Raw genomic sequence first — 268,613 nt, 5'->3', positions numbered from 1 at the left:
TTAGCCCGAGATAACAGTTATCTCGAGATCATTTTTAACTCGAGATAACTGTTATCTCGAGATAATTAGTATCTCAAGATTATGATTACTTCCTGTAACCACTTTGTCTCCCATGGCGGCGTAACTGTTCGTCAACGTTGTCATTCCCTGTCTGCAAGTCAGAATATTGCCGACGGCTAGGTTTGTGCTCTCTTGTGTACACTCTGATCTAGTGGCTTCTACTCAAAATAATACCACATATGGCAAGCATGACTTTATTTTTTTTCTCCCAACATAACAGTTATCTCGAGATAATTTTTATCTCGGGATGAAAAAAATAAAGTCATGCATGTCACTTCCAGGGACGCGTAATACGTATAGCTTAGCCACATATGGTATTATTTTGAGAGTTTTGACAGTGACTGACAACATTGGCAAACAGTTACGAAGCCATGCGAGACATAGTGGTTCCAGGAGGACGTATACAAAATGCTTTGCCAGAGAGGCAGCTACGCATGCGCTGACATTTACGATTGTATCTTGAGATAAAATGATCTTGAGATAACTGTTATCTCGAGATACGCATTATCACGAGATAAAAATTATCTCAAGATATTTGTTATTGCGGGCAAAGTAAAATAAAGTCATGCATGGCACACACACACCAACCCCCCCCCCAAAAAAAAAAAAACAACACGTACATGTCACTTCCAGGGCTCCCTACAAAACAGTCGCACACGCAGAATGGTCTTCACAAATCAATAACAGTTCAATTAAGTGTCAGTTAAGCGGACATGGCGACCTTAGCTATGTTTGGGATTTGCACATGCCATTGTTCAATTTCAACAACTGATACCTAACACAATAAAGATCGATCAGCCATAGTACAGCAACTTTCTCTGGCTCATGCTAACTAAGCTAATTAAGGCATGCTAAGGCATGACTCCTAGCGGCTACAAAAGGATCTTTGATATTATTATTTCATACATCACGGCTTGTTAAATCATCTCTAATGCTATTTGTTTATTGATTTCATGTTTTTACCTTCTGTTCTCAGTGTATTTAAAACTATCTGAGCTTAAACTTTAGGCTGAATTTTAGCCATGACTAATCGTAGCTAACTTTAGCAAAGTCAACACGAAGTTACCTGAGCAATTCAGTTTTATTTGTGTTTCCTGTGTGTAGCTTTACACTCCTCACACCATGTCATTCTTTTACATTTTCAACAACTGTGAGATGGGAGTACTCATATCTGTTGTAGCTATAGCTACTTTTGAACAACTAACGCTTCGGTTGCTCTTTGCTGTAGCTGTGTTGGCTCTCATGTACTCAGTTAGTGTATCTTTCAGTATGACTCCAACTAAAGGGCAAACTCAAATACAGTCGAAGAGGAATTCAGGCTGTTTCAGAGCAAAAGATATAAGAATAATAAGAAAGAATTCTACCGTGCAGCAGCAGTAGGCAATACAAATAAAGACAACGTGAAAGCAAAGCATCAAATAAAAATAAAATATACCCTGAGCTAAGACGCAGCACAAGAGCAGAGAGAGGATAAGTACAGCTGTAGCACAATTTATGATGTGGTTAGTGCTGTTGTTGTAAAGAATAAATGCAGCTGTGGGGACAGCGAGAATGTAGTGTTGGTGCAAATGTTTTAGGAAGGAATGTGTTTTGCCTAATAAGCTCTGTCAGTAGGTGAGATTAAGATTGAAACCAAATGTAATTCACTCATTCATTTCGGTTATGGACTATTTTAATGACGTGAAGGCCAGGTAACTCGTGATTCTATTTATTGACAGTGCGTCTGTTCTGGCGGGGAACGGTTGAGACACTCTGGATATCAGGAGTCACATTTGCTCCCAGGAGAAATAAATGCTGAAGTCAAAAGAGCGACTTTGCCGCTCAGACAGCCTGGATCCTCCGGGAGCACTTGAACGCACCACGACTGTCAGGCTCAGAGCTGATCTGTCAAGATGTCACACCTGATGGCAGCCACTCGTCAATCAGCACACCTGCCCCAAATCTTCCGCGCCTGCCGCCCAACACCGACAGCCAGAGACCGTGGCGGTCGCTGCTGCCTCACTTGTTTTTATTGCTCATCGGGATGAAATAGTTCAGTGTCATATCACAGGAAAAGGTGGGTTTCTTTTGTGGGGGTTCATTCACAAGTCAATTCTCAGTCATTAAAACCAGATTTTGCACTGTTTTCAATGAATAACCGGCTCACTAATGTAAATGGTTCCCCTATTAGATCAAATCCACCTTTTTCTACCAACACTGAGGAACTTCAATAACACAGCAGCCTGAGAACAAGGTTGTTTAGCCTGCAGGTCAGATTTGCTTTTGCTTTCCAACCTAATTGCCACGTCTTTCCACTCGTGCATTTGCACTGCTCCTGAAGAACAGACTCTGGAGTGTGTGGTGGTTAAGCCTATGTAGCAGAAGGCTCTCTTGTTGACATTAGTCCTACACATCCTGAAATTGTTATATTTGTCGATTGGTTGCGTCTGTATCACAAATATTTATTGTAGAATTGTTATCTCACATTTGCTGTTTGTTTCATGGCAGGTTGTTGCTTTCATGCAACACTGTGACATTTGTGTGGTATTTGTCGTGTTTACGTGGACTATACCTGATCTGCTTCATGTCAACACGTCTTTCAACTCGATGAATGAGTAAATGCAATGGCGCTTTCTGAATGAAATTCCATATGGATCGTGAAGGGTGGAATATTGTCAGATTGTCTCTGTGTGTCTGGGCTGATTTTGTGTTTACTCCGTGTGACGTGACCCGTAAATGCATTCTTACCAACACAAGTCCTCCGGTGCCGCTTGCAGCTGCAGTGCTACTCGTCTCAACAGTGAAATTTATGCAAATGTATTAAACAAAATAAAGATACAAATAACTGGAATAATGAAATATTCTTTACTGGAAGGTGGTGCTCCACTATGAATAGAAGAGTTTGTTGTGCTACTCTACTGGCTACTTAAATGTGGTTTCATGATACAGTGCTTGTCAGATTTGGTTCAGTTCAGATTTAAGTATGGAGGTCTGAGTCAGTATGTTTTTGCACCACTTAGACTGGAAAGATCAGAATGCACTGATTCAGAATGTGGAAAAAAAAAAGTCAACAGTTCTTTGATCGGATTTTGTGGAAAATAAAAAAAGAAAAAAAAAAGGAAAATTAGGTAATGAAGGTCGAAAACTGAAAAAAGAATTTTGCTTAAATTATGAAATATTAGAACCGCTGAATTTATGGCGGTAACTTTGTGCTTAACTCATAAAAATCAGTGCACTGCAGTCACATAAAGTATTTGTGCTTCAAATTACAAATCAATTTTAAAATGATATAAATGTTTTATATTAACAAAATAACTAAACTAAGTAAATGATGATAAAATAATGCCTGGTACAGTAAGCAGCTCGAAGGTGTCAAGAAAAGAGATAGAGTCTGCTATTAAAAGAAACTTGTGACATGACTGTTGCGGATCTCGCCATTAGCACTACATTCAGCCCAGACCTGCGTTTGTGCGCAGGGGATTTACAGCATGTAATTGCTGCAACATAGAGGCACGCTTCAAAGACGCAGCTTCACACATCGTACAAACGACTCTTTGACAGCCTTTCTCAGAAACATCTCCACATCGCGGACCTGTTGGTTGTATCCAGGGAGTTGGTTTTGCTTGCGTCATCACAACATCCAGTTTCAGCCAAAAACCAAAATTCACTTTTCGTCCCAAAATTTTCAGTGCATCCCTAATGTTTACTAGACATTGCACTCACTTTACGTGACCTTGTTGCGCTGGATGTGTTGTCCGAGATGTTGTGAGCTCATCCCTGGCCCAGATTTTAAACCTGTCATTTCATTTTTGTCATCTTACTGTAAGGTCTGGCTTTGCTTTGACATAAAGCAAAACCCAAAGGCTCTGCTTTTCGGATGTGATCGGACCTTCCTGACTCGATTTCATATGGTCTGAATTTCCTTTGAATCAATTCCCCCTGGAGGCCAAAAGGCCTATTCAGGTCCCGGCAGCCTAAAGACCTCGCCTCTTTGATAGAACTTAACCAGTATTGACAAAATAATTATCGAGGGACAGCGTTTGTGTGTCTTCTCGATTTTCTGCAGCAGACTGGCACAGAAGAGCCGGCGGATTGATGAGCCTCAGCGTTATTTTAATGCCGCTTAAAGCCTCATTAGGCTTGTTAGTGAATTATTCTGTGCTAGTGCTTTTTTTTTTTACCGGCGTTTTTACAGAGTGTGTTGCTCTCGTCTATGTTGTGAGCACATGCAGAAACCTCCATGTGATTTGGAGTTGGACATTTTTTACAGTGGAGGAGGAGGAAGGCAGAGGAGAAAATGGATATCTGTACCTATTAGCTGGAGAGCTCCCGACTCAGATCCCAGGAGGATTTTCTAACACAATGTTCTACAAACTGATGTTCCTGGAGGTCAGACAGGGTTATCCGCCGCCTCGGAAAAAGGAGACATACCTCAACTGTCAGTCCCAAAATAGGGTCCAGATCCATGGGCAGAGCGGCTGCCTGAGGGCGGCTGGGGCTCTGACATGGTCCAGTTCGAGCAGAAATGACAGGATGTTATGATAATCACCAGCTGGGATGTTGCCGCCACTCCATCGCCGAGTTTTCCCGCCAAAAACTGAATTAAGTCAATTGCGCTGTTTTGTTTTGTTTTTGGCGGCTGTGAGTGTCATCAGAATGATCATCATCAAAATGATGAGCTTTTTGTATTTTAGTGAGTTTATACAGGAAAAAAGTGGTGGTTATTTTGGACAAAATGGCAGCTCTTGTAGGATCCATAGTTATCGTGAAACACTCTTCTGATATCGCAAAAGTTGCTCTTAATCTTTGTGAATATATATTGCTATAAATATTGCATTGTGCTCATCTGAGACGCTGATCATATTTTTATTTTATTTTTTACTGTAATTAAATGAGGATAGGAAACATTAAATTAAACCCTGATGATGTACAAAAAATATATTTTTAGCACAGGCCTGTGGGCTACGCTCACAGTTCCTCTTAGTTACCATGTTGGGTTTTTTTCACACTTGGTTGACACACAAGCACAACAAGCATAAATGCCAGGTTTGTTGCGCGGCTTTCATCCTCCATAAATCCCAGACGTCACTGAAATCCTGGTCTCATCATATTCAGTTTTTATTGGTTCCCCTTTATTAGCCAGACTATGCCCTTTCAAAATAAGTAAAACTCACATTTGTGTGCTAATATTAGCTGATCCAGCAGGAGGAATAAATACAGCAGTGGTAATATTCAGTCCTGGAGAGCGAGCTGCGATATCTTCTTCACTTTAATGAGTAGCTCGCCTGCGGCTGACATTTTACTGCGTGATTACAAAGCAGTCCAGCATGCCGCTTTCATAACAACACAGCCCATTTCACTCGAAACGTTGATGCTCCAGCCGCTTTATTGTCCCCGGCGGCCAGCGGCCATGTTAGCAAGGTGACGGGCGTCTGACAGGTCGGCACGCCGACTCTCCTCATGAGCACAGGCTGCGGAATATGGTACCTGGTCGATGTGCTTTTTACATTGTTCTTTTAGTTTTCACTGTGGGCAAGCAGTTCTCAGTCACCACAGTCGCTGAGGGCGTGCGTCTTGTTCTTCTTAATGACAGTAACTAATCTAATGTGACAGTTTCGTAGTTATGAGTCATGACTTGCCTTTATTTTGGTTTTATTTGGTCTTTCTGTCTGTCTCTGGGCCTCCAGAGCTTCACCTGCTTGTTGCACACACCTGGAACAGATTCTGTGATCAAGAACACCTGCTCTTACACTGGACCGCTCGTGTGCCAGATCTGTTTTGCTCTGGTGCCATGTCCTTGGTTTGTTGTCTTTTGGTGTATCGTGTCTTTGGTCCCTGAAATCCGTTCAATTCCTTGTGCGCTAGCTATGAATGCCACACGCTTTCTCCACCTCCTTGTGTTGTGAGAGGACCACCAGAAGTGCAATGTTCTGATCTTCTATCCCTGTTCTAGAGCGAGTGCTGATCACTCTTTGTTCTGTTCTTGTTTTATTTCTGACGTCTTCTGATTCTGTGTTAGTTCACTGTTCCCAATCTTCCGTCTCTGTTCCGTTTCTGGATTTCCCTTTCTGTTCATAGATGCCCTTGGTTGTCCGTACTGTCAATCTATTTTTGTGGATTAATAAACTGTTAATCTTGTTGGACTGAGTTTGTCTGTTGCTGACTTCCACATGCACTTGGGTTCAGTCAAACCCTTGACATACTGACTGTATATGTTCAATCGTGGCTCTAGTATGACAAAATAGAGGCTGCTTTTATCCACACCACAGCTCAGCTTCTGCTTTTTTTTCCTTAACAGTTTACATCCCAAATCTTTTTCACCCCTCTTTTTGTTTCTTCCTGACTCAGAATCAGGTCTCATGTCTGGGGTCTGTATGAGACAATCAGTCCAGAAATGGTAAAATGGTCAATATTTACTTTTGTGTGTGATGGGAGCCAATTGTTCCTGACCCAAACTGTGATGCAGAACAGGACGGAGCCAACAAACAAGTGATCCATCACAGCAACAAGGAAGCAATGGAGAGATTGATTGTATTGATGGCATTAAAAATACTAGTTTTTAAATAATTCGAAGTAAATCTTGAAGCCGTACTGGTGCATTTCCGTTTTACAAGGAGCAAATTCCTTTATTTCTTTCTTGATTCTTCCAGGAAACAAAAGAATGTTTGCGCTTACATGTTGTCTACAGTATTGTGTTTTGCCTGTTGCGTTGTCTGCACCTTGTTTTATTACATGTAGTCGATTGGTGGTGAGGCGGAATCTTTTAATGGTCAACAACAGACCTTTTGTTTAAATGTGTGGGATCTACGACAATAAAAAAAAAACGCTTAAATCTTCTGTAATCCTAATGTACGTGGCTCTCGATAGGTGCACAGCCCTAGTTCAGATTTTTTCAATTATTTAAAAAACTTGCACATTTTAGTTTTATTTTTGAGGACTGACTGTGATTCACATTTCTTTTATGAAGTTGTTTTTGTGTGCTCCATCTAAGCATGTCAGAACAGTTGTTTACAGTATGGCACTCAGATGCTGAGTGTCCTCTCCTCTTGTCCAGGCTACACTTAGTTTCTGTCTATTGCATTCCCCATCAGGCTTCCAGCTCAGCTGAACCATCCCCATGTAACACTCCTGAGCCGATGACGTCAATGGCTCTCTTAAAATAAACGCGTCAATTTTATCTGCGGTGGACAAACAAACCTGCTCATCAACAGCCTCTGCGGTTGCTTTGCATGAAATAAAAGACGAGACTGTGTTTTATTTTTGAATCATCTCTGCATCACACCACACGATTGAATTAAACTCTGCAGCCTCGCCGAACATCTGAGGGGAAATTAGCATTTTTATCAAGTTGATGGAGTTCCCGCGAAGCGCACGCACATAATATCCACAAGACGACGACTTCCCGAACAGCAGGCGGCGTGTGAGTCTGTGTGTAATAAGCTCCACGCTGGGAGGCAACGGAAATGACTTATGCTGTGTATGTGAACGCAGAATGAGCTGAACGGCTGCCCGCTTTACATCCCGCCGCGAGCTACGACGCAAACTGCTGCAGGTTGGTTTAAAATGCCGATGCAGAACATTGTTGAGACAAAGGAAGCGCAATCATGTCTTAAGCGCGTTTATCAACTCACCGTGCAGTAAACACATCAACCGACGGACATTCAACATATCCATACAAAGTTATCAAACTTGTATAAATAATAAATTGGTAAATGCAAAGCATGAAACACATCAGGAAACACAGAAAACCAAATTAAAACAAAAAATATATTATTTAGCATGACAATAATGGTATAAAACATAAAAATCTGGTACCGTAAACACAACAAAAAAGAGCTTACTCACAAACCAATTCAAACCAAACATAAACCAAATTTCTCCACACAAAAAACGTTGACACCAAGCTCATGCACATTTGAAGCAAGGGAGGTGGAAGCTCCATTGAATAAATGCACAAAAACTGTACTAAACAGTGTTTGTATTAAGATACAAACCTCGGTTTTCCTTCTAGTTTATTTTCTGTCCTTTTATAAGGTTCGTTTTGTGCTTTGTGTGAGAATTTACTTCCTCGCGTGTGTGTTTGAGTCTTCCACCACCAAGCGCTTTTCGTTGTTTTCGGCCTCGCGAGGTTATCCGAGTGCGTTTTTGGTTGTCCCCGTTAGTTGGCTTGATAGTAATACGCCTCTTTTCTGTTTCAGGTTTCTCCCCGTCCTTCAGTGTTTCCATCGCTCCGCGTTTAGGTGGCGACGTCTTTAGTCTCTCGTTTTCTTGTCTGTGCCCTGTTATTTGTTTGTTGTTCATTAAATTTGTTGAGCGTAACCTGGTCTGTGTTCGAGTCCTCTGTGAGCCAGCTGCAATTAAGCACATGGGTCTGTTCACCTGAGCCCATCATGACAAAATCCCTGTGAAAAAAGACGAATGAAAACAGTATCAGTTCAGTCAACACAATATGACTTGACAAAAGAACAGAATGAACATATGAACACATCACAGTGGCAAGACTTTGCATTAAATGCTTCAACTGAAAAATAAAAAAGAAATCATTATAACATTGTTTACCACTGAGCTGCTGAATTAAAGTTGACAAACCTTCACCTTCACCTTCTTCTACTGCTTATCCGGGGTCGGGTCGCGAAGGCAGCATTCGGAGCAGGGAAGCCCAAACTTCCTGATCCGCACAAACCTCCTCCAGCTCCTCCCGGGGGATCCCGAGGCGTTCCCAGGCCAGACCGGAGACATAATCTCTCCAGCGAGTCCTGGGTCTTCCCCGGGGTCTCCTCCCGGTAGGACATGTCCAGAACACCTCCCCAGGGAGGCGTCCAGGGGGCATCCGGATCAGATGCCCGAGCCACCTCAGCTGGTTCCTCTCGATGTGGAGGAGCAGCGGCTTCACCCCAAGCTCCTCCCGGATGACTGAACTCCTCACCCTATCTCTAAGGGTGCGCCCAGCCACCCTGCGGAGGAAACTCATCTCAGCCGCTTGTATCCACGATCTCATCCTTTCATTCACTACCCAAAGCTCGTGACCATAGGTGATGGTGGGAACGTAGATCGATCGGTAAATCGAGAGCTTCGTCTTGTGACTCAGCTCCCTCTTCACCACGATGGTCCGATACAGCGACCGCATCACTGCTGCCGCTGCACCAACCCGTCTATCAGTCTCACGCTCCCCTTTTCCCGCGAGAACAAGACCCTGAGATACTTACACCACTTGGGGCAAGAACTCTCCACCGACCTGGAGAGAGCAAACCTCCCTATTCCGGTCAAGAACCATGGCCTCAGACTTGGAGGTGCTGATCCTCATCCGGCCGCTTCACACTCGGCTGCAAACCGCCCCAGCGCATGCTGAAGGTCCCGGTCCGATGAGGCCAGCAGAACAACATCATCCACAAATAGCAGAGATGAAATTCTGTGGTTCCCGAACCGGATCCCCTCCGACCCCTGGCTACGCCTAGAAATTCTGTCCATAAAAGTGATGAACAGAACCGGTGACAAAGGGCAGCCCTGGCGGAGACCAACATGCACCGGGAACAGGTCTGATTTACTGCCGGCAATGCGAACCATGCTCCTGCTCCGGTCATACAGGGACCGGACAGCCCCTAGCAGAGGGCCCCGTACCCCATATTCCCGGAGCAGCCCCCACAGACTCCAAATCCACAAAGCACATGTGGACCGGTTGGGCGAACTCCCATGAACCCTCGAGCACCCGATGGAGGGTATAGAGCTGGTACAGTGTTCCACGACCGGGACGAAAACCACACTGTTCCTCCTGGATCTGAGGTTCGACTATTGGCCGAAGTCTCCTCTCTAGTACCCTGGAATAGACCTTTCCAGGGAGGCTGAGGAGTTGACAAACATGACCACAAATTATGCACTAAACAATTTAGTGACAATTTACTGTACTTACTTACTTACAAGTAAAACAATAAGTCCAAATACAGAAACAAATCAGCAAACACAACAGAGAATCATTAAATGGAGTAAAGATTATTAAGGAGAACAATAAAATAAGCTATACTGAAATTAATCCCATGACAAAAGATTATGGAACACTCCCTATGCGCTCTTTCTTGTTCTCTCTCATCTGGGAAGAATAAAAAGTTTCTGTATTGAGCAAAACGTTTAGGATATAAACGCTGGCACCAGCTCACAGATCTGCTGTGGCAGAGATCATTTTCTTTATGTCGTCTGTAAGAGACATTTAGTAGTGGGGAAACTCAGGCAATGAATTCAGCTGCAAACTCTCTCCATGTATCATCTCAAAACTGACACGGTGAAAAGCCCCTGGATTATTCTCCGAGGCAAACACGAGTCACCAGTAAGCACCTCACAGGACGTGACTCCTCCAGTCTTACAGAAAAGTTTTTGTTTACTTGCCGCTCTTCATTCTCTGAAACTTGGTGCTTCCTTTCAAAAATTTACATTTTTTTCAATGACAATTTTGACTTTGATATCAACGCTTTGTAGGGTTGTAAAATGAAAATGGTTAGAGTAAAATAGAAATGACCTGGAGTTTGGGATGGGAGTAAAGTCACTGGTCTGATTTGTGTGGATCATGACGTCAGGTGGTGGTGGTCATAGTGAATTATATACTTTTACAGATGGAAAGTACTCTTCTTCATCTGTCAAGCAACGATATTGATGACGATGATGATGAAGTCCACTGACCTGGGACCAAGACTTCTTGCAGATTTAAGCCATAGACTTCATCCTGAACAATGGCGTATGCTTAAATAAAAAAAATAAAATAAACAGAACAAAAAAAAGCCTCTCAGGACGTTGGTCTTGCTTCCTGACTCAAACACAGATTTTCTTCATTCCAGGCAGACAGTGAAACCCATCATTAGACTGGATCTGGTTCTGAATTGTGGAATTATGTCATGAAAAAAGTCGAATTGCCTGACAGGATCTACAAGTATCAAAATGACTCTTAATGCCTTATTAACATCAACCACATTAGACAAGGACGACTTGACAGGAAGAAGCTCTGACTCAGGATGAAACGTGAAGCAAATCAGAGTCATGTCAAGACCCAGATGTTTGAATGAGTCCTTGTGACACCAGTAGCATGAGTCTAACCTTGACTCTTATTCTGAAACATCTGGCCATGACAGGAAGTGATGTCTGTATTGATGCTAGTAAGAGGCTCTTTAAAGTCCCGTCGCAGCTTCACCATCTGAACCAGTGACTCAAGTACTTTGCTGTTCCGGTGAATGATTGATTCATAGTTTACCGTCGAGTCGTTTATCCGCACCTCTTGATCTTCTTACGCATCACTACCAGTTTTTCAAACCCCGACATCCCGGCTGTTTCACTTCAAAGCAGCAACACGTTTATTTGAACAATTCCATACGTGCAGATCAATGGTGCTGCCATTCTGTTTGAAGCTTGAGATGGTTCGGCCAGGGAGTTAAAAAGAAATAAAAGAATACTCTTGATGATCCATGTTTGTCCCTCAAACAATTGAGGAAAGAGCGGAACGATTTAGAAGGCACCCTCTTGGGTGGGTGTGGGGGGGTGGGATACAGCAAAGACAGCGATGGATTTGGACCGGGAGCGTTTCCGGCCCCTGGAATAACCTGGATCAAACCAGGATTTGGTGCAAAAGGCAAAAGAAATAAAATCACTCGGACTCAGACTTCAGTTCCACAGCAAGTGGTAGAGCCATAACCATAAAACCCAATACAACACTTCTCCTCAAACACAAACTTCTTTAGATAGAGGCATCCACCCGAGTCCATGAAGGATGACACAATGCTTTGCTGAGGTGTTTGCACTGCACCGTCACTGACACCAATCGTGGCAATGATCAAGTTAGCATCGTACACCTCATCCAACCATGCCGGTCCGAGGAAGCGAGCGAGCTCAGCAGTAGCTTGCTCTGACAGTCCAGGAGTGACCCTGCCCTGAGTCAATCTATTCAACTGGAGTTGCTACACCAGGTTTGAGCTAAATGAGGCTAACGTGACTTGACAGGAGGTTCTATTGACTTGAGGAAGTGAGTCGTGCAGATCTGAGCCAGTCAGAAGAAAAGGTTAATACTGTACCAATATTTATGAACCAAGACAGAGTTTCTCCTGAAAAGCGTAAACCTTTGAAGGAAGTGTTGGCCCTCCATGCGGCACCGGGACGCTGTTGCTGCTGGGGTCGGACTCATCTGTGTGAGATCCCAGTGCCTCCAGAGAAATCAAAAACACACCTGAGTCCCTGAACGCAGCTGCAGAGTGAGCCAACTTAAACATACCCCCGCGGGGTCACTGCAATCCCTGAATGCCACGACTGGAAATTTCCCTCCCTGCTGCGAGTTGAGCGCCGGGTCCAAATCGGGAGCTGACATCTGGGTCAGAACTCAGGACTCGCAGACAGATCGATGTACGCCGTATACATATATGTATATTCTTTACTTCGATAAGGATCTGACCGGTGGACTGCACTCAGCTAAAGGCTCAATAAAAGGTCACCTGATAGCCAACTAGACAGACAACTACATGGAACGCAAAATTAATCTGAGGATGTCGTGTTGTGTTGACCGTTTCTGAAAACTCTTGGCTACAGATCTTCCATTTATATTTCATCTCTAACACAAATCCTGCGGCTCTACATCAGTGGAATCACTTTTTTTGTTCGTCCCTTTTATGAACATTTGTGGGTCAAAACCGCTGTTAGCCGAGACGACGACTTCAGAACCGGTGGCCCTGACGAGAAGTGACAAACCAGGTCACTGAGTAGGCAGCCAGTAATCCTTCCACGCCTCGGTGTGCTCTGACCTATTTATGCCTTGCAGTGAAAAACAAAAATCTCTTTATTTCACCTCACAGAAGCAGATATTTCCAGAAAGCTGCAAAGGTTTAGTCACACCAGGCAGCCCACCTCCCGCTTCATCCCAGTCAGGGGCCACTCAGCTGTCGGAGATGGCCTCGCTCCGCACGCTGACATTCCCATTTCCTTCTGAAGTGCTTTCTTTGACTTCTTTTATCTCCCCCCTGCGATCAGGCCATCAATTTCAACCTGGCTCCGGTTGTCATGGCGATAGTTCTGCTGTTTACCAACAAGACAGATAGTCGAGGACTGCTGAGTCAGTTTCTATACTAGTTTTATCCAGGGTTGTTGTATTATGTTATTGCAGCTCAACTTTTCTCACCGTTGTTGGTGAAACTTTACAACAACAAGTGTTGAATGTGAGTCAGCAGAACTAATGTTCTGAGCAGATGTGGTTCACTTACTGCGTCCAGTACAGTTCTGTGAGCCCGGTGTGTCAGTTCCAGTAACATTCACAATAAACTTCAGTCGCAGCAGTGGAGGTCAACCTTTCTGTCCATCCGATTTCCAACTGCCATTACACTTCCCGTCTTTTATGCCGCCAACAGTGCGATGGTGATGTGTGGATCTGTGAGAAAGTAGCCACGCCCACGCCCAACTCGCCGCAGAAGTAAATCAGGTGTTATAATAACCCCGCATCAATGTTGCTGTAACGCTGCAGTGAACACCAACTCCTCTACACCTCCCTTGCTTTCATCTCTATGGCAGGAAACTGTCTCTCCACTGAGGCGTCTGAGTTTGTCTCCCTTCTCCTCCAGCGTTGCTCGGCGGGATGCTGTCAGCAAAGCAGGCGCTGTTCATCAAACAGTGGCAATGGAGCCATTAAATTGGACGAGTGTCTCAGCTGCGGCCCTCTCTGGGCGGCGCGGAGGTGAAGAGGCAGACGCTAGTCGTCGGTCTCGCGCCGCCTCTTCCAGACGCAGCTCGGTGGGAGACGTTTCAGCGCCGCTGTTTTCTTAAAGAATTGCTTTGTTTTTCCTGTTTACAGCGGGAAACGATCGATGTCTGATTTGTTCACTGGTCTTACAATCGAGAGCAGGAGTCAGTTGTTTCTCTGAATGAAGCCAAAGCAACAAAAACATAATTTGTTTTCCACATTTCTGCGACGTCTCATTTGTTGGACTGAGTGAGTTGGGCCCACGGCAAGTGTGAAGTGTGGAGGCTTCTGTGAGCCATGTGATGTCAGGAGCGCCAAAAAAATGGATGTTTGGAAAATTGAGAAATGGAATTTAGAATGAATTAAGTAAAAGTCAATTCACGTCACTCTTAAGAGTTAAAAAAGAAACTGTGTGATCAAGCGTCATAATTGAATAAAAGGAAAGGTTTATAATCACATGGGAGTAAGAGGAGATAATCTAGTGTATGAAAAAAAAAACATCAAATGTATTGATTCAAATAGAAATGAAAGTGTTCAGAATAATGAATTCCATCAGGTCTATGTGTTGTTGCTATGACGACAAGGAAATGATCAGAGGCTTGAAATAGCATAAATACTGAGTCATTTCCCGTCAGCTGTTGATGCAAGTCAGCCTCCTCCACCTTAACCTATGTATCTCAGAAGGACAGTGTTGGACTGGAGGTTCCGTGACTTGGTCCAGGACAGTGTGCTGTTTTTCTCCCTGGTCGCTCTCTCTCTTCAGATGGAACAGTCCATCTGACTGTGTGAAGGGAAAGTCTAAGTGGAAAAAAAGAGCTTTGCTTAACCCCTGTGGAACTTTCAGGCCTCAGTGAGATGAAACCGGTGGTTACATGAGCCTGGCATTTCAGGAGAGAAAACACTTATAATGACTGATCTGGAAGTCGACTAGACTCATGATGAATCCCACACTTATGAGTGAGTCACTAGGTCTCAGTGTACACAGGAAATATGAATGGAACACGTTCTAGTCGAGGGCAACTGAGAGTCAAATATCAGAGAGATCACTGCTATTATTGCTCACTTCAAACATTAAATTGCATATGCACGTGACCAAGCAGGAGTCCCCAACACTGAAATGTGTTAGAGAGGGAGACCACTGCAGCGACCCCAGCAGATGAGGGTGAAAACAGTCATAAGTCGACAGCGGAGCACAAACATGGCAGCTGTTTGTCCGTGTGGCTGAGGTAAATCTCAGCTCTCCAGCCAGTGCCGCCGCTAATTAACGTGACTAAACGCTTCCCATCGAATTCTCCTTCTGCACCACCAGCTTTTGTTTCTCCATCTGCGGTGTTAAAAACCAGCGCGACGGTGGAAACGGCGGCTTTTAAATATGAGGCTTTTATCCAGCTCGACGTGGCAAATGGACCTTATTGTCTTGGGGATTTCGATTTTGCTGCCTTTCTGTGGGCATTGTGGCCCCCCCTACACTCCCACCTCCTCTTTGTGCCCCTCCGGGGCCCCGCTGCGGCAACGGGCCCTTATCAACAGCACTCAGAGTATTGTAAAGTCAAACTTAAGTTCTGAGTAATGAGGAGGAGGAGGAGGAGTGGATGGTCACTCAAGGACACAGCCTCACTCTATCAAATGGAACCCCACCTTCAGAACTTAATATCTTCTCCATAACACCTGAGCCAAGTTTCATTTGGTCAGGAAGATCTTGTTTAACTGATGCTACACTGGGAACACTTTGGCCGGGTATTTGGAGAAAAAAAACGCAGACAGTGCTTGGTGTTTGATGTGGACTTTTGCGCCAGCCTTCCGTGTGATGCACAGGTGTTTGGTTGGAGACAAACGTTTCCCCTCTGCACTTAGAAGGTGGGATGCGTAGATGGGAGCGAGAACGTGTTGCCAGACATCTACGTGCAACAAGACGACTGACTCAAATGGTAAGCTGAATGATTCCTTCCTGCTTTGCTGCGTCTCTTTCTCTTTATAGCAAACAAATCTGAACAAAAAGATTTTCTGACAAAGGACAGAGATGACCTTGAATGACTGGTGTGTTTTGTAATTATGACATTTATCATTTGTCAGCTGACATTTCCTACGATTCTCGGCTATTTTTCTGTTAGTACTGAAGCACCTAGACTCAGCAGAATTGTCCTCCAACTTCGATGCAACTGGTCAAGCTCATTGGCCGCCTGCCATCACTCAGAACGCAGCTCAACAGTGAATAAAAAGTGTTTAACGCTGCAGGAACAAGACGAACAACAACAGTGAGTAGATGCAGAGTGGTTCGACTCCGCTGTGATCACTTGTTTGTTACATATTTATCTCCCATATTTACATGTTGCCTATAGATTTGACATGTGTACAGGTAACTGAATGGCTACAGGTCTTTTCAACAAAGAGGAGAAATTCTCACCACCAACTGCAATTGTCTTTAATAATGAAATGTTATTTGGAAATGGCTTAGATCAAACAGCTGGGACACTGGCAGCGACTGAAAGTAATCATAATTACACTATACATTAGTGGTGATTTACTAGCATACAAAGTGGCCACAAGCTTGTACACCTCAGAACAAGTCTGCAGGGGAGGTGACAGGACACACTGTGAAAATGGTCGGCGAGCTATGAATGAGCTGAACAGAAAACAGCCGGTCAATAAATATTAAACACATCATTCTAGTTATTGCTGTTTTGATGTGGAATAAGTAATGGCCAGGCTTCCTAACAAGTTACTTTGGTCAGCTGCTGACAGTAGATTTTATTTGAATTTTGAATGAGGGCGTTGAATGATCTCCCATGTGCTGGACATGGTCACGACTTTCCTCCTCAAATCTGGCACGTGTTGGAATTCGATATGTATTTTGAATAATGAAACACATGAGCCATCCTTTTTTCCGTTATTTTAACAGGATAACTTGACAAATGTGTGTCGCTGCCGTGGGGAGCTTGAAGGAGACAGTAATTGGGTAATTGCATAACTCATTCCTTCAAGAAAGTGGGTGGGAGGAAAATCAGCGCCAATGTTCTTCAGAGCGAGTGAGACTTCAGTTTGAGATGGTTCCACTATGTCTGTGCTCAGAGTCCCCCACCACAGGAAGACTGTTATTGTTCAGCTTGGTCTGAAAAAACGTGTTGAACGCAGTGTGTCACATGACTCTGCCCATCTCTTACTTCCTGTCTGAGATTTTTCAACAGTCGGTCTCACACCTTCCATTCGTAAGAAGTTACGATGTGGATCACTGCGAGGCTGGTGCTGCTTGTGGACAGTTCACTTCAGAGATTTCAGTTGAACCATCCAACAACAAGTGCATCTCGTGACGCACCTCTGAGAACCAATCTGAGCCATAACTCTGGGGATCGCCGGCATTTTACAAATTAGCAGGTTTAGCGCACTTGAGGAAGCGGCAGTGTCTCCCACACCACGAGGTGACCGACTCTCTCGAACCCTTAATTGAAGCCGACGAGGCCCGAGTACGATGCTGCATCTCATTTCTGTCAGCTCTGCTCTTCACCCCAGGCTGTTGTAATGCATCCCATTAGCCGATTAAAAGTGTGTGTGTGTGAGTGAGGGTTCTGGTGGGAGCAGCACACGGCGATACCATGTGGAGCCATTTCCCAGGAAAAACACTGAGTCATCCTCCCAGCGTGCAGCCACCTGAGTCAATTGGTATTCTGGCGCCGGTCCGTTGGGCCAGGTGTCAGGGCTCAGTTGCACAGTGAGGTGTGACATTAGACTGCTTGTTGGGACAACATGCCTGAGTCGCCCCGGTGCTGGCGCAGACCTTTCTGATTCTGGTTCAGGAGAACACAACAGGGATTAGATCTCATCACGTCTGGGCCTCCTCACGTGCAGCACAGAGGTCGACTCAAAGTTGTAGTGTGAGTTTATGTCGATGAAAGTCCATAAGAGACACTTGGAATATGATGCTAACACGTGTCCATCAGACAATCACGTCATTGAGTCCAACAAGTGTGTGAGAATCCCTGAGACTTAAGCAGCTTGATAGGATGCCATCAAAACCAGACCAGGTTCCAACCTCTCTGTCAGCATGTTAGTAAACCCAATGCTGCTTCTTTTCCATATGTGGTGTTTCTCTCTCTGCTGGATCTGGAACACACACACACACCTACAGACTCGTCCTGACCTCTGACTCCAGGGACCTCAGTTTGACACGACCACCAGTTTCTGCAGCAGGCTGAGCCTCACTTGGTTGTGACTCCACTTCCCTCCAGAACTAAGTAATTCCACGTTTATCTGAAGTGTACCTGTGTTACCTCACTCACCTTGACCGTCGGCTCACCTCCATTACTGCACTGTTTTTATATAAACCAGCACATGTGAGCACCGTTGCCTGTGTGACCCGCGATAGAACGAAGGTTACGGCAGAGGCCCAGAATCTCCGGTTGATACCTGTGAACCTGCTTCTCCTCGGCAGCAGACTTTTCACTTATTCATAATGTTGATTTATAGATCGCCGTTGCCATGGTAACCTCTACAGATGGAAGCTACACATTCATGGGCCCTTAGCAGATGTGTTTTGGGGTTTGTAGAACAGGGCCGCTACGAAATATCAGAACCAGATTTGAAAATGAGATTGTGTCTGTGTGTTTTTGCCCCTGCTTCTGTGTGCATGCGTGACAACTCCTGTTTGTGAGTTGTGCTCATGCATGCATTATTTGATAGTGTGTCTGCATGCGTGTTTATGTGTGTTTTTGTGCAGGGGATTGACAGGGCCTGTGTATTTTCTTGTGTTTTTACGACATGAGGTGAGTACGAGCTCATGTGTGAGCGTGTGTGTATGCTTAGGTTTGTGTGCGCCTTTTGTGTCGGTATACTGTACGTGTCAAAAGGACACTGTAACAAGATGTCAGTTGAGAACATCATGTGCCTGTATTACCTCCAAAAACCAAAGGTTTTTAGAAAGCAGGAAGTCTGGACCTCTGTACTTTAGCTGCTGCCACAAGTAGTTTTGGAGCTTCTTGTTTGCAGATAATGATGCACTTATATATGTCGTAGTTCTGTCTCAGAGTCCACCAGTTTAGGTGTATCTGAGGTGATTTGGGGAAAACTGCAAAAGTACTATTAGTACACACAGGTAGTTCTGAGCCGGGACATCCCTCTTTGCTGAAGAAAATTAAAAGTAGATATTTTTTGGAGCCAAAACAACTTTGCTGAGCCTCCCCCAGGGCTTGTCTTTGTTTTCAGCCAGTTAATAGAAGGACAAAAAACACCCTGATAAAAGGATGTGGAGAGTTCTGACCTGAACAGAGAGGGAGATCCTCGGTTGACCGACTCTGTTAGGTGCTCACTCCACTCACAGACCGGAGATGTGTCGCTCCGGGCAGTGGAGGAGGAGACGACGGAGGATTTGAGTGCCTGAAAAAGCATTTTCATTTATCCGTGTAGCTGCGCAATATTTTCGCTCTGCATTAAACACCAGCTCGGAGGCCCGCCCGACCTCCCGAGCAGCTCGTGGTGGCGAGCAGAGTGATTTCAGGGTCAGACTCGTGAAAGCAGCGAGCTGTTGTTTACTGCTGAGAAGTGGCAGGCTGATTTTTTTTTTCTTTCCTCTGCAGGGGCTCGAAGCTCAGGCAGCCTGCGGAGTCAGAGCAGCTCAGCGTGAGGACGGATGAACGGACAGTTGGAAAGAGTTTTCATCCTCACTGATCTTTTTAAATTATGTTTTGCTCCATGAGGCTCAGACTCACACAGAGACGCTTAGGAGGTAATGCGAGCAGCAGCACTAATGGCTCAACTAGGTCTCTCAACCACTTATTAGTTACGACGCAAATTCGTATTTTAACGGTCAAGTTGAGCGTTACGCTAGGTAGAATAGCGTCATTGTATTCTAGCGAGTGATAGTTCAATTGTCTGGCTACCATCATGCAATAACTACGGAGCTAGCTAACAACCTGCTCAGCCACACAATGCCGCCGGTGCCGTTACAAAGTCTGTCCGCTTACCGAATGTGTCCTACCTGTCTCAGGATGATGACGTCACACACGTCACAGCTACATTAAGCTACATTCAAATGTTTTAATGAGCCAGACAAATTGGAAATGAAGGATTCAACGGCACTTTCTACCACAAGTGTAGCATGTATATCCACAAAATACAATGTTTGTCATGCGATGTATATTCCCTGCGGTCTGAGAAACCACGTCATGTGGTTCACCAAACCCGGAAATGGTGGAACTGATTCAGTAAGGGTGAAAACTCTTTTATTGATGGACACTTTCCTCTGACAAATAAATAAAAATATCTTCAGAACTGGTAAGTTGATTCAGGTTTCAGTGCGATATCAAATGCAAGCAATGATCAATACATGCCAGCCAACCACAGCACGTTGTTCTGCAGACCGTGGAGAAGAACGCACATATACTTCGCTAACAACCCGATGGCAAACATTGTATTTTGCAGGCATAAATGTGGTAGAAAATGCCGTCAATCATTCATTTCAATTTTCTATGGCTCACTGAGACATTTGAAAAAAAAAAAAAAAAAAAAAAAAATCATCATCATCCCGCGGCAGACTGGACACATTTGGTTTTGGTGACTACGCTGGATTTGAATTGTTCGCTATAGCGCTCACAATGCTGCAGGACACATCAACAGTACTCACAATTCACACATGAGCGTCAGAGCTAGCACAGACCAAATGTTAGTGCTTTAATCGTTCAAATTGAAACCAGCGTTTCTATGGACTGTTACATTCGTGTGAACATTGTGCGACACACGATTTAAATAAATAAAAAGATTCTTTTCTTTTGGATGTTCCATATTTTTGGTTTACAAAGCTTTGGTCTATCAAATCATGTTCAGAATCCAACTCCAACGACTTCTTATTTTCTACTTTCATACACCCTGTTGAGTCAGCAGTCCATAAAATACAGCAGGAATTACATCAACTGTAAACTAAAACAGAATCATATTTAAAAAACAAAAAAGGTACACAGACAAGATCAGCATCTGAGATGAACATCCTCCAGTCAAGACTTTTCATAAGATGCTTTTAGAGGGTGAAACGTGTCACATCAAGCCTCACTCAATCCCAGCCAATGACAAGCTCCCCACATCACCTGCCTCCTGACTGGGGGTCTCTGCGGACGATCTGGAGTTCCTTAAGTGCCGATGTCAAGTTCTATGCTGACAAGGCGATTGTGGCGAGCACCGTCCCACAGCATCTGTTCAGTCCTCTCACATGCTGTCGCGCCAAGCCGTCGACACCAATCTTTGTCCGGGTCTCTGTACCTGTCTGCGTGCGTCGCTGTTCTTGTCGACTGTAATCTGCTTTCATTGCGTGAGCTAATCCACAAGAAACTCGACAGACGTTGTTTGAGTCTCCACCGCTATGATGTTTTAGCGTCAGAAACACTTAAACCTCCAAAACTCGCTTGTCCACAAACTGCTTTCGCAACATCCCGCAAGATGTTTCGATGAAACCGCCAGCTGCTGGTTCAGTCGACAAAAATAGTCGACACAAAAATGCTTTGCGAAAGCTAATTGTAACCTTCTGAAATTTAAACTAGCTTTTCTTGCATGCAAACTAAACCTCTTCGCTTTGTCCCCTTGCACAGCACCTGCCTTTCCAAAATTTGCATTAATCCTAGCTGGCAAATGGCAGAGAAGAGAGGGAGCAACATCATCACAACAAGTTTAGGAGGGAAGATGATGGCAACGCACCAGTCCTGGATGACAGGAAGCAAGGTGGCAGGCTGACCTTCCACAAAGAGTCTGGTCCCTCTATGAGAGTTGCCAGAACAGATGTTGCTGCCCGCTCTAATTAGAAGTATAATGTTCTTTACAAACGGTGCGCGGCGGGAGCTACTGGCAATGGATGTAAACTCTAAAAAAGAGAAGCCTTGGAGGTTTGTTTTCCCGCACGCACTGACAACGACAGAGGCCTACTCCCTGGGACGTGAATCAGTAATGAAACTTGCTATTCCAGAGCCCCGCTGAAATTGTAGCAGGGATGCTGCTGGAAGGAGGCGAACATTGGTTCAGGTCTACAGGCTTATATGCTTTATTGTTCTCAGGTAGGAACACGGCAACGCAGGAGCAGAGGCAGTAATTGATTCTCTTTGCTGGAGACACGTACATATCATCGAGTCAAAATGGCTCAAGAGAGGAACCCTGCTGCCAAGAGGCTGCAAACCACCTTCTTATTCTATAGTAGGAGACCTTGATGCCGTGAGTGTGGAAGGTGCAACTCTTCCTCATTTGGAGGCTGTATCACAGCTAGTTATCAATGTTCCTCCGTGATAGGAAGCGACTTGTTTCTCTTCTCTCCGACCATTTCTGTTAGCAGTGTCAACACTTTAGAATGGGCAGCACCAATCGGCTTTTATTCAAACGATTACTTGTTTATTTACAGTTAGTACTTGGTAATTAAGGTGCTGTTTAGAATGAACTTAATATTTAACTCAATATTCAATAATGATTACTGAATAATGAGTACTTGCATTTGAGTACTCAACAATACCGATACTAAATACTTCAGTCTAGTCATTACAGATAAAGTTACTAGAGTCTTTATTTATTATTTTTTCCATATATATATATATATATATATATGTCATTATTTGAACAACATTCCTCAGTATGTTTTTCATGGTTACATGGGTGACAGTCCCATTCACTGCAGTACATACACAGATTTTACAAAATTGTCATTCAAAAACTGTTCACTGTCATTATTTCGGTTTTGGTCACTTCCGTTTGGTTTCCCTCCTTTCTTCCTGGTTAGCGGCTCACGGCTGGAGTTAATGATCGCATCACCGTCTCCAGCAACATGTGCCAGATCGGCTCCATTTGTATCCCTGGTGAATTGACTCTCCTCACTTGCTCTCGTTCCGTCGTTCATTTATCCGTTCGTTGACTTATCTTTTGTTCACTCTTTCTAAAACTGTGGTGCTCTGAGTTTTGTATTTTGCCTCCCTCTATTTGCTCTGTGTGACTTCCTGGTTTTCTCTTTGTTGTTGCTTTTCTCTGCTTGTGCATTCGTTTTGATGACCACTGTAGTAAGTCTGTCTTTTACTGTTCCTTGTGTTTGTTCTCTCTAGTTACAGACTCCCAGTCTGGTGATGCTTTTGTTGGTCTTTATTCCACTGTGGACTCATCCCAGTTAGGGGACATTTTGGATTTTGGACTTCAGTTTATTTCTCCCGGTTTATTGACACTTTTTGTTGTATTTTTGTATTAAACTATTTGACCCGCTCCCATGACTCTTCCATTACTGCACTTGGGTCCCGCTCAGCGTCTCGAACACAGCATGCACTGCCGTAAAGTGATATAGGTTTCATGATGTCGGTAGCCATTCGATGAGTAAGAGTACTGGTACTCAAGCCCAGATATCAGTATCAGTGCATCCCTATCATTTATGATTGTAAATGACAATAATAATAATAATCTAGAGTGTGAGCCAAACATGGAATAAGCCAGAGGAAAGAAAATGTGTTTCCAGGGTCCAAGGTTGATGACTACTGAAGGCCTGTAGGATTCAAGATGGCAAAGAAGAGCTTCTCTTGATTCCAAATTCTGCTTTTGACATATTGGTAGTCGATTGTATGTGCAAACAGTCGTCATCGAAATAGCTGCAAAGTTTTTCAAAAGTAAGCAGAAACATGTTTGTGTTCGTACTTTGTGTTCCATCATCGCCTGAATTCAAACTCTCCGAGAAAGCAGTGCAAAAGGAAAAAAAAAAAAGAGTCTGGCCTCAGAGAATCTGGAATGTGAATACACCGCTATCTGGTGGATCTCTCACACTGACATTTCTGTCCACTCAGCATCCGCAGAAGATGAGGGGCAGCGCCAAGGGGGCCACACTGCCTCGGAATCTGAAGTCACTCCAGCGGGAATCTCTCATTCCGCATGTGATTAATCCCCTCAGTAAACAAAGCAGAGGTCATCTTGTTTTTGGAGAACTCCAATTAGAGAGTCATCAGCTCTAATCAGATGAGCAGCTCTGCCACTTGCAGGCAACAGGAGCCCTCTAGTGAGTATCCCGCCCTCCGCGCTGACCCACCCGTCCCGCTGCCGAGGGAGTGGGAGGGAGAAGACAGCGGAGGAGGCTAAGTAGCGGCGCCATTCGTTTGCACCCGTTTGTTCCAAGCATCGCTCTGAATGCCACGCTTTCATGTCACTGTGTGAGTGAGAGCCGAGTACATCTGTGGAGGAGTCAAGAGGAGGGCGGCGCCATCCAGGGTGGTCAGGGAGCGGCAGCAGCATCCAGGCAAGTGAGTAGTGAGTCACTTCGTAGGACTGAAGCGGCTCAGGCTGTGATGAGTTTACCTCACGATAGGTTGCCACGGTAATAGGGTCAAGCTTTACCTCCAGGCCTTAAGATGACATATATGGCACTTTCACGTTCAGTCTTCAGACAATGTCACAATGTATGTTTCCATGAAAAAAAAACACACAGGATCAATACATCAAAGTCAATTGACAGTAAATCAAAGGCACTCACTCGAGGTTTGATTCGTCTGAGTGACTCACTGAGAATCAAGTTGACTTGTGGACCGTGGACTTTGACTCATAAAGTTTTAATAATGAGTCACTCGACTTAGTCAAGACTCTTGATTGAAAAGTTGGGAGAAAGTGAAATGATGTAGATTTTATTTGGGTGAAGAAACTTGAGTCCCTCAGAAGAAGGTAAAGATCCCATGAGTGAATGAATCAGGAGTTGCTATCATAAATGTGTAAAATGTGACTCCTCTATGGGTCCGACAAACCTTCTTTAAAGTACAAACCGTGCACCAGTCACCATACAGTAGCTCCCTATCTAGCCCCGGAGGTGTGGAGAGCGAGCACCTCCCCTGTGACACTCTACCACGGTCCAGTGTGGAGACAGGAAAGGTTTTACACCTCAATATGAAGAAAAAACAGTCAGTAAATGTAGCTAACGGGACACGTCTGCATACAGAGGCTGAGTTATACACAATAACAAAGCGCGTCGTGGGTCAGCTGATCGGTCCACGCACGTTATGTTTTTTCCGTTTTTTTGGGGGGGGGGCGTTTGACTTCTGAATTTTCGTTCGAGGTCTGAAGCAAAAAAATCTCAAAATTTTTGTTGGAACTCCTTGAGGTCTGGGTCGTTCGAAAACCGAGGTACCACTGTAGTTTGTTTTTTCTTTTCTTTAAAGTTAACAAGGATACAATGTTATACAGAGGTGTACTTGGAATAATTTTATAGACAAATAATACTATTTACAGAGGAGGCGAAGAATTGGGGGGTGCAAAACGTTTACATCTTCCTGGGGGGCGCCACAGAAAATAATTGAGGAGCCCTGATCTAATGTCTAAACTGTCTAAATCGGCTGGAAAGTCCTCTGTTTTAATTATTGTCAAAGTGTAGGAATAATTGTCTGGACTCAACACCACACAAATGCTGACAGCGCCTCCTATGGCCCATGTGTGAGCAAGGCTTGATAAAGAGTTTCTGGTTATCACTAACTCTGTCCAAATACAAAAGCTCTGAGATTTACGACCAGTTCATCCACCTGGTCCCCTCACGTCCCATCCTTCTGCCTCCTTGCACCCGCCCCACATCTCTCTCATCCGTGCCAGAAATCCATGAATGTCATTTTTAATGACTCAGAGGCAGATAGAGGCGCTAGTGAGCTGTGATTTCCGTGACCCATTCACTCTACAAGGTCATCTGACAATTGTATTTGGAGGAAGTCAATTGTCGATGAGGCTCTTTCTGTGGACAGCTGGTGTGTTTCCACGAACACCGATAAACTGTTAAGAAATCTGTTTGTTGTACTCAGATGTGCTCCACCCTTCGGCTTGGTGCAGACTTCTGTACTCCAGTTGGGCCAGCCAATGGCTCTCTGCAGTAGCTGCATGGACGTCTGAATCTAAATGGCACTACAACAGGGGTCACCAACATAGTGCCCACGGGCACTGACCGTGTAGCCAGCAGAGGCTAGAGAAGAGAGTATAGACCATGGGTCCTTAACAAAAAAATGATAATAATACTTTACATTTTCATCTAATAACCGTCTTATCATGTTTAGATTTTGTGATTCCTTTTTGTTGATCATTTTTGTGAAAACTCAGCAATGAGTAAGGCAGCATTCTAAGCCTCATTCTGAGGACTGGGATAGTGCTAGACTCACAAGAGAGACAGACTCTCAAAGACCCCAGTTCCCAGTGTCACTTCACAATTTCAGTGCACCATTGGAACAAAAGGAGTTGAGTTTGCCACTTAGCGAAGAATTTCCTGCAGTAACAACCCATTACTCCTCCGTCATCCGGTCGGGAGACTTGTGTCAAACTCCTCAGAAATAGAAAGATTGATGCTAACTGACAAAATGACAGAACCATTTAGTTATAGACGAAGGTGGTTTCAAACATGAAACCAAATGTTTCAGGTGTGTTTGTAAGAGGACAGTGGTCAACATGAGCACCTTCCCTGGATCGACCCCTGACACCTTTCGACCCAGACCAGCGGAAAGCCTTGTTGTTCAGTCGGTTCTCCGTCAGCACCACGACAACATGAATAACCGGAATGCATGATGTGCACTATGGTAGGAAACCAGAGTGCCCAAAGGTATGACACATTCCGTTGTGCTGCAGTAAAGGAATTGTCCTCCTCCGCGAGACTATTCCGTTTTGTTGCTGTAGAAGTTCTGACGCAGGAATCAAAGGGCCGTGTGGAAGACTGTTTGCTGATGCACCTTTTGTCTCACTGTCATAATTGCGGAAACCGCCGCCTAAAAACAAGCCGGCGGTGGAGGGTGGGGTGAGAAGGCCGACTCGGCTGTTTTTATTAAAAAGGACGAGAATTCTGCCAACAAGGTTGATTAAAGAGAAAACTTCTTCTCGGCTTACGCGGCGCCCAATTAGCATTGCGTGAAGCTATTTGGTTACCCTGGAATTCCAAGGCGGTTGGCTGGCTGGGGAAGTCTGTCTCACTGAGGGGGAAACATTCCAATATCTTTCTTCATTAAAACACGACTTATGCTGAGTCCTGGCGATGGAGATGCCTTTGATGCTCCTTTTGTCCATTAAAAAACGCCATTACTGGTTAAACACAGGTTTCTCTCAAGGATGTTCCCTTTCCAGCTTTCAGGAGTCATTGAAAAATAGCAGAAAGACGTTCCATGCTTTGATGTGGTTGGATCTCTCCAGAGGCCCCCGTACATTAACCCAGTTAGCTCGCAGTGAAAGGACCAGCCAGCTCCTTAACATGCAAATGAACAGTCAAGTCAGAGTTTGTGCACATTTATTATTTCAAAATACAAGGGCAGAAATGCAAACTCTGAGGTCAATGGGCCAAATGTGGCAATGAGGGCAGCATCAGTTTTTAATTGTTGTAATGATAATCTTTTGTTTTTCTTTTCTAAAATATTTTTTTTTCATCCATTTTTTTAAAAAAATGACTTGATCTGCTTTTATTTTGTCTGCTCATTTCCTGTGTTCTCCCCTTCCAGTCCATGCTTCCCTTTGTATTTGCTTCCAGTCAGTCAGTTCTGTTCTGCCACACGCTTTCTGTTTTCTCTCCCTTTGTTTGTGCGTGTTTCCACCACAAGTTTATTTTTGTTTGTGCTTATTTCCTTCCTTTTCCCCATGCGTGAGTTTTGCCCACCACTTAACTTTCTGTTGTATTTTACTGGACTTTGAGTCATGGTGCCATGGTCAATATTTATACATTCTTACTTGTATTCTTTTTTTATTATTTTATTATGATATATTTTCCACTTTGCACTAATGCACTATTTTATAATAATATTGAAGATATAATTTACCGGACAGTTAAATCTTTTTTCTCAATTTTTTGTTTAGGTTTTTAATTCAACACGAACAACTTTGCAGATAATATAATAATATATATTATATATATATATTGATGAATAGTTCCACAGCCGTATCCGTGAACTTTTAGGTTTATGTATCAGTAGCTTGATCGAAAAAATAGGACGAAGAATAAAATAGAATCACTGAACCCGCATGAGTCCTGGACTCATGGTCATTGTGAATTCCAAGGAATTAACTGAGTGCAACTTAATTTTGAGCAATTTGAATACTGTGTTGGATTTATCATAAAATTTTTAAAGACTAAATGATAGGGTGGTGGGAATCGAGCCAGCATGTCTATTGAAGGCATCTCACATGACATAACAAACGTGCTCAACAGAGCAGAAAATAAAAAACACAAGTTGAATATTTTAGGCAACTTTTTAAATATATCGGGACAAAATGGAGTCAGGACAGAAGCAGATGATGGCAGCCCTACTCGATAATCCACTGATGGTGACTCAAGATCCCAGAGAAAGACACACATTGAGTCTCTGTTTGGGAGCTGAATTTGTTCCCAAAGCTCAAAGGGATTCCTCTGTCAATTTACTTCCAATGACAGGAAGACAAAGTTTGCAAACTCTGCAGTCAGTGTATGCTTTTCTAGAATAAATAGCTATGGTTACAGAAACAAAGACACAATCTTGTTTGTGTTTCTCTATCTGGTCAAACGACAAACGACTCAATACTGAACCGGAGATTCAATATTGCTAATTCCTCTTTTGGCCGGGAGGAAATCGCAGTGCATGATTTAGGCCGACAGCTGATATTGAAATGAGACAGTCAAGATATAGAACGCTTTCTGCTGACATCAGTCAGGCTCCAGATCGCTCTGTTCCATTCCAGGTGATCAAATATTGAAACTGAGGGAGCAGAAGACGGGGTGGATGGTGGGGGGGGGGGCCTTCATGACAGGCAAACAAATGCATAAAACAAGAGAGGTGGTGGATTGACGGTTTATTTAAGAGGCCATTAACTTTACATATGCCATGAAAGAGCTTGAGGGGCGGCGCAGCTCTCCCTCTGTCCTCGGGAAACCGGTAGATTAACCCGAGCACTGAATTAATGAATATTTATCGACGTCCTTTTAACAATGAGTTTGTGTTGCTATTTACGGCCACCCCGTCTCGCTAATAGAAAGAGGGATTTGACAGCGTGACCTTTTCCGATTCTGGCGTTGGGGACTGTTGGAAAGTAGCGTACAGTAAATCAGCAAGGAGGCGGCGCATTAATCACGCACGGTACACAGTTTTGTTCTGTCAGCTCCGACGCCACAACAACCCAGAGAGTCAAGGAGAGCAGAGGCAGCCACAGGCCACTGCCGCAGCGTCATTAATGGAGTTTGTCCAAGCAAACGGTCGCGAGAGAAACATGTCCAATATGACTTGTGAGCTTGATATTGGGTTCTACGGCCGACGGGCATCAAGGCGCTCAAATCATTGAATGGCCAGGTATGAAGATGCTCTGGATACGGAGTACACAAGGTATTTTAACAGCTCCGCTTGTTCCAAGTCGCAGTAGAGCCAGTGAGCCTGACTCAGGGTGTTGCTTGACTGAACATGACCAGTACAGCTTGACTTCAAGTCTCTCATTGTGAGACACTCTCATGGCTGCAACAGTAAATGCCTCCTGACTTAAGGGTTAACTGTTCAAATTCAGAATTGATTCATACGCCATCCAGGACTCCAAGGGAAATATGGCGATGAGGGACTGGTTGGTACTGAGGATTTAAATATTGAATTTAAGGTATTCCCTGTGAGGAGCTGAGCCTCAGGTTATGTGCAGTGACGGATCTTTGGAAGTTCCCCCTCAGCGTTCGATGCTAGACCAAGTCTAGACCGTTTAATTGATTTGAACAAGAACATAGCGGCAGGACCACCTGCTTTTTAAAGGTCTGTTCAAGTGTCAGCAGTCCGAACCACGGACCAGTCAGGTCGCAAAATATCTGCACTCATCCTCCATCTATTTTCCGGCTGTGAACTGAAAACCTTGCTACGGAAATAGCGCTTCCTGGCTACCAGATCCGATCCAGCTCTTGACCTGCTCTGTCCTTCTTTCTTTCCTACACCACAGGAGCCTTTCTTGAATAAACCCGAGTCATCAGGTTCTGTTTTTATCTCTCGGGGAGCGAGATGCTTTTGGATCCTGCCGAGCGAGAGTCTGATCAATATTCAGACTGAAGCGGACCGCAGCGAGAACTTCAGGCGGGAGGAGAAATTGGACGTGAGAGATGACCTGCCATAAAATCCGATATCCCACAATGCCATCTGTCAGGCGGAGGCTGCTGCAGCAGTGACAGCGGCTAATGAAAGTTGAGTTCTGGTTTAAATCTCCTCCTAGCTGCGCTGACTCAGGACCTCTCCTCCACTAGAGAACAAGAGCTGCTGGACTTGAACCGTGATGAGGATCAGCGGCCATCTTTTTCAAAGACAAACTATGGAGAGTTATACAGTACATCTTAAATGAATTCATTACATTTTCGTATGAACCGACTCTGCCGCATGATGGCTATCTCAAGGCCATAACCCACCTCGGTGCCACACCTCCCTTTCAGGGCTGCTTCCTGGTCTGGCCTATTCTTCCGCCTGAAAATTTCCAAACAAAAAAAATGGATGGAAATCGAAGTCAAGCAAAAAATATATTTTTTTTTTTTATTTTTATTTTCAATGAAAATCTGCTTTTTTCACTTTTGTGCTTATCATTTTTTGTTGCAGGTTTCATTGAAACTAATGTAAATGTTACTTTAATAAATATGAACCTATTTTTTGTTTGACTTCCATTTTTTTCTCAAAATCACTTTTTGTTTGCAATGTAAAAACTTTTGCTTGATTATTATTGACCCAAATCTGATTCCACATTTCTGTACATACTGGGGCTGTTGTGAGGGCTGTCAAGCCAAATAACAGAACAAATAAAATTAACCCTTAAAGGGCAAACTTCAATTTATATCTAAGTAAGTAAAGACAAAATGAAAAATAGAGGTGCTAAATGATGTAATTAGTCCATGAAAACTTGGAATTTTAAATCTACACTTTATTTATCATAAGCATTATCAATATACTGTATATAATGTATGTTATTATTTTTAATTTCATTTATTTATTTATTTGTTTCAGCCGTGAATGTCTTTGTAAAATATTTATGGAAAAATGTTACTGACCTTGTATTTCTTTTCTTTCTTTTTTCTTTTCTTTTCTTTTAGCAAACTGCGAATACAAATATTTTGCAGTTTCACTATAACTTAATGGGGGCTGCAAAAATAAAAGCTAAGTGCCGTATGTGGTCGAAGGGCCGCACTATCCCCAGTTGTGATTTACGCCATCCACACTATTCACATCTGGCCTCGCTAGCCCACGGCCGAGATCAACTCCTTTGTGATGACCACAATCCTGTATGACGCTTTTGCCGTGAACCCGAACTACCACTAAAGAGCGGTGACTTGACACTGCTGCCTCTTCCCTCCAAAAAGCCTCAGCAGAGGTGCCAGCAGCACAATGAGATCGAGAGGTCTGTGAAACTCCATTGATGTGGAGGCCAATATAGGAGCTAAACTAATTTCTCAGCTATGAGGCATTTATTGATTTTGGACCGAAGGGCGCAGAGGTGAAGCATCAAAACAAGGTGGAGGTCTGGGAGACTTGTGAGCCACCAAACTTTTATCAAAACACGCCCAGATTTGCGCATGTATATTTATGAATTATTCCCTATCAACCTGTTTCCCACAAAGTAATTTCCATATTAATAATTCCAGATTACCACACAAGCAAGAGAAGCAATGGAGTGTGAATGAGACGATCTGTTTGGAGAAATTACTGCGGTTGCAAAGCTGATGAAGCATGAGATTGAGAAAGTTCAATCTGGCACTGATCGCCTCAAAACGCTAGTAACATTGAAAGCACCTGAACAGGCCAAATGAGGGTTGGCCCCACCATTTGTTTGTTTGTTTGTTGTGGCAAGCGTTGACAACTTTCCTCCTTCAAGAACAGCCCAGTCAACACTGACAGTGTTTTCTCTGGCTGTACAAAGCAGATTACATTCACGAGAGTGAGGCAAATATGTTTTCAATTTGGTGCTTCAACTTCGGTTCAGTATTCAAGCGTTGTGGTGTATTTAGTTAGTTAGTGTTTTTTGTTATGTTTTTGTATTTCCATCTTAAGCACTGGACAGCACTTTGTTAAACTTGATTTATTACTAATAAATCTAAAAAAAATGGAAAAATATTTGAGCTCAGTAAATAAATGCATACCTGAAGGACGAGAAAAAAAGAAGAATGCAAGTAAGACATGAAATAAAATGTTTGGAGAGTACAACAAAATCCCACATACTTGAATAGTTTGGTGAAAATCTGGGGTCACGGGTGCAGCGCCTACACAATGCCACAACGGAGCATTTAGAAACCAGCCTAAACGGCGCAATTGGAACTGGTGCCGGCACCGATGAGTTTGCCAATGTCAACTTGATGGAAGTCCTGTTTGTAGGCGCATCAGATTCATTGCAACAGCAAACGGTGGCTGCCATCATGAGCCTGGCTCTGATGCCGGCTCGAGTCCAGAGTAAGCACCAGGTGAAGGAGGAGGAGGAGTTGAAGTCCGCTGAATATGGCATGTAGCTATGGATAAAGACGATATGTGTTAAGTTAACAGTCAACACGAGGAGACAGTGGCGATCCAGCGTGCACACAGTGTGTTCTTCCTCTGGAGAGAGAGCATGTTTGATGACACGCCAGCTAAAAATGCTGAGCTAAAGCATCTGTGAAAGGCGGTAATACCACAAACCTGCCCTCCCACCTTCGCATTCATCACCCTGAAGATTGTGTGACAGCAGAAAGAGCAGGTTGCATGAGTTGGGAAAGTAATTGTTACAGTCAGGTCTAAATTGATTTTCAAAACTTCAGTTATGATGGCATTGGACTTTAGAGTGTTTTCTCTCCTTTGGTAACTTAAAAAACTCACAACATGATTCAAGTTAAAGATTATTATTTACATTTATGTCCATATGATGATAATATTGCTATCGTGCCATTTTTTGCCCACAACAAAATCTGATATTGTGACAGCCTTATAGAAAACAGAATTATTGACTGCACCTTGTCTGACACAGGTGGAAGAATTCTGACATTGAAATATTGATTGTTTCTTGTTTCGCTGTTTCAGCTCCAAGCTACCTCTGAATTGTCCTCACCAAGTCCATGCTTCAAGTCCAAGCGTTCCCATTCCAATAACCACATTCCCAGGAGGAGCAAGGCGAGGCAGGACCGGGGTGAGAGAGCGCTGGCTGGACAAGGCATCTCCACAGACCCGGAGCAGGGTGATGGACTCTGGAGCAGGACGAGTGAAGCACTCGGGAAAACCTAACAGTGCATGAAACATGAAAGCCTCCCTGGTCTACTGTTCCTGTGAGAGAGTGTGTGTGTGTGTGTGATGATCTGTCCATCTGAAGGCTTCCTCACCTCGCCAGCCCGATGAAGTCAGACACGCCAGAGTGCAGCACCATGTCAAATAAAAGCACAATAATCGATGAGGCGAGCAAAAGACTGTCCAGACACGACGTCTCCCCGCGACATTCGAGTTTTGAGAAGTTTCTTACTGATGATTTGTAAAGGAGAGACCAGATCTGACCTGGATCCGATGTGAGAAGCACAGATGACCGTCGGGAATGTCTTTTTTTTTTTTTTTTTTTTCAGATTACAGATTGCCTCACTGCACCATCTGCTTTTCTGACCTTCTGCCTTGAGCCTTTGGGCAAGACATGCTCCCAAGGTAACGCTTGCTGAGGACTCCATGTTTTGAGGACATTTCCGATTTTTAAACGGAAGAGTTGTTAAGTGACACTGAGAACTCCTTCTGAAGAACCCTCAGGACATCCGATTCATCTTTGCACTGTCCTACAGCTATAGGACGGAATTAAACATTCTGTTGTTGCCACATAATTCACAAGTGTGAGGATACAGATGGTGTGTCACTAAATCGCGGTTGATGTGTTGTAGGGACTTCTAGATGCTGTTTGTGTGAATGAAAGCTTCAGCACAGATTCGAAGGGAGTCTGAATCACAAAGGTCATAGATCCGTGCGAAGAGCATCTGGCGTTTCTCAGATGAATATTAATAAGACGTCTTCACAGAAGTTTTTCCCCCTTTTGGAATTCCACTAGTCCACAGAAGCACTTTTTGAACGCCGCATCAAATAATTACACGGCAGTAAATATTTCATGATAGAGACAGTTCGTCTGGAATTGTTCTTGTGACCCACGTTAAGACTTCAAAAACACAAAACATAAATATAGATATGATCGATGGCGACAAGAGGGTGTGAGTCACCTACTGTTTGAATGATGATGCTGCAGAGGTTCTTGGAGGAAGTTAACACTATATATATATATATATATATATGTATATATCCAGTTAACACCCATCAGAATACATACTGGATGTCTGTATTCTGAATACAAATGAATAAATGCATTCCGTCACATTTTTCAGTAGCAGTATTTGGAGTACAGTTACATTATTAAATTGAGGTACTTGGGCCTGCCAAACAGCGATCCCTGCTAAGGCGGCAGCTAATACAGCAAAAATTAATTACATTAGCCTGCACATGCGCACAGACCAGTAGCATACCACCACAATCTAAAAAGAAATAAAATTAAGCCTGAAAGCATACTCTGATTCTGATTCAATACTATATTGTATTGGCATGTAAACACATCGCCGCTTCCTCACAGTATGAAGGATCATTTCATGAATGCTGTGAATGCCGACTGCAAAACAAAGGATCACGGGGAGAGTCTGGAGAGAGTATCATTTATATGTATTTATTATATAACTGAAAGTAGTGAGTTCAGTGTTTCATCTTTCCTTTATCCAAACTAAACTGGTGTCATGTGTTTTGGTTTTCAGTGGTTGATGACAAAATAAGTTGGCCATGAGCTACAAATATACCATATTCAGATGTGCTTTAACTACCTAGTACCTGTACACTTCTCACCAAATGTAGTTGTTGTAAGTATTATTTAATTGAGCTGGAATATATTTGCGCTCATCATCAGCAAATTCCTTTGCGTTAAGTGAAAGTATAGAGTTAGAATTCGAGCCATTGTTTTGGTGACAAATACTGTTAGTAGTAGTATTACAGTACTCCAAATTACTCGGAATCCGTTACTGACGTTGAGGAATACATTACAAAATACAGTGGTACCTCAGTTCTCAACCACAATCCGTTCCAGACGGCCGTTCGAGAAGCGATTTGTTCGAAATCTGAATCGATTTTTCCTATTACAATGACTGGAGAAAGAAATGATGCGTTCGAAGCCTTAAAATAGTCTTTTGTAGGAGTGAATGTAGAGTGTCTGCTGCAGGTGCGCTGTTCCTCTATGTGTGTGGCCGCTGCATGTGGGAGGGGTTGCCGAGTGAGTGACGTCTCTCCAGAAGTGAAGAGGTGCCCGGTGCGTGTCCAGCTCTGAATGTGCGCTTCTGTGCAGTTTGGCTGTGACAAAGTCATAAACCAAGTAACGCTCTGTCCCAGACTCGCCTCATCCCTGTCCCAGCTCCAGCCCACAACAGGACATCAAACCCTGGAGTGCGCTCCAGCCTTGGAGGTGTCGACAGCGAGCACCTGCCCTGTGACACTCTGTGACAGGAAAGGTTTTACACCTCAATATGAAGAAAAAACAGTCAGTAAATGTAGCTAACGGGACACGTCTGCATACAGAGGCTGTGTTATACACAATAACAAAGCGCGTCGTGGGTCAGCTGATCGGTCCACGCACATTATGTTTTTTTCGTTTCACTTCTGGATTTTCGTTTGAAATCTGAAACAAAAAAAAACTCAAAATTTTTGAATTTTTGAAAATTTTTTCGAACTCTAATTTACTCTCGAACTCCCGAACTCTCAAGGTACCGCTGTACTGCAATCTGCCGTGGAATACATTTTAAAAGCAACCCTCCCAACACTGGTCCTACCAGGTGAAGCAGTGAGGTGCAGTGCCAGTGTTGTGGTCCAGAAAGTTCCCTCCAGCTTCAGCAGCTCTCAGCAGTCAACACATCTTCATGTGTGTGAGATCACTGCGACTGCTAAAAGCACAAACGGCTCCCACGCCGGGCTGCCATCTAAATGATGTGCTTTTAAGAATAATTATTCTGAAATGCTGCTGCATGAAGCCTGAGGAGAGGAATCAGTGTGCCTGTGCGACCTTTGCCGTGATTAGCATAATTGAATTTGAAACGATCAGGGCAGTGTCGAGGAGGAGAGGAGCGTGTAAACGGTCTGCGCTTGGCCCACCTGGGTGATATCACGCCGGCGGACGGCAGGGCGGACGTGTCGCACTGAGCGAAGAATGTTGATGTAATGAGCGCGAGGTCGCAGGTTCACATGGCCAGGATTCTGCGGCAAGACGTATTCCGTCCCGTGTTTCGAATTAGCGCTCAAAGCATTAGTCTGCATTAGCGCAGCACAAACACGCTGATGGTGACTGATACATGTTCAGCTATTGATCGAGTCAACAACAACCTTCACTTGACCTCCGATGAACATCATATTAATATATTCAAGTGCAGAGGCTGACACATCTGCTGCCGAGTCCAACATTCTTTCATCAGGACAGGTACGCACATAAACACGCAACACTAAATAAACACACTAAAAGAAGGTTCAGTTCTTTGCTTTTGATTGGGGTGGGACTCGATTAAAAAAAATAAATCTAGTCAATTAGAAAGTTTGTGGTTTATCAAATGATGGACTCATACATACAGTTAAACAATAAAATATTGTTTATTTTGCATCAGTTTGACAATAGCACAATAAATCACGATGGTGTCTATATTCAAGTTTTTATATCACCTTATTTAAACTAAAGCGCTTTTCTTGAATATATTTGTATAAGAATTTCAATTTTATAAGAATTTCAAGTCCATTCAGAGTAGTGGAAACCCTGGCCATTGTGTAGTGAAAAACATCCCTGAACAAAAGCAAACAGATGCTTTTTGTTTGCTTTTGTTCAGGGATTCCTCCATGTTTGTTGTTGTTGTTATCATCCTAGCTGCCACGTGTCTTGTGCATCAGTGTGATCACTGGACCAGGAACTCCTGCACTTACAAAGGTTCTGCGCTGTCTGGAGAGCAAACTGTTCAATTAATTTATTTTTTTTTTGGTTGTAATTAATTCATCGCGATAATATTCCCACCACTAGTTCTTATATATGCTGCCCTCCATTCTTTTGCACCATCTCTGCCGCTACGCACTGTTCACTTGTCTCAAGAAATCGACAGGATTCACTCAATCCATACTGCAGCTGCTCTGCTTCATCTAGTTCATGTTCATCACCCCAAGACTGTTGTCGCAGCACTGGCTTCCTGTGACCTTCAAGATCACATTTAACTTCCTTGTTCTGACTGATGAAGCACCGCAGGACGACTTTAACCAGAACATATTCACAGTCCAGAGCGTCAAGAGAACAGAGGCTTTTACACCCACCCTCTGAGCTCAGCCCGCATCATGCTTCATTGAAGTCATTTCAAAGTCATTCCTAATGGTAGATGAACATCTCGCTCACTATATAGAGTGTTAGCATTTGAAACACGCCAAGACCAAGTCGCACATTGACAGCAATTTCACTGCAGGTGTTGTGCGACGCCATCCGCAGACAGACCTGCAGCCAGACTGACATCCGACTCCCCGAGGACAATCTGTTTTTAGTTATCTGTCAGTAGTCAGGAGTCCACGCCTGCCAAAGAACGTCTGATAGGATTTGATTATCGCCTCAGAGGGGACAAAATGTAATCTTGGCGGCACTGCGGTCCAGAGTGACCTCAGACGAGGACGGAGGATTCACAAACCTGAACGTCAGAATACTGATTTAAAGAGTGAAATCCTGGGAAACCCACTCTCCTGCAGATCTGAAGCTCATAAACAGCATATGCTCACAACAATTACGTTGCCCTGGAGGGAAGTTTGACCTTGAATCACGCCGCAGATGTTGCTGAGGACGGCGTAACGTGGATGGAAGGAGCTTCTTCTGCCCGGGTGAGCCCAGCAGTTGCTTCAGCTGGTGCAGCGGATGAGTTGAAATGAAGCGAAAGAAGAGACGCCTTCCAAATCATGGGCAACACAGAGGTTTGAAAGCACAGGTGAATGTTGAATTTCACGTTCCAAGATCAAGAGGTTTAAAAGACCTTTTTACTTTTGCAAGGCAGGATCAAACCTCGATAAGGAATTGACAATATATTCACACACATTCTTGTGAAAACACAAATAACTTGCTGAGCTCCACTGTAGCAGGTGCATTCCGGTGGTAATTACCACTCCCTGTGATAATGACTCACCCAGATGTGTGGGAATCAGTTATTATGCTGTTTTTCCCCTGGACCGTTTTAGATCCAGGAACCAGAGCGGGGCATGTTGAGAATGTGCAGAAACATAGAAGACAGTATTGTGCACCTCAACAACTCCCCCGCTTATATGTGAAAAATGGATTCAAACAAGGCTTTGACTATTCCGCGGAATCACATCTCCTACAGAACTTTGTATAAACTTCGGAAACTCCACTTCAACTGTCAAATCTGATCCCGCCGCCACCTCTCCCATTTAATATATTGGGCCTGTTCAATGGACCAGGCCAGGCCAGATACTAACACCGGTCCTAGCAATGAAAAGGAACATTATTCTAGGAACTTGTTACTGATCAGGACAACAATACAGTTGTAGGCCTCAATATAACTTACTCAGATGTCTGGCTGTTCATATGTAAATTTGGGTGAATTCAAAGTGAGTCAGGTCTTCTCAAAGTCCTCATGAGTTTAGGGCAGCTGTAGAGATCTTGGTTTCTGTGGATGAGTCAACGCTAGCTCTGAGGAAAGAAACATTTGTGTTGGACTGCTTATTTTCTGGCTCTGAATTCGTCTCCCCGCGTGGGTGGACAGACCGTCTCCCTCATCCCGGCTAACTTAACGCCTCCCTGCTCAAGTCTGGAACACCAGCTGTCACAGATAGAATCCACCGCTAACACAGGGAGTCTTTCCTGAGGGGTGTTTGTGGACTTGTTTGGCCTCCAGTCGGGAAGGATTGGACCCCGGAGTGTAATGCCACTCATCAGCGCTGAGGTCAGACAGACTCCGCCTGCAGTGCACATGAAGATCGGAGCAGCCTGGTTGGAGCTCAGCTACCGGCGGAGAAGTGACCTGTGAGGTCGGCGAGCATGTTTGGCCTCTGGCGTGTGGGCGGCGCTCCCTGAGGAGAGCTATCATCCTCTACAGTGAGGAGTTCAAACTTCCTCACCCTCCAAAAAAGCACATTTGTATGCAGACGTCGATACGACTGATTTACATCCACATCTACAGAAGACAGCTGAGTGCTATCCGCCCGCTTATCGGAAAAAGGTCCCGGTGTCTGAGAGATGGATGCAGCGCTCGCTGGTGGCTGCATATTCATCAATTTAGGTAATAAACAGAAAAGTTTAACAGCTCCAGAGTCGTGAGTGAGGGTGTGTCGTCGGAAGTCTGTCAGAAGGTCAGCAGAGGACACGGCCCAGGTGTTTTTATGGTCCTCTAGCAGCAGCTGACCTTTTTTAAAATTTGGTTCCGTGTTTTGAGTCTGAATCGCATCTTTGAGTCTCCTAAACCAACTCAGTGTGAGTGTTACAGTATCCACCAGGTTGTTCTGACTCAGAGATGTTCCATTAGTCGCTTTGCAGTATTGACTTATTCGTGTGTGTCTGAGCAACTTAAGTGCGACTCTCGGACTGTATAGTCCAGAAAGACAGAACCACATCACGTTCAGTCAGGTTTCGTGTATAAAACCTGGTGGGTGATTGATGAAGCTGCATCTGTGGGACTCATTATGAATCAAATGGAGTCAGACTGCATCAGAATGGGGCACTTTCTTTACACATCCGCGTTAGTTTAATGTTCTATACCTCTAGAGTCTGTGTTGACATCTCAAATTTGGGATGAATTATTCTAATTTATTGAAATTGTTGTCGAATCAGCCATTAAAACTGCTTGCCAAGTCATTTTTTTTAGCTCAAATGTGCGTAAACAATGCAAAGTCCCCTGCCGCACCCGACGCCGCCGGCAATGCGAGTAAGGAAGCTAATACCGTCGTCCAAACAATGGAAGTTAAATATTTCTCCAGAGAAACGTAAAAGTGCGGTGCTCTCAAGGACGCTGCCGACGGAGCATAAAAGATGGAGAGAAGGAAACTGCAGCGCGGCCTGTTTTGCTCAGCAGCTGTTTACGCGCGACTGCAGAGGCGGTAAATCGTGAAGAGCTGAAGCATATTGGGCATCATCTCAGACACCCGTCATTCCTGAGATTGCTTCTCTTTACCCCTTGCTGGCTCCCCAGTCCGGGTCGGGCTGCGCTGAGGTGTCAGCACATAAATCAACGATTCCTGTCAGAGGAGTCTTATCTGCTTTTGTGGCCTAGAAGTTTATTTAATCAGCTGGACGACTATTGTGGGGCAGAAAATCAGAAGTTTGGTTCTCTCTGATCAAGCACTGTGGGTTGGATTCCTCTTGTGATCTGTGAGTAGAAGTCGATTTGTCTGTTCATCCATATTTTCTCATTCTTTCTGAGTCCAAGCCAGGAAATTAATGTGACTCATGAATTGCTTCACGCAACAAATCTGAGTGTCCCTGTGCCATAAGTGAATAAATCCATGTAATGGCCTGTTTCAATGACTTCCTGTAACTAAAACAATTCAAATAGGTTTCTGGTCTTTCCAACAGAGACACATTTTACGTTTTCCCATATGAAGTCGAATGGTGGGTCCACTAAAGCATGAATTCTTCATGGTTAGTTGGAATTGATTTCAATTTTCCAGTTGAAATCACTGAATCCCACATTTATGAGTGAGTCTCACAATAAGTTCCTGTGCGTCAAGTTGCTGAAAAGACAATGAACCCCACATATCAGAGCAAGTCCCTGTAAATCTCTTTGCTTGAAAAGAGGCCCATCCATGTACAGTGATAAGACATCATTGAGCGATGCCTTCATCATTAGAACTGACGTCAAAGGACCTTGGAGTTACTGTCCTCTAACTTCTGGGTTAAAATGTAACAACTTCTTTGAATGACCACTGTGCAATGAATGGTATTTTTGCTCAGTTGAAACTGGGGCACAGTGCATTGGCCATTTCTGTTATCCTTGACGCTCTTTCACAGTGAAAGTAAAAGTAAGAGTATTTTCAGCAAGACAGTCATTTCAACGTAATATAACTTTGTATTTTATGTTTAATGTTGTATGTTAATGTCTAATGTTTCTGAAGAAAAAAGAATCAATTGAATGCACAATAGTGCCCCTCCAGTGTACTTTTGTAACAACTACTACTTTAGATGGGAAATTTTTGAGACTCACTGAATCCTCCAGTACAACAGGCCTGTGATAAACGATGGCTAACTAGACCACAAACATATGAATGAGGCCATGTTACTTCAGTTAATAGATAAGATGTCGACAAAAGGATTCACTTAGGGCTGTATGAATGAGTGATGTCGGTTATTAAAAAAGAATCAAATCCTGGTCAGACAAAAATCTCATAGCTCTAGCTCCAACCATGTTCCAGCGAGTGCCAAGAAAAGCAGCCAAAGTCTTTGTATCTCTAAATTGCTCATGCTCTATCATGCTAATCTGAGCAACAAGATATTCAGCTGCATCAATTCTGAAATTCAGAAACCATATGTGCTGCTAGCGTCATGCTAGCAAGCGATGAATAGAAGCCGCAAATAAACCGTTCAGAAAACAAATACAAAAATCCAGGTATGTAAAGATGACAATTTAAGTTGAAGCTATGAAAAGCAATACGTCAACAAAAGTAAACGGCAAAGCTGGTCGTGGCAGCAACTTGTTGCCCCCTGCCACCGTGGCTCTTTCGTGTGCACGCACAAACCTGCCACTTCTTTCACTTCATAATTGCTCGGCACACACGGGATCACGAGGCTTTGTTTACCGCACGACGAGGCGTCCAATCAATTCTTCTCCCACTCTGCCCCTTTGATAATTGCAGAGCGCGGAGACATGTGTTTACAGTCTGGAGTATGACGCCTTTCAACATGCTGGAACGGGAATAAAAACTGAATCTTGCGAGGTGAGGAACAATGCTTAAGAGCGTTTCTCAGTGAGAAAGCTGATTTGATCACAGGGGAGAATCGATACAGCCTAAGATGAGGGACGGGGTTTGACCAGAAGTCCTTCAGGTGTCAGATTGGAGAAAAGATGTGGCATAAATAATGAATCACAAGTTGCGGACATGACCTTGAGAACGACTCCAGACAGAATCAGGTTTAATGTCGGAATGTGAAGAGCTGGTTCAAGGCATCAACGGAGATCAGTCGGATGGTTAGAAGCTTGCAGTAGTAGTGGATACTCAACAGAAGACCAGGTCGGTTGAAGAGGCCAGAAGAGTTTCAAAAGAAGAATAGGTGGAAACATTAACCATCGGTCCAAACACGAGGGATTGAAGCATGGTGCTGGATGTACTTTGATGTTGACATATAGGAAATAGCACACTGTAAGCATAGGCGGAAAGTTGGCAGGAGCTACTCCTATATGCTGATTTGCTTCACTGGGACCAAGAAGACAAATAATTAACACAACAATTAATATTAACGCAACATTAAGACAGGGTTCTGTTATGTCTGCGTGCTTCATACTTTTATTTTTGTGATTCCTGGTTGCGTCTTGTTTCCGTTTCCTTGTTTTTCCGCAGCATTCCAAGCGACACGGCTGGCATTCATCAGCTAATCAAGTCTTCAACACCTTGGTGCCAGCTCGTGTTGCCAAATGGTTACTTCACGTTCCTACGGTAAACTCTCCCAAGACTCCACTCTCTCGTTTGCTCCTCTGAATAGTCTAAATTCTGTGCGCGCTTGACTCCCTTTTCAGCCGCTTCCTTAGTTCTCGTTCTTCTCGCTTCGTTTCTGTTTCCATTTCCTCAATTATTTCTCCAGTACTTTTATTTTCTGATAGTTATTTCCTCGTGTGTGTGTGTGTGTTCACCACCACCGAGCGTTTTCTGTTTATTGGGCCTCGCAAGTTTATGTCCGAGTGCGTTTGTGTTGTCCCCGTTACTTCGGCTTGAGTATAATTTGCCTCTTTCCTGTTCCAGCGCTAGTGTGTATTTCCCAGTCCGTGTTCTGGTTCCTGCGCCCTTTGTTCATCGCATCTGTTGGTCTGTTTGTCAATGTTTAATACATCTTTAAGATAATCTCGTCTCCGAGCCTTCTGTCAGCCAGCACACATTGCACCTGGGTCAGATCACATAGACAGCCATGACAGGTTAGCTTTGACAAAAAAGCATGTTTGACAACATGAAATATGATAGATTTGTCATGATGTATCAAATATTTCAATGTTCCAAAACACTATACATTTTGTTTGTAAATGTGCCTTACACAAAAAACAAATGACTCCATGAGAATAGCCTCTTCAGGGTCTGGGATTTTCTTCAGACACTAATGTTCATCAAGTCACTTTGTTTTTGATGTCTGCCAGATTGACACAGCCTGCTCTCACTCGTGTTGTGGCAGCAGTGCGAGCGCTGTTGTTCCCTGGGAAACAATCTTTCCATTGTGGAAAGAAGATTGTTTCTCTGAGGAGTTCCTGACCACTTTCCACAACACTTTCAATCTCTGAATTCATTTCATCGCTGGCTATGATCTTGTTTGTCACCTCTCTCATGCGACACTCCCCACCACCAGCATCACATCTATCCCAGTCACATTCCATCCAGACCTGTTCGTCCCCCGGGAGCACCGCTGCAGAGATGGATATATGAATAGCGTTTAAGAAAATAAATTGATCCTTGATGGTTGTCCTTGGGGGGAAAGATTAGGTGACATTGGTTACCGTCAACAGTCTATTTCTGCTTCGGGGTCCACGAGAACAAAATGGGCTATTACCCTTTGCAGCGGTCTTCAGAGGAAATGAAACGAGGGCTCTCATTTGCGCCGCAGCGATCTGGTTACGGCTCCGATGCACATAGTTGGAGGAAACCTGCGAGGACCACATCCATCACTTTTTAAGTAGCCTGTTGAAAAGAATCGTGAGTGTAACCTTTCACAATCCAACGTTCCAAATCAATCAATAAATTTGATAAACTGATCGGAGAGCATCAAACGCAGCTACAATTCCAGACGAAGCTTCTCACAACTTAGGAATAATCTTTGTTTCTGTATGACACGGTTAAATAAAAAAAAGCCCTCAAAAGATTTGTGCATTTAACATCCATAGTCTATATTGTCATCCAAAAGTCTTTAGATTTAAAACCGGCAAATAACTGAACTTTTCATTGACTGAAGTTGCAGGATTTGAGTACCAGTCTCTAAACATGCCTCTACAGAGGAAAGAGCTCCACATGGTTCAGACTTATGGAATCTTGCAGTGGCCTTTAAGTGCCTGATAAACAATTTGTGGAACAACAGTGAGGGGTCTGAGTGACTGAGTGACCTGGGTGGACTCGCAACGGCTTCTGCGTCAGAGCGAGTGAATGCTCCACTGCGGAGAAAAATCAGACGGATCCAAGCTGTTGTTCAACTTCCACAGGAAGCCATCATGTCTCTGAGTCTTCTGAGTCAAAGATACAATTTCCTCCTCCTCCTCCTCCACCTCCCTCCACCCCCTTCCCCCTGCCCTCCACGGCTCGACTCCCAGATGAGAAATAGATAGCATCTTTCTAAAACATCACACTCAGCAGAAAGAAGATTCCAATTATCAATATACGTTTAACACGACTGGCGCCGGCCCGAGACCCCGAGTCTTATTTCTCAGCCTCATCTGAGATTCGCAGCAATTTGGCGTTGGTGGCCCGGCGGCGTTCTGCAGAGACCCCCATCCATCACAGAGCACATGGAGGAGCGGCTGAACTCAGAGGTGAGTAATCACGCTGGAGAACCCGGAGAACCTCCAGATGAAGTGGAGAGCTACTCTGTCAGCGCTCGACTCCCACGAGGGTTTCTGCTGCTGGCCCGCTTCCCCTGGCTCATCCAGACACACACAGAACGCCACTAGTGGCGCACACACGATGTTTACACGTGAGTGTGCGTGTGGGTTTTATGTTTTTCATGCGTGTTTAATGTTTTCGCGGGTACTCTGTCAGGTTGGATGTTTTCACACTTGGGTTTGATTTTTAATTCGTCTGCTTGTGTTTCTGCAAGAGAATCACAGCAGTGAAATGAAGACGTGTGAAGAAGGAGCAGCGTAGTGCGAGCAGTCGAGCGTGAACAAGGTGCAGTCGTGCAGTTTGTCTCCGTCTACTTCCCAGCGTCTCCCGCAGGACAACACAGACCCCAACACGCTTTGCACTTCCTCCCGGGAAAGATTTGGGCGATGAACTTGTCTGTGTTGGAAACTTGTCGCTTCACATTCAAATCACACATCAGTGAGGCAGTGAAGGAAGACGGGTCAAAGACAGGTGTGATACTCGGTCTCCATAGCAACCGTGGAAGTCTTCACTGAAAGTGAAATACTATTTTAATCATGAACATCCTCCCCTCAATGAGTCCTCTGAGCCTTGAGTCTATACAATAACATGTAATGAATGATTGTCATAAAATGCTGTTGTGACTACTGACGGTTAAACCTGGTCAGTCTGTGGGACTCGTCTTGCAAAGTCACTGTGGGTAAATGGAGTTGTCTAAACCCCCTTCAGAAAGCAGCCTCCGTGCTCCTCTGCCCATTTGACTGACGGGTTGGAAACTGTTGCTTCAGCTACTTGGCTATTCACAAGCTGCGCATATGTGAACATGCGTCTTGGCTTCATTAGCCTAACACCATAACGTTCTGCAGTCTTCCTCCTTCAGTCTTCTCATTCTTGTCTCTCTATCCCCCCAAAATGATTTGGGGACAACGGATTTGATCGCTGCAGTCTCTATGATGCTTGTCCAAGCGTTGCGTTTGATGTGCAGTGCGGGGGGTTTGATAGAAATTTGCACAAGATTTGGAATATGTAATAGGTTTTTTTTTTTTTTTTTGGACAAGGAATCTTGCCAGCAGCCACCAACTGTCTCCGCTTTGAAAGTGTCCCGGAAAAATCGGCCCACAGCGGAGCCTTGTGTTTTTTTTTCCTGGTGAATGAAGAACGACGGCAGAGAGGGAATACTGGTCTGCTGTGTGACTCATGCGAGCGAGCCACGGGCATGTTGGTGTGCTGGATTTGTTCATCAGCAGAGTCTTCTCTTGTTTGAAGATAATTCCACCGGCCTCCAGCATACCTGACTCGTCCTGCTGCAGCATCCAAATCAATTCCCACCGAAGATTTCTCCTCCAGCTTCAGATCTTTAACTACCACGCCACTCGGCTGTCAGTCACACGCAGGGCAGCATAATGAGACTGATGTGAGTCATCTCCATGGAGTACCTTTGAGAGCCAGTCCTCTTGCAGAGTTCCAGTTTTGCCAAGTCCATTTCAGGCTTGTAGTTCTGACAACTCTAATTCTGATTTCCCATTTTACTCAATCTGCAAAACACAAAAGATTTTTGGACCTGTTTCTTGTCTCCTCTGTCGCCTTTTTAGTTAGTTTTAGTTAAAGGAGATGGCCTCAAAAGTTTTCCAAGTTTATTGTTTTCTACATAGTTCACCAATTCTTCTTATTCAGGCCTCATTTACCAAGTCGATTTTGGATCACTGGCTTGGTGCTGCTTCATCTACCACGTCTGCTAAAGAGAAGCAGGCATTGTATTGTACTTTCATTTCTATATTCTCTGTTTCTGACTTGTTTATCTTGATTTGACTCAGTAAGTCACCAAGTGTGCACTTTTAGACTTCAAGTCTTTTTCTGCATGTTCTTATCCTAGTCTATCTCAACTTATTTCTGCACCAACTCTATTTTGGATCCCAGACTCTGACTGGTTATTTCAAGTCACTACTTTCAAGTCAGTTTCAGACTTACTGGTTTAGCCCATCTCATTCTCAACTGCTACCTTACCAATTCTATTTTGCTTTTCCTAGATTTATATAGTCTAATTCTGACTATCCTGTTCACCAATTCCCTTTCAGATTTGTTAGTTTGTTGCAAGTCTATTTCCAAGTACAGTGGTACCTCGGTGGTACCAATCCGTTCCAGACGGCCGTTCGAGAAGCGAATTGTTCGAAATCTGAATTGATTTTTCCCATTACAATGAATGGAAAAAGAAATAATGTGTTCCAAGCCTTAAAATAGTCTTTTGTAGGAGTGAATGTAGCGTGTCTGCTGCAGGTGCGCTGTTCCTCTATGTGTGTGGCCGCTGCATGTGGGAGGGGTTGCCGAGTGAGTGACGTCTCTCCAGAAGTGAAGAGGTGCCCGGTGCGTGTCCAGCTCTGAATGTGCGCTTCTGTGCAGTTTGGCTGTGACAAAGTCATAAACCAAGTAACGCTCTGTCCCAGACTCGGCTCATCCCTGTCCCAGCTCCAGCAGACAACAGGACATCAAACCCTGGAGTGTGTGCTCCAGCCTCGGAGGTGTGGAGAGAGAGCACCTCCCCTGTGACACTCTACCAGTGCGGAGACAGGAAGGAATGAAGAAAAAACAGTCAGTAAATGTAGCTAACAGGACACGTCTGCATACAGAGGCTGCGTTATACACAATAAAAAAGCACGTCGTGGGTCAGCTGATCGGTCTGCGCACGTTAAGTTTTTTCCCGCTTTTTTCGGGGGCGTTCAAGTTCTGGATTTTCGTTCGAAATCCGAAGCAAAAAAATCTCGATATTTTTGTTCGAACTCCGATTTGCTCGAATTCCGGGACGTTCGAAAACCGAGGTACCGCTGTAGTGGCAGTAGTTTATCTGTTTCTGGTAAGCACATTTCTGACGTGCATTTCTCACTCATTTCTCACTCAATTGTGTTTGGACGCTATCAGTTTAGCTTGTCTATTTTTAGATTTTAATATGCTTATGTATTGTCTCATTTTGGAGCCCCATATATGCAGAGTCTGTTGCAGACTTCTGAATTCATGTCAAAATCAATCTTCCACTTTGGTTGTGATAAGATTTAGAGCCGGAAACAGAAACACTCCTGTTGTCATGTCTTGGCAGCAAACTAATGGCAGCGTCTGGCCATCAAATCATTGAGTCTCAGACACTGTATCAAGCCCTGTTCTGAGAGGTCAGTTGCCCTCAGCGCCACACATACACATGGGTGCAGAAACACACATCTGTAACTGGGAGGGTTCGTTGAAGTGAGAGGGAAGGTGAAGCTGTTTTCAGACATGACATGATTTACAGCTGCTGATAGAATTAAATATTCTGAGAGAGAGCATCTGTTCTCTAGCGCCAAAGCCTTCCAAATAGCAGACGTCACTTCAAATGAACCGTGGAAAACCAGAATGAAACTGTTCTCATGTGCAGGCCAGTGACACGTGTGGCACTAAATGATTACGAATGAGATCATGAGTGTCTTTGAGTCCTAAAGCAACCAGTCAGTGTCCACAAGAGAGCACCCTGCAAATCCTTGATTCCATGTAACATGTAACTTGACTTAGATCTGAATAGTGTAACTCACCAGGTGAGTCACACTCAATATAACTCACTTGAATCCCACACATCTGAGTGAGTCTCTGTCATTCACGTCTCAAGACACGAGGCATAATAGAGTCATGTGGTACACAAACCTAGGTGAGTAGCTCAGATTATTTGAGTTAAGCGTTCAGGTTGAGGTTGACTCAAATGATTAAATCACTCTAAGAACGAAAACAAGTCACGGCAACACTGACTCAAACAAACCAGAACAAGTCCCGGTGATGTGAGAAATGGAACACATTGAATCATTGAGGCACCCAAATCCAATTGAGTCTCTCTGTTGCAGCTATGGCTTTTCCTTTCATTCTCCTCTAAATGAATTTATGTCATATGCACCTCCTCTTGATTCTCCTGAAGTGCACCCGTGTTCCAAGTCACTCGGGTCAAACACTCCGATCTCTGGGTAGGGAAGTGGTCCACTCCACCAGGATCAGTCATCTCTCTGTGTCTGCTCTGCGTTGAGTCCAACAGAGCAATCTTTAACTTGATTTCCATTAACGTCACTTAGAGCCACTGCAGCAGAAGCAAGCTCCTGCTCCAGATATTGTTTTCAGGGTTTTCTTGTGGCGGGGAGAACAACTCAAATTGCCTAATGTGCTGTGGAGAACAAAATGTTTTCTAAATGTAGAGTCAGGATTGATGAAAGTGGACAGTGTGTGTGTCCCCTGTCTCTATTATTACTGCGGCACAATTCTGACTACGACCGCTGTACTCCAGAAAAGCAATGTTCTAGAGAAAAGTGCCTGAGGTGTTCAATCTGCTGTCTACCTGCTGCTTCGCAGTGAAATGAAAAGACAAAAGAAAGTGAGGAAGCCGGGATATTGCGGTGACGGCGACCTCAGTCAGGACTTGGAGGTCGCTCACACTGGGGTTTGGCATCTCACACATTCTCATCTGCCAACTTGTGAGTGCTGGCTGCACGTGGCGGAGACAAGTTAGACGACCATCCCAGGACACCAACCATCCACCATCACTCACCATTAAGCAGGTCCACACAATGTGAACACTGCTGCGAGACTTATCAAAACTCTCTCTGTAGTACCACGAAGCACAAGCGTGTGGAGGTGATGATCAGGAGCTCTCATCATGAAGGCTTTGTACATAGGTAGATGTTGCTCCTTAGGTAGGTAACTCCCTTCTGAGGTGCTAAAGATCTTGGCGTGACTGAGGCGCACAGTTTTTTGAGGCTCCTCGTATATCACGATGAAGTCTACATTCCATGGCTAACCCCTTCCTTTGTCTTTCTTCTACAAGACGTGCTGCCCAGGGAACATGTTCCCTGCCTCTCCACTCCTCTCCAGTCTGGCTTCCCTTTCAACATGACCTGTCCCCCTAATAGACTTGTTTCTTGCCCTTCCACGTCACTTCCAATGAAAACCTGAGCAACTTCAACTCTGACGTTTCTAACTCTATTTGTTTTAGTTTAGGAGTCACTGTCTCCAAACCACACATCATAGCTGGTCTCACTACCGTCCTGTAGAGCTTCTCTTTCACTCTAGCTGCCATTGGTCCGTCACAGATCACTACTGATGTTCATCAAAACCCAGAAAAGCTGTGGACTTTTCAAATGCAAATTGAGGTCACTGGTCACCAAAGTCATTGTATTTCTTAATTCATGAATATTTTTGAATCTGCATAGACAGATAGTAGTACCACGGATTACAAGTTTGCGAGTGCAAGATACTCTAGATGTCAACTGGTACAGGTATCTATAGAACGGCTCATGTTACGACCCGATCCATTTGTGGGACGTGACTCCAGTCCAGCTTTCCACACACTTTTATCAATGTTGACATTGCTATTTGGGGCTTGTCTTTTTCCAATTTGTGTAACATTTTATGTTTCAGCAGTTAGTTGTTGAGTATGTGGCTGCATCTCAGCTTACAAAGGGGGTCAAATATGTAACTGAGGTCACAGGACCACCCTTTCCTGACTTTGTCCAGATGTAACGATGTTCAATATTATGATATTTGAATCCCCACTGGCAGACAGACACTCACTCCCCTTTACAGGGTATGTTGAGGTGGTAGAATGTAAACAGGGAAAGTTCTAAGTTTCTATGTTTTGTTGATATTTAAAAAAACGTGCAACAGCCTGTGAAATCTGTTTCTACTTTTCCTTGGATTCTGGCCCACAGGTGTCCAGAACCGCCTCTGTCTGTTAGTCCGTTCCCTTGTGACTCTGAATTTATCCTTTTTTTTCATTCAAATATGTGTCTGTAGATCAGATCTGGTCTCTACATGTGATTCTACCATCAACCGTGGATTGCTATCAGATCACATGCGTAAAAAATGGATTTGTAGCTGATGCCATTTTTTCGCAGTGTAACAGTGGAGTGTGGAATTAAAGTGATGGCTACAAACATGGCAGTAAAACTCTGCGGGGCATTTCCTGTCACTTGCTGATAAGCTGCGCCAACAGATCGCCTGTGCAAGGAAGTCATTGCTAACTGCTGTTTCCAGGAGAGCATAACAAAGCAATTTAGAAAAAAAAAAGTGAGTGACAGCGGACGCTTTGAGGAGGAAAGGAGCGAGGAAGGGCTGAGTGGAGGAGTTTTGGTCCCAAATGTCCAAAATGGGACGTGGAAGGCAGCGTGACCCTGTATAAACACATAGCGGAACTGTTGTGAGAACAGCCGTACCCGGCTAGGTGGAGCAGCCAATCGCTGCGCAGCGACAAAGTTTGGCCTCAGGCAAAGAAGACGAGAGGCACCAAAATAAAAATCGAACGAGAAGAGAAAGGTGTCCTCTTCCTCCAGCTCCCTGGAGAGTGAATGCTGCACCGCAATACTAGTGGAAGTGGAAGTTGATTTATTTGGTGACCTCCTAGGAAAACTCGGCAAAATAAAAGACACACATGAGGAGGCCCACCTAGCTGAGAACAGCTTCATCGAGTTTGTGGCACTGCTTCAATGAGCTGAATTTACTCATGTGTTGATGAAACGCCGCCAGACAGGAATGTCGCAGCTGCTGATTCTGTGATCCATTTAACTATGAAGCAAACACGCAGAACATCACCGACAGATGAGGATGAAATCCAGTGTCTGTTCATCTGTGAGGAGAGCTGGTTGTCATCTTCGGGAAGGGCGCCATTAATGTATGCTAAATTATTATTATTATTATTATTATTATTATTATTATTATTATTATTATTATTATTGCTTTCTTACCTAAATTTTTCTTTTGCTTTTTTCAGATTTCTTTTCTTTATGCATAAAAGTAATATCATTGTTTGTTGATTATGTAACTAAACTTCTTTTTTTGTACTTTTCATTGTTCAGACTTATGAGGAAGGTTTATACTTTTTTTATTTACAGTAAAGCATGAAAAATGTAAATGTATTTTTCTGTGTGATGAGAAAGGGCTGCTTGAGTTTTTTCCCCAAAAACATTTTGTTTATATTTGTTTTGTTTTGTTTGCTTTGTTTTTTATGTCAGGGGTCAAATTTAGAGTTTATCATATATTATTTCATCATATTGCAACTGTTGTCTTCTTTGGGAGTTTGTGACTTTTATTTTTAGCTAGCTATGATTAATATTTTTACACGTGTGTGTGTGTGTGTGTTCTTGTACTTCTTTTTATCAACAGAGGGAGGACATTTTGGCTGGTCCTCACTGTCAAGTCTCATTCTGGGGATTAAAACTACAAAATAGCTTGGTTATTATAATTGGGGTTTAGTTTGGTTAAGCATAAAGGTTAAGTTTAGCCATTTGTTTTAGATGGTTAGGTTTAGGGTGAGATGTGGGGGAAGCATTATGGCAATGTATGTCAATGACAGTCCTCACTAAGATAGGAAAACAAATGTATATGTGTGTGTGTACATGTATTAATATTATTGTGTGGACCAATCTTTGACAAGACACTGATCTTATGAGGACATTTTGTTTTGTGTGGACATTTTGGCCGGTCCACATAGAGTTTTGAGGGTAGAAATATCCAAATAATTGGGTCATTATCATTGTTTTTAAGTTTTGTCCTGGTGCAGGTTAGTCTTGTGTTCTGGATGGTTAAGTTTAGGGAGAGAGGAAAGCTATATGGCAATGAGCGGACCCCACAAAGATAGTGTGACAAACCTGTGTGTGTTGACATTTTATAGTGAGTTTCTTATCCTCTCACATCTCAGTTCCTTCATTTGTACTTGAGTCTCTTTTATACTTGGAAAATACCATGCAGGACATCTAACAGAACATTAGGACATAAAATAGATTATAGATGTTAAATTATGAGTGGAACAGTGGTTTTTAGAAGCGCTACATTCACTCACACTGATTCAAGATGATTCCACTCTAGACCCACAAACTCCTACTGTTCCAAATGGGTTGTCATGCTGTTTATTATTGTCATTTAAATATACATTTGAGGCGTAACGATATGCTGAACAGTTCATTTGAGAAAAAAAATGTTCACCACATGGCCCAAAATATCTGTTGCACTTCTTAATATGACAACATTTCCGCGGTGAAGCGATATAAATGGGATTTCACTCCACCTGGCCTCCGGTCCCAAGTTTCTCCACCTTGCCGTGATGCCGTTTGACCTCAGCATGTGTCTTCAGCAACATCAGCATTCATGATGCGTCAGAAGTTTCTGGAAAGCGTCGAGCAAGCGGTCCTCCATGCGGTTGTTTGTTTGCAGCAGGAAAGAGATTGACATTACGGCAGTAATGGTACAGCACAATGATGTTTGCTGGTTATCTGACGCAGACGCGCAGGTTTCACTCACAACTTCATTTCATGCATCATCGATCAAACAAGTCACCAAATAAAAACAGGACTTGGTGGCAGCTCTCCGCAGGAGCCAGCGCCGGAGTATCACGACTCTGCTGATAAATGACTTTGAATGAGGGTTTTCTTCTTCACGCGGTGATGAAATGACACGTGAAAATCAAGTTTGTGAGCAAAGATGTCAACAGTTGCTTTTTTTTCTCCTCTGTGTACACGCTCGCTTGTTTGGGCCGGCATTGATCCTGCTTTAAACTGTTTTTTTTTTTTTTTTTTGTTTTTTTTGTTTTTGCCCAATGTGAATTGTCTGGACGTCATGAAGTCTTGAACACACAAAATCTTTACAGGTTTGTTAAGTTTGCTGTGTGTTTCTCTGTTTTCTTCTTTTTGTCACGTCCACTGTTGACCGATCATTTTTTTATTTCCTCCGTGTTCTGGCTCGTGCTTTTATTTTGTTCCTCTCAGTTGTTCTTGTTTCCTGTTCCTCCTTTCTCTCCAGCTACACGGGCAACACAGCTGGCGGTCATTCCCTCATCAAGCCTTCCAAGGATATCAACCCGTCAACGCCTGCTCCTGTTGCCAGATGGTTGCTTCTCGCTCCATTATGGAAAACTTCCATGCTCTCGTTTTCCTCCCTGACCTCCCTTTTTAGATTTCCCCTCTAGATTTCAGCCATCTCTTGAGTTTTCTCGTTCTTCCTCGCTCCACTTTTGTTACTCCTTTACGCCATTCATTCCATGTGTAAGCTGTGCTAGAGTCTCACTTTTCATTTATATCTCCGACATTGTTTATTCCTTGTCCGTGTGTGTGTGTGTCTATGTGTATGTATGTGTGTGTGTGTGTGTGTGTGTGTGTGTGTGTGTGTGTGTGTGTGTGTGTGTGTGTGTGTGTATCTCCACCACCGAGCTCTTACTGTTTGTTGCCACCTCGCAAGCCTAACTCCGAGTATGTTTTGTGTTCTCCCAGTTTTAGGCTTGAATTCTAATTCGCCTCTCTTGTGTTTTCAGATTCTTCCCAAGTCCCTGTGTGTTGTTCGCAGTCCGCGTTCTGGTTCCGGTGCCTTTAGTTATCAGTATTTGTCTGTCAATCTATTGCTTTCCATTAAATCTTCATAATTTAATCTCGTCTTCTGTGCCTTCTGTTGGCCAGCACTTCCTGCGCTTGGGTCCATTCCCCCGAAACCATGACATTTTTATACCATTTGGACTTATCTACTCTCAGCTATTTATATAACGAACATGTTTATTTATTATTATTTTTGATTTTCATTTCTTTTTACCATATTATCTTCTGACGACTCAGTGGCTTAACTTTATTTATTTGTATTTCTGTGATTGCTATGATAGTTTTGCTATTGCAAGTACAAATTTTACTCATATTAGTGTTTCACCATCTCTTATATATATATATATATATATATATATATAGTGGTATCTCGGAGTTCGAACAAAAAATTTGAGATTTTTTTGCTTCAGATTTCGAAGTCGAATACCCCCGAAAAAAAGTTCAGTTCTGTGAAAGGATCTATCCATGTGTTCATTTGACCTGACAAGCTGTCTACTATATGAAAGCTTAAGTCTAAGATATAAGAAGACTCTGGTTAATATGTATGGCTGCTTACTAATAATCTAAAAATACAATCTATTACCTGATTTAAGTTTTTAATTCTTTTCAGTACCAGGCAGGTTTCCTCAAGCTTCTTGCTGTGAGGCTGCAGCTCTGACCACAATCTCATAAAATTCTCAATATTGTTCCAGCCAATATGTTAGTTCAGGAAATGTACACGTACATATTTAAATTGTGTTTTGTGTGTTGTATTATTTCATGCTTTATGCTGTAATTCAAAATTGTATTTTTTTCTGTACTAATTCCAATTCTTTGACTAAAGTTTGTGAACACTTGGGCCCCTGACGCGCAACGATTAATATTCCAGCCATTAATGAGGCGCTCGGAAGACGGTGGGAATCTTGTAATTCGCTTGAAAGCAGGCTCTCAGCACTTACTGTCCCACGGGAATGAGAAACTTGAAGACAGAGCCGCACCGACCTCCCGGCGTCACGGAGCGGCAGAACCAAGAGCGACGGCCAAATTGTCCTTGAAACACACAATGGCTTCACTCGGAATGTGACTCGTCTCTGGAGGCTCTGACAACATTAATCTAACTGCCAATCACCGCCGGCCCCCCGTCCACTGCAGCGCCCCCAGAGTGTGTATTAATTAAGACGCTGTCACACTAAACCAAGTATTTGGTGCATAACAAGACAGTATCTCTAAAGTCATTATCCTGGACACCAAGATGGACGCTTTTATGTTATTACTCAAGTGGCATCTTCACACCGCCGCGGCACTTACACGTACAGAGTGGGTCCCACCTGTCGGAGCAGCAGCCTCCATTATTGTAACACTAACCATCGCGGCTTGAAACTGTTATTGAACATTTGCTTTCAATCCAGCCACTGAAAGGCATTCAATATGGCAGCGTTTATTGAGTTCCTTCTTTCCATTTTCACATCTTTTATCAAACAATATTGGCACTGATTTATTTCTCGCCGTCTTACTTATGTACGTGGTGTAAAGGCCAGGTCAAATTGCAGGTGTGTTGATTTTATGCTTATTTTTCAGAATCAGAATCAGAAAACTTTATTAATCCCAAGGGAAATTATGTTCGTGACATGCTCTGTACGCAACGTATCACAATAAAATGAAAAAGAAATAATATTATAAAGCGCGAAAGGTGAGCGAGTGAGGTGGTACATGAGGTCAGTCCACATGGCCCACATGGTGTTGTAGGGCATTTCCCAGAGGGACCAAGTAGCCGTAGGTGAAGATTTTGTGGGCCATGTAGTGGAGGAAAAAGAGGACTTGAGGAAGTGTTGGCACAAGTGGAGCCAAAGGCCAAGATGCTGAGGGACATATGTATGTGAGGATTGCTTATACTGTATGAGTAAAGGGCCATTGTGAATGCCACAATCGTGATAGAACCACAAAGACACTGAGGCAGAGCATACATCTGCCATGCAATGTGTCACCCTAAAAGCGCAAACACAACAAAACATGAGTGAAGAAATGTTTTGGCTCACAGCAAAATAAGTGATTTGCTAGCGGAAGCACACCTGCAGTATGGACGCTGTGTGCTCCATGGTGCTGCATTCTCAACCCTTGAATTCATTCAATTTCAAAACAAATTGCTGCTTCAGCACAATAGGCTAAGCACTACTCCACACGTCTAGCAGACATACATTTGGTCACCGGCAGCACATGACATAAGCACAAAATGTTAAAATGCTAAAATGTACGTACCATGATTTTACTAAAATGAAATGAAATAAAGTGGTGAGATTGGCAGGGAACTTCACTTTGGATGTGAGCCAACAGAGCTCTTGCTTGTATAGACCAGAGGTGGGCAGTTAAATTCCCTAAGGGGCCAGGTTATATATTGTGACCGAGGGGCCATCAATCAAAAGAAAGAAATTTGAAAATAAAGTGATGACATCATGTATGATTATGAAGTTACACTTTAAAATGCAAATAGAATGTTGGTTAGTTGTGTTTTATTTAATTTAAACCATATACCATTCAAAGATTCTCAATATGTTTCATCCATTTCAAAATTTCCGATGTGTTTTAAGGGGCAAGAAATACTCCCAAAATAACAACGAACAATTATGAAAAGTAAAAAAAAGTTATGTTTCAGTTGTATCATAATGAAAAAAACAATGCACAAGAAAAAAAATGTCACAGACAACAACATTGTCAGTTGTATAGTTGTACTCTTACTCCATTAGGGCCACATAAATTCATTCAAATTTGGCCCCCGGGACGCACTTTGCCCAGGTCTGGTATAAGGAGTGTATGTCTCCTCCGTCCATGGGGCCAAAGATCAGAAAAAAAGAATGGAAGTCTGTGGAGAGATCAAAGCTATTTTCTGGTCCACTTTGCCTCATGCCTTGGATCACACATATGTTGTAACTGTAAATAATGACGTGAGACTACTTTTGTGAGGTAATTTATAATTCATTTGCTTGTGAAAATACGTAATTATTTGCAGTACAAATCTAGCATGTTTGACGTCACAGCAGAAGGCGACTGCTCCAGCACTAACGCTGATGCTAAAGGTACTAAACTATCAAAGGTAGATGATAGCAAACATGAGCTGACATTGTGAAACACTTTCCGTGACCCTGCTTATCCTGCCTGCTGGCTCTTACTCGACCGAGCGACAAGCCTTATAGATCGATACTACATGTCACATAAAACCTGGAGTAAATTTTGCTGCCGCTCAAAAAACATTGCTCTCACGGCATTAGAATGTGTCTCTCAAATTCACTTAGGTCCCTTGAGGTGGATGTAGATGGGCCGGACTGAGGCTCCCCATGCTGGGTGGGCGTGTGCGCTGTTCCAGTGCTTTTATAGTTTCATAATCTCTTTAGTCATGTAAATGTATTGATCAATACATTTGTTTCCCCACAATTTTCAATTGTTCTGATAACAGCTCCTCAGAACTGCTCCAGGAAATGAACATTTATCTATTGAATGAAAGAGTCGATGAAAAGATTGTGACCTTCTCTTGGCTTCACTGGAGCTTCATGTAACCTCTGTGAGTTGATCTAACAACATGGCTACATTACTTACAACTCAAGGACGGCGGACAAGGACGATATCGCACACACCAAGCAACACATCGCCACATCCAGGGCCGTGCGCAGCTAAATAAAGAAGCTTATAGTGTGACTGTGAGTCCAGGCAGAAGAGCTACCTTCCACTTTCCTCCAGAGTCCCCAACTCTTTCACCTGATAATTGAAAAGAAAGTAAAAATAACTGCTGGACGGGGGTCGGCTCTCGCAGGACCAGGGCGACCTGTCTCTTTTTACTTAAACCCCGCCGCATGATTAATTGCACATCTGATGTCTCACCGAAGAGGTGATGTTTTTCTGGAGCTGTAGAAAAAAATAAAATAAAAAAAAAAAAACATCAGGACAGGACGAAGTGGAGAAAGAAAGATCTGAACACACGGCTGATGCGCTTGTCCTCCAGAGTGGCAGGCTGAGACTGTGAAATCACAATGTTCGCATCAATCAAATGTCAGTCTGGGAGTCTGTCACGTGGGAAGGTTTGTTGCCATGGACACGCCAGGCCAGGATGAGATGCAGCAGCAGCAGCAGCAGCGACATAAATCACATCTCAACATCTGATCTTCCATAATCACCCTGATATTTCATCTTCATCAACAATCCATTGACAAACAAACAACATTCCAGGAGAATCATGAGCCCGCGGAGCTCATAATCTCCTCAGAGATCCCAGATAGGAGCCAGGTAATCCCACTTTGACTTTTCGGACCGATCATTGCAGCGCGATTCTAATCTGAAGGTCCAGCAGGATTACTGATATGATGAAGGTGATGAGCTGCACCAGCCCGGCCGGCTAATTCAATCGCAAGTCGTCGTTGTCACAATCGCGGCGGGCGGAATCTTTAAATCGGAAATGGCAGGATTATCTCAGTCACATGGGAGCTCGATGAGAGTCTGAACACCAATAAATCTGCCCTGCAGGGTCGTAGAACAACCGGAGAAAGTTTTCTGCCCCTCTTCCTTTTTTCTGAAGATTTATTTGGCACAGTTCATCTTTCTCTTCGCTCTTCGTCCACTGTTCTGTTTCTGACATTCTCCTCTCTGGCTCACTATGCTCACACAGCGATCTACCGCTACAGTAGTACCTATAACCCTCACGTCGGCTACTTTGAATGGGATTCGACTCCAATCCGACTTACGACCAGTTGGTCGGAACCGATCCAAGTCGGATGTTATTTATATATATATATTTGTACTTAATATCAAAGGTGCTCATTTTTCTACATTTCTATTTGTGACATCCAAAACAAAAAAAAACTAATCTAAAATTTGAGTTTTATTTAAGACCGTTGTATCTGTTTCCTTATATTTCATAATTTAAATTACAGTCAGAATCACGTCTAGTAAACGTTGCCATATATCCTGAAATTGACTTGTCTTGTTTTTTCAGTGCCCCTCTCCCCTGCTCCCCGCCCTTTTTTGAAGGTCTGCAAATATTTTTCTCTCTTTTTATTTTATTTTCATTTCACAGTTTTTGTCCCTGCTGTAAAAAAAAGTTGTTGACACTGTAGACATTGACATTTTAGTTTATATATTATTATGTATTATTATGTATGTGTATTTTCTACCTCCTCAAAAAATGTTTTGTCTTTTCCCCTATTCTTTCTCCGAAAAGCTTATTGCAACTTTCTTAAAATTAAAATTTAGTTTTCCTAATATTCACAGGGTGAATAGAATTAATGTAGTATTTTAATATAAGCAGGCACACTCAAAGTTAATACAAAATTAAAGCAATTTTACTGTCTTTTAACTTGGAATATTGGCTCTTTCATCCACCCTGGCGATCTTGGTTTCAGTGGAATAGTTGTTGTTTTCCTTCCTCTTCATGTTCCGCTTCCGTCTATTCAACTTCCAACCTTCTCCAGTGATTCATTAGATACTCATAACAGTCATCATTAGTTTTAATCGCTTGCATGAAGGCAACTTTCCGTCCTCCTCCTCCTCTCCCCAGTATGAATTGTCTCCATCAATGGGACGACGATGCCGAGGACAGCAGAAGCGATGATGAAAGTTTCAAGTGGTTCAGTCCATCACTTGCAGCGAGGATCCTTTAAACTTTGAAGTTACAACAAGAAACATTTCAAAATCAACTGCAGAAACGACAGGGAGAGCGCGAGTCGCTGGCGGAGCCGGCGGTGACTGGAGATCCAAGAAGCCTTCGCTTGTGTCAGACACACAAGCGCACACACTCACACACTCGCCAGAAGACGTGCTCAAACACATCACAGCTCAGACTAGTGGGGTTTGTTGTCAGGATGTGATGATGATGAAGAGCCCGCCCCCTCCCCAGGCCGCCTGGTTTTGATCACAGTGAAGCTTTTGTTCGCCGTCAAAATCACTTTTCGCGTCTTACGCAAACAAACAGATGATGGCGGCTAATGAAGTCATCAGCAGCGGATGAGGCCGACGGCGTTTTCTCTCAATGAAGCTCCCGGAGAACTGGACTGCCCTGCGCAGTCGGTGTGCACTTCTGCTGGGTCACCTGCAGGAGGAAGTGCAGCAGAGCCTCATGGTCGCCAGCAAACACCCTCCCCCGGCCCCCGAGCCGCTCGGCCATATTGGTGATGTGCAATAAATGCGGCTGTAAACGTCCATTAATCTGAGCTCGAGCAGAATTCACAATGGCGTTCACTCACATTCCCTGCTTGCTATCTGATGCATAATTTAATATGGCTGTTTGATAGCGTTGTTTACAAGTTAGTAATTTATAATTCGTGTTCAGAGAGAGAGAGAGTGTGAGAGAGAGAGAGAGTGAGGCAGAGAGAGCGCTCCACCTTAGTTTTACATTCTCCTCAATTTGATCTACCTGAGACAGCTTTGAATCAAAACATTAAGAAGGAGTGTTTGCTTTATTTTCACTTATTTTATCACATATCCAGAATTCCAAACAAGAACTGCTTCCCAAATTCTGTCCACCAAAATCACAGGAGGAGTCAGTGACAAGGGCAGCAGAGCAGGAGGTTCCGTTTGTGTATGTGTTGACTTAGAGTTATACACAGTGTATATATACTATACATTAATTCATACACTTCTTTTTTCATTATGAAATTACTTATCAATAAAAAAGAAAAAAAACACTCAGAAATTATTGTAATAATTGTGAACTTCTTTTAACTTTTATCAGAAAATAAACAAATTTCCTGAAAAAAAAAAACAGAAATTAATCAATAAATGTATTGCTTGATATTAAAAAACGTTTTAGCAATTTTAGCTTTTAATGAGAAAAAAAATGATATGAAAAATATTCCAAACTCCCAAACGCCCAACATTATAAACTGTAAAATTGTCTTCAAACCAAATATATTTCATCGAAATTATTCTCTGAAAAACATTTAAATAGATTAAAGAGATGAAAAGATTCATTAATACGAATAAATAATTTCAACTTAAAAAATACGTATGCAATTTAATCTCTGTTTCATGACTTGAAAATTAGATTTTTTAAATTATATTATTAGAATTAAATATTACACTGAACATTCAAAACAATAATAGCATTATATTTTTAGATTCAGAATCACCTTTATTCTCAAGAGGAATAAAAAAAAACCAGGCTGGTTGTGACAGAGGGGGAACACGGACCCTGTACTGGACCAAACCCTGCGTGAGACTGGGGTCGCGTCACTTCCCCGTCTCTGTGCCGGCTCCCTCCCGCTCATGTCTGGTGTTCTCACAGTTAACCGTCTGAGTAATCACCTCAGAAACAGTTGTGAGTTGCTTAAGTGAGTATAATTAGGCGATGAACAGAACTGAGGAAATTCCTGAGGACGACGAGCGATTACGGAGCGTATTAAGGAAATGATTGCAAACGATGCATCTGCTTGATGAAGACTGACGTGGCTTGTTAGCAGGTAATTAATCCTCGTAACAACGCGGACGTCACTTGGGAAGACGCACCTGTTGAGGATCGCTTGTTTCACACTGAGTCATGTGAGCGGTCAACAGCAGCGCTCAACAGCATGGCGCCCATGTGCCTGGGGTCACCAAGTGTATTTTCATATGATGACCAGCTTGTGCTTCATGTTATGTTGCCTTTCTTGTGTATATATATATATATATATATATATATATATATGAAAAACAGAATATCGGCTGAAACATTTTTATATTCAGGTAGAAAACTGCAATGGTATTAAATTTTCACATCATCATTTTCACACATGGATTGGCCACCACAGAGTCCAGACCTTGACCCCATTGAGAATCTTTGGTAAAAAATGAATGCAACACTGGATGGAAATAAATCTTGTGACATTGCATAAGCTTATCGAAACAATGCCACAGCGAATGCGTGCTGTGATCAAAGCAGAAGATATATATCAATCTATATATATATATATATATATATATATATATTATTACACTAGATGAATGTCATTTATCATCCATAATAACACACAGCAGTACATTAAACATCAACTTACAATAAAGAATAACTTTATGAACATTGTTTTGGTCTGTAACAGAAAGGACTTAACTGCAAAATTAAAAAAAAAAAAATCATGAGTGGATGTGCTTTATTCTAGTACAGCAAGAAAGTATGCTCCAATGTCACACGTGCCCCCACTAGCATCGCACCCAGTCCCTACTATTTGAGAAGGACTGACCAACAGTAAGTCATTTTTGAAATGTGTCCTGAACTGATGCCGTCCAGGTCACACAGTGCCTTTGGCATAGTTATCATTGCAGAAAGTTTGGTGACTCCTGGTTTTCAGTGAGAGCATCAGTTGGTGTGACCTTGCACAAATTCATGCTCCTCCAAATCTTGTTTCTCACTAGAGCAGGGTGGAATGTCTTCTCCACGTTGTAGATGAGATCCTTCACGAGCTGCAGGAGCTCAAGTATCTCAAGGTCTTGTTCACAAGTGACTGAAGCTTGGGATGGCATGTGCAATGGTGCATCCTCTTCATAAGAAGAGTGTCTCAGTCTGCTGTAGTGAGGAAGGAGCTGAAGCAAAGACAAAGCCCGGAATTTACCGGTCAACTGACCTAGAATGCATCAAGCTATTTTGATTTTGTCTGAAGTCTGAGCCACGTTTCCCAATAAAGAGTTGTTCCCTCGCCAAGCTTCTCTCCCACTTGCCAATCATCGAGCCACAATGAAAGCACTGCGTTCTCAAACAAAAGTCACACACAAGCCTGCCTTTCCCTTGCAAGGAGACGGGAGCGACAAATCTCTTACAAGCGCCGAGACGGTTTTACTGCGGCAGTAACTCACACGTCAACGCTGCAGGCTGACCATGGTGGAGGGGTTGCTAGGAAACACCTTGGGCCCAGCTGTCTCCGTATCTGACCTGATTAGTTAATTGCGAAAAGTGAACAAGCAATGAAAATTGCACTAACCACCGTCCACTCCATCAGGGAGCAGCTCTCCAGCAGCTTCCAGAGGAGGGCTGCATGGACAACAAGCCGAATCAAGAAAACAAAGATGGCATGAGACCCAGCTGACCTTGACCTGTCAGTCCAGAACAGAGATGCGCTCATGCTTTTGAGAGCTTTGATGAACCAGGACCCACAACATTCTCGACAGCGATATATTACGCTACAATTATGGGATGCCAAGATCACTTTTGTAACTGCATCGCCTGTTTCTGTTGCAGGGAAAGGAGCTGAAATATTAACCTCTGTTCAAACCTTGTCATTGAGTCTGTTGTATTGTGTATTGTGTATGTTAGTGTTGTGGAGGTCAGCACCACAATCTTGTCATCTGTTTCACATGCACTGTGTTCAGCTCTTACACCATATCATTCCATGGCTCACAAGCCTCATTTATGCAGTAAAGCCAAGACCCTGAACAACTCAAACAAGGCCAACCTCATAAACATCACGCCCCATGAACACAAGTCTCTGTCACATGACAGACCAACATCCTATTTGTTCAGCTCTATCGCCATGGAAGCCATGCTATACTTGCACACAAACAAGGTACAAATGACTATCTCTGGAGGGTCTCCTAACTCGCATAGAGAATGGGTGAGAAGCTCAGTCATCCACAAGAGACTCAAAGTAGATGCACTGCTCTGACAAATGAAGTCAGTTGTGTGATGCAGGAGGCAGTGTCAGGACACCCCCCGGATGACTCCCTGAGGAAGCGTTCAGATGGGAGGAGGCAATGGCACAGACCCGGCACACGCTGGAGAGATTATATCTCTCAGCTGACCTGGAAACACTTGGTCTTCCTCCAGAAGAGTTGAATGAAGAGTCTGGTGAGGAGCACATTTGGACCTCTTAAGTGATGCTCAAACCTGACCTCAAATAAAAGGACGATGATGGCTGGATCGAGGGATGCTGGGAAGTGTTATTTTAGTCTTTGAAACAACTTCACAGTTATTTAACCAGACGTTAAAACACACCATCGACCTGACAAAGCACAGCACAATTTTTCATGATAAGGAGTGAACCGCTCACTAGTCCTGTCATCTAACCCTCCACCTGCTGGCAAATACATTGACTAGGGCCAGGAGGTGACCTTTGTTCAGAAAGAGTCATTGGTAACACAATTACACAAAATGTCAGGCTGGTAATTGTCCCTGACAATGTGAATCACCCCAGGCTGTGGACAGGCCGTTTCACGTTTGACCGCCACTTCCCTCCGTATCTTCCATTAAACCAGAACAAAGAGCACTTCAATTTGACATTGAAACTTCATCATCTGGTCCTCAGTCCAGGTCAGGCTGTTGAGAAGTTTCTGCGAGTGGAAATGAGTTCGAGGCAGTGCCGTCTGTGAGTCACTCGGAGTAGAGCTGCTGCTTCTCTAAAAATATCTTCTGAATGACTTGGGGTTTAAATATTAAAACTTATTATTATTGTTAAGAAGAGATCGGCCAATTTCAGCATGATCGGTGAATGCTGATCACTACCTGTCACTGCCGATCACAACAACCGATCACATGTCACAGCCTGCACTCTGATGAAGACCCGCTGGTTGTGATGCGTCCACTCCTCCCAACTCGCTACTCACTGGGCAGCAGCGTGTCTGCTGTGAAAGTAGTTTGCATCATGCAGCACATGCACCAGACAATGCTATACCGGGAAGCACCTTCAAATTAAACACACTATTTAAAGTGCCAACACTCGTCGGAGCAGAGTTTTCTGGGCTCATGAAAGTGAGACCGCTGGTCCCTCAGCAGCAGACTGTTAGCGCAGCTGACGCTTAGCAACACCGCCGGTCCGAGTGTGATATTTGGAATGCTAAGCTAGTTGCACCGGGCTAGATGAGCAGCCTTTCTCAGGTGTCGTTTATGCGGAAACAACCGAATCCGTCACCGTTTTGGAGTCGGGTGCAGCGGTCATTAGCCACCGGAATCTGAAACTTTTGAAAACATCCGGAGTGGAAACTTTCATGAATGCAGTGCTCTCTGTCACGGAGTCCCGCTACAGTATGTAAATATTTCATAGCACAGTCTCCAGAGATTCACCTGCAACGTCTCACATCGAATTCAATGTTTTTCAGTTAACCTTTTGACAGAATAGTTGCTACATTCCGCAAGGTTTTTTTTTTTTTTCAATGTTTTTGCCACCTTGAAGAGGTATATTAAAGTGTGTCTGATTTAAAATTATTTAATGGTTCATGTTTTCACATCATGTACTCAGGAGGTGTCATTATTTTGATTACAAATTCATTGTCAATCCACATGATCGGTGGTGGTGGTGATCGGTATCGGCAGCAAAAACCCTGAATGGAGCATCCCTAAGAAAAAAACCACTATATGTGTAAATGTATTTTTAATAAATAGTTTTACTGATGAAACTAGTGGGTTGAGGTGTTAAGATTTAAGGTTAAGGTTTGGGATGACTGTAAGTCTCTACTGGGTGACTGAGCTTCTCAGCATATCTCCCAGAGAGAGTCCAGACAACCTGCAGAGAAAACTTTCTTTGCATCTGCTATCTTGTTCTTCACTATGTAAAGCTTGTAACCAGGGGTTAGGGCTGGAATTTAAAGTGACTGATAAATGGATTGCTTTGTCTTCTGGCTTTGTCGAACGCACCAGAGCCCATCTCACTTTTTATCTTGTGCCTGCATGCATATATATCAATCATATCCATCAGGGACAGGACATTCCACTCTATCCCAACTGAGACCACGGTATCTGAACGAGAGGAGCTGATCCTCATGCCAACCGCCTCATGTTCAGCTGGAAGCGAATGTTGAAGGTTAATAAAATCACTTTGGAGAAACTGGTGGTGATTTGGGCTGTTTTGGTTTCTGATTCTGATTTGAATATTAAAAATAAGAATCTAAAATTTCCATTGTGCTCTAGCAGATGGCCACCAATGTGTTCAATAATCTGGATGTGGTCTGCCAGAAGCCTCTATTCTAGTCAAAACTTTACAAGGTTTGAGTAGACAAGGACCCCAGAGAGTTCTTCTGACCTGGAAAAAAAAACAGAAAGAAAACTATTAAAAGTTCTGTCTGTCCTATCTCGCTCAATTCTTCTTTTGTCCTTGTAATTTATGGAGGCCGGGACAGAAGCGCAGAGCGACGTCTGGCAGCAGCTCAAATAAGAGACATTTGTCATCCACACAAGGACCAGCGAGGAGGCCCAGCAGATGTGATTTGATTTTTAAAGAGTCCTGACATTTGATTTTCTCTCTCTCCAGCACAGAAGGATATCATTATTTCAAATCTGAAATCTGTTCTCACCAATTGGTCAAGGTCTCGATTGGCAGATAATGCTAATATTTGAAATAAATGAGATCCTGGTCGCGACCGGGCCGAGCAGTCCGTTGACATTCATTGTGAAATATCGTCTCGGCGAGTCATTAGAACAAGTGGAGGAGCGAAAATGAAATCACCTCCGTCCTGGCTGCAGATTTTCACTGGAGGTGGATTAAGATACAGCGTCTCTGTGATGGGAGATTACATAATCCTGGACTTGTTATCTGACGATTTTTCAACTCTAAAACAGATTCCGGCACAGATGGCGGCGCCATCTCTGTCCTGCAGCTCGGCAGATGGAAGGTCTCAGCCTGGCACATTCATTTTCCTCCTCAATTCCAGTTGTAAATCAAAGTCTTCCTATCTTCCTCTGCACCTCTCCTCGCTCTCGTTTGTTTAAACCCGGCCCGCCCGGGCAGCGCGACCATAAATCCACCAGAGAAGCACACGGGACACAAATGTTTTATTTCCTAAAAGAGTTTCTACAGTATGAGGTGTGATGTTTCTGCTGTGAATTCACGTTTTCTTTTTGCACATTGTTTTTTTTTGGGTGGGGAGTCGGGGCAGAATATATATATATATATATATATATATATATATATATATATATATATATATATATATATATATATATATATAATGTTTCTGTGTGTGTGTACTCGTGACCTTATTTCAGATAACTTTTTGCTTTTTGTTGTTGCTAGGAAACAAAGTTGTGTTGTGGTTCCTTTCATTCTACATTTCACTAAAACACTCATGACTGCTTTCTTTTGTTCTATCTTGTCAATTAGTCCATCTTAACTGACAGCTACATCGTGGGGATGAAGGGGGAGGTGCAGCTGCAGACTGACAGGGTGGTCCACCTTTAGTGGAAGAGGATAGTGTCTGCAGAATGTGGATCCTCACTACAGATTTCAGAGCTACAGTCAGCCTTGAACACACTCTGACTGGTCTATGTTGCATGTCTGAAGGTCTCTGGTGAGTATTTTCCAACCAGGTCCATTTGTGTCGTGGACTGGTGAGATTACAACCTTTGGATAGCCAGAGCAAGAGAGAGTGCTTGGCCCTGGAACGCAATCCGTTGGGTCTTACAGGTACAGATTATTATTGATAACTCTCTCTTCCGTTGTTCTTCCTCAGTCTTATGGAAGGGTTTCCTAGACAAGAGGCCAGTCCATGGCCGCAGGACCTATTCTGACAACACACCCTCACTTCTAGGGCATCATGTATTAGCTGCGCTTAACTGATTCGGTTCTCTCCGATGAAATTTGTGTTGGATAATGTTGCGTTTTTTTGGTTCCAGCAGCACCAATCGATGTCATTGTGATCGTCCATTCAAATGACATTGACACAATGACACAATATATGCCAAAGTTTATGTTTTAATAAGATGCTATTTATATTCATACATAATGAGCAATGTTATTACTCTTAAAGATTTTACATGACAATGTAAAAATGACAAAACAAAGCAGGCATTTCTCAGAAAAATCTCACTGCCTGCCACGAAGGCGGTCGTCTGGTAATACTTCTCTGTCAAGGAAAACGCCAACCGAATTCCAGGTCACAACATGTGCATCCACGGAGTCAGCCTCCGCGGTAAAAGTAGACTTGTTTTTCGCCATCTCACTGCACCAAATTTGAGCGCTACCAAGAGGCTAACGAAAGCTAACTGCAGGCGAACCCAACGCTAGTGGAGTTCATTGTTTTGGAGGAGCGGCTGTGTGCTGTTGTTAAAGGCAGCCAATATGACACCTGGACCCCAGACATTCATTCCACAGACCATGTAGTCGTCGATACTCTAACAGAATCGATCAGTCAAAGCGGTCTTACGATGTTTAGCAAGTGATGAGTGTTATATGTATGTGTTATATATATATATATATATGTGTGTTATATTGTTGGTTTGAAGTGTGACATTTTTCATTGAAAAGGGAATAAAAGTTATTTATTTCATATTAAACACTTTGCCTTTTGTATTGTTTATGTATTATTTATTTTGCTCTAAAAGTTTTTCTATGCAGTGTTGTTCAGTATTATTGTTATTTAATAGGTTAGTGTAATTAATAAAAAAAAAAAAAAAAAAAACAGTGACTTTCATGTGTGATTTAGTTGTGGGGAAAAAAAAGAAAAGTAATGTAATGAATAAAGTAATGAGTAAACGAATTCTAGACCAATAAGAGTCTTCCGGCACCTCTGTCTCTGTGACTGAGGCAGTATCTGAAAGTAGCGACCTCAAGAGCAAAATTCCTCTACAAAAGAAACCCTTCCAGCACTGGATGAACGATAACTCAAAAACAATATGTTAAACAAAATGCAGAGACATATAAATGAACTAATGTTATATTCTCTGAGGAGTTGGAAGGTGGCAGATGCCGGTTTGTTTACTGATCAACCACGGAAGTAGCATGGCAGAAGAGAGTCTCTTCTATGCTTCTAGCTATTTATCCTCAGCTTTATGGTATTGCACATGTCAGAGTAGTTCAGTTCAGGCGAAATGTTTGGTGCGCAGACACGCACATATGATTCAGATTGGACCGTGATTCAGGATTTGAAAGCCCAATGCATAAACATGAAGACGCTTGATGTGTCCACTTGTCAATCGTCGGTATGTGATGCCTTTGGAGCAAGATTGTATTTTCAGTCAGTGCACTTAACCTTGTGAGAAAGCATCAGACGCAGATTACCACCATCATTTAAGATAGCCATGTCCGATATATTGATTAAAGACAAGGTCTTATGGTGAATGGTGTGTTGTGCTGTGGTCTGACAAGTTTCTGTGTCGAAGTATTGCAAGGGTTGAAGTGAACATGTAGGTCATGTTTGCTGAAAAGTCTTCTGGAGACCCCCACTGTTGAAGGAAGAGCCACATAGGGAATGACAATGTCACTGTGTCATGTTCTGTCTGGAACAGTCCTCACAGCACAGTCCAGACAGAGTAATCGGTTACTTTTCACTGCTTCCTGTGTGAACTTGATGTTTCTTTACACCAAGTTTAATGACTTTAATTTGGACCGAGGTCTCATCTACAGTACTTATCTGACCCAGTCATCTACCACTGGACAGGTATCTACTGGTGAGGCCATCACAAAAGATGTTATATAGCAGATGAATATAAGCAGGTGGTAGAGAGGCAAATGTCCATGTTATTTAACTTATTTAACTTATCCAATGTAACGTGCAAAATGCTTCAACCAGACGGACAAAGATCCAACCCTGCTGCTGACTTCTAGACAGACAAACATAAGACTGGCACGAGAATGTTTTTCAATCTCGTACAAGTTCAGTTCATAAAGGTCTGTTTACAGTGGGTGGCGTCTGAACCAGGCAAAAGACAAAGTGTCTTCAGATACTAATGTGTCCCTTAGGGCTCTGGGAATATGAACTGTCCATATCTACTATTTGTAAATGCTGAGAGTCATATGATGATGTGGCTCTGTTCCAGCAAATATTTTCCAACCTCCAAAAACACCGCCGCCCCCCCCTCTGCCCCACAGGTTTTGAGATTTGATTTGACAGATAATAGAAATGCTCTGCAGCCGCCCCATCTCAACATGTCTGCTGTCTTGTGTTGGCGGAGCTGAGAGAAAGGCCTTCTGCTTGTTGCCCGTCTGAGGGCTTGACCTCAGAAATGTTAGCGCGTCTCACTTTTGATGGGATTATCGCTCCTATTATTGAGATAGAGGCAGCGTTGCAATGCAGCGATGGCTCTCTTTTATGTATTGTTCCAATCTATAATTGCTTCTTTCATGACGTTTTTGTGGGGAAAGGTTAGGGTTGGCTAAATCTCACCAGAGCTGGGCTGCATGTGAGATAAGCGTCTGAGGAACACGGCAGACAAGGATGCTGTCTGAGACTTGTTTATTTATGTATGCACATGTGGGCTAATGATGCAAATTTGTGTTGCGTTTCATATCTTGGGCCACTGGCAGGCAGTTTTTCTGTCTCTGTGTTTGGAAGTCAACATATTGTTTATATCCTTAAGCATCATATTTAAATAGCAGTTGAGGAAAACTGAATTACTATCAAGGTCAGAGTTTAAATATGCATGTGGAACATGTTACCACAGGAGAAATTTGAATATATTTTAGTTGCTAGAGTGGCTCCTGCCTTCTAGTAGACATCGCTTATCACCGTTTTTTTAATATTTAGAAAATACAGCATGCCTAAGCAGTTGGTCCAAGGGCTTTGTCGCATTGCATTTTAAAACTTTTTAGTGCAGCTGATTTCACATCACAACCATTCGAAGTGTGGTATCCAAACAACTTGAGAAAAGACACCAATTACAACCATAGAGAGAGATTAGTGACTGATGTTGAACACAATGCCTCTGTTTCGTTGAGTCACAAGGCTTTAATGGACCAACATTTTATGGCCCATGGCACTGGTGGGGTGGTAAAATCACCTTCAATATCCTAACATTCATGACCCCTTAGACCAGTGATGCTTAACCATAGGGCCGGGGCCCATGGTTGGGACATAAGCGCCTCCTCCAGGGCCACTAAAAGTTTTTTTGTTTTACACCTTTGGGCCATGCACTGGACGCTCAGTTTTAATGCATTAGCCACATATAGTGGCAGTAGTGTGTCACTGAATTGACTTGACTGCTGCAAATCTGTGATAGTTCTTTAAAAGAAAAAAATCATAAAGAAAGTGATGGCGCCCCTAACAGTGAAAACTGTTCACGAAAGCACCTGTTGACCTGTTTTGAAATGGCGATAGTTTTATTTACACTTCACTTATATCCTCTTTGGAGTTTTAATAAAACATATGATTATTTTTTTTGTAATGTATTATTTTATGATATTTAGACATGGTTTTATTATATGTATTTTATTCAGAATTTTATTTTGTTTTTGTTTTTTTTTACAATTTTCGCAGCAGTTTGCATCAAGGGCATTTTTTTCCATTTTATCTTTATTAAATTTGATAAATATTACTTGCATCTGGTTTTGCTGGTCGGCCTTTTCCATCACAAGTAAATACCTTTGCGATAATCGCATAGTTTCATGTCATTTCACAAGGTTTTGGTTTGTTTACGTGTCAGTAGGTTAAATATGGTTATTGATCACAAATGAAATCAAGAGTAATGATTCAGTTCTAGTACCCGGGCCCATTTGTTCGGGGAAATGTGAGACCCAAGATCAAAAAGGTTAAGAACCCCTGCCTTCGACAAAACCTTGCTCTAGCTTCATCCCCATATCATGAGCTACTAGCCTCCTATCCCAAATCCAGAGACCACTTCTTTATGGACGCGTGCACGGGGAAGGAGGTTGTCTAGACGGCGCCCTCTGCGATGACTCTGGCTGATCGGCGCAACACCGCTCTGAGGCGAAAATTACATGAGTCACCCTGCCACAGAGCATCATCAGAAGCCAGATTGCATTTTACGGGTCTTGAACAGTCTACCTTTTCCTCGCTCACTCTCTTGATCCCTGGTACCAGGGATTCGGTTTGTGCCTTGGGGGAGGAAACACACCAGCACTCCCACTGCACATCCAGCATCGTCCACAGCGCCCACACACCCCCACTTAATGACTGCTTTTTTTGAAATTAGTCCAGCAAATCGGAGTCTCCTGATGGAAGCATGTCCACCTCCTCCCCCATACGGAGGAACAGGAACGCTCAGGATTTACACCATACCCATACGACTACCCACAAACCAATTTAAAGCCTCCATTTTTGATTTATAATTGAGCCTGGGTTCCATCTCCATCTGTTTCCAGGGGAGGTAACTTGAAAACTGCACGTGAATTACACAAATTGATTCAAATCTGGCAGTTTTGATGGGATGAGATTATAAAGAGATGGTATTTACAGCCACGCTAACGACACGGGCGCCTATGCAGCGCGGGCAGATGTTCGTTAAAATGGATTAGAGAGCGGAATATGTGAAGCCCCTCGCTGTTTTAATTAACAGATACCTCTGATACATTTTTAAAAGCCCAGCAACAATATTAGCACAGGGGGAGCCACCCAAGGGGAGATTAGAGCGGCTTCAAACTGCAGTGCTGCTAATGGAAATCTGACAGTCATATTGGTGCAGATCATTTCTGGTTCTGGATATCAGCAGGGGGCATGAGGAAGGTGTCAAGGTGGTTCTAATCACTTATTGGGCCTTGATAAGAACCTATGCCTTTTCTGATACCATCTAATGCCACCTATCTGAAATTCCGAACATTTGTGCGGCTTTTTGCACCAGCATCACATTACACATGCAATGACAATTGTAGAGACGCGACTAGCCAAGCTCTAATCCTCAATCCAAACTCTGTAGTATTCATACTAGGACTGGGTGTTGAACGTCCCTCAATGCTTAGTTCTGGGACGTACGTATGTCCGCACCATCCTAAGTACAAGTACATGTGTAACGGTAGCACTTGTTAGCGTTGTGTAATGAATCCACTCCTAGTCATTTCTTCATGATTTTAATATTCTTGAACAAAAACCAAAGATTGATCGTCTCCAGAGCTCACAAAAAAATATATCCACACCGTCTCTCTGGCCTCTCCCGAGCTGGCACGTCCTACATCTCCACGTCAAGACAATGCGTTCACTGACCACCCAAGAATCTGAACCAAACACCCCAACAAATCAACATCAAAAATAAAAAAAATATACATTAGTTATAGTGGAGATCATGACCCTGTTATACATGCATGACTTAGGACCTACTCGACTTACGTCCACCCGTACTTACGACCACGGCCAGGAGATTTTTTATTTTTTTATTTTTTTATTCAATGTCTGGAAACACGTACGACAGTTACAGCAGCACAGTATCCCAGCATCTCACTCACACACAGAGGTCTACCACTACAGTAGCACCTATAACCCTCGCGTCGGCTATTTTGAATGGCATTCTACTTACGTCCAATCTGACTTACCACCGGTTGGTCATAACCGATCCTGGTCGTAAGTCGGATGTTAGTTGTAATCCTAAATTTCATCGATCCACTTTCTCCCTCGTATCCATGGCTGTGTCACTGGGGCAGCAACTGGAATAAAGAGGTCTAGACCTCCCTCTCCCCAGCCAAGCTGACTCAGAGAGATCATTGCCAAGTTACGCCAAATGATGTGGCAGGTATTATCTGGTGAGTGTCGGAAACAATGTCTCATATTAATATCAAAATTCAGAGGAGGAGTAGTAGTACTTCGAGTCTTGACGGAACAGCTGAGCTTCTCACCTCTTGTCAGACGAGAGACTAAACACCCGGCAGCGAGAACTGTGACCCTCTTTTTTTCCAGACTACTCAAAGCTTGTGACCACTAGTGCGAGTAGGAATAATAAGAGTCTTTCGGCCCAGCTATTCATTCACAATGACTGACAGATACTGTGTATGTGAGGTACTTAAGCTCCTCCACCTGGGGAAGTATGTCATCTTCAACTTGGACACCTCATGTGCTGGGATTCGTGTCCAATGGAAGGTCTCCATATCACAGACTCAATAGCAAAACATCATCTGCATAGAAAAGTAATGTGGATCTGACGTCACCAAGTAATGCTGTTTTCAGGGCAGCCTTCAGCCACAGCCAGACTTCGAGACAGGTCACCTATCAAGTCTTGAAGATTTCTGTTCAAATTCTGGTCATTTTTACTCTGACATGCAGTGTAAATGTGAACTCAATTCTTTTCTTTAATTGCCGCATCTTAAAAAAAAATGGAACCTACAGGAGACACAATAGTGTCAACAGTCACTGTATGCATGACTACTTTAATCCTCACATCTGACCAATCTCAAAACAATGGTGATCTAGATGGTGATCTGGATCACTCCAGAATTGAATCACTAGATCTTTGTCCCATTTCACATATTGGCTGAAACTGACTTTGAACACATGACAGACAGACATACAAAGCAACACCATCAAAACATGACCTTCTTGGCTGAGGTTATAAAGTTCTCCTGAGACAGAGCTAAAAGAAGCTATGAAACAGAGCTAAGACTTAACTCCCTAAATGGGAACTGCACCCTGTGCAGGGTGGTGAGTGAGAATCCTAGACCACCAGGGAGTATGGAGACCTTGAAACTGTGTATATATTGTGTACTGAACGGAATGATGGCTAAATCGTAACAGGGATCATTTATTCCTTGTCACATTTGACAATTTCATCCAATCCTTCCATAACTTTTCAAGTTTTTTTTTCCTGTCATGACCCTGTCAGTATGGGGTTAAAATGTTTGTGGACATCAAACATCCTGTTGGGTGGTTACTTATCAACATGTGTGGACTGAGACTAGGAAAGTGAAGTGTCCTGATACATTTGAAGCTTTGAAATCTGCTCCAGCTCTTTGGGAGTAAACACGGAGGCCTTCCCAGGTCAACCTCACTGCTGGGAGAAGATTTACCGCAAAGGCATCCAAAAACCTTAAACTTAACATCCCTCACTGATCCTAACAGAGCCCATTTCAGTGAGGCGTTCAACCGCGAAAAAATGTAAATCCTGTCATGATAACAGGACCACCTCCACCTTTCAGACAGCACTCTATAGAGAGTTGTTCTTTTAAAACGTAAAAGCCCGGTTCATCCAAACCAATTGCTATATATTCTGCAGACGAGTCATAATACAACTTTTGGCGAGAACATTATCTATTCAACATGTTCGTCACATTCTGCCTCATCACTTGAACTTTAAGCGGGGAGATTTTTGTCTTCATTGATAAGGTGTGAGATACTTAAAAACCTGCTTCTCAGTGAACAAAGAGCAGCGCAGGTATAAAACTCAAATCCCCCGGTTTCATTTGCCGGCGTCCTTATCTCCGTCTAGTGCGAGTTCACCTCTTTACATTAAAGTCATGATTATCTTTCTGACAATTGCTGCATTTGTCAAGGCGCCCGACAATCCGACGGCTGGGAATCGAGTCGAAACTGTGAAAGAGAAGCCATAGTCAGAAGAAGATTATGAACAATGTCGATGCATCGCCAATGCTCATGCCAATCTCATCTGTTTCCCTTATCAGACTGATGAATGGGAGGACCATATGTCGGGTTTGGAACACGACATCTATCACCCTAAAAGGGGACATTAGTGATTTGGAAAGAGGTTGAGCTCTGGATTCAAACAGTTCAGCGTCCTGGCGAAAGCTGTAATCACATCTTTGTAGTCCTGCTTTAAAACTCTATTAGCTTTCACTAACACTTCCAACCTCTTGTCAGTGCCAGCGCCACATCCGCTGCCAGTCCACCTGAGGTGTTTACATCTCTGGCCCCCGTCAGGAGATAGATGTGAAGCATCCAAGTGCAGGCGATTTCACCCTTTTTTTCTATCTGTACTTCAAACAAATAATACCTTCATGGTGAGTTTGAATTAATTGATGTTTATTTGAAGGACTTCATTTACTCCAAGTTAAAGGACTGGAACTGTTTCAAGTGCTTCAGATGGATTATGCATGAAGGCCAGAATGAAAAGATGAATCTGCGGCTTCATATGTTAATCATTGCGTTGTCCTTGAACCAAACTTGACCCCTTGGCCAATCCGTGAGTCTAAACCTGATTCAGTCATCATTTGGGCTCACAGAACCCATAGATGCTGCGCTGTTACCTCAGTTTATGAGCAAAACTGGTTCTGAATCGTAGCGCACAAAGCACTTGTAACCCCAAAACATGTGGTATACACTCACTTATCGAAGTATAGAGAGCAACCCCACTAGTCTGTGGAGGTACTGGACGTGGAGGACGTGGAGGGTGGATGGATCAGTCAAAGGCCACAGGGAAGTGAAACAGTGAAGAAAGAGAGCGAGTCAACAAGGGATGGAGGCGGCCATGTTGGATGTGGAGCTGAGGGCTGCCTTTGACCTTAAGTGCACTAATAATATGGCTAATGGAGCAATATAATAATGGAATAAAACATTGCAACTGCCGTTGTGAGTGTAGAGACTATGACATTGTCATTACGTTTTACAGATGACCACCTATCCACTCACCCGCCCTCTTAAACTTAACAACACGACACAAATAAAACATGTTCCTCTCTCTGTAGCGCCGCGGAACAATCTTCCCCACCCTCTTCTGCAGTTATTTGTAACCCAGATGAAAGTAGCAACATTACCAAGGCACTGGTAAATCCACGTACAACTGTACTGAGATAATGATTCTTTTCTCTTTACACTCACACACATACTACGATGAACGACCCTTAATGTTTTAATCCAACCACCGAGAAGCCTCTACCTTTAGTTTCATTTTCTTTCAATCTTATATCTAAGCCCTTGAACTTTGTACTTTAATGTACCTGAATACCGTATTTTCCAGACTAAAAGCTGCTACTTTTTTCTCACGGTCTGAATCCTGTGGCTTATACAACAATGCGCCTAATTTTTCAATGTTTGTGAAACGTCCACTCCTCCCTCCCTCCCTCCCGACTCGCCACTCGCTTGGCAACGGCATGTCTACTGCAGATGTTTTTTTCAGTCTGTCATGTAAAGTTTGCATCCTGCAGCCCATGCATGTTAAAAGGCGTCAGCGCCACAAATTAAATACGATATTTTAAACTCCAGCACTTGCCAGTGCACAGAGTATTCTGGGGCTCATGAAAGTGAAACTGCAGGAGCCAGCGGTCACTCGCAGGCACTTGCTGGTCTGAGTGTGACATTCGGAACGCGAAGCGTATTGCCCAAGAAATAATCTTTAATTTCACCGAGCCAGATGAGCAGCCTTTACCGAATTCGCGACTGTTTTGTGTTAGATGCAGCGTTCTTTGGCCACATGAATCTGAAACTTTTGCAAAAGAGGTTCATAAAAGAGGTCGAAGACAGCTGCTTCCACTGAGTGCGTTCCTTATCGGGAGTTTTTACTGTCTTTAAAGCGCTCAAATTGCACTGTTTTTGCCTGTGTGTCCGCAGCTCTGCTAACAGAGACGATCTACAGAAGGGTGAAAACATTTTGAATACTTTGTGAATACAATGTGAGGAGTTCATGATTCAAGTTCAGAAGTTGTCGAAATCGTTTCATGAGTCAGTCTCGATGCTGCAGCCCATTTTCAAAACTCGAACTAGAGGATCGCTAGAAGCGATCCTCATGCATTTTCTGCGGCACGGACAGCAACAGTGCACCCGCGGCTTATGTACGAAAAAGATCTATTTTCCTTCTTAAATTTTGTGGGTGTGGCGAATATTCCAGTGCGCTCTATAGTCCGCAAAATACTGTAATCTAGGTTGATTTATGGTGCCTAAATATTTTTTCCAGTCTAACTGCTCACCCCGTAGCTCCAGATCCCAGATATCCAAATTCTAATGCTACCACCCCCAGAAGTCACTGCTAACCCTATTATCTAAGCGACTGACTCAGACACTCACCAAAAGAATGGATGAGAGGCTGTAGGAGGGGGGATTGAGGTGTCAGGTGTGTTTCCATGGTGGCGAGACTTGCAGTTGATGAATGCCGGAGCGGTCGGACCACGCCGTCTTGAGTTATGTGTTTGCTCAATGCTAATTAGGCTGAGTACAGGAAGCGGTCGAACAGTGTGGAGAGGAGGAAGTGAGCCGTATGTGATATGCTACTCTGCCTCTCCCGGAGCGTCTGATGAAGATATATCGGTGAGAAAGTGTTTTCTAGCCGTGCCAGCATTCTGGTGAAATCAGTCAGAGTTTATTCCAAACTTACAAATCCAGACAGATGTGGAGGATCAGCTGGAGCAGAGGAGGAATTTAGAAGGTTTTCTTCCGAAATTCAAAGTGGCAGCAGCCTGCACTCCTCCGCCAAGCGCACCTATCAGAGGAAACTGTATAATACCCATCCATTTGTCAAATTAGATCAGAGCTGATATTGAGGGAAGGCTGTTCATATCTCCTGTGGGACTCCATCAGCCTGCATGGATATTTTTAATGTATTTTGCCGTTTCATAGTGCTGAGATTTCATATCATGCGGCGGGATCCGTTGTGCTTGAGCTCATAGCTTCTTTCAGCTGCTGCTGCTTATCCGCTGCGTTCGGTGTTTATGACAGAGTTCTTTTAATCATCCACATTCACAGCCTGTCCGTTCGGCAGAAACGTAACTTCTGTTAAGGTTGCAGTCAGACGCTTTTCAGAAGTCAGAAGAAATAAGTGTTGCGGGAACAGTCGCATTGGACCGAGGGAGAACAGACATGATAGAAGCTGCTTTTCAATGTTTTCAAAGTTTTCTACAGTGTTAGCAAGATCAAGCGTCATCTGAACATATACAGGAGTGTGAAAGAGCAATCGTCCATCCATTTCTCTGTCATTTTCTATCATTGCATATAATGGTTTGTACTGCACTCACTAATATCATCATGTAAACATGACCAGGTGCCTTCATAGAAACCACAAAGGACCATGGGTTCAGTGACACACTGCAACGGCTGTTCTCACAGAGCAGCTCCTTTACCGTACCATTTTACCTCTTCAGGACATATGTTCCTTTGCCTGAGCTATGGACTGCAAAAGTGCGCAGGTTTTCCAAATGGCAGCAGCAGCAGCAGCCAGGTGCTAACAAAGTATCTCTATTCTGCAAATATTTCAAAGAGACTTTTACATATATGACCCACATTCTCAGTTTTGCACAAAGCCACACATGGGTCTTTCTTGTACAGTGGTACCTCAGTTTTCAAGATTTTCTTGGTTCGGATTTCGAACGAAAATCCAGAACTCGCATGCCCCCGATAAAAGCCGGAAAAAACCTAACGTGCGTGGACCGATCAGCTGACCCACGACGCGCTTTGTTACTGTGTCTCACGCGGCCTCTGTATGCAGACGTGTCCCGTTAGCTACATTTACTGACTGTTTTTTCTTCATTCCTTCCTGTCTCCGCACTGGACCGTGGTGGAGTGTCACAGGGGAGGTGCTCGTCACCTCCGAGGCGAGTCTGGGACAGAGCGTTACTTGGTTTATGACTTTGTCACAGCCAAACTGCACAGAAGTGCACATTCAGAGCTGGACACGCACCGGGCACCTCTTCACTTCTGGAGAGACGTCACTCACTCGGCAACCCCTCCCACATGCAGCGGCCACACACATAGAGGAACAGCCACCTGCAGCAGACACTCTACATTCACTCCTACAAAAGCCTATTTTAAGGCTTGGAACGCATCACTTCTTTTTCCATTCATTGTAATGGGAAAAATCGATTCAGATTTCGAACAAATCACTTCTCGAACGGCTGTCTGGAACGGATTGTGGTCGAGAACCGAGGTACCACTGTATTAACAAACTGGTTAGTTTGAGCTGCTTTAAATGCTTTGGTTATTTTTGAACAGCAAATGGCGGACATTTTACTCGTCCATCAGGTTGGTTGATGCGCCATGTAAGACCCAGGACACAACTGGAAGAATGGCCTGTGGATGCCTGGCTTTAACCCCAGGAAGAAACTTTGACCGGGTCGTAAGCATAACAATCAAGTGTATAGGTTTCAGTGTGTGTCATCCCTTATTTAATAAGCAGCAACCCAGCTTACAGTCAGTGATGAAATGGCTTTTCCTTGAACCAATAAGTCACATCCTCGAATGTTCTTGTGGGGACTAAAGCGGAACTTTAAGCCAGAATCACAATGATTTCCCCAGCCTCTCACCCTGAACCTAACCATCCACAACCTTGTGTTTGCTTCAATGGCACAGCAGAAGCGCCAGTGGGTGCAGGTTACCTGGCCCCATCTTCGTCAAGATGAACTGTTAATCGAGCTATTAACCGCATAATTCAGGTAATGCAGGCTAACTTAAAGAAACTGCAATTTCCTCCTATAGTCGGGCTAAGCTTTTAAGGGGTATTTTCAAGTTCGATCTTCGACAGACTAATAATTTTCTGTTCTAGACTGTTACGTAACATTACTGTCAGCACCACTTGTTCCACATGTCTGCACCCTCTTCTTCACATCTCTCGATCTTGTCCATTACTCTGGATAGCTTCTATTCACTGCATATTCATTCTTCCTCCGGCCTACCTTGCATTCTCACACACTTATTGTGTCTTTCATTCTTTCCATCCCATACCTCCACCCCTTTAGCTTCTCTTACCCAGTCTCACTAACAGTGGCCACATCATCATTGACTTTAACCTCCACTGCCAGTCTGTTCATCGCTATAGTGAAAACCCCAATCTCAGATAGATTGATATTTTAGATATACTGTATGGTCATATCGTAGTCCCAACACTGCTTTGTTGGGTATGGAATTCTCATTGGTCCATCACTGAATTTCAGGCCAACTGTTTTGATAGTCTGCTCCACTGGTCTCACAAACCAGGAGGACTAGCTAAGACCCTTGAAGATGTGGCCCTTGCTTGTTTCAGCACCACTCTCATCCTATCTGTAATGTTCTACATTAAGGATAAAGAGCGTGTTGTGACAATGTGATGATCATCCTTCTCTTAAAATTCCTCTTTCACTGAATGGCTACCGGACCTAGTGTAACACATCACATGGCAGCTGATGTCAGTGAGAATGAAGGAAGTTACTAACTCCCTATCAGTTCAGCAAAACACTAACCTCCCTTACCAACATATACTGACCTAAAAAGCATCAAAACGGATCATCTTCTACCACGAGTTACTCTTCACTGAAGCCAAAATCCACCGTACACAGCAACATGAGCCTTGCACAAAGTGTAGGCAGTGAAATCTCTCCATTCTCCAGCTGCATATTTGAACACTATTTCATAATCGTGAATGAGCCACCTGTGTGGAATTACCTCTTTTTGCCTCAATGGCCTTAATTAGCTTTTATTTAATTGGTAGCAGGAGTTGTTGCCCTGGGCGAAGCGCTCGCATCCCGCAGCCCAACAACTCTCCATCAAGCAACAAATTAGACGGAGGCGAGTGGAAGGCTGTTCCACATGCCTGGTGCGATGTGCTCAGAGTAAAATAGAGATGAGCGCCGTTGCATTTTTTAAAGTAAAACTCCAATGCTAATGCCAGAGTGAACAGCGGAGCGAGGCGGCAGGATTGAAGGAGCATTCTCACTCTTGACACTTTCATGAAGACAAAGTCATTTCATGTGCGATTTATCAGCAGCTGCCACATCTGTTTACGAGGTACATTATCAGTGCTCAGTCACAGATCCTAGCGGCAGTAGAGGGCCTCCAGTAAAAGACTCAGTCCTCCAGGTCGAACAAGAGTGACTAAGGCGCGCAGTCCGGGGTTAATCTCACCACTCATCCACCGGCAGAATTATGTGAAATGAGCGTTGCACATTACTTGCACTTTGTCGAGTGCTGCCTTTGAGTACATAAAGATAGAAGCCGCCTGAGCACCCTGCATTATGGAACACTCTTGAGACCGCGGAGTGGAGCATCGGGAACCTTTAAAAGCAGGATTCAGACCAGAGGCTAAGTGCTGTGATGGCATCATGAGAGTGGAAATGGATCATTGACACAGGCGACAACATCTTCGGGTACGATGAAATTCAGCAGTGTGGGGTGTTTTACTTACTTATATTTTATATTTGTTTATGGAATATGGGCATGTATTTTATTTTATTTATTTGTCTTGTGTTGTTTGGTAGCTTGTGACTTCAGTTTTTTGTTTGTTTTCTTTTGTTGATGCTTTGTGGACTTTGGGGGTAACTTCTCAATTGTGTTAGTGCTGTGGTTTTGGAGGTTAATAACATAACGTCGCTGTTTCATGTCAAAGAAATGGGAATAGCTAAAGTAATTGAAGCCCACTTCATGGTTTTCTTATTATTATCCTTCCAACTGTTTTCTCCATCTTCAACATTAGTCAACCGTCATGTGCCCTCCTCTCCATGTCCAACCAAACAACAGCACTACATATCTACTGCCTAACCAAAATAAAGTCGCCATCACACGCCATACATGTTCAAATAGAACTCAACCCTGTGGTTTATACAATGACATGGCAAATACTGCACATGGATTTTTACAGGCTGAAGAGTGTCATGCTGGCAAAGCTTTGTCACATCAAACCGATGAAATCACTGTTGTTTTCTTTGCCTTAAAGCGTTCAAAATGCACTGTTTTCGCCCGAGCTGTGGTGTTGGAACTCTTTAGTGCGCTTTCATGTCATTAAAAGATAAAAAGTGACAAGGTCATGATTCAAGTTCAGAACATTGCTGAGTTTGTTTCATAGCTCAGTCTGGATGCTGGATCCCGATTTCGAAAGTGATCCTCATGCATTCTTAACCCGGGTTCACCACTGACCGTGTGCAGCGCAGACAGCACCAATGCACCTGTGGCTTATTTAAGAACAAGATCTATTTTCCTTCTTAAATTGAGCCCAGTGCTCTCCATAGTCTGGAATTTACCGTACTCTCAATTGTCTGTGAGTGTACGTACTGTAAATGGTTGCTTATCTCTGTGCTCTGTAATGGTCCATTCATTTTCTTTACCAATGAAAAATTGCATTGATTATGTTCTTTTTCTTTTTCTTTCGGCCTGCCTGGCAGTTCCAACCTCAACATCTTGCTACCAATGTACTGGCTATCTCTCCTCTGTACATGTCCAAGCCTCTCTGACTTTGTCTCCTAAACACCAGACATGTGCTGCCCCTCTGATTTACTGCTTCCTGATCCTATCCATCCTGCTCACTCCCAGAGAGAACCTCAGCCTCTTCATCTCTGCTACCTCCAGCTCTGCCTCCTGTCTTTTCCTCAGTGCCACTGTTTCCAGACCATACAACATTGCTGGCCTGACCACCGTTTTGCACACCTTCCCTTTCGTCCTTGCCGACACCCTTTTATCACACTTGACACTTTTCTCCAATTATTCCATGATTATAAGTCATTTATATTCACGTTTTTTTCACATTTTTAGTGCCACTGGTTATCAACGTTTTCATTCACACAGCTCATCTGTAGTAAGAAAAATACGGAGCCCCTAAAGGGGACATGACAAAAAAAAAAAAAAAAAAAGACGTTTTGCGAGATCTCAAAAAACGAGATCTACTGTGACGTTCTGCGTTTATGCAACTGTTCCTGTTTTTTGGGAGTTGTTGAGGAGAACAAGGAGCTGCAATTCTGTTTTGTGTACACCACTACACAGTGTTTTGTGTGAAATCAAATAAGAAACTAAACTACGGAACGGCTGTTTTTGTCTACTACCAGCAAACGCCACAATACTTTTGCAATATCTCACGCCGTTCAAATGTATTGATACTGCTGGGAGAAGTAGAGGAGTCATGGAGGATGATCTGACACTGATTTCAAAACCATGCTAGCGACAAAGCACGGACTATATGTTGTCATATCTTAGTCCAATTTTGAAATAAAAACGACGTAACTTCAAACTAGTATCGCAAGTATAGTATAGTATATAGTATAGTATATAGTATAGTTTTTTTTTTTTTTTCTTTTTTTTTTTTGGTCATGTCCACGTAGGGGTCCGTTGGAAAAGGCAACACAAGCAGTGAGGAAATAATTATCATAAAAAAGATTCACTTCATTCATGTAACTTACTTGTGTAACACCCTATAACTATGTGCAGAATTAATCGGACGCATACTGTTTGGACGTACATGAATATTTAAATAGAATTTGGTAACTCAGTCATTGTTTGCTGTCTTTTCATTTTAATTCCTAACAGACTTGCTAAACGCTGCAGGCACTTTACAGTCACACTCTACAATCATTTCTGTGGCGCTAACTTCCTTGTTTGCTCCACGAGATAAACGTTATACTTCTACAGTCACTTTCGTTTTTATGCGCAAATTTATATCCTGATTGTTTGATTCCGCTGCAGTCCCTAATTCTCTCCGCCTGCTTTGCCGTGTACGAAAAAGAAGCGTGGAGAAAGATTGTAAGAGAAAATCTGCTGGCAGGATAATTGCTGTGTATAAAAGAGAGAGAAAACCTTGAATGCTGCAGTTTCTTGGGCGTCCTTAATCCTCACTGTGTTTACCCGCAGATATTCCGACGACATTCCCGTTGTGACCTCTTGCTAATGCCACCCGTCCTCTCCACCCATCGTCCAACCAGACTAAGGAAATTGAACTAATCATCTTTGATGAAGACTCCAGGCTTTTGATACAGGCAGAGGTCGTTCTCTGTAGCGCGGTTGCTGAGGCGGTTCTTTCCTCTGCAACACATTCAAAAGCTGCGGGTTAAGCCGAGGGACACGGACAGTAGTTGCATATCATTCAGTCCGACTGCATTGTGAGGCACTGAATCCTTTCAACGCTCTAGAAAGTTGTATAATAAGGAAGACGGGGTGAGAATCATAGGAAGGCCGTGACACAACTAGCAGGTTTTTTTCTTTTTTTTTGGAGTGAAAAGGTCTGAATGGATTTCTTGTGTAGCCGCCACATGTCGCTGCGTACGACTTCTAAGTGGAGGACGGTTTCCCACAATGCTTCTCTGTCTGGTTCTTTTCTCAAGGCAGTAGATTTGTCAGCGAGCGTGCTGCCATCATTCTGTGTATCTGTTGAAGTGCAGTAATGACACGGGCTGTTGCGGTCACTCATTATGTTTATGAGCAAGTTAGCGATGAAAACCTTTCCCATGTGAGGGACCTGGAAAATGTCAGGGTCTTGTTCACAAGTAATTGAAGGATGGAGCGTGAGACCAACAGATGCTCTTTGCAGCTTCTTCTAACATGAATCAGTCTCTTGTGGTGAAGAAAAGCTAGAAAAGCCATTAAGGAAAACTCATGAGTTACCGATCTACGTGTCGTGAACGCCCTCCGTCTTGTCTTATTTTGGACAACTTCCTGCTCCCGCCTTTCTCTCCTCCTCTCTTCCAGGATTGGGTGTTGGTTTCCCGCCATTCTGGCTTCACAGACACACACACACCTGAGCCCAGTCTTCCAATCGCCCACTGCTCCACTTGAACGCTAGCCAGAAGACAACCGGAGTCAGTTTCTTGCTTTTACTCCCCCTGGTATCACCCTCTGTGTCATATCGTGAATTACTCTTTTCCTAACCGTAGATGGTTTTTCCCATGCGCTCTAACATTGTTCGTTTTTCGGATCAGTCTCCTTTCTGTTTCAGTATGTTTCAATTCTGTGGACTTATTTCTGTGTCCTCAACACTGGTTCCTTCCCCTCTGTTTGCGCTTATGTACGCTGTTGTTTTTTTCTCTGGAGCGTTGTAGTTTATTTATCGGACTCTGTCTTCCTCTCCTGTTAAGGTCGAGTTTTTGCTTCTATTTTGTACTGTCTTTAGTATTTTCGTTCTTATTGTAGCCTCCTTCGAGTCGAGTGAATTCTGTTTTGTCATTAAATTTGTTGGAACTTCTTTTGTTTGTTTGTCTCCTTCCTGCTGCACTTGGGTCTCCTGTCTTAAAACCGTTACACTACGTTGCTATTCTCAAACTTGGTCATGAGCTTTGGGACTAGTGATGAGTCATCTGAATAGTCCGGCTCTTTAGAGTGAGCGACAAGCAACAGCTTCCTATTGGAATTTTGTCCTTTTTTTCTGTTATTGTTGCATGTGATTTTCACAGACTCTGAACGTAAGAGGGATGGAGGAGTTAGTGGCTTATGCCTCCAGTGGCGGGTCTACCATGGTGGCACAGGGAGGCGCTTGTCCCCCCTTTAATGGTCATTGACTCGTTGGGAATGTCAGTCACCGTGTTCAACTGTCAGCATATGGCACACAGAGTCATTGTATGTTGAACTGCCGCTGAAGTGGGGGATTGGGGCGCTAGGTATCTGTGATTGGTCTCACAGAACTTGCTTCAGACTCGCGGTGCATCATTGTATTTGAAAAATGCATTCTATTTCATCGCAGTCACGTACCGTATGAAGTCACTCAGCGTGAGCCCTGATTGATTCACATGGAGTATCTGTCACAAAAACGTTTTTCCCAACTTCAGTTAAATTTGCAAGAAAACTGATTTTAATCAAGACGACAGGTGTATTCCACTTTAGTTAGCTCTCCATTTTAATATACGTTAACAATCCGTTAATCCCTCCACTATTTCTGTGACATCAGCATCTGTTGCTTATTTTTTAAACTGAAACTGTACAGAGCACTTGCATATTTTTATTTGGAGTTTTATAGGCTTTCTTTTGCATTGCAAGAATTTAAGTGGGGTTCAGAACCGAGCTTTTGGGCGGCCCCCTCCAAAATACTCTCTGGACCTGCCCCTGTACGCAGCACACTCGCACATGAATAGGAATTGAAATGTGAAGTCTTAGAGTAGAAGACTGGTCGAAGTGTTGACAGTGCCAATTACGATGGACCAGTGTCACTCGATAAATCGATAAATATATGCAAAGACTAGCTCAACCTTCTATAGAAAAATATATACTGAAATATGTATGCACTATATTGTATTTTTTACTTCCTCTCAATGTGAGAATACGTATCATATTGTTTTCTATCCCATACTGAGCATTTGAATTAAACCATACATATAAAATCATATTAATCAAATACATTTCATGTAGTTGTGTCTAGTATATAATATTTATTTCCCCTGCAAATCGGCCATAAGCCCATTTAAACTTGGTAAGTATGTGAGGAGCTGTTAGGGACCTGAAAAAGCTGTCTCTTCATAGTGAGGCGAGCCAATAGGCTCTCTTAAAAGAGATGAATTTCCCATCACTATTTTGGACATGACTCAGGACAAGATTGCAGAAACAAGAAATGGGTCATGTCATCTGGAAGAAACTCAAAGTACAACCATTCTTCGTCCGTATTTCGAGAAACCCATCGAGGTGATTCAGACTCCTGGAAGCTGCGGGACATTACAGGCTATTCCCCAGAATAGGACAATGTTCCTGACACGAGGAAGTAAACGGATGGCTGGATGGATGAATGAATACATTTCTAAAAGGACTCCGGAGATCATTCTTGCTAGCGTTAGTATTGCTACCGACCTCCACATAAGAAGTAGAGTTCCATCATTCAAACAGTCGTAATTTCCAAGGTTTCATTTAAATTGAACACCATTGTATTTATCACCACATGTCGTCACTTTTCTGTCGAGGCCAAATTTTGACCAACACCTCACTTGTCCTCTGTGAACAAAAGATGCCCTCTATTGCACGGAGACAACTTGTCCCGTTCCCAGAAAAGATATTTCTTATAAACGGAGTTATGGCTCTGAAATGTTAGTGTGAATGGAGGGATTTAACGCCGATGTTGTTGTGAAGTTTAGCATTGAGTATGATACATTGTTTATGCCACATAAATATTTCATGAGTTGTTTCTTTAAAAAAGAAAAAAAAAAATCTCATGAAGGCTCCCACCATCTCCTCAGAGTCCTGGCTGAATCTGCAGCTTTCTTTCCATTACCATCCATGATAATCCTGAGGCTTCTCTCTCTTAAATGATTCCAGCTGTTAGAACAGGGCGACTCTGACGCCGGACTGACAGCAAAAATACCTTGCACGTCTACAGCGACCGCGCTCGCTATGAGGTGTCAGAGCCGCACAGCTTCATCGTCAAGCCGCGCGCCCATGAATATGCAAACCGCCGACTTGCCAGACGCCGGAGCAGAACAGAACAGTTCATCGGTTTTTGTCAAGAGCTATAAGCTCTCGGCTGATGTACATGTATTTTTCATAACTCTGCGAGTGACTATTTCACTCCAACACCGAGCCATCAAGAAAACACGGCTATTTGCTGAATATTTGATGCAATAGTTACACGACTGTGAAGCTTTTGTGTTTGAAAATACGACTCTAACGTGGCGTCACTGAGCCGCTAAAGTGTTTTATTCTTATTATATTCACCGAGAAATGTGAGTGCACCACACATTCAGATCGTATATCCATCCTCTCGCACTGTCTCTTTGAAGAAATATGAGGATTGAAGCCGGAGATGTCGTGATTTAACATCATAGTTGGAGTTGCGTTAGCAGAAAATTCAGATCAGTGGTGTAGAAAGCGTCGTTTGATGAGATTATGACAAGATATTCTCATGAAGGCCCAACAGTTTGATTTGATCTTGGTTCTTATGACTTTTGTGAAAACACACTTGTCACTCTCATAGAGGAGCTCGCGTTGACCTCGTGATAGGAGAAGACCTGGGCAATTGTGTGAGGATGGAGTCCATCATTAGAGGATCTTGTGGTGAAAGTGTGACGGCCCTTGTCATGGGCCTGTCTGCAGACCTGGTGAAGTGTGTTTGAATTCTTGGTGACTTGATATGGGAGAATATCTGAAGGACTTGATGACAAAGTGTGACTCTTTTGGAGGAGCCCTTCGGTCATGTTCCATGTTTTCTCTCGTGCTTTTATTTTGTTGTTTCTGTTTGTTTCTGTTTCCTTGTTTTTCTCCAGCTTCCCAAGCGACACGGCTGGGATTCATTTGTGAATCAACCTCACACGGATTTCAACACCTCAGTCCCAGCTCATGTCACCAGATGGTTGCTTTGCGTCCTCATGGTAAACTCCTTCGATTCTCTCTTCTCTTGTGCTCCTGTCGTTCTAAATTCTGTGCGTGACGTCTTTTCTCAGCCGCCTCCTTAGTTACTCTCTGCTTCATCTTGCTGCTACTCCACGTGTGAGCGTTTTTGGTTAGACTCACTTTTTCTGTTTCTCCGTGTTATAGTTATTCCTCGTGTGTGTGATTTACATCCACCGCCGAGCACTTTTTGTTACTTGGGCCTTGTGAGCCACCTCCGAGTGCATCTTCTGTTGTCCCCCTTAGTCGTCGCCCATTTTCTGTTTCAGGTTTCCACCTGCCCCTACTCGTGTTTCCTCACTCCGCATTTGGTGTGGACGTCCTTGGTTTATCGTTCCTGTTCGTCTTTTGTGTTTATATTATTTATTTTAATAAATTGTTAAATTATCCTCGCTCACCTGAGTCTTCTGTAAGCCTGTATCCATTGGGTACAGGCTACTGGGTTCACTTGTCACTTGGGTGTCCACTCGGTAGAACTCTGACATGTTGAAGTACTTGATGTCACAGGTGGAGACACTCCACCCTTGTGAAGGCCGTTATGCTGTGAGCTCTGCGGTTATCCAAGTCACATGGGGTTGTTGCTGCCAAACCTGGCCTGAGCTCAGCTGGAATGGACACGGTCCAAACTTTAATTAGAAACTTTAAAATGTCTATTATTTCGTTTGGCCGTCATCATATGCTCTTCACCTTTAATGGAAGGAACTGTCACATCACAAAAAACACTTACTGGCAATAAAAATGTTCAATGTCTCCTAATCCGCTAACCTCCTCTCATTGGCGGGAAGTTGGTGCGCCACAACACCCAAACGTTTGCAAAGCTACTTAACAGCACTTCTCTGTCGGGAAGGGGAAAAAATACTGCCTTGTTCCAGAGCGAGAGAAGAGAAATTTGAATAAGCTTTTAATCTACGGAGACGTGATCCAAAAGCTGCGGCTGCTTCCTGTTTCAGGGACACAATCTCCTCGCGATGATGGGCCTCTATTATCGGCAGCGGCACATACATCAGTGAACAAGACCCAAATCTTCTAATGAGAAGAAAGGAGAGCGATCAGAAAAGCTGCCTTTCTAACCCACTCAGGAAAGATGAAGAATCCAACCGCAGCATATTTTTAAGACATCTTTTCGGTCGCCCCTTCAGTCACCACTCTAATTCAATCTGAATTTTTCCCAACAAACTTGAAATGCTGGTGTTTGGATTACTTACAAGATTAAAAAAAATAGATAGTTGTGTGTATTGGACGGAAAATCAACGCAGTATTGGAGACTACACTCTTTATTTTTTAAAAACAACAAAGCCATGGATAGAGAAGGGGATCAGTACATTTACCTCACTGACAACAGACGTGCAAACTGTTTGGAACAACAAGACTTTTCTCGATATTTTCAACTGCTACAGCATATGCAAACAAAAATTCCAATACTCCGGACTCATCTCTGAACAATGTAAGGGATTTTTTTATTATAGAAATAAATAAATGGGAAAATGAGGAAGAATTGGAGATGGTGGGAATTTTGTAAATCTATTTGGAAATGTACACATTCACACCCAACAAGATTCTTCTTATAACTCCAAAACAAAAAAGTCATTATATGAGGTGAAATAAAGATCACAGAGGAGCCAGCGGATCTGGGGAATCTAATGAGCGGCACGTTTTTTGGGAATTCTGGTCAGAGAAACATAGATTAATGATGTACAACACATCTTTTTTTCACGAAAATCTGATTTTCTCGAACAGAATCATGATAAACATTCATTTAGAATTCTGATCTTGGCAGCAAAGGCACCCATCACAAGAAACCTGTTGCACGAAGAAACACCCCAGACAGAAATCTTCCACATTGTATTTTATGAGTGGAAAATTCCATAAGTTAATGATCCTTCTTCGTTAATAATAATGAAGCATTGACTCAAATTTTAAAATAATTCGATTGTCTCTTGTATTTAATTGTATTACAGCTCGGTGGCACAAATTTATTATGAAAAATGATACCAAAACACTCACCCTTATCTTGTCAAAATTTCCTGTGATTCCCCTGTCGTTCCGTTGCAACTCATTTTGTCTCTTTACCCTTTTTCCATTCTTTCTTCTATTACTGCTATTTTTTTTTTTTAAGTGTTACTGTGAGTGTTTGTGTATTGTCAATGAAGAATTAGAGAAGACAAGATCATATGATGATGAAATTGCTGTTCATGTATTATCTGTATTTGCAACACTTGAAATGAAGTTAAACAATTATTTTAAAATAAATAAAATAAAGCAGACTTTATGATCCGCCAACTCCATTCTCAATCGGAAACTGTAAAATATCCTGGCTTGGTTGGTGACATGTCCAGGTGGATGAGTTCAAGTATGCAGCAAAAGGGCCATGGAGGGGTGGGAAGCTCAGTCCTTCGGAAGAGACTCAAAGTAAAACCACTGCTCCTCCAAGAGAAGTAACTTGAAGTCAAGCCAGGATGTCTCCCTAGTGAGATGTTTGACTGGCTCCAGACCCTGAACGCGCTTTGTAGGTCACGTCTCACAGCTGGAACATTGACTTAGTTACGGATTAATTGTGGATACTCGGAATTTCAGTTTTGTAGAAAACAGCGTGTCAAGGGCAAAGAGACAGGATTGTCTCATGGTGGGTGTAAAGAGATTGTGAGCTAACAACTGGTGTTGCAGGCCACAAGGACTTGGCTGAAGAGGTTTGGCCCGCACGCCTTGAGTGTGACACGTGTGTTGTTCATCTATCTTTAGCAACAATGAGTCCACCTTAGCTGTTGCCTTCATTGACTTCCTCGTGTCACCCGCTCACCTTGTTTCCTGAAGCTGACTCCACTTCCCTGTATCATAGAATAAGAGCAACGGAGAGACTCATGTTGCACTGTCACCCTGTTCTCGAGTTATTGGGATTTATATGTGCCAGACTTACAGTGGTTCTAGCATGAGTCTCGCTGTATGTCTGCAAGTCGTCTGCGGGTTGATGGATGCAATAATTTCAGACTCCTCAAAGCAACAGTTGAAGACTTGAGAAAAGCTTCACTTCATTAGCGCTTGTTGTTGTGACTGTGGATGAATTATGTAAAATTGTTGAGTCATGCTGAGACGCCGACTGAAGACTCGGCTAATTACACCACAAAATTCCGACAACAGGCAGCCGAGTGCTCTTGAACAGGCCGACTTATCTCCGCGGCTTCTCAGGTCGGCAGTGATTATTCCGCGGTGCCGGTGTTTCACGGTGCCAATGTGCAGCGAAGATTTGAGAGGGCGGAATTACAATTGCTAATTTCCCTCATCAGTGATTAATGCCGATTCAACGCCGAATACTGAATTAACGCTCCATGAAAATCCGGGCAGATATGAGGACAGTGAAGGCCAAAATAGGAATGTGGGTCAAAGTGACACACGTGCCACCACTTTCACGTGGAACCAGGTTTATCACAAGATTTCTCTTTCCATTACTCAAGGACATCGGGTCACTGGAAGTGAAACTACACTTGTTTTGTTACCAGTGGGATCCAGCAGGGGGAGCTCTGGAGTCACTGAACACACCAATGACACAAGGAATCCTATAGCAGTGTTTCTTAACCATAGGGCCGGGGCCCATGTTTGGGCAGCGAGCGCCTCTTAGAGGGCCGATAAAACTTTTTCTGTTTTACACCTTTGGGCTAGTTTTAATACATTAGCCACGAATGGTGGCAGTAGTGTGTCACTGAATTGACTTGACAGCTGTAAATCTGCGACAGTTAACAAGTATGGAGAAGTTTAAGTTGAAAAGAAAAAAATGATAAAGTGATGTCGCTCCCAACAGTGAAGCAGTTTTGAAAATGTATTAGAATATTTTATGGTGATACTTTCATTTACGCTACACTTATATCTTCTTTGGAGTTTAAATAAAATATATTATTTTCATTGTATGATATTTAGACATGGTTTTATTATAGACCTTGGTGTAGGTGTAGAAATCTGTGCAGACTGAGTCATGGAATGGAATCCATCAAGCTAGAAGTGAAGGGATGAGAAAAGGAAACAACAAACCAGAACACAGGAAATAACAAAATAAAAGCATGCAAAAAAAAAAAACCCTCCTTCCCAATGATTTTGGATCGTCCCCCTGGTGGTCTCCTACAGTGCCGCGTGACACCAAGAATCACTAACTTGTCAATTAGCACATCCGTGCTGGGAGGGGTCCGAACCACGTCCCGCGGTGTCCTCCAACAAAGCCCCCCCACTGCGCCGGCAGCTATTGCAGTGTTCCAGTCAATTAAAAATCAATTAAGCAGCACAGAAGTCAGCTAATGTACTGTGAATGTGTGTGGATTGATAAGACGCGCGGTCGCACCTCCGTCTCCAGCCCACGCCTAGAACAGCTCCGTCTGTAATCTGCCAAATCTGGAGCCAGTGGGAAGCAATTTGTCGGGGTTATAAGTTAATTAGCTTGTTGGCGATGAAACAGTAGACGATGTTGAGTTACTGTACAGTGGGAAACCAGAGGGAACCAGCCGCTCATGTCGGGAAGATTCCTTTTAATTGGAGGAGATCAAGTGGATTTAAAGAGGACGAGTCGTTTGCCCAAACTACTTGTTGTGAGCTCACAGACAAATGAACAAGAAGAAGACAGGCAGCTTCACACTTTAGTTGTCTGGTTCATCTTTACTGTTACGATTGAGTCACTCAGCATCATCCATAACAAATCGCTTCATTCTCAAGTCACTCGACAACAGTCACACATTTTTGAAAAATGAATTGCGAAACAGCGACTCACTAAATACAACACTGACTCACTAACTACAGGAGAAAAGAATCAATATGTCATGGCCGTCTATGGGATGAGACTCTGTTGCTGAATTGTTGCAGGCTGACAGACGACTCGGTAGATCGAGGGTAGATTTAACAGGTCGGGAGAACAACGTGAAAAGAGACGAAATGGGGACAACGCAAACGCACTCGGAAATTAACTCACGAGGCCCAAATAACAAAGCGCTCGGTGGTGGTTTTACACACACACACACACACACACACACGAGGAAAAAAACTATGACGAGGGGAAAGCTAAAGGGGAGTTATACAAAGAACTCACACACAATCAAACAGCGAGAAGCAAGAAACAGAAAACTGAGTGAGGAGAACAAACTAAGGAGGCGGCAGAAAGAAGATGAAACACGCACAGAATTTAGAACTATACAGCAGGAGCACGAGGGGACAGGGGGTCAAAGGAGTGTTTACCGTGAGGACGCAAAGCAACCATCTGGCAGCGCAGACTGGGATCCAGCTGCGCTGCTGTGAAGCTGAAGAACGAGAAGGAAAGGACAGAGGAACACAGGAAATAACAAAATAAAAGCACCAGAGAAACGAAACATGACACAATAAGTCTCATCCAAAATACATCAACAAATGGCAACACAGTGATGACTTAATATAAAGACCCCACTGAGTCATGTAGCACGACTCACTGAATAAAACACCAAATCAGTTATTCACAAAATACTACAGAGTCTCACGGAACTCATTCAGATGTGTTGGTCTGAACCACTGCCTGGACCACTGGACACTTCCTGTGCAGCAATACTTGGTCTGGGCAGGTTCCTGACAATGTTTGTTTCGCAGCAGTAATGGCTGGAGGGAAGAATCGTGACTCATGGGTTTACACACAGTTCAGTCCACCGACTGTATTGTATTGTCTCTCTTCATCTCCCAGTGATCTCCACCCCATGATGGTGGAAGAACCCTGGTACCTGAATCAAACATCTACTGCTGACAACTTCACATCTGTTAGAGAGTCACATGTTTTGACGATTGTTGGCGTCCTCTGCTGTGCAACATAAATGGTTGATTCTCCTGCAGTCCTCTGGGTAATCCTCTCCGCCCGGGTTTAACCCTCATTCCGCCGCCCCCTGTCATAGACAGCTTCCTTCCACTTATCTTGTCATTTTGAATTATCATCCATGATCCAATATATCCATCTCCCCCGGCTCTCTGCCCCCGCTCTATCTCTATCCATCTTCTATTTCTCTTTCCCCAAGCGTCCCATGTCCCTTTTCCCTCTTTCCTGCAGCTCACTTCCTGTCAATTCTCTGTAGCTGACTGGCCTCAGGGCAGCTGCAATGTGCGCTTCATATATGATCAGCAGCAGACAGACGGGGTCCTCCAGGGGTCAGGCTTGTGATGGACAAGCAGGCCGATATCGACGGTGAACCCCATGGTGAAGGAACGGCGGTGGCCTCTTGGCCTGGCTCGCTTCCCATGACAGTACACAGGATCTTATCATGGCAGCCGGGCTGCGGAATATTTCCACAGAGAGTTCCCACTGACCGTCGTTACCAAGGCAACTTGTAGTTTCGACAACTTTATAGAGACAGTCGCTCGGTCAGAGCGAAATTTGTGACCGTCCAACTGTCACTTTCAACCACGGAGTGATCACAACACTTTTCAAGCACACGTACCTGAAAATTTCAAGAGGATAAACAACAACAACAGTTGTGCTACTAAACACAACAACTTATCACCAAAGAATAACTCGCTAAATGCAAGAACAGCACTTTTCAGAACTGTACTTGTACTTGTGCTTTGTCACTCTTGTGATTGACGACATTGATTCATGATTGATTCATGGTTGTGTGGATGCTCTGTGGCTTGTTGTTGCCTCTATTGTTTCAGTTATGTATTTATTTGTTTGGTTCTTTATTATGTCTAGCTGTTAACCTTTGGAAAAAGAGTCACTAAGTTGCTGATGCATCAAGCTCATTCACTGCTGTGTCTGGGGATTCACTGGATTATTCATGATTCTCTTGGGGTGTGTTTGGTCTTGGTCTCGACTCATTTTCGGGTCTTGGCCACTGTAAGCTCTAATCTCGACTTGGTTTCGCGTTCAGTGGTCTTGACTACAACATTAGTGTCAAGTAAATAGAGTCATTGAGTCGCTTGGTTCACAACCACCAATGAATGCTCATGAATAAACTGCTCATTTGGGGTTGTGTTTAAATTGTGTTTCCCTCAAGTCGGCTGCGAGTTTTGGAGGCTAGTCCAGATCAGCTACTGTCCACTGCAGCTTCTCAGCATCAGAGTAGCAGCCCAGCTTTGCCGTGTCCACACAAACACACACCTGGTGCTGTGAGTGACAGCGAACAAGCCGACGTGTCACTGCTGAATGACAGAGAAGTGGCTTTCTACAACGACGCAATTAAAAACACAATAATTGCCTGCGAGCGGCGAGTGAGCATTTACACTGTCACCGTGTGAAGGATTTAAGACGCCGCCATTGTTACAGTCGCACGCTGTTAAATCTGGTTTTTACATGCCCCCCCAATCCCCCCCACCCCCCACCACGGTCGCAAATGGATTCATTGTTTTATTCCCTCTACAGTCTGTAACAGACTCCCAGCAGACGACCTTTGCCCCCTGCTGGCCAGCGTTTGTACTGCAGCTGCAGTGGAGCCTGCCTGCTGCTCTCAGTTTTATAAAAATGATCTTCTTCCAGTCTGTCACACTCCCGCTGAGTAATCCAGGGAGGAGAAGGAACCTTAATTGTGTTGAGATAGAGGTTGGAGAGCTGAAGGTTACTGGTGAGCGGCGACTCTCCGCATGTGTGAGCAGGATTATTGTGCAACCGAGAATATAGAAATGCTAATTTTCCTCCCATGATCGCAGCAGACTGGCCCACATAATCGCTCGGCTGAATCGAGGGCAAGTCGGAGGGAGAGGAAGTGTTTTCACTCCCTCGGCAGAGATCTGATGACTTGCCGTCAGACCCCTGCGCCCTACTGGTGCCCCTCCCGCTGCCCGCCATCATCGCGTACAGCTTCTCGGTAAATATTTGATAGCATGTGTGTGTTTGGCGTGGGTCCGCCCGGAGTTGTTTTTTAGGTCACTCTCCTCTGCCTGCGCCTGCTCGTGGTGTGAAATGCAGCAGACAGGATGAGATTTGTTTGAAATGTGTCCCAGTTCAGGGACACGCGTGAGAGAACCTGTGAGGCCGCACGCTTCCTGGAAAACTGAATTCATTTCGCATGCAGCAGCTTCAGAGAGGACAGGTGATCTTCTTCATCGTTCCGAGGAACCCCAGGGGTCCGCGGAGAGATGGTGCTGTTTGCTCGCAGAGTTAACAACCGAGTCAAGTCACCAGAACCTGCTTCTCAGGGTCCAACAGAGTCGCCGCATATAACTCCTTTACATGGAGAATCATAGTAACAGTATGACATGGAATTGTATGAATGCATGTAGTTCGTGGGGTATTTTATTTAGTATTTTGTGGGTAACTATGTATGTATATATATCAGGTAGCCTGATACCTCCTATGGCAAGGAGTTTGTCTGTCTGTCTGTCTGCAAGCAGAATAACATCAAAATGGATGTACTGATATTCACAGAAATTTTCGGTGGCGCTGGGCAATATTCCTTAAAAATTATCACATTTTTTTACATTGTTCAAGCTTGATTGTTGGCAATTTTTAGTGAAACAGACATAGAAAGTAGTTACTTTGTTGTATTCACATTAATTCACGTTTTATTTATTCATATTATACCAACAGCAAAGCAAAGTACAATTTAAAAAAATAGTACATCCAACATTAGAACAACCTCCACTCAACAAATATGAAAAAAAAATTGCATACTATTGACATACAAGCATATTTGCCAAAACAAAATTCATAAGTTGGATAAATGCACTCAATTTCAGGCATTCTATGAGAGCTCACTACTGTGACAACAGAATGCACACGCTATATTTTGAACTGACACTTTCCAGTCCTCGCTGTCATCAGTCAGATTCAGACCACAGCATCCTCTGTTGGTCAGGGAGGAGAGGTGCATCCAAATAGCCAGCCAAGTCTGTGTCTCATTCAGAAACCAGGCGGCGGTGAAAATCAACCAGAAATTTCAGCATTTATGATTGATGGTGATCCTCTGATCACCCATCCCAAATTCTCAGGATGTTGATCAACTCATCCTCACTCCTATGGCGCAATATATTGCCGTTTGGAAAGTGGACTTTTAGCTTTTAGCGTTGCATGTTGACACATACGCATAAGTGTTTCAAAGGACTAAAGGAACATTTTTCTTCCTGTATAGCGTTCCAAGCTGGGAGGGGAGTGTTGCAACATAATGGGACGAGGAATGGACGAGTACGTAGTTCTTACTGACAATCCGGACCCACATTATTTTTTGGAATTCATCACTCTCTCTTGACCGGAGAGGTGCTGGGCTAGCGCCACTGTTTCTTCTTCATTTACTTTGAGTGTTGCACAAGTGAGTTTTGGCACACCGCTGCCACCTGCTGTCCGAATCAGCTCATTGATAAAAGGAGGCCTGGAAATGAGTGGCTTGGCAAAAGTTGGAGAGTGTAGCACGCATTTATGGTTGAACACTTTTAGTCAGACTGAACATAAGAAGTTTGTAAGTGATTAGTGCTGGGTTACACTCTCACAGAGTCAGAGCACAAATGAGTTAATCCAGTTGAGAGTCTCTGTAGACAGTGTAAACTCCTCAAACCGGTCCATCACGGACACTTTGACGTCACCAGACTGGGATTTCGTGATGTGATGGGGCGCTGATTAACTGTGTTCCTCTCATCGATGACGCCGTTTCATGTGTTGTGCACTTGAAGCTGGATGAAGCAATAGGGTGAAATAACTGTGGCGGAACGTGAGCAGAGTGAAAGACAGCAAGACTGTGGAGGAGAGAATTGGCCCGCGTCCAGGACGCAGTCGAGCCTGTTCATTTGGATTCAGTCCGAGAGGAAACAAGAGAGTGTTGAGATCTGCTGCTGCGGCAAAGTCAGCTATGAAAATGAGCTGAAACATTCATGTGATGTTACTTTCCTGATTGTTCCTATGGTCCTTCACGGCATCCATTTGTGTTCTTCCTCTTGCCCGAGGTCAGGTGGCAGCAGATGAGGTTCGGAAGTCCAGACTCTCCAGCTGTGCCGCGAGAGTGCCAAGTTGTTCTTGCAGAGGAAAGTGATGACTTGTACATGGGATATTGTTGCTTCAGTCACTACCAAAGATAACACTCTACCATTCCCTCACTTGGGAACAAGGCCACCAGATACATGAACTCCTCCTCCTGGAGAAGGAACTTCCACTTCCAGTGCTGTTAGTGCTCTTGCCTACATATGTGTTATGTGTCTATGCTTCCCAACCTAAGTTTCTCCGCAACGCCCCAGTTTTCATTGGTATCGGTGGTGACCCAGACTCCTCAGAAATCTACGAGGTCAGCATGACTCAGACTCACAGGCAGAATCTTCGGCTGCTTGTCTTCCTTCCCAGAGGCGATACACTTAGACACTGGCGCACACACCTACCCCAGCAGCGCCAAACACTGAACTAATATCCCCACCTGTGGTTGACCTTGCGTCACCTGGTCCGGTCCTGAACGGGCAGCCGCAGGCCAGTTCTGACTCACTGTGCGGCCTCATAAAATGCTCCATTAAACAATTATGAGGCTGCACCACCAGGTGGCGATGAGCAAGGGAGGGCGGGGGGAGTCATTTTATTTATGTGATTTGATGTCAGGAGTTCTGATCCAGCGGTTGTGTGAGTGAAATACAAGTACCACTTTTATGAGTCCTGACTGAATTGACTTTTCAGGAATCTAATCAGTGTGAATGTCTGACATGTGTCATGTGACCTTCTGCCTGGGCCTCATTTTTTTGTTCTCTTCCCTCACGGTGTTTCATCTTTTTTTCAATTCTTTACATGTCATAGCTAAACTTTCCTTCCCTTTTTTTACGTCCTGTGTTTGCATTGGTTTCTTGTCTTTCTCATCATTTTGTCACGTCAGCATCCAGAACAGCAACATCTACTTTCTTCCCTTCCTCCTCCCTCGCTCCTCTCCCACACACGGACGGGGGACATTGGTATTCATGGCCGCTCCTCTAATTGCCGGCGATATCCAACAGACATTAACAAACATTATCAGGCACATTATTGCTTTAATTATTACAAAAATCCACTTGGAATATGGAAACAAGGAGTCGTGGAGAAAAACAACCAGCCTTCATTAATGTCAGAGAGTGACGGGTGGAGAGGTAGTGAAGTGATGTGATGTGGTGTTTTCAGCTTGGCAGATTTTGTTGTCTGGAGGGACTATTAACATTTTCTTCATTAAAAACGACCACAGAACTCATTCAGGCTGTAGTTTCACTTCGATGATGAAGCTATTAATATCAGCCACATAAGAGCAGGAGCAGAGTGAGGCTTCATATTAACCTGGGGAGCTGGGACTGCCCTGGAAAAATCACATTATTGAAGGAAAATAAAGATATGTGATATGAGTGAAGGAAATATCCAAGATGGTGAGTTAAGATTACTCCATGAGGGAGAGTTTTGTGAAGAGCTAAGGCATGTGTTTTTACGTTTAAATGAATAGGACAATATTGAGAGCATGTTTCTAACATATCATGTCATATTTAAGTGACACTAGGCCTAGTTCTTCAGGGTGAACAGTAATGCAAACAATGACTGGGAGGAAAGCCACTTGCAGTGGACTTCCGCATTCTTCACTCCATGGAAGGAGAATTGTAGAGTTCCTTAGGAGCCCTCCAGGTACAAAGGAAATTCAGAACTGAAATAGCGCTTGTGTCTCATCTCTATACAGGTACGAGACTGAATGAAAGGGAGATCCAAATCGGAAGGTGGCTGAACCTCCCACACAAGCAAATCAGTCAATTTTGGAAAGATGGAAGATGGAACATTACTTTCTCATAAGCAATGCAGAGGACCAAATTTGTAAAGAATACAGAGGTGTTGCTCAAGCCTCACCCTCAGGCCTGGAGCACCAGAGGACAGTTCTACTTTGAGGAAATTCAAAGTGTGAGGTTTGCAATAGTTCCCTACACTTGCTCCCACCAAGATCTACAAAGGTCAATTGTCTGCAGACGTGAGCGGTGTGTGCCCTGTGAACTACTGGACCCCTCCAGGTGTGCAGTTGGAAATGTGATATTGCTGTAACATAATAATGAATGGGTGTGTGGGTGTGTGTGTGTGTGTGTGAGGTGAGTGTGTGAGGTCCAATTTTGGGGAAAACACCTCCTTGTGGGGCTATTAGGCGTTTTAGGGGCCCTGTTCCTGGACCTCAAAAGGTTAAGGCTTCAAAATAACCGGGTGGTTATAATTGGATTTAAGTTTGGCAAAGAGTCCTTCTTAAGTTTAGCCATATGTTTTGGAGGTTTAGGTTTAGGGTGAAAGGCTGGGGAAAGCATGATGGCAATGAGCGGTCCTCACAAAGACGGTGCGACAAACCTCTGTGTGTGTCTTATTACATATTTTATTCTTCCTCCTATTTTGGAGCGCGGCACTCCGCCTGTAAAATTCCCATTTTACTGCTGTCACATCGTTTGACTGTAAAATGGAGCATTGACTTCTTCCCCTCCTGGTTTTATTCATTTGAGTGTGCGTGTGTGTGTGTTTTATGAGTAAAAAAAAAATAGAAATATTACTTCCTGTCAGGAGGCTCGGCGTAATGTGTTGTAACCTTCTAAACCAGGTAGCCACATCCTTCTCAATGACACGCCACGATGTGTGACACAACCCGGTGTGTGTGTATGTATGTTTTAATAAGGTGCCCAGCAGCAGCAGAACCACATGTCACCCAGAAGGTCACTAGTTCAATTCTGGCATGTAATGTCACAGACGTCGTTTCAACTCACATGGCGTCAGGTACAGCGAGACTCCAACAAGCTTCAATTACATTGGAGATGAGAGGATAGCATCTTCCTCGCCTTACACGGATTTCAGGCGATGACCCCATTAGCGCCGCGTCTGCCACCGCCGCCAGTCAGGGACCTTCAATTCAGGGAGACCAGGTCAGGTGGTTTTGTCCTGAGTTGAACCGTGCCAGTTCCTGCGGGAAATGGCCGTGTCAAGGTCAGTGTTTTGGAGAATTCGAGTGGCAGACTTTGTGTGAGTTTTTGCGTGTTCTTTGGCGTAGTTTAACTTGTCACTGGAATTTTCTTGTTGATCAACCGTCAATGACATCTTGGTCCAGACATGTTTTTTGAAGTAACAACGGGAAAAATAACACAATGGATGCATTATCATCATAAAACTTGCATTTAGATTCACCAAAATGAAACACAGAAATACTATACACCCAAAAAACAACAGACAACGCTGCATACACACAAATACAACCTGCAATATTACCCAAATGGATACACAAAATTAGATTGTACATAAATTTAGGACAAAGACAAAATAACAAAAACACACAAAAGCAGGGTAAACAAATTAATGTGCACAAAACAAATTTCAGTTGACACAAAAATATAAAATAAACTCCGGTAGAAACTAGTCCAGTCTTATTAAAGCACAAGTCTTCATTGCTGGAGGGCAAATCAAACAGTTCAAGTCATCTTGAGGCCGAGTCGCGTCACGAGTCATTAGACCTCCAGGAAGAGTTAAAAGACGTGATTGTCAGTCACATCATGAACCACTGACGTACTCAGGCAGGTCGATCAAGTTATCAGCCGTGTTGCCAAGTCAAGAAGCAGATGACTCAGTTCATTTGAGTTTCTGTCAGACTTCAACATGATTTTACATTTTTGGGAGATTGAAAGGTAGGTGAGTGGAGAAGAGAATTTCTGCTCCTTATTTGTTTTTCAGTGGTTATTCGCTACTATGAGTAAAGATTTTGGTTTGTTTTGTTACTTCCAGTGTTGCTTGGATGTTGATACTGTTTATTTACCTTTGTGTCTGTGTCACAGAAAAAAATTGTACACAAACAGTACATGCAAATGTATAAACAAAGACCGCATATGCTAAACAACATACACACTATAAGCACACAAACACAACAGATGACAACAAAGCAAACATTTATACAGAGAATATACACAATATGGGGGAAAAGTTCACTTTAGGGACAAAATACATTTGTGTCTGTACAAAATCAATGCAAGCAACAACACAAAGAAAACTTGTGTAGAGAACTGAATACACAAAAGACGTCCCGATATACAGATAAACCTTATAAAACCAAACATAACATGATTGAGAGGTGTCGGCATGAGAGTTGAGCCTTGAACAAGGCCTGGCCCGTCACATCTGTCCACCCCGCTGGAGCCTCTGCTCTTCCCCGTCACGTCTTGGAAACAAAAGAGCTTTTCAGACTCAAGCACCGCAGTGCCCCAAAACTTCTCTCCTTTGCCTCCTCCTGTAACTTTTTCACACTTGAATTCGTCTCTCGGCTGGAGGATTCTTCAGACGGTCAGGAAATGAGTGAAGGTGTTTTCCTCAGATCTCAGCAGCTCAAATCTCTAAAGCCGAAGATAAATCTCACCCCGAACACAAATAAAACAGCGGATGCGTTCTCGGATTAGAGCAGATCACTGCGCCGTGCAGGAGTCCAAAAACAATCTGACAAAGATGCATGGATTTCGAGGGCCTTTCCCGGGGCGCTCAAACAATACATTCAGGATAATCATTTTCACTTTGGTGTGGTTGGAAAACGTAAATAGATTTGGTCTAGCGAGGACGGATTACGGTGAGCGAACGGGACCGTTTCATCTTCAAAGACGGAGGTTATCTCGGGGAGAGAGCGCCTCCTCCATCAGACTCGCTCAAACTTTTGTTCATTTCCATTACAAAGTCGAGCGCTCGGCCACCTTCACCTCCAGATCTCACCGCACATCATCTGACGTGTCAATCTTACAGTGAAGGAGCCGTTCAGAGCGGAAACCACCACGGAGCGCCGAAGGGAGAAATGTGAAATGGAAATGGAGAGAAAAGTGATTCATCATCAAACGGCGTGTAAAAGCTCTCAGACGTCGCTCGGTTGTCAACAGGATTTTGTTTTACAGAGTTTTAGGAGGATGAGCCAGTGACGGGGCTCGTGGGGGTGGAGTAGACCGGCTCTTTGATTAGGTCTGGAACGTTCAGGGCCGTGACGCTCTGAGGAACACGCCACCGAGCTGTGCTTGCTCCAGGGCAGGGTCACACTACGGTTAACAGTCCGCGCTTTAGCTGGAAACTCGGGTTCTATGGTCAGTGTGACCTTGCTGCTGAGCACAGCAGGCTTCTCCAGAGTGGCATGCTTGGATGAGATGTACCACGCTGACATGCATGATCGTATGCTCACAGAGTCGCTTGGGCAGCAGCGCATTCACCACGGGAAATGTACTGTAACGTGACTACCGTGACACATTCATCAAAACGACCACGGCAGCAGCGAAGGTTCGTGTTTGTCCAGTGACACTGTACTATTTTGGCTGGGGATTTGGGTGCAAATGCACCAACTTTTGCACTAGAGTTTTCAGGGCTGTGTATGGGGTTGACATGTGTGAGGCCTCACTACTACTCATGACACTCTCATTCAAGCTAGTTTTGAAGTGAGAAAGTTAGTACAGTTCCAACTGCATTGACCCCGATGGACTTTTTTTTTTACTCAGGACAAGAAGCTGCAGTCAGCCCAAACCCAAAATCATGGCTAACTCAACAAGAAGATCAGTGGAGAAACCATTGACCTGAAGCAGGTCTGAGCAGAACTAACCCAAGACTGGTGTCAGGATGAGAGATGAGTCAAAGCTGATTTGAGGCTAGTAAAATATCAGAATCGTGGTGAATAATTATCTATATTTAGGGCTTAGACTCAGCAGCGATGTCCACTGCAGAAAGACAAGCATACGGTAAAGGGGGCAAGCGTCAAGCTAGAGACGTGCGCTGTTGTCTCCAGGACTGTTTTCTATATGTTTGAGAGCCACTAACCAAGACAGACATGATACAGTTCACCACGCAGGAGTTTAGGAAGAGAAAACACTCAGCAGAATGTCATATTGTTGATCTCAGTTGTGACACTTCAACAAAGACCATGATTTAATCTGAACCACATTACAATAAACAGTCAAATATTCAATTCCAGATTTCTGTAATTCTATAGAGTGTTCAAATTCACCACCAGGGGACGTCCGAGAGCCAATATCCTCCAGCATTTATAAGAAGTGTTTCATAATCCTGCCCCACTGTTTATGGGCCCATTTTAGTCCAGAGAGACACGGACTCCCCCTCTGTGGCTTGTCTCACGCCAATTCATTGTGATTGGACCCAGATGGGGGGTCTGAGAGAAGAGGGCTGATATCAAACATCCCCCACAAGCTCATGTGCAGAAGGCAGAAACAGCACGTATTGAACCAGGGCAGTTGAAGGCCGATGTCTGGTGTGAAACATGAACATATTCAGACTTCTGCTACTCCTTTTTTCACAACTTAGATGAGACCAGAGTCAGTGTTGTTAAGAGTTTATGTGAGTGAAGATTCATGTCCAGTGTCAGAACCAACACAAGACCATCACTAAGGAGAGTCCAACAAATTGAAATACATTTAAGAATGTCAAGAATATCTGCTGTTGGATTTCTGGAATTGTACTCTCGCCGTGTCTCCGGTAGAAGTCGACCTCTTCTGTCGCCGCTGTTGCGCCTCAGCATGCATGTCTTTCGTCATTATCAAGTCTGCTGCTCTGCATCTGAACACCAGTCAGTCTCAGACTCGCATCAAGGGCCGTGTCAGCCTGCGCCGAGTCTACTGACGCTGATCTGAAAGTGAAATGATGAAATAGAAGTTCTCAAAGTTTGTTTGATGGAAAAGTGTTTTAAACCTTTATCACCGCCGCAGAGATGTTTCTCCAAGTTCTCGTGCTGCTCGCAACGTGTCGGGTGGTTTTTGGCAGCGAGCGCTGCTCAAGCCCTTGGGCTGGGAATATTCTGAATTTAGGTCCATGTTAGAGCGAGAAGAAGCTTAAGGAGACACTTTGTGGATGTTTCCTCTTCGGTTTGCAGCCAGATTAACGTCATGTTTTAAACACGGCCAGTCTTGACAGGCTCTTGATCTCCCCCCAAGACTGTTTTGATGCAGCAAAACATTGTCAGAGGGCCCAACTTGGCATGAAATCTCCTAACAGTGCTGTTTTTTTTGGGCGAAAATAGTGAAGTGCATAACATCCCATGATAGCAAACGGACATTTACAGTGCAAAACAAGTGACATGCAATGTAGCAATGAAGAGAAATGACAAGTACCTGAGAGACACCATGTGACATGGCAGCAGGGTTTCAGGAAGGGTAACAAGGTGAGAGAGACTTACAGTGAGTGGCGTGCCTGTGAGGGGAGAGATGAGTGCCTCACACAAAAGAGTTGCCAGGCAAAATGAGCCACACACCTTGAACAAGGAGAAAAGAGGGAGGAGATCGGAGAACTGAGTTGATCATTATGAGAAGGGGTAAGTACTGTAAGAAGCGAGCGCAGGGAGAAGCAACAACTGCCTTCCTATAAATGGTGTGCTCCTGAGAATTGCGCCTAGTATCCTTCAAAGTGGTGTGCCATTAAAAATAATGAATTTTGTCAAGTTGCCTGCATACAAGTCTCACGTGGGACACTGTCAGGTGTGCCGTGTGAAATTATCCAATTTGACCTTATTTGCTTTGAAAATTATTTTGTGCAGTTATTGTGCCTTTGTTTATTTAATGTATTGTCTGAAAATTCGACAGAGCATGAATAAGCTCGGCTGTTTTTCAGTCGTTTATTCTGTAATACGTCTCAAAGAATTGTGAAGTTCAAAGGAAGAACGTTTCTGATGTAGAGCAAATTTTTATTTTATCAAACCGTGAATCAAACAAGGAATCAAGAATCAACTTGAGTCAAATGCAGTGGTGGTTCCAGATCAAGTGTAACAGAGGGTCTTTGGGTCAACTGGAGGGCCTTTAATTATTTTATTTATGTATTTATTAAATAACCAATACAGCAACGTAATTTGCATCAAGCTAAAAACGCTTTCTTGTTTATCGTCAACTCATAGACATGGGTTACAGGTCATAGTGGAAAAGTGATGATTTGTTACTTAACCATGGAAGCATTCATTTATGTGTTCATACCATCAAATAATATTAATTGTAAAGTACAAGCATGCAACACATCATGCATGAGGGGGGCACAGTATGTTGGTAGGGGAGGGGCAATTCCCTCGAATGGCCCTCGTAGTGCTGACACTGGTCAGATGTTTACCAAGAACTCAGGCCTGCCTTCATGCTGTAGATGGTACATACTAGGGCAGAGGTGGGCAGTTCAATTTCCTAAAGGGCCAGGTTATATATTGTGACCGTTGAGAGGGGCCGTCAAACTCCAAGGAAGGAGAGTAAGAGAAAATTGAAAGTCAAAATTAAGTGATTACATCATGCGGGATTATGAAATTATACTTTAAAAATGCACAGAAAATTAAAGATTATCGATGTGTCTCATACATTTCAAAATCTACTTTCAATTCTGATGTATTTTAAGGTACAAGAAGTTCTCCAAAATAGCCAACGGAAAAGATAAAAGATTAATTGAAATAGTCAAATGATAAAGTTATGTTTCTGTTGCATCATAATGAACAAAAACAATGCACAAGACAAAAATGTCAGAGACAACAATAATGTCAGTTTTATAGTTTTACTCCAGGAGGGTCACATAAATGCTTACGGTACTTATGGTACTGCTACTGTTAAGTTCTTCTGAGGTTATAGACACTGGATCAGAGCCATCAATGTGAATGATGGTTGTACTGGGGTGCATAACTGCAGTGGAATCAGTTGGATTTTGGTTATTTATTCCGGCTTTATCTGTCTTTTCTGCAGTTGCAACTTAACACAGCTCTCTATATGATGCAGACTAGCAATCACTGAAACAATTTAGCCCCAGATTTTTGTTCTCACACCTTGTTATAGCACATAAACTGTTTTGTGTATTTATAAAGAGTAATTAATTCCCTCTTTTCAAGTCGCCTGTGTGGTGACAGTGAGGAAAATGTCACTCCAGAGTCCTGCCACCCAGCGCCACTGAACAGTTCATCGCCCTTCTCCATAGTCACTTAATGCTGTCTGTCATAGTTAATATTTTTCCCATATTGTTAAGTTGTATTATACATATTACACTATAATATCATTGCTGATGTACGTCACATATTTCGGCATAAAATGAGGGAAAATTTAGAGTGGAAAAAAAACAAGTTAGAGAGTCTGGAGTCATAACTAAGATGTGACTGTAAAGTCACTACTGTACTGTAGTTTCTCTGCTGTGCATCAGTGTCTTGACGTCAGAACAGTGAGCCTCCATGTGGACCACTATGATGGGCGGGGCTTGAGCCAGGATCCAGTCTGCTGCTCCCCCTCCAGACCAGACTGACCGACGACACTCACCGGACCTCCGTCTCTCCGTGGACCCTCGACCGACGACCTGAATTCCGCCCGCATCTACAGGTAAGACGCCGCAAAACAGCGCTCAACTCCCGCCGCATTGTTATTAGTTCGTTTGCGCATGAGCAGAAGTGCCGAGAGACTCCGCTCTGGAAAAAAAGTTGAAGCAACAACTGGAGTCAAGTTTACAGAGAATAGATCTCTTCCGAGTCTCCCGTCAGTCTTTGCGGGTCTAGAAAGGTTCTCATCGAAGTTTCATCTCGCTTATTTCAGTGACACTAACGACATTGCTTCCACTGCATGTGGAAATGACACAGTTGGTCTTGGTTGTTGAAACTTTAACAAAATAAACAATTGAAATGCAGAATAAATAGGTAAAAGATGAGGCATAAGTAGCCGTCATTCGCATCATTATAGCCTGCAGCTATATTGAGCTGTTCTATAACCCTGCAATTGTTTCAAATGTTGTTGACTTCAAACAATACTTTGGGAGGTTAGTGTTGAATTTTCACACCAGAAACTGCCATCTCTGCTCTCTGGTTTGGAGACTGTCATACAAACCGGAAATAAAATCTATAAATGCAATTCCGTCTCTAAGTGGTTTGGCTGAAGAGGAACTCTGCCTGACTTTGTTACTTGTAAGCATGAAATCAGCTCCACTATAGTTGGAGTTCGGCCTGCTTGACTGTGACAGGCAGCTGTGCGGTGTCCCCTCCTGCAGTGGTCAGTACCACGCAAGGATGATCTGTGAAATTGCAGATGTTCATAGTTTTAGCTTTGGCTGCCCATCATTGATGCTGATGGGAAGAACAATGTGTGACGAAGTTGTTCAATCGAGACACTTGCATAGTCCAGACTATGAAATGTGCTGTGTCTTAATACAATGGTGGAAATGTTTGTGGAGTTCTGAGCTGCTTGGCAGCACAATTGATGGCTTCATCAAACTGTGCCTGACTGTAAAACAATAACCCTGAAAATAGTTGTTGCTCTTAAGCTTGGTTGCTACTTGCTACAGAAAATGTTTAGCTTCACCAAATTTGCAAGACAGTTGCCAAGATCACATCCTTCCACAGTGCTTCTCTCTGCACCCTGCACTCTGTTGAACTGCACCAGTCAGGACAGAGAACAGCTGTTCGGTGCTGTCTTGCATGTCATTGACCAGATGATGAACTGTATGCATTTTGAGTGTGATCCAATCTGTTGTGCCTGACAGAATGTTTAAACTGAAGTTGATGTCATGTTATTTTATACCATTTTACACTATTGGTTTGTGGAATGCACCTACCGTGGCATCACAAGAAAAGTAGTGTGTTGATGTCATCCAAACCATTTCTCCATGTTAAACAGTAATATAAGAAAAAGGAAAAAGATACTTTTGGCCGAAGAACTTGCAGAACAGAGTTAAGTTGCGGTTTGGATTTGCAGTAGCAGCAAAGAACGCAAACATACCAAAAGCTTAATGACAACACTTTGATTGAGTGTACTCTTGCAACTTCAAAGGTGGGTTTCAACAACCATGAAACCTAGTGACGAAGACATGGCTATTTGCTTACTTTAACACAGTCATTTGAACAGCACTTTATTTTCGTCAAGGCAACTATGAAACAGTGAGGTGAACTTTGCAGTCCTGCTCATGTAAATAAAGGTTGGAAAATGAACTCTATTTTCCCTCCATCATTTTGCTTTGAAGGTGTCTGTCCACCAAGACACTTAATCTTGCGAAGTGTGTCTCAGATCTGGCCTGGGGTCATCTCTCAGTTCAGCATCTATTTAGGCAGCAGCTGAACCACCCTAACATGACGCAGTGTCGTGGCTGAAGAGGCTACGCCGATCGACCTGTCCTTCCTCCCCTCATTTGTGAACAAGGTTACAAGATGCTTGAACTCCTCCACTTGTGAAGAATCTCGTCTCCAACCTGGAGAGGACTTGCCACCATTTTCCCACAAAAAAACATGAGCTCAGACTTGCTGAATCTCATTGTGAACCGCTTCAGGGAGAGTTGGAGGCCCTCTGAACTGAACACTTGAGTTCTTCCTTGACAATCAGAATGTAAATGACATTATAGGAAATTAATCAGTTCAGTTAAGTTTGTTTTGTGACAACATGTTGCTGTTGTTGTTGATATTCTGAGTTTAGAAGTGACGTTAAAATACAGAATAAATGGCTGTGATGTACAGTACCAGATGTGATGAAGCACCTGTATACAGTTTCACTCACATACACACATTTCCTTCTGACTTGGCTGCATGTGCAATAAAGTACCTTCATCTCGGTCCCTTTGTCATGACGGTGTTCTCAGCTCTGCCATCATACGGAGCACAAATACACTTATATAAAAGTAGATTGCCCTGTCGGAGGTTTTTATCTGGCTCTCTTGAGTCTTGAATTTGTGCCCAGATTCCAATATACCAACACAAGAAAGAGGCTTTGCACTAAAAGGCATGTCAAGCTCTGTAATGTACTGAGAGGGGGATTTCATAATTGGCACGATATGATACGGGCGCAGAGGAATCTGGAGGTAATTGCGCAGAGTGATAACAGGGGTTTGGCAGCGCGGGGAGAGAGCCAGGGCTGGGCGGGCAGGATGTAGGGAACATTGCCATGCATTTCCGGAGTCTGTCTTCGGACTGCACAGTGTGGTGGTTAGTGCTTCCATCTCTGATGTTGGATCATGTGATCGCCCGACGTCTGCAGTTACACTTTCACATCTGTGTTTGTTAAAAGTTTATTCTATCTTCATGAGAATGTTTCTAAGAAGCTTGAGTTCTCAGGAAACTGGAGTGGGGAACCAAATAAGACTCGGTTTTGATTGAAGTGACTTGGATTGATGGGTCTTTGGGTGTGATTGAGTCCTTTTTATAAAAAATGATAAAGAACCATTGTTTTTCTCGGCTTTCCCTGATTATTTTCTGAATTTATTTTGCGTCCGATGAAACTTATTGTGTGTTAGGGGTGTTGTGTAAAGGACATCAGTCCTGGTCAACAATCTGAGAGACTGAACCCTGCCCTCTAACACAGCTCACATCGTATCATATCTTTGCACACTGGACCTTCGTTCTCAAGGGTGCACCAGACTGTGCACTTTGAGCAACCAATTAGGGAGATAATTCAGAGTCTGTTGGCAGAGTTGCCATGTGTGAAGGAGGCAAGCCTGAGTCCCATTTCTCCCACTTACCTGCTACCCCTTTGTCTTCCCCTTAGCCCTTAAAAGTCTGCATTAAGGGGTAGAGGTAAAATATTACTCTAAGAAATGGGACACCCCTTGACTTCTCCTGTGTCATCAAACGCTGCTGTTGACTGAATGCAATGTCGGCAGAAGTGACAGTGAAGAATGTGAAGAAATGTCCTACAGTAATTTGTATTACTTTTGTTGTTCAATATTAACATTAAGTATAAAACACTAAAACCGAGACAAAGAGCTAAGACGAAGGGATTAGTTGGAGAATTGGGACGCAGTCTAAGAATGACACATTGTATATTATTGAAATATTGGTTTCAAGATCACAAATCTCTTCATGGATTTTTTTTTTTGCTGACCGGTGGCTAACAAAATTCCACAATCCAGGGGTTTCTCACCAAAACTCAAAGCAGCAAAGTGATTTTCAGTCAAATGGAAAACTGGCGCAACGAATCACAGAGATGATTGTAACATTCTGTTCTTATTAATCTCAAGTCTCTCTGTGCCATCTGTGTATTTGTTCCTGCAAATGAAAATAAACTGATTTAGGGATGAAGGGGGAAGCTGGAAACTCACCATAGAATGCTGGTGCAAGACTATGGGCTTGTGTGGTTTTACAATTCTAGCTTTAATTTTTTTTTTTTTTATGCAGCCTCTCATGTGGTTCTGTTCTCATTCTTGACTTTATCTGAGCCAATGTAAGTGCTGGATCTTGAGCTGGACCAGAGCCAGGGCAGGACTGATCAGTTTCTGAGACTGCAGCTGACAAATGGGTATGTAGCACTGCGAAAATCAGACATCGTTTCTTACATCCAGATCTTGTATTTGCCCTAACAGCTTTGAAATGCAAGGATTCCTTGCATTGGGGCAGTCATGTCATTTCATATCAGTGCACACACAGTGTTGTAAACGTGCTCCACGGAAATGATTCCGTGAGGTTTGTACTTCCCACGTTTCTCCGCTTGACCCAGCTCATCCCAAAAGTCCATCTCTTGCCCTTATGAGCAGAGACTTATGTCTTGGTGAGCGTCTTCACAGCACACTGCTGAATGTGAAGGAGCTGCCGTGTTGTGGAGCTTAACCATGTCTCTTTGACAAGCTTGAAGGCAATATCTTTGAGTGAGGACACCGTTCAGATCTTTGTCCATTTGCTCACAAGAAGCCAGTGGTTGTTCAAGCTGAAGCAGAGACCAGAAACTAGCCGGTCTTGGCCCAGATGATTATGTCATGTTCAAAAGATGAGCTGCAGTTGCCAAATATATTTAGATTTTCTTCTTTTTATTATTATTAGTATTTTTTACTTGCATTTTTTGATTTATAGCGAACTGACAGTACAAATATAATGTTATTAAAGTGCATGAAACATAAAAATAAAAAAATCATTCTTGAGCTATCAAGCCAGTAAAATGATTTTAATGTCAAATTCCATGGGAAGACCCATAACAATCTCCAGAGCTTTATGAATTGTTTTCAGAAGTCTTTGTATAACAGGACACTCCTAGAAAATATGACATTGATTGGCCTTATTATTTCCACATTTTCTCCAGCATGCAGATGAGTTGCCAATGCATGAGTCTGAGACAGTGTTATAAATGCCTAGTTATGCTTTTCCATCTTTTCCACGCCGCCTTTGTGGGCTACATTTCCAATGACGACATATATGGTTGTCCATTCCTCTTCTGAAATGCCTTCCTTTTCCCATTTCTTTTTCAAATATATACTAGTTTGTTTTGAGAGTTAACAATGCTTCATACAGGATAATAATTATATCGTTTTACTATCTGCTTTATTGTTGTATATATTCTCAAATAATTAAAATGAATCCTTTATCCTTATTTTCAACTCTAATCTTTCACATTTTTTTATTTATGAAGTGGCACATCTGTAAATACTATATTTTCCAAAGAATGTTTCTCTTTTAATATGTTATAACTTGGTAGTGATCTTCCTTTAAAATGCTTCAGATTGCAGTGATTCCCCTCTTTGTCCATCCTTCATAGCGGATGTCTATTTCATTTGGAGTGAATTCACTATCATGTGTACACCACCTAAGAGTTGTAAGATCCACCTGTAATTTATATTCTACTATTAATTTTGACACATTTTCAAAAGTGTATCTCGACCCCTGATCTAGGTTTTTTCGGAAAAGTGGTCTGCCCTGCATTGTCTCTGTTTTATTGGTTTATGGATTACGGTTATGGAGCCTCAGCTGCAGATTTACAAAATTGGACTGTTTTTATTCGTCTTGATAATTGCTGACTCTTCCTTAGACAGACTGGTTTTCAACAATTATTGTTTTGGGTTTTTCTTTCTGGAACATGGAAGCTCCAAATTGTGTGAGCTGGTCCAGTTTGTGCTTGAACTGGACCGGTGCCACGCCTGTTTCCTGTCGGCAAGTCATTTGGCAGTCCTGCTAATATATTCAGACTTGTTTGTCCTGAGATCCTCTGTTCGACAGCGACCCATTGCAGTAGTCGAGTGCGCCTGGGTTCACCCGGAGATTATGACTGACATGTGGTGTACGGGACCAGGGCCATGGACTCAAGCCCCATTGCGCTACAAGCTCACCACCTCCCTCGCCTTCGAATCCGATAGCATGTAATTTGACTGCACGCAGTCCAGAACCACAAGCGGAGTTGTGTAAGGCGTTGGATGGATCGGCAGAGCTGGGCTGTGGAAAATTTTTAACTCTTAAGTGGGTGGGAAGAACTCTTAAGATTTGGTGGCCTTGGAAACCTTTTTTCCGTCCTGGAAATGATAAAGACTGAAAGTCTAACCAAAATATTTCTGACTGGACTTGTTGGTCCTGATACGCCTCTGTGATCTTCTCCTAGCTCATACTTGCAATCCTGCTGAGACGCAAACAGATTCCTCGGATGAACTAGATGGTGTCGTCCATTAAATTCTCTGGAGTGACTTTGCTGAATGACTAACTTGGATGTCCCATACGACACATCAAATACCTTTAATGTGAATGTTAACTTAATAAACACAATGTTTGGGACTGTTGTCGGTGACAAAAGAACAAAGACTCTTAACTCATGGGTATAATGTATGGATCACAAAAGGAAAGGATGCGATATTTGGCTGCTACCATACATTAAATAAATAGAAACCAGGATGACCACGGAGTGACTTTTTTTTTTGTTTAAGTCATGTGATAGTTACCTTTTATGATAACTGCTCAGTCCATACATTTCCCACCAACTCCCTTCTCAGATCCTTGTCGCTCTTTTCAGAGTCACCTTCTGTCCTGAGACCCACAGCCGCCTCCCTGGTTTTCTCCCCTGACTTGAATCCTACAAATGAAGCGAGTCATGTGGGCTTAAAAGAGCTGTGCATGAATTCCTGAGGGCTTTAGTCACACTCTGATGAGGAGGGTTGTTAGATCAACCTCTCCCGCATGTCGTTTTCTGACATTACAGCACTATGTGTCCGATGCACCGCCTAACTGGCACATCTCCGCTGGTAACCAGCATATTGGTTTACCATCTGCTCACGGCCAGATGCTTGCGCGCCCTTGTTTCCTGAAAGTTTTTGTTTCTCTGGTAATGACCTAAGTCCGCATCGAGGCTTAAAAGGCAAAATGTTCTGGACTTCATGGATGATTAATGGTGTGAGGTCAGCGGTGATGATGTCATCGGTCACATGTTCATCCCCTTCTTCAGCCTCTCATCTGATAAAACAAACACAGGAAATGTTTCTGCAAGTTGATTGGCCGCTGGTTTCCTCTCAGTGGGACCTCAGACGTGCTCGCCTGTCTATCTCGATGGGTCGTCCTCTTCACCTTGCCACTTCCCTTTAACGCCAATCTGCCACGGCCGTGTTCCTGACTCTCCCTTCCTCTCCCCAAATTAGAGCTTTCATTTCATCCTGCCTTCTTGGCCAGCTTTCCACTGCGTCTCCACTTTCACGTCCTCACCTCACCCCCTCACTCCTTGTGGACCTCAGTTGCTCATCGACATCAGTAAGCTCTGAAGGACGTTTGCCGGTAGGGCTGAACGATATGGACATTATTTCATATCGTATTATTGCATCCCAGATATCTGGATATAGAGGCGATATAGGACCGCCACAATTATTTGACACGTGATGACGTCCACTCCCCAAAGCGTTGACCACAGGTTTAGTTCATTTCTGTTAAGTTTGGTTTTTCTCTCCAGTCTGCCGCTGCACTGTCTGCTTCTCTGGTCCTAGACCAACATGCTCAGTCAAGGCCTGGCATGTCTGATTCCAGAGGGTCTTACCTGTCCACCCCTCATTCATATAATCAGTCTTTAAAGCCAAATGTGTTCATTGACTTTGGAGTGAGAGAACAGCATATAACAATTTGTTGTTTGCGCATTTGTGCCGTTCTTCCGCCAAGGTACTTTGGACTGGACATGCATCTTAAGTTCCACCTAAATCATGAGGTCATTTCAAGTTTAATTTCTTGCATAACTCTCTGAATACACAGGAAACCATGTGTCATAAAGGCCAGTCATCCTTCGAATGAAACTGATGTTCCTCTAACTTGACTGTGAGTCCTCTCCTGCATGACTGCTGTTTCTGGCAATACACTCTTCGTAAAGTGGGCAGTGGAAGGTGATGGAACTAGTTTGTGCTGCTTTGCTTCACTGCGATTTTTGACTAGACTGACCTCCACAATGATTGCAAAATATCTCCATATTATGGGAGATGTAATTTTTTGGTACTAAATCAGCTGAATGTACAGACCGACCGTACGCTCCACGCTTGTGTTTGTACTCTCCGCTTTACATATACGTGTGTCTCTCTCTCTTCCCAAGTGGTTGTCATTGGCTGACATTGGCTGTCAATCATTGAAAGGAGGTTTGTGGTTGGCCAGTCTTGCGGATGCAGTATTGATGTTTGGCGGCTTCCTCAGCTTTACATTGCTGGAGGAGCGGGGGACGAGTCGACTTTTCAAAACAGAATGTACTGTCAAACACATGTAATAAGGTGGAAAAGTATTATTCATCTTGAGTTGGACCCTCGGTGCAACGGAGCCGCGGTTCAGCTATCAAATGGTCCGCAGTTTAGTTGATGAAGAAAAGGTATGTTTGTTTATGTTAAGGCTGTACAATGTTTTTGTCATTTGGTGGTTATTGTTATTAGTGATTTTTTTTTCCTTTTTGTTTCATCTCCTTACTACTGGGCATCTGATGCTATTCACGTCTGTGTATGTACACGGTTGTGTGATTTCCGAGTACATTTGTTGGTGTCATTTTTTGTCAGGAGACAGATTAAAAACATGTTTACACATCTTTAACTCATCTTTGATTTGTTATTCTCTAACCAAACTCCCAGTTGTTCCTCTGTCCTCGGCTCCCCCTCTTCCTCTATGATGTCACAAGCCCAGATACTCAAACCCGACAGCTCCACTTTGGGTTGAACTGGGGAGATGATGTCCCAGAGCTAAAAAGCAGACCGCGCTGAGCTCATGTGTTTACATAGCCAGGAAGGTGAACCGTGCGTGTGTCAGTGTACCTGAACAGTTATGCCATTATAGCGGCGAGGTTTTGGCTGGCGGCTGGTGCTGATGGACATGATGTCTGACCTCATCCGCAGAAAACCATTGGCATGTCCTTACATGGATATCAACACCGTTCTGGTTTTTCGGGAAAAAAAACAAACATCTTTTTACTTCCAAACTGAGATGAGATTTACTTCCAAAATGAGACTCCTACCTGGCTCTTACTTTCTATCAACTTCACCCGAAACAGTGGTGAAAACGCGCAGTGGAAAGTGACGGCTGTTGTTCTGACTCTCCTGCACTCACCGGTTAAGCATTCCTGTGTGGTCCTGAGAGGATCGTATGCAAATGTCTGTGCGTGTTTCTGATTAGGCGGCACAAAGAGTGCAGTCTATAAACCTTGCTCTTGAGCAATTAGCACTGTTCCCGACATGATGTCGACCTCAGACTGCGCTGGCTGCTGCCCCGGCTAGAACTTTCAATCTGCGTTGGTTACAGCCGTGACAGCTGACTACAGACCTCTGTTGCAATACTGATTTTACGCTACAGTTATACCCTCAGAAATATTACCTGTGTTAACCCTGTCACTTCATGTTGCTCCATTGACAATGTCTTCTCTTCTTATCTTGGTATACCCTTTGTTGAGTAAAAATATATATATATGGGTTTTTTTTTTTCCAAATTGTCTGCCAACAAAAAGTCAAATGAATGGAGAAAATCCATTTATCACCCAGGCCTACTCAAACCATAATCAAACAAGAACTGGAATTGTATTTCAAGATGATTGTTCCCCTTGGTGTCGATGGAGCACAAAGCAGGTGACCGCAGAGTTGCTAAAAGCATTCATCCCTGGACTCTCTCTCATGTCTCCGTTGGCTCTAAGAAGTTCAGTGTTGACTTGTAATAAAAGCCTGTGTCGTCTGTAAAAACTAACATCTCTTAGCGCAGTCAATTTGTTACGTTCATCTTCTTATTTGTTGCTGCATGAGACCGCCACCACAGTCTTGGCATATAGGCTACATTGGTTTTGATCCTTTCAGCAGAGCACTTTTTGAAACGACACAAATATGATCTGATAGGAATTTGTGTGGCACCGTGGGGATGTTGCCTGACGTTTCTGGGGACACAGAGGTCTGGACCTCTTTATTTAAGCTGCTGCCTCCTTGACTGGATTTTGGATCAGAGGAGGAACAAAATGGACGTACAGTATGGTAGTTGATATAATCTTTCGGACGAAGCAACTGAATTTATCAGATGAATCAATAAATACTTGTGAACGGAATTCAATGTTGGTTCTTCAGTCTCAATAAATGGAAACACTTTCTCCACGAAACGACAAACCATTTTCTCTGTGAACCGATCGAAGACTCTTAAGGATCCGCTCCGCTCCGTGGACTCTCCTCACTTAGTATTAGCCCATTTGTCAGTTTCTCTCCGCGCGCTGGTTTGCCCGTGGGAAAAGAACGAAAATATGGCCTCAAAAAAACCATTTTAATCAGAGCATAGTCCAGCGGGACCAGGCTGGCGTCGACCAACTCTTTACCTCATCAGAGCTCTGCCAGCGGAGATTGGAAGAAACACTCAGTCAGGTTTTTATTGAGGACCTCGGACTTGCCACTGGAGGAGCCTAACTGTAATAGAGTAGCTGGGTGGTGGGTGAGGTGGCAGTGGAAAGTTTTTTTTTTTTTTTTTTTTATTAACGCCAGCACTGATTCATGACACACCACAGTTGTCGAGATAACGTTTATGTGATACTTATTTACCGCAGACGGCACTTTCAACCGTTTCTGCTTGAAAGTGTGTACAACCGTATAAGTGCTTGAGTCAGAGGAGTTCTAACAGCACACCTGAGACACCCAGTTATTCACGAGTAATGGCCACCGCCGCCGCCATTTCTTTCACCACCACACGGGCTGCTTCACAAATTGAGCATGACATCTAATGGAGTGAGGATTAATTAGCCCGCACTCTCACTAATGGCTCCATCTCTTCAGATTAACCATGACAAAGGTCCAATTGAGGACCTGCTTGGTGAGTATCTGACGGGTTTACTCATATGATAGTGATCTGCTCCTCATGTTGCAGTATCTAACCGCACGTTGTAGTGCCTGACCGTCATCCTGTTGTACCTGATCATTGTGTTCTAGCATTTGGTTTCCCAAAAGCTAGCATCAGTAGCGTGGCTATCCTGGACTGTATCAGGTCTTGATCTCGTACTATGACACTCCTGTAGAGTCTCATCTTGTGGCCTTGGTTCAAGTGACTGCAATGGACCCACCTCTCTGGGAACAATGACTTCTTGTTATCACACAGTAATCGTCCCACATATACCAGAGTTTGGCTTGCGTCCCGGCACATTTTATTCATACCCCAAGTCGCTGCCGCCCGTTCTCGTGACAGCCACCTGGGAGACCACCTCAGAAAATAAGACCCCATTAGTCGGCGCGAGACTTAATGAGGAGTAATGGAACACCAGCCGCAGCGGGGCCAAATCAAATACCAGTCAGTCAAGCTCGCAACGTAAACACCAGCCGAGCTCATGGAGGTGAGCCTCTGAGCCAGGCATGGCTGCAGGTTTCACTGGGGCTCCTGCTCGAGAAGCAGTTTCAGTTATCAGAGAAAAGAACGTCAGCGCGACTCCGAGTAGCAATTATTTACAATTTCACGGCTGTCAGAGATTCATGTTATTCCCATAAATTCAGGAATTAAGAGGCTTAAACATGGCACACATTTTCACTGCTCAGATAATTTCATCCCCAATTTACCCGTAAACATCTTGCTAATGAATTAGCCGTTGCATTAGGTCTTAATATGATGAGTTTAAGTCTGAAGAATTGAGAAGCTGAAGCTCTGTCAGGTCTCTGAGAGACCAAGCAATTTCTTAGGACGGCGAACGTAGAAGTATGTCAGAGCCGAGATCCACAATCGCTGGTCTGCAAACAGCTTGCACAAAGCTCTCCAAGAGCTAGTGCTCGCCAATAAACATGTGATGTCACGATGATGTCACCAGTCAGATGTCATCTAGACCCAACAGTCATCCTCCTATAGTGCTGCCGTACTGTTGCAAAAAATGCTGCCCCTATTATCATATCAACATCATAATTATGTACGTACATACATACATAAAAGAATAGTAATCTATAGCCCTAAAAATAATAATTGCCTTTTATGTTTCCTTTAGATGGAGTTTAGAGGATACAAAATCTGGAGGAAAATACACAGTTTCTATTCATTTCAGAAATAAATGATAGATAACTAATTCATGAGCCCAATAACAAGTAAAAGACAATTGTGTAATATAATGCCCAACAGCTGAAACACCAAAGCATATCAGCACGTTTTCTGCCAGGACTTTTTAAAAGGAAAAAAAAGGAACGGAATGCAGCCAATAAAGACGTGACAGAGATCAGTTGTTGACTTTTACTGAATTGGTGAAAATAAAAACGTTTTTAATCATGAGAAGTAAATCTCTCACCGACTTTATTTCCACGAGCTTCAGTCATCGTGATGTTTCTTTCGGGATTTTTCCTTTCAAAAACAAGCCGAATACCGTCACGATCAAGTCCGCCTCCATGATGTGTTATGTGTTATCTATCTTAAAAAGAAACCATTTTTCTGATGGCATGGCAACTCTCACTTAAGCTGTGGCGGTGCGCCACGCTTGTTAACATGTAGTGGAAACCCTCAATCAGAGCAGAGAACATTCATTCCTGTCAGTAAACTGGATTATTTCAAATGAAAAGCAGCTGCTGTAGGAAAGACCCCCAAGTGTACAACTCAGACTGTGAGTCACACCCACTGTTGTTCTAGTCTCACTGACTCCATTTGATCTGCAGACTCTTCATAAGTCTGACTTGAAAGTTAGTTGGCCGAGTGTCTTGCAAACATGTCAACATCTTTGCAGGTTCTCACTGCAGCGCTCATATCAACCACAGTATGAAAACACGACAGGAAATTGCGGTATATGGAATTACAGTATAAACTTCTCTTACTATATTCATCCTCTTGACCGTTCATGACCTATCGCCATGAGGAGTCATACCAGCATTCATGTCCCAGACCAGCGTCCTGCCTCACTCATAACAGCAACAGCACAAGGTGGATTACTCTGTGGATGGAATGTGTGTTTTGGACTTAGTGACACTTTTGGAATGTGATTCCAATGATGTTTATGAGCATTTAGTTGTGTATTTGTCACATATTCATTTGTTACTGCACTGCTGAGGAGGATGTAGTTGTGGCGTCACTTAGTTGATCCCTTATGTTGTGCTTCAGGGTTGCACCGATAAATTGACTGATACGTGTTAAGTGTTATGACATCATTGTGGTCGGCTGACTGTATTACACCATTTTCTATGGTTTATATTTATATGTTAGGTACAATGTTCCCTGTAATGTTTCATGTGTCTGAGCAAACACAGGCTCCCACAGCCGTGCCTTGGAAGTGAGCCATCGGCTTATTGTGGTGACTGCTGTCGTGTGTTATCATTTAGCACAACTGTCATTGAAAAGTGGAAAATGTATGAAATTTTATAAAGCTTTTCAATTGTCTTTGAATTGTATATTTAGTAAATAAATTCTTAAACTGAACACTAATGTAATATATTCCAGGTTTTTTGCCATGATCTGTGGTGTGGTGGAGGCCTAAGGGAAATTGGCTAAAATCACTATCAGCCATTGTGAGTTTCAAAATAATCCGCAATTGATGCTCCCTTAGTGTGTTTTGCTTTGAGTGATGCAGCTAAGCCTGGTATGGGGCGATGCTTTGTATCTGCTGTACAGAGTTAACAATGTTTCCTGTTTCCTGACAGTCAAAGTCAACCATAAAAAAAAACTGAACTGGGAACAAAAATAAAGGAAAAAATGTTGGGTTTGGACTTTACAGACTTGTGTCATTGAGAGAGGCAGCATGAGTTATCGTGCGGCTCACGCTATTCTTTGAACTAAAATAAAATCCCTTTCTTACTCTGCTTCTGAGGAGTAAACGTTAAAAAACAATAAAAACACTCAAAGTCTCACTAAACTCACAAGTTCCGTATACGTTTCAGAATTTATAGATACTGATGTTAAGCGTGATGTTTGGACCATGGTGTTGGGTGACTCCTATGAAACTACAGTACTGTGTGTTTGGATGGTCCTATAGCAGAACTGCTGAAGAAGACTGCCGTAATGACATGTGGGCACAAAGACCTGCTTCTCTTCTTTTCGGTGGTGTTTGATTTTCTACATAGGATCAACATTCGACTAGTTAGGCAGCACCAGATTTTTAAAAAGATGTGAAGGACCAACAGTTCAGGGGTCACTAATAATTGGCCAGCAGCATCTAAGCAGTTATTTGAGTAATGCTATAGTAATTATTACGCCACTGACCGGTGTGATTCAAAATGACCCGGGTGATTCAGGGAGACATCACTATGAACTAAGTCGGTCATCAGTCCTCCACAACTGCCTGACTATTAAGAAAAAGTATCTGCCACGGCGGCTTGACACGGGTGTTTGCACGATCCAGGGCAGAAATTCTGCCGGCGCTCTGTCCTCGGATGGTTGGTCTCTTTTTCCCGCCTGAGTAATGGAGCCTCTCCGCGGAGTCATCTCGCCACCTGACCCACAACCCCCCCCCCCTTAATCGGCTCTTCTCCCGCCCTCGCTCTCTCCTGGAATGCAGCCCCTTCATTTTGAAGAATACCTAGTCATGTAATACCCTTGAACATGCTCAAGGAGAAGAAAGCATTCCAGCTGCCGTTCACTGGCTCCAAGTCCAGAATGATGATTTATGAGATTTAAATAAACAGCGTCGCCATGTTTCCTCAAGTCATGCATGCACCTTGCATCATCACTCATGCGTTCATCCTTGTATGGTATGATGGAGAGATGTTCAGGCTCCATAAATCTCTCCTTTATGTTCTTCACATTTCTCTCCTGCGACCCAGGTGCACCAGGAGTCTGCAAGTTCTTGATCATCTGTGTGTTGTTGTTTTGACCCAGTACACGTATGCATTTAAAGCTAATGCATTGATGCAAACTAAAAACTAAAATGATGGATTTTAGTGCAAGGTTTTCACTAATAAAGATTTTGAAACATGCTAAAACAACTTTGATGTCTGAAAAGGGAAAATATACATTGTAACCTGCTTAATGTATTTAAAGTTGTGATATTATGTGGTTTTATATTTCTGCTTTTTACAATTACTGTTGACTTCCACCTCTCTTTCTATATTCTGGTTTGTGTAGGTTTCAGTGTTGCTGAATCAAGGAAGTGTCCTTGGTCAGAAAGAGTTTGAGAGTCATTGATCTGAATGCTTCCCAACTGTAACAAGTGTGAAGCTCTCGGTCAGAGTCAGGGGCCTTTTGAGCAAGCAGGTCTTGAGATGCAGTTATAAATACAAAGTTGTTTTTTTCTCTCCAAAGAAGAAAACATTGAAAATGTAGGTCTTATCTGAAAGTGCTGACTCAGCTGGAGATTAACTATGGCAAGAGCTTTATCTCTTCACACTCTCCCCTGCTTTCACCCCGCCTCTCTTTTCTTTTCCTTCTTCCCACTTTGGTTACGGGAAAAGCTACATTTTTTCCTTCCATATTTGGTCATGTGGAGCAGCCCAGCAAGCGGTGGCCTTTTGATGCCGACTGTTCTTGTGGATTTCTCCCTCCACAAGCTTGGCGTCTTGGAAAGCTCGCAGTTGAGTTATTTGAGTAGCAGAATCTTCCGTAGATTTTGTGCTGTCAGAGAAGGAATGCGCTCCACCTGCTGATGGTGATGAACGTGGAAGGTTTGCGAATGTCAATGAAGCATTTAATGTGTGACCTAGCTGGAGAACATGAATGTGTTTTGATGGTGCAGGTGTTCTCAGTGTTGTTAGCTTGACCAGCAGCAGGGGGCGCCAGCCTGTCCTGAACAATTAAAGTAAGGTTCCACTCACTGCCAAGAAAGTGCTGTATGAGCCTATAGTTATGGTTCTGGAGTTGGTCATTCCAAGATGGCTGCCATATGTTCACTGAGCTACAACTACACATAATTTATTTAATCTCCTAAAAAAATAGTTTCCACAGTCGTATGACAAAATTTCCTTCAAAAAAAAGCACTCGCTGACAGAATAAGAGAAAGAAATGCCGCTCATATGTTTCCCAGGATTAAGCAAAAAAAAAAAAAAAAAAAAAACCTAGGTTGCTGGAAAGTTTCTGTGAGAAAACTTTTGTTGGAGAACAAAAAGGGTTGACTGTATTTGAACATTTAAACTAATAATCGACGGCACAACAGAATTGTTGCTAGACTGAAGATATTGAACCACAGTTATGAGGATCAAGCATCACATTTGTGCTGAAGATTGTGTGGAATAGTGAAAATATATTTTCTAAGATGATAAATGCTGTTGGGGGGAGATCCTCACTCAGAACCGTTTACTCAACACAAACTGTCCCAAGAGTCCAAACATCTGCTGGCATATAGACTCACCTGCAGGCGTCTCCGTGCTCGTGCCGTTATCAAATAATCGTAAAAGCATCCACAAGTACATCGGCACTGTAGCGCCGTTGGAGCTCTAAATCTCTTTTATCCCACATCCCCGAAGACTGCAGCTCTTATTTACTTCTCAGTTTTACTCTTTCCTGCAGGAGCTTTTCTCTCCCTGCGAGAATCATCGCTGAGATCGCTTATCACCGAAGTTCAGCTGCCACGTGTGACTGCTGTGATAATTTAAGCTATAGGAATGCTGCGTCCCAGCTACCTCGGAAGTGGAAGGTCCGAGCTGGGAAGGACGTCACAGCCGGGTTCAGATATCGAGGTCGGATCAGAGGGTGGCGAAGCTCACGGAGGCTATGCTCCAGCGTGCGTTATCCAAAGATAAGAAAGTCCATATATAAGGGGAAATAGAAATTTGCAGAATGTGTACTTGATGTATTTCATTTATTTTTAATATATTATAAACATCCTGTTTGCGTTCAGGGAAGCCATCTTGGATTGGGAACTTAGGGTGGTGAGAATTCTCCTGTTTTCCGACTGGGAAATCCAACCTTGCGTGACATGACGTCTTACCACTCATTTGTGATGAAAAATGAGCTGAGCCAAGAGACTGTTTAGTGTTTGTGTTTGTTTTCTACCGGTTGTCACCAGGTTTACATTGAAGTTGAAGTTCTATGCACTACATATGTGACAGTGAACTTCAAGGCTGTTGTGTATGTATGTACATAACTCAGGTGCAAAGATCATTATTTTATTAAATGAACAAAGTTCTAATTGAGATAACAAATTTATTGGAGGCGTCACGTTGTGCTGAAAGATGTGTGTCGCAGGTGTAAATTGGTTGAATATTTAATATATTATTTGACATATACATTTATATTTTATGGTGTGATCTGTTGGAAGAACTAAAATGTAGGTGGATACAAGACTTTGGACGGTGTTCTTTTCGCCTATATCAAGTTCCATGTGATTCCTGTAACTTTTTTACATTTAGCTATGCTATGCTATGCTAATGTAGCATTAAGGCATCGAAACTCTTTTCGTGACCTTTGGCTCAGGTTAATAAATTTAATTACTTACTACTTGTCTATCTGTTAAATTGTTTTTTTTTAAAGTCATGGGACGATCTTACAGTGGGAGTTTGTTGGCTTTTAAATTGCAGCATTTATCTGCCTTGAAAACAATGGTGGCTCTTTCGTAAATGTGATTTGGATTTACTATGTTGCTTATGGCAACCATAGAATTACAATGGATGCAGTCACTTAAAGTCCATGTAGAAGCTTGACAAGGCACTTGTTCACACTTTATATACACCAAATAGCTCCTCGCATGTCCAAACAACACTGCATTTGTGATGGCTGAAGCTGTTGTTTACCACGTTGCTAACAGCAACAGCATCTGACTATCTGTTTATTATATGTATTGAATGACATGACAGTCAAGGTCACAGGTTCAAGTCTGACCGCTACACGCCAACAAGTTGCCATTGTCCCATTATCCTGTGAACTCATTAAACAGAACCAGTGTCAGTTCCGGCATGTGTAGCTCCTAACTTTGGTATTCTTGAAGCAGATCTGAAGTCAGTTTTTTGGTGCATTATCCATGGAGCTGACTTCATGAACAGTTCCAGAGTCAGTTTACTGCAGATTTTTTTTTTATGCTGATGAAACGCTTAATCTTATACTTTATTTTGGCATCTTAACAATTTGTTGAAGAAACCCCATCTAATCCGGGTCAACTAGCTCTGCTGAGGATCTTGTCTATATTTGACTGGAGTGTGTTTTAAAACCATTTCACAGGCCATGTCCTGCCATCTCTTTGGGCCACAATGAACATACGATTACAGTGGCAGAGGAAGATGAACGGAGGAGTAAAAGCAAAGTGGCTGTTGTATACCTCACAAAACACTGACATCGATAAATTTACTTGTCTGCCAGAATGTGTCTGCTCTCTGCAGTAGGACACGAACACATCTGGTCCAGACATCTTACGATGTTACATTACAGGGAGGCACAGCATGTGATCGTGTTGAGCTGCTATATTTATAGTATTCTAACTCCAGGTGAACACATTAAGGAAAAAAAAGGAAATGAAACAAACAAATTCAAGTAATAGTCTACTTCAGAAAACATTTTTTGGGGGTGGGGGGGGTTAACAGAAAAATACATTTCATCTATTTATTCTCAATAATACTGTAATCACTGTAAAATAAGAAGTTAATAAGATAAGAAAGATAACAAAATAACGTTTGAAAAACCTTGAGTAATGATGCTAAATTAATAAATGGGAAGTAGAAAAAAATGGACCACCATCACTATAAGTGTCTATTGTCATAAATAAAAGAGTGAGGCACAAAAAACTAACAGAAGTCATTGATCAGTCCTCAGAAAATAAGGAAATGCACAGATGATAAAAAGCTTGACAGTAAAGACGAAAAATAAAGAGTAAAAAAGTTAGCATGTTGCCTGCTGGACAGCTCAACTGCACTGACTTTTACTGTAACTGATATCTAATTTTTCTAAATAATATCTACTAATGAGAAAAAACTATTGGATCTGTCATGCTTGAATTGCAAGTTTAATGTCAACACAGTTACCAGTGGCCTCTGGGTCTTCATTTGTCCGTCATTGTGTCCCCTCCCCTCAGACTAAGAGGTAGTTTTTACATCATTCCAGCTTTAATCTTGAAAACAGTTGACAAAAATGGGGTGGTAGAGGGAGGTTTGAAGCGAGGGGGAGGTGAGGAGGAACCCCTCATCGTTTATGAAGTAGCTACATTCTTGCTGGACTTCAAACCTGCGAGGCCTTTTCTGGAGCTGGGAGCACGGACACACAGGAAGTGTCCCAGAATAGCCAGACGCTCACATTTCTCTGTAGAAAGCAGGAAAAGTTGCAGATATAGAGAGAAGGGGGGAGGAGGGTCAGAGAGAGGGAGGAGGGACGATATCAGGGAGGGGAAGGCTCGGCTCTTTTTCTTCAGCTCAGCCTGGAGTGTGGGAGAGCAGAGCTGTGCATGCAGGACTATGATGTGAGGAAAGCTGAAGGTATGTTATTTTTCAACTTTGTTTTCCACGGTCATCGTCTTTAATCTGATGCTGTTGTCAGTGTGTGGAGCTCAGCAGCACCTGGGTGGCCTTGGTTCTGGCAGCGTACTTGCTTTGAACCCTCCCTGCCGTCCACCTCCTCATGACTACTGTGAGACGCTGTTTGCTTCTGTTTTGTTCAAGTCCACTAGTCACCAGCTAAGTTGGCAACAACACAGCCACCTTGACTGTCATCCTGCCAAGTCCCTGGTTTATATTGTCTTGGCCCCAGAAACCATCTCAGACCAACCTACTCTCAAAGTGCTTGGCTACTCCAAAAGTTGCACTTACACTTGCACCTACTAGCACCCTGAGCCTCAGACCCTCCAGAGTAAATTCTGCCTCCCTTGTGGGCTGCTCTCATTCTTTTCAACTCACGCCCCGGTCATTGGGAATTGCCCCAATAAGAGTGTCAAACGTTGCCTGGTTCTTGGTGGAATATCAGCAGCTATAACTGGAATTGCGAGCCAGAAGGTCCTTTATCCCAGTGATTGTACCTGTGTGTTTGCCAACGTCTGGACAGACTTCTGGACGCACCACTCTATCAATGTGCCACCACATTCTTGGGTGGAGTTACTCTGGCAAGTTGTTGACATCCTGAACTCCGTCGATCAGGGTGTCTAACTGGTCTAGGTATCGTCTGGTATTCCATACCATGCCATCACAAACTCTATCTAGGACTGTGTGTGTGTTTTTTTTCTGGGCGTGATGTGTATCGGACCAAATTCAAAGAGTCCCACCTGTAGAAGAATCTTTGTGACTGCTGGATGGATCTTGCATAAGGGGATCAGTTTGACATGATCCAATTGAAGTTGTGGACTTGCACCTTAGTGAGCAGTAGAGAAAGGAGCAAAACTTGACTATTACCTCCAAAGGCGACGGAGACATTAATTCCAGTTAGAGGTGTGCAGTATGCGGTATATCGGATAAACAATACCAATTTGGCAGTTGAGATTTCGACTCTACTGACATATTTAAAAAGGTTCGAAAAGTTGACCCCAGAGCAAAGCTCTGATGGATGCATCTAAGGGCCAATGGTTCATGGTTTTAAACATATTTTTATTACAAGAAACTCTTACTCAGAATCAGAAGTCAATGTGATGAGCATTGAACAATTTGAAATTAGTGGTATTTTGTTCAAATCAAATCCTTGCAGCACTTAAGTGTCTCAAGCGCTCAGACACAGTTGCCCTCAGGCAGCCGTCAATTCACCTACATGAAACTCAGGGTTCTCACCTGCGCTTTAGCAGCCTCGGGGTGAATTCACTGTCTGTTGAGCAGAACTCCACCTTTCAAGGTAGACTGTTGAGGAGGACCATGAAAGATGTTCAATGTGTGATCTGTCATCCGTGCATCTGCCCCCCACACCTCCTCAGACAGTTATTTTTATTATTTTCTGTTACCATAAGGGACTATTTTATGATATGAATCTTAAAGCATATTGCCCACCGACTTTCTACCGTCTTCCTTCCTATATACCAATTGACCTGGACACCATGGTGGGAACCTACAGTATGTGGGGTTACACCGTAGGTTCCATGAGAACTGGTCTTATTCCAGGAACATGTGCCCCACTGGTCTCCATTGAAACAGTTCTGAGCCTACGACTCACAATTTCTTTGTCTACCTTCAGGTTCTCATGATGGAGGAAATGGACTTTGAGAGGCGCCGTGAGCTCAGGAGGCAGAAGAGGGAGGAGATGCGACTGGAGGCTGAGCGGTGAGTTTGCCTGGCGACTCTTTTGCTTCCAGTCTGTTTAGAAATATGGGAGCATTCTGTGCAGGGCTCACAGGGCCTCACATCGATCTATGGTCAGGAAACAACTTGGACCCGACTAGATCTGAAGTTGTCTTGAGGAAGTGCCTCACCCAGATGTGTGATTCAGTGATTGTATTATTTTGCTGTCTGTTGTCTGTCAGACTCAAGGTGTCTAACAACTGAAGTCGAACAACTTGAGTCTGACAGACTCACTTCGTATCCTGTGTAATAATCCAAGTCTCAGGGATTCACACTGGTCTGTCAGTCACTTTCCATCTCAATGAGCCATTCTATATTCTGAGTCTTCTATACTTTCACTGACACCAATAAGTAAAAGAGACTCTATCTCTTAGCTACCAAAATGCACCAGTAATCTTGACTTTGAAGAGAAGCGGTTGATGTAAAATCATATATTTGGTGACCTTAAAGAGGGAGTCTCCTCATCCCATCCTACCCCTCACCCCCTCCTCCTCTTCCCTCCCATCTTCAGAGCCACCTCTCACCTCGCAGGAAATCGATTAAAGTCTGTTTCAAATGACTCCCTCCCCGAGCTGTCTTCAAAAGACGCGGAAGATATTTCATCCTTTCTTTTCATGGATGCGTTTTCATCAGCCGCCTGGACTCCAATTAAAGACTCGTTTGATGTGGCAGCCGATACGGAGCAAGGTCAATGTGCCACTCCACATCTCTGAAGAAACCTTTAGTTGCGCTTTTCAGTCCACAGGACGTGCGGGCTGGATTCTGTGAACCTGTTTCATCAAGGCTCTGTTTGTGAATAAGTGAACTTGGACGACTCGGTGGCTGTGGACTCATCAGAACCAGATTTACATAATCATCATCATCATGGTAGTGCATTAGCCAAGACCACCAAACCTGAGACCATAGCATACAAAGACCATGAGGGAGGGGAGACTCACCCCAGAGTACAAGTCTTACCAGTCAAAAAATGCATCGTGAAGAAGAAGAGAAAAAACTTGGTAACACTGTGGGCTTAACAAGACGTATATTAACAAAACATGCACAAAAAATAGTTTGTTTAAGGTATTATATGTTCCCTAATCTAAAGTGTGACCAAAGATATATATACGTCGCAATGTACTATAAGTCACATTTTCAGGGGAACGCTGTAACACTCTGAAGGTTCTCCCGCAAAGTCATTTGTATTCATCGCTCCCGATTTGATGTGTAACAGGACGTACAGGACAGTAAAAATACTTGCTTTTAATCTTGTCATTTTGTTGTTATGATGTTTCCCTTTGGATTTTCTTACATTTAAAAACATCAAAAACCACCACAATCATTTCCATTATTATGATACGTGTTGTGAATTTATACATTTTAATATATACATCCCACCTGATGTAATCCACAGGACCAGCAACACTGAAGAGTGTATTTCAGTTTGGTCTATGTTTTGGCCTTGCCGTCTTCATTGCTCTGGGTCTCGATCCAGTCACGGTCCCTCAAAGTCTTGGTCTTGTTCTTGGACTTGGTCACAGGTTGGTCTCGGCAACAACACTTAAATCATGGTGTCTTAGGTAGTGAAGCCTCCAAAGGGACCCTTGGACTCAGGTGGCTGGACAGGAAGTAGCACCAAGTCATGGAATGGATTGAACATACACATCTGTATGGTCCTAACGGGAGCAGGAGTCCCTCTGGCTATGTATTCTATTCCGGACCGACCCTTGGAATCATGGCTTCAAGTCAGTCTAGATGCTGAGTAGGAATCGGAGAGCACCACCGAAGCAACTGCTGGTACACACACCTGAGTGAAGCTCTAACTCATGTTGCATGACAGGAAAGGGCTTCTACCTGTAATATCACACGTGAAAGAGACTCGAGCCCACACCACTTGAAGTAGTGCTGACTCATGAATTCCTAGATAGCGCTTATCCTAACTAGTCAGGACTGGAGGTAATCCTGAATCATGAAATGAGGAAATCCCTCACATCCGATTCTTGTGACTCGGTAATTGACCAAACTCAACACTGCACACATCACAACTAGTTAGTGAGCTGCAGTTGCTACTGAGGAAGTTGGCAAACTCATGGAATTTCTGAATCCCACTCATCTCAGTGACTCACTACAACTTGAGTTGTTAAATGCAACATAGACGAGTCTGGTTCTAGTGACAATGAGAATGATGGTTAAAAACGGTAAAACAACTAACAGGCATGGTCACATTCAGAGGGTTCAGTCATGTAGAGGTGAAGTCATGCTCCAAGTGATGAAAGTCAGTCAGTGTGTGTTCAGGATCCAAACTCTTCTGGTTCTGTGTTTCATCAGCCACAGTTCTGCTCGCACTAACACAAGGTGTTGACACTCCAATACTCGCCGGCCTTTTTAGTTCTCTGTCCCGCTCTGATTCGCGCGCCTCGCCAGCGTGCGAGGTACACGGGCTCGGACCGTCTGCGGCTCCTCGCTCGCTCGTGACTCATTAGTGGAGTTAGAGTTCCAGACGCTGGCAAATCTAAAACAGGCTGCGGACTTTCTTCTTCTCTCTCCTTATAAGGAAGTATTCCTCTCCCTCCTTTGTCTCAATGTCGTCTTCCTCCTTTTTTTTTCCTCCCACCGTGGCCTGCTCTGTCCTCCTGCTCTCACGCTTCTCTTCAATTCAACCTCACTTCCTGCTCATTTCTCATATTCTTCCTGTCCTCTCTTCCCCATTTCATGCTCCATCCACTTCCTCCTCTCTACTCTCTACTTCCTGTCTCATGTCCTGCTCACGTCTCTTCCTCTGACTTGCTCTCTAATTTCCCTCACCTAAATAAAGAACCGCATATTTAATGTGCTCCAGCGTCCTTGCGCTAGGTTTGGTGATGTGCGCCATCGCCGTCTTGTCTTCATAGTGAGTCCGTGTACACGGTTAAGTGTGTTACTGTGTCATACTTTGCAAATTAGAGCGTGCCATTGTGTGTGCACTTTAGTGGGAATGTGGTAGTTTGACAGCCATGTGTATATTTTTACGTTTTATGTGGGACATAGTAATTTAAGTCAGTTGCGTGTGGATTTTTTTAACTGTGTGTGCGCTCTGGGTATGGAGTATTTTTCTGAGTGTTTATGTTTGAGCTGCTTGCATTAACTGAGGATGTGTGTGGATTGATGCGCCTCTGGTTTTGTGTTTGCGTGTGTAAGCCCTGCCACTTTTGCGTGTAACTATGTATCAGCAGTTTTTAGACTGGTAACTATTTTGTTTGTGTGTGGTTTCTTTGTTTGTTGTTTTGCTGCCACTACACTTGTGTATTTATTTCTGCTGACTCGATCTGCTTTTCCTGAGTTGCGTGGTTTTGCCCAGTAATGCATCCATTCAGTGTGATAGTGTGAGTGTGACCGCGTTTCCTATGATTGTGTGTGTTTATACTGTATGTTTGTCCGATTGGTTCAGTGTATGTTTGTGTTATATTGTACTGGGCTACATTTTTGCTTGTGTGTGTGTGTATGCAGAAAAAGTGTGATGAAGATAGAAACAGTTGGGAGGAAAAAACTGACATTTTCTTGTTCCATTCTGGAAAGTATTCAGGGGAACTTCCTGGTCTCTTGTGGTCAGTTGTGTGTCCTGCGAGGATCAATACTGGTTCTGATCAGGGCTATGAACTTGACTCAGGGCGGGTCGGGGAAGCAGACTGGGATAGTTGTGGTTCCTCCAGCGTCGGGCGTGGAGTCCGGCGTGGGAACGGGTCTTCTGAACGCTCCCCTCCCCCCTTCTTCCTAGTCCTTCGTTCAGCAGGCCCCCTCCCTCCGTCTCTTCTTCTCCCTCTTCTCTGTTCTCATGAGTTTCCCCCCAAATTGTTTACTCTAACATTTCTGAGATTCCTCTCTGCAAGAATAATATTGAGGCAATTTTTTCTCTGCCTGGCTGAGAGCTGCTGGCCATGATGTTTAGTGGAGAGCATGTTGAACTCCTGGAAGAGGAGATTTATGTATTAAACACATGCTATTACATGATGGCCACCTGCCTTGTACTGTGTCGGTCCCCTGCCAATGCATGCCAGCGTGAGCAGCGCAACTTTGTGTTGTGAGTACATACACAAAATCTCCGGTGGCGAAGTGGACCTGCTAAGTCACTTATCTTAGACTCAAAGTAGAGCTTCACCCCTGAGAAGACACTCTCAGCCTCAGTCCTCGTGTTCACCAGTGCCTGACTCTGGTACGAGTCTCCCTGAGCGCATCTGTCCGCAACTTTCCTTTCCTCCTCCTCTTCTCTCAGGTTCGTGTCGAAAGTTTTGTGCACACCGTCAAAGAAGTGTGAGGTCTGTGTTGCACCGCTATGACTGTAATGCTAATTCAGCTCTTTGGAGTTAGTTCTTCAGAATGTCAGACTCTTTAACCTCGAGCTCTTTGCTGCCGACTCACTACTCTATTTTTAGAGTCATTGTTTCGTTCTCATGACATTTTGTGCCGATTCTGGGACAGTCGAGGCCCTCTGGGACACAAGCAATTTTTTTTTTCTTTTTTACTTTGTTTGAATGTTTGCTGAGACAACAATCCAGCCTGGCATTTTGAAAGTCACCCAGCATTGCAAGTTCAACTTCCACAATGTAGGTGCAGACAAAGTGTCACATGTGTTTTGGTTCTGTGTGCTGTATAAATCGGTGCTGGCAATTGAGGCACACCTCTTCCGTCTTCCCCTTCAGACAACATTGACAAACATCTACACAACAAGCTGTCATCAACATGATAACATCCAGTCCCTTAACTAAAATTGTAGTTCATTTGTCAACCAAATTCAGGCATTAAAACACAATAACTTTTCAGAAAATTAGCAAAAACAGCAATATTGGAGGATTGTGATCAGTGCCTTTAAGGTGAGTTCAGACTGGAATGCCTTGCTCCACAACTGAGGGAAGGATGGAGGGTTGGAAAGACAAATAGATTGGTGCTGTGTCTGCAGTCATGAAGCAAGAGCTGAGCCAAAAGACAAATCTCTCCACCCACAGTTGGATCTGCGTTCTGACTCTCACCTGAGGTCACGGGTGTCGGGGTCGTGACCGGAAGAACATGATGAGAGCTGTCTGGACTCTCAGTCATGTAGGAGAGTTGAACCACTGCTTCTCAAGGAGAAGCCAGTAGCGGCGGCTAGAGCATCTTCTTTGGATGTCTCCTCATCTCCTCCCTAGTGAGTCTGCAATTTGCAGTGTTGAACCATGTCAAGGCCTCAGGGTGGACCAAAACCCACTGGCGAGATGATGCACACCTTGGTGTTCTCCCACAAGAATTGGAGGAGCACAACTAGAAACACAACTTCTAATGTCACAAGCCCAACTGTTTGTTCATGTGTGCCAGGATGTCAAGGAATGACGACGACGAGGAGGAAGCTGCTCGCGAGCGACGGCGGCGAGCACGCCAGGAGAGAATGAGGATCCGAGAGGCCGAAGAGTCGAGCGCTGCGACGGAGAACGTCCCAATCAGTAACAGCCACAGGTGGCGCTCTTGAGCTTGGCTAGCATGGTTGCTGTGTGTGCGAACTACTAACCACCTTTTACAACATCTGTTAGCATCTCAGAGTCGGTGACAGTTAGCAACATTGGCGGTGGCAATGATGAAGACCAGGCACTGCAGGATCTGATGGCCAAACGGGAAGAGCGGCGACAGCGACGTCTGAAGGAGGCGCAGGAGCGTCAGAGGCAGCTGGATGCGGAAAACAGCGCCGCCATGGTGGAGCAGGAGAGGTCTGCGTCATGGCGCCGCGGTCGTCGTGGTGAGGAGGAGGAGGAGGAGAAGACGTACAGATCCAGGAGAGATGAAGAGCAGAGGGAGGAGGAGGAGAAGTCGTACAGGTCCAGGAGAGATGAAGCGCAGAGGGAGGAGGAGGAGAAGTCGTACAGGTCCAGGAGAGATGAAGCGCAGAGGGAGGAGGAGGAGGTCCAGGTGGAAGAAGAGGCTCCTGATGCTGAGGAGGAAGAAGAGGTGGAAGAAAAACCAGGGAGTGCATATTCAAGAGAGCAGGTGAGTCCTGAGGTGTGAGACAAAAAGTGTTTAACTTCTCTCCCTAGAACCTCATTGAGTCAGAGGACATTTTGGGCTCAGGGAGTCTCCGGGCTGAGTATAAAGAACACCTAGGCGAGGGTTATCTTGACACATGATGAAGCATTGGATCGTCCCTGTGTGAAAGAGGAGGGAGGACAGGACTGCAGAAACGGAACAAAAAAAAACTGTATCAGGAGCATCCCAGTTCAGTGGTTCATTTCTCTGACAACACATCTGATAACCTCGATTGTCGACTGTGAAATGTCACATATTCAGCCGCGCAGACAGAATGATAGCAAGGCTTGTTTTATTTTGGCGTGTGCTTGTGCTCCTGTGTCATTTCCTGTGATGTCATCCAGTAAAAATGACCTATTCATCAGTTTTCTGCTCAGTCAGCACATCTGTTCACGCAGGGACGTGTGCGTGTGTGTGTCCACAGTTGAGTGAGAGGGCTGGAATCAGGGAGGAGACGAGGAAGCAGAACGGCGAGCTCCACAAGGAGGGGACTCCTGACCTGCACAAGAAGCCAGAGCGTACGCTCAGGTGAACAAAGATCTTCTATTCATAATCGTTCACTCGTTTACAAATACTCAAAACATCAGGTGCGTTACTGAGTTTATTTGTTTATATTTTTTATTTTACTGTGTAACTCGATTTTTTTTTAAAGTTACTTATAATTGTTAAGTCTACTTTTGGTCGACCATGAACTTGTTTTATTTGATGATCAAATTTGGGGTTCTATTCCGTCCCGGTGAGTTCTCTATATGCTCACTGCGCTCAGGAGTGTGTTCTCTTCTGAAACTCAATAAATAGAAGAGCGTATTAAAGTAGAAAAAAAATCTTGACTGTCGAAAAAAAAATAAAAAAATAAACGTACTATTATTATTGTTGTTGTTGTTATTATTATTGTTATTATTATTGAAACAGAATGACCACCAAAGGCTTCAAGAAACAAAAATATGCATCAAGGACAGAAACAGAAGTTAAATAAATAAGTGGCTGTGACAAGACAAGCATGGAAACCAAGGATGTCAGGGGAACAAAGCATATAAAAAAAAAATATTACTTCCTGGAAAAGAATCTAAGCAAAAACTTGCATCAAGAATAATTGAGATCCGTTGTCACAGAAAACATTGGCGGCAAAACCAAAAGAATCTGTATTGTAAGTCATCAACATGGTCAATATGGTGAAAACAAAAGTCCACAGTAATTGAAACAAGAATGTTGACTCATAGTGAAAGGAAAAACTGTAAAAATTAAACCACGTGTTTGACGTTATTTTTCGGTATTGATCCATATGTGCCAGATTTGGCCCTGTGGTGTGGCTGGCAGGTGTCTGAGCTGAAACCTGAGATGTCAGAAACAGGATCAGAGCTGTTGATGTCACACGTGTGTGACTTCAGTCTTAAAATATTCACCTGGTGTCCAGTATCTTCTTCATTGCATCCGTTTGCTTGTTCAGTCGCGGGAGCCTTCGCTCACCCGAGGTTTCCAGCGCCGAGCAGGAGCAGGACGACGCCGCACGCCTGGAGGCCGAGCACAAACTGGAGGAGCTGAAGCGTCGCCGCGACGACGCAGAGAACGAAGAGTTCGAAAGGATGAGACAAAAGCAGCAGGAGGCCGAGGCTGAACTGGAGGAACTGAAGAGGAAGAGGGAGGAGAGGAGGAAGGTGCTGGAGGAGGAGGAGAGACAGAGGAGGGAGGAGGAAGAGCAGAGGAGGGCCAGAGAGGAGGTGAGGTGCTAAGCTGAAGATGTTGGCTGCACAAGTGGCAGGTTTGTTTGAAAATAGCTGACCTTGCGTGACCTCTGACCCCAGGAGGAGAAGAGAAGGATGAAGGAAGACATTGAGAGGAGGAGAGCAGAAGCTGCAGAGAAGAGGCAGAAGGTGGAGGATGGAGTGGATGGAGAGGCCAAGCCCTTCAAGTGTGTCAGTCCCCGCGGCTCCTCACTTAAGGTCAGCCACTTTGTCTCTTGGTGATTCTTTCACGGCGTATATTTACTTCAAATAAAATGGCGATTTCTTGCAAGTAAGAATTGTATTCATTATTAGATCAATAAAGTGATTAACAAATGTAAAGCCAGTAAAGAAAAAACTTGAAAAATCTTGTTGTTGCCTCCCCTGCTGGCGACAGACGCGACTTTACTTTGTCGTCATGTTCACTGTAGGTATCTTGTGTGTGTGTCTGTGTTATTATTGTTGTTGCAGTGTCTTAAGTCTGCTGACGTCACCTGGCTTCCAGTGTTTTCCTGCCCTTTTCAACTTTGGTTTTATTTTTTTTTTTTTTTTGATCAAGTTATTTATTTTGATATTTTTTAAGGTCAACCTTTGAGGGTTCCAGTTTTTCACATCTCCTATGAAAAACATGCTTTTGAAAAGTTTCTTTTACTAGGCAAGTTCATATTTCTATCCTTGTGAGGTTTCTCATCGGCATAGTGCTTCTCACCCTCACGCTAACTATCCAAAACAAATGACTAACCTTCACCTCAACTCTCAACCAAACTTAAACTCAGTTACAATGACCCAGTTATTATGAAGCCTCCATCCGCAAATCGAGGCTTAAACCTGTTAGAACCAGCAAAAAAGGTCCTGACTAAGCCAAATGTCCTCACAAGGATGTGTTATGCCAAGAATTGGTCCTCAGTAGAATAGATAAACCGACCCCTCCAACACACACACACCAACACCATCCAGTAGTGAGAACCTGGGACAGGAGGTCAAAGGGTAGGAGGTGGTGACGAATAACTCTTAAAAGAGGAAACTTCAGTTTGTAGTCGTCCAACAGGAATGTGGGAGTTTCCCCATAGAACACTCCGGGAATTCCACATTTCACATGACAGCTTGTCCAGTTCCCTTGTCCTTTCAGCCCACTAGAGTGCTGGGATACACTTTCCACTAGTCATACTAGTACTCCAAGTACGGCTGCTGATACTGCTTCTGATGTTATTTATCTAATACTACGGTTCCCTCTCCTTAAATAATAAATCATATTACAGTTCAGGATTGATAATCTTTGCTAAACCATTCATGCTGCGTCTACTATTGCTCTTATAATATAGAAACCACTGCTCGTACCACTGTTACTAGTGCTATTTTTGGGAATACAATTCCTCCTGAAACAACTATTATAGTTTCTACTTCCACGACAGCAACTTCAATTTTAGTTCCAACAACTAGTTGAACAACTGTTGGTATTTCTGTTACAAATACCACTGTTGTTACATCAGTATTTTTTATGGTATTTTGACACTGACTGCTCCTTGACTAGCGTGAGCATGCAATCACCCATGTAAGCATGAGAGCAGGAGCGGCTCATCACTTGTGCATTGGTCTGCAGATCGGAGAACGCGCCGAGTTCCTCAACAAGTCCGCACAGAAAAGGTAGCGTCATCATGTTTGAGTGCTTTGTTTTTCCGATGTTGCTGATGAGCCTGCTCCGCTCCGACAGCTCGCAGAAGACATCTCACTCCCCTGTCGTGTCCAAGATCGACAACAGACTGGAGCAGTACACGTCTGCTGCGCAAGTGAGTCTCAACATGATGGCGGTGAAGTTGCGCGTCACGTATGACGGTCACGTTGCCTTGCAGAGAGAAAACAGAGAGTCCAGGTCTCCTCGCTCCGGCGCCAGCGACCTGCCCGCCGTCACCGACAACATCCGAAACATCAAGAGCATGTGGGAGAGAGGAAACGTCTTTAGCTCACCAGGGGGCGCCGCGGGAACCTTCAAGGTGTGTGTGTGTGCATTGATATTTGTGTTGCGATTCTGTGTGTACACATCTTGGGTGTGATCAGTTGTGCTTTAAAAGCTCGGTACATGTGATGTTTTTCGGTGCGTGTGCCCACTGTTTCTTGTTCACCGTTGACACCACAGCTGACATTTGACCTTGTGCATCAGGAAGCAGCGGTGATGAAGACGGGCGTGGCCGGGCGCATCAACGACTGGCTCAACAAAACTCCAGAGAGCGGCAAAGTCTCAGGCGGGAGACCGACGGTAGGTCATCACCATGGCAACCGATGATGCCACTGAATAGTGAACTCTGATTTTGGTTCTGTTCCACCAGGACCTGAAGCCTGTTGATGTGACCAACAAGAGGAGTCTATGGGAGAACAAAGGAGCCAAGGTACTGACCTGAAGGGTCCGGACTGCTTTGTCCCTCTGGATGTGTCATTGAAGTGGAACCTCTGTATTTACAGGTTTCAGGAAGAGACGAGCACAAATCCGTGACCAATGGTGAGTTTCACCTTCATTTTTGACTCAACCGGAGTCGATCCTTGGTTTGTGAAGTGAAGTTCTCGTGCTTCCTCCGGCAGGAACAGGTCACTAACATGATGATGGAGCCACCCAGCCCCCGGATTCGTCCTCTGACTCCTCTAGAAACCTCCACGAACCCCCTGGCAGTAAGGGCACAGCACTGGACCCCGGCTAGAGATTCTCCTGGGCTCAGTGTTTTTGCACAAAGTTTGGCGTAAAAGAAACGACGATGCTGTGAAATTTGACGAATAACTTATTCCAGATCCTGCCGCGACGAAAGCGCTCAAATTAGACTCCGCGTGGAGTCTGTCCCACATTCCAGGTGCTGAAGGTCGGCGACGGAACTTCCTGGTTCCCATAAATACCCCATCGCAACATCACAGTTGGATTAGCATGATGCTAATGTTGAAGTGCAGGTCTTGTTATGGTTATCACAGCACTTTTGAGTTTAGAGCCTGGTGAACTGTGCTGTCCTTGGCTGAGACGAAATCCTGAATGTTCCATGCGTACGGAGCTTTGTGTAGATCCGATGCCAGATTAGCTTCATTGTGCGTGTGGGTTGTACCCTGCGAAGGTTAATGTCGCAGATGCAGTTTGAAGGCTACTTGTATTTTGAAGTAGAAAGAATTAAGCAGCTACTTTTATGGCAGAAATTAAGTTTGCAGTTTGGACTGAGGATACTGTAGGTCAAAGTTCACGTTAGAGAGTGTAGTTGAGTGATAGTGCGAGCTTCAGAGTGGATGCTTGGTTTACACGTCGCACCCAAGGTTAGCGTAGCAGCCTGTGTTTAGGACGCTAACGTAGGAGAAAGTCCTGTGAATGTGAGGTGTGTGAGGACGGAGCTAATATGCAAGTTTACATTGTCATTTGTCATGAATTGGAGGTTGTCCATACATCAGCCCAACTCAAGGTTAGCGTTAGCATTCGATGCCATGTTTGATTTTCTCCTGATCCTCCAAGACTATTGATAAATATCTGAGTCACTTCTCAAGAAAGATCATTTAAAGTTCTCCCTGAAAGTTCATAATATGTGACAGTAAAAATGTCCAGTCGCCGACCTTCAGCTGTCTACATTCGCCTCGATGACTGAATTCTACGACACATTCCAGAGAGATGATGAAACAAAGCCCTCTCCATCTTGTTTATTCTCTTCTTTATTCCTATTTATATTGAAGTCAAACGCGTCACCGTTTATTCGCAGGATAGGAACATGAGCACTTGTAGGTTTAGCTGACTTCACTTATCGTGCCGCTAGTGCCGCGAGAAGTAATATATGCTAGCGCGCGCGACATTCAAATATCCACCTTATATCACGTCATTATATTCCTTTTTTTATACTCACAAAATTGTCCAAAGACAAATGTGGAGTCAGACGGCCATTTTTATTTTATTACCTTGTTTATTTATGCTATTTTGTGTTTTGTACGTTTGATCACTTAAAAAAAAAAAAAATACTTCGGACATTCCACTCTTATCACACAGCCAGAACAGGAAGTGGGCGGAGCCAATGAGGCTTTTTTAAAATCTACCTTTCTTTTTTTTATTGCTTCTATGCACATTTGTTATGGCAACTTCGTCGTTGATAACAGGGCACATTACGATAAAGAAGGTGCCTTTGCGTTTCGCGGTTATTCTTGTTTCTACCACTGTGTGGCCTTTGTGGTCTGATTTACCAAAACCATGTGACACACTGAGGGACCAATAACAGAAATGTATCCACACGAGTCGCATTTATGAAATGCGATTGTTTTGGTCTAGTAACGCGACTGCACTGCACCGCTAGCTTCTAAACCATTACACCAAGTTTTTTCCAATTCACTTGTTTTGTTTGCAAAATTAGCTTGTGCTTCCATCAAGTTCCACAATTAGCTTAATGTACTGTAGCGTTAGCGTCAGCTAATGTTGCCATCCATCAATCCATAACTTTCAGATTAGAGTTGGAATCAAGTCCAAGTCACATGGATACACACGTCTTGATCCTTGATCGTTGTAGTCATGTGACTTGTACTGGCCAGTATGAATGCAGTGATGTCATTAACATGAGACCAAACCAGCAACTATGCTTCATTAACGTCTCATGCAATCTTGAAAGTTTAAACTTGACCTATTCCTTCGCAAGTTCCCGACCGAATTCCCTGATTTGGACACGTGAAAGCAGTCACGACACGTTACCGGACCAAATCTTTGCTACAGCTACGAGTCGCCCGATCGAGTTCCAGTTGTAGCACACAGTTAAATAAACACAAATGATTGGAAAACTGGAGCAGAAAAGTAGTTCTGAATATATATTTTTCTATGTGAAAGAAACTTTTTCAGAGCTTTTATGAGACCAAAATAATCACTCAAAGAAAACTTGAATCATTTTTTTTTCCATGTCACATCTCAAGACAATCGGAGAATTGACCAAAATATTTGTATGTTTTTATACAGTGTTTTTGATTTTATATCATTTGTTATATCATGTTTATCCAAACACACAATGCAGCAACACTTTTTCTAAACCAACGTCAGTTGTTTCAACCTGGACAGCAGAAATAAAAAAACATTGACGTCTCTCACTTGGTGTCAGTTTGTTTAATGTCTCCGTTTTTAAAAAGTTTAATTTGTCCTTTAGCAAAGAAAAAATAAGATAAAATAAAATCCAAATTCTAAATGAACATTACTGATGACGCACATTTTCTTTTCAATCAGATCAAATTTTTGATGAATCGAAACACTGACAACATGGAACACTATCTTCTGCTTGATTAAAAATTCATGTCAAAGTCTTCAATTAAGAGCTGCATGAAATGCAAAACAAAATTCACCTGCTATAAACTTCATGAATTATTTTACTGTATTTCTTTCAAATTACATAGTTGATCTCCAAGATAAAACCTCACTTAAAAGGAAGTAAAAAGTCACTCTTGATGAGTGAAAAAAAAGATTTCGAAAGGCACAAAAACAGAAAGTCTCCTCCTCAGTTTACATTCGCCCCAAATTAGTTCTGTCAGAGGCGCAGGCTGCGAACATCAGACACGTTTTCTCCGCGATGTTGTGCCTCCAAGCTGAAAGGCTGACGAGGGTTGTCGGGTCGACGCCCAAGGCAGGGAGCTAAATACTGAGCTAAGAGTGTCGCCCCGAAGCTGTGTTGTGACCCCGAAATTAGTTTCTGATGTGAAGAAACTTGACAAAAGAGTTTGCTTAAATTCACGGTGACGCGAGCTCCACCTTTTGTTGCGTTAGTCAATAGAGGCATCTAGTGGCGAGTTTAAGGAGTGCAGCCACAAGACGGCTAATATATATATATATATATATATATATATATATATATATATATATATATATATATATATATATACATATATATATATATAAAATAGCATATTTTATTTGCTTTAAGTGAGATGAACCAGCCATCCTTTTTTGTAAATAATTCAATCAGTTTGGAGGTAAATTCAGTTTATTTTGGACAAACACGTCTGTGGCAGCGATATGTAAACAAATAAACACATAAATATCACATCAATAAATAAAGTTAACAGTGACGGCAACAGTGCAGCAGTAGTGATCTCTCTCTCTCTCTCTCTCACACACACACACGCACCTCATCTCGCTATCCAAAATAATAACTGATCAATAACTTAGAATTGAGGATTGAAACGCTTTTGTTCGACAGCGCTCTTCGTTGCCACCTCCTGGTGAGCAGGGGTCAGTGCAGCTCATCACCACAGGTGCGTCTCCCTGATCTCAGCGATCACCTGACTGGCCTTCTGCAGCGCCTGTGTCAACACGGGAAAACACCATTCATTTGAATGAGAAAACAAAAGCAGCACTGTGTCAGACTCGAAGCGCGTCCGCACCTGCAGCATGTCGGCGGCCTCGCGGCGGCGCTGGGCCATGTCTTCCGACTCCGTCAGAAGGTCGTTGAGGAGTCCAGACTTGTAGAGCTGCCCGACCAACTCGCTCTGCAGGCTGTCCTTCACATGGTTGACCAGGAAGTGCATGACGGCCTTGGGGACACTGGCGGGACCACACAGGTGAGCCACATGTGACAAGGGACCCACTTCCCAGTGGGACTGTGACGGGCTGCACCCACCTGTCCTGGATGTTCTTGCGCACGATCAGGAAGTAGGATTTGATGAGGCGCTCAATGACCTCACAGTCGCGCTGCTCACGTGACGATAGCTTCCTGGCGACTGGCACCGGCTGCAGAGGTGACGCAGGGTTGGTTTTCACTTTGATGAAAACCGTCGGACAGCGATGCAGTGACCATGTACCTCAAGCATCTTTGCTATTTTAGCATGTTGGGTATGCTACACATTAGCACTGCAGAATGCACTTTATTTTCTTAGGTGCTGAAGCTATTGTAGTTATTATTGCAGTAGAACCCTTTGTGTATGTGAGTAGTACTTCAGCATGTGGCCTACGTAACATTTAAGGAACATTATCACAACAGGTTTAGTCACATGTGTAAACTCGTGTGACTCTTTGGCTCAAAGAATACGCAGTTGCAGTATCGTCTTCACCACAAAAAGCCACAGTGGAAAGCTCCGCCCATCAGCTGATAGTAAAGCAGTCAACGGCCAGAAACAAAGCCAATCCAATCTAACACAAGCCTGTAGCTCGCGACGCTAACATTAGCCAGGAGCTGTACGAAACAATTACCACATCCAGCAAGTTCACGGCGCCCCTCAGTGGACTTCCTGGGCCAGACCCCGGGGCGTCCTCTCCTTTCTTCAACATCCCCCTCCAATTCCCAGTGGCATCCTGGTCGCCCCCTGGTGGCACCGCTGAAGGAGCCTGAATAGAAAACCGGAACAGTTAGCGACAGGCGCCCTCAATGGACGCGTCGGAACACAACACGAGCTGAAACGGTTCTCCTGCAAAACATCTGGATCACATGGTGAAACTGAGAAATAGGAAAAAATAGCATTAGCATGGAAATATTTAGGGAGAAAAAAAATTAAATTATAAACAACCAGAAGGAGTTAAAGAAAAAAAATACAAAACAATAATTGTGGCCCACAATAACAAATGATGTATAATTGGAAAATAAACAATAACAAAATGATTCAGTGATTAAATTACAAAACTAAAAAAGGTTTTAATCTAAATTCTATAAATTATGATCAGGGACGAAACATGAATTATTTGTACTTAAAAAAATAACATGTTACAGTGAGTGCTGCAAAACAATTTAATCTTAAAAGTACAAAAAAAGAAATGCCGTGGGTCACAGTACAAAATCGCAAAAAGGAATTCACAAAAAAAATTAAAATAACAACAAATAAAAATAAAATCATGACAAAAAGATTCAAAATGGCAAAAAAGGCTAAAATGACCAATTAATCTTACAGTAAAATAAAAAATAAACATAAACAAAATGTCAAGACGATATGAAATAGTAGTGTGACAAATAAAATGACTAGAAAATACATATGAAAACAGCAAATAAACTAAAAAAAGAGACGCAACAAATAAAGTTAAATACACAGGAATGAACAATCAGCTGAAGGGAAATCTGTCGAGTCAGCAGCAAGAAGGTCAACGGTGAGAGGTGCAGCTAAGTAAATCCTCAACAAGTCAACAAAGACATAGAGAGGCGACTCATGAGCGGTTAAGGGCACGGGGACAAGGGAGGTCTCGGGCAGGTGGAGCGGGTGAGGAGGACACGCGTTAGTCTAGACAGGCAGGAGGAGCAGAGTTCAGGGGTCATGCCTCAGCCACCTTCCATGCCCCGACTGCCCACATGCCCACCTTGACACCGTCCACATCCGCTCCAGAGGCGGGAGAGTCCCCGGAGACCGGAGCCGGACCTTTGGCAGCGGACTAGAACCAGAGCAGCAGCGGAGAGACACAGACGTGAACGTGTGCAGGCCAGTTGGCGAGTGGATTCACGTGAGGCTACAGGGACGTTTCAGAAGGAAGCCAGTCACCTTGTCTCGGGGCACTGCGGCTGGAAGTTCCCTCATCCGGTTCCTCCGTTGCTCCTGGAACACACACACACACACAGCATGTGTGATGACGCTATCAAGGAGGGGGTCGAACCGCGAGTGTCTCACCTCGATGTTGTTGTTCATGACTCCGCAGGCGTCGGCGAAGTCGGGGTGTTTGGTGTTGATGTAGGCGAGCTCAATGGCCACCAGGTTGTGCACCTGCAAGAGGAAGTGACATCATTTCCTGCACATTGAAAGCACAACAGCAACAACGCTGGCGTTTTGTACTGTTAGCTTCTTAGCTTAGCTTAGTTTATCATGTCACCTTTCTCAGGATGTCAGCCACATTATAGAGCAACAAGAGGGCAACTATTAGAATAACATCATTAGTTTGTATTAGTATTACAACATTAGTATTACAAGTAATTACAACATTAGTATTACAAGTAATTACTATTATTAGTTACTACAAGTGGAAGGTCACCCACCATCTCATTGGTGATGGGAAGTCTCTTCCTCAGCAGGGACGTCACCACCTCCACAATGGCCTCGTGAAGCTTGGGAAACCTCTGGAGCTCCTGCAAACCAGAGAACAGCATGAGAAGAGAAGACTGGGCGAGAGCGAGAACAAGGCTGAGTCATGCGCTGACCTGCGTGCTGTAGTTGCTGCAGTGCTGAATGATTCGCTGCATCTCCTCGTGCACCAGCTCCACGCAGCGGAGACTGGGCTCCTCCAGCCGCTTCACCTGCTTCTTCACCAGAAGCTCAAAAGAAACCTCTGGAACAAACAAAGAGGGACGCGGGCCCTGCAGGACAGTGCGGAGGTTGAGGTGAGGAGGACTCGGTGAAGAGGTGTGCAGGTTGCAGTGTAAGATGAATGAACTCACAGTGGCGTTCCTGATGGCCGTCAGGATGTCGATGGTGCTCAGACCTCCCAGAGGATCTACTGACTCCAGAGTTCTGCCGAAAGTCTCGTGGAAGATGTAGCAGATCCGGGCGCCGCCACACCTGTCAGAGTCAGTGTCTGGTGAGGCCCTGCTGCCAGGGATCAACTACAGCTACAGCCCGGGACTCACAGCTCGGCCGTCTCGATGTACTTGGCCGTGCCCTCGATGGTGTTGCAGTACTCAGTGGCAAACTTGGTGATGAGCTGCAGCAAGGTGGCGCTCTGGTCCTCCACTGGCTCACCATAGCTGCTGAGGAGCGACTGGTACTGGGCTGCCAGGACGTTGATGCGAGTCTTCAGCTCCGGGAGACAGTCTCGGATATGGTGCATCAGCAGCCTGAGCAGCAGGGAGCAGGCGGAGGGTTAGGCCTGTCATTACCCTGAATCAAGTTAGTCTCAGTGCCTCCACACCCACAAAAGAACTGGACCTGGTACCTGTTGAGAGTTCTAGCCAGGTACTTGGTTCCGTTCCGATTGGCCAGTGAGGGATACTTCTTCTGCAGGAAGGCGTACTCGTCCCTGATGGCGTCAGCCACCGACTTCTTGTTGTTGATGTCCAGCTGACTCCTGCAAGCACCAGCTGACATTAGCAGCGTGACACGATTTACGTCAGAAAGTACGTCGGAAAGCAATGTCTTGAACCTGTTGACGACTCCGATGAGTCCCAGTTTGACAGGGATGACCCGACCCATCAGAACGTCCATGGCGTCCGTTCCAGCGTCCATTAGGTCTAACTTGGTCACGACAGCCAGGGTCCTCCGGCCTGCACACCACATACGTTTGCTTTATAAAACCTGCTTGTATCTTCTACTACCATATTCCTGCTGTTTTCTTAAAGTAATCCTCATGTGCTACCGTCCGGGTCGACTTCTCGTGCGACTTTCAGGGCCTCCGAGGTCGCCATGTCGGTGTTGGCAGCAGTCACTGCCAGGATGATGCAATTGGGGTTGGAGATGTGTTTGAGAATCAAGTCCCGGATCTGGAGCTCAATGTCATTGGGCTGGTCGCCGACTGGCACCTGGGAGGGCAAGACAATGAGGCCTCCGGGGGGAGGGGCTAAAGCTGTTGGTTACCTTGGTGATCCCCGGCAGGTCCACAAGAGTCAGATTGACCACGTGAGGAGAGAAGATCTTCAGATGGATCGGCTCATCGCTGATGCCCTGTAGAGGATGCAGTGTCCGCGTCATTCATTACAATAAACAACTATCATTCGGTTGTAGTGTTATTATTATCTTAGGAGCAGAGTCTTTGAGAACAGTCTGAGTGAGTCACTTGCTCCTCTAGCATTTGCTCCTTCACAGTCACAGGGAGTCACTGAGACGATCATTCTGAACCCTGGTGAACAACTGAGATGTTTTGAACCTAAATAGAAGTGTGAAGGGGAAGATCCTTCAGGAGTGTAAATACTTGACGTCCTCCAATGACCTCTGTCACGTGGAATCAAACTGCATCACCTCCAGTCCGTGAGAGCAGTATTTATTTCACAGGTTTCTGGAATCAGAAGAGGCCTATTGTTGGAGGCCGTGACCGAGCGGTCCCCTCCACCAGAGGTCCTCCGCCAATATTACCACACAAAAAGAGCTATCATTGTTTTACTTCTGTCTGTTTTTTTGGATAGAAATGCTAGTGTTAGGTAAAGTAATTGATCAAGTAGGTTATTACCTTGTTGTTCCCTGATATTCTCTCCGTCTCAGCTTCAATTTCTTGCCTGATTTCATCAAAATCATTGAAGATCTGCGGACCCAGAAGGGTAAGGTCACGATTGTGTACACTATTATGACATGGCTGTGGTGCCAACCTTATTCTTGGTGTGCAGAAACTTTCCCCATTCTTCTCCTTCCCTTCCTGTGAAACACCAAATTTTGCTTAGTCACACTTTAATACAGCCACATGTTCATTACTAGCAGGTTACTAAGCAAGAGGCAACAACACCAGAGCTGCACTCAGGGCACTATAGCCACTTAAGCTACATTATTATTTTTCAGTTTTCAGCACCTTTACTGAGCTTTTCACTGCCTGGTCTCTGCGTGTGGTTGGACAGAAACAGTGTGTTACTTGAAAACAAAACAGTGTGTGTAGGCATGTGTTGAAGAACAGGCCTCATTTGAGTGTCGGGATCTTACCGCTGTCCTCATTTTTGCGAGCATCTCCCGGGTCCACATGGACCAACTGGAGGATGAGGGGTCGGCGGGTCACGATTCCCGTGCCCCTGGGTAGCAGGTCGCGACCCACCAGGCTCTCAAGAACGGAACTTTTGCCGCTACTCTGAAGAAGTAAATGAGAAAATGATCACATAACTGTTGTTAAAAAATAATAATACATACAGTAAATACCTTGCTAAATCTGTTCTGTATATCATCATAGGCATTTCTACTAGTAACAACAGACAGTTATAGTAACACATTATTACATATAATTACAAAGAGGCTCACCAAGAAGCTAAGTAAAATGTGTGTTTCATCATTATGCACATTGTAACTTAGATATTGATGGCAATTCGAATAGCTGACAATAGAATTAAGGGTAACATCAGCAGCACATTCTATTGAATATAAAGTCTGAAAACGCAGTGGACCATGGTGTTGTTGTGCAGCGCACAGGACACTAGCATGAGCGTGTGTAATGGACAAAATGAAGGTTGTTCCTGCTAGCACGAGTCGCCCATTCATATTCACCTGGGTTCCCACCACTGCTATCTGCGGCAGCTGGATTATATCCGCCCCGACAGTGTTGAACACGTCCTGGAGCTTGTTAATGACGGGAATAAGAGCCTCCATGTCGGCTGCGCTGCCACAGAGTCGAAATAAACGCGATGTTTCGCGGTGCAGCCAAAGTCATTCAATGTCCCACCGACACCACCATCGCAATAATGGATGTGGAAGTGGGCTGATGGGGATTGAAGTCCCTGCAGCGGACGAGTGCGGGATGGTGGGCGACCAAAGAACTACAAATCCGCAGGAAATGACGTGACCGAATACGCATGCGCGTTTGGATTTCCTTGACGCTTGTCAATTGTACACAAATCGACCGGTGGCCACTGAACAGGATTAAACCTCAAATAACGTCTGCATCTTAGTGACCGACGAGTTGATAGAAACTCCCCCCTTCACGATGCTTCAGTTCCTGGTGAGTCCTTGGGATGTTATCGTGTGCTGAGGTGTTATTTGCTAACTAAGCTGCGCTTGCCACGGTTAGCATCACGATCTGTCAAACTTGCTGAAGTTGTTTATTGAATTTCATATCGGTGCTAAGAAAATCCTCACCATCACCCGAGCGGTGGCTTTAAACTAGACTCCTAAACGGAGTTTCTGATCCTTCAACTCATTCCAATCTAAATCGTAGTATGTTTACACAAGGACGACCCATCGCAAGGTTCGAAGATCACCATCGCCTGGTTCACATTTTAGAAAAACAACAACCAAACAATCCAAAAATACCACTGCCGTACTCACAGTACGCCAAGGGTGGAGTGTGACAATACATTACTTTATTCATTATTGAGCCACTTGCATCGATTAAAAGTGAAATCATCGAGTGACGTTGTCTGCCATGTTCATAGGAGCCAACAGCAAAGTATCGTTGTCAGACTGATGACTCGGATATTTCAGCTGTTGTGTGAGATGCATATAAACTGTATCAGCACCATGTCAACTACAGCTGAAGCTGGTGATATACAAGGCAACTGGCTGAGATGTTGCAGTACACGAGTATCTTCTCAGGTCCTTGGACTGGCTAAAGCATTTGACACTGACCTGTGGTCCAATGCTTGCATTGGAAAAGAAAGGTCCGTTCATAAAGTGAAAGCACTAATTTAGTCTTAGCCACTTCTAGCTAACCCCAACTGTTTCTGTTGACATTGAATAATAGTTTTCCTTTATTTATCAAATCACAATTTGATTCTTTTCTGGATAATCTGTTGCCTGTATATATATATATATATATATATATATATATATATATATATATATATAAATTTCCAGGCTTTATAAGTTTAGGAGGGCTCAGTTTGAGGCTAAAAATTAAACCAAAAACACAAAAAAGGGATTAATAAACCCTTTATTTCAATATTAATATGATAGTGGCTGTTTGTCACCATCGTGTTTTGACACATTTCCTTCCCATCAAGTGACTCTGATCTGTCATGCAGGCTGGATTCACACTCGGGAACGTTTTGGGGATGTACCTTGCCCAGACCTATGAGGTGAGTTTGCCATGTTTTCGTTTTTGTGTATCAATATACAGCCCTTCCAAAAACACAGACATTCATCCTAAAAATAAATGAATAAATAAGGAACGTACGCGTGATAATTCTCACATTCTTTCTCCAGGTTCCGAACATCGCTCAGAAGATCGAGGCTTTCAAGAAAGATGTGGAGGCCAAGAAGAAGCCCCCGGAGTGAAGCTGGCGTGACCTTGAGATCAGCAGGGAGCAAGGCTATTTATTTGACTATTAATCTATGAGTCATTGAAGGGGGTGGGCGTTCGATGCTCATACTGGGAGCTTCACCAGGCTGAGGGACGATCACAGTCTCTTTAAAAACTGCCAAACCAGTTTGTTTGTGTCCCATGTTAAGCATCAATAAAACAACTGGAGTCTGTTATCACTGGTGAACATGTGTGGACTGTGGCGTTGCACGTGTACTAAACCATGTGCAATGAAATGGTTTATTATTCACGTTATAAAAAAACTAAAAATAACAACAACCAATCATTAACATAGGTATAGCCCAAAAATAAAACTTATATCAATCAGTTGAAATGGATATGTTTATTTATTATTTACGAATAACAACAACCAGCAACTTTGACGGCAGCCGTAGGTTTCGTGGCTGCCTCAAGAAGAACAATCTCTGTTCTTCTTGACTCCCATTTGAGGTCCTCAGTGATGGTGGTTCCTAGGAAGCAGAAGGAGTCTACAATAGCAATGGGTAAACCAGCCAACATGAGAGGGGACAGAGAAACTGTGACTCTCCTGAAGTCCATGATCATCTCCACTGTCTTCTGGGCGTTGAGCTCCAGGTTGTTGTGGCTGCACCAGGACACCAGCCGCTCCACCTCCCTCCTGTAAGCTGACTCATCTCCATCTCAGATGAGGCCGATGATGGTGGTGTCATCCGCAAACTTGATCAGCTTCACGGACTCGTGGCTGGAGGTACAGCAGTTGGTGTAGAGGGAGAAGAGCCATGGAGAGAGAACACAGCCCTGAGGAGACCCGATGTTGAGGGTCTGAGTGTCGGAGACAGTCGTCCCCAGCCGCACACGCTGACTCCGGCTGGTCAGGAAGTCTGTAATCCATCTGCAGGGTGTCAGACATGTCAAGCAGGGCTGGGAGAATCGTGTTAACGGCAGAGCTGAAGTCTACAAACAGGATCCTGGCATAGGTTCCTGGGCAGTCCAGATGCTGCAGAATGAAATGAAGGGCCTGGTTCACTGCATCGTCCACAGATCTGTTGGCTCTGGAGGCAAATTGCAATGAGTCCAGGTGAGAAGCAGTGATTTCAGGTGGGATAGAACCAGGCGCTCAAAGGACTTCATGACCACAGACGTCAGGGCCACCGGTCTGTAATCATTTAGTCCTGTGATCCTGGTCTTCTTGGGAACAGGGATGATAGTGGAGGACTTAAAGCAGGCAGGAACATGACAGGACACCAAGGAAGCATTGAAGATGTCCGTCAACACTGGAGCCAGCTCAGTAGCACAATGCTTCAGGATGGCAGGGGAAACTCTGTCCGGACCCGCAGCCTTCCAAAGGTTCAGCCTCCTGAACTGAGTGAGCATGTCCTGCTCCATGATGTCAAGAGAAAGAGGGGGGAGGTGAGGGGGTGGCTCATCAGAAGTGACTGTGATCAGCTTTGCTGTCTCACTGACATCGTTGGTCTTAGTTGTGTCACTAAGAGACAGCATAGTCCTTTGCTGTGAAGTGGACCATGGGGGCTGTGGGTTAGGGTTAGGGTTAGGGTTAGGGTTAGCATTTGAATGCGCATTTGAATTTCCTTGACGCTTGTCAATTTTACACAAATCGACCATTGGTCACTGAACAGAATTAAACCTCATCTTAGGAAGTGACCGATGCTACGAGTTGATAGAAACTCCCCCCTTCACGATGCTTCAGTTCCTGGTGAGTCCATCGGATGTTATCGTGTGCTGAGGTTTTTATTTGCTAACTAAGCTGCGTTTGCTACAGTTAGCATAACGATCTGTCAAACTTGCTGAAGTTTTTATTGAATTGAAGGAAAATCCTCACGACGAGTGGTGGCTTTAGTGTGCGTTGTGACGGAGTGTTTCAATCCGAATCATAGTGTGTTTACACAAGGGCGTAAAAATGAGCATCGACCCTTCACAAGGTTCGAAGATCACCATCGCCTGGTTCACATTTTAGGAAAACAACTACCAAACAATACGAAAAATACCACTGCCGTACTCACAGTACGCCAAGGGTGGAGTGTGACAAAGTTAGAGGCGAAAGCCTCAGGAGTCTCACGGTGTGCTCTGTTTTTCGCTGTCTGCTACGGTTTCCAAGATAGATTTGTTCGGGGAGTATGAAATGGGGCCCACAATGACGAGGCACTTTTTCACCTGTGCTCTGTATGAGACTGGGAGGTGCAGCGTTGCCGTGGCGATGGAGCGGTCTCTTACCGGTAGGCGTGGAAGCACACAGTCTGCTCACCCGGCGATAACAGAGGGTGAAGAGACACCAGAATAGTTGCGTTGTTTTTCATTTGCAAACTTGAACACAGGAGGTGGTGTCGTGTCAGGAACAACCGACTCCATTGTTTGGAGTCCGGCCTTTCCCGGCGCCGGGACTGCAGTCAGTCGGCCGTGGTCTCCCGGCGGGGTCTGCTTGCCCACCACCTACGCAGGGTCCAAACAGGCCCGCCAAGACTCGCCGAGGCGGGGACGCCTGCTCGCCAGTCCACTCTGTCGACTCCACAATACACCGCAAAGGCTGTAGCCTTAAACGTGAGGGGACTTTTCATGTCTCGGTCCGGGTGCTTCCAGAGGGACCCCATCTTGGGACATACGGTGATAGAGCGCTTAGGTCTCCATTAAGCCTTCTTAAAGAGCCAGGGCATGTCGTCCAGGGGAAACATACGGTCGACTGTGGCCAGAACAGCGTCGCTGTCAGAGCTGTCGTCATCCTCCGTGAAGAGGGACTCCGGGTTCTCTTGGGCAAACACTCTCCTCTCGTCCCACTCGTTGTACTCATGCCAAGGTTTGAACGACTTCTTGGATCCCTTGGTTTTGTCTTTAGACTTGTTGGGTCGCTTAGCTGTCGAGGGAGCTGACGCGGAGGCTTCCACGAGGCATCCGATGAAGATGACGATTCGTCTCAGGCTGAGTGAAAAAGGAGGACGCATTAAGGCGAACAAGGGGTCTTATGGGGAGAGGTGGAGGCGGGCCCTCGGAGTGGAGGTAACCAATAGCAAAGCCCGTTAGAGGGCAGAGCACGTATGACATAGAGCTACAAATCCACACTTTGAGGAAATGACGTGACTTCACTGGTTAAAACCTTCTCGATCGTCAGTGCTCTCTCTCACTGTGTTCAAGGTGTTGCAGCGTGGATCAGTCAAGACGCTCCGTATTACGCAGCTTGTTTCCGCTATTTCCTTGTAAAATAAACATGACAACACTCTTTCATGTTTGGTTTTGGCTGTGAAACGCCATATTCTGTTACAGCTGTGGCTGAGCTCCGTCATCAGTTCATATCTGAGATGAAGACGACTCGTAGTGCTGAGAAGTGACAGAGAAATAAGGAGGTTGTGCGACTGATGACAACTTCCTTGAGATGTGCTTCATCGTGGGTCACAAACCAGCTATTTTGCGCAGAGCGCCGCCAGCTGAGAAGGGAAAAAAAGGACGTCGCCTGAGGCACAGAGGTGCGAGGCTGCACAGTGGGGGGTGAATCAGACTCAGACCCACCCGAGACAGAACCCATAGTGTGAAAAGCCCCGAAGCACTGTTTACTGTTCCAAACCTAGCCAAACCAAAAGAGTGACAACATACAAAACATGTTTAAATCACTGCTCTGCTCAGTCGGGGGACATGAAAGTCTCGCCTGCGGACTTACATCACCACTCACACATGGACATCAGAGCGACCAAAGACTCGACACGTCGGCCTTCAAAGACCCAAGACCATATAACTTGTGCGTTCTGCCTCAGTTGAAGATGCTTGCACTCAAGCAAACAAACTAGCAGCTCACAGAAAACTATCTCCGTCACATGATCACTCACACTCCAGTCTGAGAGCCGCAAGCTGCTGGTGAGGGAGTCACAAGAGTCCACGCAGAACTGTCGGACATGGTTACCGTCGCTCGGTGCATCGGAGTTCTGAAAGCTCTTGTAAGCATCACTTTAAAAACTCTTTACTGACAAGCAGTTGAGCAGTTGAAGGTCGTATGGGATGCACCGACATGAAAATACTGAATAGGAGGTGAACTTGAATGGAACAGGAACAGAACAAAACAGAACTAATATGCCAGTTAATATGTGCTCACATAAACCTGCGGTCACAAAAGCAGTATTCATGCTTCAGAAAGTATGAATAACATGAAGAAAATATTCACAAAGCACTGACATTTCAACAAACTTTGAAATGTTTTCAACTTTTTAGCCATTTTCAGATTAAAAGTTCTGGTGCATCCTTAGTAAAGTACTAATTTAGTCTTAGCCACTTCGAGCTAACCCCAACTGTTTATGTTGACATTGAATAATAGTTTTCCTTTATTTATCAAATCATGATTTGAATCTTTTCTGAATAATCTGTTGCCTGTTTTACTCAAAAAATACAACTGACCTCATAACAATTCCATCCAGTTGGTTCCCTGTATTTTAATGCCATAAGTCATATTTTTTTCCCGCTACATCGAAATGTTGAAGTTATTTTTATCAGACTAACGTTATTAATATTGTCATAAGTACTGCCATTTTAAATTAACTTTAAAATGTTTTAAGTTTCACTCCACGACCAACAGGGGGCAGAGCTCAGGTCATCTAAACCAATAAAATTTCCAGGCTGTTTTACTCATATTAAGAATTAAGTTTTAGGCGAGAGAAGGCTCCATTTGAGGCTAAAAATAAAACTGAAAAAAGTAACGCAAAAAAGGGATTAATAAACCCTTTATTTCAATATTAATGTGGTAGTGGCTGTTTGTCACCATGGTTGACACATGGTGTTGACACATTTCCCTCCTGTCAAGTGACTCTGTTCTGTCATCCAGGCTGTATTCACAGTCGGGAACGTTTTGGGGATGTACCTTGCCCAGACCTATGAGGTGAGTTTGCCATGTGTGCGTTTTTGTGTATCAATATACAGCCCTTTCAAAACACTAACATTCATCCTAAAAATAAATGAATAAATGAAGAACGTACAGTGGAACCTCGGTTCTTGACCTCAATCTGTTCCAGACGGCCGTTCGAGAAGTGATTTGTTCGAAATCTGAATCGATTTTTCCCATTACAATGAATGGAAAAAGAAATAATGCGTTCCAAGCCTTAAAATAGTCTTTTGTAGGAGTGAATGCAGAGTGTCTGCTGCAGGTGGCTGTTCCTCTATGTGTGTGGCCGCTGCATGTGGGAGGGGTTGCCGAGTGAGTGACGTCTCTCCAGAAGGGAAGAGGTGCCCGGTGCGTGTCCAGCTCTGAATGTGCGCTTCTGTGCAGTTTGGCTGTGACAAAGTCATAAACCAAGTCACGCTCTGTCCCAGACTCGCCTCATCCCTGTCCCAGCTCCAGCCCACAACAGGACATCAAACCCTGGAGTGAGCGCTCCAGCCTCGGAGGTGTGGAGAGTGAGCACCTCCCCTGTGACACTCTACCACGGTCCAGTGTGGAGACAGGAAAGGTTTTACCCCTCAATATGAAGAAAAAACAGCATACAGAGGCTGCGTTATACACAATAACAAAGCGCGTTATATTTTTTCCGGCTTTTTCGGGAGCGTTCGAGTTCTGGATTTTCGTTCGAAATCAGAAGCAAAAAAATCTAAAAATTTTCGTTCGAACTCTGATTTGTTCCAAGTCTGGGATGTATACGAAAAACCGAGGTTCCACTGTACATGCGATTATTTTCACATTCTTTCTCCAGGTTCCGAACATCGCTCAGAAGATCGAGGCTTTCAAGAAAGACGAGGCAAAGAAGAAGCCCCCGGAGTGAGGCTGGCGTGACCTTGAGATCAGCAGGGAGCAAGGCTATTTATTTGACTATTAATCTATGAGTCATTGAAGGGGGTGGGCGTTCGATGCTCATACTGGGAGCTTCACCAGGCTGAGGGACGATCACAGTCTCTTTAAAAACTGCCAAACCAGTTTGTTTGTGTCCCATGTTAAGCATCAATAAAACAACTGGAGTCTGTTATCACTGGTGAACATGTGTGGACTGTGGCGTTGCACGTGTACTAAACCATGTGCAATGAAATGGTTTATTATTCACGTTATAAAAAAACTAAAAATAACAACAACCAATCATTAACATAGGTATATCCCAAAAATAAAAGTTATACCAATCAGATGAAATGGATATGTTTATTATTTATTATTTACAAATATTATACCTATGATAATGTTCATATTTTTATTTACTTTTTTATTTTTTATTATAGGGCCACTTTCTCCATCAATTTCCCACCAAAATGAATTATGCACATTTTTACTCATTTAGTCGCATGCAATGTTGTTGGTCCATACAAGTTGTTTTTATGTCTTTTTTTTACACTTGAAAAAAAAAGATTTTTTAGTAATAGCCAGGGATGATTTTTTAAATTTTTTTTTGTTCAAATATTCCTCCACTAAACATTTGCAATATGAAGTCACTTTTGACAAAAACAAACAACTGAACACTTCCCTCCAAAGATCCATACCAGCTGGTTAGACTGTCAAACAAAACCAGCACTCAAACATTGTACTCGTCTTTATTTCAGTTTTTCATAAAATACAAAGAAATTCAAAGCACCTATCGGCTTTAGAAAAATACTTTCTCTACAAATGACCTCTGTCGTCGGTTTGTCTAAACAAAACACAGTGTAGTGTAGAATATCCAGTAGCAGCCGTCCTCGACAGATTCAAACACCCAAACATTCTCCACCCACTCAACATATAAATTAATCACAAGGTTTTTAAATTAGCATTTAAACACAAAGACTTGATTGCAAATCAAACGCAACAAATCATTTAACCTTTTTTCAAGTGCTGGCAACAAAACAGCCTGAAACAGTGACAGTCGAATGCTATTTAAAAAAAAAAAAAAAAAAAAAGGTTTGGTCCAAGTGGAAAGATGATTCATTGCAGAATGACAGAAAACAGCTCAGCACAAGAGAAGGCAACCCAGTGTCTTCACGCCACAATGGCCGCCCAGTGTTTCATCTTCTCAGACCAAAGTGCAAATGAGCATATGAAGATGCACCTGAGCAGGGAAAATGAGCAAAATGAGAAACTAGGAATCTCTGTTTTCCTCAAGATTTGGATGGAGAAGAGTTACCCGACGTCACGCTGCCCAGCCGCCTCTGCAGAGCCTCCAGTCGAGAGATGTAGTCGGTCAGAGCTCGGTCCGGGTCGTAGCTCTGCAGGTGTGAGCAGGTGAGAGCTCCGGGGTCTCCACTTGAGTGGAACCTGTCAGAGCACAAATTTGTCAGGACAAAAAAAAAAAAAACACATTTAAGGGATTTATAAACCACAGGACCACAAAATGAAGGGAATAAATGGGGATAAAACTTTTATTTATTTTTATTTATTTCTTCATATTTTTATGTAGAAAATGTATTATATTAGACGACCAAAATCACAATATTGATTTTATCTTCGCCTTATTTTCTTTCATCAGTTGACCTTTCCTCTTCATTTATCATCATTCAACAACTCTTGAAACGTCCTTCTTACACAGCAAATAAACCACCTTTTCTCACAAGATGCAGTTTAAATAAACGTCCACAAGGTGACAGTGCAGGCCAATGTTTTTTTTTTTGTCCCAAAAGATAAAATCCAAAATACATTTTTCTGCATTTTACATGTCTATGTTCTTGAGGTATGACCCCCAAATCTGCTCCACTTCATGTGGTATAACCGCGTATGTCAGTGAACACCAGCGTTGTACCTGTGGTGTGTCGGTGAGACGCCAGATCTCGGGGACTCCCGTCCGCTCCGTCTGCTGGAGCCTCCTCCTCCCCCTGAGCGCCCTCTTTCTCTGAAGACTTCGACGCTGCTGGGGTGAAGGTAGTGCGAGTCTCTGCCTTCATTGCCTGGAACCAGAACAGGAGGCTGATGATTAACTGGCACCTTTCACAGCAAGAGACTTGGCAGTCCTCACCTGTGAGCGCCGGGGACCCGTGCTTGTGGTCTGGCGAACTGGAGCTCATCCCCGTCGCCCGGTGCCAACGTTTCACCAGGAAACGCATTCTGCAGTGCAATCATTTAGAGACACAGATGAGTCTCAACAAGCGAGCGAAGCTAAAAGGTTAGTCTTCGGTCTACCTGGAGAGGGCGATGGAGACTCGCACGGCGGAGCGGAAGCGCATCAGCCCACGCCTGTGCTGGCTGTACGGGTCAGAGACGGACGGCCGACCGCCCATTCTGGAGAGCAGTGACAGAGTGGCCTCCTCACACTCCTGGAAGCCGCCCAGCAGCAACAGCAGATACTTCTTCTGGTAGATGAGAGCTTTTCGGAAACTTTCAGACCTCAGGTACTTCCCATACATCCTCTGTTGACAAGGATAGACTCTTATCACCCATGTGACTGTGCCCACTTGCTCAGCAGATCAATATTCAGATGCATTTTTCATAAGAATCAAACTGCTGTCCCTCAGACCTTCAGAGCTACGTTGTCGGCCTCAGGTCCTGTGATCTCCCGCTCTGTGTCGCTCCTGAGCTCCATCTTGACTCGGGCCAGCTGCGTGTGCGACAGCTGTAAAGCTTTTTCCAGACGGCTCTTCTCCCGAGCCCAAGCTTCTCTCTCTTGAGTCAGCAGCAGACCTGCTGAATCCCCTTTCACCCCACTCTTCCTGGTGCTGAACTGTCAGGAGGGAAAGTAGGACTTTAAACTACTTGAACTTCAGCAGCGTAGGCTGAACCCTGCGTTTTGTCTCGGTTGAAGAGAGCTGAGCTTCCGACACTCACGCTGTCCTGGGAAATGAGCGCAGCTTGTCGGTAGCGCCGGAGCTCTTCCTCCAAGCGAAGCGTGTGGTTCCTCAGGTCGTTCTTCTCCTCCGTCAGGCGGCTGACAAAACCAGTCAATTCCGCATTTTGACGAAGCAGGCGCTCCGTCAGGGTGTTGGAGGAGCTGAGGGAGCCTGCGGCCAACAGCGACACGTTCTGTGTGGAGAACACAGGACAAGTTACAAGTCATTTGGATGCTTATTTTTCCTATTCATGTTATTAATTTGTGCAGAAGCTGTTCCAGGTAAACACTGAAGGGAAGCTGAAATGACGCCACAGTGAGGACCAGGATTCATGGCTATATACCATATTTTCCAGATTATAAATCGCAGTTTTTTTCAAAGTTTGGCCGGGGGTACGACTTATACTCAGGAGTGACTCCTGTATGAAATTATTATGGTATATCATTTCACATGTTATTTTCATCTCAAACCGCAAGAGGGCGCTCTACACCTGTGTTGATAATATAAAAACTTATAAAAAAACAACTGAGAAGGGCTGAACCAAAATGGCACAGAACAGAAAATCGTATTCTGCAGATTACAAACTGCAAGTAGTGAAATATGCAGCGGAAAACGGGAATTGAGCGGCAGAAAGAAAGTTTGGAGTTAGCAAGAAACTTGTAAGGGACTGGTGAGAAGCGGAGGTTTCTCTCACTGAAATGAAGAAAACAATAATCATAATTGGAACTGCAACTGACGATGAGTCTGACGTAATCTTCTACCTCCGGAGTTGATGGAGTTGTTTAAAAGTGACTCTCAGGATGAAGATTTCATAGGACTTTGGAGTGGCACTTTGGTAAACTTGTTAGCATGTTCTTTATGCTATAGTTATCTGAATAACTCTTAATATGTTACGTTAACATACCAGGCACATTCTTAATTCATTGTTTATGCGTCATGTAATGTTAGCATACCGTACACTTATTCAGCCTGCTGCTCTGTATTCTATTTTTGTTTTAAATTGCCTTTCAAGATGACATGTCTCTTCTTGGTGTTGGATTTTATCAAATAAATTCCCCCCCAAAATGCAACATATACTTCAGTGCAACTTATATACGTCTGTGAATTTTATGGCTGGTGCGACTCCGGAGCGAGTTATAATCTGGAAAATACGGTACTGTATGAAGCCACAAGTTTCAAATGTTTTCTAATGGAAGCAGTCAATGGCTTTTCAGAAAAAAAAATGGAAGAAATGAGTCCTAACCTCAGGGACAGACGGTAGCGCAGAAGACTGCTGCAGCATGGTGATGACATCATCTACACTGGACTGGACCAACAACAACTCATCGCTGTTGACGTCAACGTTTGCTCTGGTTGTATGGCAACAAACAAAAAACATTCTTAAGAATCAGAAACCAGCGAGAGCAACACACTGGCTACTCACCTGCTTGTGGCTTTGCTAGCCATGCCCCGCAGTTTTGCTGAAACCAGGAGCAACTTGCTCAGGATTTTGTCAGCGGTGCGCCAGGGGCCCTGATGTGACCCGCTGTAATCCACAGCAGAGCCGACTGTTGGAGAACTTCCAAGCTTCTGCTGGATTACCCAGTCTTTGGTGCGATCGGAGGACTGCTGTGGGACACAACTTAGATCAGATGGCCTGTGCTCAACACTATGGTCCCACGTGACACAACACTTACACTAAGACTCTCAGTGTGAAGAGCTCTGTTGCCTTCCAACTCTTCTTGTTGGGAGACTTGTTCCGCGAGTCTCTCCTTTTCCTCCTCTAAGCTCTTTATCCTTTCCAGTTCTTGCACCAGCTGCTCCTGGACCTCCAAAAGCCTGCCGTCCAGGCTCACCAACTGGGCCTTGGCCTCCAGCAAGGCCTCTTTGTCACGATTGGACTGGTGACTCATTAATGTCAGCTCCTCGTCTTTTCTTACAACCTCCAGCTTTTGTTCCTCCAGATCCGTGAGGAGGTGAACCACCTGGGGGGGAAATCATTACAGTAACAACGAAAAAGTTGTATAAACACTGTAACTTTCAGAACGCTGTAGAACAGACGCAAGGGCTTCCAACAAGGATCAAGTTTAGGTCGTGTCACCTAACCTGAGACCAACTCCAAGAGCAAGACTTTGATGAGTCTGACTCAAGACCAGAACCAAGTCAATTGGTCATATAAACACATACATTTATTTCTTACTGCGGAAGGAACGTCAGTCATTTTTTCCAAAATAAATGAAGAAATGAAATGCTTTCATTGGAACAAGCTCGTAGTTTGTTCTGTATTCAGTCAAGTCTTGGTCTCGACAGCAACATTAATTATATCACCTGCAATTTGACCCATGTAAAAGGCTGAAGCATCGTAAAAGAACAGATGAAAACATTTATTTCTAAATCTATATTGCAATTTCAACTGCAAAATCTGCTCATACAATTGTAATAGAAAGCCTCACCTGTGAGTGCTTGTCATGCAGCTCTATCTGCAGTCTCTCCAGCAAACCCTTCTGCTCAGCACTTGTCCCTCCTCTCTCCTCAGCAGGCTGACTCTCAGAAGACTCAGCAGCAATTTCAACACGCAGATCCCTCTCTCTGCCCAAAGCAGTGGTCACCTCCTGGACTTTGGCTCGCTCTGTCTCCAGCTGGACCTGCAGCTCCTGAAAGTGTCTGCGCATGTTTAGACGTTCTTCTTCTGACTGATGGAGAAGCTGTGAGGACGTCTTTCGCTCCCTCTCCAAGTCAGAGGTCAGCTCAGCAACACGGTTTCTCTGCTCTTCCACCTCGAGCTGCAAATCCTGACAAGATATGCATCCATGTTAAGCCCCCAAAAAACAAACATATTTACAGCAGAAGCTTGTTATAAACATGTTAATATCATTTCAGATTCTCCAAAATTCTTTACCTCCATTTTTTCCCTTTCAGTGATCTCACTTCTCCCAGTTCTGCATTTCTCCTTCTCTATGGTCCACTGGAGATCACGGCTCCGCTTTCTCTCCTCCAGGAGCTGATCGTTCAGCTCATCTACCACTGAGGCCTTCTGAGATAACTCAGACCTGAGGGAGAGAGGTGCAACTGACGGACTAGTCCACATGAACATCAAACAATTAAAACCTACAATTGTACTGCAGTTGTACTGCTGTTTCACTCCTATCACTATACAGACTATAGAACTCAAATGTAAACAAATAAAAACATAAGATCCAGAGAGAAATAGTTAGATACTTAGCAATGACAATGAACAAAAGAGTAAACAAGACTAACCTGAGAGTCTCCAGTTCCTTGAGATGTTTGTGCTGAGACTTGAGTGTTGTCTCCAGCTCCAGTTTAGTCTGAGACAGCTCACTCTTGAGCTCCTCCACTATCACCCTCTCTGCGTCCACGGCTCTGTCTGTGGCCTCTTCTGCTGCGCGCTGATTCTCGCTGGGAACGCTGAAAGTCTGAGGGTCTGAGCAACAAGGTGACATGATAATAGTCAGATGTTAATGTGAACTAAATACATCTAGCGGGGTGGCTTACATTGATGAAGGCTCGCCAGCTGAGCACGCAGATGATGGACCTCAGACATCAGGCTGGATCTGTCTGCGGTGTGGAGTGCAGCCATTCCCTCTCTGTGTTGGCCATCCTGCAGCAGCAACAAATGTATCCATAAAATGCATGTTCGCTTTAGATCGACAGCACAAATGAAGAGAAGGCATTAAAGCCTCATATCTCTTCATCCAGCTTCAGCACATACGGTTGGATCGATGCTGAGATTTGATCAATACCAATTGAAGGAAGAAAGCATTTCTGACATCATCAACTCACCAGTTCTGCCAGTCTGTGCTCCAGCTGATTCAGGTGTATAATGGCATCATTGGTGTCCAGCTGGTCTAACTGGCTATAGAGGGCACTCTTGAGGACGCCACGCTCCCGGACAAATACCTGCCGGACCGAATCCAAAAGCTCCCCACGCCAGTCTTCATTGTGCAAAGTCTTCACACACACACACATATACAAAAAAAACAGTCAATCATTTAAAATACTGTGTGTTTAGAACAGATGACCCTTGCGAGGTCAGAGCCAAACCACAAAAGAAATTGTTACTATTTGGAATCAAAACATAACTTATTATTTTTTAGGTTTTTATATTAGGGCTGTCAATAGATGAAAATTGTAATCTCAATTAATCGCATCATCGCTGAGTTAACTTGCAATTAATCACGCGTTTTGTATCTGTTCTAAATGTAACTTAAAGAGTTATGGACACAAGAGTGGCCATTAATACATCCCTCATGCAACCGTGCTTATTACAGCAACCCAACACAACACATACTGTAAACAACACTCTTAACCCCAGAGGCTCTAGGGAGGATCACAAACAAGCTACGAGCACAACATTGTAAGCATTATTGGCCACTCTTGTGTTGAGTTAATCTTCCGATATACAGAACAGATACAAAATACATGAGTGATTTGCCATTAGTTAACTCACCTCCAGTGCGATTGAGATTAAATATTTTAATCAATTGACAGCCCTACTTTGTATCCATTTTTCCTCATTTTATGTGGCTGTTTTTCTTCCACCCCATTCTACACAATTGTGTAGAAATCCTAAAAATGAATCTTAAAAATTCAAACAATTTCTTCCAATGAGTAACGCTCATTTTGTTTTTGAACAAAACAACAGTAAAGTCCCTTTGAATGTTCATTACAGTTCATGTGTTAACCATAGCTAAGACATGCTAAGATATTAACCAGAAAGCCTCCAGGATTAATGATCAAATGCCGACAGACAATAAAATAATACATTATCAAACAACATATTTTACGCCCAACTTAGACAGAAGTTTTGTTTTGTACCTGTGTCTGCATCTGGATGATTAAACCTTTGAGAGAGTCCACTGTGGAAAGTAGAGCATCTCGTTCCTTCAGCCAGCCCTGGAAGTGAGACTGGCTGCTCATTTCACCTTCAGGAAGCGGAAGTTCTGACAGAGAAAGAACCTGCATTCCCTCCTGGTGAACTTCCCGCAGCAACGTCTGAGGAGACACAGCATATTGTTCACAATGTGCATTAATTCTCTGTAGTAGCCGCTAGTCCATCAAGTTCTCAGCTCCGAGTTAACAGGTTTAACAGAAGGGCCCACGAAAAGCCTCAGTCAGTATAGAGAAATTTGTGACTGCAAGGATTCAACGTGTGATTACAAAATAATAATCAGTAATAACGCTTTCTTTGCTCTCCTACCTTTCGCCTGCTGAAGTGGACTCGCCACACCTCAATTACAAATCTCTGTCCCTCTCAGCTTCTTCACCACGCTACATTTGTCCTTTCCCTTCTCCTCTTTGCTCCTTTTCTACTTTCTGCAAATCATAGCTTCATTTGAAAACAGCGTTCTTCACCCTGTTCATCATGACCAACAAAAATGACTGATCCTGAGCGCAACTTGTGACATTCGTCGAAGTTATCTGTAAACTCATTTTTGAAATTTCATTCCTTGATGTAATTGATGAATGTAAGGTAGTGAATATGTAAAAAAAACATTAGGAAAATAATTTATGCATTCAAGTTTTACAGAAGTCCAAGACGAAATATATTGACATTATGTTCTTGGTGGGTATTCAGCAGGCTGTCTTTTTTCCTCTGTGGTGATTCTAGATAACATATGACTTCCTCCAGGTGTGGCGGTTGGTCATAATGTTTTTGCTCACTGAGGCACATTCACACCTCATGTTGCATGTATATTTGTAGTACTACATAGTGTATCAGTACATCTTGAAAAACAGGAAGACCAGTCATGAATTTCACCTTAATTCTGTCTGGTAATGGATTGTCCGGCTCTCTTCTAGCGCCCTCTGGTGTTGTCCTGAGCTCCTGCTGCAGGCTATGGAGTTCGTATCCAGTCCGTTGGCTGTAGTCCGAGCTGCTGTCTGCGAGACAAGGACAAATGCAAAACACTTACAAGACACATTTGGAAGTTAAATGACAATCATTTCGTATCAGTATCGCCAAGCGGACTTAGTGGTCAGAGGTATCGTGTTGCAAGCTTCCGATTGTAACGCAGGGTTCGGCCACAGTGCTGACATACACATATTCATAAACACTGTTCCAGGGCCTCAATGCAATCTTAAATTAAAGGAACAGATGAGGAAAACAAAACAAATAAATGAAATGGCACTAATCCAGAATGTGACACAGCATATTGATGTAAGGCCTAAAAGGTCCTACAGAAGTTGTTGTGAAGATGTATCTGAAACATATTCACTCCTCTTACCACTTGTGTAGCCGTCCTTAAACTGTGAAGCAAGACGTTCTTGTCTGGAAATCGGGGTCTAAAAGGTAAAGTAGTGGTTTAGTGACCACAAGTCAAGAGCATATTCAATATTTGATGGAGAAACAGTGCCTCATTCTGACCTCAGCAGAGCGCAGCTTGTCAATAACCGACTTGAGGGCCTTGCTCTCGTCCTCCAGGGTCTGGATGTCCCTGCGCAGACTCTCACTCTCTGAAATGTGTCGGGCCTCCATGTCTAGGATCTCAGCTGCATGCAGCTCCTGCATCTGGACTATCTTCTCCTGGAACTCTGACACCACCTCCTCCACCTCGTCTTTGGCTGCATTAGAATGAGTCCTACAATCAGGCTCCTCAGTCTGAGTGAAGGAGTGTGTCACAGATGTGGGTTGTTGTTCAGCACTGCAGTGGGATTTATCGGAGGGCAGGCTCGACGTGGCCGAGCTCTTTCTGGCCAGGGAAGGTTTGTCTTTTATGCTTCCTCCTTTCGCAGCAGGGGGCTGTTTGCTTGCTTTCTTCTTAAGCTGAGTTGTAGAGGAGGATGAAGATGATGATGAAAGTGGCTGAGGTGACGGAGATGGAGATGAGGGCTCCTTTATCAGGGCGGATCTGACTTCCTGCAGCTCCTTGTTGAGTCCAGTGATTGCAAGTTCTCGCTCACTGAGGCTCTCCTGCAGTGTCTCATTGTGCAGCTTGTAGCTGTTCAGCTTCTCTTTGGTGACTTCCACATCCTTCTTCATCTCTTCAAGCTCTTCTTTGAGCTTTGAAATCGAAGCCTCGCGGACTTCAAGTTCCTCCTGGAGATTCTCAGTCTTCTGCCTATAAATACTCAGCTCCTCCTTGGCTGACTCTGCATCACTCTGGGCTTGTTGGAGTTCTTGTGTGAGCATCGCCAGATCACCAATTTCTTCCTCAGCACCCATCTGCTGGACAACAACATGTGTCACCTCACAAATACAGCAGTTTTTAAATTAAAATACTATCAATCCAAAATAAAAACATAATTAAGGTATGATTTTACCAGCTGCCTCAAATATGATTTTCCACATATCAAGACAGTTGCAATATTTTCACAAGAAGGTAATGTCAGCATTAACATACTCCGTGTCTCCATTCTCCATTATTCTTTGGATTCTTTACAGGGCCACTTACGACTTTTGTAATGGTATTGTATTAAATGGTATTTGTAAAGTGTGTATTCCGAGCATCAAACACAAAGCATAAGAATACTTACCTCTGAAAACTCTCCTTTGATTTGAGCGATGGTCATTTGCCGCTCCTATGAAAGAAAAAAAACCTCCAAATGTTTAATGCATATCAGCATTTATTTCACTATTGAATTACAGACATGCAAACATACGAATCAACTGAACAACAAACATCAAAGTTTACCTGAAGTAACTCCTCCAACTTGTCCAATTTCTCATTGCAGCTATTCAGATCTTCTTTGGTGGCAGAGGCTTCGTTCTGGGCTTTCATCAAAACATTCTGTAGATGTGATGCGTGAGCTTCATTTTTATCTTCAGACGACACCTACAGAGACAGTATTAGAAAAATATTTTGCACTGTTTAACAACTTTCAATGTAGCAGTAGAGGTTCCCACCATTTCAAGCTCCTCTTGTAGTTTTTCGACAATGTTGTTCTTTTCCTATACAGAAAAATAAGCTTATCATTTAGACATTTGAAGTGCAAAAGAAGGCACTGAAAAGAACAGAAACACACTTGGAGTTCTTGCTGAAGATTTGTGCACATCTCTTTGTAGTGTTCCAGCTGATCTTTGGTGACCTTGGCCTCTTCTCTGACCTCCTGCAATTCTTGCTGCAGCTCTGACAGAGATGGTTGACCATCAGCAGAGGAGCCCTGATGAAAAAGATCACAAATACCAAAATTTATTAAAACATTTTTTTAAATAAAGTTTGATTCGGATCATGCTGTATACAAATGTGTTCAGCCCCGGGAGCTAATGATCCGTAACTGGATGTTTGCTGTCATCAATTTACATGAAAACAATGCTGTTTTGTTGTCAAAACTGGGCTATCAAACAATACATAAAAAATCCATATCACATACCACAAAGGGCAAACATGTAAACAACACAGAGCTGAACTACATGTACATAGCATTGCTACAAATTGGTGGAACTTGCAGGAAGTTGAACTACATTCATGTTTTGCTCTCCATCAAGGCATTTCAACGACTGAGTTTTTACTCAAGCAACAAACACATTTTTACGTTTTCTTTAATGAAAATATTGTCTAAAATCCAAAGACACAAAACTGACCTCAGTAGTCTTCTGTTGTGTCTTGGTCATCTGACTCAGCAGGTCAATGAGAACTGTCAGTCTCTTCTCATACTCCATCACCTCTTCTTCAGAACTGGACAACAGCTGCTCCTGAAGTTCCTGGTCCTTCTGAATCCCACTGAGACCCACCTCCAGCTCCTGAAGTTTCTGTGTCAGATGGACTACCTTCCATGTAGGAGCTTGACTTACATTCAGGCCCATTTGAGGAATAGCTAAGTTAAAAACATCCACATGGCTCTGCAGGTCATCATTGGACAGCTGCTGTTGCTGGAAAGCTTCAAGAGAAGCCTGACTGACAAGAACCGCAGCCATTTTCTCCTTCAGGTTTTCCTCCAGTTTAGACACCTTCTGTTGGAGTCCATCTGCACTGTTCTGCGTTTCCACCAGCAGGAGACGACAGCGACTCAACTCATTCTCCTTTTCAGCTAAAATATCCTCAAGCTCTAGAATGCGAGAGCCTAGTTCTTCTACTCTGGATGAGGCGCTCTTCTCCAGAGCTTGAACTTGGGCTTGCATGACCACAAGTCCAGCAGTTTTTTCCCGGAGTGCTTCTTCAATATCATCATTGGCACCTTCTGGATTTTCACTTTCAGCTAAGGCTTCTGCACTTTGTTTTAACCGCAAATATGTCTCCAATAGCTTACAGTGTTCGGACTTCAGATTACTCAGCTCTTTGGTGGCAGAATCCATCCTTTGTTTCATCTCATCATATTCATCCTGACTTGGTCCAACCACCTCATCTTGTGGCTCAACCTTGGTTTCATCTGCTTCTTCTTCTTCTACTTCCACAGCTTGTTTCTGTTCAATATTGACCAGCTCCTGCTGAAGTTTCTCAATGACAGCATTCAATTGCTCTAGTTCCTCCTCATTGTCCCTCTTCAAGCGCTCTTGCTCACTACGAAGACACTGCACCTCAGACTCCAAATCCTTTATGGCCTCTTCTCTGTCGTCCAGGGCCTAAAAAGACCAAATATTTAAATAAGTACCATGTTTTTTTTGTTTTGTTTTGTTATTTTAGTAAACCATGGCAATTATCCAAAATATAAACCTTTAAGTCCCCACAGTTTCAGTCAGCAAATTCATAACTATAGGTTCAAGTAAAAATCTGTGATGGGCAGGTTTACCACAATGAATTGTAAATATTGAAATGCAGAATTTGAGTCAGATGATATCATTGAGCGAAGAATCAGTAGCTGTGCTTTCACAAACATATGGACATAATCTTTGGAGTTGAACCTTATAGATACATAAATAACAACTCAAGAGAATGAGTCTAAGGTGGGACAAAGACCCATCCAACTCAGACTCATGGCTGAGAAACATCCCCCCGTGATGACAGGGACGACAAGGCAGACCTCAAAACAGGTTTATCAACCTCCTCACATTTTTGTACTCGTTTAAAACCGAATTGGTAACAAATGTTTTTGACTGGTTTCTAAATAATATGCTGCATGAACCTAAGACAAATGTTCCGCAATAAAGCCATGCACCACCCAGCACTATTGCCTTGCAAGGACTCAGAGGTTTATAAAGCCACACCAATTAAGGGAATGATTACTTCACAACAAAAAATGCCAGTTTGAATAACTTACCAAGCAAAAAAAAAGTTAAAAAAAAATAAACCACACAAAAAATGGAGCCAACAAAATTGAAGCAAAATGAAACTTAAATGACACACACTTACTACCAGGGAGCTATGCATATTCGAAATAGACTTTTGTTCCATTTCGAATACGCATATGATGTTACCTTGTTATCAGAGGATGTTTCCATGTGTTGGAGCTTAGTGATCTGTTCATTAAGAAGTGCTATTTGTCTGTCCTTCTCCTCCATCACCTTCAAAAGTCAGAGATTATCATGTGATGGGTTTAAACAACCCAGTTTGAACAAGAGAAAAAAAAACTAACAAGGTGAACCTCTGCAAAAGCATGAAGTCTGCAAAAAACTGCATTACGGTGGGAATAAATTAAAAAAAAGTATGTAAGCTGTAGGGACGAGATGAGCATTTTAAACAAAACTCAACACATCAACAGATTTTTTTTTTTACTAACCTGCAGCATGTTTTCCCTTGTCTCTAAGTATTGCTGCTGGCTGAATATCTCCTTCCTCTGGATCTCCAGCTGCATATGAAGCTGCTGCACCTCCTCACTCTTGTTCTCCAGCTCTTCCCTGAACTGCTCCAGCTGCTCCTCCAGGTTACAGATCTGTAATGTGGATGAGCAAGAGCAGAAAGTGAGACAGAAGACCATCTTCTCATCTCAATCAGGGACGTGACACTTGGACATAAAATATTCGGGTTTTTAAAGTAAATTAACATAAATATAAATTTCATAAAAATATGAAATCAAACGATTATTATCTAACAATAATCTGAGGTTGTTGTTTTTCTGCGGCATTAGTGATAACTGATTTTTAGTTTGTGAGTTTAGCTGCAAGTAATTAGAAAGACATTAATAAAAAAAATATGAGGACAACAGTACCTCTTTTTCCTTCCGTTCCAGAGCTTCTCGTTCTGTTTGTAACTGCGCCTCCAGTGTATGCTGTTTTGCCTCTGTGATGGATGCATGCTGTTTCTTCTGCTCCACCTGCAGAGACGTAAAATCAAACAACTGTTCTAAAACTGCCATCAGTTGACAGCCTGCTCTCACTACTGCACTCCTTTAACAGGAGCTAGCTTTCATGGGGCGCTGAAGAAAAACCCACCCACACATTGTTCTGTCCCTCCTACTGCTTCTGGACGTGTCGTCACGCTCACCCTCAGCCATGCAGCACAGCCATCATTCACACCATTTCACCACTACAGCTATTTCTCTACAAATCCTTCATTGCTCCGCCCCTCCCCTTCCTAACCTTCTCCAGGGACTCGGTGCTGGCCAGCAGGGCCTGCTCCAGCTCTCGGATGCGACTCTCCAGTTTTTCAATCTCCTCGTCGCGCTCTCCCAAATCACGATGCAGCTGCTCCGAGCTGAGCAGAAGCTCGCTGCACCAATCTGCCTTCTCCTTCAGCTGAGAGGTCAGCTGCTCCACCTGGTAGAGAGGCAGTGTGAGGGGCGTGTATAGAAGGAGGACGACGAGGGAGTGGGAGGGGGAGAGAGAAAAGAGAGAGGGGGCCATTTAATCAAATTGGCTTTCAGGCGGCATTTCCCCGCTACACAGCTGTGAGGTCAGCTGATCCACCTGAAAACAGGACAGAGCGGTGGGACTGAGATTGAGAAAAGGGACAGATAGGGTAACAGAGATTTCATTCAGGGGGAACAAATAGAACAGCACATGAACCAGATAGACCGATGGCAGGTACTGATCCACCTGTGAGAAAGGGAGAACGTCAGATCAGTGAAAGGGAGGGAAAAGAATAAAGGAGAGGGGTTCAACAGAGGATGAGCTGTAAGGGGGTGGTGGGCCTGGGTAATTAGTTTTATAATTTAACTAATATTTTCTATTTTCTTCATCATAACAAAGGTGCAGTAGGTAAATCCTTCATATTCATTTTTAAATTACTGATAGTTCAGGATTTTTTCTGCTCGTATTCAATGCAAAAAGTTATGAAGATCTGAGGAGAGCGACCTCAAGAGACAACACACCCATCAGGAGGTTCACACAGAGGTTGCCAGTGACGCAGCTATAGATGAGGTCTGTCGCTAAGACAAAAGAAGGCACTGACTTCAGGCAAATACATACATTACATAACTGCGCAAACCTGCAAAAAAACAATGTCCAATGCGAGCAATTTTGTTGTATGAGTGATACAATTACGACTAAATGGCGGCACATAAGTAGCTCAATGTGGATCGCCCATCCTAAAAAATAAAAATAAAATAAAATAAAATTGCACTTTCAGCTGCTCTTAAAGTTTTAGCGTTTATTTAATGATCATTATCCATGTTTACTTATTTTTGTTTTGGCAAAGTTTCAGTAAACAAACAACATATATGTCAACAAATTAAGGTTATTTTTAATATATATTTTTTAAACGTTTTATTACAATTTTGAGGTTCTATGAAAAGACACTCAGAATAAATAAAACTATGTCTCAAGTATTCTATTTTTTTTGTATGGGTTACTCCACTCTACATGGTTGCAGATTAGGAAGGAAAAAATGGTGGAGTGTAATAACATGTCACCCTGTTTTCCCTGTGGAGTATGACCCAGAGGGTGAGGATGGGGTACTGAGAGAGGTCAGCAAGCCACTAACTAGGAGGGGCAACAGGGTTTTTAGGAAGGCTGCATCGCACTATAGATACTCTGGAGGAGGACACTTGGTTCTACTTGAAGCGAGAAGCAATACCTTCAGGGTACCTCTGTCCACCTGCAATAGCCAGGGAAAGAAGGCAAAGAGGATCAGCAAATTTGGAGAATTGGCGGGCAAAGGAAGAGCAGTGAGTCGAGAAGGAAGCAAAGGAGGAAAAGCACTTGAGAGATAATGAAATAGCAGTCTGCATCTGAAAATGACAGAAATTTGGCAATTGTACTGGGGACTACAGAAAAAAACAACAACAAGCTTTTAACAACATTTTTTTCTATCATACAACATGAGTTATGTTTCAGAGACCTAAGTTGGAATGAATAAAAAGAGGAGAGGACAAATGTATGCACTGGACTACAGCATCTTCAATTCATGTGGATCATTGTTTTTTATTATCGCTACTGTACCTGAAGGACATACTGCACAAGCAGTGTTCAAATATCTGGCTATTGTTTCCTAGTTTGGTCTCTTATCTATTAGTATTTAACCCTAAAGTGAACACCAAAGGCTCCTTAATAATGAAATATTTTAAATTAAATATATAGTATGCTGCAGTGAAATAGTTAAAGAATTAATTTAAAGGATGTTCTCTGAAACAACGTATAGAGAAGGAAAAGAATAAAGGCAAAAGAAGTGTTGATCAAATTCACACCCGCACAGGACTTTGGTGTCACAGCAAAGAATGCACATGTAAGTCGAGCCACCCGGTTGTTTTGTTGAGTGATTCTAGTGCGTCCTTTGGTTACCTCTCTGTGTTTTTGCTCCGAGCCAGTTTGGACCTTCTGAGGATTCTTTAGCTGATGTTCTAGTTTTTGGATTTCCTGCTGGAAGAAGTCCCTCTCATGTTCTCGATCTACCGCTTGTTCCTGTGCAACACAGACAGAAACATGACATCAGTGTTGTAATCTCATTCTTTGATTTGTTTGTGTTGTGTCTCCGTTTAGATGAAAAGGGCGAGTTACTTAGATTTCAGTACCAAAGTTGAGAATACAGGCCAAAACATCATGCTTTAAGAGACATCTGTCAACATCGGTACACCATCTGCCATATTTATCATCAGAATGGAAAATGTGAGCAGAAGACTTTGGAATCCTTCTTACGTCAAGAAACTTGCGGTTCTTTTCCAGCTGCTTCTCCAGAGCTTGGATTTGTTGTTGCAGGTCTCCAGTCTCCGTCTTCTGAGCATGTTCCAGCTCTATCACTCTGTTGACCTGCTCCTCCAGTTCTGCCTCCAGCAATTTCATCTGCTTCAGGAGGTCAGTGTTCTCCTTTTCTGCTTGCCTCTGGACCTCCACCTTCTCCTTCATCAGTTTCTCTGTTTCTTCCAACAAGTCTAGAGAAGATGAATGAGGGCTTAATTTCTGCATGCAACTAAAGAAAACCTCGTTAATTAGATTTATTTTTAGACAAAAGACAGAGTTTGGATGAGGCTGTGGAAGAGTCTGATCCAAGGAAACGCGGGAAAGAAATGGCTTAATCAAATAGCTCCAGTTGAAGTCAAGTCAGAGGCATCTGCCAAGTCTTGTAAATTAAATTCCAAAATTTAAAAAAGTGTACTTGTTCATCTGAAGACTGCGAAATGTCTTGCATGAGTTCAGTGAAGAACATTACAACAAAAATCTGATTGTGACGCAGCCTTAAGTGGGTTTTAATTGTGGTTCTCACCAGGATGAGGAGGAACTGTGTGGACTATAAATAACAGGTTAAGCGTTCAAGGTCAAATAGTTTAGAAAGTGAAACAATATTGGCTAATTGAATGCCTCAAGGCTAAACAAAAAAATACAACAAAATAAACAGCTGACACCAGACTCTTCCAGCATCTCATTTAGCTTCCCAACATTAACCCCAGTGACTGGACATGATTTCACCAACAAGATGCCGTCACCCATAAAAACTTCATTTTCTGTCACCAGCCAACTGATACCGGAGACTACACCCAGCAGGATTAGTGCAAAAGTAACAAGGTGAGAAAGACAAGAACCGTTCAGACGTTGAAATATCCATGCCCATTAAGCAAATTCAGGCAAGGGAGGGAGGACTGATGAGCAGCCAGTCAAGTCACTTCCATTCTCTCAAATTCACTTCTTCATTCTCATTGGAGAAAAAGGCTCCAGTTCAGAGGATAGGAAAAAACAAAGAGTTGACTATGATGTCTGAAAAGCTTGTCATGCTAAATGAGGTCTGGCACTGATGTTAAATGACAGAAATCAAAACAGAAGAAGCAGAAGGTTAGAGTTATTGTGAGCCCATAGCAAGCCAAGCCTTTTAGGGTGAGATGCTTAATTCAGGGTTAGCAAGATATACTGTAACTGAGACAATAACTAAACAAGGAGTGGACTTAGCCATGCTCGAGGTAGACACACCTGCTTCAGGTGCTGCAACCATTGCAGCTTCAACTAGGCCTACAGGAGAGTAAGAAAGCACAGGAGTTTAACATGCTCTTTTTAAATGATGAGGAGGATTCCTAGAAAGATGGTATTGCCGTAGGAAGATTTCAGAGAGGATGGAGATGCAAATGTGCAGATCTTCAAGGTTTTTCAGGAGTTGAGGCCATGAAAAGAAAAATGTGGGAGATAAAACCTGCACGTTTCAAGAAATAAACTCACCTTTTGCTCAAAGTATAATAGAAGGAGATACCTTTTAAGAAATATGCAGTTCAATAACAGGCAACTTTTTGAAAGGCTCATAACACTGTTGTGTGTCACAATAAAATCATAGACACACACAAACAGTAACAGAAATATAAAGAATTGATTGCTAAAAATGTATTCATATTCATTAGCAAATTCTCTTTCTTATGGCATTTCCTGTCAGAAGATGCCTCAGCAAGTCTCCCACCTTAATCATCCGTCCTGCTCACAGCTATCCCTTTCATGTCCTCCTGTATACCATCCATCAACCTTAAGAATTGTTGATATTATTAATAACCTCACTGTGGTACTGAAAAGGGCCATCTAATCCAATGTAATTCTATCACCATGTTTATCTTCTATCAATAGCAAAAATAATATGATCAGAATACAAATTAATTGGGCATTTAGTTACAGGATTCTGAAATGAGTATTAAAATCAAAGTAACAAAAGGAATTTCGTATTTAGTGGCGCTACCTGCAATACCATATGACTGTAACTATCAGTGATACATAAGTACACACTGTTTCATTTAAAAAGAAAAAGAAGCTAAGATACATACGAAGTTCGCGAGGCCCAGCATCCTCCCGCATCGCATCCTGTTGTCGTGACAACAACTCACGCTCCTCCTGCATCTGCAGTCGCTCCTGCTCCAACTCCTGCAGCCGACTGCCTGTTACCTGCAGTGTAAAGCAAAGCAATAAAACTCGAGTCTTAGACTTCATAAAAGTGTACTTCTTTAAACAGGATTTAAAAAGAAAAATATGGACACAACAAGCATCCAAACAATACCAGGTTATAGTTACGCGCCTTTTGATACCATGGTTGTGTGCTGCAAGTTTAAAAAGTGTTAAACGTATATGTACCACAGTGAAGCACAACAAAAGATCAGCCAAAAGCTAAATATAAAATGGTAAGTGATCTTTAAACTCTTAGGTTTAAGGTCACTTACTGATTACTAAACTGAAGTGTTGGTTTTGTGTGTGGAGCCACTGCTCAGAATTGTTCAATTTAAAACCCTGCTTACTAAAGCTTCTGTCATCAATGAATGACTGACAGCCAGTTCAATATTTAAGGGGGCCCTATCATTCTTTTGTACAGTGTTAGCAAGATCAAGATGAAGTGTGTACTGAAATGTGAAGTGTGTACTTTGAAAGACATCCATTTCAAAGTAGCTTACTTTTAAAACTAAAATAAACAAAAATGTTGAACAAAATGAAGATGTAAAACATTTTTTTTACTTACAGATCTCATTACGGCAATAGATCTCACAAGGTTTGAATGTTACATCAACTTACATGTTGAAATGAAGCAACTAGCATCTTGCCAAGGCAACACATAGGTCAGTGTTGTGTTATCTAAATTCTACAGGAATTTATATTCTTCAAACCAGAACTGAGTCGCAGCAATACAAACGTTTTTGTAGCCCCTGTCACAGAGCACTTCAAGCAAGTTGGCTTTCGTTCATCATCTTAAACTATATACTAGAAAATTTATTTTGAGATAAATCTACTCAATTTATATGTGAGGTTTGCCTACTGAAGGTAAGAAATGTACAACATGGCCCCTGCAAACAGTTTGTGTCAAGATAATAATTTCATTTTCCTGAATATCTTAGAGCCACATTATCTGCTTGCATCATAATTAACATTACAGATACGGCACATAAATATTCCTATGCTGCACAATTGCTTCACCTGCAGATCTTGCTCCAGGTTTAACTGGAGCTCTTCCTTCTGACGCAACTGCTCCTCCAAAGCAGCTCTCTCACCCGTATATCCATCAATCAGTCCTAAGTGTGCAAAAGAGAAGGAAAGATGGTCATAACATTGGCAAACCATCCAGGAAGATACATGCTGCAAGATTTTCACCCCATAAAAAGTAAAAAACTGTCAATATTTGGTGCTAAAGAACCAAACAAGGAGACACCCAGAAAAATAAACAATTGTAAGTAGGTTACAGAAACCAAACATACAAATATAGACAGGAGAAAACACAAACAAATGCAGACGTGAATACAAATGAGCCTGACTGACCCATTTTGCTTGACATGAAGTACAAGAGTGAGCTGTAAGTACAATGAAATGCTTTATAACTACTCTGTTGTACTCAGGTCAGCAAGCATTTATGAGCAGCGTGGCATCCAGGTCACATATTCAGTAATAAGTAATAAGCCCCCGCTGCCACACAAGTGAGAATCTGCTCTTTAAAGTCAGTGTTAAGGGTGGAAAACACAAGGAGTTGACAATTCAAACAATGACCAGACAAGTGAATGAGTGAAAGTGAGATAGCTTTAAATTGCATGATGTTTTTTTTTTATATTGCCTAAAATGTACAGTAAGTTATGTTAATACAGCAGTGTCTGTCATGTACGGATGATAGTAAAAATCCTCATGGATGGATGGATGATAGATAGATACATAGACATAATCTTAATCAGCTTGACAAAGCCAGCAAACACTGAAAACAAATACAGGAATTACATTTTGTCTAGACTGTAACACGTTCAGTACATGACAGAAACAGACTTAAACAAGATAACTCGAGGTATAAGCTATGAATCCTGATAGTACACATGAAGAACAACCAAACTGGAATCGTGTTCATTACACCTTGAAACAAAGTAACCATCATAAGCAAGACAATCTGAATTTCAAAAAACAACTGCTTTTGGTGACTTCATTGTTGGTGACTCAAGTGGCTGGATGTGTTATTCAAAGGTAAATATCACTCCACTTGTCAGTGTTCATTTGTGACATGAGCAGGAACCAAAGTCATTAGACAAGTTTGCCTAAGGAGGACTCTCACCTGTGCACACAGCTGTTACCACATGATATGTGATTTCTTACTGACAAAAACACCAGTATGTCAAGGGTCACATGACAATTGGAATAGCTAAAGAGTATATTTGCATCTCCTGCTTAGGAAATTTAAACCATTTGAATGATTCAGAAGACAGTAGTTGCAACATTATTCAGTGAAAACTCTTTGGACAAACTTAACTAAAGCAATTTAGATCCAGCCTGAGTGTGTCATCTCTTGGGTTGAACCAGTTTGCAAAGACCACACCCTGCTGTCCATGTGCAGATTATATCACATAATAGAAGACGAGCTCATTCTATTTGACTCACAGCTTTGAGATGTCAACGACAAAATGGCGTATTAGAAGTGTAAGAGTACCTCGCATGTAATTAAGGAGCATACCAACAGCAATGAGCACATGATCAACCTAAGAAATTCATTAGCGACAAGTGAAGATCAACACTCTCTACAGTAGTTGTATTCTGATACAGTAGAAAAGTCCAAGTGTATCACCTAATTCTTACATAAAGTAGTATGTACAAACAAACACTACAAAACATTTTTAAAACTACATAAACGAAAAAATGAGCTTCAATTTTGCTCTGTTGTGCTTAATATTATTTGTTGTAACAGCATGATAGAAAAAAACAGAGATCACAGCGATGTATCTGTAGTCATAATAGATGCTGTAACATTGGTTGATAGCTGATGCAGTGGCAGCATTGGTGGCTCTCCTCTTGTAACCTTAGCCGACACTACTGTTATAATAGTAGTTTAACAAGTACAACCTGAAGTTACTTGTGACATTGCATCGGCAGTAATTTCAGTAGACTTTGTAGCTAGAAGTTTTAGTTTCACATACACAAAAGCTTTAAACTCACCAATGGTGGACTGGTCCGAAAAGAACAAGAGTGAACTGTGTTTTGCGTATATACGTGTGACAAACCACCAGTTGTGGCCACGACAGGTGGTACTTGCAGATCAGCTGTCCCTGACATGAATGGCTACATCAGATTTATGATCCTTTCACACAGTCTGGAAAAACTATCTAAATCCAGCAATTTTTACTGGTGAATACATAGGATTATTGCAAGGCTTTTGCAGTCAACACAATATGAATGTATTTATCTCACTTGCACTCACATTACCAATGCTAGGAAATCAACAACAACAGAGAAATGTACCTTCTGCGCGGTGGAGCTCCAGTGCCAGCTGCTCTCTAGCCCGGGCCTCCTCGGCTAATCGGAACTGGAGTTCCTCCTGTTTCTGAAGCAAATCGTTGATTTCCTGATTGTGGCGGAAAGATTCCCGCATCAATTCAGTCTGAGTCAACCGGGCATGTTCAAGCTGAAAGCCAAAGACAAGGAGAATCAGTGACAAAAATTACATTCTCAGGGGGTTATGTATCGATCAAATTCGACATTATGTCTTTCTGAATGAATGGATGAAGGCATTTGGGAGAGACAAAGTGGGTAAAAATTTTAGTTTTAGTTTTTATGGTCTAAAACATCTAAAAAATATCATGTTTGTTGGTTGTTTTTTGTAGGACAATTTTGCACATGACACAGTGATAAATCTAAAACCCATTATAAAGACAATATTGCACCTCAACACTATTGGACACGACTGAGTGATTTAAAAAATGAGTCAGCTGTACACAAATCATCATCAACTAGGAATCCATCATCAGGTCACATGGATAATCGTACATTAGACACTGCCCTTTCTGCAGGCAGATCCCAAATATTGCAAATTCAGAATAAGTGTAATATCTCAACTAGACCAGGATCAGTCATGAGGCCTCTTTCAAGAGGGAAATGTTATTTGAAAAGTATAAATGACATCTAAATGGCTCTCTTCTTGGTAAAGAAGTTACCATGCAGGTGACAAAAAACAACTTCCCAATAGTAGTATCAATGATCATGTTCTTTTTTTTCCAGGCATCACGGTTATAGCTAGTTCTTAAAAGAAGAAGTAGAACAAGAGCTGCAAGGAGTGCAGTAAAGAGTGTGTTAATGGTGTCCTTTTGAGGACCAGAGAAGTGTTGATCCTGAACTCTGCCACTTTGCAGGAGTCAAATCGGATCTACTAGGTCAAAGATCAATAAAGCCAAAAGGACTACATAATCCATGATAAGCAGTGATGCAATCCTCAAGCCACCAAACTGCAAACCCTCCTCAGCAAGACAGCGCTTGATCATGGTAGCCAATCAGAGAACTTCCAACCATTTACTGCAATATACATGATACATTAAAATGTTACATGATTCATTTACTAATACTGAAGGCGGACGTCCAAGTCATGTGTTTCAATTGCTTTACCTGACTTGCGATGACACTATAAAACCAGAGCATAGTCATATTCAGCTTTTTACTGTCATATGTCCCGGGGCAAAGGTCTTGAAGTGAGATTACAGCAAACCAGGAAGTGCACTGTTTGATCTCAGGCTTCAACAGTAGACAGAAGCTTCAACATTAAATTTGCATAGTGACAGGAATGAAATATTAATCAGCAGCGGTTTAATTATCCATAGACATCTTAAAATGTAGTGCATGATGTTTGAACTTACTGTATAAGGAGGAGTTGGTAAGGAGATTTTGGATATGACTTTAAGCAGGTGACCATTGGTCCTGTGGTTAACATGCGAGATCTGGGTCTGAACCACCACAGCGTTTTTCTCATTCAAGGTGCTACAGAGAGGAAAAGGTCGTGGGAGGGGTACACGGGATTCCACCTCATACACATCCTTGTCTTCCCCTTCCATCCACGTGGTGCTCTGCATTTTGGAATTCCAATAAGACCGGTACGAGTCCATGGTTACAAAAACAATGCTGTAGTCATAAGATCTTGTTTCCGTTTCAGCCGAAACTATAGCTGCTGAGGTGGAAACCAGTGGTCCGGAGGGAAATGAAGTGATGAACCCGATTGCTCCAGGCAACAGTTTCCAAGTGTGAACAGCAGAAGAGTAAACAACATTTGAGGAGGAAACATTCACGTCATCATCTCAATCATTAGCTGCCCAGCTGAGGTAGAACAAGTTTTAGGTAAACAGAGCACGAAAAATCCAGGAGGACGATGAGATCTTCGGGAAGAAAGAATCCACTCAAAACAGCACATTCTCGTCAGCAGATGAGAGCCTCTTTACATCCTGAATTCCAGAACATGACAGCAGTTGGAAGTGGAACATAGTGTCTCATTTTAGAATCCATCGTGATCTCCATGTTGCTTCCGAGTTGTGGCGCTCTGCCGTTGCTCCTCTTGGTCTCCCGTGAGCTTCACTAACAACACTAGATCACCGTAGCAACCTGTGGGGTGGCTTCCCGGGTCCTCCCCCCCTTTTTAGCGAAGGCAGCAGCCAGGCACGGTTGAACTTACGGCAGCCGGGTTTTTAAATTGCATGTTTGCTTCCTTCCAGTGCTGTCATTGCCTCTTCACGCATGCTCAGTTGATCATTCCATGTTATTACTCACTCGCCGGCTCCCTCCTCCCAACAGACGAGGTTTACTTACCCCAGGCGGGTTACTGTCACTCTGCTCATACTTCCACTTCTACTCTCCACCCACGTGCACTAGCGCGCAATAACCCTTTAAATTCCTCCCGTCCAACACAGTGGGGGAGTACTTCATTTCCAGCAGTTGCCCCACAAAATCCAGATAAAAAGTTTGGAAAGCAGGTGTGGCTTCACTCCTGCGGCAGATTTGCAAACAGATCCCGCACGCACGCACACACACAAATAACCAGAAGAGAAAACACACCCCTAACACAGAAAAGGTTGCCAAACCGGATTCCCTCCCTTTGTACAAAAAGAAAGCAAATGTGCTCCCAACTGTCCCACGTCAAACACTTCCACGACAGCACATAATAGCAGGTGAGAGATTAGACACTGTCACCTGGCAAATCATTGACAGCTCTGGATTAAAACAAAGCAGCACCACATTCCTCATGGCCATTTCAAGAGCCAAGACATGACGAGGCCGCTACTGAGGAGACCTGCGTTCGCTCAATCAATAGCAACGAGGAAAATCATTGAACAAACCATTAAAGGAGCATTCGATTGGACGTTTATTACCCTGATGAGTGTGTTTAGTCGTAAATGTGTTGCCTTCGCTAAGAATGCAAGCAGGTTCATCACTGCATGTATAAAAACAGAACTAGAAGAGAGGTCTGCAGAAGTTTTTTTTATATCTATAGCTATAGAATTGATCAGAGGTCTAAAATATACTTAAATACTACTTTCTTCTGAGTAACACAAATAATTATTTGCAACAAGGTAATGTGATGCGCTAATGAAAGGTATCTTTCTTTTGATCATTATTTAATTAACTCTGAGGCAAATCCATAACCTTGGACGGGCACAAACCCAGCAGCGATGATACAACACTGATAGTGGTCTTGTAAATTCACTGCAGCTATTTTTAGACCAGTGAGATGAAACCCATTCTAGCGTGTGTAACTGGTGAAGTTCAGCCAACATGAAAATGTGCAGTCAGTTACAGTAACACATCACAGACGTGGCCTAGTTTAACTGCTCAGTGGGCCAATGTTGGACACAGTGAGCACGACACACTGATTGGAGGTGGAGTTCCTCTTTCCACACAGCATTGTGATTGGGTGACCACATGAGACAAAACGTTCCATGTAAATATAGCTGGTATCTACAGGCAACCTCTGAGAACGAGGCGACTCTTTTGTGTTTGAATAATGGACAGAGACAATGTTGCTGCAGCTTCATTCTGCAAGCTCATTGCCATGAAACAGGAAGAAACCATCAGCTGTGTGGACTCAGGGCATTTAAGTTATTACTCCAAGTCTGATCAAGGGAGATTTCTGCTGACTTTTGTCATGCGGATGGTAGCAATGGTTAGAACACAAGAATTTGTAGTTATGTTAGTTGAGCAGAGGCCTTTTTTAAAATGCATAATAAGTGTCAACCAAAATATATATTATTATTTCTACTGCTAGTAGTTAACAACATAGTCGTAGTACTAAAGGCTCTGTACCTGGTTGGTAGTGTCTGTGATGGTCATCAGCATCTTCTCCAAAGCTGTCTGCAGCCGGCCGCTGATGCCCATCAGATGCTCCTCATTCTCAAGCTGAGGTTCGACTCCCAAAAGCAGGTTGTCTATCAGATGCTGGGACATCTCCAGGCCCTGGTCAGTCTCTGGTTCTCTGGACCAGAAGGACGCTGTGGTTGTTGCACTGCCAAGGAAACTTTCTGTGGATTGACCTGGAATGGCCGCAGAAATGGAGATTAGGCTTAGCATGCCAACATGTGCTACAGGATTGAGTAACACCCTTCTTTAAAAAGAAACGACAACAGGACTGAGCTAATGGTCTTTTCAATTTAAGATAAAGATAGCGAATTTTCATAATAGTTGCACAGCTTGCTATTTAAACATTAAAATTCTCCATCTCTAAGCTTCAAGATTCTGCATATAAACAGTGGTGACGGTTCCCAAAATAACCACAGGGATGTTTTGACAAATTGACAGTGTGGCTGGTAAAAACAACTTTGAGAGACCTTGTAGAAATGTTTTGTTGGGACACAGTCAGGTACTAACAAAGTAAAAACACATCACATACATAAAAAAAGTTATTAAAAAACAGAGTGTGAATCCATTAAACAGCCATGCTGCATTCACCCGAGGTCATCTAGGAATAAAGTTTGGTATGGCCTTTTGGTTGGCTGCACATTTACTGAAAGTCCTTCAATTCTTGTTCCCTTCCTGAATTTAAGAACAGTCAAGTCCTGCTTAAAAATAACGTGCTTTATCTTATGAGCACATAATGAAGACTTGCCTGCATCTTGAGGTGGATCAGACTTAACAGCTGTGATGTCGAAGGATGCCGCAGCTTTCTGAGCTTTGCTGATAGAATCATGCACAGTCTGCATGTGCAGCCCCATTGTTTGCTCGGCAGCAGCAGTAGTCTTCAGAACCTCCACCAGGACCTGACTTAGTTTCTCATTGGCTCTCAGAAGTTTGCTGGAATGATGGGAGATGGTGTTACAACTCAATATTTGGCAAAAGAGCATCCAACTGTACCTTTCACTGTCTTGACAGAAACGTTCCTCAATGTCCAGTGGAGATTTCCGCGAACTCTCCTTTTGGGTGTGTCCAACACCCAAGTCATCCTCATATTCTTCACCATCTTTCTTCTGCAGGTTCTGCACAGAAAGGAGCGAGAAAACAGACAGCAGCCCTGTCATGACAAAGTTTTAAGAAAGAAAGCAACGCGCTCATCTGGCTGTTCGGTGTGCAGCTCAAACTGAATTTAAAACACTTGCACACAGACACAAACTTGTGAGCTCTTCGGGCTGGAAACAGTGCTGTCTTTGTGCTGCTATGGTAACAGGTGCAGGTGCATTCGTGATTTTATAGCGCCATCTAATGACGGAAAGTGACAAACGCCACTATTACTGACAACATACCTGTATCAAACGCTCATTAGGAGTGCAAACATTTCTAAACACATAAAATCCTAGAGAAAAGCTGAGGATTTTTTAAGGGAAGAACAAAAATAATGAGCCAACCCACAAGCCAGAAAAGGTATAGAAAAACCTACTAAACAGACTATGTAGTACATAACAATAGTATTATATATGACAAACACTGTAGAATGAACAGTAGATTACAGGTATGTGCTGTGGTGAAAATAATGGTATATTTTTATGTACAATACATAATGCAGTGAATCATTGGCAAATGGCACTTTGTCACCATAAAACTACCTGAGACACCAGTCTAACACACTTGATCTAGACATTAAGAGCAAGACCAGAGTTCACAACAACTCATTATGGTTATGTTCCATTCAATGTTGAAGTTCAAAACCCTAGCTTTCCAATTTCAACCAATTTAATGGTAGAGACTACATCATCTGTGCAAAGACCTTATGTAAATCCTAGGTTGCAAAACAGCATCTTGAAGTACTTACCTAAATAGTTACAAAAAGAATTGGGGTCAAGTTAAAATCTTGGTGAAATAAAATTTAGTAGCATATACACAATGGCTCCTGGCTGCCAGCCGAACCACTGCTTAATTATACATTTTTAATTCAAATATAAGATACATAGGGTATAGGAAGTATATGAGGGCTAATGACCAGGCATTTTTAATGAAAAATATAATTCACATTAATAATATTTTGCTTTGAATTTGAATTTCTTTTTACCAATTTCTGTCAGTGTTTGAATAAAAGTTAACCTGAATGTCGGAGCAACGCAGTGCAGCAATAAAAAGTGGAGCTGACAGCTTCGACCATCACTTGGTCAAATCCTAATCAGTCAGGCAAAAAATATTTGGCCAGAGCTCATTAGGTTGAGGGATTAACCCTCAGAAGCCCTGTGCACTTGAAAAATAACGTCTTCTCAAAACGTACTCCTATTCTTAACTTCCAGGGAACAGAATATTCATTCATCTGTGTTGACATTTAACCATAACCATCACAAACTAAAAACTCAATGGCTAAACTGATGTAATCGGAGTTCAATTTTTTTTTTTAAATAAATACTGGGACAAAAAAAGACTTTCCCAAAACAGCCAGGTTGTTTTCTTTTCAGTTTTCTATCTAAACCGAACTGGTTACAAAAATACCAAAAAGTCACAAGTGAACTTGTGATAGGAGCACATTTTCTTTTAAAAATCCTTTAGAAAACAAACTCACATGTTCAGGTTGAGTTTTCGTCAGTGCTTCCTTCAACATTTGGATCTGTGCATCTCTGTCTTCTAGCTCTTTCACAAGACGCTCGTTCTCCACCTCCTTCCATGCGTGCAAGGTCTGATTCTCAGGCATGGTCTCCTCCCCATCCAGTTCAGCTGACTTTGTCTGCATGGAGGCAGTGGTCTGACAAGCAAGCTTGTTGATTCTGGCCAATTCCGTCTGATGAGCAAACTCAACAGACATCTGAACTATGGCCTGTCAGAAAACATGAATTTCAAAAACAGTTGTATTTATAAACACATCAGTTCAAAGCCACCCACATTTTAGTGTGACCCAATGTGGATCTGAGAAGCCAGTAGATTTAGATTTTCTTCTTGGGTATCGTGTTTACACATGAAGACGCGTTACACAGACTTGACTAACAAGTGTTGACTCAATTTTAGGGTGACAGAAACAGCAGACCTGTCTAATAAGCAAGTCAGCTGTCAGCAAATTAAACTATTACAAATCACTGTCCATGTAAAAGCGCAAGTCATTCTGACAAGGACGAGTTGGTCACTAACCTTAGCAACTTCTTCCTCCACCCGCTGCAAGTGCTGCTTTTCATCAAGTCCGCTTTGCTGTTCAGCATTGGAGGTGCTTAAAACCACTTCAGTCCCACTTGTACGGTCAGAGTCCTGATTAGTCTCGACAGTTTTGTCTGTGGCTTTCCGTTTTCTTCTCTCTTCCTCTACTTGTTTTGCAAGTCTGACGATCTCTTGTCGATGCTGCTCTTTCAGCGTGGCTACTTCTTGCATATACTTGTTGTACAGTGCTCTCCTCAATGTCTGCAGCTGCGCTGTCAAGTCAGCTGGCCTAGCAGGCCAGTGAAACTCCACGCCCACCGCTGACAACTCCTCATCGTCCAGCTCGTGCTAAGAAAGAAACACTCAGTTCAGTTGTACAGCTTAGAGACGGTGGCGGGTGATTATTGGTTATAATTAGACATGGGACATGCAATTCCTAAGACATTTTGGGGAAAGACCTGCCCTTTGACCACCGATAAATAAACCACTTATGCTCACAAGCCCTGCAGGGGTCCTTCAGTGATCTAAAGACACTGTAATGTCAGTTATTTTCCTACAACCACACCAACAATGTCTTGTGTATTGTGACATCCATCGCTCTCTAATTTCTGCAGCAATGTCCGTCATCTTTAGGATGGGGTTTAATTATGAATTATTGGAGATGAAAAAAGATAGAGGACAAATTTAAATGGACAGCACATAGATACAAGTTCACCCATGCAAGACCAAATCGCTCTTTCATGCAGCCATCAGCACCAGAATAAGACGAAGAAATTATGTAACTTCTAACCCCTTTTAATCGTTACATTTAGATGCTGGTCTCTGCTGAACAAAGCAGCAGATTCAGGACAAGTGAAGCCTAAAGGCTGAAACTGCTCCAGTCCCATATCTGACCGTCCTGTCAGACAGTCTTAAGACATGCAAACGTTTCACCTCCTACTATGATGCAATCCATGTGACAATGTAGTTTAAAGATGAGGCCAAACCTTGAGCTCTCCACTCTTTGGGGATGTAGCCTCAGGAACACCAGACGGACTGCAAAGGATCAAGAAATGAACATTTAGTGAATTCGGTCAGTTACTTCCGTCAGTTTTTTTTTTTGAGTAAATAATAATCAAGTATTTCTGTACTTATATTGGGGTAATCACATTGACATAACAATCTCATTTCATATATTGATAACATGGACTAAAGTGCAAGCTGCTCAAGTCAAATATTGGTAGTATACTAAAATGATTTACATCACCTGTTGCAGGTATTGAAAGTGTTAACAAAAGCATTTAAATTATATATATGCAAGTATGCAGAATTATGAGCTGAGTAGTAACAATATGCAAGTGAAATACAACCATTAAACCCAAAACACACAACCCATACATTCGTGCATATATATGTAACATTGCTTTTCTTCATTTGTTTTGAATTTTAACATAAGTCGATTCAGAATATTGTATTCATAAAACTCATCAATGGAGGGCAGCAGAAGATCAAATGTGGCACAACAACTTACCAACCCATAAGACCAGGATGGCGTTTTAAAACTGAACCTATGATAAACGAAAGAGAACCAACATCTAACTCTAACAGCAATGTGCTTTGAACTGGAAACCCTACACTATACATCTAAAGTAGTGATTTTAGCATTCAGCACAGAAACTGGCTTACTGTCTAGAGCTGAAATATGACAGTAACAGCCTCTGTCTCGCATACACATTTGTGTTAAATTGCTTACACTGTATATATGTACTGTGTTTTGGTGCCATCTCTTGGAAAACCATGGTTTTCTTAGATGCTGGTTCAGGACAAATGTTTTTAATTGATATAAGAACTAGGATGCGCAGGTGTTCACGGATACATTCAACAAGAGGTCTCTGAGATGGCACTGCAGGGACTGAACACGCAAATTATAATCAGGCGCAGCAACCGTGATGAACCCAGGAACGGTAGCACGACGCTTGCATAATTACATAATTGCCGTATTTAATTCGCAACAGAATTCAGAACTGGGATCTCGCAATGACATCCCACCCACAGCAGGTAGCCTTGACAGCCTTTTAGTCGCAATGCCATCAGACAACAATCCCGTCTAGCCAAGCAATGATTAGCTAGACACCGACTAGACAGTATAACAGAGCTTTGCACGGCGCAGGAACAATGCTGCCATTACAGGATTTTATGCAGTCAGAAATACTGGGGGAAAAACACATGCATACACAAGTGTGGACTGAAGTTAAGACAACATTTTCATACAGGCAGACCAAAAATGACACATCTGAGTCATTGTTACCCGTGTTGTGTCACTGCCTGCAGCTGCTGCTGCAGCTTGAGAAGCTCTGTTGTGTAGCGTTCCTCTCGTTCAACAGCTTGTTGCTGGAACTGAGCTTGAAGACGCTCCACCTCCTGCCTGTGACGCTCTTCCATTTGCTGCTGCCTCTCTTGCGCCTCCATCCTCATTCTTTGCAATTCCAAAGAATCAGGGGAAGCTGCTGGTCTTGTCTGTTCCTCTGGATCTGATCAACAAAGTGGATGGGTGGGACAGTGGGATGGTCATGTAACAAGATTAGTGTCAATTCGATTCGATTTTAATGTTTGAAGACTTTCTGACTAGTTATTTTTATACATCTGAATAATGAATTCAGACAATGTGGTTTTAATTCTGTGTAATTTTCATATTCTCATTTCCTTGTTGATGATCATTTACAGCATATTTACCTCACATTTTGTTTCCAAATTATATTCTATTAAGCATATCATGCCTTTTTGACCAATTAATTTACATAAGTTATTGTATGTTTAAAAAATACTACTCTTGTTTTAGTCATTTCTGTATCAGACAAAAATGCTAATTTCTAATTCAGACTATAAAATATTGGAGTGTTTCCAGCTCCTGGATACTGCATATGCAATTACTTGACATAAAAAAACAACAATAATGACAGACTATTTTGCAATTTTGAAAAAAAAAATTAAACAAACCATTGTTGATGTGGAGTCTAAAGGAGAGTCGAAAATACTAAATTAACGTCTAAAGAAAATATTAATGTAAACCCACTTCAAATTAGCGCTGAAATCCTAATTTGTGTCTTTTAATGGTATATGATCATCTTGTTTTAAACAACAACAATAATACTTTAAAATTGCAGAGAGGTTACACTCTCCACAATGACACACTGCACAATTTGTCAATGAGCATCTCCTCACCACCATCTCCCGGTTTGAGCTCATGTAGACTAGAGCGAGTCTCCATCTCCTCCTGTAGAAGTTCAAGTTGGGCTGCATGGATCTGGGTCAGGCTGACACGCTGTGCCTGCAAGTGCAGGACACACTCCTCCTATTTATGGAATAAATATTTATTATTCTACTAAATAAAAAGATATAATGAAACAGACTCACCAAAATATGTTCTCAACCAATTATTTGTTGAAGTTAAAATACAGAGAATCAAGAGCTTATCCTTTACTGATAATCCGAGGTGACCAGTGTTGGCATGTGTGAGTTTCTGTGTGTGAACTCAAATGCTCTCTTTCCCTGCATGAAGACGGCACACTAATCTCCTTATAGCCATTTTATTTTCCAGGTTGATTTACTCTGCAGCTCACTGCTGTTTGGATCTGAAGACAAATGATAACTATGTGATTCAATGTATGCCAAATGGCTCAATATCAATGCTTTACCAGTTGGAATTTTAAAAATCTGCTCGAGTTGTGGTGAAGGATGACAACTCTTAGATTTATGTGATTACTTTCTCAGTTTGTGTCATAATCCAACACAATGACCACAATCTCCCACTTTCACATTTAAGTGGACTCGCTTTTCAAATGCGATACATTACCCTGTTTCTGCAGAAAACATTAGTCACAAAACAAAAACATTAGTCGCAGGGCAGACAGCCCTCTAGGGATTTACAAAGCGGAGGATGCATTACCACCTTACAAACAGTACACAATTTAGTTCACAGTGGTGTGTTGCGTTTGAATAGTCTTCGTGGTTATTTAGGGAATTCCACATAATTGCATCTCCCCAACACAAACACTGTTCGTCCTCCTCAGATCATGAATAATTCAGCAGTAAATATTTAGGCTTCTCTAAGAGCCACACTTCAGGGACAAGGAGAGACAAAATAAAATGAACGTTTTTAGCATAACAATGTCACACAAAGAAAAAAAGATTGTCATATGTTCTATTTTTTGAGACCCTCATACAAACCACTCTGTGCTGGCAAGGATGGGTCTCTCATTATCATTACAGCGTCAGAACAAAGAGCACTCTTGCATTATGTCTTAGATCTAATTCAATAAGGTAGAGCACATTTTTCTTTCATGTGTTTTATGCTCAAGTGCCCCTGTATTTGAAGTTGGATGACAAATGTAAAAAAGGTTATGCTACATAATCTAAGACAAATACTAATATAAACGTAAAAAGTGCATTTTGCAGTTAATAGATCAACATTTTTAAAACAAGTACTTACATGAGAAGAGAGGACTTGCTCATCCATTGACCCCTGGCCCATGACAGACTCCATGCGGTGGCCAATCTCATGTCCGCTCACCTGTTAAACAAGCAGAACTCTGTTAGCAGCATCTACACTCAAAAGAATAGTTGAGACCATAAATTGGCAGGCTAAAACATTTTCACAAAAATGTGAGTGGAATTATACAGCAGAAAGTTCTACAGGTAAATCAACGTTGGATTGTTCTTTCAAAGTGAGAGATCTTTTTGTATTTCTATAGATCATTGTAATGTCCATTTATAAACTAAAATATTTTTTCGTGTATACAATAATTAGTTGTCATAACATTGTTGAGTTCACGGAAAACATACCCATAGAGTTTTCTTTCTTACTATAGAAGATTACTACAACTTTCATTGGCGCCAATGTTGGTGGCAGAGTCTGGCCAACATTAATTAGTCTGACTTGTTTCCAGTGAGGATTGGACTCCACCAGGGCTGCACCAAGTCAGCAGTTCAGTTCACAATTTGCATTTCACCGCACAGCTAGGGTGGAGAGGACTTAGATTCAGACACCTCAGGATCTCATCACTGCTTCTAGCAGATGAGTTAATGCTCATGGATACATCACACAGAGACAAACGACACACAGCCGAGGCTGACATGTCATGTCCAGACTTCAGGCAAGACCTTTAATATTGTGGAGGAGCTTAAATATCATAGGGTCTTGTTCATCATGACGGAGGGAAAGGATGGAGCATGACTGAGACACATCAGCGCAGCGTCTTCAGTCATGAGGATGCCGAGCTCAAAGTCTTGTAACTGCACTCCTACCAAGATCAGCTTTCTTAAAGAATTTCAAATATTGCTTCACCACATCTGCAGAAGCCAGGAACGGTATCGGGCATATAGCTAAGATGTGTCCTAGACACCTCCCTTGTGTAGTGCTCCGGGCAAGTTCAACGAGATGGAGGCCAAGCAGACAATGGAGAGATAATGTCTCTCAGTTGACCTGGGAACACCTCTAACAGAGCTGGAGGTGGTTTCTTGTGAGAGTGTAGTCTGACCCTTCTTATTTATGCCCCTGCAACCTGACCTTGGATAAGCAGCGGAAGAGTTGTAGCAGCTACTTAACCGTGGGGGAGTTATCCAAAGAGAGGTTTGTCTGAGATAGAATGTATTAAGTGGTATTTCTAAAACTTCACAGCGATCTACTCATGACATAAATGAAGTGGGAAATAAAAAAGAAATGGGAAAAAAATATGAACTCATTATGAAGAGATATAAATTCATAAATTGATCCTGAAATTAAACAGGTGGTATGTTAGTGAATACCCATTAAGTGTATCTGTTGCGTTTTTTTCCAACATAAAAACAAAGCTAAGCAGACCATCTGTTTTATGAGTCACCAAGAGGCAATCAAACAACTAGGATATAATGCTTAAATTGCCTCAAACCACTGCAGGTTACAGAAAACCACAGCGCAGATTCAATAGAATATAAAACGTAATTACGGAAAAAGCAGCATCAAGTGAGCATGAATAAATATTTCATGCAGCTGCTTAGAAGAAATAAGCAGAATACTGATGACAATTCCAGGCAGTTTTAAAGAATATCTTCTCACATTATACCTATATATGTAGTAAACATGAACATGTGTAACATGTAACAGCAGAAACCCTTAAAGGCATCAGAGACCTGTGATTTCTGCAGTCACGACACAGAGACAACGTTCATAGTTAAAATGATTGACATGGCACATTTCTCTTCATATGACTTTTGCAGGCACATTATTGCAACACACTGCTTTCCATCTGTTTTTACAGGTTAGAAGAAACCTTTTCACAGAAGCTGATGCACAGAGCAGGATTTAAAAAAGCAGAGGCGCAGTAGAAGAGATGAAATACCCACCTGTTTAACAGTGAAGTGTCCGTCGCCCTGGTGTCCATCAGTTGAGTCCTCTTCACCAGTTTTCTCTTGTGCGTGTGACACAACCTGGCTCTTTATCAGCGACTGCATCTCTTGCTCTGCAGCACTAGCTCTCTCTTCCTCCAACGCTGCCTCCTCTTCCTCCTCCCTCTGTCTGTTGCAGTCTGATAGAGCTGCTCCGAGTTTACGCTCCTGTTTTGACCTCTGACGTCTCTTTCGCCTGTTAGATCCTGAGGCAGCAGACTTCTGAGGGGAGGATCGCCCCTCAACAGGTGCCTCCTGGGAGGACTGTGCTGCTGCTGAAACGGAGGCTGGCGGAGGTCTGTGACGCTCCAGTGTTTGCTTGATACTGTCTCTCTCAGACTCAGCTGCCTGTAGGAGCGATTCGAGAGCATCAATCTTTTCTTGGAGGGATTGTATCTGAAGGTGATGATCTTTAACAGAACAAACCAGGGGCTTTTCTTGTTGCTGCTCATCTTCTTTTGAAGATTCCATTGAAGCCACTTTCATCTTTTTTACTTCACTGTCCAAAGTTTGATTCAGGTGGATGAAATTCTCATTTTCTTGTTTTACCTTCAACAGGTCTTCTTCCAGCTGTCCCATTTTGACCTTTGAAGACTCCAGGTTCTCTCTAACTTGAGAGAGTGTCAGCGTCAAGCTCTCCTTCTCGCTCAGTGTAACATTAAGTTTCTCCATGAGTTCTGTCATAGCTTTCTCTAAAATTGCTACATTTTCTGTTTTCATTTCCCTCTTGCTCTCCTCGGTTTCTGAAATCTGTTTTTGAAGACTGGCAATTTGCGCTTGTAACTCCAAAGCCTCCTTCAGTCTGGTTTCTTCTAATTTTGTTTTTGTCTCAATGAGGCATTTGTACTCATCCTCCAGGCCCTGACAGTTCACCTTAAAGTTCTTTTCTGCAACAGAGAATGTTATCTTCTGCTTTTCGATTTCCTCATTCAGTTCAACTACATTCTGCTCAATTAATTTTCTTTCAGATGACAGTTTTTCAATCTCTGACACCTTCAAGCTCAATTCTGTTTTGAAAGCACTGTTGGATTCAAGCAATTTAGCGATCTCCAGCTCATGACCCTGACATTTATTCACCCACCATTGCTCTCTCTCTTGTGCTTGATTTTCAAGCAAGTCTTTCTTTTTCAGTAACGTTTGCATTTCGTTTTCTATTCTCATTCTTGTTTCTCCTTCCTTCCGAAGATCTTCAAGCTCTACTTGAAGTTCCTGAAGTTGTTGAACCAGTTCATCTGATTTAGAGTTGTGCAAAGCAAGCTTAAGATCTTCTTTAAGGTCGAGGATTTGGTGCAGGAGCTCATCTTTTTCTGTGGCGGCATCTGCCTTCTCTCTTTGCAACGAAATAATTTGTTGATCATATTTTGACCGCAGCTCATGCAACGTTGCTTCATGTTTGATTGCAGCTTCATTCAAGAGGTTTTCTGTGTTTAGGTAGCCCTCTCTCTGTAGTTCTTCGCGTTGAGTGGTTAGCTCTTCCTCATGACTAAACAAAAGCTGAGTTCTGAGACGTTCCAGCTCAGCTTCCTGTGACTCTGCCATGCGGTCAAGCACCGCATCTTTCTCCCTTTCCAACATCTCTAGCTTAATCTTGTAGTTGGTTATTTCTGATTCATGTTTGGACTCTTCCTCTTGGGCAGCTTCTTTAACAGTGGCCAGCTCACGCTTCAAACAATAAATGGTCTCCTGAAGTTGCTGGAATTCAACTTGTTGGTTTTCCTGAGAGTTTAGCCTGAGAGACACAAGCTCCAGTTTTTCTTGATTCGAGTGGATATCTTCAAGAAGACTCTCCACCTTATTCTGCAAGTGCATCTTCTCTTCAGTGACTCGATCTAGTTTCTGACTAGTTTCACCATGAATTGCTTTGGTTTGCTCTAAAGTGTCATGCAAGTCCCTGATGTTAGCATTGAGATTACCCACTTCGACCGAATTTTGCGACATGAGACGCTGAACTTTAGTGTCATGCTCAACTTTTATCTGTTCCAGTGCTGCTAAATGTTGCAAATGAAGCTCCTGCTTCATCTGCACAATTTGCTGGCCATACATCTCATCCAACTCAGCTCTCAGATGTTCATTCTTCTTCTCAGCCTCCTCTGTCATTTTTTGGATGGCATCACTTTCAGACAAACTTTCCTGGTGGCAGCGTTTTTGCAGATCCTCCACTGTCGCCATTAGTTGCATAACCTCTTCCGAAGACATTCGCTCTTTTTGCCTTGAGTTTGCGAGTTCACCTTTACAGCTCTCAAATTCTGATCGCTTCTTTTCCAACTCTAGTTTGTAGCTCTCCAGTTCACTTCTGCAGTCGTTTAAACTACTTCTTGAGCTATCCAACTCGTCCAAGCATCTTTCAAGCTCCAATTCTTTTGCAGCTACTTGCTGTTCAAATTCCTTCAGGCGCTTCTGAGAAAATTCCAGCTCGTCTTCAAGCAAAGCGATAGAGCATTCACGTTCAGACAAGACTCTCTTGTGATCGGCAATAATTTTGTCCTTCTCATCTGACTGTTGGATGGCACTGTCATCCGAAACTTTAGACACATGAACCAGTTCTTCTCTGAGAAGGCTCAAGGACCTCTCATGTTCACTAATAACAGCAGTTTGTTCAGATATTAATTGGTTCTTCTCCATTAGTGTTTTCACCAAAGACTGCTCTTCTGTTTTTAACTCAGTCATCGTGTGTTTTTGACTGACAATGGTTTTCTCTTGCTGATCAATCAGCAGGTCTTTCTCCTGTACCCTTTGATTGAGCAGGTCCTCCATTCTTCGACTGGACTGTGGAAAAAAACCAGAAACAAATAGTTATCTTTTCAATTATCCAGTTAAGACTCTTGACAGTAAAGATTGCAAACACATAATATAGATTAGTAATGTTCCTTGAAATGTTATTCAAGCAAAGTACATGTTTGAGATCTGCAGATCTTTTTATGCAACAAAGTCCAGCAGAGGACATGAGTATAAAGTCAATGGTATTCTAGATTTTGCCATCAGTTCTTAGCAGAGGTGGAGTGGAATGAAGTACAAATATCTTGTTACTTCAGTTCATTATTTTCTGAGTACTGATGATTTTAACTCTCCTAAATATGAGGGCAATTATCCATTCCACAACATTTGTTCACAGCATTTCAAGACAATTTCAAATATTCAATAATAATCCTTTGGGAGCAGCACAGACGGCACACAGGAATCTGTAGATCATCTGAACACCAATACACTTGTTCTATACTTCATTCTCAACAACACTCCTGTGTGGAACGCACTTCTGTTAACAGGTTCATACAAACTCAGCAGTGTTAAAAACAAAAAAGGCTGGGCTGTAATTACATGCGTAGCAAGCTATAACAAAAGGAATCTGATCATTGTTGTTTTTGACAATCACAATGGAATTCTGATTGGTAATCACTTATCACAGACACGTTTGGTAAAAGAGGTGAATAGTTCACTGAATTGCACTGTTGGATATTTCTCTCCAGGTGGAATTTAAATGACTTTTATTGCAGTAACTAAAACTAGTTCATATTTCCAGACTATTTCATTTCAAGTGATTTTCACCTACATTCTTCATAAAGCTGGTCATTGTCTGGTCTGGCTGTGGTGTCACAACACTCGTCGAGTATCAAACATGAATAAATTTCAAGATAAGAAAACATTTTTCTTGCCCTATACACCTATATATTAATGCATTTTATCTTGCCACTGTAGTTAGTCAGAAGGTGAGAATGAAGTTAACACAATATGACACATCAGTACAAGAATGAAATGTTAGATCACATTTAAGATAGGTCAACAACAGAGTTGCAAAGAATTGGATGGAATAGAATATTAAAGAATATTAATTGTTGTCACAAATGTAGTGCTGACAAAGTATAGTAATAAAATAGCTTACCATCTCAACTTCAGTGAGCTGGAGCTGGAGCTGACTGATGAGCTCAAGTTGCTCATTGCTTTTCTCCTCCTTCAGGCCAAGGGTGATGTTCATCTCCTCAAACTGCTGTTGATACTGGGCAAGCTGCTGTCTCGCCTGGAAGAGGTCTGCTGCAGTGCTGCTGTGGCTGCTGTTTCTCAAGGTTTCTCCAGCCTGCAGCTGTGAAAGAGCAGTGAAAGTTACACTTCAGGAAACTCAAAGTTGTACTTTTCTGATTCCTATCACAGAAAAGAAGGTTCAAGAGATTTACCTGCTGGAATTGGATGTGCAAATTCTGGCTCTGCTCCGTCAGCTCCAGGAATTCTTTCATTATTTCGTCTTTTTCTTCACGAGCTTGCTGGAGATTTGCTGTGAGTTGGGTGATGATGCCATCCCTTTGCTTTAACGCTGCTTCAAAGTCCTGCAGCTGAATAGTTTGAGGATTTTGAATATTCATTAGTGCATTACATTAGCAGGTACTAAAAGTGAGACAATCGGAATGAAAAACTTTTAGTGCCGTAACAAGGAAAATTTCCCAAAATACGGGAAGAATAAAGGCATTCTCGTCTGATTTAAAGGGTGACATCATTATACTAAAGATAGAGAAACATAATATCTTATCATCAAAATAAATCAGACTTCCCCGACATGTTTACCTGTGTAAACATACTACAGTCTGCAGAGCTAATATGTACTGTACATGTGTGTGAATTGCAAACATATTTGTAATATCCGAAAAGCAACACAACACTAAAAGGCAAGATTCCTGCATCATTGTATGAAGAAGTTATTACCTGTTGCACACCCTCAGTCCCAAAAGCAGCCCTCATCTCCTCAAGTTCTTGACTTAACTCTTCCACCGCTCGGGTTTTAGCAGCAAGAGCGTCCTCCATGTCCTGCAGAGTGCCTGTCACAAGGGACTCAGGCTCCTCCTTAAACAGGAGAGAGTAGACAAGATAGCACTGTTATTTGTGCATCAGAAACCAAACTAGAAATTAGCAGAAAAAATCAGACTCTGGCAGATTTCATTAAATGCAAAAGGTCATATGTTAATTAGTTCGCTCATCAGCGTGATTAGTGTGGGCAAAAGTTTGTTGTTGCATCAAAAAGGAGTTAAAACTCAACTGGGAATCTAAGAAATAGAAGGAAAGGTCATTAAACATCATTAGGCATAACTGATATTCAACCAGCAAAAGATCCCGAGAGCCAAAGTGTTAGTCATCTACAAGAGGAAGCAATCCAACAGTCGAGCGACTGATACTCAAGTAGCTGAAAAAAGGGTAATGGTGACGACAAATAGGATTGAAACAAATAGTTGGTTAAGTACAGGGCTGCGTTGCTACAGATTAGACACAGTATCCATGCTGACGCCTTCCAGCTGCAAAGTTATGTAAGAACGCCTGGATTGACAGACTAATATCAGCCATGACATCATGCGTTAATGTGTCAACACTTCACTTTAAATACCACTGCAAACAGCATACGATAAATGTATAATCACATTAAGGTAGAGATGGTTAATAATTCTCTTAAGCAAGAGAAAATATTCAGCTTAAGGATGACCAATACAATAGTTGACACAGGGTTACCATGCCAGCTGACTTTCCTATTATACAATAAATACTTTCTTGTATAACCGCTCAAATCTCTTTCAACTGCATGTGTGATCAAGACTTGAAAAGCATGTTTAAAAGCATCTTTACCAGCCAACAGGTGAGCAAGGCCTGACAATGAGCATGAGCATGTTACTAGACATTAAGAGTGAGAATGTTAGTCAAACAAAGGGGCAGCTGAAGGATTTGCCAATCGAGAGTTACAAGAACTATTTGAACAGATAACTGTACCCAGCTCAAATCTTCTGAGGACATCAATAGGCTCTCTGACATCTCATGGCAGCCATTTACCTGTTCATTCATAATTCAGTCAGTGGAACATTAGAACAGTATGACATGAAAAACAAAAATGAATATAACTGAGCCCAAAAATTGGTTGCGATTCATCACTTTTTTTTAACAGTCGTGAGACAGATTAGTTTTACCCTCCTGATCATGTCTTGTTGCAATAACAAGTAGGTTTGTGTCTTACCTCCGATGAATAATCTTCGGCAGTTGTTGACACTTCGCTTTCAGGCTAAAATAAGAAGACAGAAAACAAAATAAATGTAAGAAATTCTGCTCACTAAAATGCGACCAAATGAATCAACATGAAACACACATTAACATCACATTCTTAAAAATGATGAGATGGCAGACTTCATTGAGGATTTACAGCTTGAAAGCAAGAAGACATGTAATACATCTCATGTTTTACTAATCTAGCATCTGTGATGTGATCCAAGGTCCAGGTTGGGAATTTTCCCTCTTCGGGTCTTGTTCGCAAATGAGGATTTAATAGAACATGGGACTTGGATTGCTTGAATCATATGATAATCTAAGTTTAAGTTATTTAAAATAAATTCAAAAGATGTGTCATCCACTGGAGACGCTGCTCCTTCATGTAGTAGGATGGGAGTCCCATATGTCTAGCAACTGGTTTGAGATCAGTGGAAAAGAGAGACTGAAAAAGCCAGGCATGAAATGACAGTGCTTGAAATGGAAATTAGATTTAAGTAATACATTCAATTTTTGTAATAATTTAAATTTAAATTCCATTCAATCCTGTAATGATAGAAAGTTATGCGTGATCACATGAGTTGTTGAGGCAGACTGAAGCAGCTGTTCCTTTTTAAACACAATTGTCTGTCTCCATGGCAACAGGTAGGACTGCAGGCATTAAATGCGCAATGGGTTCAGGACAAGAGAGTGGATGCAGTGCACTTGAAAGAGAGTGAGAGGGTTTTAATGAGTCAAAAACATGCACAGAAGCACTCCGCCATGTGAAAATATTCAAAAACACTTCTGGGTTTGATTATCTACGAAGATGTAAACAGATGATTCATGAAATCAGATGATGTGCCTGTAGATGATGCTTCATTCGAGCACAAAAATGCTTCCATACATGAACTACTTAACATGGATTTGCTTATCAATTCAAATTGTTGTCTGACTTTTCAGTCAACAGTAAATCAACAGAAACAACGTGACATCAGAGCCAAAAACTTTTTTCACTTTTGTTTTTTAATTGAAAAGCGAAGTGTTTTCCTGTTTGTTTTGATTAAAAGGAAGGCCTGATTTCTTAAATGGCAAAGACTAATAAAGGCCATTTAGTCTAATAATGACCACAATACAAATCAATCAGAAATTTGGGATTAAAAAAAGCACAATATCAGGTCAGTTCTCATTTAGCAAAAGTGGGTGTGTAAATTGAATGGGAACAAACACCAGAAAATTGATAAAACACATTTCATTAAACAGCTACATAATTCAGGAAATAGCTGCATTAAAAAAAGTGTAATGTATTAAGAAGGATAATTTAGAAAAATCATCACTGAGCCCGAAGAAATGCATTGATAATAAATGGGCTGTAAAATAAGTTTGAATAGGAAAATAACTGTACTTTGTACTTTAAGACAGTCCAATCTAAGCACTATAGGAAGGGATTGAATGGAAAAACGGACAAACAAAATAAACCTCTGGCTTTAAAAGGACAGACAGGACTGGACATTGTATTATTATCTAATAACAAAACGCAACAGAAGAAGAAATGACTACATTTTATTTATTCTGTTCACAGCTTGCTTGCATTCTTTCGCCCCAAAGCAGTTGCTATGACGACTAGAGCAGTATTTGCAGTTGTCCAAAATAAAAAAGAGGAACTATGATTCTACCTCTATGGTGTAAGTCTGGTCGTGCCTGACCGTGTCTCCGCTCCGCAGCGTCCGTGCAAAAGTAAACTGTGTGGCGGGAGGAACCTGTTGTGAGCCTTCTCTTCCTTCAACAGAGACATCCTCTCTTCCCACGGAGTGATCCTGTCCGTCGTCCACCGTTTCCTGAGCATCCTCGTCTGGCTTCTTTTTCTTCTTCTTTTTCTGCTTCTTCTGGGAGTCGGCGTAAGCTTTCCTCTGCCGGTACTCAGCCAACTGTGGAAAAAAATAACAGCATTTTTGGAGTTATCTGAAAGCAAACAACGTCAGTTTTTCACACGTGACACTGGCTAAAGTAAATCCACCTACTCGGAGACGACACAGTTTGGCAAAAGTCAAGTGAAACATGATAGGTGAGAGGAGCAGTGAATTCTTGGCCACAAACAAATCTTCCCACCGAGTGTTACTCCAATCGAGGACATGGCTTTTGCTTCCTCAACAGTTAATCCCAGCTAACAAGATTACAATGTATGTCAGTGATTTGTCAGCTAATTGCAGTAATCACTGCACAGTATCCAGCTTGCATCACCACAGTTACTCAGCAAAAATGCAGCATGCTTTCTTTAAGTACCGTGAATGGAAGTGAAGGCCACGGTCTGTATCAGACAAGTTCATAATACCCAGCCTGGCTGTATGCATTTAATACTATATCATAGATATACACTACAAATTGGCAGTTTATTTCCCCCGCAAAATAACAAATTACAACCCAGCTACACTTTCATCAACACGATACATTATGTCATGAGGGAAGAAAAAAATGAATTATGGGAGGTTCCGCACATCACAAACTTGAAAGTCAGTTGCACATTACTCCTGGAGAAAATCTCTAGCTCAGATCAACCTTCACTGTAGATGTGTCGTGGCCTGAATCAACTAAAACCCTGACATATAGATAGATTTTGTTACAGCTGCAGTTCAGTTTGACGTAGTTAGTTTACAACATACCCAAAACACAATTGCTTTGGTTGAATTCTCTTATATGCTAAGGAAAACGTTCTTCTTTAGGACTATGTGAACTTAAAAAGCCTCAAATACCTTTGATGAGTGAGCTCACTTTAACAATACAGTAAGTACCAACAACAGATTAGGAAGCTAACATCTTCACTTACAGAGAGAATGACTAGTGACTTCAATATTTATCACTCATGAGCTACTAGTTCCTTCAAAGAGACAGCAGAGTCACTGGAGAAAGACAGCTGGAACTGGATACAGTATGTCACAGCACAGGTGTCGCATGTATCTTTACTGTTGACCTTTCTGGAATTGGCCATGAGCCCAAACAAGACCAACACACACTGTGAATTAATGTTGACATGCTAATTGTTCAGGCCATGAGCAGTGCACCGCTTGCTACAGCCAGTGTGGGTTCATATTGTTAAAATCAAAGCATTTTCATTTGTCGCATGACTCTACAATTAATTATCTTAGACGGATGGGTGGACAGACAGATATACCAGAAAGAAAATGATTTTTCTACATGAATTCTAATAAACACAGCGTCAAGATGAACACTGGCTTTTGCCGGATAAACCCCCCCTAGACTCATGACAAATCATGATGACTAACAACCTACATGGACATCGAGTATATCTGCATATAAAAACAGTGGGTACACCAAGTTATTTTCTGCTCTGGTGAGAACATTTCAACAGGTCTTGCTCTGTGCTGATGCACAAAAGGTTAAAAGGCTGGTTCCAAAGAGCCAGGAGTGGGCGCCATGGCCAATCCCCTACGTACAACTCACAGTAAAATGCTCAAAGGCCCTGTGATCTGCGCCTTTGCACCTCCACAAATGTCCCACTCTTACTCTAAATATACCCACATCATTGTTTAACTTCTAAAAGTCCCTTGAAATGTGAGAAGACAAAGGATGATGAGCAAATTCTATCCTTGGAGGATGATAAATAGATATAAACTCTGGTTCAGAAACCAAAAGATTATTTGATGCATCGACCGAGAGAGTATGATTGAGGTGATACATAACAGACGTGCCAGCGAACATGAGCCAGGCTCTGAGAAGGAGTGTGGGGAACATTAGAATGAGCTGCTTATAAGAATTGGCAGTCCCACTTGGCTGGTAAGAGCAGATCAACTGCGGAGCATATGGAGACTGAAGACTGTTCTTCTCACTCCATCTGGACTAGCAGAGACGACGTAGGTGTGTTAGCATAAGTTGTCAGCAAACATTTACCCAGCAACACATCCGATCCTTGTTTTCTTTGATGTGTTTGACTGAGTGACTGCATTGGCACCCAAGCACAAAAGGGCATTAACAATGAGATCCATCGACTTGTGCGAAATGTTTCAACTCATTTCAGTAGTATATTTATCACCTGAAAACTTTTAATTAGGTAAAATACTGTTGCAGCTTGACACAATAGTCCATAAACAGTAGGTTCATCGTATACTGTGATCTGTTGTCAACATCTCAGATAGGAAAGAGCAAAAAAAATAAACACTTTACATCCAGTGAGCATAACATGTAGTTTGTTAAACGGATCAAAAAGGTCTCTTAATTCGAAAGCAGGCATGCATTTTAGAAGTTAAAGTAATTGGCTTACACTCTAGAGTCCAATTCAAGTTTTACGCCCGCCCACTAAACAAGCCAATTATATTCTTCACAAACATTGTGGAGGCACACAACATTGCACAATGCACCCTAGCGTTTCCTTGGAAAGAAATGAATGTCAAGCAGCTCAGTCCACCAGGATGGCACTTGGAAACCAGGGATCAAAGTTTTAGAATCAAAACTTGATTTCTTGGGTATACTTGTATGTTCTATGTTCTCACATTACACAGAGACATAAAAACAAATAATAACATAATAAAAACATAATAATTCAATTTAAAAAAACTAAAAGATAACTGAAAAACAAGGAGACCTGAAAACAAAGAAACAATAGGTTCAGCAACATCGCACAAGTGGCTCTAGTTTTTAAAGTGATGCTAATTATTGCACACACTTCTGTTTTGTTCTCGAGGCTTTGCATTACATTTTGATATTTCAAATTTTACACTCAAGGTCATTATAACAATGTTTCAAAAAAAGTTTACTTCTGATGCAAATAATCTAATAATACTTGAATGAACACAGTCCAGTTCTTGTCATTGTCGAAAATAAATATGGTGGTTGGTTCCCTGTCCAATATTTTCTAACTTTCAATGGTTCTACATTCTCCCATAGCTTGTTGTGGTCTTTGCACTTGCAGTCTGAACCAGTCATAACTTCCTCCTCTACCGATGGACAAACGTCATCGATCACTCCAGCAATGGAACCAGGAACTAACCCAGGAATACAGGTTCCAGGCACAATGAAACACTAACACCTTGTTTGTCGAAGGGCAGATGTCAAGAGCCTTAAGGAATAAAGAAAGTAAGCGATCAGCGACCTGTCAACAAAATTCATCAACTTGCATTATTGATGAAAAAAATTGTTTCTTTTTAGCAGCTGGGATTATTTTGCCAATTAATTATTGAGCAGTAAGATGTCTCTGAGATGAGTATGTTTTTAACACTGTATGTTTTTCTTCTAGAAAGAAAGTTTTTGAACCATTCTGCAAGACGTCATTTGAGGTCTATACAGGTCTAGCTGCTGGAAATAACCCAGTTCTGCCCCAGAAAGTCTAAGATATTTTTTTCTGATTGTTGCAAATACACAAAAGAAAGTAAACACAAAAGGTCAGCATCCTCCTTTGCTTCATGGTTTTCTCCCATTGCAGTTTTTTTCTATTATGTCCTCAATCATAAAAACACCTTTGAAAACATTCTGTCCTTGTCATGCTCACATCATCAATATTCTTTTTGCAATGGAGGCATTCGCAGGTGTGAAGATAAAGGACTTTTTCCTACAAAATATTGCGCCACTGCTCAACATCAACATTTTGTGGTATGCCCAGTTATTATCGACAGACCTTAAGGAGACAGTTAAATCAGGCTCTTGACTGAAGCGGATGAATTTCATAGCATGCCCACAAGAACAAAATATATAAACTAGGTCTACAACTTTTGTTTAAATTAACTGTAAACATACATTATATTTATCGGAGATATCCGGAGTCCAGCTAAAATAAATGAAATGCTGCATACAATTATGTTAGATTTCTGAATAAAAGATGGATTGTACATTTTGGAATTTGATGAGCAACGCTCTACCAGTGATGGTGGGTTTCAGTTTAAATGAGATGTGAACAAAAAAAAAGAGAGAAAAACAGGTCCCAGTATTTCTTGTAAGTAACTGAAAATGCTGCCATGTCAGAGTTAATGAGTTTCTGTGACCTCACACAGGCGAACAAAAGCACTAGTGTCAGAAAACAAAAAAAACTGAGCACATTTTCCTTGGTCAAATACAGCTAATCCAGTAACAGCAATTATAATGTCACACTATATATTTTCTGTCAGGGAATATGAGAATAACAGTATCTTGTCTGATCCTTAACATTCTATTGTAACCTCTTCAACCTCTGTGCAACTCTCAAAAACACAAAACAGACTTGTAATGGTTTTGTAAGAAGCAAAATTGCAAGAGGACAGTTGCACAGTTGCTATTAAAACATAGAATTATCTAGCCTAGTAGCCAAACGTTCACTAAAAGAAAACAACTGTCGATGCGTTCTCATCACTGTTTCCTTGAGCACAGAAATGATGAATAGGGAGAGAATGTGTATAGGATCTTTGTATTGTTGCTGTTCTGTTGTTCTGTGGTGGAAATGGATCTGGTTTTCTTCTGAAAAGATAGAGTTAAGCTGCAACACTAACTGAACAAAAGGGATTGTCCTTGAAAGTGATAATACAACTAATCAGGATATTATTCATCTGAATTGAGCGTTTTAAAAGCTGGCAACCGCCTCTCCCGACCTCAACCTTGATTCATTAAAAATATGCTTGCACTGCTGCAGGAACATTTAAAGGAAGTAAAGTGCTATTGAAGTAAAAAAAATATATATATAAATACACAGGTTTCAGTTCTATATAATGGCTACTGCAGATGATGGCGCAGTCAAGTTGTGCCCTTGTACAAATATGGGGAGGACAATTTATCCTTGAACAGACTAAAACACATGTTTAATGTACAAGTGGCCCAATCTGAACATGGAACCAAATCTTCTGATCGTTCAACAAGCACTTTCGTCTGGCTACACCAACAATCTCTTCCACTCTGATTGCAATTCCTAAACAAGGTCAGTTCTTCAGGCTGACACAATTGCTAACCATCATCCTTTCATTGTAGTGATTTGACTTTCCTTCACAGGTTGGGGGTGGAGAGAATCGATGCGTAGCAACAGTAAGAATTTTGAAATGAAATTTTGTTACAATAAAGGTGTGAAGAGAAGGAACTTGTAAGTATTAGTTCTAAATATATATAATTGTGCTCCTCTCAAACATAAAATATTTGAGTAACTCAGAATAATGAACTGATAAATATTGTGAGAATTATTCACAACACTGCAGTTGTGGACCAACACTGGAGTTGGTCCACCTAACCGATAGGACATTTGCAGGGCACACAATGGCAGTCATTTGTTTAATTTGCAGGTAACCAATGTTGTTCTGAGCAGATTCCATTTGTATAGACATGAAATATTCACAGTACAGACACTTGAAACTTCTTCATGACTTGGAGAAACAACACATGAATAATTACTTTAACCTCTTAGGTCCCCACATCCACATACAGTATGTACAATTTGCCTTTTAGCAACATGGTCTGTTTTTTTTCAAATGTTGATCAACCTACAACATTTAGGGACACTGCCTGCACCAACTTGATTGTGATAAACCAACACTAGAGTCATTTCACTGAGGAAAAAAAGATGGAAGGAACGCAAACACATACAAAGATATGCGCTTAAGAATCCTGCAGAGGCCTGACTGAAAAAAAGAGTGCAATTTTGAGAATGAATGCAGTGCTCATACAATATGTATAATAAAGTCCTCAGTTTCATATAACATGAAATTCTGACAAGTTCTAGTAATAGTAGCATTATTACTGAAAACAGCATTGTTATAATTGTCCACAAATAAGGGCATCCTTCTCTGCAAAAACAACTTTCCTAACAAGACAAAGTTCAGCTGCTACACCTTCTTGGTAATTCCTACCCCAAACTGCACAATGCAAAACTGAGGAACTGCTCGGGTCTGAAGAGGTTTAGGTGGACACCGAAACAAAACCATTCAAGGACACAAACACATTACAAAAATGTGAAATCCCTTTTGAATCCAATGATTGACTGTAAATATCTACCTGCTAAACAACATAAAACCCCCACATCAATTGTGCTGAAGAACACCACCCCGATGCAGCATGTCCTGGCAGCAATCACAGACAGATTACATCTCAAGCAACACTCTTAGTGAAAAATAATCACTGTCATTGTGGGAGATAAGAAAGCCATTAGGTGTGCAGCCTCTTCCTGTTTATAGGCCCAAGTAGCAGACTTGAATATGATTAGATTAGACTAGATTTCCACTCTAATAATGTCACAATGAATGTGCATATTACATAATGTTTACATTTTTTTCATTGACTAAATAGATTGAGTTATGTATATAACATAATAATAGATTTTCAAGAGAAAATATACAAACAACAATAGTTTACTTTTCCCCTTTCTTAACCTTTAAGAGATCAATTTAAACTAGTTGCAGTTGGTTGCACGTATAAATGCAAACATCTAATAAAGTGGATGTAAAAGAATTGCGTTAAACAATGCCACTGATGGTTGAATTCCTTGATTCAAAATGCTAATGATCCTTAATTTAGTTCGGGCTAAAGCATCACACAACTCGTGCATATGGGTCAATGTTTGTACAGCAAGAGGGGTTGTGTCCTGTAAATCCTGTTACACCAGCCTGTCAGCCTCACTTTAGGAGGCATTCTAAGCCTCTCAGTCCAATCCCAGACAGTTGAGTCTGTGCCCTGTCTAAAAACCGACCTGGGGAACTTAAATAAAACTCATACTATGGAACAAATACGCGGCATGACAAAGGATTCTGCTGCTAGCAAAAGGCTAAGCTAACACCACCGGCTGTCAAACCCCGCATGCTGGCTGGGACTGACAGCTGGGAGGACATTAAGGGGGGTGGGGGTAACAGCTGACAGTCCCCCAAACAAGACAACAGGGTGTCGACAGTGTTTAGCCACTATCTCCACCTGAAAGTAACTGTACTGAGAAGTTATTCCAGCACCAATAGAAGAAGCATACCTTTGCTTTGCCGGCCTCCAGCTTCTTTTGCCTCTCTTCGTCTTCCATAGTCTCCGCGGCTAAAACAAAAGGAATGCAACTGCATGAGAAATACTGTATATTCCGGATGAATTATATGGACTGCAGAAACGTTAGTTCCGGAGTCTCACATGGAGATACTCCTGCTCTCACTAGCTAAAAACTGCTATCGCCTTGGTAGGAATGCGCGGCCATGTTTTCCACGTAAACATGAGACCGTGCAGTGATGACGTCGCCCATTGACTCAAAGACACGCCTCTTTTACGTTCTTCGACGCTGCCTTCGTTTTAACTGTAGTGAGTGTCGCAAAAACAAAAAAACTTGCTTTGTAAAAAAAATGGTGAAGAATGACGTGAATCAGCTGCAGTTTTAATGTTAGAATATCTGGCTGGATGGCTAGCTAGTTTAAATCGTCTTTTCCCTTTGTATTTCTGATTTTCTATTTCAAGTCAGTACTGTAGGATGTGTTCTATATCAACAACTATATTCCTTGAATATGTCTCGTTTGGTTGCTATGGCAACAATAGAAATTCAACAGCCCCGATCAAAAAGGAGGGACACGAACATTAAACCGAACTGATCTCAATATTTTCACTTCTATTATTCTGTCTATGGTCAAGTAGGCAAACATGCACTCCAGCTGAAACCATGTGATCTGCCATGGCTAAAAAAGGACCGTAGGTAACATGAGAGACCAGAATCGATTTCATAGACAGATGGGAAGAGATGGAGAACAATGTTTGGTCTATTTTATTGCCTTTAATTATTCATGTTTCTTCCCGGCCTTTCAGTTTTGATCAGACTTTCACTTTGCATCTTGAGAGGATGAACATGAAGACACATAATACCACGTAATGCCCCAGGTAATGTGGCTCCTGAAAGGATTATTCACAGTTCATTTAGAACTTTGCTAAGGTTTATATATTCCAATATGTCTCATAGGGTTGGGACATACATTTGGTCAAAGTAAAATCAAGTCAAGGGATGTCAAGAATGAAACGTAAAAATTCATTATCAACATTTTCTGGCATCAGCTAAAGAAGGTGATGCGAGAAAAAGTGGTGTTTATTTTGAGATACATTGAGGAGCTCAGTCTAATTGCTGTCCCACAAATCATAGCTTTTTTAAAACCTTCTAATTGTGCATTATTTACATGTTTTTTTTTCTCTTTTAACTACTACACAAAGCGAAGGAAATAGGTGGTACAGAATGAGGTTCTCTCAAAGTTTAAAATTTTGCAGAAACTAAACATAAATGCATTCACACATCATAATGTGGTCCATCAATTCAGATTTGTATCGCAACCAATATCCGCCAACCATTCAACTCTCATAACGGATCTAGTTCTTTCTAGCCTAGTCATAGACCTAGAATTCATGGTAAGCAAACAGGGGAAGATCAGTCGCTGTTTATTGTTTTTAACTTTTAGTTTTTGTCTCTCATCATTTGTCGAAACCCAAATTTGATATTGCAGAAAATATTCTATTATTACGCCACAAAGAGAAATGAACAAAACCCCTTCATTGCAGCAATTTTAGCTGTCGCTATAAGCCTTCAAAGCATCTGATCCAAAACAACATACCAGCGGTTGCAGCAGCAGTGGCAGGCGAGGATGCTCTCTGTCTTCTGCTGACCGGTGCTGAACAGCTGATGGTCTGGCAGATCTTGAATTCCACCCATCTTCTTTTGGACATGATCCTCACTGGTGAGACTTGTTGGTTTCAACAGAGTGGATAGTAAGGTCTAAGTATTTGCTAGTTAGGTCTGTTTCTAAATTATTGATGGACTGAAGGGGTTCTGTTTCAGATGGTGCAGTTACCCAAAGGACTGCTGCCACACATGCTGGCAAGAGACATGTTCAAAATATTTTAGCCGTGACAATTAAAATATTATATTGCATTATATTATGTCTCTCTGTCTCTGTCTGTCTGTCTGTCTCTCTCTCTATATATATACATACACACACACACACACACACACACACACATTATATATATATATATATATATATATATATATATATATATATATATATATATATATATATATATATATATATATATATGTATATATATATTAGGGGTGGGATTCGATTACTAACTAACTAGACAATTTGTGATGAATTAATCTCAATTAATCACAGTTTAATCGTATAAGAGCCACAATCCCCACAGGGATTCCTCCATATTTGTTGTTGTTGTTATCATCCTAGCTGCCACGTGTCTTGTGCATCAGTGTGATCAGTGGACCAGGAACTCATGCACTTACAGAGGTAAAACATATTTATCAGATTTAGACTTCCCACAACTTTATTTGGTCAATGGCCACTGATCACTGTTGTCAACCATTCACAAAGCCTAATCCTAATTTTGGCAATAATCATACTTCAGAGAGAAAGAAAAACATTCCCACTTTCTGTAAGTGAAATAGTAGATGCGCTTCAGTTAAGAGGTAGATAGCTTGGTTTCTTTTCTGTTCTCCTGCTGTGTGACACACCACATGGATGATGCAGTGATGTGAGGAGAACAAGAACATCGGCAGTCTGTCGGTCATTATTAATAATTAAAATTGTGAAGCCACAGGCTGGTGGCCTACAGTTTATATTCAGAGCACAGATAACAATGCTGGCCAGACTTCATCATATATGCCCCCAAAAATCGTCCGCCTCTTTATATTATATATTATCTTTTGACTTGAAATTGAATTCTTGAATTCTTTTGACATGAAATGAAAACGTTCTTACAGGAATTTGATTTATTTTTAAATCCTCCGTCCATGTTATCACTTACAAATACACTACATTTATCTACAAAATATCTTCACACAGTTAGAGACACAAATAGTTTCGTGTTTGCTTGTGCTTCACATCTTCATGTGGATTTCTATGTGCGTTGAACTGTGGTTCTGCAGTATCTTCATTTTGTCACTGGGTGGCGATTGTGCTTTTCAGCTTTAAGTTATCTGCCATTGCTAGAAGAACACGAAGAAGATTGTAGTGCGGCTTTAGTTTGTCATTCGCTTCAAACGCTTGAACACGATTCTGTAAGTAAACGAACTGTCCAGTCATACGTGATTCCCTCTGCATTTTAATTATATGTTTATATATTTCGGATGACCCATTATAGATGACAGTGTGCTAGTGCTCGTCCAGGCTAATGATAAAAGACGAAACCGAAAGCAAAGTGCGGTATACAGTCACTACAACAGCCTTAAAACTGTGCACACAAAGGCGGTGTAGGTAAACATTTTCAGTCGTCATGCTTTATTTAGTTAAGAATTATATCTCAGTGTATCACCTCCATAAATAAAATAAAACTTTCAGGTTGAATTTAATGAATGAGGTTTCTCAAAAAAAAAAAAAAACTATCTTGTGCCTTCGAATATATTTATACAGTCACAATGTTGGTCAAACGATTTTTAAGTTAAATGTATTTGTGCACAGTGCTGTCAATTTGATTATTGTGTCTTCTTGTTGTTTTCGCAGGTCCCATTTGAAATTGCCCTACATGGGAAAATGGCTGTGATGCCTGGCATCAGGTGTTTTTCTAGAATCATTCATTCTCTGACAGCGCAGCAAAGTATTGGGGTCTTCACAGTTCCATTTACATCCAGCTTGCACTCGAGGATACTTTGCTCTGAAACGTTGAAAAGTAAACCCACAGTTTACCAAGAAAATGAGTCTCTACTGGAAAATCTTAATGTCATGGGAGTGGACTTGAAGATGGCCCGCCAGCGGCAACCTGGGGTCTTGCGTAAACTCTTCACCAATGAGAAAGGCCTCGCTGAGTTCCTGAAAAGCAAAGGAGCAAGTAAACAAGTGATCGCGGGCATCATATCACGGTATCCCCGTGCTATCACGCGCTCGATCGAACACCTGGAGCACCGCTGGCAGCTGTGGAGAACAATCTTTAAGACCGATTCAGAGATTGTCGCCATCTTGCATCGCTCGCCCGAATCTTTCTTTCGCTCCAGTGATAATGGAAACTTGGAAAAGAATGTAGTTTATCTTTCATCATTGGGACTTGACTCCAAAGATCTCCATCGTCTTCTGACCACTGCACCGAGGACTTTCTCAAACAGAGTAGAGCTTAATAAGCAAATGGTGGAGCTGCTGGAGGACATCTGTGTGGAACTGGGGGGAAGAAATCCGGAGCAGTTTGCCAAAGCTGTCATCTCAAAAAACCTTTACATTCTCATCCGAAGCACAAAGAGAGTCAGGACTAATGTTGATAATCTCAGATCTTTTTTCAATCTCACAGACTCTGAACTTCTTGCTCTTATTCAAGGTCGAGGCGCTGAAATACTGGACCTGTCAAATGAATATGTGAAAAATAATTTCAAGATCCTGGACAAGAACCTTCGCACTATGGGATGCCTTGAAGCTGACATTAAGAAACTGATCGCCCATTATCCCATGATTTTGTACATTGGCTCTGACACTCTGAGTAGTAAATTGGATTGTCTAATGAAAAGGGGAATAACGTTGCAGCAGATCCTAGAGAAGCCCAAAGTGCTGGACTTCAGCACGCAGAACATTACGGAGAAGTTTGTGGAGCTGGAGAAGATTGGTTATGACTTCAAGGCCAATGGTATTGGTGTTTTGGACTTGAGTCGAAAGCGCTTCGATGCAAAGATGAAAAGGCTTATCGCCAACTCAGAAGAAAAAATGTAGCAGCCATTTTTTAGAATTTTCTGTTGCAGTTCAATCGACAATATTCTCAATTTCAACCAAATATTAGATTATTCAACCGTTATCTGACCTGAGTGAATTTCCACCAGAACATAGTAGGTTCAAAATGTGTTGGAATTATCTTATAATAAATTCTTAATATGATGACCTAATGCATTTATTTTCCATGACAAAAAACACCAGAGTATTAATTTACTGATGTTCAAAACACAAATATGACTTAAAATTCATGGATCCATGAATACACTTTCAGATTTGTATATGCTGTAAATGTCACATATTTTATATTAAAATTAAAGTGGAGTCAAAAACGATTGTCTGCACATTTAGTAATTATTTCGAATAAATATGTATTCCTGAATACCACGTGAAGGAACTGTGTTTTATTTTACATTGTCAGTCACCTGACAACCTTCGACCGGATGTGCAACGCGACGCGCAAGCGGAACCTTGGTGTTCACTCGTCGCTTACGGACCATTACAAACTGTTGCACAGCTACTACACATGCTGTAGTGTTTTGGATGTTTCCAGATTGTACCGTGCGTATGTGAGGCGAACTGTTGAAAGTGGCCAGGTTTCAGGTAAATCAAAAGGAAAAGCTCAAGGTGACTTGTTTTCCGAAGCTCTTCACGAGTGTGATTTTCCTGTACCGCGGAAGCAAAGTAGCACCTGACTGTACGCTAATAATCCTAGCAAATATGGTGTAGATTTACGTTTTATGACGAGACTAACATTAGATATTAGAAGTTCTTACTTTGAACAATTTAGAATAGCAAATAGTTGGTCACGTAAAACACTTTTTTTTAGTCGTTCACGTACTATGGAGAAGACTGATGGTGAAGATTTGACCAAAGGATCGGCCGAGGAAGCAAAAGGGCGAGATACAACTGTAAAGGGCGAAGCTTCTTTAAAACCTGAGTGAGTACAACAGTAACTACAAAAACTTGACTGTTATAGTTGTTATCTTGCTGCGTCGAAGCTAAACAGATATGGTTTATGTCGTCTTGATGCCACAAACGGATTTTGTGTTAATAAAGTGCCTTGTATTCAATAAGGATGCTGTAACTAAAGCAGACACATCCTAATCTTTGCTTATTAATTTTGCTCATAATTTCAGCGACGGACACCATGTTATTCGATACATGGGTCCTCCTGTGGAAATACTTTCCTATTCGTTAGTTCAGTGTCTTCTTCAAGACACTGATTATGTTATTGGTTCTTGATGATTCAACAATGGAAGTTAACGTCTGATAATACAGAGCCATACAATGAAACTTTTTTTTTTTTAATTGACCTGCGGTATACTCTCATGTCCATTTGCTTTCACAGATTCATCACAACCAAAGACAAATTCCATGAGTTTTTAGACTCACAGTGGCTGAGTCAAAATGGTTGTAAGACATCAGTGGAGTCAACTAATGAGGGTGAAGAAGAGGAACCTAAACCTAAAAAGCTCAAACCAGACCCAGAGGAGAACAGGAAGCATGACAAAAAATACAGGGGCCAGAATAAGTCGAGACCACACACAAAGCCAACAACCTATGAAGAGAAACGACTTTGCCTCTCAGTTCTGCAGGTAAAAAAAACAAGACAAAAAGTACATCGAGCTTGTTTACATCATTTTTCTCTTTTACTTTCAGGACAATAAGGAATGCCGTTTTGGTACCAAATGCTTCTATTACCATGACATTGGAGAGTATCTTGCTGTAAAGCCCGCTGACATTGGCGATAGTTGCTATATATATGAGACATTTGGAAAGTGTCCATATAGTCTAACGTGCCGCTTTGCGAAAACACACACTACACCAGATTTTAAAAACATGGAGATAGCTGATCTAGTCAAAGCCAATGAAGGACGGACTGTGGTAAAGAACACCCTCGACAAAGATCTGCAGTTTCAACTGAAAAAGAGACAAGTCAAGTTTGAGAAGTCCACCGAGTTCCTGAAAACGCTCAACGACAACAAAAATGTTGGTAAGAAGACAGAATCTACCATAATATTATTGGAATTAAATTAAGATTCCTTCTGGCTTTATATGTGTCTGTGCGACTTATTTTTAAAAGTTTTTTATTTTTCCAAACAGTGTCTTCTTATGTGGTACTAAGCCTGTATGACGTGTTTTTGATATTTTTACCTATGTTTTTTAGTTACAATACAGAGTATTCATTTTGTTCATCAAGAATGGACTTTTTAAAATTAATGTAACGAAATATGTTGATTGGTGTTTTATTTCTTCATTTTAAGATGCTACAGAAGACTCACTCGGAGTGGCAAATGTGGCTGAGGAAGATGAGGTAAAAAAAATTCACACTGTTTCACTTCTCACTTATTTTTCAAATGATTCCAGTTTTCCCTGCATTCGCAGAAATGACTGTTGTGTGTTGTTGCTAAGGTGATACCAGAAAAGGCCGCTCCAGTAAAAACAGTCGGCCCACTGACAGACACAGATGTTGTCAAACTTCGTGCGTGTGAAAAGAAACAGGTGGGTACATCCCACATAGCAACAATAGAGATCTTGGATTTGAAAAATATTAAGTGTTACCTGTGGTCATTGAAATGTGACTGATGAATATTTTTCTTTTTGTTGGCTTCTCTGTGTTAAAGGTGGATTTTGCAGACAAGCTCTACCTTGCCCCTCTCACAACGGTAACGGTTCAGATGAGGTGACCTTCCAAAGAACTAGCAGTGTCAAATTCCATTTATCTCTCCAGTGTGGAAATCTGCCCTTCCGTCGTGTTTGCAAGCGTTTTGGAGCAGACATCACATGCGGGGAAATGGCAATGTGCACAAACCTGCTGCAGGGTCAGCAGTCAGAGTGGGCTTTGCTCAAGAGACATGAAAGCGAAGATCTATTTGGAGTTCAGGTAAAATGTTGAGCTTCGTGGTCCCCATTGTATCAACCGTCGCTTCCATTTGAGCATTGAGGTCACATGTCCGGGATCCGAACGTGATTTTGTTTCCAGGTGGAAGGCTGCTTCCCTGACACCATGACAAAGTGTGCAGAGCTCATTAACAACAACATTGAGGTGGACTTTGTGGACATCAACTCAGGATGCCCCATTGACCTGGTCTACAAGAAGGTAGTCAGTCTGAATAATCCAGGTGTCCAAGTCTTAAAGAAGGCTGTAGAGCTGTCTGTCTGCTTGGGTTTTAAGCTGAAAGAGTTTGGTAAAGGTTGCTAAAATCATAACCCCTCTCTCTCACTCAGGGCGGTGGCTGTGGTTTGATGACACGTACAAAAAAGTTTGCACAGATCATCAAAGGAATGAACTACGTAAGTCACTCGGTGAAGCCATGTGCTATATATTATTAACTGTAAGTCTAATTCCACTCTCACTGCCCCAAAAGGTCTTGGATGTCCCTCTTACAGTGAAGATCCGCACTGGTGTTCAGGAGAAGACCAATATTGCACACAAACTCATACCAGAGATGAAGAAGTGGGGTGTCTCCATGATTACAGTACGTACTGAAAATGGGGACAATTATTTTGGAAAAACGGAGAAAAATAATGCGGATGTCAAGTGTCACTAACAAGTTTGTATTTTTACACTGAGACAATGTTCATACACCAACCATATTTCAATATTTATTTTTACTGGGATGTGTGTGTACTCTGTTGTTATACTGTAAATGGTGTCAGGCGATTACTTGAACACACAGTTTTGCTATTGTTTTCTTTATCTAATGCCACACAGCACCAGCAGTTTTCAGGCTCCAACTACTTGTTCACGTTTTTCTTGTGAAGTTTTTAAAAGCTTTGTCATTAAGTCTTCTGGGTTTTTTTTCCTAGTTGCATGGTCGCTCCAGGGAGCAGCGCTACACTAAGTTAGCTGACTGGGATTACATCTCCACCTGCTCCAAGCTGGCTAGTCCTGTCCCACTTTTTGGTACGTGAATATGTATGGACCTGTTTCCTAATATTGATAATTCAGAGTAAACCTTTACCTTCTTTGTGCCTTGAGTTTATGCTGACAACTTGTCATTAACAATGTACAAATAATTAGAGCAGATGAAGATGCGGTAAGCTGAAAGTGACAATGTGTAAATACAATAGAAATAAAAATATCCCAGTTGACATGTAATCTGTTCCACCCATCATTTGATAAACATTTCAAAAAGCTTAAGTATCTGCTCATAAATTTGGATGGTGACGTCGATGAGGGTGTGACGTGTATTTTCATTAGGTAATGGAGACATTCTGTCCTATGAAGATGCCATGAGGGCAAAAGAAACTGGAGTTTCTGGAATCATGATTGCAAGGTCAGTGCAGTTCAGCTCTCAGCCAAGAAATCTCTGAAACAAGTGCCATGCCTCAGTGTTGTTCTTTGTAGGGGAGCTCTGATCAAGCCGTGGATCTTCACCGAGATAAAGGAGAGCAGACACTGGGATATCTCGTCGGCCGAACGGCTGGACATTCTGAGGGACTTCTCCAACTTCGGCCTGGAGCACTGGGGCTCTGACACCCGGGGAGTGGAAAAGACTCGTACCTTCTTATTGGAGTGGCTGTCCTTCATGTGCAGGTATGGAACAAAACCTTCTCTGGGATTTCCTGTTGCTAACATACTTATTTACGTGCAGATATATCCCGGTGGGGCTGCTGGAGCGTGTTCCTCTGAAGATCAACGAGAGGCCACCATACTACATGGGCAGGGACTACCTGGAGACGCTGATGGCCAGTCAAAACGTTGGCGACTGGGTTCGAATCAGGTGAGAAGAACAACATCATAATCAATATTCACTGTCATGGGTGGTTTTTGTCAGCGGTACCATGTCTTCACAGTGAGATGCTGCTGGGACCTGTTCCAAACAACTTTAACTTCCTGCCTAAGCACAAAGCCAATTCCTACAAGTGACAGGTTTCGTCTCCTTGCACTCAGAGGTCACACAACCCAGCCCAAATAAAGGATTTCTGTTCAATAAAGACCTCCAATATGTTTTTGTTTAACTATTAAGAGGTGCCATGGAGTCTCAATAAATTTTTTAGCAACTATGTTTGCTTGTTTTCTTTTTGTCTTGACTTAATGGAACTGATTTTAGATGCTTAAGATCCTCCTTTGTCAACACTTTGCCTTTTTAATGTAAAAAAAGGCAGACTCTCTGAAACGACGCAGTGGAAATACTTTACATAACTAAAACAATGCTAAATGTAGTATTTTATTATATTCTGTAAATATTCTAAATGTGTTGTACAATATATTTCCTGATATATTTTTAAATATTGCTTAATTTTGTCCAAGTTACCGGTTCATGTGAGAGCGTTAAGTAAGTTGTAAGTTTGAGAAAGCAATAACAGTACCAAGAGCATCTGAAGTTAATCTCAAGGTCATTTGAGTCGGACACATGCCTTGTTTTTTTAATTGACATTTTTTTTGGTAGTTATTGAATCTTTTTTTAATGTCACATTTTCCTCTGTATTTTGTCTGCATTTTATTTCATTTTATTTTATTTAAAAGTACTTTTTTCTTCCAAGCATGATGTATAATGAATATTTTTGTGACTCACATTTATTACATGAAAACACAAAAGGGCATCTGTCACCCTGTGTAGCTGGGATAGACCCTTCCAGTAAGGCGCAGCTTAAGGGACACCAGGTGAAGTTGATTACCGGCTTGTTAGCTGCACCTGTGTGACGTCTTTAACTGGAGTTGAGCCTCAGCTGTGGCTCACTTTCACTTGGAGCCATGGTCCAGCTCAGAGTCAGTTGGCTGGTTCTGTTTACGCAAACGTTGCTGGTTTCAGTATGGGGATGGCGTTCAGTCCACCGATCAAACTTTGTGAATTTAAATGAAGTTGGGAACCGTAGCAAACCTTCAGTAAATTCAAGTAAGTAGGTGCTCACAAGTTAGTGATTTGTATATTGACGTTTTCTTGTATTAAGAACTATATATTATACACATGTTGATGTAACTTGGATTTTTAAGATGCTTGAGGCTTGTGATGTGAGGCTCCACATAAAACGCCTCCATATAAACCAAACTATGCTTGTCATGTTTAAATAACCTGTAACTTGTCTGTCCTGCATTCGTGTAATGGTTGGTCCTGTTCCTTTCAGAGGACGGTGCCAAGCATGTTAAAGAGGTGCTCCCTCAAACCAAGGGCCAAAGTGCCAGCAGCAGCAGCCATGACCCTGAAGCTGACGATGGCTTCCAGATAGAAAAGGACTGGGATGGTGACACTGTGGTGGCGGAATATGTGGAGCCAATTGGAGTTGAATACACCTGTCAGGACACCAGCTTTCATATAACTTTTTCAAGGAATACCATAATGGATGTGAAAGTTTTGGGTAAAACAAAAAAAAAAAAAAAAACACCACAGTTGCAGTGTTAAGAGTGTGAGCTTGCAAAATTGCTTGTTCCAGATTCTGCAGAAATCATACCAATAACGGACATTCCTGAAGCGTGTGGGTACACATTAGATCCTGTGCGTGGTTTTGCAGTGGTCTCCTTTGGTGGTTGCTATGTTAAACGTGTAAGCGCAGCACTTGAACATGCATCGTTTTGAAGTGAGTGTCCATTTAAACCTCTGCCACGTGTTTCAGACCAGCCACTACAGCCTGCAACTGCAGTTCACCAACAAACTGGGTCAGTCACAGGCAGCCACCATTTCCTGTGACCCGCCCCGCAGACCAAAAACGGGTGTTTCTCATGGCACTGAACCAGTACGAACGCCCAAGTGCAGTAAAAAGGTGCCACCGCCAACCCTTGAAGCGGATGACACAGCTGCACTGAGTGAGTCCTGAGCAGAGCTGAACAGTGATCTCCCCAAAAATGTGCTGTTGTGATGCCCTTTATTCAATACACTGTATTGGTAACATTTGACAGACAAATGGTGGGCGTTGTCTGTAATCTCGGATGTAGTTCAGTGAATTATTTTCCGTTTTGGCAGACTGCATGTATCCCACTGAAGAACGGGTCACTTGTGGCCAGAAGTCCATGACTCAGGCAGAATGTGAGAACATGGGATGCTGTGCAGATCCATACACATCCCTTTGCTACTACCCACTGGATGGTAAGTTGTTGATAAGAGGACTCCTTTGTGATGACTATTCTAAAATTTGAACCTGCTTGTTACCTAGAGTGCACCAAAGATCGCCATTTTGTATTTGCCATTCGGCATGACTCGGCATCCATCTCAATAGATCCAACCAACCTTGTAACTCCTGGAGCCTCATGCTACCCAGTTTTTGTTACAGAGGAAGTAGCAATCTTCAAATTCAAAGTGACCGAATGTGGCACTCGTGCATATGTAAGTACAGTATGTTCGCCCACTGCTTGTGAGTCTGGTGATAATTGGTGACAGTCGATGATTTGTGATACGATTTGTTTCCAGACTGTTGGGAAAACCCAAGTCTACCTAGCAGAAGTGCAGACGCTTGTACAAGCGCTCAACCTCAAATTTGGAATGATCACCAGAACTGATCCAGTCAGGTACATTTAGTTGTATAGTTTATAGTGACCTTCCTGCTCAATATTTCAAATAAAATGAATTGCTTTTGTGACTACAAGATGAGAGACCAATGAAAATGTACTGTCATGTGGGTAATTTCTGGATTCTGTGCAGCTGTTTATTGTCCTAATACAAGTCAGTTCAGATAAGTGGGTAAACAACGAAGCCTTTGAAGCAGATTTGAAAGTAGAGCAGGTGCCCCATCACAAATGTAATGTCATAAAAATCAATGTAATGAGCTAGATTTGATCATTTTGCTTTAGATTCTTGATCGAGTGTCGCTACAGTAGTGAAGAATCTCCTTATGCGATGGAAAGTGTCGGATACATGGTCAAGACCCCAAGCCTTGACCTGCCGTCGCACATAGTCTTGGATGTTAGTTACAGCGTCCAGCTACGGATTTCACTAGGTCAGTTCTGACATGTTTTCTATATGATACACCCGCAGAAAAAACGGTGAGTTTCTTTTTCTGTTCACAGATGACTCTTACACGGAATACATGCCCACTCACCACCCGCCGTTGCATCTTCTCCTGGGTAATCCAGTCTATCTGGAACTAAACCTCAATAATGCTGATCCAGATTCTGTCCTGGTGGTGAATTACTGTGTGGCTTACCCTCGATCAGCGAAGAATGCCATGGTGATGGTTTATGAGGGGTAAGTCTCAGGCAGTGCCGCCAGTTCAGTAGCTACGTGTACCTAAGTTGTTGCTGTGTTTAGGTGCGCAAACCCAAATGATAAGACGGTGACCATTATTCCCATCGGCGATACCACCAACCGCTTTCAGAGGCGTTTTGTGATCACTGCCTTCCAGTTCTTGGACGAGTCGACAACGAAGTACCTTGATGAAGAAGTGAGTAAATACTTTAGTGCTTTATACTTTCCTGAATCCAATTGTGGTCTTGCCATTGGCCCAAAGTAGAAGCTGTCGCTTTACTAATTAGTTTCCAGCTTAACTTTTTGTTCTTGCCTGTTCTAATAACTTTCTTTCCTCTGACAAATGGGAAACGTGAATGTGGTTATACTGACATAGATGAACTCTACTTATAGTTGGGTCCAGGCATATTCAATTGTGCCAGAAATTCAGCCAGTCTTCATTCCTGACACGCAAGCCTTGCAAACGGTGTTTCTTCTTGATGTTTCCCCTGCAGATCTATTTCATGTGCTCAACGGAAGTTTGTCGACCAGCGGAAAAGGATTGTGGCGTACAGTGCTTTGATGGAATGGGTAAATGACTACCAGAGTTCAATACAAGTGTTTGACATCTGATCCATTTTTTTTTTTTCCAGACATGCCATAGCTGTGGGATATGATCTCATTAAATATTTATTGCGCTCTTTGACTTCTGTCTTCTTTAAATTGAATAGTTTGAACTGAACTCAAGAGGCCATTATACGCCTGGAGAATTCATTTGAAGGTTGGTTGTACATCAACGGTAGTAGCTATGCATGAATGCAGGCAGAGGGTTGTTTGCAAATTTCATCTACTGAAACATTCAATACAATGAGGAAATGTGTTAAGCATTGGAACTCACTAGATTTTCATTTGAATCACTGTCATTCAAGAGCTAGACCTTCAGAGAATATTGAATCACTTGCGCTGGTGAGAGCTCACAGCTGAGCCGAAAGGTTGGCTCTCGATGTACGTTCGCACCCTCACCAATGGAACTGTGGGTCATGACCAAAAGTCAAGGTCCTGGATACAAGCGATTGAAATGAGTTTCCTCTGCAGGGTGGCTAGGTGCTCCCTCAGAGGTTCAGGAGTAGAGCTACTGCTAAGAGTGCTGTGGTTAGACCCAGGACATGTTGGGTGGCCTGAGAATGCCTCAAGGTCCTCCCAGAAGAGGATGATAGACATGTCCTTAATGTCATAGCTGACGTATACTTCCATCGCCTGGCATCAATTAATGCTTATCTTCCATCACGGAACATTTGGGAGGGGAAAGGCTTTTGTGTGAAGACCAGCTCAGTTAGGCAGTAAGACTGCTGCAAACTGATGTTGAATCTGCCCAAGTGGCACATGTCCTTCATTACATCCATGAACCTCAATGGTTGACTTGGTCAATTTCATAGCACCAGTGCATCTTCATCTAGCATGGTCTCTCTCCTGTGTCCAAACCGGTCTGGCCTCCTCAACTTCACCCCCAAACTTTTCTTCATGAGCCTCTGATAGACTATTTTGCCCCTTGTCACTCTCAATGAAAACCAGAGATTTGTCACCTCTGCATTTGTAACACCACTTGTCTGTGTCAGAGGTACTGTATTTAAACTACCTCATGGCAGGTCTTGCTGCTGTCCTGTAGAGCTCCCATTCACTCTAATTATGACTCTTCTGTCCTCTTCAGCTAACTCTATCCCTGGTGTCCTGTTGGTTAACTCACAAAAGGCAGAGTTGTCTGCACTGACACTACCTGTCTTACAGGAAATGGCCAACCACCAACTTTAAGCTTAGCCAGACTGAAACTGAAAATGTTACCAGTTTTAATTTGACAGTTGTCATTGGCAGTTTTTAATATCGTGAAGACATGGGTGTGCTGAGAGGAGCAGAGAGAAGTCACCCTGCTCCTGCATTGTCTAGCCAATCCACTTTCATTCTTCATGCTGCCTCCTTAAAAGGCATCATGTCAGCTTCCTGTTTCTGAGCCTTTTCAAGTTCCATTGCACTGGCATGCTAATGCAGATACTGCTCCACCACTAACTGAAATGCCTCGAGTGGGCATTTCATTGGTCCTTATGTAGGAAGGCGTTAAGCTTCATTTTGTACAATCCCCTTCAGTCAATCTCCTTTTACACATTCTAAAGAGCCATTAACATAGAAGACAAATTAAATGGAACATTGGTACATAATTTTTAGATTAATTTGCAAAAACAAGTTCAATTCAAATACCCAAGTTGAGACTTGCCTAATGCATAAACTCATGAATGGTGATGCAGAGTAAAAGCTGTTCTATTATAAGAAATAAATGAGCTATAAGATCGTACTTCAGTCTGATTCCTCTTCCTGTGGTCAGTTGTGCTTCTCTGTAAGCTGAGAAGGTGATCGGCTGCAGCCTGCCACCTCTTCAGGACCTGTATGTCCCCAGGACCCAGAGATGTGCAGGTCGGATCAGAGCCTCTTCTCATCCTGGACATGGACTGTTTGTGCCTCTTCCCTCTGGCAGGAGGCTATGGTCCATCCAGACCAGAACCTCCCGTCACAGGAACAGCTTCTTCCCCTCGGCCGACAGTCGAATTCGTGATCAGCCTTTCTTGTCTTTATTTTATTTTAAAAAAAAAACAAAAAATGTTCATGAAAGCACCTGTTGAAGCAGTTTTGAAATGGTGACACTTTTTTTTACACTTCACTCATATCATCTTTGGAGTTTAAATAAAAATATTTTAATTTTATGATATTTACACATGATTTTATTATATTTGTTATTCAGAACTGTATTCAGTTTTTCCAATTTTCTCAACAGTTTGCATCAAGAGTATTTTTTACTTTTGTTCTTTAGTAAATTTGATAAATATGACTCGCACCTGCTTCCTAGGGGACTTTGCGATGACAAATTTGCAATGATCACATGTCATCATGTCATTTCAGCTTGTTTACGTGTAAGAAGATTAAATATGGCTATTGATCCCAAATTAAATCAAGAGTAATGAATCAGTTCTATTACTTGAATGGGCCCCGAGCGCAATTGATCGGGAATGATGGGTCCCCAGATCAAGAAGGTTAAGGGTTATATAAGGTTAAGGCTATGGGTGCTTCATATGTGGACTCATCTTCTCTTTGTAATGTCTCTAAGCAGCTGACCTACCGTAACGCAACGCCTGTTGCTAGCCCACAATCCCTTGCGTCATAAACCGGTTTTGTCTTTTATGCAGCCCTAACATCACTAACATTAATGTATTAGTTAAGCTGCTGGCAAAAAACGTAGAAAGTTTAACTTTCATCGCAAATATTAATTTCGATCAGGCGCGACAAGGCACACGCGGAAGTCAGCAGCACGGGAGTGGACGCTCTGTACTGCGTGAGTTTTGCAGTTTCATCTGATATTAGAAAGTAAGTATTGTTGGAGACCGAGACCTGAACTGAATATATACATAATTTACACCTACATTTAAAGTCGTCTGAGATGTAGCATGATGCAAGAGTTAATTTATTCCATAAGTTTACCCGTGCAAAATTCACGTTTGTGTTTCTTCTTGAAACACAAACGTTTGCGTTGAATAGATGTTTTCATAAACAGATTCCCTGATCATTACTTTGCGCAACAGCTGTGATCCACTCATCTTTGATGCAATTAACTTATACTCTGTTTTCGACCTTTGTATCGATGATGCGATTTCCAGTGGCAGTGTTTTTTACTCACGTCTTGCATTAACGCATATCCTTTTAAATAACGTTTATATGCAAGCTCGAGCGCGATTGATGTGACGTGAACACACGAGACCTGTCATCAGCTTCTTAAAGGGTGGGATCTCCCAAGGAGGGCGGGATCTGTTTCCTTCCTTAAATCCTGCCAGATCCAGGTCCAACTCACCATTTTCACTGCAGAACCCACGGCACCAGTGATCTCGCAACAATGGCTCACCTCCCTGCGCTCTTCAAGTATGTGGATGACAACCAGGATCTCTATGTCAAGGTATGGTCTTTTGTTGCTATAAGCGCGAGGAATTCATGACTGGATTTCAAAACTTGTAGATCAGTTTATCCATGTATTGATAAGATAGCAGAGGATTTGATAGCTCCAGGAAATGAAGAACTTTGGGACCTTGTCAAGCGCAATGAAGTGCTGTCCCTTCCTTTTAATGAAGTGATGCTTCAGCAGCAGTGTACTACACAATCTTAAATATAAATTCTCTTATGCTGCCCGGGCAATCATAACACTCTTACTAGTGGGTACCAGTGTAACCGTGTCCAATGAAACCTTCTCCATACATACGCCTTAAATCACTTCCTTCCTTTTCAATATATGAAGAACTATACCATAATCATAGTGAGGGATCATAACATAGACTTGTTATTAAAGTGCACAAATTGGTGGGAAGAAACTTTTTGATGTTGAGTAGATTAGGTCAGTTTTATTTCCCCCGATAAATATTCAAAAAACAAGAGTGTTGGATGGGTTTTTCTCCTTCCCAGCGCCTTGCTGACTGGGTGGCAGTCCAGAGCGTGTCTGCTTGGCCAGAGAAGCGCGGGGAGATCAAGACGATGATGGAGATGGCCGCTAAGGACATTGAGAGGCTGGGGGGGTCGGTGGAAATGGTGGACATCGGCACACAGAAGGTGAGTAGTCATGGAGTGTCTGCTCTGTTTATTTAAAATAGAACTGGGAAAACTGCAGCAGGGCAATGCTATTGTGATTAATACATTTTTTTTTCAACCGATGATGAAGTGTTTAATATATTGCTAATGTTCCACACAGCTTCCGTCTGGAGAGGAGATCCCTTTGCCCCCCATCATCTTGGGACGTTTGGGATCAGACCCAGGCAAGAAGACGGTGTGTATCTACGGCCACCTTGATGTTCAGCCAGCAAATATTGATGATGGCTGGGACACAGAGCCCTTCACTCTGGTGGAAAAAGATGGTGGGTTTACTTTTGGTTTCAGTTTGAGTCTGACATAAGAATTGCCCCAAAGCACTTGAATTGTCTGTAACTTACTATTAATATTCATGTCCATATCATCACATTCAACACTACGAGAGCACACGCACAGAACATTAAGAAACGTGTACTTAGGTCTAACGTTCCATTAGCCTTATCAACCCTATGCCTGGTTTCTCAGCCCATTTAATGGCACAGGAGTTCTGAAGGTGATGCCATGACTACGTGAATTGCCTAGATTTTATTTAAGGAAACAGTCATGCAAGTTAACTCTGACCATGGTGTCACCTTTTTGGCAGAGATAATAAGTGCGTCATCGTCTGGGACTTGCGTTGTTGGGAACACTACCACCCCCTGCTGTCTCCTTGAGCTCATTTCAACTTGACTTCTGAAGGCCAAACCCTTATGATCCTTCTCTCTGAATTTGGTTAAATAAACCATTGTCTGTGTTGCTAATAAGTAACTTAATGCCTGAGGCTTAGGTCACAAATGAAACTTTTATCACTTTCCTGACTGACATATCTTCTTATTTCCAAAGTCCACTTCAGTTTCCGCTTCATCCCCAGTTATGTTGCTGCTAATCATGCCTTATCTCAGAACCTCGGGTCAAGAACATGAACTCGCATTTCTCTCTCTGTTTTTTTTCTCATCTTTGTGGGACTATTTGATTGTAAATGACATTCAATTGAAAGCCCACAACGTAGCTGACGTTATATATTTTAGTTGTACATTGAATTACATTCAATAACTAAATCAGATCTTCATTCTGCTCCACTGATGCAACACATTGAGATTTTTCGCTTCCACTTTTAGTTATGGCTTCTTTTTCCTGAGATCTTGAGTCACCTGACTGAAAGTTTCACATCAACTTCCTGTGCTGACTCATCATTGCCGTTCTGCTCTCTTCTGACCTTAAGCCAAGCGCTTGTACACCATTAAAAATCCAGCGTTATATTTTAGTACGTAGCATTTTTGCTAGTTATATATTTCAAACAGTGTAGAAAATAAAAATGCCTCAACAACTGAAGCTTAAGAAACAAAAAGCACAATTTCCTTTATGGGAAGTCAAGTCTTCCAAATAGTCTACTGCAAATGTTTAAATTAAAGAATGGTCTAAAAGTTTGCAATCCACGTTTGTAGATGTAGTTATAAAGCATTTTACGAGGTTGCCATTCTATCTCATACACACCACAGGACCATGAGCTACATTCGTCAACAGGATGTGGATTGTTTGCTCTGTGGTCTTTTGCCTCAAATCTGTCTTCTTAACATTCTTGTTCCCAAATGTTTGTGTGACATAAGCTTGTTTCTGAACCTGACATTTGAGTATTTGCCTTCAGATGTACAGTCGTGTGAGTTTCATTCAAATTGCTTCACAAACCAGTTACTGGAATTTATTCTCCTCTGGATTATTTGCATCTCTTCCATCTGTAAATGGATGGTACAGTGTGTATCTGCATGCAGTGTTTAATTTGAGAACTGGCTGCAGGAGGTAGTTGTGGACAGCGCTACGCTTCAAGAGGCCTTTGGTTTGGGAGTACGCTGGGCTCTCCCTGTTCTCCCCTTTGTTTTGTTAGATAGGTACTGATTTATTCTAAGCATTTGTTTCTAACCAGCTGTTTCTCTGGTTGTTTATGATCCGTCATCACCAGTGTGGAGCAGGTATTTCATTACATGTCATTTCAATGCACAGACTCAGGGTCACATTTTTCCATGTAAAATATTATATATGGAAACATGCATAGAGAAGAACCGAAAAGTCAAGCTTCAAGACGAAAGGGATGATCTGTAGCATTTTGGTTTTTATTATTCTCCCGTACAAAGCCAGTTGATGGTGGTAGATTGTTTTACCTGTACAGTGTTTTGAGTTGCATAAACAATTCTTCCTTCATGTGATTTAATACAGGGGTTGGACAAAATAATGGAAACACCTTTAAAGCCTTGCTTTGTTAAGGTGTATGCTTTATGAAGGCAGTGAATCCAGGAGCCTAAATATGATGACACATGCACAGTTCCCCACTTTAATGTCTTCTTCTTGTTGTAGGAAAACTGTACGGCCGAGGCTCTACAGATGATAAAGGTCCAGTTTTGGCCTGGTTCAACTGCATCGAAGCCTACCAGAAGATCCAGCAGGTGAACTATGTATTAGATAGGATTATATATATATATATATATATATATATATATATATATATATATATATATACGTACACCGACGGTGAGAAAGTAAATTAATATGTCTGTATGACACACATTGTTTAGTGTTGTGGTGCTTTCAGTCACATCTTATTTGCTGATGCATTTAAGATAGAACCTGTTGTGCGGGCAAAGCGTTATTATAATCTGCATGAGCAAAGGTCTTGCAAAATAGTGGCGTAGCTTGACTTAATCATTAAACATTATTACGTCACCCAGCTCCTCAGACAGAAATCAGGAAAGTTAACTTTCCAGTGAGTGAATTCAATCACAAGCTGTGATCAGTGAATGAACTGTGCCAAATCTGTCAGTGTTTAGTTTTGTAATATTTTCTTTCCATCTGTTTCCTTCATCTCGGCTCTGTGGGGTCGACAGGATTGTGACTAATCCTGGGTTTAACAGGGTAGAAGAGCACGGCTCGTATCATTAGATATGCTTTGCGGTCAGGTGCTAAGGGTGACACCGTCTATCCTTTGACCCCAGAGTTACAAACAAAACACTCAGAAACAAGGTGTTTGAAAATAGTACTACAATTATTTATAAATTGATATGTGGTGGAAATATTACCTGTTAATGCTTGGCGCTTTCATTGAGAGTTGATAGCCATGAAGCCTGAATGAGGACTGCAACTTAATTTGAAATATAAATAACTTGAACTAATACCAATTATTTCCAAAGGGTAATTTTTTAAATAAATTCTGTTCCTTGTGATCGCCACAGGAACTTCCCATCAACATTAAATTCTGCTTCGAGGGGATGGAGGAGTCTGGCTCCGAAGGGCTGGACGACCTGATTTTTGCACGCAAGGACGGCTTCTTCAAAGATGTGGACTACGTCTGCATCTCTGACAACTACTGGCTGGGCAAGAACAAACCCTGCATCACCTACGGCCTGAGAGGAATCTGCTATTTCTTCATTGAGGTCGATAGCTACTGCTTTTTTTACCTTCATCCACTAGTTCAGTGCATTTATTTGAGCATAAAAACTGTATTCTTTTAATGCCACAGGTGGACGGCTGCGAGAAGGACCTGCACTCAGGCGTGTTTGGTGGCTCAGTGCACGAAGCCATGACAGACCTGATCACACTGATGGGTAAGTCATCACCGCAGCATGAAGCTGTTTTTGGACGATTTGCTTCCAAAAATATATATGGAATATTGTGGAATTTGAAATGTTTTTTTCCATTCAATTCTAAACCAAGGGTTTAAATAAGGGTATATTGAGAAATGGCTCCTTTATTTGTTTTTCATAACACATTTTAAGTAAAATAAAATAGATAGAATTAGGCAAATTGTCTTTTTTTATCTTTAACAACATGCATCCCAGACTTCATTAATGCTATAATAATTGATGTGAGTTGCTTTTGTTATACATTCTTTTACAGAAAAGAAATATTAAAATCAACATTATGATTCTTTCATCAGCTGAAAAGCTGAAGTCAGTCTTTAATGTTTCTGATCAACAGGTTGTCTTGTGGACAAAAGAGGGAAGATCCAGATTCCTGACATTTGCAGGAATGTGGCTCCTCTGACGGTTGAGGAGAAAAAGCTGTATGAGAACATCGACTTTGATTTGGGGGAATATCGCAAAGATGTCGGCGTAGGGAAGCTCCTGCATGACAGCAAGGCAAGGAACTGATCCTCATGAGCCGACTGTCAGAGCATAGTGAGATTGATTTGACTTCTCATTTGCTTCATAGGAAGACATTCTCATGCACCGCTGGAGATACCCATCTCTGTCTCTGCATGGCATTGAGGGGGCCTTCTCTGATGGCGGGGCCAAGACGGTTATCCCCCGCAAGGTCATCGGCAAATTCTCCATCCGCCTGGTGCCTGACATGGACCCCAAAGTTGTGGAGAAGCTTGTAAGGATGAAAATTCTATCGTCGTCATGATCCTATTGTATTCAGATCAACATTGCTCTTTATTTATGGTTCACTAAGTTGGATGATTATTGTTGCATGTCTGTGCTTATTTGAAAGGTGATTGACCATCTGAATAAGAAGTTCTCTGAACTGGGGAGCCCCAACAAACTGAAGGTGTATATGGGTCACGGGGCCAAAGCCTGGGTCTCTGATTTTAACCATCCCCATTACTTGGCCGGTCGGAAAGCCATGAAGACGGGTATGATGCTCTGTTCTACTGCAGACATTGGCTGAGGAATGGATTGAAATGATTGTTCATGGATGCACAAAGGGAGTCATGACAGACACATTCATTTAAACTGGTTAAACCTCTTTTTCAGGACCACACCAGTCACTGCAGCCACACTATGGTGTGAGATACTGAAATCATATTAAAGTGAAGCTGCACAGAACTGTTAGCAGTTAAATTGGCATGTCCTTAGAACACTCCTCCAGGTGGTTGGGTGTGTGTATATCCAGGAACATGTTGTCATTAGCATGTGCATTAGCAACTCAGACTATTTAAAAATGTGTATTTGAAGTGAACTAGCGGAATAATTAAGAAATAATAATCCTTAAATCCGTGTGTTGGAGAACCAACTTGTTGTTTTGTCCTGAGAGGAAAGCCAGACATGTTTTGTGAGGAAAACAGAGTTTCCTTAGGATCCAGTTAGTCACATTTTACAATTGAACAGACACACACTGTCCCAGTGCTACTTTATATAGTGCAGTGGAGATGCTCTTCCAAACTGCATTGTGTTATTGATTTGTGCTTTATATATTGTCACCACAGTGTTTGGGGTGGAACCTGACCTGACACGCGAAGGGGGGAGCATTCCAGTCACCTTGACCTTCCAGGAAGCCACGGGACGCAACGTCATGCTGCTGCCTGTGGGGTCGTCCGATGACGGCGCCCACTCACAGAACGAGAAAATAAACAGGTATAGTGTTTATCGCACCGTCTGGGCGAGAAGTCGATTCACATGTCTTTGTCTGCACTTCAACTCTTGCAGTGCATCCTGCAGGAGCACTTCTTGACGGCTCCACCTCCTAATAATTTTTTGCCAGTAGAGTTGTTTTGGGTTTGATATGTCTGGCGCAGTTTCTCATTCATATGTACATGTTTGGTGGATTTGAAATTTAGCATTTGACTTGGAGTCGGATCTTTGAAAGTTTTCACCTGTATTTGAATCCTTCACTGTTATTTGCTTGTTTGTATTTCTTTTTAGGGCATGAAGTGTAAACCCAAATGATCTAATGAATAATATGTATCTTTCATTTTTATTTTACAGATCAAATTACATTCAAGGAACAAAGATGCTGGGGGCCTACTTCCATGAGGTGTCTCTGCTGGAGTGAAGAAAAGTCTGAGAAGTTTAGCAATGTTTAAGATTCTCATCCTCTGTTTGAAGTCACAGATGTGCCCCATCTAAAAGTACAATAACCTCTGCTTCTTGTCATGCATACTGCCACCCAATAAAAGATGCATTTCTTACGCCTTCTGTCTTTGCGTCATACTAACCAACATTCAGCTCAAACATGGGTGGGAGCCATTTATCAACCTATTGGGGTCCCAATCTGACTCCCACTGAGTGGCAGTGCAAGGATATGTGGATTAATGAGACCTAAGTGTTCATAGTTTTTTTGTACGAAGCTCAGATGCACCTTGACCTTGCACTTTCTCTTTGTGTTGTGTTTCTGTCACCTTCTTAAATCTTGATGTCACATCTAAATTTCAAGACAATAACAATGCAGTTCACCCTGAAATACTTGCAACTTTATTTCTAACCAGCAGAGAGACGTGCGATTTTATACTTGCTTTTGCCATTAACCTTTAAAAAAAAAAAAAAACACCAACAACTGACAGTCTATTCATTTACAGCACATAGTCATGACTTTTAAAAAAGAACTTCACACATGGAAAAGTTCTCACTAGACTGGCGACCGACGTGCAGAGGGTTTTGTGCTGGCTTTTTGTCCGGTCGTGTTTATAAATGTTTATAAATATCATCTACACATAATTTGTCAAACAAAAACAATGAACTCGCAATGAACTTGGATTTGACGTTTCATTATTTTAACTTGGAGTACATGGTTGCCAGACTTTGTACTGTATCCCTCTTAATGGAACTTCCGCGTTTCATACTTCCGTAAGATGGATTGCTATTTCAACATCCCTTCTTTTAGAGAGCATGTTATTCAAATTCCTAACCGTTACTTGTTCCTGAATAAGACTGGAGTAAGTAATACGTAAAATAGAGAAGAAAAAAAAAATGATGTGGCAACCCGGGTGCCGTCATTTCCTGCGCGGGAAACTTGTAAACAGACCTAAACCGGAAATGTTCTTTCGCTCGCAGTCGCTTTTTGTAAACACGCGACAATCAACATTTAATTCCATGACGTAGCGCCACTGTGACAGTTTCGGGTCGGCAAACACCATGGATCGCTACAACGAGGTGAAGCACCTGCTGAAAAACTGGGAGCAGGGATTTTACACACAGCACCTGAGGAAGCCCAACAAAGTGAGTCGAGTGCTTGAGAAAAGCAAATGTTGAATATCACGACGTTTAGATGCTAAAACTGCATACTGCTTAACTGTTCCATCTCACGTTCATGACACATACAAGCAGATGTACAATGATGGTGTCACTTTATTGACGTGAATTGTGTTCCATTCTCAGGAAGACATCGACCAAGCACCGGAGGAGACCAGAAGTAAGTAAATGACAAGTGTTTGAAGTCACATTGCAGTGCTTTAACGATGCATATATTCCACCAGGTCTGTATAAAGAGTATAGACATTTGAAGCATGCGAAGGAGAACAATGACACCAGAGAAAGAGTCCCTGAGGAGTCAGTCACTTCAACCCAGCAACCTACTGCAGAGAAAGTACTAACCTATGATTTTTTTAAGCCTCTGAACTTCAAAATGTCGGTTCATTCTTTTTATTACATTTTAAAATTGTTGTTAGAGCTCAGGATGCTGGGGTGCCCATCTAAATCGCAATATGATGCCAACACCCTCACCCAAACTGACAGCTGAAGACAAGGAGGGTCTTCAGAGCTCTGCACAGTACTATGGGTTAAAGCTTAAGAGCAACCTTGCTACACTTGGCAAGGTAAGTCACTTGCTGAAATACATTTGCAGCCTCATCCTCTTCATATACTCTGTAATAGCAGCAACAGACAAAGCATCATGAACATGCAGTGATGATGTGTTCCTTTTTTTCTTCTGCTGTGTGTGGCATTCACGCACTACGCCACAGGTGTAGACAAACACATCTTCTACTTTTGTTACAGGAGCGCTCTATATCACTGAAGAAGCCATCAAATCGTGGTCGACTTCCCCTAAACGCTCTTAAAGATGGTCCAAGTGCCCAGGCAGATGACACTTCTCCTTCTGCTGCCAAAAACACGTCACATATTTCAGAACCTGGACCCTTTTCACCCAGGTAGACACACTTTGGTTTAATTGTGGAAATAGCAGCAGAGCTGTGCACCTGTCGTTGTGTAGGTTCTTCTTTTGCTTTCAAAACTCACCCTTCTGTTGTCATGTTTATTCGTCCTTCCGAGTAAGTGATAGAGAGATCTAGATTATCTACACACACACAGATCTGATTGATCGATTTGCTTGATTTTGGGGAGTGAAGACGAAAACTGAGAGTGTGTCCACAGTTTTTTTGTTTGAACAAATTTGGTTTCCTCGCTGCTTTTTAGTGAAACAACACAGTCAAGTGAAAAGCAGTTAAACAGACACTTTTCATTTCCAATTCGAAACCGAACTCATTATTCATTCTTTTCGTATCTGTGAATCAGTATTTTGTTAAGCACCTTCTGAATGTGAAGAACTGTGTTCCGTTGCTATAATCCCATCGTCTCTTGTTGTTATCACAGAAGCACCAAGCCAGGCTCGTTTTCTACACCTTCTCTCCATCCAGAAGAACCAGAAGAGGAATTTGAACCGTTTCAAACTATCAAAGAACCGTCTAAACTTTCTGGAGACACCAGTGCAGCCAAACCTGCTGGGAATTCTTCTCTATGTAGAACTCCAATAAGAAACTGCCCATCTCTTTTATCGTCACATTCTGCTCCCGAAGCAACTTCACCAACAGATTCTCCTGAAAAATTCATTAAAACCAAAGATGATGCTAATGACAAGTATCTTGGAATGAAAATGCGTAATGGAATACTGGGCAGCCCACAAAATGTTGGAGGCTTCAGGGGTGGGCTGGGTTGTAAAGTCACCCCGGCAAGACCCTCGCCTGCCAACAGGTTGAGCGCTGTGGACAGACAGTGGCTGGAAAGATGTCAGGTTTTTGGAGAAATGGGAGCTGAGGATAAACCCGGGGCTGGCAACAAGGATGTGACTCTGACCAAGAGTGATGCAGACAGAGGAAAGGACAGAAAGCCAGAGGACACAACAGAAGTAGCGATAAATGTTCCTGGAACATCAGAAAATCTTAAAGAGAACCAGAATGAGAACACTATAGAAAGACAGAGTAGAGGGGATATAACAACAAAGTCACTGAAAGACGACTGCGAGGAAAATCCAAAACCACCTACAAGAAAGAACAAAGGCAGAAAGAGACAGAGAGAAGGCGAGGACACGGACGTCGGCACAGCCGAGGTGGAGGAAGGAGGAATGAAAAAGCGACGGAGAAATGTTACAAAGAGTGAAGAAAACAAAGACTCTCAAGATGGAGGTGACAAAAAGAAGAGGAAAAGTAGAAAGAAAGAAAATGGGGATGCTGAGACTGAAGATGAAAAAGCACCCAAAGATCAAAAGAAGGTGTTACTTTTTTGTCTAATTTGTTGATGCTATAAAGACAACAGCATTTATTTACTTGTCAAATTGTCTTGCTGTGTGAGACAGAATCAAATATGAAGGAGCTGGTGAGCTGATTAGTGTCAGTATTACATGCCGTTTACCCTCATGTTGCCGGAACACAAGCAAGAACAGAACTGGGATCAGCTGTTTTAAAAATAATGTCATGCAAGTTGGGATTTCCTGATTTGGAATTACCAAAGTCCTCAAAATAAGATGGATTATTGTGACAAACAAAAAAGTAATAACTGTTGAAGAAAAGTAAGTCAGTTAGTCCGAGTAAAGTTAGTCAGTTAGTCACTTCTCAGTGTAATTGTTGAGTTAAACTAGTTGCACACAAACAGTTGTGTGTTTATCAATGGTGATCGTCGATTTGGTTTGTATTTTACTTATGCAACTTACAATGAATGCACAACCATGTTAATGACAAAATACTTAAAATGTCTCTCTCCCCTTCTTTGCATTGGATTTCCTGTTTCTTCCCTTAATTCAAATTCAAGTGGTGTATTTTATTTGCTTTTATTTTGAGAAGATGCCTCAGGAGAACCTCTTGGGTGAAATAGAGGAGGAGTATGGATCCAAGAGAGGTTTTCGTGTGCAGACCTCTCGAGCCAGGTAGGACACTTTTTATCTCCTATTTGACGACTTGAATTTTTTGTCCTCACGCAACAGGTTCTTTTTTTATACCAGTATGAAAGGTGCCGAGGGAAACTATGTAAAAATAAATCTGAAGAAGAAATCCCACGTTAAAGGATACGCACTGAGAGGCAGCTTTCTGCGTAAACAGGTATGTGCTCAGTGTCCGTGTTGTGTAGTAAACTGTGTCTGCAGGTAGCTGTTGTTGATTTCCACTGAACTGCAATGGCTTGAAAACAGAAAATGCACCAGACAGACTGGTCTTTCTTTAATGAAAAATAATAAATCTGTGCTTCAGTTGTATGCACAGAAGTTCCAGCTGAAAGGAGAGCGGTTTGGTGGTGGCGGGGGATTCTTTGGCCGAGGGAGGAGAGGAGGCTTCAGAGGGGGGCATAGCCGTCAGAGCGACACCTGCTACAAGTGTGGCGGCACAGGACACTGGGCCATGGACTGCAAGGGAAGAGGTACACAACCTATAGTGTAAAACCAAACTAATGCGACTTAGGCATATATTTTGATCACCAATCTTCTCTCTAATGACGTCTCCAGTTCCACCGCCGACTGCTTCTGAGGATAAACCCGTGGAAGAGGAGCAATTTGAACTGCCCACTTTAGAGGAAGTCGCACGAGCTACTGGAACACTGAAGCCTCAGCCCATTGGTATTCTAAATCCCAGTCGAAGCAGGAGAAACTTGTTGACTCCTAAACGTGTCTCTCCAACAGGATCTTCTGTCACTGCCACAGAAGAGCAACAAGAACAAGTGGCCAGTCAGAGTAAAGATGAGGTTTTGCTGAACGTCATCCGCCCTGACTATGAACGACCCCCGGTTCCTCCTCGCATGGAACCCCTGTATCCTGCTGACGATGATGGAAAAGTCCAGGGTGAGAACACAATATTTGATGAACAGATCTTTATTGCATGTATCAATGACCACTTACACACAAGCTGCACCTACAAATTATTTATTCACCATCTTTTGACATGGTGAGAGAAAACTGGTGGTAACCCACATGAGAACATTATGAGAACTCTATATGTAAGCAAAGGAGAGACAAGAAGGTGAGAAGCAAATATCAGTTCAGAGGAAACGGCGATTCAAGTAGATGGACCTGAGATGAGAAGTGTTGACGTGAGCACTCACCGGCCACATTTGGGGAAGTGGCTTTGGCTGTCCCTGATCATAGCTACCAGTATTGTTGCAAAACTTTGGTTAAAACTGACTGAAATAAATATAGATGGTGAAATAAGGGAATATTTGAAGCTCTGTTTTGCTACATTGCACATAGCTATAATGTCTCACAATGAGACTGGACAGTGATCACTGTCTAAATATAGCTGCCCAGCTCAGAAGTGACAGAGTCGAGATGTAGAAATACGCAACTGTTAATGGAGAGCTTCATATCCCGATCATGGTTGTATACAAATCTTAAATGATGAATTGTCCACTTCTTGCTTTAGCTACGCCTGATGCTGTCTTCGCTGCTTTGAAAGATCTGGGTTATCAATCCTTCCGGCCTGGACAGGAGGAAGCCATCATGAGGATCCTTTCAGGTATCAGCATACACGCTGTTAGACCGCTTACAGTATAGACTGTTTAGAGTTGATTTAAATTGTGTTAAACAGGCACGATAGCACAAGTGTTTTGTGACAAACAGGTGTCCTGACTTGACTGCAGTTGTCTTCCACTCAATCTCACAGGTCTTTCCACTCTGGTCGTGTTGTCCACTGGGATGGGAAAATCTCTGTGCTATCAGCTTCCAGCTTACCTGTACGCTCAGAGATCCAGATGCATCACGTTGGTGATTTCTCCTCTCGTCTCACTCATGGACGACCAGGTAGACGGTCTGTAATAGTGTCGAAGAGGCTGAAATAAAATGTCTCTCCCGTGTGTCCAGTTGTCAGGCCTGCCCGCTAAGATGAAAGCTGCTTGCATTCACTCCAACATGACGATGAAACAGAGAGAAGCTGCTGTGGAGAAGGTTTGACTTCATGAACAATGACAACATTCTTAGTCTGAGACTGTATAATATGATTTTGCTCCCTCAGGTAAAGTCTGGTGAAGTCTACGTTCTGCTGTTGTCTCCTGAAGCTCTGGTTGGTGGAGGAAGTTCTGGTTCTGGCTGCCTTCCGTCTGCACAAGAGCTTCCCCCTGTGGCCTTTGCTTGTATAGACGAGGCTCATTGCGTCTCCGAGTGGTCGCACAACTTCCGACCGTGCTACCTGAGACTCTGTAAAGTGAGTGACTTACTACCTGAGTGGGTGAGTCACGTACCATTATTAGTACTTCTCAGCAAACCACACTTCTCTGCTTTGAGGTTCTCCGTGAGCGTTTAGGGGTCCACTGTCTGCTGGGACTCACTGCCACAGCGACATTGTCCACCGCTCTGGACATTGCTCAGCACCTGGAGATCACTGACCAGGATGGTATCGCAGTCCGATCCGCTGCTGTCCCGCCGAACCTCAACTTGTCTGTGTCTATGGACCGGGAGAAGGATCAGGTGAGGAGGTGGTGGTCAAGCTTTGGCCTGAAATTGTTTGTTACCAAGTCTCTCTGCGCTTCTTTAGGCCTTAGTGTCTTTACTGAAAGGCGATCGTTTTGGTTGCCTGAACTCCATCATCGTCTACTGCACTCGGAGAGAGGAGACAACTCGTGTGGCTGCCCTGCTGAGAACATGCCTGCAGGGGGTGCTGTTGAAAGAGAATCCTGAAGTCAGTCAGACGCAAAATAAAGCAGGAGACCGAAAGAAGCTCCTAGGTAACAACTCACGCTTTGTTTAAAGTGCACACAGCTGTTATATGGACATTTGTTGTCCATCGATAGCGAGGAAGAAGATCCGCAAACCTCTCAAATGGCAGGCGGAGTCTTACCACGCCGGACTCTCTGGGTCAGAACGTCGGCGAGTCCAGAACAACTTCATGTGTGGGGAGCTGAGAATCGTGGTGGCCACTGTGGCGTTTGGTATGGGCCTCGACAAGTCTGATGTGCGGGGTATTGTTCACTACAACATGCCAAAGGTCAGTGTGAGGTTTGCTATTCACTCATATAAGACACTTTTGCTCATGTTAGATGGCATTTATTTATTAATCAGTAGTGTGAGCATGATCTTACTCAGTATGGTGGAGGTCAAGCTGTCACAAACTACTTTGTCTTTGTTATTAACAGAGCTTTGAGAGTTATGTTCAGGAGATCGGGCGAGCAGGCAGAGATGGAGAACCGGCTCACTGTCACCTCTTTTTAGACCCTGAAGTAAGCTTTTTAAAGCAGTTTTTTTTAATGCCAGGTGATCACTCTGCCCACTAATATGTTGTTTTGCTAATGTCACTTAATCAGGCCTCTGACCTGCATGAACTCCGCCGTCACATTTACTCAGACACCGTCGACTACTTCACTGTAAAGAGGCTGGTCCAGAAAGTTTTCCCCTCATGTAAATGCAGACAGATTCACCAGAGGCAGCAGGAACTGACAAAGGTGACACATCGCGCTACACTATTGATGCCCTTCACAAACAGGTGCAATAAGAGTGAGCTATGTGTTTGCAGGACATCGAGGACTCAGAAATGCTGGAGATGATGGATCTGTGTGAGGTGGAGAGGACTTCTGATGCTTGCTACCTGCAGGACACAGTACTGTTGTTGGAAGTTCATAAAACAATATTCAAGTTTTCATCATTGTTTTTTATTTTAAGGAGGAAAATTTAAAAGGTGCAGATCGGCGTACTGGCCAGGAAAACAATTCAGAAGAAGGGGAGACAGAAGAGGATGTAAGACCAGCTGAGATCGACGGGGCAGAGAAACAAGCAGAAGTGCCGGTGATGACTGGCGGTGACCAGCAGGGGGAGCCAGTGAAGGAGGCATATCGCTGGCCAGAGGAACGAGTGTGTCACACTCATGAAAGAGCAGTTCCTATCCAGGAGACCATCGAGGCACTGGACATCACTGAGGAGGGTCAGTAGCACTAAACTCCCCGCCTGCTGAGTCATCACTAATTTGTGTGTCCATATCAGGGATTGAAACCCTGCTGTGCTACTTGGAGCTTCATCCACAGCGCTTTGTGGAACTGCTCCACTCCACCCTGTCCGTGTGTAAGGTCAGCTGTTACAACGGGCCAAGACAGCTCCAGAAAATCACCAAAATGTGGGGAACTATTACCTTAGAGTTTATTGCATTTTTCTTCACTGCGTGACAATGTTTTTACTACGTGCTCTCAGCTGCCCTCCTGTCGCAGTGGTTCTGGCCCGGAGGCGGATGTCCGGCGAGCGAGTGGAGACCTGCGATCAGTTGGAGTTCGATGTTGTGGAGGTGGCCGACACTATGGGGTGGCAGCTTCCTCTGGTCAAGAGAGGCCTGAGGCAGCTGCAGTGGAGCACTGACCAAAGTATGTCACATCACACTTGACTGATGTTGATGAAGTTATGAGAAGCGTATCGATTCAAGCAAACTCCGTGTTCCAGCTGGTGGTCGTAGTGGCATCATGGTGGAATTCTCATCGCCATCCTTCTACTTTCGTTCCTTCGGAGACTTGAGTGACGAGGAGATGGACAGAGTTTGTCAGTTTCTTCATAACCGAGTACAGGAACAAGAGAAGACGCAGCTTTATCAGCTGACTGCCTGTTTCAAGGCCTTTAAAAGGTACCTTCAACCAACGAATAGTCGCAAAATTCATTTCATATTACTGTCTTGGCTTTTTATTCAACCACATCAGCTTTGACCGTTTTTGTCACCTACATGTTGCTCAAACATTCACGTCCTCTGCAGTGTGGCATTCCGGAGCGTGATGCCGTGTGTGGACGCCCTGGACGAGGGCCGCAGCGTCCAGCTGAAGAGTCTCTTGGCTGAGTATTTTGACAAGAGGAGAGACCGAGAACACACGCTGCAGCCTCTGGACGTGGACGAGCTTGACAAGTTCAAGGTAAAGTGACCATGTTCTTTTACATCTTATCAGGCTGTGCTCAAATGTCCTGTGTTTTTTAGTTCATCGACTGGGAGAATCAGATTCGTGCCGACATCAGGAGTTTCCTTTCCACCAGAAGTGATGAGAAGTTTTCTGGACGAGCCATAGCTCGGATCTTCCATGGGATTGGTGAGAAAATGTGCCCGCACTAGATTCTCAGTGAAGCTGCACAGTACTACTGAAGCTCACACCATTTTTGATTGTCGACAGTGTAACTGAAATACTGTATATGAATTATGATGCTGACCATGAACTCTGGACCAGCAAAACCAATTCATGGTAGCTACAGTCTCGCCCTAACTAGGATTGACACGGGTCAAACCTTCAGCCCATGTAATACCTGTTTACTTCCTTGTTGTGTATTTTTCATTACTACTATTGTCTCTGTGATCCCCAGGAAGTCCTTGTTTCCCTGCTCAAGTCTATGGAAGAGACAGGCGCTTCTGGAGAAAGTACATCCAATTTGACTTCAATCAGCTGATTCGTCTGGCCACTCAGGAGATCATCCGCTTTAAATAAACAGTCGACTGACTACTTTTATTTATTATGTCGAAAATATGTTATATTTGTTTTAAATCCTGTAGTTGTTTTTGCTTGTCTCATTAAAATATATTTTTCTACGACTCATGTTGAGGATAATTTGTTATTGTTGTTCATGTTCCATGTATCAACATGCATGTTTGTCCAAAGTACCAGCTACAACATACTACTGTTTATTTTATCTAAGGTCTGGTTGCAAAGCCAGCTACAGCATGGCAGCAGAGGCTGCAGCAGAAGTGCGACGGAGGGGCAGCTATTGTGTGCTAGCTAGCCGGTACGGGCAAGTACAGAGACTGTTATGGGTATTTTTAAGGGAAGGTTGTAGTTCGACCAAGCTATAAAAATGTCCTTTTAGCACAGCTTCCCTGCGAGTGTCGACCTCAAAAGACATTTAAAGCGTTTTCTATCCATAATGTGGCCAAATTAATCTCTATTTTAGTTGCTTGCCAGGCAACTAAGCAACTTAGCAATTGTGCTAATGTTGCCATTTTGCTTTTTTAGCACACACTAGATGCTAACGGTGGACATTTGCATTAATTTGGGCAAATTAACATTTGGACCGTTTCAATTTCATATAATAATAACACCAGAAACTATTTATCTTTTCGCCTTTTCCTCCTTAAATAATGCTGGATATTTCACCCGATTGGGGTTATTGACTGAATTGCATGAAGATTAATAATAACATAAATAAGGATAAAGTACAGTGAAATAACATTCTCGCATCTGCACTGAAAGAAGAGCCAGTACTTTAATCTCCATGGCTTTATCTTTGAGACAATGGGATATACTACTGACTGGACAGGCTCGTAACTCAGACGCTGGTTTAACCAGTAACCTTTTCTATGACCTATCGATACTGTGCTTCCCTGTGTCAGTGTTGGTACAAACCAGCTGACATATCAGGACTGGTGCAATAGCAAAACAATAAATTTCTTTTCTTATCTAAGGGTCAATGATTTGAGAGAGGTGTTAAAAAACAATACTGACCCATTTGTTTTTATCTATGTGTGACAACAGCTTAAGGGCTTAGTGAGAGCTGTCAGCAAATTAACCTGATTTTTAATCTGACAGTATCTCAGAAGTTACTCATATGGGCCTATTATGTTGTTCCATGTGTTCAGCTATCTGCAGTGTTAAAAGGTAAGGCATCATCTTAAAGGGTCCCTGACATAAATTTAAACAAAGGCATGATTAAACAGAAGAAACACTGTGTTTTCATTCCATGTTTCTGAAAAAATGTTATCACGATTTTGTTTCCTGCTACATTTACCTGACGCCAACTGCTCGGTTGTCAGAACTGGGTCAAGCGCCGGCGCGAGCTTATGACGTGGGAACCAACTATACACAAGGACATTTGAAGATGAAAGCACCATCAGGAAAGATTTGACTCATGTATTGAGATTGTCAAATGATTTACAGGCAGCGTGTTATGCAACAAAGACTCCATGCTATTGACATGACTTGTTCTTGTTGCATAGTTATTCAGTCACTATTATGGTCTACAATGAGCAGTTGTTAAAGGACAGTCATAGCATTGCTGTAAACATATGATCTCAGATTATTGTCCTAAAAAAGTCTATTTGACTTGTTAATAATGGCTTTTAGGATGCAATCTGAATTTATTGTTTGCTGAGGTGACATCTGGGTTGTTCAAGATAATTCGAATGATTTTTTTATTGATATTTTTGATCAGTTGGAACCGGAACCGAGTTGAGGGATTTTCTTTCAGGGGTGTTGGAGCAAGGCTGACATTGCAACAATGACTTATTGCCGACTGACTGTGCTGTCATCAGAGCACTAAGCTAAGTATATTCTTTCTAGCAAAGTTATCACACTATTGGGCTCCGACATTTATTTTCTTAATTTGGATGGTGCAAAGTAGTCCACTCGTGATCAGAACAAACAAAATATCTGCCTTAACCTTACGTTAACACATTTAGGTATAAATTCAGATTATTTGATGATAATGGTAACAAAACCATGAGAATCCACTACATGCTGTTCATAACTTGTACATTGGGTCCTGAATTTGTTTTGGTCATCAGTCTGAAAACTCAGTTGAAGAAAGATTAGTTTTCATTGCAATGTTCAAACAGACCGATGGATATTTTTGTTCTTTTACAATAAAACATGTAAAGAGGACGAGTACAAAACTCGTCCTCTTTATATGTTTTATTTCATTATAGACCTTTTAATATATTTTAAAGACATTTAAATGTTCATATTCTAACTTGTTTTTGGTTCAGTTTTGAAAATGTTGAACCCTTTAAAGGCGGTATTTAACAGCCTTTTCATGATAAAAGTCTTCATCTACACATTGATTCCTATTCATGTTCCAAATTCAGCACCTGCATAAGTTCATTCATCCATCCATCGTCGTCCGCTTATCCGTTACCGGGTCGCGGGGGCAGCAGCTTCAGGAGGTCACGCCTTATGGACAACAGTGCGGCAAAGGGATTGCAATACCGCCCCTGCTGCCCCAATTCGCCGACCAATCTCCAAATCTCTAATCCCCTCACGTGAGAACAACACCCCAAGATACTTAAACTTCTCCACTTGAGGCAAGATCTCAGTCCCTACCCTTAGAGAGCAATCCATCCGTTTCCGGTTGAGAACCATGGTCTCGGACTTAGAGGTGCTGATCCTCATCCCAGCCGCTTCACACTCAGACGCAAACCGATCCAGCGTGAGCTGTAGGTCACGCGATGATGAAGCCATCAGAACCAAGTCATCTGCAAAGAGCAGAGACTGGATCATCAGGCCACCAAACCGCAAACCCTGTCCATGTCCATGTAGACCAAGAACAGGATTGGGGACAAAGCACAACCCTGACGAAGACCAACCCTCACTGGGAATACATCGGACTTGCATCCAAGTATACGATCACAACTCCCGCCCCGGGAATACAGAGACTGAACAGCCCTCAGTAGAGAACCACTCACCCCATAGTCCCGAAGCACCTCCCACAACCGATCCCTGGGCACCCGGTCATACGTCTTCTCCAAGTCTACAAAGCACATGTAGACGGGTTGGTCATACTCCCAGGAACCCTCGAGAACAGTCGCAATAGTAAAGAGTTGGTCCGTAGTTCCACGGCCAGGACGGAACCCGCATTGTTCCTCTTGAATCCGAGGTTCGACTATCGATCGGACCCTCCTTTCCAGCACCTTAGAGTAGACCTTACCAGGGAGGCTGAGGAGTGTGATGCCTCTGGAATTTGTACACCCCCCCTGGTCCCCCTTTTTAAATAGAGGGACCACCACCCCCGTCTGCCACTCGTCCGGTACCGACCCAGATCTCCACGCAATGTTGAAGAGGCGTGTCAACCAAGACAACCCATCAACACCCAGAGCTTTCAGCATTTCAGGACGAATCTCGTCAACTCCCGCAGCCTTGCCACCGTGCAGTTTTTTGACTACCACAGTGACTTCAGCCCGAGAAATTAACGAAGACCGCCCATCAGCCTCCAGCTCTGTCTCTCTTACAGAGGGCGGAATGTCCGGATTCAGGAGTTCCTCAAAGTACTCTTTCCAACGGCCAATTACATCCTCTCTTGAAGTCAGCAGCAAATCATCCTTGCTGTAATCTCCCCCTCCTGAGGTGCTTGATCGTTTTCCAGAAGCACCTTGGTGCCGATCGAAAGTCTTCCTCCATGGACTCTCCAAACTTCTCCCACACCCGCTGCTTGGCCTCAGCAACAGCCGAAGCCGCAGCCCTTCGAGCCAGACGGTACCTTGCAACTGCCTGAGGAGTCGCACAAGACATTAGGTCTCAATACGACTCCTTCAGTTGGACGGCTTCCCTGACCTCTGGTATCCACCAAGATGTCCTTGGGTTGCCGCCCCTTGAGGCACCGATGGCCTTCAGGGCACAACTCGCAACTGAAGCTTCAGCCATGGCGTTTTTGAACACCGACCACTCATGCTCGATGTCCCCAACCTCCACAGGGATGCGTAAAAAAGCTTGCCGGAGGTGTGAGTTAAATGCTCCTCTGACGACTTCGTCCTCTAGATGTTCCCAGTTCACCCGCACTATCCGTTTGGGTTTACCTGGTCGGTCTAAAGGCTTCCCCCGCCATCGGAGCCAGCTCACCACCAGATAGTGATCAGTTGACAGTTCTGCTCCTCTCCTAACCCGAGTGTCCAGAACATGTGGCCACAGGTCAGATGAAACGATCACAAAATCGATCATTGACCTACGACCTTGGAAGCTCTGGTACCAAGTACAGTTATGAGCCTCCCGATGTTCGAACATAGTGTTTGTGATGGACAAACCATGTCTAGCACAGAAGTCCAGACCTCTCCAAGACCACGCCTCTCCAAGTTTCTCCGTCATTGCCCACGTGTGCATTGAAGTCTCCCCGGAGGACAATGGAGTCACCGGGTGGGGTCTCACATAGGACCCCATCCAGGACCCCCAAGAAGGCCGGATACTCCGAACTGCTATTCGGAGCCCCACCAGATCTAACTGGTAACGCTCCATCTCCCGCACTAACTCAGGTTCCTTACCCCACAGAGAGGTGACATTCCATGTCCCCAGAGCTAACCGATGCAGCCCAGGGTCTCTGCGCCAGCCTTCTCTCCTTCCACTGCCACCCAAATGACAGCGCACCCGACTCCTGGAATGCCCTCCACAGGTGGTGAGCCCATGGGGCAACGATGGGATGGATGAAGCACGGTCCATGCTGCTGTTTCAGGCTGTGCCCGGCCGGGTTACGTGGGTCGCCCGGCCACCAGGCGCTCACTGACGGGCCCAACACCCAGGCCTGGCTCCAGGTGTGGGCCCCGTTTTCCCTTCTCCATAAAGTCGTATGGACCGTACTTAGTCTGACCTGTTTGTCAAGGATGATCCTACCAGGAGCACAAGGCTCCCGACAATATAGCTCCCTGAATCACTGAGGTACTCAAACACCCCCACCACGATAAGGTGACGGTCCATGGAGGAGTAATAAGACACATCATGTCTAAATGGTGGTCACCATCATTTCAGTGTACCAATAACTTGGCTTTAAACACGCAGAACTGCATCCTGCCGGTTTGAAGCACTATTTTAAGATAAGCTCGTAACAATCTAAGCATGACTTCTCTGTCTGTTGTTTTTGGTGGTGGGCACTAGAGGGCGCAAGTTTTGTTTGTGTCAGTTTTGACCTCTCCACACTTGAGGTCAGACGTTTTCTTTTAGCTGAAACTGTCTCAGTTCATGTGACCTAACTTTGGGAAAGTGAGCTCCTTGTGAGGAGGATTTTCTTCAATAAACTCCTTTTTCAGTCGGCGGCCTTTCTGTTTATTTAGTTTCCACGCGACCCCGAAGCCACGTTACAAGCTCAAAGGTCCATTTTCAGTGATAATTTTTTATTGTAACAGTAAAGTCAAGTGTGTTGCATCAGCAAAAACTGCTTGTCTGCCATACGGCAAAAGGCTGAGCAGCACTTGCAATAGGATGTGGAGCGATTGGGACCTGTGAATGGCTCCTGCACATGTCTTCCCTTTTTATATGTGTGAGTTGGCACTGGACTCTGTACCTTATGGAGATATTCACATCTGATTAGAAAGGTGGAGGGATGAGATAAGACTCGTAGTGTCTTGTCTTTCCAACCGTGTGGTGTTATATGCGCTTGCCTTTGGGTTTGGGCAGTTGCAGTGGGCTATTGTTCAGAGGGGACATATATCACTGTTAAGGTCATGTTTGTACTCTGAACTCTCCCTACTGACTGGTAGGGAAAAAATGTATTTCATCATGGTAAAGAAAAAAGTTTAAAAAAAAATACACAAGGGAAAATCTAGATATGTTTATTTTCAGACAGCACAGAATACAGAGTACATAACTTCATAGTATTTTTTTATAATTGAAAAACATTGTGCAGTCAGGCTGAGTGACTGTGTTCAATGTGTAGTATTTGTGATAAAGTGACATTAAAGTTATTGCACTTCTTCTTTCCACCAATACATCTCGATCGTAGTTTCCTCTGTGGTGTCTTATTAGCATAAATTCAGAAAACGCTGTACAAACATACAAAAATGAAAAGAAATGTGCACATCCTATAAAACAGCAGTGAAGTTCCAGCAACACTCGTGAATAAAAACTGCATTGTAAATGAATCTAAATCTTAGAAAAACAGATAATGAAGATAAAAAAAAATGTATTTCCTCAAACATTATTGCACTCATTTGTTGGCAAGTGGCAAGATATTTTGTTGACTGTAAGTGACAGAATTCATTTGACGTGAACAAAAAACCTGCCAATCACTGTTAAGCCTGTGAGCATGGTGTCCTCTTCATTTAAATGCTTGAGTGAAGTTGTATATATTGGCTGTTATCGGCTGAGAACAGCGGACGAATGACTCAGTGTTTAGTGTTTGACTCAGTGCTAGAAGCTGATCTGCTCCTCATAAATCGACAGCAGCAACAGAACACCCCACCCAGTCAGCAGACCCACATTCTGAAGCAGAAATATGAGCCAGGGTCGCTTGGACTTGATGTGAAGCATTGTGGGCATCTGAGAGCAGAGGAGACATTTTGTTTCAATACCAGAGAGTCACTCTAGCTGGTTGTGCTTTGAAACACCTACCATGTCGGCCAGGCCCACGTAGAGAAACAGTCCCGCAGTGACTGCGGCGATCCACTGGCTTACGGCTATGTCGGTGGCTACGGACAGACCAATGTAAAGTCCAATGAAGGAGGTCAGAGCGCTGCCAACATTTAGCAGCAAGGCTTTCCGCACTGACAGCCCGCAGTTGAGTAGAACAGCAAAGTCACCTGGACACAAAGAAGAAAAAGAAATGTATGGCCATAAATTTGGACCCCACTTCGGTGCCGCCGCCGGTCCTAATGCTTGCGTGAGTGAGTTCCTCACCCAGCTCGTGTGGCAGCTCATGACAGAGAATAGCAATCGATGTTGCTAAACCAGACTTCCAGGACCTGGAGAAAGCCGCTCCCATGGCTAAACCATCAGCAAAGTTGTGGATCCCGTCACCCAGAGTGATCATGATCGGCAGCAGCCGCTGCTCTGTGAGAGAGAAGAATTCCCAGACATGATTATTTGTACAGTGTTGTGATGTTGATGCGCTCGCCATGCCGACCTCTTGTTTTGGCGTGATGGGTCTTTTCTTCTTCCTCGCCGTTGAACTGAGAGTGAAAACGATTTCATTAGATGGAGCCATTTTCACAACTGTTCAAGACCACAACGTTGTGCATTACTCAGAGGTGAAGTGTGAGGAAGGAGGAAAAATTGTTTGTGATGGCACAAGCAATCGCTCACCAGCTGGACTTCGGATGTTGACTGCAGTTTCTTTTTCTGTTTCCTTTCCTGGTGATACATCTCTAAAACCCTGCCGTGATCACAGTGGTGGGGCTCTGACTGTTCCTGGACGGAGAAGAGAGAGGATGATTCAGTGACATGCACAGTAATGCAGTAATATGTTAGATGGAGTCTTAAATCCCTCATGTCTTGTTACCTCCTCGTGATGATGATGATCTTTGTTTGTGATCAGAGAGAAAATGGCCTCCATCAGATAGAAGAAATAGATAGCGGCTACCAGCACCAACATCTTGTAGGTGTAGTCTGCAGGTCCACTATGGCTGTCGCCACTTGAGTGTCTCGCTTCGGACGCCTCATCCGAGTGTACGTGCAAACCCAGAAACTAAGACACACAAAGATACAGAAGCTTTAAACTTGTGGCTCGCACTTGGTTCTAGGATTCTATCGTGAGTGGGCTATTTCCGTGTTGTGACGCTTTCTGGTAAGGGACTCACCATTGGCACCAAATGGAGCAAGGCATCTCCGGTGAGGGAACCCACTGCTAGACTGACGGCAAACTGGACGCATATCTGAAACGCTCCGGTGCACGTTGTGAACAGCAGCAGCACGATCCCGATCATGGCCAACACTGTGATCACGACGTTGGCCAGGGTCGCGTACAGGAATCCTGATGGAAGCAGACGAGAACACAAATCTTGTGACTGATTCTCTAACTTTTTGACTGTAGACACAACAGACAAAGCACAGCAAAGTCAATTGATAACCTCTTTGAAACATTCAGAAAACATATCCACTGAAACATGAATGATTCATAACTTCAAGAAAACAGTCCAATTTAAAATATATTTGGCACGAGAAGCACATATTTGGTATATTACTGAATCAAATGATGGACCCGTACATACATTTAAACAACAAAATATTGTTTACTTTGCATCAGTTTGACAATAGCACAATGAATCACGACGGTGTCTATATTCAAGTTTTTATATCACCTTATTTAAACTAAAGCCCTTTTAATGTCTTGAATATATTTGTATAAGAATTTCAGTTTTATAAGAATTTCAAGTCCATTCAGAGTAGTGGAAACCCTGGCCATTGTGTAGTGAAAAACCTCCCTGAACCAAAGCAAACAGATGCTTTTGCTTCTTTTGTTCAGGGATTCCTCCATGTTTGTTGTTGTTGTTATCATCCTAGCTGCCACGTGTCTTGTGCATCACTGTGATCAGTGGAACTCCTGCACTTACAAAGGTTCCCTGTTGACTGGAGAGCAAACTGTTGAATTAAATAATTTTTTGTTGTTGTTGTAATTCATTAATCGTAATAATGTTGTACTACTTAACATTTTTTTTTGTGAACCTCATTGATTGTGTTGACAAACGTACTTTCAGTTCTTGTGAGCTCGTCTGGTGTCGAATGTCCCGCTCTGCTGCAGGCCCCACTCATGATCTGCTGGACGAGTGCAGGGCTGAGTCGAGCCAAGCCAGACCGACCCAGTTCAGGGGAGGCAGTGTTGTTTCCCTCAAGGCCGTAGATGCGTGTCAGCTCCTGTGCTGTGAAGCAGTACTGCAGAAGAAACTCCGATAAGGTCAACGGACCCAAACGTGGTAATGTTTTCAGCACTGATTTTTTTTCTTTTGTATAATACACAACCATTTATACATGATAAACTTCAGTCTGGACCTTATCCTGAGGTCAATTCCGGTGGTGTTAGACTCAAACTGCCCAGTTAAGGGAATCCAATGAAGTTTTTTTAAATTATGAAGTAACATGGGGGTTTAGGAAGATGATGACGGTAACTGACAAGTAGCCAGGCTGCGGCAAACGGAAATGAAAAAGTAGCACTTGCCTCTTCCCAGGTGTAATTTCTGGAATTGGATTTTGGCACAGTCCTCTTCTTGTCTTTATGGCCTCTGTCCTGGGAAGCTGTGTGTTCCGATGCATCGTGGTCGTGGTCATGGTCATGGTCATGATCATGGTCGTGGTCGTGGTTGGGTCCAATGTTCAGACGGTGCATCAGAGTATCGAGGTCTGGATAGAAGAAAATATCTCACTCTAACTGTTGAAGATGACGACATGAGCAGCTTCTCTTCTCAACATAATGTAACTATTCGAGCAACATTTAATTCATGGGCAGCCACTTGTTCTAATGTGACTCTAGAAATGTTACAAAACTCACGTCGACCTGTACGAGAACAATTCAGGTTGTTTTGCAGTTACCGTGGAGGGTGAAATTTTGGGACCCCAGGCGAACCATGATGTCATCCAGGAAGAAACTCTCTTCAGGGAGGGCCCTTCCCGTGAAGCAGCGACCCTCCAAAGCATGGTGCAGGACCTGGCCAAGGACCAGACCTGCTGGCTGACTCTGGCCCAGAAAAACGGCTCCAGCCTCAGTCATGATCTCATCAGCTGTTACGCAGGCCTTTTCATGAGGGAAGGAAATGGCAAAGATTGGAATTACAAGATTAATATGGCACAAGTAATTCAACATAACGGATAATGATGTTGACCTTAAAAGCCTTTTCTCATTTTATGACAGAGCTACTGATGTTTCCCTCTCACTGACTGGATGTTGTTCTCCTGGTCAGAGAGACGTGGCTAGGCTTGTTGCACGGTGAATGGAATAATATCAGACATTTTTGTAGGTCACCATGGGATTCCGTACTGTGTTCAAACAACGCTTGTGAGCAGTTGTGACGGAAAGGTTCACCCAACAAGTCCAACCACCTCCACGTGGGAATAGAAAATGAACCTGTTTGGATACTTCAGTTGAGCAACATTCACATCTCTTACAAGTTAATCCAGAAGAGCTTTTTATTTATTTAAAAAGGAGGACATCAGCATTAACATTGCTTATGTGGCACATCAAGTTAAGCAACTCTCAAGCGCTTGTAATAAATAGAGTCACTGAGCAAACGCCCTAAGGATAAAAACGATACAAGCGTGTTGGAAAACCAAGCACATGACAAAGCAAGACCATGGTGGTGACATGTCTACTGCACTTTGACAGGCGACTCAATGCAGTGACTCCAAGTGACAGAATTCAAGTCATCCAATGGTTAGCGCTGCTGCCTCTCAGCAAGAAGGTTCAGGGTTTGAATCCAACTATGTGTTGAGTTTGCATGTTCTCCCTGTGGCTGCGTGGGTTTTCTCCGGGTACTCGGGCTTCCTCCCATGACCCAAAGACTTGTGACGCTCACTTGATCAAATCATCTACTTTATCAACTAAAGTTGTGCTGTGAGTCAGGAGACAAACCTCGGTGTGACCTGTTGAGTTGTGCTCCTTCAGCTCTTCCACAATGGTGTCTAACCCCACGATGTTCAGTTCTCCCTCCTTATAGCTCGCTGCTGCGGTCTCTCCATGTGCAGCCCTGTGCAGGAAGTGTTCTGTCTCCTCAGCCCATGTGCCCTGGTCAGCTGCCGCACACGCCGGACCAGGAGCGGTGAGGTAGAAGACGGAGCCCGCAGCCAGAGCAGGGAACTCTGAGACGCTGACACTGCCCGCTTGTATGGAGGGGGTCAGTTGATGCACGGCGTCTGTTAGATTACACTGTACAGACACACAGAAGAACACAATGTCATTTAAATCTATGACATCTGAATCTATGTTATTTTTATTTGATAGATTTGTGCCAGATTGATATATATATATATATATATATATATATATATATATATATATATATATATATATAATTGTTATTATTTTTTTTTGCACTTCGGTTCACTTCATCTCATTTGTCCGAAGATAGAGGACATGCGTAACAACATAACAGCATAAGCAATTTTTTTTTTTTAAATTTTTTTTTAAACATAATTTTACACTTCGGTTGACTTCACCTCATTTGTCCGAAGACATGCGTAACAACATAACAACATAAGAACATGCAGAGGATCTACCAACGTGACTCTCGTCATATTCTTTCTAGACATTTTAGATCTAGACCTGACGTGCCTCTAACTTGACTACACACACCTTCGCGACAGAACAATGGATTGTTCCTTGTCGGACCCGCGACGCCAAAGACTGCAGCGCAGAGCAAACAGAGCTTACGACTAACGTGATGTCTCACTTCCAAACGTCATTGACACTCGTAGAATGCGAGGTTTGCTTTGTGATGTAAACGTTGTACGAATTGTACTGTACAAATATGCTCTGTGAAACGGAGCTGTCGCGTCAGTTCAGGTTACAGGAAGAGTGCGTTTATACCTACTGCGTGTGGCTGCATGAACGAGTTTCTGCATGAGGAAATGCTAAGAAGAAGGGAACTCGTAATGTTGGTTGTTAGCTTTCGAAGAAGGTGTCGTATATCGTGTCGGCTTTCATGAGGTGAGAACGTTTACAATGGGTCCACTGTTAGTCGTCATTTGCTAAGCAGTGCCAACTCAGAATAGTCTATTGTATTGACGTTATGTCCTGTCGAATACCACCTGAACTAAGAGGCAGTTTGTGCCAAGCAGGATGAAAATGTGCAATGTTCAATTCAGATCAGATTAATGATTATTGAAAGTCAAATATGACAAAATTGCTGTGGGAAAAAACTATGAAGTCACACCCTTTTGGTTAGCCATTGAGTCTGATGTGGATAACGAAATCGTCCTAACACAGATGCCAAAAGAGCAACAAAAAGACCTGTCTTTTGAGTCATGTCTCAGGAATTGCAAACTTTTGAAGATCGCATGACTGTGCCATTTGATCCTCTCTTTTTTTGCTAAAAAAACAAAACAAAACAAATTCATTCACATTCCCTAGTAAAGTGAATGTACTCCTTGTGAGTTTTTTGTTTTTTTTTTAAGATAGAAATATACTGGTATGTATTAAAAAAAGAGGAAAAAAAAAAAGGAAAGAAACTTAAATATTCCAGTTTGGTTAACCAGTGCTGCAGGGCACAGACTTCATATCTGTTGGACCTCGATCTCTGTCCTGGTGTCTGAAGCGTGTCGAGCAGCCACGGCCCAATATAACTTACCTTTTCACACGGCACTTCGCTGCACTGCACACGTTTCTCCAGCGTATTAAAGAGCAAACGAAGCACCTCCGGGGTCAGTTTGTCCTGTCCAGGAGACACGGCACCAACCACAGACTGATACACTTCATCTTGGATCGTAGACGCAGTTATTGATCCAAAAATGATGCAGCCGAAAAGCACACAGAGACTCAGAGGGACTGAAGCCGGCATCTTGGGATATTGTCTCTGACTATGTTTACAGTTGATGAAAAAAGATTCAAATTTCAAACAGACGCGGCAGACAGGTATACGGTCTCCAGGAACTCGAAGCACACATTGAGCTTTAAAGAGCTCAGCTGACAGACCTCATCAACTGCAAAGCAGTTTCTCAGGAACTGCACTCTGAATTGTGATTGGCTGAGAAGAGGCTGGTTCTTTACCTTGGCTTTTATATTGCCGCCTGTAAACTCCTGAGGATCCTCATTCAACGCTAGTAAAAATTACAATTTAACGTATACTGATAAAAATTCTAATTTGCTCTTCTTTGAAAAGTTCACACAGAGCAAGCCAAACAATTCTGGCCATTGTCACTAGCGAAGTAAAAACAATGACATTTGACCACCAATATTACTTCACTTTGTGTGTTGAACATTATAGATTGTGGACTGCTTATTTGCTAAATATGTAACAGGCAATCAGGCAAATATATGGTGACATCATTCACCATATATTAGGATTCTGTTTCTCACTATTCAAACTTCTAATGTGAAATAAAGTTCTAACAATGGAGTCAACTTGTCACCTATTAGTAGATTAGCCTTATTTGATATCATAACTATCAATAATAACAAAGGAAATGACTTGATGTTTAGCGGAAACAAAAAGAAATCTAATCACCACTTTATTAATGAATTTAAATGGCTGCTTCTGCTCATTCACAACATCCTTAAACACATTAAATATGAATTCTAAGTTTGCAAAAAAACCCCAAAAACATGTAGGATAATCCATACAGGATTAATAGTTATAGTTCAGTTTAGTTTAGCCAACTTTGTCATAACACATTAACACTGAAATGATTTATTATTATTTTAATCATTTATCGTTTGTGTAGTTTTAAATATAAGGAAAAGAATAATTTCTACACCCATCAACTACGGTAATTCTTATAATGGGCTTCTAATGTGCTGTTAAATATGATTTATGTTGTACAGTGTTAAAGATGAGCATGAATCCCAAATAAGCATGACGGTACACCTGCCACGTCTTCTGTTCTGACTCACTCGCTCACTATAATGTCAAAGGTCAAAAATGTTTTATGCTGTTTACATAATTTTACAGTTCTGATTTTATTTTTTTATTATTATTTTTATTTTTAATTGAGCCAGACCGTCGACAATGTAGCTTACCGCGATCCTTTGTGTCAACATAATGTGCTACATAAGCCTCAATTTCAATGAAACGAAAACTGTCCATATCTCAAAGTGGATTATTTTCATCAAACTCGGTTGTTTCAAGTTTTAGACAGAGCCACTAGATGGCGTTGTTACTCTCTGACTGCTGTAGTGAACTGGCCTGAAACATGAGACTAGTTTGGGGGTGGACGGACCACTGTGACCTCTGATTTAGATGTATCAGAATTATATAAAATATAACATTTGATGTGGAGCTACAGTAAAAGAAGTGATCTTTGATCCCTGGTTTAGTTGCTGTGTCAGTGGCTTATTATTGGCAGTAACATCTCAGAGAGACAGAAGTTCTATTATGGTCAGTAGTTATGCAAAGCAGCACTTTTAACAGTTCAATAGTTGCACTGTGAGTTGCAGTAGGAGTACACTTTGCTGTAAGTAGTGGAACTGTACTATAAATACATGCAAGTTGCTAATGGGAGCACTTATCGTGGTAGTATGCTACAATAGAGGTAATGGTGCTATTTCAAGTCTCAGATGTGGAGTGATGTCCCAGTCATCCGCCTGTCACTCTTCAGAATTAGTGAATGGAGGGTGATTGATTTTATTGACGGTGACACGGACCCTTCAAACCCCACGCGCCCATTTATCATGTGGTGTGAGACATCTGCTGCCAATCTCTCTCTCTCACACACACGCACGCACACTGACCTGCTTACCACGAATCTCCAATCTGTAATGTTCCTAAAACTCCTCTTCTGTTGTTTTATTTTTCCTTATTTGCATAATTCCCACAAGGCTTTTTAATGGACTAAAATATGCAGGAGCGATATCTATTCTTACCCTCTTTACAAAGAGATATCATCGCTTTGATGGGATGGGAGATTGCTTCAAACAACACTTCATCAGAATCAGCCCTACTTTCTCTCCCTGCTGAGTTTTTCCATCACAGGAATAAAAGCATGACGGCTAATCCTGTTACATGTTCCCTGGTCGCAACCCCCTCCTCACAGACAGTCACACCTCCATCATTCTGGAGCATCTTACACTGGCTTATATTGACCCCAACTGGAAACGTATACCGCTGAAGATCAAAGCTACAGTCGAGAACACGCACACAGTTAAACAAGCTGCTCGGACTCCACCGAGGAAAGGTATATCAGACAATGTCAGAGACCTTTTCTGCATCCCCTGCTTCGTGAGGACTTTGGCACGATGAGCGCAGTTTCAACACCCAAATGTGTTGCATTACTCTACGTTACATAATGTGGACTTCAGTGCTGTGCATAGGTCATGGGTTCAAATCCCGGTGAGGTAACCAGTGTCTGCCATGGCATGTATTGTAAATCACTTTGGGTGAAGTGCAAGATAATCTATATCTAATCTATAGTGCCTTTTCTTCAAGACATTCATTTAGATTGATGAATTCAAGACAAAAACAACAAATTGTTACAAATAACATGGTTTAATCAACGATAAACATTTATTTTTCTGTGAAGCAATTCCAGATGCGTCACACAACATACTGTGATATCATCACGAAAACATTCAGGATGAAGGAGGCTAAATGAGATTGTGCAGTAAACACTTAAAATATATATTATATCAGGGTGGAAATGACTATTCTTCTGACTATGTTCCTAAATCATCCTGGTGTCAAATATTAAAATATGATCAATTACAAAAACTATAGTTGATGTTATTGAATTCCCACTCCTAAACTATCGGTATATTCTAATTTCCAGCATTTTTTAAAGCATTTCTTTTCCTTTCAATTCCAATTGTTTTTTGAATTTACAAAGAAAGCTTTCAACCAGTGTACATAGTTTTTCAAATGTTTTCAGGGTGGTTTTTGTGAACTGATGCCAGCAGTTTTGGTTTAAAAAGCCAACTGGCTCAAGTGCAACCAACCGGTAAAAAAATAAAAATAAAATAAAATAACAATAGACTCAATATAACCAGGAACATAGGTTGTATGTTACACCAAGGGCTTTCCAAATATATTCCAGGAAGTGGGTCCCATCATTGCAAGAAGAAGCCTAACACCATTACATGTTCTGAGAGACCATTCTGTTTCACTACAATGTTGAAATTCATAACATACAACCTGGATCCAGACCATCTAAGATCTCAAAGGCAGCTCAGACATGAAAAGGACATGAAGAAAGTTCTACCCCTCGTGACTTGAGTTCATGCATAAATCAACCCATATGAAACTTGATACCTCTGGAAACCTCTGGTCTCATGGAACTGTGTTTTTTTTTTGCTTCAATTTGCACAATGGCAGATACTGTCTTAGAAAATATGTGGTAATGTTTGAAAATAAAGATTACAGATGCTCCACGTCAACAGTGGACAATATAAAATGAAATTAAATTCAAAAGGAAAGGTTTTGTGGTCAAACTTTACACCCCTCTTGAATGATTTTCTCATGTTAGTCACACAGTTTGACTTTGATTTGCAGGAAGACTGAGCCAAACTGGAAGATATAACCATGTTTTCTCTGTTGAAGTGAGGAGATCAAACAATGAGGGTGCAGAGAGACCACTCTGCTGCCTTCTCCGCAGCAAAGCTCATTACATCCAAATAAGAACTCCATATATCATACCTGTAATGCTGAAATGCTGGTGTCAGTGGTACGTGTGTTAGCAGACTCAGACTGTACTTCTCATTGTTTTCACTGTGTTCTGTCTCAACATCAGTGATGAAATAACAGAAACAAACGTCAGCTACAGATGCAATGGAGGAGCAGAAAGGGGCAAGAACTGAGGTCATGATCTCTATTATTCACTGTTGTGACCTGAATGTTGCAGCTCTGCTGAACCAAGACTTGCGCTTTCCTACAGACTTACCAGCATACAGTTTAAATGCCATTATCGCCACATCACAAACACGTTGCGATCAGAACATCCCCATTGAGCGGCCAAATTTTCGGTGCATCCGTAATAAAAATCCTTTTATGTCTGTTTCTTTTTTCTATCTGTTTTTTTGTGGATTTATTTTTGTTTTTCTTTAACACAATTTGTCCATAACCACAGAAACGCTTGAAAATTTAAACATTTGACTGAATAAATAAGTCAACATTAAACTCTTCTTTTTCATATCAAGCTGACTCAACATCATGTGTAAAGCATGATGGGCAGAATGAGCCAAAGCAACATCTCATACCGCAATTGCCAATCCAAATAATGAGTTAAAATATAATTTTCATGGACTGCTCTTCAAAAACCGAACACTGGAGAGGTAAAAAAAAAAAAAAAAAAGGCGCTTGCCCTACTACAGATGTGAATTTGACCGCTACAGTCAACAAGCCGCTCCGTATTATCCTTGAGAGGGCGATGAAGCACAAAGCCAATTCACTTATTAAGAAGAAAGAGTGAGCAGTAAGGAATTTTGCAAAAGCGAGAGAAAGATTAATGGCGGCAGAATGGTAAAATTAAAAAAAGTCTGAGCTTAAAAATAATGACCATGTCATGGTCTAATTGGTTTTCCTTTCCAATATTAACTCAGTGGACTGAGAAATTAGAGGAAGGCAGGGAACAAAGGGGTATGAGCAAAAAGAGAAACTGTGTACCAACATCTCAGCTTTTTCTTTTCAGGTTTGAAACCGTAATCAACCTTCAAGTTTGCTTGGTTGGCTGCCTCTTTAGCAATACTCTCCATCTGCACACCTCCAGCTGCCTGATGCTTTGCTGGTGACAAAGAAAGGGTTTCAAACAGCAAGATATCCCTCACTGCCGATAAGCCCACTGCGAATGATGGATGCTGGAGTCATTTCTTCACCTGATCCTAGGTCTATAAAACAGCCATTGGACCCACCAACGTCCTCAAAAGATGCAGGCGTGATCTGACCGAAATGGCCAACAGACCATTCAATAAACAGAATCGATGCTGTGATTCGCAGGTCACCTAAAACCTCCCTTTGCTTGCCCGATGTATCTCATGTGTTCACATCATTAGAACTGCAGGTCAGACAGGAAGCTGCATCTGGTCCTCCCACATCAATGACCCCGACCCTTGTTAAGAGCCACTGCAGCATTTACAATTTAATGTCCATGATGGAAAATAAAAACGGTGTCCTGGCACTGCAACTCTTTTCTTCTACATTCAGATTTTCCTCCAAAGCATTGCAGTAAATAATGATAGATGAAATGTGGAGCAACTTTTCCGGCTCTGACACCTGAGCCGGGTCACACATCAGCGCACCCAACCCCAATTTGCTTCATCATCCACAGGAAAACAGATTCTGTCAGAAGTTGGAAGACACTTGTCTGTCTTCCCTCCAGCTGATTTTGTTTCGCATGTCCTAAACTACTGCGTCATTTTTATTTTTAGCTGTCTTTGAAGCACTGTTTTTTTTTTCTCCTTCTAATCATTTTCACTTCTCACCACCTGCTCCCAGTGGGCCTCACTTGTGTTCTCCTGTTCCCTCGCTTCATGACGCAGCAGGTAGATTCAATGAGATGAGGTGTTTTCTTTTGTCCGGATTGGCAGAGAGGGGGGTAAATCGATCACCTTTTATGCACACATCCATAATATTAAACTGGAATTCAACAGTCAGGCCTGGACACCTGATGCTCGGCGTAGATCATTCGGTAGAAGGTCATAATGTCGATCGATGCATACGACGTTTGACTCATAAGTTAAAGAAGATCCAGTGAACCTGACTAAGATCGCAGAAGTTTCATGAATACAGCATCACATTCTTAGTTTCATTGAACTTGGCCTCTCCAGACAGCGGGAAGAAATCAGACTGCAGACAGACCATCCCTCTCTGCCTCATCTAAATTGATTGTTTATTGACATGAACACAATTTCCCAGCAAATCACAACAGAGAGCAATTTCCAGCATGAAAATTTCATTATGGGAACTCATCGGTGGAGTTTTCTCATTTAGCTTCCAGCGCACGCTAACAAAAGCTGAGTGCTGAAGTTTCTCAAGAGAGGTCTCTGACACGCTGCTGATTTACAGCCACCAACATTGTCACATTGCCCTGCTTTTATCGTTTGAAATGTTAGTGATAGCAAAAAGGTAGTAGCGTTCCAGCACAACATATGACAGATGAGAGCAAGGACAGCTTTGTTTACGCAACAGATAGTGATATAAATGCTTCCATGGTAACCCTCTAGTGCAAGCGTGTAATTCAAGGCACAACGCGTGTCGCTTATAAAGCTAATACAGTGGTACCTCGCTTTTCGAACGTCCCAGACTTCGAACAAATCGGGGTTCGAACAAAAATGTTGAGATTTTTTTGCATCGGATTTCGAACGAAAATACAGAACTCGAACGCCCCCAAAAAAGACGGAAAAACATAATGTGCGCGGAGCGATCTGACCCATGACGCGCTTTGTTATTGTGTATAACGCAGCCTCTGTATGCAGACGTGTCCTGTTAGCTACATTTACTGACTGTTTTTTCTTCATATTGAGGTGTAAAACCTTTCCTGTCTCCACACTGGACCGTGGGAGAGTGTCACAGGGGAGGTGCTCGCTCTCCACACCTCCGAGGCTGGAGCGCACACTCCAGGGTTTGATGTCCTGTTGTGGGCTGGAGCTGGGACAGGGATGAGGCGAGTCTGGGACAGAGCGTGACTTGGTTTATGACTTTGTCACAGCCAAACTGCACAGAAGCGCACATTCAGAGCTGGACACGCACCGGGCACCTCTTCACTTCTGGAGAGACGTCACTCACTCGGCAACCCCTCCCACATGCAGCGGCCACACACATAGAGGAACAGCCACCTGCAGCAGACACTCTACATTCACTCCTACAAAAGACTATTTTAAGGCTTCGAACGCATCATTTCTTTTTCCATTCATTGTAATGGGAAAAATCGATTCAGATATCGAACAAATCGCTTCTGGAAAGGATTGTGGTCGAGAACCGAGGTAGCACTGTATTTGAATATAAATGCTGTGAAAATGACCAGTGCAGTGACAGCCTCCAGCCAGCAGATAGCAGTGTTTCAGTGACCACATCCAAAGAAGTTCAAACAAGTAGAGCTAATAAAAATGAAAGATTTCACAATCACAGTGGAGTTTCTTTCTAGATCCATGGCCATGTGCTGTCATGCTATGCATTATAGCAACTCTTCTTCTTTGACTCTTCTTCATCATAAAGCAGTCGCTCACTTTCAAAGCACTTCTCTTTTCTGCAACAAAGTTCGTAGGACACAACCGTCTCATTCTCACTATATATTTATGTCCTACAAGGAGCGAAGGAATTTTGGGGAGTTCTCAAACATCAGTCGAGTTGCATCCACACAGCATCCAGAATCAATCCAGAGAGGGATGGGACCTCGCTGTGAAGAATCAACATGTGTGATGAAGATGAATTGAAGTCGGTGAGCTTTGCAAATAATTTGCGTCTCACCGGAGAATTTTGTGACGCAGTTATTAAAGTGGAAGATGTTGAATTCCCTGTTCACAAGGTCCTTCTGTGTAACTGCAGCAGCTATTTTCGGTAAGTTCTGTACGTATGATAGAAAACGTGCTTCTGAAAGTTGTTTGTCAAGAAACTTTCTTAGACACTCAAGGACACAAAGCATGAAAGTGCACAATGTTGATATCTGTGTTCATAATCTTTTGTTGCAAGTCTATGTGGCTCCCTGTACAACTTTCCCAGTTTTTAATTGAAAAGCTACAAGGTTATGATTAAATGGATAAAAACAGACTTTACAATATATTGCCATACTGTATGTTCAGTAAAATATTGTGATAAAAAACATCATTTTACAGGGGAAATCAGATAATGCAGTACATTTTTTGTGCATGAAAACAAGTTAATTCCTGTGAAGAAAAGAAAGTGTTACTATTAAACACGTCACAAATGCAGCAGGATATCCACGTATCTATGTATTAAATATTGATCTAGCTGACTTAAGATAAACAATATCCCATAATCAAGTATCACAATATTTGAGACTACTAATAGTTTCTTACACCCTTCTATACTGCAGGACAGGCTTATGTAATTACACATTGCTGAAATTTTGTAATATCAAAATATCCCTCTTTTATTACTTTCATTTTTATTTTAGACTAAATGAAGTTACTCACTGACTTATCCATGGTGAATTCATGGGTTTTTAGTTCCCTATAACATCATGAAAACATGATGAATCAGCACCTCAGTGCTGTGTATATGGGTTAAACCAACGGCCCAGGGACCAAATCCACCTCAACTTATTTCATGTGGCCCACAATAGCTTTACAGACGTTGACCCACCATTAAATCCAATACAATTTTTTTCCATCTATTATGTCTATATCATGACAAACGAAGATCGCGACAGGTTGTTGTAGGTGAAGTCGTCAAGACCGTGTTGAGACCAGGGCATACAGACACCAGAATCAAGACACGTGAGGGGGGTGAAAAGCAAGATTGAGACCAAACTGAATAGTGAACAAACTATTAGATATTTTGCACTCGACATAAATGTGTGTCTATATGACTAATAGAGATTTACGCTTTTGTATTATGTATTCAGTGTTGCCTTGGTCTCTGTATGTTCGAGATCAGGAAACGTCCACAAGTTGCTGAAAGTAGCTGTAGTCTGTAGCGCGCCCCAGAACTGTTATGCCCTATCAACATTTATAAATATGCTGTAAAGCAGTACTACGATTAGATTTCCTGGCAAGAGTAACAATATTTCTTCAACAAGTTGTGACTTTCGTGCTATATGTATAAGTGTTGATGGTCTTTTCATCATCATTACCCTGGTTCATAGCAACACATGATGGTGAAATGCAAATGAATCACTAAAGAGTACGATATCTGGTGGGTAAGTAGTGGTTTCTTGACTTGAGAGCAGGCTCCTCTGAGGCTATAGTTACCTACTGTGGAATACTAGGAGCGACGAAAAAAAGAAATAAATGAGCGTGATATTTCCATATCTTCTGTTTCATTTTCCATTTTTATTTCCACTTTGTGTATTTCCCGTTGTATTTCCATTTATATTCCCACACTTATTCCCTCATTTATTTCTTTATTTTGTCACTCCTAGTATTCCATAGTAGCCTACTGCTTCATGCACTTTCTAAATTCAGATAAGCTACTTTCTAGTACTAAAACCTAATCTGAAATATCGAATTTCTAGGGTCCTTTTCCGTCGCTGGTCAATCCCAGAACAAAAGGAGTTTCCCATCTCTGGTGTTTCTCCTGACACCATGAGGCTCATCATTGAGTTTGTGTATACCGGCTCTATCCCTGTGACAGAGCAAAACGTGAAAGACCTGCTACAAGCTGCTGAGTACTTCAACATCAACAACATGAAAGGAACCTGCAGCACGTTTCTGGAGGAACACCTTAGTGTGGAGAACTGCACCGATATATGGAGATTTGCAAATACCTTTCACCCGTTTCCGGCATTCCAGCAAAAGGCCTTTTTACACATCATCAATCACTTTGAGGAACTGGCTCCGAGCAAGAAGTTTGTGCACTTCACTGTCCAGGAGCTGGGCAACCTCATTGAGCTGGATGAGCTCAACGTGAAAAAGGAGGAGACCGTATTTGAGGCGGTTCTCGAGTGGATCAAGCACGACGCTGAAGTACGAAAGGGACACATGGCCGGTCTGCTGTCGAAAGTAAGGATGAGTCCACTCTCCGCCTTTTGAACGTTTGACCCGCGCCCTCTAACAAATGGTTCTCATCCGCAGGTTCGTCTGGCCCTCCTGCCTGTGGACTATGTCATTAATAAAGTCATCACAAATGAGCTCATAGTTAGTGACACTAATTCGCTCATCCTGGTGGAAGATGCCACTCGGATCATGAATGCCATCAGATTAATAAGGCCAGACGCCAGCGGCTTCAGTAACCTTGTCGCGCGTCCTCGACTTCCCAAGGTGTCTTTGTTGGCTATTGGAGGCTTGACAGACTGGTCCAGAGTCAACACTATAGTGGCTTACGATATCCGTGTCAATCGCTGGGTGACAGTCACCTGCACTTTGCCCCACCCCCACAATTACTACTGCATTGTCTTCCTAGGCGGAAATCTTTATTGTGTCGGGGGCCTTATCCGATATTGCAAACTGATCCGAGTACAACGATTCAACCTGAGCACGCAGACCTGGCACTATCTGGCGCCCATGAATGACTTTCGGCTAAATGCAGGAATCACTGCGGTCGACGGTCGCATCTATGCTGTGGGAGGCTACAACGGGAGACATCATCTGAACAGCGCCGAGTGTTTCATCGCCAAAGAAAACCAGTGGATCTTGATTGCTCCCATGACTGAGCGCAGAAGCGAACCTGGCTGCACGGCATTGGAGAACAAGGTAGGCAAAAAAGATGTTAGAATTAGAGCTTTGACTCACTAGAGTTGCTCCACTGTGGCGTTCATAGAGGGCATCAGGTGGGAAATCATTGGGTTATCATGCCTGAGACTCAAGACTATCGTATTCTGAGGACACTAGGGACGCACCGAATTAAAATTGTGTCCGAAACTGAATAAAATTTAAAATGCTGATCCGAATACTGAATATCTAATGTGGTTAAGTTTTTTTTTAATAATAAAAAAATATATATATTGCATAAATAGTCAAGAACACATTGTCAAGAACACATTGATATGTTTTTTCAAAGAAAGTTACTGTTTAGATGATTGAATATTTTTGGACTTTCATTTTTGATATTCCAGACTTCGCTATTCATGAAGTAATAATAATAATAATTTTCCATTATATAATAGGCTCATAATGTGAAGACTCTGGATAGTTTGGTTGAACAGTCACTGTGATCTACAGTTGTATTTTCAACACAAAGGAACCAAAAACTTCAACACCGTACACAGACTTTGGACCACATGTTGCCATGACGACACTTCAAGTAAAGAGAAAACCTGAGACGCATGGGTCGGAAAGTCAAAATCATTTTGACCTGTGTTGAACCGCTCCTGTTCGGTCACCAGCCGACCGGACCGCGAGTCAGGGCGTCGGTGCTGTCACCGCTGAAGTGGAGGATAGTTTTGCCAGACGACTCTTCACCACCAAAGTTGAATGTGTTATGAGTCAAGTCGTGGAGTGGGACCCAAGTGGAGTGATGAAAGTCACAGGAGGCAGGAGCGAGTCAAATACAATATTTTAATCATTAACAACAATAAATCCGCAACAGAAAGCGTCACCGAACCGGGAGAAACAAAGCAAAGTCAGATTGTCCAAATTCAAAGGGTCACCAAAACCAGCAGAAGTCCATAAACATGAATAAGAGTCCAACAGAAGGCGTCACCGAACCGGGAGAATCAAACAAACTTAAATCTAGGAACAGAGAGACAAAAGCACAATGACAAACAATCACAAAACAAACCAGGAAACACGTGGAAACAGAGGAAGAAACAAAACACTAACTCCGGCACCAGGGTTTCAGACAGAGTAATCAAAATAAGCTAGCTAGCGTGCAGAAAGCGAGAACGAACAAGGAGAGCCAATTTACCACGGGAACAAGAGACGACGATCTGGTACACGTTGATGGAGTCCAGGTGCCCTTATACACAGGTGATCAGGGAGTTATTGGCTCCAGCTGTGCGCCACAGGAACAGGAAGAAAGGAGGGAGAAAAAATGCCTTCTCTTTCATAACTCATTGTTTAGAATGTGTGTACTGTACATACGTTAATATTTAAACCACATTTCCACAATAATTTCTCTTTGGAGATTAATAAAGTATCTATCTAATAGTTTTTCTGCTCCTCAGATTTATGTTTGCGGGGGGTTCAATGGAATAGATTCCCTCAGATCTGTGGAGTGTTATCACCCCGACAACAACCAGTGGACCATGATAAGACCAATGATGACTCGCCGCAGTGGACTGGGAGTCATTGCATACACAGACCATGTTTACGCTGTAAGTCCAAACTTTTTTTTCATTCCACAAATTCTCATTGACGGCATGCCATATTATCTTGGCATCTTATCCCCTGTCAGGTTGGTGGCAGTGACGGCTTCCGTGTCCTGTGCAGTGTCGAGGCTTACAACCCCACTAACAACACCTGGCAGGAGGTGACGTCCATGCTTTCACCTCGTCGAAACTTTGGGATCGCAGTAGTTGAAGACTTCCTTTTCATTGTGGGTGGTCTGTCTGAGCAGACCTACAATAAGGAAGTGGAATACTATCATGCCATGTCCGGTAAATGGTCTCTGGCTGCTGACACAAGGAACTTATGTGTTGCCCGTGGCTGTTGTGTTGTTTCTGGGCTCCCAAAGATGTCAAACTTCCTCTTTCCCCGTGATTGCCTTCCCCGGATTCCTTAAGTCGACCACATGTCACACTGACCTGTCCATTTAAAACCCGTTGCAATCCACAGAGATGATGGTTGAAAAACTTTATCTAGGCCTTTGTAAATAGAGATATACAGTATAGACTGCCTTATGTAGTAAGCGTTGCTGATTGTATTATCATGAAGAATAATTCACTGTAAAAACCAGACAATCCAACAATGACGTATGCTGAAACTGTGTGGAATAAATATGAAATATCTTGGGATCTTCGTGTTTGCTTATGACTGCCCTTCCCATGGCTACCTTGCCTTCCTTTGGTGCCTTGTGTTCCTCCCACAGACTTTTGCCCAAGGGCTCTCACTGGTTTATTTGCTATCTTTGAAGGTTGAAATTCATGACTTTCATTGGCAATATAATTGATGTTCCATGCTAACCAGCCGCTTGAGACACAGAGACGTTAAACAACCGAGTGATAGTTGAATGGTGAATGTTATGACTTTTGAATCAAAGCATTAACATGTTCACAATCATATCAAGAAGAAAAATATGAGCTTGGATTATGACCTGCAGAATACTATTGGATTTTTTGGTAACTACTGTAGCAAGTACCAAGATCACGACTGCACATCTGCCAAACCCCCCCCCAACCTCAGTGGTAGATCAGGCTTAGATGGAAGGTCAATATTTGCCGAGCAGTGTTAATAAAGGATCAGAATGTTCCACTTCTGGAAGCGCAGGGAGTGGACACCTTGGATCCGCTCTCGTGGATGGCAGAGCCGTTGCCTCACTAATCCGTATCTCGGACTCGGCCCTCGTAACTCTAGCGGGGTGATAAGTAACAACCACTCATGCATGTAGGTCAAAGGTCAAGAGTCAAAGGGGAGTCTTTGTGAATCAAGCACAAGTCAGCTCACATCACTTCCAATAATCCAACCAACACATAAATGATTTTCATTCTGGACATGTGATATTTTTTTGCAGTTTGTTGTATTTCATTTAGACCATTTGTACGGAGCTGATGTGAGATAAGTTTGCGAACAAAGGAGAAACGCATGTTGACTTCGGCACCCATCTACACTCCCCATATGGACCCTCTCCTGAGAGAAAAAGCTTGGGGGGCATGTGTGTATTTTTTATGACTCCAGTGTGTGTGTGTGCGCGCGCACAAGAGAGGCCAGCGCACCAGTCTGGAAATAGGGGACACATTAATCTTATTTGTCATAACCTGTCCCTCGAGACACTTGGACCCCTCTGTCCCCTGACACACTCGCACACTCTCACACAATGGCCCCCTCCTGTGCGCTATCGGTATCTGCAACAGACAGAGAGAGTCAAGCTAATTACGTGTGAGAGTGACGACGCTGGAAACGGACAAAGGCTGCGACTCGTAATGTGTGTGCACTACTTTGGAAAGTGGCTGGCAATATCATTCTCTGCAAGTACTTTTGTGCTTCTATTGAACTCCTTACTGCGTGATACAAAGATCAAACAGGAAAAACTCACCTCACCATTCAAATGATGACAAATTCTCTTCAACAGCAGAATAGTTACACACATATTTTCCACTCATGTAGATATGGAATCTAATAAAGAAGCCACATTACATTTTAAAGAGTGTGCTTGGATGAATTTGCATGCTATTGATCAAAATGGCACAAATATATATATCGATGCATTGGTCTATTAGTACCCTACAATGGTCTGGTGTTCTGGTCAGTGTCCTCCTCCTCTCCCCCTCAAAAGTCTCCAGTCTCCATGTGTCCCTGATAAGGGATTATAAGTGGAAGACAATGAACAACTGAAGATGGAAAACGTTTCCATATGGCTAATAGTCCACAAATAAGTGAGTACTTGACTAAAAAAAATAAATAAGGTATAAATACTAGGAATATTACATTTTTTTTTTACATGTTTTGTCTGCAGCACAGGTTTACAAACTAAAATTATTATAGGTTTGCGTGTTGTAAGATGAACGCAAACATCTTATGATATGCAATCCAACATTCTCTAGGAAGAAAAAATTATACAATAATACAAATGAATTTAATCGTGATGCACAATCTGGGTCCTAAGAGCAATTTTGCACAGGCAAATTGATTTGAATGTCGGCGCAAATAGTGACTATCGTGAATGAACAAAAGAAGATGCAGATCCACATTGTTTCCAAACGCTTTTTTCCCCTTGTTTATATATATTTTTTTATTGTTTTTAATCAGATATTTTTTTTAATTATTGATACAAAGCAGAGCTGAAGCACTGGGCTCTCTTTAATTTCAGAAGTTTCACTGACGTGTGAAAGCATACACATGTAAATAATCATTTACTGTATATTCTCCTAACCAGTGGTTGACCAAGCCAACTTCAGTTGGTTCCTCCAGTCGCTCGGGTTTCCTTCCAAACCTAAAAAAAACTGGCAGCCTGTCCTGGGTCTCCCCTGCCTCACATCCCAAGTAGCTGGGATTAGGTGGTAGAAAATAAAGGTAGTCAGATTGAGGGGGAGGAGCTGGGATCGACAAATATTACAGTCAGGGCTGCTACGTAAGTTCAACACGAGCCTCAGGTATTTTTGTCCGTGACAAGTTAGCGCGCTATTTCTCATGATGCATCAGTCAATGTCAGCAGTAAAGGTGGATGAAGGGTGAAATTTGAAGGTCGCCACCCCCTCTGTTTTTATCGACACAAAATTCCAGTCTATAATGTAATATAGTGCGGACAATAGGAGGTGCCCCTGCGTGTGGAAATGTGTGTGTGTGTTATCTCAAAGACTTTGCCTGGGGGTTAATTAGAGAATAGTAAACAGAACACATGTGGCAGCTTAATATCCCCTCTGCCTTACAGCTCATTTCACACCCACCCGCTCTGTTGCTCTCAGCCCATTGTGTGTGTGTGTGTGTGTGTGTATGGTCGGGGTCATGGGCGTTCCCCACCACCCATCCCAGAGGCATCCCTCTTTCGCCCCCCCCCCACAGTCCTATCAATCGCCTGGCCCGTCCTTCCCGCCCACACACACACACGCGCGGCGGTGCTGGTGCAGGTGTGTGTGCGTCCAGTAGGTAATTTAAACCAGATGAGGCGATGTCTTTCACTCTGTGGCCCCGTCGCTTCATCAATATCAGAGGGATAGAAGAGCGCAGTATGTGTCAGCTGGGGACCCGAGAAATGCTGTCATTCATCATCAGACTTCAAAAAAAAAAGGAAAGAAAATAAAAAAAACACAGTCAATAATGTAATCCATTCACAAGCCACTTAAAAAATATACTTTAGATCCTATAGTGGCCTTTCAGAACTCTGTATCCACGTATGAAAAAGCTGCTTCTAGCATCAGTCAAACCTGGAAGAGCTACGGTTTCCAAACCAAAGTGGGTGGAATGGAAAGTCGTGGGTTAATTTTCTGCTACATTATTGGAAAAAGTAAGACGCAGTTCATGGTATACTTCTGCAGAAATTCATGAATAAACCCAAGCCCTGTGGAAAACATGTTGAAAGTCTCACTGCAAACAAGACACCTTTCATGTCTTTGCATGCGTTTGGAAGCAGAATGGGCCGCGGTGACTTCATTGTTCAACTCAGATAGTGCTGCTGACACGCACTCGCAGCGAGAAAATCTGCCGCCGTCCCACTTTGACGCCGCCTCACATCTGTTCATTACCTCACTACTGTCTGTTTATGATTCCGCTAATTTCCTGATTAAAAGCTTAATTGAGCTCTGGTTGCGTTTATCGTGGCGTCACGCTGCATTTCCCCCAGAGTGTCGTGGTTTGAACTTGGCCAGTATTTTCACTGTGAACCGGTGACTTAGCAACAATAGACCAATCTGTTAGACCCACAAATGAGCAGTCAGGTGTGTGTGCATGCGTGTATGTGTGCACGTGCACGTGCGTGTGCATGTGTGTGTGGCACAGGGCAGTAAATGAACACTCTGTCTATCTCTCATCTATCAAAGACTTGACACCAGGAGCAGCTGTGAACATGCACACACTCGCTGCTACTTTAGCAATTTGGGATAATTACCCCACTATGCAACGGTCCTTGGGGGTTCTTGTCAGGATGTGTGTGTGTGTGTGTGCGTGTGCATGTCTGGTAAGGATCAGCTGTGTTAAGCGTCCCATGACATCTTAACGACTAATTCATTGCTACATTAATGGCATTGATTTCCATATAGCTACACACTCGCACACGTTTGGCTTTAATATGAAAATGTGGCATGAGATGTTCATGGAATCTCCCCATATATATATATATATATATATATATATATATATATATATAGCTTTAGTGGCTATTTGAGACAGCCTTATTTTATTTCAGAATCCTATTTATTCGTATTACATTTTTGAAAACAGCCTTATTTTATTTATTTAACTGTATTGCTGTTTGTTTTACATTTTTGAAAACTGCCTTATTTTATTTATTTAACTGCATTGCTGTTTGTTTTACATTTTTGAAGACAGCTTTATTCTATTTATTTCACTGTATTGCTGTATTAGTTTTACATTGTTGAATAATGCACCCGGCCTCACTGGTTTGCAGATGTGCTTGACCTTTGCTTTTGGATTTCATTTATGAAGTTCACCAGTAAAAAATTGGATTTCAGACCTTCTCTTCTTACTGTATTCAACTGATTAGTCATGCACTACAATTTTTTAATTTCATATATATATATATATATATATATATATATATATATATATATATAT

At 42.8% G+C, this 268,613-nt stretch overlaps 11 protein-coding genes and 1 long non-coding RNA gene across 31 annotated transcripts; 9 read left to right on the top strand and 3 right to left on the bottom strand.

The window, feature by feature from the left end:
* Positions 1 to 107,359: 107,359 nt before the first annotated feature.
* On the top strand, positions 107,360 to 141,128 carry cald1a (caldesmon 1a). 3 transcript variants are annotated; one of them, XM_053861826.1, is made up of 15 exons: positions 107,360 to 107,468; positions 128,228 to 128,313; positions 133,636 to 133,773; positions 133,848 to 134,129; positions 134,178 to 134,298; positions 134,759 to 134,862; positions 135,782 to 136,052; positions 136,137 to 136,274; positions 137,656 to 137,699; positions 137,767 to 137,842; positions 137,906 to 138,046; positions 138,214 to 138,309; positions 138,380 to 138,439; positions 138,513 to 138,549; positions 138,630 to 141,128. In XM_053861826.1, exons 2-15 carry the CDS (start codon positions 128,234 to 128,236, stop codon positions 138,641 to 138,643), a joined length of 1,602 nt encoding a protein of 533 aa, XP_053717801.1. In that variant the 5' UTR covers positions 107,360 to 107,468; positions 128,228 to 128,233; the 3' UTR covers positions 138,644 to 141,128. The 3 variants fall into 3 exon arrangements, with proteins under 3 accessions (XP_053717801.1, XP_053717798.1, XP_053717799.1); XM_053861823.1 differs by having other exon boundaries at positions 133,848 to 134,298; XM_053861824.1 differs by lacking the exon at positions 107,360 to 107,468 and adding an exon at positions 126,475 to 126,555 and having other exon boundaries at positions 133,848 to 134,298.
* Positions 141,129 to 142,006: 878 nt separating this feature from the next.
* Positions 142,007 to 148,312, bottom strand: LOC128756939 (dynamin-1-like protein). 2 transcript variants are annotated; one of them, XM_053861821.1, is made up of 19 exons: positions 148,110 to 148,312; positions 147,558 to 147,699; positions 147,233 to 147,279; positions 147,097 to 147,168; positions 146,508 to 146,594; positions 146,290 to 146,452; positions 146,077 to 146,197; positions 145,870 to 146,001; positions 145,565 to 145,771; positions 145,376 to 145,496; positions 145,139 to 145,294; positions 144,977 to 145,066; positions 144,615 to 144,707; positions 144,489 to 144,542; positions 144,310 to 144,381; positions 143,218 to 143,352; positions 142,649 to 142,758; positions 142,413 to 142,572; positions 142,007 to 142,331 (listed from the first exon to the last, which is right to left on the bottom strand). In XM_053861821.1, exons 1-19 carry the CDS (start codon positions 148,209 to 148,211, stop codon positions 142,275 to 142,277), a joined length of 2,121 nt encoding a protein of 706 aa, XP_053717796.1. In that variant the 5' UTR covers positions 148,212 to 148,312; the 3' UTR covers positions 142,007 to 142,274. The 2 variants fall into 2 exon arrangements, with proteins under 2 accessions (XP_053717796.1, XP_053717797.1); XM_053861822.1 differs by lacking the exon at positions 144,310 to 144,381.
* A 108-nt stretch (positions 148,313 to 148,420) lies between these two features.
* Positions 148,421 to 150,035, top strand: stmp1 (short transmembrane mitochondrial protein 1). Its single transcript, XM_053861532.1, has 3 exons — positions 148,421 to 148,560; positions 149,582 to 149,635; positions 149,763 to 150,035. The coding sequence occupies exons 1-3, from the start codon at positions 148,546 to 148,548 to the stop codon at positions 149,832 to 149,834; spliced, it is 141 nt and encodes a 46-aa protein (XP_053717507.1). The 5' UTR covers positions 148,421 to 148,545; the 3' UTR covers positions 149,835 to 150,035.
* Positions 150,036 to 153,331: 3,296 nt separating this feature from the next.
* Positions 153,332 to 155,786, top strand: LOC128756816 (uncharacterized). The gene is made up of 3 exons (XR_008414311.1): positions 153,332 to 153,776; positions 154,655 to 154,708; positions 155,517 to 155,786. It is a non-coding gene; the product is annotated as an uncharacterized LOC128756816 (long non-coding RNA).
* Positions 155,787 to 156,323: 537 nt separating this feature from the next.
* On the bottom strand, positions 156,324 to 206,539 carry akap9 (A kinase (PRKA) anchor protein 9). 9 transcript variants are annotated; one of them, XM_053861523.1, is made up of 51 exons: positions 206,289 to 206,539; positions 199,048 to 199,299; positions 197,367 to 197,411; positions 197,126 to 197,185; positions 196,076 to 196,213; positions 195,553 to 195,708; positions 195,264 to 195,461; positions 191,345 to 194,152; positions 189,453 to 189,533; positions 188,186 to 188,315; positions 187,272 to 187,494; positions 185,971 to 186,019; positions 184,982 to 185,332; positions 184,422 to 184,673; positions 182,801 to 182,922; positions 182,556 to 182,740; positions 181,757 to 181,983; positions 177,941 to 178,103; positions 175,652 to 175,746; positions 174,517 to 174,634; positions 173,687 to 173,725; positions 172,424 to 172,656; positions 172,070 to 172,189; positions 169,931 to 170,107; positions 169,561 to 169,665; positions 169,132 to 169,284; positions 168,830 to 168,916; positions 167,060 to 168,037; positions 166,501 to 166,638; positions 166,382 to 166,426; positions 166,170 to 166,310; positions 166,012 to 166,056; positions 164,903 to 165,703; positions 164,763 to 164,820; positions 164,297 to 164,418; positions 163,354 to 163,530; positions 162,319 to 162,486; positions 162,031 to 162,136; positions 161,776 to 161,959; positions 161,417 to 161,567; positions 160,971 to 161,309; positions 160,215 to 160,502; positions 159,962 to 160,146; positions 159,782 to 159,887; positions 158,537 to 158,731; positions 158,229 to 158,432; positions 157,895 to 158,121; positions 157,731 to 157,819; positions 157,518 to 157,662; positions 156,906 to 157,036; positions 156,324 to 156,830 (listed from the first exon to the last, which is right to left on the bottom strand). In XM_053861523.1, exons 1-51 carry the CDS (start codon positions 206,334 to 206,336, stop codon positions 156,787 to 156,789), a joined length of 11,682 nt encoding a protein of 3,893 aa, XP_053717498.1. In that variant the 5' UTR covers positions 206,337 to 206,539; the 3' UTR covers positions 156,324 to 156,786. The 9 variants fall into 9 exon arrangements, with proteins under 9 accessions (XP_053717498.1, XP_053717500.1, XP_053717499.1 ...); XM_053861525.1 differs by having other exon boundaries at positions 159,962 to 160,143; XM_053861524.1 differs by having other exon boundaries at positions 164,903 to 165,700.
* A 386-nt stretch (positions 206,540 to 206,925) lies between these two features.
* LOC128757233 (transcription termination factor 1, mitochondrial) lies at positions 206,926 to 211,355 on the top strand. Of its 3 annotated transcripts, none has more exons than XM_053862346.1 (2): positions 206,926 to 207,169; positions 209,791 to 211,355. In XM_053862346.1, exons 1-2 carry the CDS (start codon positions 207,161 to 207,163, stop codon positions 210,976 to 210,978), a joined length of 1,197 nt encoding a protein of 398 aa, XP_053718321.1. In that variant the 5' UTR covers positions 206,926 to 207,160; the 3' UTR covers positions 210,979 to 211,355. The 3 variants fall into 3 exon arrangements, with proteins under 3 accessions (XP_053718321.1, XP_053718323.1, XP_053718322.1); XM_053862348.1 differs by lacking the exon at positions 206,926 to 207,169 and adding an exon at positions 207,875 to 208,011 and having other exon boundaries at positions 209,791 to 211,354; XM_053862347.1 differs by lacking the exon at positions 206,926 to 207,169 and adding an exon at positions 208,597 to 209,348 and having other exon boundaries at positions 209,791 to 211,354.
* A 96-nt stretch (positions 211,356 to 211,451) lies between these two features.
* dus3l (dihydrouridine synthase 3-like (S. cerevisiae)) lies at positions 211,452 to 215,998 on the top strand. Of its 2 annotated transcripts, none has more exons than XM_053862345.1 (16): positions 211,452 to 211,578; positions 211,805 to 211,915; positions 212,327 to 212,573; positions 212,638 to 212,971; positions 213,243 to 213,292; positions 213,391 to 213,480; positions 213,603 to 213,644; positions 213,710 to 213,862; positions 213,962 to 214,078; positions 214,207 to 214,272; positions 214,347 to 214,457; positions 214,789 to 214,885; positions 215,183 to 215,258; positions 215,330 to 215,518; positions 215,577 to 215,705; positions 215,779 to 215,998. In XM_053862345.1, exons 2-16 carry the CDS (start codon positions 211,818 to 211,820, stop codon positions 215,849 to 215,851), a joined length of 1,872 nt encoding a protein of 623 aa, XP_053718320.1. In that variant the 5' UTR covers positions 211,452 to 211,578; positions 211,805 to 211,817; the 3' UTR covers positions 215,852 to 215,998. The 2 variants fall into 2 exon arrangements, with proteins under 2 accessions (XP_053718320.1, XP_053718318.1); XM_053862343.1 differs by having other exon boundaries at positions 211,468 to 211,602.
* A 681-nt stretch (positions 215,999 to 216,679) lies between these two features.
* On the top strand, positions 216,680 to 220,889 carry LOC128757188 (zona pellucida sperm-binding protein 4-like). The gene is made up of 12 exons (XM_053862293.1): positions 216,680 to 216,698; positions 217,051 to 217,218; positions 217,357 to 217,466; positions 217,537 to 217,726; positions 217,884 to 218,006; positions 218,074 to 218,243; positions 218,328 to 218,425; positions 218,708 to 218,853; positions 218,924 to 219,101; positions 219,165 to 219,297; positions 219,596 to 219,671; positions 220,789 to 220,889. Exons 1-12 carry the CDS (start codon positions 216,680 to 216,682, stop codon positions 220,887 to 220,889), a joined length of 1,512 nt encoding a protein of 503 aa, XP_053718268.1.
* A 1,406-nt stretch (positions 220,890 to 222,295) lies between these two features.
* Positions 222,296 to 229,629, top strand: cndp2 (carnosine dipeptidase 2). Of its 2 annotated transcripts, none has more exons than XM_053863075.1 (12): positions 222,296 to 222,488; positions 222,984 to 223,071; positions 223,572 to 223,715; positions 223,855 to 224,017; positions 226,080 to 226,168; positions 226,952 to 227,152; positions 227,239 to 227,323; positions 227,697 to 227,857; positions 227,931 to 228,095; positions 228,213 to 228,354; positions 228,928 to 229,075; positions 229,427 to 229,629. In XM_053863075.1, exons 2-12 carry the CDS (start codon positions 223,012 to 223,014, stop codon positions 229,491 to 229,493), a joined length of 1,425 nt encoding a protein of 474 aa, XP_053719050.1. In that variant the 5' UTR covers positions 222,296 to 222,488; positions 222,984 to 223,011; the 3' UTR covers positions 229,494 to 229,629. The 2 variants fall into 2 exon arrangements, with proteins under 2 accessions (XP_053719050.1, XP_053719051.1); XM_053863076.1 differs by having other exon boundaries at positions 222,298 to 222,456.
* An 854-nt stretch (positions 229,630 to 230,483) lies between these two features.
* On the top strand, positions 230,484 to 239,163 carry recql4 (RecQ helicase-like 4). 3 transcript variants are annotated; one of them, XM_053863073.1, is made up of 28 exons: positions 230,484 to 230,656; positions 230,816 to 230,849; positions 230,914 to 231,023; positions 231,106 to 231,252; positions 231,434 to 231,585; positions 232,028 to 232,922; positions 233,491 to 233,573; positions 233,649 to 233,745; positions 233,893 to 234,058; positions 234,144 to 234,254; positions 234,318 to 234,476; positions 235,054 to 235,146; positions 235,294 to 235,430; positions 235,491 to 235,574; positions 235,642 to 235,830; positions 235,911 to 236,093; positions 236,161 to 236,350; positions 236,417 to 236,610; positions 236,759 to 236,842; positions 236,927 to 237,064; positions 237,136 to 237,180; positions 237,282 to 237,540; positions 237,600 to 237,729; positions 237,804 to 237,970; positions 238,047 to 238,224; positions 238,351 to 238,504; positions 238,567 to 238,675; positions 238,944 to 239,163. In XM_053863073.1, exons 1-28 carry the CDS (start codon positions 230,573 to 230,575, stop codon positions 239,063 to 239,065), a joined length of 4,494 nt encoding a protein of 1,497 aa, XP_053719048.1. In that variant the 5' UTR covers positions 230,484 to 230,572; the 3' UTR covers positions 239,066 to 239,163. The 3 variants fall into 3 exon arrangements, with proteins under 3 accessions (XP_053719048.1, XP_053719047.1, XP_053719049.1); XM_053863072.1 differs by having other exon boundaries at positions 237,136 to 237,219; XM_053863074.1 differs by lacking the exons at positions 230,484 to 230,656; positions 230,816 to 230,849; positions 230,914 to 231,023; ... (1 more) ...; positions 231,434 to 231,585; positions 232,028 to 232,922 and adding an exon at positions 232,977 to 233,219 and having other exon boundaries at positions 237,136 to 237,219.
* Positions 239,164 to 245,027: 5,864 nt separating this feature from the next.
* LOC128757495 (zinc transporter ZIP4-like) lies at positions 245,028 to 251,595 on the bottom strand. 2 transcript variants are annotated; one of them, XM_053862825.1, is made up of 12 exons: positions 251,317 to 251,595; positions 249,603 to 249,896; positions 248,567 to 248,768; positions 248,196 to 248,377; positions 247,732 to 247,912; positions 246,841 to 247,013; positions 246,543 to 246,728; positions 246,347 to 246,451; positions 246,168 to 246,213; positions 245,942 to 246,094; positions 245,657 to 245,844; positions 245,028 to 245,584 (listed from the first exon to the last, which is right to left on the bottom strand). In XM_053862825.1, the coding sequence occupies exons 1-12, from the start codon at positions 251,524 to 251,526 to the stop codon at positions 245,456 to 245,458; spliced, it is 2,049 nt and encodes a 682-aa protein (XP_053718800.1). In that variant the 5' UTR covers positions 251,527 to 251,595; the 3' UTR covers positions 245,028 to 245,455. The 2 variants fall into 2 exon arrangements, with proteins under 2 accessions (XP_053718800.1, XP_053718802.1); XM_053862827.1 differs by lacking the exon at positions 251,317 to 251,595 and adding an exon at positions 250,323 to 250,413.
* Positions 251,596 to 258,913: 7,318 nt separating this feature from the next.
* Positions 258,914 to 268,222, top strand: LOC128757713 (kelch-like protein 10). 2 transcript variants are annotated; one of them, XM_053863203.1, is made up of 5 exons: positions 258,914 to 259,167; positions 260,804 to 261,290; positions 261,363 to 261,980; positions 263,393 to 263,542; positions 263,623 to 268,220. In XM_053863203.1, the coding sequence occupies exons 1-5, from the start codon at positions 259,022 to 259,024 to the stop codon at positions 263,947 to 263,949; spliced, it is 1,728 nt and encodes a 575-aa protein (XP_053719178.1). In that variant the 5' UTR covers positions 258,914 to 259,021; the 3' UTR covers positions 263,950 to 268,220. The 2 variants fall into 2 exon arrangements, with proteins under 2 accessions (XP_053719178.1, XP_053719179.1); XM_053863204.1 differs by having other exon boundaries at positions 258,940 to 259,048; positions 263,623 to 268,222.
* Positions 268,223 to 268,613: the final 391 nt, after the last annotated feature.

Source organism: Synchiropus splendidus, chromosome 4, assembly GCF_027744825.2.
Source record: "Synchiropus splendidus isolate RoL2022-P1 chromosome 4, RoL_Sspl_1.0, whole genome shotgun sequence".
Taxonomy (NCBI): Eukaryota; Metazoa; Chordata; class Actinopteri; order Syngnathiformes; family Callionymidae; genus Synchiropus; species Synchiropus splendidus.
The sequence above is the reverse complement of the archived record's forward strand: the minus strand, read 5'-3'. Positions and strand labels throughout refer to the sequence as shown.

Coding starts and splice junctions, on each gene's coding strand:
- LOC128757495 (XM_053862825.1), bottom strand. CDS start 251,526: ATGCCGGCTTCAGTCCCTCTGAGTCTCTGTGTGCTTTTCGGCTGCATC. Junction 246,452..246,542: donor ATCATCATCATCACGAGGAG/GTAACAAGACAT, acceptor TTCTCCGTCCAG/GAACAGTCAGAGCCCCACCA. Junction 246,214..246,346: donor CAACATCCGAAGTCCAGCTG/GTGAGCGATTGC, acceptor TTTCACTCTCAG/TTCAACGGCGAGGAAGAAGA.
- akap9 (XM_053861523.1), bottom strand. CDS start 206,336: ATGGAAGACGAAGAGAGGCAAAAGAAGCTGGAGGCCGGCAAAGCAAAG. Junction 170,108..172,069: donor CGGAGCAAAAACACAGAGAG/GTAACCAAAGGA, acceptor CCTCTCTACCAG/GTGGAGCAGCTGACCTCTCA. Junction 157,663..157,730: donor CGGGTCCCCGGCGCTCACAG/GTGAGGACTGCC, acceptor TTCTGGTTCCAG/GCAATGAAGGCAGAGACTCG.
- cndp2 (XM_053863075.1), top strand. CDS start 223,012: ATGGCTCACCTCCCTGCGCTCTTCAAGTATGTGGATGACAACCAGGAT. Junction 226,169..226,951: donor CCTACCAGAAGATCCAGCAG/GTGAACTATGTA, acceptor TGATCGCCACAG/GAACTTCCCATCAACATTAA. Junction 228,355..228,927: donor TCGGAAAGCCATGAAGACGG/GTATGATGCTCT, acceptor TTGTCACCACAG/TGTTTGGGGTGGAACCTGAC.
- LOC128756939 (XM_053861821.1), bottom strand. CDS start 148,211: ATGGAGGCTCTTATTCCCGTCATTAACAAGCTCCAGGACGTGTTCAAC. Junction 145,772..145,869: donor CTGGCTAGAACTCTCAACAG/GTACCAGGTCCA, acceptor CCTGCTGCTCAG/GCTGCTGATGCACCATATCC. Junction 142,332..142,412: donor AGGCCGCCGACATGCTGCAG/GTGCGGACGCGC, acceptor GTGTTGACACAG/GCGCTGCAGAAGGCCAGTCA.
- recql4 (XM_053863072.1), top strand. CDS start 230,573: ATGGATCGCTACAACGAGGTGAAGCACCTGCTGAAAAACTGGGAGCAG. Junction 231,253..231,433: donor ACCTTGCTACACTTGGCAAG/GTAAGTCACTTG, acceptor CTTTTGTTACAG/GAGCGCTCTATATCACTGAA. Junction 238,225..238,350: donor TGTTTCAAGGCCTTTAAAAG/GTACCTTCAACC, acceptor CGTCCTCTGCAG/TGTGGCATTCCGGAGCGTGA.
- LOC128757188 (XM_053862293.1), top strand. Junction 217,727..217,883: donor GGATGACACAGCTGCACTGA/GTGAGTCCTGAG, acceptor CCGTTTTGGCAG/ACTGCATGTATCCCACTGAA. Junction 218,007..218,073: donor TTGCTACTACCCACTGGATG/GTAAGTTGTTGA, acceptor CTTGTTACCTAG/AGTGCACCAAAGATCGCCAT.
- dus3l (XM_053862345.1), top strand. CDS start 211,818: ATGGAGAAGACTGATGGTGAAGATTTGACCAAAGGATCGGCCGAGGAA. Junction 214,458..214,788: donor GGGGTGTCTCCATGATTACA/GTACGTACTGAA, acceptor TTTTTTTCCTAG/TTGCATGGTCGCTCCAGGGA. Junction 214,886..215,182: donor TAGTCCTGTCCCACTTTTTG/GTACGTGAATAT, acceptor TATTTTCATTAG/GTAATGGAGACATTCTGTCC.
- LOC128757713 (XM_053863203.1), top strand. CDS start 259,022: ATGTGTGATGAAGATGAATTGAAGTCGGTGAGCTTTGCAAATAATTTG. Junction 259,168..260,803: donor AACTGCAGCAGCTATTTTCG/GTAAGTTCTGTA, acceptor TCGAATTTCTAG/GGTCCTTTTCCGTCGCTGGT. Junction 261,291..261,362: donor TGGCCGGTCTGCTGTCGAAA/GTAAGGATGAGT, acceptor TCTCATCCGCAG/GTTCGTCTGGCCCTCCTGCC.
- stmp1 (XM_053861532.1), top strand. Junction 149,636..149,762: donor ACCTTGCCCAGACCTATGAG/GTGAGTTTGCCA, acceptor TTCTTTCTCCAG/GTTCCGAACATCGCTCAGAA.
- cald1a (XM_053861823.1), top strand. CDS start 128,234: ATGATGGAGGAAATGGACTTTGAGAGGCGCCGTGAGCTCAGGAGGCAG. Junction 133,774..133,847: donor CCAATCAGTAACAGCCACAG/GTGGCGCTCTTG, acceptor AACATCTGTTAG/CATCTCAGAGTCGGTGACAG. Junction 136,053..136,136: donor AGAGGAGGGCCAGAGAGGAG/GTGAGGTGCTAA, acceptor CTCTGACCCCAG/GAGGAGAAGAGAAGGATGAA.